This window comes from Caretta caretta, chromosome 1, assembly GCF_965140235.1.
Source record: "Caretta caretta isolate rCarCar2 chromosome 1, rCarCar1.hap1, whole genome shotgun sequence".
NCBI lineage: Eukaryota > Metazoa > Chordata > Testudines > Cheloniidae > Caretta > Caretta caretta.
Genome location: NC_134206.1, coordinates 230,442,084 through 230,685,982, shown reverse-complemented (window position 1 = coordinate 230,685,982; position 243,899 = coordinate 230,442,084). Strand labels below are relative to the sequence as shown.

The window sequence follows — 243,899 nt, the reverse complement described above, 5'->3', positions numbered from 1 at the left end:
ATATATTAGCTCACCTCAGTACTTTAATCAAACAGAATTGCAATGGCGGTGTTCCAGCTACAAGATTTTAACATGCTGTATCTCCTTCTCTGTCCTTATAAGGCAGGCTTCAGGCTAAGCCTTTAGAATTAAAATTAAATAAAAGCTAATGCAGTAAGAGAGAAATGGGTGATCAGCATGGATTGTGTGAATTCCCTTCTCCTGCTTTTTCCCCATCCCCAATTTCCTATTTCCCTTCTATCAGCCCAGAAAACCATCCTTGCTTGCCTATATTTTCCTTCAGGTAGCCTTCCTATCTTTCACTAAGGTACTGGTCTAAAAGAAGGACGCAGAAGCCCCATATCAATCTAAAAATAATAGCCATTAAAACTATTCCCTGGCTGCTCAGGCCCCTATTTATAATAGCAGCAACCTGGCCTGAGGTCAGGGTTTATAAAGAAGCAGAGCCGTACAGGTAAACTTGAGGAAGTGCTAATGAGGAACAGATGTTTACAGTTAAAATTCTTGATTTAAAGGCTCCCTTGAGTCAGGAAAAGCAAAAGGCAGGGGAATGCAAAGCTCAGCTTGGCAGGCTAGTTAGGAAACCTGGCTGAGGGTGATACTGCACCGCTGGACTCTTACTGTGTGTGAAATTCACTACTGGGCAGGATGATGGCTATGTTCCCACTTAGAGCTGCATAGGCCTTAAAAATGCTTAGTTTGTGGAAACTGATGTAATTCCATTGGCTTTAACAGAGCAATAGTGATATACACTTGCTGAGAATCTGACTCCTTGTGCTGTCTGCTAACAGAGGGGTGAATTTTCCCTTGTGAGAGCAGATGACTATTGAGCACACTCAGCCCTTGAATCTATATTTGGGGTTTGGTTTATTGAAGTATATCTAAATACATTTTCCTCCTCTGTAGTAGTCTTGAATAAGCAGAGACCAATCCCCTTCAGATGCTCCAATGCGTGAGTCTTTTCTCTGCATTTGATGCCTCAGCCTGTATTTAGCTGATAGCAGAACCCATCGGGAGATATCTGGTGGATGGATGAGTAGTTTAACAATGGTCTGACTACTCTCCTTTGCACTGGTTATGATTTCAGTCACTTCAGCCTCCTTCAGATAATTTGTGAAATCAAAATGAGGAAAAATTGAAACCCACATTGATATTAAAACTGTATTGCAGAGCTGGTACATTCACCTGCTGGCTGGAGAAAGGAATTCCTATCAGTTTCTAGCAGACCTTCTCTGTCCAGTTTGAGAGCAGCAGAGAGAGACTACAGCAAGTCGTCTTGGATGGTCTAGGAAGGGACTCAGTGTGGAAGAGCCAAACTCTGTGCATAGGGCCTGGAAATTTTAAAATCTTCTATTTGCTTTAAACCTGAATTGCAGCTTCATGTTCTGCCTGGACAAGCCTCAAAGGCTCTGTCCACCCAAGCCTTTCCTTTTTTGAAAGTCTCCTGCCCTTGGACCAGCAGCGGTGCAGTATTAGTACAGACTGGTGCCATGTTAGCTAGGCCTGTCTGAGCAAGGCTAGACATCATGGGGGTGAAAACACCAGCAGCTGCCTGAGCTTGGGCTACACTGACATTCGCAGATTTGCTGCCAGGTGGAGCTGCACCTGCAACGGTGGGAGATTTCCAAAAAGATCCTGGAGTACACAAGTCCGAAAGGGGCTGTCAAAGAGCACATCAGCCCCACTAACTGAAATGGGCATCGTTGACTTACCTTAAGCACTTCAGAGCACTTAGCGTATCATGGTTTCTTCATCCAATCAGATGCTGGATGGCCATCCATTGCAAGGTAAATATTACAGGCTAGACTGTGACTTGGACCATGTGCCCAAGCAAGTATGAGTAAGAACCCTACCATGCCTATGCAGATTACCTGGGTGGGTGCAAATGCAGCTACTCACCTGCTTATTCCCTCACTAGAGAAGGAAAACTGGGAGGGAAGGGGAAGGGAATGGGTGGAGCCTTTGCTCCATACCTTCCAATCACTCATGAGAGTGAGTGGTGCAACACAGAGAGCAGGGCAGGAGGTGGTAGTTGACTATTGGTATAGGCCATCACAAGTTCCTATCCACCGAAGAGCAAGGGAGGAACAGAGGGAATTGTGCCTTAGATGCTCTTCTAAGGCACAGCTACAGTCAGACTCAAGCCCTAAAACTTCAGCCTACAAACTGGTTTGTATTTTATAGAAGAGTATACTTAAAAAAAACTCATTACAATGGACAAGCTACTCTGGCTGGCTGAAACATACCTCGGTAAGTCAATACGGCAGGTCTGTAACAGCACTGGGAGCAATCGGTGTAGCATTATCAGGCCAGTACTGGTGCTGTTAGAGTGACAGCTGATGGCCTAAAAGAAGTAAAGCTATTGTAACAAGCACAGGATCAATGTTCTTCTGCTTTGAAAATAAATTTCTGAGCTTCGCCTTGACATTTATTTTCATAACTGCTTCAGCTTTGCCTCAGCATTTACATGTAGCAGCAGGAGACCATCATCACAGGATAGTGTTCAATTTCATTGACATTATCTATCTCTTAGCGAAAACAAATGGAATCGGTGCCAGCCAATCATTGCTGAATGACTGACCATTGTTTACTGATAACAGTTGCAAAAAAACATCAAAGAAAGCAAACCCTCTTCTATCGCAAAGTTTATGTATGTAGCAGTTTACCCAGATTATTTCAAAATGCTGGCAGTGGAAATTCAGTTTGTTTTTGAGGTTGGATAAACAGTTGGCAAATGCCATCCATGCCTTTAAGAACTCACTAAAAAAACCAGCATGATTTGATTTGTTTTTACAGCAAAAAGATTGTTCTTTAATCCCTTTGGAGTTGTTGAGTCTGATTTTCCTGCCAGTAGCACTAATGAAAAATATACTGGCATAAAGTGTCAAGAAATCCTGAGACACCCCCTCCCGGAGCCATTTCTCCCAAAGACAACACAGATCCTGAGATGATTGGAAGCAAGGAGATGAATCCTGTCTCCGACATGAATCACAGTAGCTGCGCTGCATGCCATAATGTAGCAAAGAGATGGAGATGTTCGTATTGCTTTTGATCTAAAATCGGACCAAATTATCACACTCCCATCATAGGAACTCGAAAGAAAATTTACTGAACTTCTAGGTTTTTTTCTTTTCTTATTAGTAAGTAATATATCAATAAAGAAACATCCCTACTTCCAAAAGAATTATGTCAAGTTTTGATTTTTATTATATTTTGTTTAGGTATATTCCAAATAGTAAATTTGGTGAAAATTAATACTTTTACAACTGCAAACAGCATAGAAATAACAGAACTCAGTATGGGTATATTGCATTTGAATTTCATTGACTGATGTACATTAAGTGTGGAAAATATTCATAAAAAAGGAATGTCTTGAGCAGTTTTCAGAATAAAATTAAACGTAACAAGGTGAAATGGATTTTAGATTCTTTTATTTATGTGAATCCGTATAAATTACCTGTAAATGGAACTTGGAACTTTTGCACATTGGGTTGGTAGAAGAGAACCCCTTACATCATTCTAGTCATATACCTAAGCACTAAATGCAGTTCTGATGTATGGATTTATATGTGGCAAATACTTTTCAAAGAAAATGTAACAAAGCATCCTTTGTGTTACTATTTCAAGTGTATCAATTTTCAAGTATAATTCCTTGTGTATATATAACAAGTGTTCCTGAAGTGTGTATGATAAACAAAATACAGATCATATTGATATTGGAGATCAAGAACCAAAATCACCAAAGCCCAACAACCCCAAGTCTCATTAACACTTTTTATTTCAAATCCACCAAACATCTTCTTTGAAGTTTCAAATGAGAGTAAGTATTTCCTCAGATAAGGCCTGTTTCAAAGCCCATTAAAGTCAGTGGGAATCTTTCAGTTGACTTCAACAGTCTTCGGATCAGACCCATAGTAATGGCTGGCAAGTTCACCAGCAATAAGAAAGAGAAATTGTTTGGATGTGCATTATTCCCAGTTAGTAGTTACTCTGCTTTGTATTGAAGTCTTTGATGCTACTTTACCAGCTTCTTTTAAGATGTTGCTATAAATGCATGAAAAATGTTAGGTATAGAACATGTTTGCACCTTTTATGCCTTCATTCAAACATCCTACCACAGATCACTTTCTAGACAATGACTGTGAAGAGACTCACTTATAGATGTAGAACTTGTTCTTTGAGATGTTTCTTTCCCTTTTTTAAAAAATTATTTTTGATTTGAAGGAAAGCAAAGAAACATGGAAAACAACCACATATCGTGGTGACATAGAGCTCTTCAGTAAATCAGTGAAAAGGACTGGGCGGCAGAGAACACATCCAAGATGCCACAAAGAGATGTACTGACCTAATGGTTACTGAGAGAATGTTCCCATTTGAGTCTTGATAGAAGCCCAGAAAACAGAACCTGCTTATCATAAGTTCATTGCTTACCAAAGAGATTGGCAGTCAAAATAATTATCTTTTAATTTCGCTTTTAAAATCTACATATACCATAGACACACTAGCTGTGTCTTGGCATGTTATCCTTTTTCCATTTAAACCTTTTCCCATAATTTTCTAATAGGTGCTCAAACTATTCACTTTTGCAAAACCAATAAATCTAACTGGATTTTTTACTTTTAGTGCACTATATATTATAAAAAATAGTTTATCCATAAAAATAATCCTCAAAGTTAATATGAGGAGACACATGTTAGTGGTAATACACTTCCACATTTGCAGTGACAAATACAATAGTGAATAGCGAATTAGCTTTTTCTAATTTTATTTTTAACTTCCATTTGTATGTTATAATATGGGAAAATTATGGAGAAAGGTTTCAGTGGAAAAAGATGACATGTTAAGGCACAGCTAGTGTATCTGTTCAGAGTAGAGTAGCTGTTCCATGTCAACATATAAAGCTACTGGAGAGATAAATATGTCACTGCATAATCAAGTGGGGGGGGGGGGCCGGGGGGAAGGCAGATTGTAAAGCAGACAATTTTCTAATAATGAAGGATAATATAATTTTCCAAATGTATTATTTCTATTATCTTATAAAAGTGAATAGTAGGCCTTTCAAACCTTTTTACTGAAATTAAAAAAGGGGTTTTAATTAATAAAACTCTTTAATTAGAAAAAAGATTTTTCTTAAATGTATTTCTTTTGCAGATGCCTGTAAGGTCTTAAGAATCATTACTATAACAACTTTAAGTGGTATCATTTTTCTCAGATAAATGGATTATGTGACTATTAATAGTTCTGCCATGTAGATTTCCTCTACAATCTGTGGCCACTGTATTTGTCAGAATTGTAAGTATTTTGAGATTGCTGATGCAAGAAAGGCTGTAGTTGGTTAATTTATTAATTAGAAATCAGAAATTATAAATCAGTCATTAGCTCTGTTATCTGTAGTTTCTTGCATTTGATGACACCTTCCATTTCCTACTGCAGGAATGCCCGGAGGAAATCATTATAGGAAATTTTTGAAGATAATGTTTTATCATAAAATTCCAAAATGTGAAAAAACTCTTCCTCAGTCAGGTTGATGTGATACTGACGCAGCACCTGCAAAATACACAGAATGTCATAAAATCATAGAGAGGCAGGGCTGGAAGGAACCTCAAGAAGTCATCTACTCCATCTCCCTGGGCTCAGGGAGGATTAAGTTTGCCTAGACCATCCCTGACAGGTGTTTGTCTGCACTTAAAAACCTCCAGCGATGAGGATTCTACAATTCCTAACACCCACATTGCTCACGTAAAGTTAGGAGCCAAGGGTGAAATTCAGTGCTGGGCGCAGGGCTCGCACAGGCCAATGCACCACGTAAGTCTCTCTCATAAACCCTTTGCAAAACTGCCTGAGGGTTCAGCCCCACGGTCTCAAATTTCATAAAAATCTGTGAAGACCAGAATCTTCCTGTTGCCTCCCAGCTTTCCTGTGCCAGCATAGCTACCTTGGCGGCTGCTCCTGAATCCTCCCTTGGGTAGTGATTTATTGTACGTTGGCCCAAGCAGCAATTGCTCTCAGAAGCTCTGCAGGGATCCAGGTGATGGTGCCATTGAGAATAGCTAGCAGCCTACCCACTTTCTCACCACAGGTGGAGATTGAATTACATAATACACGCACGAGAGGGCTTCCACATGAGCAGATGATGCTAACCACTGTGGCTTCTCCCTTTGCACCCTCCTTAGGGGATCAGGGTCCTCCAAACCTGAAGAAGCAGAAGGAACAATCCAGTCCAATAGATCTACTCGCTCCACCTGTGAGAACCCTTATGTATGTGGTGATATGCATTTCTAAAGGGGCACTGCGTGCCGTAATTCTCCTAAGAGCAACATTAAGAGTTCTTTCCTTAAACTTTAATGAGAGCACTACTGACCAGGTGGTACCTGATGTGACAGACATTAAGAGCCAGATTTTTAAAGGTATGGAGGTGCCTAAAGCGCAAACAGGTGGACAGTGGGATTTTCAGAAGAACTTAAGTGCCCAATTCCAATTGAGTTCGATGATTGTTAGGTGCCTAGGTGATTTGAAAATCCAACTAGGCATCTATCTGCATCTTTAGACACCTAAATACTTTTAAAAAACTGGCCCTTAATGCCTTTGACACCAAGGCTAAAGAGATGTTTATTTCTTAGTATTACTTTTAGTTTAAGGTGCTTCTAAAGCATACATCCTGCAGGGTACCTGTAGGTGCTGTCCACTGGCTCTGCAATAGGTTGTTTTCCAGCAGGATCTCCCCCAGCACCTGACATCTTCTGATCTGGGTAACTCCTTTTGTACTTTACTGGTTGCCACTGATTTTATGTGAAACTCAGATAAGTCTGAGCCAAGCCAGTATCTGAAATCACTATACTGCTGGTATTAGAGTAGCCACATATACCTATGTGTGTCTACTTCAGTGCTTATGCGGAGCACTGGTATCAAAAGTGGTCAGCCTGTTCGCTCCTCCCTTTCATATATCTCCCAGCCTTGATAACTACGAGAGTGCTGATAGCAGAGAGCTTTTCCCTCCTGTAAGTTATCCACATACCTCTCTGCTTACTTCTTTTATCTTACATCATCTCACTTCAATCACTCCTCACTGCAACCCCATTTCTGATTTCTCCCTTCTTTGGGGGGTAATTTGACTGTCTTAGCAAAACATTGCCTGGCTCAATGCGTATCGTTTAATACATATAAATGCACTTCTATTGCTTATGCTGCAGTTAATTCTTGACCTCATGAAATCAACTGTCATCTAAGGAGCCGCTGAAGCCAAATACTTGCCGAGCACAGTCTGTTATGCAACACATTTATTTTTTGTCTGTTATACCTTAAGGAAAACTTTTTAAGAGTAGCACTTACGTATTGCAGGGGGAAAATCAACTTCCCTAGTAGATCCTATCACAGAAATGGGGTGGTTTCATTTTTCTCTTAATGTAAATAAATTGTTTGAGATAGAGCGGCTTGAGTTAAAAAGTTATTACCAAATGCTTGACAAACTTGACATTGCACAAAATTTTTAAAAAATACACTGGGCCAGATCCTCACCCCTACTGCAGTAGCTATACACTCCTGAGATAGTACAAAGCAACCAGAAAGCTACTCTCATATAGGGGAAACCTCAGGCCTAAAGCTGACATAGCTCTATGTATCTTGCTCCCCAACCTTCATGTAGTGGCATGTCTGAAGAACATATATGTGGTAAGGCTGGACCACACCTTGCTCTAACTGAGCCCAGCCCATTAGAGCAATTTCTATGGGACCTCTGCCCTTAGGTCTTCAGTTTGCTTTAAGTTACACCTGGGGATGTTTTGGCTCCTGGCAGCCTCAGGAAGTGGGGAGCTGAACGATGGCTAACTACCTGGTGCAGCTGAGGACTGACCCATTATTTTACCAAATGTTTTAAGTGGCAAAGACAGCAGGTGGAGAAGGTCAGTGGTATCTCATTTGGACTCAAGGTTAATTAAACAGCTTCATGCATCTTTTTTTTTTTATCCTTGCAACATGACTGGTGAATGGAGGTAGTTCCCATAGTTCATATTATGAGTTTGATTTCTATTTACAGAAATGTCAAGGATCTTGAAACAAGAAGTAAAATGTATGCTAAGCAGCAATCAAACTCCCCAGCAGTGTGAATCCAGGAGTACAGCACTAATCCCTGGCCTCACAGTGCTATAAGGCACTGAAGGTGGGGAGCAGCCTTGAAGACACTGAAATTGGTGTGGTTCTGCTGTTTGGCAAGGTGCTGGATCTAAGAAGCCCATGCAGAGGATACATATCCCTATGTAGCACAGATCTGTGTTCCACTGGCAAGCACAGGGGCAGAAAGAGAGGATAGAGTCATTCCACCTATACAAGGGTGTCTGGCCCCTGTAAGTGAAGCAGATCCAGTGGCCTTGTGCCAAAACAGGTGCTCCCAGTTTGGACAATTAAAGGGCTGTGGCAGCACCCGGGAGCAATAAAAGATCAGTGAGAAAGAGGTAGATAGGAGAAGTCAGGAGAGTGGTAGTTTCTAGAAAAGCTCTAGTGAATAGAAGACTCTCAGTAGGCCCTCTTGGGAAGGAGGAAGGAATTATTAGGAAGCTACTGGAGAGGCTAACCTGCTGACTCTCAAGACAGGCAGAGCCAGTGCTAGGAGACCTTACCAGGGCTGAGGTCTAGGAAGCCAGTGGAGGGGCTACCTAGCTGTCTGTCCTGAGCCAGGGAAGGCTGGAGGGGGATGAAGGCTAAGAGCAGTAGAGGGTGATACTTAAAGGCTCTTGGAGCCAGAGAACTGAAGCCCCAGGGCCAGAGAGGGCTGTGCTGGAGAGCTGGGGTGTGCTGAGGGGTCCTGGTGCTGTATTTAATGTATAGCCTGGATTACTGTGTTGGGATTATGACAGGTTTCAGAGGAACAGCCGTGTTAGTCTGTATTCGCAAAAAGAAAAGGAGTACTTGTGGCACCTTAGAGACTAACCAATTTATTTGAGCATGAGCTTTCGTGAGCTACAGCTATGTGTGTGTGGAGTTTTCTTCTGTAATAAACTAACCCACAAGGGCTATTTGCACTAAAAAAGACTCTCTGGACTGTTTGCGGGGGACTTGAAGGGGAAACTGAGACAGGTGTACCTGTCAAACTGTGGCCTGCAACAGGATGGTACTCCAGCTGGGCTCTCTTATGATAAGGAGGAGTACACAAGGCTACTCCCCGCTTCATAAGTGAACATACTAGCTCATCCTGAGGCTGTAGTAGTGGCTGCAGAGAGGCGTGGTAGAAAGGATTTCTCCTCATCAGCCTGCTTCCCTCTCTCCCTCTTGAGCTTGTAAAGAACTCTTTTCTCAGTTCTGGTGTGAAAGAAGTCATGCGCTTGCATATGCATTGGAAAGAGGGCGATTGCCATTATTATTAGTACTCAGTATTAATGTCACAGCAAATAAATCTGCAAATGTATAGTTGACATGATTTTGGAAACTGTTTCAGTAAGGTTATTTAGAGACTTTTTGGTTTTCAGTTTGTTAGTTTTAGATTAGTAAATGCAATTTACCTGCCTGAAATCCTGAACACTTAACAGCCCGCTCCCACTTTCATCATAGGATTTAAACGTTCGTCTCATCGGTCTCCAGCAGTGCAAGATCTGGGGTTGAATTCTTAGCATTGCATTGAAGAATGTCAGGCTCTGTGGTCCAGGACTCCTCTAGCAAAGTGGGGTGGGTGGGGGAGAAAGATGGGCATTTGTTAATATAAAGAGAATGGTAGAGGAGTGCAGGCATATGCTGAAATGTAAAGGTGTTACAGTGAAATTCTGATTGTACCAAAGACTGACTGTACCCTTGAGTGGTGCAGAATAAATGCTATTAGATTCTCTTCACCTTCTAATATTCTTCAGCAAGTGAGGTTGAAACACTTAAACACTGTTAAAGCCCAAAATTTGTGTGTGTTTGTAAAATTAATGTAATTCTTTATCAGATTATATATATATATTTAAACAAAGGCCTCTGCTTTTATACACATTACAGAGAAGCAGCAATTAAAGTCACACAACTGCTCCCCTTCCAAGCCTCTGTTTTCAGTTACTTATAACTCTTTGGAAAATTCACTGTTCAGGTTGCAAGTTTTCATATTCAAATTTTGCCTGAAGGTAGCTAAATTCATCAGCCAAGCACAGCAGGAGGGTAAAAAAGAATACTTGCCCCATTATATAATATTTCTTGTAACCAGGTTCTGAACAGTTCTATAGTTGGGGCAGGACAGTCAAAATCTAGTATGGGAATAACTGGGAGAGAATTTATTGCCTCTTGTTGTTTTTTACTTTGGTAGGGGCTGCTGTTTGCCCTCCACCCAGCTGTTATTCCAGCCAGTGTGCAGGGTTGGAGACCACAGTTGCTTTATGCAGGCTGCACAGGGTACTGGAAACTCCAGTTCTACCACAGCATGCAGTAAGTGCACAGACAGCACTGTACAGCTGGTGCAATGCCCTGAGCACTGAGGGTGAAATTCACCTTAATCTCAGGAAGTCTAAAGCTAAGGAAGGATTTGCTGTCCCATCACGACTAACTCAGCTGCCTAATGTAAATTTACGTCAACTATCGTGAGGGCCCCTGTGGACTGTTTACAGTATAAAGAGAGCCCTTCACCCTGGCTGTGGGACCCAGACTGTTCTCTATAGCTCAGCGTCTGCATGTCTCCACAGAAGCTAAAGGCCCAGCTTCTCATAGATTCCAAGGCCAGAAGGGACCATGGTGATCATCAGTCTGATCTCCTGCATAACAGGCAATAGATAATAATTCCTTTTGAACTAGACCATACTTTATTTTTATTTTTAAATCCACTGTTGATTTTAAAATGGCCAGTGATGCAGTATCCACCACAACTGTTGGTAAATTGTGCCAATGGCTAATGCGGGGTTAATGTGGGGTTAACCTTGCTGTTGAAACTGACCCCATCCCATTCTGTGGCAAAATCTGTGCATTATCCTCACTTAAAAATGTACACCTTCTTTCCAGTCTGAAGTGTCTAGCTTCAACTTGCAGCCATTGGATGGTGTCATACCTTTCGCAGCTAGACTGACGAGCCTATTATCAAATATTTATTCCTCATGTAGGTTCTTCTTTGTTAAGCTAAATAAAGTGAACTCCTTGAATCTATCATTATAAGGCATGTTTCCTAGTCCTTTAATCATTCTCATGGCTTTTCTCTGAACCCTCTCCAATGTATCAATATGCTTCTTGAATTGTGAACACCACACCTGGACACGGTATTCTAGCAGTGGTCACACCAGTGCCAAATGCAAGGTCATTTTACCTCTTTTACTCCTCCTTGATATTCCCCAGTGTATACATCCAAGGATTTCATTAGTCCTTTCGGCCATAGCATTGCACTGAGAGCTCATTTTCAACTGATTATCCACCCCCCTCACCCCAAAACTTTTTCAGAATAACTGCTTTTGAGGACAGTGTCCCCCATCTTGAAAATATGACCTACATTCTTAAATTGTTCCTCAATGTATACTTTTACATTTAGCCATATTAAAAAACTCAGATTGTTTGCTTAAGCCCAGTTTACCAACCAATTCAGGTCACTCTATTATTGACCTGTCCTCTTCATTATTTATAATTCCTGAGTCTCTGTGTTGCCTGCAAACTTTATTTGGCTTTTGAGAAAAGGGGGGGGGGGGTTGAGAGCCACAGGGTATTTTTATTATTGCTCCTGTCATGCAAAAGGTTTTATTTTATTTTTATTATGCCTATTGGTATGAATTTGTATACAGTGGAACAATCTCTTATAAAAATGTTATTGTGAAAATTACTTCATGTAAAGGTGTCCAGAACATGGGATGGGCACTTCATTATACTTTATAAACTTAAATGAATAAATAGAAAATGATACTAGACAAGAGCTCAAATTATGGCTCTTTCCATCCCAAGCTCTGAGACAGAATTTCACAGTATCAAATCTGTGCATAAAGGGAACTTCAGGTGAAAAATCTGAAATTGTCTGAAGCAAAATCTGATAGTTTTGCCTTAATTTCCATACTGATAATGAATGATTGATAGTTCCTATGAAGCCAGATATGCCAGGGGGTGCCATTGCAGGTTAAACTGCCTGTAACTTTCCTGCTGGGGATGCCCAGCTGGGAACAGCTAGGTTCTATGCATCTCTCTTCCCTGTATCTGGTACAAGGGGCACGCTGGAAGCATGTGTGCTGGTGCTGGGGATGCAGGTCATGAAGAGTAGACAGAGTGCAATGCACACTGGCTATCCCCAGTTGGCAGATTGTCCTTAAAAGACCATTGACAAGAGGCACAGATTACAGCTGCTCTCTGGCTGGGCTGGGGCTGAAGCAGAGACTCTGGGAGTAACCAGCTTCCTGACAGTCCACCCCCCCCCCCTACTTTCTGTTGCCTTCAGACAGAATCTAACCCTGAAACTCATCAGCCCAGACTGTCTTCCTCTAGGCCTTTCTTATACCTCTCAACACATTTTTTAAAGTTTATAGATATGGTCAATTGCTGATAATTAATCAAACTGTATCTAGATTGTACTATGAACCAGACACATAGTGCCTGATTCTGCAGATGCTCCGACTAAAGTAAATACCACATGAATAAAATAAGTCAACTGAAGTCACTGGACTCCATGGAAAGTCACTGGGATTCTATGCATACAATGACTACAGGCTCAAGACCTAAAATACTCTGTTTCTGCATCAGAAACTGTCCACAAATAGCTAGACAAACCCATGAATGTACCGATATTCGTGGCTTCTGAATGATCATCCTTTGTAGCAATGAACTTTCTTGTGGTTTCATTAATAGGACACAGCTTTGGAGAAAGTCGCAGTATGCAAATTTGTCATTGTTCTTAATGTCATATTTTGTTGCTATTTGGCTAATCTCTTCTTTACTTAAATCCAAACTGAACTTCTCTGCAATGGCTGAAAGAAACACAGAAATAACAAATGATAGTCAATTTGCCATCCTTGCAAATAGGTGACTTTTGTTTTAAAATAAAAATTGGATTGACTAGTTATTAGGTATATGTTGACAGGCCACCAGTTCCAGTGACTGTCACATAAATGCATTATCTGGATCCTGCTATACATAGGGGTGGAGGAAACAATTCACATTTAGCAGGATAACAGGTAAGTGATAAAAACTTTAAAGACAACGCAAGAAATAAGTCCAATATTCGTTGAGCTGTAACTGTTCCTATACAAATGGTATACGAATCTATATGCTATTATTTAGGCCAAAAGTCTGTCCTGTCCATGCAGATACCCTGATTGGGGAAAGAGGGCACAGAGAATTGTCCTCCCACGACTCCATAGCAGAAGAGCAGCATACCTATCTAAGAATGAAATTCTGCTCCCATTGAAATATATAAAAGTCTTGTCATTGACTTCAAGAGGACCACTTGAGGGAGCGCTAGGAAAAACATCCGGGGCCTGTACTTACTATCGCTCCCCAGCTCCACAAGGGAATATTCTGCTGGGGAGTGTGGCCAGTCTTCCAGTACATATGCTATGCTATGTTACAAACACCACCTAAAACCATGCTCTCCCTTTCAAATGAGCAGCAAAGTCTGCCGAGCAGTGCATTCCCCCAAACCGCACTTGAGCAATTCTGCATTACAATAGCATAATAGAACCTGGATCACTCATGCAGCTGATACCACTTGTTAAGGGCAGGGTTATCCCATAGATTGGCACCTAGAAAAAAACTGGAGCACATTTTAACATGAGATAACACAATTTTCAGATGGCAACAAACCTAAGAAATCGGATGTTGAGATTTCTCCTAGCCGGTCAACATCCTTCTCTCTACAGTCTTTCAGTATTTCTCTCCAGGAATGTTGAATGATCTTTCTTATTTTATTTTCTATTGGTTCGCAGTTCAGTAAAGGTGGGGACCATGCCATTGCAGTACGAGGCCGGCTGGACATTGGAGTCTAAAGTAACAGACAAATTTGAATATTTATGTAGACAAAACACTAAAAGAAATCCCAGTTCTAGTGCTTCATAACTTTAGCATACCTCACTGTTTGCAGCATCCTTATTTATGATCTGATTTGTGTCAGCATTAAAGTAAAAATGCTTCTACTTTGAGGAACATATTAGTAGGCTGGAAATTGATCTACCTTGAATCTACCGAGTGTTTTTCTGTCTGTAATTTCTTGAGTCTGCTTAACTCATAGCTCAGTTGTATATATTCCCCCCTTGAACCCATTGTTCCTTAACTGGCAGATATATTTGTTTTAAAAATGTCATTTGATGTCAATCTCACAATAAATAGATCGATGCACAAGTTCTTGGATAGTGACAATTTAAAGCAAGTATACTAATTTGCTTACTATAAATTTTAACAGTAAGTGAAAGAACCTTATAATTAGGCTTGAAAGTATTCGATTTTTATCAGTAAATGTCAGTAAACAACGATTTCATCATATACACATAACCCAACAAAAATATTTTATAGATTATAGCTGAAATTTACAGACAGGCAAAGTAAGAAAAATACTGCTTAAGAATTTAATACAGTTTGATATAAGAATATTTATTTTGTAGATTTCGACATGTAGTGTTTGTGTTTTAATGGTTATAAAACTAACTTTTAAAATCTCAATATCTACTGTCATTAAATAACTGCTGTCTGCCCCACCTTGTATGTTCTCCCTGTAATTTCCTGCAACTATGAACATCTAAATTAATAGATGTCAAAAATGCTTAAAAATAAACATCAATATTATGTCAAAATTATAAAAAAAAACCCCTGAATTCTGCCAAGCCTACCTAAAATATGGTCATATATTCCCCTCCCTTTAGGCAGCATGGAGAGGAACAGTAAAACCCCATTACAAGAGAAAAGGATTGGAAGGGTGCAGAGTATGTTCCCTGTATATTCTCCAACCATCTCTTTCCCTTCACAGATCACCACAGGGGAGTTCTCCTCAGAAGCAGAAGAGGGAGAAGGGGAACAATTATTCTTTGTAGTAGGTTCCTTACTCAGTAGAATTTATGATTCATTCTGAGAATAAGGAGGGATTAAGCATGGGCTTGTGAGCCCTCAGCCTTTAGCAGTATAGTGTGTGCTGCACTGACATTTGTGAAGGGAGCCAGAGTATAATGCAATATTCACTGGGTCTTTGCTGTGTATTCTTGCAGATCTCAGGCTTACATCATAAATCTTGGCCATGATCCCCACACCAATTTTATGCACAGCCACGATGGCACTTCTAGGGAGATGAGTGGTGATAAGGTTGACCTGGGGATGTTCAAGAGATGTGCATTTTGGGGGGCCTCTGCTCCTCTTCTATGATCTTTCTGGGTCCAGCTCATAAGCTAAAGAGGAAAGTTCCAATTCTCACTGAAGTCAACGGATCAATCCCTTGGTCATAAATGAAGCATGTGACCAACTGTCAGGCCTCTCCGATGGAACAACTTACAGACAGTACAATAATCAAGTTCACAACTGGCCAATGCTTTTAGACTTACCAACTGTGGGAAATTTGTTGCATCTTTAAGTCTATTCAATTGGCTAGTGTTTTTTCAACAGCTAACCATCTAAGTATAGTCAGCAGTAATATGAATCATTTTTTTCCAAGCACTGAAGAATTTATAAGTTGCTGACTAGAAGAATATACAGCCAAGAGATTCAAACTGTCAGGAGGAATATTGGCTAACTCTTTCATTCTTTCTTCTTTTAAGATTTTCATAATCTTCTATGAAAGTTAGTGCTTGGGAGAGATGCCAGAGAGATATTCCGGGAGACTGCAGTCCTGGAAAGCTGGAAAAACTCACCTATACTGCCCTGTCAAGATGCTTCTAACCAAAATGGGAGATGGGGCCTGGTTAGTCCCTCAGTCCATTCAGTCTTTGGCCTCTGTGCTGAGTCTGAAGAGAAGGCTGCCAATTATGATGGTAGATTTTGTGACCCAGGTAAACATGTACCAAAAACTGGACTCAGACAACCAATACATTTCCGAGAGACTGCCTAGCAGCTATCAGAGGGTAATAACTTTTGGTCAATACTAACTTGGGCTGGTGACCTATGGTAAAAATCTTACATTTTTTATGTTGCTTTTTCAGCAGCTGAGCTTTTATGGCTGGGCCTATTCACTTTGTTCCCACAAAGGTGACTGTCCTATGTTAAATAACAGGTATTTATTTACAATATGACTCATTTGTGAGTTCGTAAGACAATGGCCAAGATCCTCAGCAGGTATAAACAGCATAACGCCATTGGTTTCAGTTGAGCTACACAGTTTATACCTACAGAGGATCAAGTCCATTTTTTTTATCATCCCAAATTCTCTGCAAAGTGCCAAAGCTTTTCTCAACAGACATTTGGGCCTGATCTGATGCCCAGTGAAGTCATTTTCATTTTTCATATTTTCATTTACTTCTATTAGTATTGGATCAGGCCCTTAATAAACCTAGAAAAGTGAAAACCTAGAAAAGTCCTTAAGTGATCAAACACCTACTTTTACTTGACCTAAAGGAGAAGATGCTGTCTTGGGACGTGAAGGCTGAGAAGGTAACCGTGACCCAGGCTCAGCAGGGGTAGCGGGCTTGGAAGAAAATGCAGCATTGTTCGTGGCTGGAGTATCTGATGGCATTGTCACTACTTCGGAATTGAACTTCTTCAAAAAATCACAGTACTTCAGTTTTCCATTGGCATCAGCAGGCACTGTATTCCAGAGGTTTTCAAACTAATGGAGAAGCAAAAGACCATTTTTGTAAACGTTAGCTGGAAAAGTATATTGCATACTCAGACTGTTACAGAAAATGTTGAAAGGAAAATGAGAAAGTGACTTGGAATGACAGGAATCCTAGGGCCCAATTTAATAAAAAAATTTACAGCTTCTCTGTAGAAGTCAGTGTAAGTCTGGGAAAACAATGAAAAAGGGATTTTGTAGGACATTTTTTAATTGAACTGGACCCTTAGTGAGCTGTTTAAGACCATTAAACCTTCTGATTAGACACAGTGACTGTACTACAGTATATAAGAATGCTTTAACAGAAAATGTAAATCAAATGCATGGTGCACCTGCATCCTGTCTAAGTACCATGAAGCAAGTTTCTCATTCTACCAGGTGCACCTCAGTTCTACGAACATCTCAATAGGCTGTTCAGATTTTTCAGTTATTGTATTTGCATCAACAATTTTGTTTCACTCTGAGGGCAAAAATGTCTCCTCGCAAAACTTAAATGAATGCTGTAGGAAAACTTTACAGCAGTTTACAGCCTTATATAGGTAAAATACAGTGTCATGAACTGCATCGGTATAATACACACTATTATTTCAGAAGAGATGGGGCCAGGTTATGGTACCCTTATCATAGGTCCTGGAACTAGGGGTGCTGGGGGTGCTGTTGCACCTCCCAGCTTGAAGTGGTTTCCATCATATACAGGGTTTACAATTTGGTTCAGTGGCTCTCAGCACCACCACTATACCAATTATTCCAGCACCCCTGAGCCTTATTATTCATTCTGAATAGCACGTCACTGCATGAATGGTCCCATTGATTCCAATGGGATTACTAGTAGAGTAAGTTAGTTGAACTACCTCACTATTCCAGACTTGTCTATTTCTGTCAAAACTAAAATTTCAGCCTGTCTTTCTCTCATGAATGTCTAGCCATCAGCTCAGGCTCACCATAGCTAAAACAGAACTCTTGATCTTTTACCTCATAGACTCACCCATCTCCTTTCCTGATCACCATGGATAACACCATTATCCTGACAGTCACTGAGGCCCACAACCTGGGTGCCATCTTTGACTTGGACCTCTCTCTAGATCCTTACATCCAGGCTATACCTACATCTTGCAGATTCTCTCTGCATATCATCTCTAACAGATAGTCTTTCCTATCCATCCACACACACTCTTGTCCATCTCACCCCTTGATTACTGCAACAAACTTCTCCCTGGCATTGACCAATGAAATCTTGCCCTGCTCATATTCATTCAGAATGCTGCTGCAAAGGTCATGTTCCTAGCCTGTCACTTTGCGTCTTCCCACTGGTTCTGTCTTTTCTACCATACCAAACAAAAGCAATTTGTCTTCACTTTGAAGGCCCTTCACCCCACCCATCTTCTCTCATTCACTATCGAGACATCACACCTGCCTTTGATAGACCCATTATGTCAACATCCATGGTCCATTTGTTAAATTTTCAAACAGGCACCTTGTGGTTTCTCCCGTGCTGCCCCATATATTAAGTGGAGCTCCCCATAAACAGCTGCAAAACTATCCTTAAAACTTTCCATTTCTGTGATGCTGACCAAAAAAAAATAAATAACGGGCTGCTGGTATGCTGATACCACTGCCTTGCATGCTGACCAATACCATCTCATGGTTTCCTTGTATTCTCTGGTCTATCTGCATTCATCTGTTGTCTCTTGTCTTATACTCAGATTGCAAGCTCTTTGCGGCAGGGCTCTTTTTGTTCTCTGATCAGACCCCAAGCTATCAGCCCAATGGGATCTGATCCATGACTAAGGCTCCTAGGTACTACCACAATCAAATAATAATAAAGAATCTGGCCCAATGGCAACATACAGAATTCTAAGGACCAGACTGCAATAAACTTATCCACACTGAATAGTACTTTATGCCACAAGTAGTTCTGTTAACTTAAATGGGACTACTCATGGTATAAAACACTAAACAATGTAAGTAAGGGTATCACACTTCACAGTCAAATGAGTCACACTAAACCATGCTTCAGTAGGCAGTAACACTCCTTTTAAGGCCTTCATTTCTGATTTTTTTTCTAAATATAATCAAATTGTGAACCTTAAACTGCTCTTGACTTAAATCTTTTTTTCAGCAGTGCTTTACAAACATTAAATATTACAGCCACTTTTGGGATGGCATATAGCAACAGTTGAGTTCAAGAAGAGAAGAAGAATGTTCATACAATGGAAACTGCAGAAAAGGAGGGAGAGAGTTTTAGGTAGGTACACTATAAATACCTGACTGGAATTTGGCAAGAGCACCATGGCTAACCCCTCTACTTTTACAAAAAGGTCCATGACAACAGAGTCTTGATTTTTCCATTGCCTCATGAAGAATGACCATACCACGTGAAACTTATTTTTAATATGAAATACTCCATCTATAGTGTTACGCGGATTCCAGCTGAGCCTTTCTAATAGTTATTAAAAATTGGGCATCATCCAGAAAGGGATAAAGGTAACTTCCTTTGTGTCCCTATCCTGGCTATGACCATTAGTAACACTTGAGTAAAGACTTTGAGCAATAACAGCCTTAACAGCAGGGTCTTGTGTTAGGAGCAGAGATTGCTGTATACAGATTGGAAAGATCTGCCATGGCAATGTCATATAGATATATATAAGCATGCCTTTGCAGTGCCTTTCAATATTAAAATATCACCTGGAGAGACAGAGCTTGATTCTTTCTTACATAATATCTGGCAGTATAAAGGGGCCTTTGTATAAATGAGAATCAGGCTAGTTGTTTTAAGCATGGCAGAATTTCCATCCCAATATTTTTATTTTGTCATCTGCTTATTGAGCCTTTTTAGCTGTAAAACACTCCCACTCCCCCTTGACTGCTTTTTTACTCTAAAGACTATGGAATCCAAGCTGGAGGTTTCTTCAGCTGGAGAGGGGAGGCTTTTTGCTCCGAAAAAGGGAAAGTGAAATACTTCATACCTTGATACTGGGCACTGCCCATTCTCCCTCCCAACCTAGGGTCTGGTTTTAGGCCCATTCTTTAACTGTCATGTTGAGTGTTTTACTTGGAATGAAGAAGTGTTTGGGGTTTTCTGTCAGGACTTTCCTCTGGGGTTGATGTTCCAGGCTCATTTCATAAGTCATGTTAATTTTATATCGTTCTAGTTTTTTTAAATCAAAATGTTGTCCAGGGCTCAGTCAAATGCCTCGCCAAAATCTTATTACATCAACACTATTACTTTTGTCATCCAAACTTGATATTACAAGTTGTTTCACAGAATGTATTTCCCATAAACTCATGTTGATTGGCATTAATTATATTACCCTCCTTTAATTCTTTATTCATTCAATCTTGTATCAGCTGCTCCATTATCTTGCCCAGAATCAATGTCAGACTGACAGGCCTATAATTAATGCTAAGGTTTTGTCACAGATATTTTTACTAAAAGTCACGGACAGGTCAGGGCAATAAAGAAAAATTCACAGAAGCTGTGATCTGTCCATGACTTTTACTAAAAATATCTGTGACAAAATGGGGATCTGCAGGGCAGCTGCACAGCAGCTAGGAGCTGTGGGGGGTCCCCACCGCCTGCAGCAGCTGGGGGCTGAAGGGTACCTCTGCTGCCCGCAGCTCCAAGGGGTCCCCCCACCAGCTGCGGCGGCCAGGAGCTTCTGGGTACCTCCTACAGCTCTGGGGACCCGCAGTGGCCGGGAACGAGGTGGTTCTCCTACCATCTGTGGCTTCAGAGAGCTTGGTACCTTGCAGCTCCCTGCCCCCATGGGCAGCAGGGAACCCCCGGGCTCCTGACCATCACAGGCTGAAGTCACAGAGGTTATTGGAAGTCACGGAATCCGTGACTTCCACAACCTCTGTGACTAAATTGTAGCCTTACCTATAATTACCCAAGTCATCCCATTTATACCTTTTAAATACTGGCAGAATATTAGGTTTCTTCCAGTCTTCCCCATTGTTCCATTGATTGTTATCTGGATGATAGTTACCTGCTGATTCAAACATGTCTAACGTTAGTAACTGCTGTTTAACATCCTCCTGAGATGGAATGAAAAGTGTTCTCATATGATATGACTACATCATCTGGTTTTTTTTCTCATATACAGAAGAGAAATATTTATTCAACACTTCTGCCTTTTCTGCATTATTATTGATCATTCTACCATTTCCATCTATTAAGGACTGATACCATAGTTGGGATTCTTTTTGTCCCTAATATACTTAAAAACCGTCTTAGTGTCATCAACTCTGTATTAGCCATAGATATCTCCTTGTGTCCCTTTGCTTTCCTTTTCAATTTTCTATAATTCCTAGCTTCTGATTTATGTTCATTACTATCAAGTTCCCCTTTCTTTCATTTATAAGATATTATTTCCTCCACTGTTGGATTGTGGCTTTTGGAGCATCTAGTAAAGTGTCCTTAAACAATTCCCTCTTATCATTCACATTTTTCTGCTTAAATTCTTCCTCCCAGCTGATTTGGCTCATGATTGTTTTCAGCTTTGTGAAATTGGACCCTTTAAAGCACCAAGTAGAGATAGTTCTGATCTGGACTTTATTCTGTTTGCACATTATAAGTATGATCAAGTCATGATCACTCATACTTAACCTACCATTAATTTTTAGTTCTGTGATCAGTTCCTCTTTATCTGTCAAGACAAGGTTTAATACAGAATCCCCCCTTTTTGAGTTAAGAAATTGTCATCTATAACATTTAGAAACTCCAAGGATGTTTTAGTACAGGAGGCCTGAAACCTCCAGCATATGTTACTCTACCTGAAGTCCCTCAAGTTCACACAGCTTTTTTCACTATACATTATAGATAAGTGTATGAGAAGTCAGTTATCCTGTTTCCTAGTGTCATCTGGTGGTTTGTAGCAGACACCAACTCATAGCCATCTTGTGCTTTATCTGTAGGACATTAATCCATAAGCATTTAAGACAATTTCTTCTGAGTTACCAGTGACATGGAAACAGGTAATGCCATTGTTGACATAAAGAGCCACTCCTCCTCCCATTTTGCCCACTCAATCCTTCCTAAAATAGGTTATAATCATTATTTTAACATTCCAATCATCCAAGTCATCCCACTAGACTTCAATAGTACCAACTAGATTAAATTTATGCCATAGGGCCACAGTCTTGGCCACAGTTTGGAGTCCAGCTGTGAAATGCAGGGACTTGGAAATCCACAGATGTATCTGCTATGAAAAAAGTCAATCAGGACATTTTGTAGAAAGCAGTGAGGAATTCTTTATAGTTTGGAGGATCCACATTTTTTCAGGGTGTCGCATCATGACATGGCTGCTCTTGTGAAGCAGGAAGGTTGAACAGCTGCTGAGCTGCTGAAATCTCAGCTCAGGCTGCCTTCTATTTTTCTATCCACCCTGCCTTTGGAGCAGAAATCCCATTCTGACAGAATAACAATAACTCCAGCCAAGGAAGCTGCAGCACTATCCACATTTGGTTTAGCAGATACAGAATCTGGGAGGAGGGCGAGGGGCTAGATTCCATTGTCTCAGCACTGCAGGCTAATCAGAGTCATTCTTGCCAAATTCAAGCTGCAGTCAGGGCATAAAAAGCTCCACTGAGGCTGCAGCTGATCCAGTGGGAACTTTAGAAATGTAGCTGAGCAGTGGAAGAAATTTCCTAGAGAGAAGCCCCAAACCACTGTCACTTCCTTAGCCCCAGGAGGATGAGAGACCAAACAGCTGCTGAGAAAGAAGATTAGTTGCTTAGCAACCAGCCAGCAACTAACTCTTACGCCTGCCTCTGTTGTTATTTATTATTTGTGTTATTGTAATGCCTGGGAGCTCCAGTCGTGACTCAGGATCCCATTGTGCTAGGCACTGGACAAACACAGAACAAAAAGACAGTCCCTGTCCCAAAGAATTTACAATCTAAAGTCTATGACAAGAGATAACAGATGGATACAGATAGATCAACAGTACAAGAAAACAATCAGTCTGAAAGAAGCAGCAACAGAAAACTGCAAGTACCTGCAGTACCTTCATGCTGCATGACAGCAGGATAAAGAGCACCAGTTTCAACTTCAGAGAACCAAGGAACCAAGGGCACCCCAAGCAGAAGGAACCCAGAGCAAAACGTCACACTACCCCCCAGCCAATGCACCTCAGCTGAGGGGACTGAAGATCAGACATAGCAGCATACCCCATCTGCAAGGAACCCTTGACCAGATGTCACTGAAAACACAGGCTCAGGGACCTGTATGACCAGGAAAATGGCCAGTAACTGGACAGTTTTCTGTTTACAAATCACTTATTTCATGGGGAACATCAGTACAATCCAAAGAAGAATCTGCAGCAGTGTCCATCCAGAAGAGGTTAGAATGGAGCTGCTGAACTGTGCCAATAAGTCTTGGTATTCGAAGACTTTCAACTTTTATTTGCCTTCCCCCCGATTGTTAGTTTTCCCCCTGCTTTGAATTTGTTTTTAGGATGCTAAGGGGAGCATGGAAACCAAAGCCACCAGCTTGCTGACTGATGCTGGTGAAGCCTCCTCTGGAAGCTCAGTCAGACAGTAACGTTATTAACACAAGTAAATGACAGAAGACACTTATGAAGACTCCAATAAAGAAAATGAAGGAGTCCTTGTGTACCACTGCCAGACATCATGGATGAATTCCCACAGTTCCCTCTAGGAGCTGATCTCTTAGCCAGTGCCTACAGAAGTAATCTGAATACTCTTGAGTCATTCTCAAGAACAAGAAATATGGTTATTCAACATATGTGAATATGAAGAGTCAGAGAACTGAAAAAATTGCAAGGAATGCAGCTGTCTATGAAGTGGGTGAACCATAGTTACCTTGGCAACAGTAAGTCAGTGCAGCACATGGACCTATGGAATATATTTCTGAATCAGGGGCTATTGAAAGCACATCTTGCACCTGAAAAAATATTCACTGAAGCAGTCAAGCAAATGTTGGAAAATACAGTGGCCAAGAGGGTATCTGTCCAAGAGAAAAACACCTGATGGCAAACAAAAATCACAAATGATAAAAGGACTTTTACAGATTTCTCTGTTGATATGGAAGTACAGGAATTTAATGAAATCAAGATGGGATAAGCTCTTCAGTCAAATTGTGTGCAGATTTTGCTAGGGAGCAGGGCAGAAACTTGCCACTCGAGCAGAAACTCCTGGAGTCCTTGTGGCTCAGACAGATACAATGTATTCAGTGTCCCTTGGAAAGCAAGGCTGTTATGCCAGCCTTGCAGAGGATGTAATCTCTGTCTCTGCATGACAAAGTCAACTCAGCTAACCTGTATGATGGCTGATGTGGGAACAGCAGTACACCTGGACTTGAGAAGTCCTTTGCTCAGGGAGATATAAAGACTACTACTGTATCCAGATACTGCACAGGGCACAAGGATGGAGGACTTCTTGCATCCTCTCCCATCTTGTGCACCAGTGTACAGTGCAGACCTAATAAAGTCCTTTGAATAAAACACTTACAGCCAGATCCTCAGCTGGTATAAAATGATCTAGCTCCATTGACTTAACTGGAGCTATGCCTCTTTACATCAGCTGAGAACCTGACCCTTAGACCAAGCTGTTTTGACTTCCAACCTGGCTTGCAGGATCTGGCACATAGAAAGCTTTACAAATAGTCAGAAGATGCAAAAGAAAAAAGTAGACTTGGAGCTCAATTTTCCCTTCATATAAATGGGTGTAACTTCCACTTAAGTCAATAGGAGTTGTGACCATATATTTTAGGGCAAAATTGGACCCATGGGACCAAGTTCTGCTTTCAGCTACATGTGTGCAATTCCCACTGACTTCAATGAAAGCTGCACTGTGTATCTGAGAACAGAATTTAACCAGTAGAGATCCTGTTGAGGCACCAGAAATGAATGGTTATGCAACAAAGACAGAGAGAATCCTCATCAGGACTGTAGGCCTAAGAGTGTGGCTAAAGATTTGTGCAACTGAAATGTGAATGTATTCTGCTGGTACACTAGTGTAGGACGTACTACATACTGCTTACCTTTAGAGAGCTTGCAATTATTGTAGTTCACACACATACTCAGATAATATTGAAAAAGCAATCCCTCATACTTGCAGCAATAAATATTCATGAAATAATGTTCTCCAATTCTTTTTGTTTTGCACCGAAAATATCAGGTTACTTGCATATACACACTAGCATGTGTACGCACATCCCTATACTCTATGACAATTTAGTTAGATGTACACTTAAATAATCAATACTTTTCGTACTTGTTCGTCTGTCAGAAGCAGAAAGTGACGGTTGCAAATACCCCGGAAGTCCTCTTTTGATACTGTATTAACTTTCTCACAATCGATATCTTTGAACTCTTGTGCAATGGTATTAAAGCGAGCAGTCACTACTTCTTGTATACGCGTAAGGATTTCTTTCTTTGACAGCTCCTGAGAAGATTTAGGCTGAGCGACTTTCTGCCCTTCCTCAGTCTAGACAGAACATACACACAAAATCAGTGATGGATTCACAGAATAAATTATAAATCGTGGTGTGGCCTTCAGCCAGTCATAGTGGGGAAAGTCGATGGAGAAGGCAGCCTTATAGTTCAATCTATTTCAAGTAATGCCGGCATATACCATGAAAGAGAAAAAGGGTCATGTTAAAAAGAAAAAAATCTAAATTGACATAACATAAAGGGTGAAACTTAAGCCAATAAAAGCAAAGAAATTCATTTGCTTTTACAGAGGTCTAAAAAATGTCTGAGCTTAAGGTAGCATGTCCCTCAACCTCTGATGGAGGTGCCACTGGCTACAAATTACAACATCCCATTATGAATTCTAAACATTCTTAATAATACTTTATCTTGGAAAAAGTAACCTATAAACTTGAAACCATGTCTGCTGTAAAAAACTGGTCAAAAAATGGTATATTGCAAAATAACCCTCAATAGAGTTTTCATCTTGTATTTATCATTGTATTTATTACTGTATGCTTTTGTGGGCAAACTATGGCTCAGATCCTTAGTTAATGGAGCTATACTGGTTGACATCAGCTGAGGATCTGGCCCCCACTGAAATCGAGTGATAAAATACAAGCTTAAAACTTTTTATGTAACCATGGAATCTTTTAAACATAGTCCTAAAATCAAAATTTGCTATCAGATGAGCTGCAGAACGCTTTGCTGGTCATTTGAGCACTAGGACACAAGCATTTTCATCCATTACAAGCCTAGACAGCAATCTCAGCCGCTCCCACATATCTTATTGAAAAGTATTCTTCCCACAAAATAATAGAACAATGTCTTTTGTTGTAGTTACTGACAGACCAATCTTGACCCCAATTGTCATGGATCTCTAGGGCACGTAAGACCCCCAAACTGTGTAAACTGTACAATGGGATGCTCGATGTTAGTAAAAGTTAGCTCAATGTGCAAAGTTCATTGCCTCATTGGTTAGGGTTAGGGTGAAAACCGATGAAGTGAGCTGTAGCTCACGAAAGCTTATGCTCAAATAAATTTGTTAGTCTCTAAGGTGCCACAAGTCCTCCCTTTTGTTTTGGTGAAAAGACACTGTCTTTGGCCCATACAGATCCTTTAAGGTTCCCCCAGATTCCGTTAAGAAAGACAGTGAAGAGCCCATGTCTTTCCGGATGTCGGAGAGGTATTGTGCATGCTCAGCACCTTCCTAGCATCTGATAGCCATTTGAGACTCTCATGTGGGCCCTGCTACTCCAGTATCTAGGAAAGAATTTGGCAGCCCATGTAAGTGCTTCATGGGTGCCCTAGAGAGGTGCTTCCTCCTTAGGAGTTTCTGTGGCTGTAGAATCCATGCAATCTGCAGAGCTCCTAGGTCCAGGCTTGGGCTCTGAAATCCTAGAGGAGGTCCGCGAAGCAAACTGCAATTAATACTGGCAAATCAGTATAAAAATAGTACTTGTTCCTATCTAGCACTTTTCATGAATGATCCAAAAGCATATAACTGATATGAACTACGCTGCACAGCTGCTCTCTGAGGCAGATTAATAGCTGTTGTTATCCCCTTTTATACAACTGGGTAAACGCAGTTACAGAAAGGTTAAGAGACTTACTGAAATCACACAAGTTAGTGGCAGAGCTAGGAAAAGTATCCAGGACTCCTGACTCCCAGTCCAATTTTTTAAGCATTGGACCACAACTCCACTGTATAAAGCTTTCAGAGGTGTTCAAGGTGGGACAATGAGATGTATATTATAGATTGTCACAGCTGGTGCATTAAGGTGTAACTTTTTCAGATTTTCCAGTTGTCAGTGGGAGCTTTGCAAACAGATCTAGTAGCCATCTTTTTTGTTGCTGTTATTCTAATTTTCCTTAACATTAAGATGGATCAAGTCTTATGTAAAACAAAATAAAATGAAAGTTCTTGAAATAAATAAGGAAAGCTAGACCTCCAAAAAGTGTCATTCTCTCAAACACTCCCGAGCAGTTAGATTTTTATTAATAATGTCCTTTGCCTTATTACAATAATTAAAAACAGAAGTGCAGTGCTTTGCAGTTTTCAGAATGTTTTCGAAACCTAGAAAGATCTATTGTACAATGCCTGGCAGTCTTCATTCCGTAACTGCAGCATGGGCTCGATTCAGTGTCTGCATGCATAATTCCACTTCTCATATTTCTTCTCTTAATAATACAGCTGTAATTCTTATCCTGCAGGTACATTTTATGTAAAGTGTGGTTAATACTGAAAAGTGTTATTTGCAGTTGAAGATAGTGGTGTCTTTTCTGATTAGGTGACAGGTTTCTTGTAGTTATGGAAGAAACATATTTTCTTTTCCATTCAGTTATAATGATCATGTGAGAAGTGACAAGGAAACTAGAGCACAAGACCAAAAGCCATCTGTTTCTTTTTTTGGTATTTAGTATTGCTTAGAGTAGCAAAACTTGTACTTTTAAACTTATAAATGTATAAAATAAAATACTAACATTTAACATATTTTTAAGAAATGTCCTTGAATTAAAAATGGAAGTGTTCATAATAGCTTTTTTTTATATTAACAGTACTTGCTAGCATAGCTATAGTAAAGACAGTTGCCATTTGTGTTATGAAAATCCTGCTTTCAAGAGTTTAGAAATTGCACTGGGTTGAAGCTTAGCATGTAATCCTGAAAACAAAATATTTCCTTTTCAAAAATAATTTAATTATTTTAAATATAACTCCATATTTTGTAGTTGCTGAAACTGAATTTATAAAGAGGACTTGGCTTCATTAAAAACTGAAGTTTTCTGCTGCTTTTTAGAGGTAAAATTTGAAAGCGTTGAATATGGTTTTAGCTGCACAGTTTTAATTAATTTTAACTTTTTGAAAACGTAACTCTTTGGCAGCAAAATGGACTTCTGTATTCTGTTGTTCATAAATAAATAACAAAACACAGCAGTTATTTACTCTGAAAACTGGCTACTCCAAATACACAATGTTTGGTGGGTTTTATTACTATGCATTAGTCTTCCACTATATCTACCACACAGTGTAGATTTTCAGCTTGCAGAATGCTACTGATCTGAATAGGAGTTTAGATATAGTAATATGTACCAGGGTTAAGAGTGTGTCAGATTTGAAAATGATACACTGAAAACGAAAGTTTTGTGCGTCTCATACACTTGTTTTGAGCACAGTTGCACTGACACGCACCCACGCATTCCATCTCAGCAATGTTTAGATGCAGTATTATTAGTATGGAAGATCAGATCAAAAAGAAACACAACCATTATACAAGAGACTTTAAAATAGGGGAAATATTTTACTATGGGCCCAATTCTGCCCTCCATTACAGTAAATGTCTACAATTGCTTTTTAAATTAATGAGATTTACACACAATCAGCTGAGTGCCTAAAATGTTTTTACAAAAGAAGAACATATTAATAGATTTGGACTGATCAGCCCTTACCTCATTCCTCATCCTCTGATGGAGGTGTCACTGAATACCTCTCTCACCTGAGGTCAGAGAACCCCAAGTTCTTATAAGTTTAACTAAAATAACTATGGAATTAAATAACAATATTAGTCAAATTCTACTCGTAATCAATTTTCAAAGCATTTACTGTGGGCTAGATCATGTCACAATGATCTGCATCTGTAAAAGGAGGGGGATCAGCAACCTCCACTATGTTTTTGACCACTAAGGGTTATCTAGAGGTTCAGGTTAAGAATATGGAGGTGTTGGGCAGACAGGAGGTAAAGTTGTAGGTAGGGGGAAGATGAGCTTTGCCTCACTTAGCAGCTTGTAGGAATGCCACAGGAATGTTAATGCAGCCTGAGATTGTACTAACTCTCCTACAGTGGCCTCTCAGCACTGGAGAACCCCCTGGCTCTTCAAGGAGGTCTGGGGGAGTGGAGACTGCCACAATGAAGATAAACCTTGTGAGTGTCAATGTTGCCAGGAAAGGAAGCCCAGAGCCAGTGGAGCAGCTAATTGCAGAAGCCCTGGCCTGTTGGGGGTAGCAGGGAAGAATTCTGTCTTCCTAAGCACTACACAGGTCCTCTGAACAAGGGCTATTGCCTAGGGCTTTGCACAGAGGTCAAGGTCATTTGGTCACAAAACAATATCTGAACTAACATGACAGATGAGATGGTTCTCAAATCTCATACATTTGTGTTTATGTATGCATAGGATTAATATACCTGTTTCACCATTCCATTAACCTCTTGTTATACTGGTGTAACTACCAAATTACACCAACATAAAACCACTTTAAAAAAGTAACTTTTTGGGTTTGTCCAGAGACAGTTTTTATAGCTGTGCAACTCTTCCCTCCTGATCCTCCCTCTCTTCTCCAGCATTTCTCTGTCTCCCCTCTCTGACTGTTGTGAACCCTGATTGTTGCCCCTGAATCTCTCTTTCTAGCTTTTTCATAACCTCTCTCCTCTTCTTTAAGTTTTCCTGCCTTCTGGGTAGTGAAATCTCTTATGCAGACCCTGTCAGTCACCTCCACCTGTCCTGGAATCCTCAAGGCCCAACATTCTGCTGGCCAACTTTAAAAGGGCCATCAAGGTAAGAGAGGTGAACTTTTAGAAATCTTCCATACAGGTAAAAACACTGAATGAGATGAAGGCTAGATGGACCTTTGATCTGATCCAGTATGGCCGTTCTTATGTATGTTTTCACTTTTCCTCCCTGAAAATCACTTTACTAGTTCAGCAGATCCTTGTATATTTTATCCAAGGCTTGATCTTGGTCAAATGCAGCTCCCATGAGCTAAATCCTGAGTGGTGCATTACTCCCTTCTTCTAATGTAGGGGAGCTCCAGCCTGGCCCTATTAGCCCTGAGGCTGGCAGGCCCTAACCCTATCCTCAGCTGCTCCATGGTTTAGACTAGTGGTTCTCAACCCACTGCCTGCAGGCGGCCCAATCAGCACACAGCTGTGGCTCGTGTGTCATCCTCAGGGCTGTAACTAGGGTGGGATGGAAGGGGCACTTGCCCCAGGCACAGAGCCAGCATAAGGGTGCAAAAATTGGGTGATGCAGGATTGGACCCCGCATCAGCGCCCTCCCCTAGCAGGATCAGGCCCACCAACATCAGCCCTCCCCCAGCAGCATTGGCAGGAGGCCAGCGTGCTCAGTGCCCCCACACCCTGCTGGTCCAGTGACCCCGGCTGGAGCAGGCTCCCGGCACTAGGACTGCAGCAGCAGGGGAGCAGGGTGGGCTGCAGCCAAGATAGGGGACCAGCGCGCGAGGGGAGGGAGGTACAGGGGGCTAGGGCCATAGGGGGTCAGGGAGGGGGGCAGGTGACTGGGATCGCAGGGAGATGGGAGTAGCCGGTGCATGTGGGACAGATTCGGGGCCGGGGGGGGGACGGGACTGGTGGCAGTCTCTGGATGGGGGAATTAGATACTGGGACAAAGTTCCTGGATGGAGGGGTTGAGTGCTGGGAGGCAGTCCTTGGGAGGGCAGTTGCTGGGGGGCAGTCCCTGGGTGGGGGGACTGGATCCTAGATGGGGCAGTCCCGAGGTGGGCTGTTCTGCCATGGACAAGGTACCCTGTCTCTGCAGGGCAGGCATGTGTGCCAGTCCAGTGTTGGGGGGTCTGGATGCTGGGGGGACAATCTCAGGGGGGTTGGGTGATACGGGGCATTCCCTGGCTAGGGGGTCATTCTGAGGAAGGGCTGGGAGACAGTTTCTGGCTGGGGGGGTTGGAGGGGCTGAGTGCCTGGGGGCAGTCTCTGGCTGGGGAGATGGCACACCACACTGTGCAGGGCTCCCATCTTTGCGGGCAGACTCTGCAGCCATGCTCTCCGGGCGCTCAGCCCAGCCGCTCCACCAGCAGCAGTGCGGAAGTGAGGGTGGCAATACACCATGCCCTGCCACCCTGGCAGCAAATTAATTAATTTTAAATGTTTTTGGTAGACATTTGCCAGTGTTGAAATCAAAGGTACTATATTGATTTGAATCATGTTGCTGTCATATAACAAATACTAAACCTTTTTTTTTTTTTTGGTAGATGTACAGGTAATATACATATTGTGTGGAAACAGCTCACGTAACACATAGAGAGCTACGTATGTGCCCACAGTGGTAAATGGTCCACTGGTCTGGGCACTTTACTAAAGGCCCTAAGATGTGTTCTTCATGGGTTAGCAGTATCACAACATAAAATGTGGTCCCTTTCTCAGCTATTACTGTACCACCAGCTCACTTTTAGATCGTTGCTTTGTAATATCAGAGGTAAATGACCCAACCAGAATTCTTTCTCACCTCCTTATCTTTATCCCACTCCAGTCATAGTGCTTAAAATGCTTTACATTTCTTTAATCTTATTTTTGACAGTATACTCATGCACCTCTACAGAAAACTCTGATTCAGTTGACATCTCATTCATCTAAATCAGATCAGACCTACTGTAGTTTGTATTATAGAGAATTAATCAGAATATAAGTCTCATTAGCTTACATCAAAACCATCCAAAGACCCTAATGATGAATACAATTTTGAAATAATTTCCCCAAGATGTTCTCACCTCCTCTTATTCAGCAGTTTTCTAAGCATAAGATATAGCTTAAACCTGTATAGCTGCTGGGCTTGTAAATGTTTGCCTTTGTGGTTGAGGGTTTTATTTATGAGGTGCCATTTGAGACAAAAGTCATCCCAGGCCCATATTTTACTAGTTCAGTAAATTTTCCATACTCTAATGATCAAGCTGAATACTTCACTAGTTACTTTTGCATATGTTTCAGTGATCAAGCTGTATAACATAATGATCAGACTTCATAATGTGATTGAATGAGTTGCAAACCTCATTAATTTAGCTAAATACTTTACAAGTCAAAATTATTGCATATTTGGAAGAGATGAATAGTTTAATGACCAGCCTCCCCTTGCAACTTGTGCTCCAGCCCAGATATGAGTGTGGGCCCACAACGGGATGAAATTGCAAAGGAATAGAATTTTCATTTGAACTCAAATTGAAAACATCAGATTTGATGGGATCTAGAAGCTGACCTGATACTATGGATCTGGTTCATATTTCTTTTAAACAAAATTCTCCCATCTGGCGAGATTTGGAATTTTACTGATGGTTTTATCTCATCTATCCCACACACAGCACATTCAAGAGCCAGGAGAGTATTGATTCACTGAGAAAAAAATGCTGTTCAAACAGAAGCAATTTAAGGTTCAATCTTGTGAAATACCAAGCACCTCCAGCAAGATATTGAGCATCTTATTTCCTGCTGAAGTAAGTGGCTTAGCAACTTCCAGGAGTTACTCAGCATCTTGAAAGATTCAGCACTAAAGAAGTTTCTGATGCAGAGTCTTCTTATGGGCCTGATCCCGTGAGGTCCTGAGCTTTTTCAACATGACTTAAGGAGGGTGGCACCTTGGAGGCTCAAGATATACCAGAAACAACACTAGGTATCAAAAATAGTTATCTAATGTTAAAGCTTGCTAAAGGATGATTATTGCTGCATACGAACACACTCATAAAACAAATACATTATTGGGTCTGGATTAATGGAGTTGTGAATAAGGTATTTTAATTCTATGCATACATGAACACAAATGTATCAAATCTGAGAACCAAATAGTCTATCATGTTAGTTAGGATATCATTATGATGAAAATGTAAATATTTAAAAATCTTATTTTTTTAAAGAACTGTAATTAAAACTACTTTTACTCTACCCGTACTTAACTAGGCTTTTCCTGCTATTATGAACAGTGTAACAGACACAGTACTACAAATGTAAATGCTAAATTTACAGACAGTAAATGTATTTCAAGCCATCCTATTAAACTATGGACACAGTTGCACTTATAATAAACCCTAGAGTGAATCTAAATATTCCTATTGATAAGTGACATATACATATTACAAACATTTTGAAGCTGTTTGTGGGTTCTCCTTTGTTTGAAAATTGCAGTCCTTTTCTTCCTCTTAAGAAAGAACCTAATCCTGCTATTCTTTAATGCCTAACAGACTTTTTGATTTGGAATATAAACAGACACGAAGTAGAAATCTCATTGGTTTTTCAGTTGCTACATTATGACATAATATTTAATTACCATATAGTTCTGTGTGGATTTGTTTTGCACAACATTCCATTATTGCCATGGTAATAAAATAAAAGGCTTTTTATATGGTTTTCCATTGGATGACAATTTTTTTTCATTCTATTGTCCTGCAAGCATATATTTTGCCAATGAAACAGTCGCTGCTTTTTAAGGCATAAGATGCAAGTTATTCTATTTTTTTCAAGGACTACTATATTAACTGATACAAATAGTTTTTGATTCTCTTGGCCAAATTTAGAAGTGAACTGCAAGGGGGCATAATTTAGCCTCCCTTGCACTCAGTTAGATTTATTTACACCCATTTATCATTGTGTAAGGGAGTCTATGGTAGGACATGCAAAGCAACTGGAAGAAGGTGTAGGAATGTGTAAATTAAATAGAATGGAAACCTCTGTCTACCGTCTTACCTGCTCTTACTTCCTACATCTGGGTGGGGGCAGGGAGGTTCCAAATTGTTAAGTGGGTGTGAGTGTAAATCTAAGGTCCTCATCCTACGTCTGTGTAGAGTACCATCAACTTCAGTGGGAGTCCATGTGGGTGTAAGTATCAGATAACACAACTGGGCCACAATTAAATGTAAGTGAATCTTAAGTAAGCCTAGAGTGAGGCTAAGTTTGTGTAACACACTCTTTGAGGGTGTTGGAAGAAGTAGTAAATTTCACCAATTGAGACTTCCTCTGTACTTAATCAAACTCACCTCTGAATTTGGCCCTCTGTGGTGTATACATACCACTCCCATTTTAATACATTTGTTCAGAGCAGAACATTGGATTAATGACTGAAAAAATGAATGAATTAAATAAGCCTGTTCAAGATCCAAAATCAGTCATCTTTCTGTAGTTCCCTATCCTTACTAGTTACCCTATTCTAGCAAAGTCCTCTGTTCCCATGGAGTAATTTGCAGAATCAGTGCCATAATTTGCTAATTCTAATGAATGTTCTTTCTTATGAAAGATCCTATTCACTTGTCCTTACTCATTGCTTACTCAACAGAAATTCCCAACATCCCATTGACTGCAAGAGACATTCAAAGGGAGAAGTTGCACCTTACGATTTATTTAGAATTAGCATGCTTATTGAATTCATTCATTTTAAGGCATTTGAGTTCACTTTTAAAAGAAACAGCTTACAGCTTGGTAGCTAGACTTACCTCTAAGAGGAGATTAATATTTTTCATGAAAAATTTCCAGTCTACTGTATGATTTTCATAAATCCTTAGCTTCTTGAGTAGGTGCCTGAATTGCCTATCCGATAGTTTAAAGCAGAAATGGTCAAGTACCTGGCGGAATTCCAGTGCTTTAACTGTCCCAGTGCCTTCTTTATCAAACAGAGAAAATGCCTGAGAAAGCAAAAAGGAATGTTACTTAAAAAACACTGACTCTTTCAGAAGTGATTTCTCTTTAGCATGGCCATTACTGGGTGGCTACATAGATAAAGATATATGTATAGATAAAGGCATATGTGACATGTATTCCTCTTTTAGCTACAGGTATTTTAGATTTGAAGAAATGAAAGAAGTTTACTGAAGCCCCACTGGAAATGAAAAGTTTATCATTGTCTTGAAATCCAACAAGTTTAAAAATCAACCAAATTTATCCTATATTTTTGTGTATTAAATAAATAATTGTTTCTCCAATCAATAGAATCTTCCAAAAAATAAGCATTCAGTGAGAACAGATAGACATTTTATATTTGATTGCTTGGATGCCCAAATATACAGTCCAGGTACAGGTTAATATGAATTCCTCTAAGCCAAACAAGAAAGGACACAAACAAAAATGTTTGAGACATCCACCCCCTGTAGAGTGCCCCCATAGAGAAAATTTGAGTTGGCTATGCATACTAGTTTGTTTTCTTTCTCCCAGCAGATGGAAACTTTTGACTAGATAAGCTAATGTTGCTTTTTTCCCATTCACCCCCCTCCAAAGCACTCTGTGGGAAAGATCTCCATTCTCAGTATCTCTTGGAGATGCAGAGGTCAACCTGTGAGCAAATAACCTCTCATCTTGGTTCCCACATTCTTGCTCTTCCAGGTATTAGGGTTGCCATCTGTCAAGGTTTTCCTAAGTTCATTCCTTTTTTGAAGGTAACTGTCCTGGGAAATCTGGAAGGGTGCTCATTATACACTGCCATCTGTCCAGTTTTATGGACACAGGATCTTCTCGGATGTTCCAGTTTTTTGTACTTCAGAGGTGGCAACCGCATGAGTTCCCGAAGATTCTTTCCACAGGAAATGTATAAGACTGAATTCTGCTTCTGGAGCGGACACTGAAGAGAGTGCAAAGGACCAGAAGAGGTATCGAATTCTGTAAGCAACTGGTGCAGTGAGAGTGAATACTGGAGTGCAGGGGAGCCACTGTGTGTGGCAGGGTATTCCCACTGTGACTCCACCCAACTAACAACCACTTAACCAACTTTATCTCTGCCCCCTTGTTTTGTTTTACAATAAAAATATGCAGTTGAATATATAAACAGTGATTTTACATATGTAAATATTTTGTACAAATTTGACAAGAATACAGTCCGAGTCAAAGTTCTATAGGTTCTTTCAGGATGTGATGTTTTGGTTTAGTAAAATAATTTTATGAATAGAATTTCATAAAATGACTTTACAAGATGGTATTTTTAACTGGACTGTATTGTGTAGCAAATAACAGGTTTTTTTTATAAAATCATGCTGTAATATATTTTAATGTTAGAATACACTGGAAATAGATCCCTTGAATAGGAAATGGGATTCTATGAATTCCTAGCAACTTATTTTGATCTTTGCCTATACTTATGAGAAATTTTAGGGGCAAAAATAAAGTTGGGTTGGGCAGAGTGAGCCAGGTAAGCCAAAAGTGATTGGGGAATGATTACATGGCAATGAGGACTCCGCTGACACCCTTCTGTATTCATTTTCAGACTTTTCAATGGTTGTGTTTTGTTGGCGATGTAGAATTTTTTTGAAAACTGTATGATAATTTTGGAAAGTTAGCTAAATTCTGCTGAACCACACTTTTGACCTCCCCTCTTTCTAATGAAGGTTTTCCTTTTGAGGCCAGGTGGATTAGTATCTCTTATTACACATGCAGCAGCAACCCTGACTTTGAAAGTGACTGCACTAAAAGCAGAAGCAAAGGAAGACTATTCTATTCTTCCACATCAAATGAAATGGGAAAAGATTTTGCCTCTCCACAAGTCCACCTAGGACATGTTGGACAAGGGGTGATTCTCCAAGGATAAAAAGTCTCAATCCCTTAAATATTTTTAGCTGTCCTGTGGCATCCTAAAAGACAAGACAGATGCCTTATTCAAACCCAAAATGTAGATTCTCAAATCACAAAATCGAAACATTACATTCTCAGTAGACAGAACAATGACACCCAAAGACCTCATGGATTAAAAAGTGGATATTGCCCTTAACAGGACACATAGTGGGAATCATTAAAAAGTTAACAAATTCTATACCAGGCTATTGAAACTACTGCAATACTTCCTATATTAATAATGTTCAGTGCAGTAAGGCATTTATACCTTACCATGGGAAATGCTTACTACTTAAATGTGACCATTGTATGAGAGCCCTGGTTTGCTAAACAGTATATGGGATCTACAGTAATGAGGGCTGCCCCTACAAAAAATTAAAGGGTCCAGGCAGACCTAAATGGAACTCACCTTTAAGGAAACTGTGCCCCTTTTGATACTGGATCTCACTTTTCCTCTATGACATCACCAGTGCTGTCCTCTTTAGAAGCATGTGTCATCAAGGGTGATGTCGTGGTGGGAGTCTGCTATAGACCACCAGACTAGGGGGATGAGGTGGACAAGGCTTTCTTCCGGCGACTAACGGAAGTTACTAGATCACAGGCCCTGGTTCTCATGGGAGACATCAATCACCCTGATATCTGCTGGGAGAGCAATACAGCGGTGCACAGACAATCCAAGATGTTTTTGGAAAGTATAAGGGACAATTTCCTGGAGGAACCAACTAGGGGCAGAGCTCTTCTTGACCTGCTGCTTACAAACAGGGAAGAATTAGTAGGGGAAGCAAAAGTGGATGGGAACCCCGGAGGCAGTGACCATGAGATGGTCGAGTTCAGGATCCTGACACAAGGAAGAAAGGAGAGCAGCAGAATATGGACCCTGGACTTCAGAAAAACAGACTTTGACTCCCTTAGGGAACTGACGGGCAGGATCCCCTGGGAGAATAACATGAGGGGGAAAGGAGTCCAGGAGAGCTGGCTGTATTTTAAAAAATCCTTATTGAGGTTACGGGAACAAACCATCCCAATGTGTAGAAAGAATAGTAAATATGGCAGATGACCAGGTTGGCTTAACAGTGAAATCCTTGCTGATCTTAAACACAAAAAAGAAGCTTACAAGAAGTAGAAGATTGGACAAATGACCAGGGAGGAGTATAAAAATATTGCTCAGGCATGCAGGAGTGAAATTAGGAAGGCCAAATCACACCTGGAGTTGCAGCTAGCAAGAGATGTTAAGAGTAACAAGAAGGGTTTCTTCAGGTATGTTGGCAACAAGAAGAAAGTCAAGGAAAGTATGGGTCCCTTATTGAATGAGGGAGGCAACCTAGTACCAGAGAATGTGGAAAAAGCTAATGTACTCAGTGCTTTTTTTGCCTCTGTCTTCATGAACAAGGTCAGCTCCCAGACTACTGCACTGGGCAGCACAGCATGGGGAGGAGGTGACCAGCCCTCTGTGGAAAAAGAAGTGGTTTGAGACTATTTAGAAAAGCTGGATGAGCACAAGTCCATGGGGGCCGGATGCACTGCATCCGAGAGTGCTAAAGGAGTTGGCGGATGTGATTGCAGAGCCATTGGACATTATCTTTGAAAACTCATGACGATCGGGGAAGGTCCTGGACAACTGGAAAAAGGCTAATGTAGTGCCCATCTTTAAAAAAGGGAAGAATGAGGATCCGGGGAATTACAAGCCAGTCAGCTTCACCTCAGTCCCTGGAAAAATCATGGAGCAGGTCCTCAAGGAATCCATTCTGAAGCACTTAGAGGAGAGGAAAGTGATCAGGAACAGTCAGCATGGATTCACCAAGGGCAAGTCATGCCTGACTAATCTAAATGCCTTCGATGATGAAATAACTGGCTCTGTGGATGCGGGGAAAGCAGTGGACATGTTATTCCTTGACTTTAGCAAAGCTTTTGATACGGTCTCCCACAGTATTCTTGCCAGAAAGTTAAAGAAGTATGGGCGGGATGAATGGACTATACGGTGGATAGAAAGCTGGGTAGATCATCGAGTTCAACAGGTAGTGATCAATGGCTCCATTTCTAGATGGCAGCCGGTATCAAGTGGAGTGCCCCAAGGGTCAGTCCTGAGGCCAGTTTTGTTCAATATCTTCATTAATGATCTGGAGGATGGCGTGGACTGCACCCTTAGCAAGTTTGCAGATGACACTAAACTGGGAGGAGTGGTAGATACGCTGGAGGGTAGGGATAGGATACAGAGGGACCTAGACAAATTAGAAGATTGGGCCAAAAGAAATCTGATGAGGTTCAACAAGGACAACTACAGAGTCCTGCACTTAGGAGGAAGAATCCCATGCACCGCTACAGACTAATGACTGAATGGCTAGGCAGCAGTTCTGCAGAAAAGGACCTAAGGGCTACAGTGGACAAGAAGCTGGATATGAGTCAATTGTGTGCTCTTGTTGCCAAGAAGGCTTAACGGCATTTTGGGCTGTATTAGTAGGGGCATTGCCAGCAGAACAAGGGATGTGATCGTTCCCCTCTATTCAACATTGGTGAGACCTCATCTGGAGTACTGTGTCCAGTTTTGGGCCCCACACTACAAGAAGAATGTGGAAAAACTGGAAAGCGTCCAGCGGAGGGCAACAAAAATGATTAGGGGACTGGAACACATGACATACGAGGAGAGGCTGAGGGAACAGGGATTGTTTAGTCTGCAGAAGAGAAGAATGAGGAGGGATTTGATAGCTGCTTTCAACTACCTGAACAGGGGTTCCAAAGAGGATGGATCTAGACTGTTCTCAGTGGTAGCAAATGACAGAACAAGGAGTAATGGTCTCAAGTTGCAGTGGGGGAGGTTTAGGTTGGATATTAGGAAAAACTTTTTCACTAGGAGGGTGGTGAAGCACTGGAATGGGTTACCTAGGGAGGTGGTGGAATCTCCTTCCTTTGAGGTTTTTAAGGTCAGGCTTGACAAAGCCCTGGCTGGGATGATTTAGTTGGGGATTGGTCCTGCTTTGAGCAGGGGGTTGGACTAGATGACCTCCTGAGGTCCCTTCCAACCCTGATATTCTATGATTTCTCACAGCATATCAGTGTCCATTAGCCCTGTGGCTGTGGGTTGGGATAGGCAAGTTTCCTCCAAAGTCTGTCTGATTGTTCTTGCCTATGCTTAAGACTGATTCTAGCATGATCCCATTGGACACTAAGAACTTTGAGAGAGAATCCATTTGGCTGCAGGTTTTTGGTAGATTCAGGCATAATTATAATAATTATACAATAACGTATGCACTTTTCATCCACAGAATCTCAAAATGCTATATAATGGTGGGTAGTGATTATTAATGGGAAAATTGAAGCACAATCGGTTTAAGTGATTTGTCCAAAGTCTCACAGAGAGTCAAGAGCAGAGCTGTCAACAGAACTCCTTTGGATTCTTTGTCAAGTCTTCAACCCTGCCTCCCTGGGATGACCTGCATAACTCAAGTGTAGCATGGCCCATCTCAACTCATGCTGGTAAAACCAAAATGCTCCACCACAGCATCGTGTATTCCCTATATGTAATAACTCACAACTTGGGGAAACCATGCACTATGCACTCTCCTCCCAGTTATTTGGAAGAGTTTTGCTCCAAAGATGTCTAACACACAATTTACATGCACCTAATTAATTTGGTGGGGGCTCTAAGATCCTGTTTTCCCCTTTTACTCACCAACTTCTATTCTCACACGGCCATACGCTGCAGTGACTTGTCACTGCTATGTCATGTAACCACCACAGGCTGATGCTACAAAGTGCTTTCTCTGGTGGGGGCCAACCATGCTACTTTTATACTTATCCCTGCTCTTGCTGGCCTGGCATTGGGGAACCCTATTTAGCAGCAGAAATGCTTCTAGACAGCTAGGATAGCCCCAGCCAGGCATAAAGAAATGAAATGAAATGTTATGTCCACATGTAACCTACCTTGTATAACAAATCATAAGAAGATGTAACTATTTCTTTTATCTTAATTAGGGTCTTTTCTAAACTGAGCATTGCAAAGCTTGCAGGTGGTGCAGCATGCTTTTGTCTCTGCTGGTATTTAGATGCTCTGCCATCATCAATCGCTCTCAGGAAATCAAAATAAGAGAGCCTGCTGTCATGAATACTGATTCCTAAGCTAAGAGAAAAAGCAGAATAGTATATCAACATTTTGTAAAACAGTATATCTGCTACTACAATTGCTACTAAATAATAATTATTATTTGTCTTGTGGTAGTGCCTAGGAGACCCAGGTATGGGTCAGGACCCCATTGTGGTAGGTGCTATATGAACCCAGACCAAAAAAGATAGTCCCTGCTCCCATTTTGCACTTTGCATAGTGCCTTTCATTCCAGGATCTAAAAGAGCTGTTAAAGTATAACATGAATCTCACAATATCCAAGGAAGTTTTGCTATTACAGATAAGGAAACTGAGGCAAAGAGAGATTACTGGACTGACTTTTAAAAGTGCTGAGTCCCTGAAGTTCCTATGGGCTTCCGTGAGAGTTGTGGCTGCTCAGCATCTCTGAAAATCAAAGCCTAAGGTATGTCTACACTGCCGGTGGGAGGGAGCCTCCCAGTCTAGGTACACAGACTTGTGCTAGCTCAGCTCAAGCTGGGGCGCTAAAGATAGCACTGTGGGCACTGAGCCGCTAGCAAAGACTCGGGATAGCCACCCAAACTCGGACAAAGGGGGTCAGGTGGGCTTGAGAGCCTGAACCACTTCCCAAGCCGCAAAGTCCACACTGCTGCTTTTAGTATGCTAGCTTGCTGCCAGCTGCAGTGTAGACATATCCTAAGTGACTTCCCCAAAATCACAGTGTGCCAGCTGCAGATGGAACCCAGAGTTCTGACTCCAGGTCTCCTGCTATAACCAGTGGATAAACTGCCTTCTATTCATCACATGGTAGGAAACAAAATCAATTTCCATACAAAGCTTTTCTTGAGTTTATAATTGAAGGGCTCGACTGTCCCCTGCATTTGAGCTCCACTGGGCACAGGGTGGCAGGCTATCAGGGAACAATTGTACAGCTCCTGATCCTGCACCAGCCTGGCTTTGGTATCCATGAGAGCAACATAATGGCTGCTCTAACCTAAGCCACGAGCATAAGGTGTCTGGGGGATGTGGAGGACTCATGCAATGACGTTCCCCTTCACTATGCCTCTGATACATGCCCTTCCTCCCTTGACGCATCCACTGAGTTGAAGGGTGGTATGTCTGACCCAGCAGATGCCATCTCCAACCAGTGAAGAGTTCCCCTCCACAAGGGGAATTTGCTGCTAAGCTTTCATTGTCAGGTTACACTGGAGAGTCTGGCCTGAAGTCTCTCAAATCTCCTCTCAGACCTTTTAAATATCTGCTTGCCAAGTGTAATATCTGGTAGATCACAGAGACTATGGAGTTTTGTACTTCATCATATAAGAAATTCAGTGAGCTGCACATCTAAATGTAGATAGCTCCAGGTATAAACAGTGAATACATTTTTGCGTCAAATATCAGCCTGGGGAAAAAGGAGTTCTAACATACGATTTTGAGGTTTTTTTGCAGAGGACTTTGTTACAAAACCAAATTCATTTTTACTCAAGGATGTTTCACCACATAAGATGAGAATTAAGTCATGATTTACATACGGAGAGAAACTGCAAAAATAAGGGTTGTTAGTACAGGAAGTAGAAGAGTCGGAGGGGGGAGGACTGAAATTAATTATTAATTATTATTTATTTATTTATTCCACTGCCCCATCAGACAAGAACATTTAATTAAATGATGTCAAGTAGATTTAAAACAATCAGAGAAAAGACTTCAGACTTGTGTGGTCAACCTGTGGAATTCATTACCACAGTAAACCATAGCATCAAAGGGCAGATTCTGCTCACAGCTACCCCAGTGGAAATTCAGTGCAGTCAGTTTATGGAATTACCTTCAAAAGTCAGTCAGAGAGACTCTGATAATTTAACCTGGTGCAATCCATTGGCTCCATTGGAATTATTCCAGATTTACACTGGGGTAATTGACATCAGGATCTGGCTCAGAGACTGTACATGGAGTTTTAATAGTCCAAGATAATTTTATGACCAGTAATCACATTTGTAGACACTGAATGCATGCTTTGATAGAGGTAAGCAAATCTCATACCACAGGGGCCAGGGAGGACTTTTTCTGTCCTGCATTCAGCATTGCACACTTGGCTAAGGATATGATGCTAAAATGTGCTCTGAAGCATCAAGAACTTGCCAGTGCCAGAGTGGATTGCCCTATGGTCTGACCCAGCATGGCAAATCTTATATTCCGTATGTGAAAGTGAATTACTGTAATGTACTTTTGTCATCTTTTTTCACAGTAAATCACTGAGGACCACTGCCTATGCCACCAATCACCAGAATATCCACTTACTAGAATGTCTAATTAATGAGGAGAGCCAGTTAAACAAAAAGGAAGCTTTATGAAAAGAGACTGGAACAGAAATTAACCATAGACCCAATATCCGTTACTAAGAAAAATACATTCAAGAGTCCTGATTTTGTGTCTTGCAGCTGCACAGCACTCCCACAGATTACCAATGTCAAGCTGGCTCCAATACTGGAGACACCGTGGAAAAGGAAATAATCAACACCATTTCAGCAGAGAAATAAATTGCCAAGTTGGTATTAAAATTTTAGTAGTAAAACCAAATGCAAATGCTAATCTACTCTGTATTATTTAGAAAAGTCTATTTTGGATCTAGAAAGGAACAATCTGCACAAAATTACAATGAATGGAGGTGTTTATCATCAAGAGGTCTTTGAAGAAGAAACAAGCAGAAGATTCTTATTAGGGTTTCCATTCATAAAAAGTTGATCACTCAACAAAAGGTGAACTGAGAAAAGATTTTGTAATTTCTTTTTAAAGAGTCTGGTCTAACAGTGTTATGAGAACATAAAGCAGTGCCACATAGGGATGTCACTTCTGGGGCTTGTGAAGTGCAGAAAGCTATGGATATTTTCTACTAGATTAGGTCCTTTGTGTTCTATAGACCTTATAAAAGAGATTCTATTTCTTGATATTACTTGATGATATTAAGACACAACACAGAATGTATGCCTTTGCATAGCAGTAGCATTTGAAAATTAATACTTTTTAGCCTGATATGATTCAATTTCTGCTTTTGCAGGGGTTCCCCCCCCCCCGCATTCTTTTTTGTTTAATTAAATAAAACTAATAATTTAAATACAAATTTTAACATACACTAAAAAAACTGACCTATTTTCAGATCTGCTTAATTTCCTCAAATAATCAGCTTGATTTCAAAAGCATTTAAGTTGTTACAACACTAATGTTATGAGGAAGACAGAATAAATTAATCTGTTTTTAATTTAATCTAAAAAGCAATTTCCATCTTACTTATCCTCAGAACCAACCCTGATCAAGCATAGCGCTTCAGCACATGGGCACCTTTAAGCATGTGTGTAATTGCATAGGTTTTAATAAGACTACTTATTTTCTCAAAGTGAAGCGCATATTTAAGTCCTTTATTGGCTTGGGACAAGAGAGAGACCTATGACACAATCATAAAAACCTGTTTAGAAGATTGTTGAACTGTTCATCATCAAGATAATAGTTGAATTCTTGCAGCATCCTACATAGGTCATCTACTGTTATATAGCCATCTTTATTTTTATCCAGTTTATAAAAGGCCTTGTTGAAGTCTTGGAAGTAGTCCCTAAATTTATCCCTGAAAGAGAGCAGATGTTTGTTTTAGTTCTCCTGCTAAATATTAGAAAAAGATAAATACAAATATACAAAAATAAAAGGCAGAGCAAGAATCTCGGTTTACTTGCATTTGTTAACTTGGTATCATTTGTCCAAAGAGTGAAACAAAAATTATTAGGATGTCTAATTTTCCAAAACCACTTTGAAATTTTCTCAAGCAATTGCAGAGATAAGCCACCCAGATATATGTGTACAAATGACATTTGGATTTGTAAATCAATTAGTTAGAAGGTTTAACTACCTGCTTTTGACCATTCAAAATTAAAGATACAAAATCTAGATCCCTCTTTGAAAACTTGGCCCTAAAGAAGATATACAATGTTTAATATAGCTGTTATGACAATTGAATTCCAACAAATTACCCTCTGCAATATTGGGCTGATAAAACTTTAACAAGAACAGAAAGTCTTGCTGTTTAATTGAAATTATTATATCAGAGCAAGAACTATACTATTTGAGGGCCAGATCGAAAACTGACGGAAGTCAATGGAAAAACTCCCAGTGATTTCAATGGGCTTTGGATGAATCCATTAGAGCTGCTATCAGGTATTTAAAATATCATCTGTTTCTTCACAGATTAATTAATTCAGACCCAAGACTCTTTTCTCCAGCCCCCATTTATTTTGTCATTTTTATCCCAGAGAAGTTGGGGATCTTTTGAATACCTTTTGGAGCCCCAGGCATCACCCCTTGCTTTCCCTTTACTCTTAGTTTAACACCAACCTGTCCATACTTTACTGCTGCCTCCACAACCTATCACTGCAACTCAACTGGCTGGAGGAGTCACTAAAGATTAATGCAAGGTTTAAAATAAATGAGAATTATGACCAGATGTAGATTATGAAACACGGATCAGGCATGTAGGGTCAGAAAGTGATGGACTCTTACACAGATGCATGGAACGAGAGCACAAGGAGCCGTTCCCCTCTTGCTTGACACTTCTTAAGGGCCAGCCACAACTGCAGGCTGGATGAAGGAGGTGGGGGCATGGTCTACTTCTCCATACTGGTCTTCAAAGCAAGACAGGTGCATCAGAGAATCCTTTAGGCTGTTGCCACCTGCTAATATGGCCTACACACCCTCAAAAGCACCAGGGTGCTCAGTGAGGAATTCCTCCCCATGAGACAGCGCGGCTCCACACTGCCCACAAGGAAAGGCTGTACTTTAAAGGCACCATGAGGCCCTTAATCTATCACAGCAGCACCATTATTTTAGAATCCTTCGCAGGGGTATGTTACATTCCGACCCATGCTGCTAAATGATAGCTCTTCATCACCACTATTATCTTCCACTTAAACCTTCAAAATGAAAGTAAAGGAAGACGTAAAATCAAAACAGCTTTTGAGATTCATATTTTTAGAAAATTGAGGCATTCATCATTTCTTGGACTGAGTAATGGTTTCCAAGCAGTAATTATTCCACTTGCAGCAGTAAATATGTGCTCTGAGTAAATGAGGATTTAAACTATGGATTCAGCTATGCTGCCAAAAAATAATCTTGTCTTGCAAATGTTTTGTATTTCTCTTGAAGAGCTGGAGAGCTGCTGCTCAATGTCTGTTTCTAATTTGGGGTATTTGTTCCTGTGAGTTAAAACAAAACCAAAAAAAATTATATATCCAGCCTTATATTTTGAATGTTAAGATGCTCAGAGTCACAGTTTTACTGTGTCTAATCACAGGGCATAAAACTGCTACAAAGAATTTAGGGTGAAATTCACAACACTTGAGGAAAGCCAGAGTAAATGGGCTGTGTAAACTAGCCTGAGCCAGACTTGGACAGATGGAAGGAATGCATTTCCCAACTCCCAGGGAGTGAAGTAAGGGCCAGGACCATTGTATACCATCTGTGTTGGATTTTGTAGCCACTGGAACCACTAAATCCTGTAGCCATTGGATCTGGCCTCCCTCCATCTTCAAACGTCTTTATGCTGACCAACATGGTGGAATGGGCATGGTACCCAGCTCTGCTGCTCATGACCCTCTCATGAAGGGAAACATTGGTGGTTCTGCTGGATCACTGCCTTCCATTGTGTCTATGCACACAATGGACTTAATTCTTAAAGCCATGACTCCAACCTCTGGCTCAAAAGACACTTACAGCCTTCCTATGTAAAACTTGAGGAGTCCAAGGGTCTGGGTTCAACTCCTCTTGCACTGCTTGCTTTCAGACAGAGCAAACTGAATGTGAAGGACCAGTGGCTGTGCAGAGCAAACAGACTGGAATTGCTACTGGAGGATAACTCCTGGCAGTCAGGAAGTGGGCAAGGAAAGAGACAGCGAATAAGGTCATAGTCAATGAAATTAACAGGTGTGAAATTCAAGGCTGACAAAAGGAAATACTTTTTCACACTACTTGTGATTGAACTGTGGAACTCATTGCACATAGGGAGTCAGTGAGGCAAAGAACATAACAAGATTCAAAAAGCGATTGGACATTTATATGGGTATCAAGAATATCCAGAGTCATAATAATTAATAACAAAAATTGTAGAAGGGATATTACACCTCATGCTTCAGGTCTTAAGCCAATCTCTAACTATTAGAGACTGGGATAAAATCTAATGAGGGAGGGGCCACTAACATGTTACTCTGAAGCATCTGGACCCAGATCCACGAAGATATTTAGCTGCCAAAACTCCAGATTTAGGCACCACTGCAACCCCCAAAACTGGCGTTTGGCTGCTGCCTGACCCAATGGACAGCTAAACTCGCTCAGCACCTAAAAGTTTGCAGTAACGGTTCCCCAGGAGCCTATGTTTCTGCCTCTAGACGTGCATACTGTTGCCTCACGCTAGGCATCTGGATGCCTATCTCCTGCCTAAGCTCCACAGCAATCCATGAACTGGGGAGAAATAGATGAGATAACCAGAGGAGCACCTGTGGGCCCAAACAAATAGGTGTGCTCAGAGGCTACCTGCCAGATCAGAAAATCTGGCTTGATGATGAAGTGGTCCCCACCTTACAACTTTGATCTCGGTGGTTAGAGCATTCATGCAGGATGTGGGAGACCCAGGTCCAATCCACCCTCTGCCTAAAAAGAGAAAGGATTTAAGCACTAACCACAAGGCTATAGGATATAGCCCTCAGTCTCTCCTGTTGAAGCTGTTCCACTGTGTATGAATAATTAAAGAGTCAAAGGACAAGGGGAGTGGACTCTAAGGGCATGTCTACACTACGAAATTAGGTTGATTTTATAGAAGTCGATCTTTAGTAAGCAATTTTATACAGTTGATCATGTGTGTCCTCACTAAGCGCATTAGGTCGGCAGAGTGTGTCCTCAATACCGTGGCTAGCATCAACTTACAGGGTGGTGCACTCTGGGTAGCTATCTCACAGTCCCCGCTGCCCTTTGGAATTCTGGGTTAAGCTCCCAATGCCTGATGAGGCAAAAACATTGTCACAGCTGGGTTTGGGTACATGTTGTCAGTCTCCCCTCACTCCCTCCTTGAAAGCAACGGCAAACAATCGTTTCACGCCTTTTTTCCTGGGTTACCCGTGCAGACGCCATAGCATGGCAAGCATGGAGCCCGGTCAGCTGCACACTGCTTTCATGAACACTGTAAATATGTCGTGCATTATCCTGCAGTATGTGCAGAACTTAGCTAGGAGCCATCAGCACGAGGAAGATTGTGGGGAGGACATGGACACGGACACAGATGTTCCTGAAAGTACGGGATGTGGTAATTGGGATATCATGGCGGCATTGGGGCAGGTTGATACAGTGGAACACCGATTCTGGGCACAGCAAACAAGCACAGATTGGTGGGACCGCATACTGTTGTAGTATGGGATGATTCCCAGTGGCTGCAAAACTTTCACATGCGTAAGGCCACTTTCATGAAACTTTGTGGGTCCCACCCTGAAGGGCAGGAATACGAAGATGAGATCTGCCCTGACAGTTGAGAAGTGAGTGGCGATAGCCCTGTGCAAGCTTGCAACGCCTGACTGCTACCGGTCAGTCGGGAATCAATTCGGAGTGGGCAAATCTACCATGGGGGCTGCTGTGATCCAAGTAGCCAAGGCAATCAATAACCTTCTGGAACTGTAAGAGGGCAACAGGATTCTCCTGTTGCCTCACTCTGTTAACGGTACTGGAACTCTACAGGGAGCTGCAGGTTAATTACTTCAGACTCACTGGGGCAAATGGGGATCATTAGATTCTCCTCTGAGTCCAAGGGAGATGGGAATAGCCTCCTCTAGTAGAGAGAGCTAAAACCTGAGATGGTCTTGTCCTGAGAGAAGGAGTCTGGAGAAGACTTTGGTGGCACTAAAGGAAGCTTAGGCTATGGCTACGCTAAAGAGCTTGCAGCAGCACAGTGCACTGATGCAGCCGCACCGCTGTAGCACAACTAGTGCAGATGCTCTAAGCCGACAGGAGAGAACTTTCCCATCACTTAATTACCTCAGCCCCTGCAAGCAGCGGTAACTCTCCCACCAACGTAGCACTGTCCAGACCGGCGCTGAGGTCAATGTAACTTACGTCGTTCGGAGGGTGGCTTATTTACACCCCTGAGCAACATAACTTATACCGATGTAAGCTGCAGTGTGTCCAGAGCCTTAGGAGCAGCAGCCCAGAGGAAAAGACTTAGTTGGCAGTAAGGGAATCCTCTGAGCAGTCAAACCAGGGAAGATGGCATTCATTTACTTTACCTTTTTGTTTGTCAGCCAGATCTCCCAGGACAGATGTCTTATCTTTGAGGACGTAGAGTTTGTTTGAAATTACGTGGGGACTCCACCAGTTTAGAGACAAGATGTTTGTTGTTTGCTTCTCTTATACAGGACCAGATTTTGGACTCTGCTAGGGCAGTTTTGTGTGGCTGCTCCAGAGACACAACCCTGCCATAATTTTACTTTAACAAATGTATAGATTCCAAGGCCAGAAAGGACGAGTGTGATCATCCTCCTGTGTAACACAGGCCATAGAACATCCCTAGAATAATTGCTAGAGCAGATCTTCTAGGAAAACATCTAATCTTGATTTTAAAATTGCCAGGGGTGGAGGATTCCCAGTAGCATAGCAGCTCTTATGCTTTCCACCCACCTCCATGCACTGGGCATGGTAATCAGAAAGGGTTTGTGACTAAGGTGTCCTCATGCCCCACTGATCCCAGGTACCAGAAATGCCCCTTTGGGTCAGAAACAGCTGGGTGTACATTAAATCTGCCCTGAGGCTGCTCTAATTTTTACTGGGACAGGCCTACTCCCAGTCACCTCTATGATCAGAGAACTGCAAAGGAGGCTTGGCTTAAAGCTACCTTTGCTCTTCTCCCCCAGTTTATGTCAATAGTAGTTCTGACACAGCCCAGGATTGGGGCCATAAACTCTACAAAATGAATGACATACTTCCAAGGAGAATATTTTAGAATTGCCTCAAACAACTCAATGAGTCAAACTTATCCCCACTGAAATCAACTGAGTTACACTGGGTATAAATTTGGCCCAGTATCTAGTAGGATTTATCTTCAGAGAAGGTTTGTAAATACATATATGTATGCTTAGCATTACTTTTTACCACAGTAACGATAAACACAGCATGAAAGTTATTCACTTCACTGATAAATAACTTACTTGATCTGCTTTTTAATCTCACTGACATGTAGGGCTTTAGTTTGCTGTTTCTGCTGCTCTTCCATCTCCAAATGCTTCTTTTGCTGATTACTGTAATGCTCCATCAAACTTGCATAATTGTCTTCCACAATATGTCTGCTTAGTCCAGTGTGAGCGGGTGCAAACTCTAACCCCAATTTCTGTAGAAATTCTTGATGAGTAAGGTAGCCTTTTGCAACTGTATCATACCTTTTAAAAGAAATATTCTTTTAAAATGAAATATTCATATATTCATCACTGCAAGGCATTATCATAAATTTTTCAAAATGCCTAAGTCACTTAGCCGCCAAAGTCTCATTGATTTTCAGCCCTTATAGATGACATGCCAAAAGCGTGTAAGAGTGACTTTCAATGGGACTTGGGGTACATCTACACACTGCAAAAAATCTCCTACAACAGTGAGTCTCAGAGCCTGGGTCAACTGCCTCGGGCTTACACTACAGGACTGAAAATGGCAGTGCAGACAATCCCGCTGAGCTGTGAAATCCAGAAAGTGGGGTGTGTCTCAGAACCCAGGCTCCAGCCCAAGAGGTGAGAATGTTTACACTGCTATTTTTAGCCCTGTAGCGCGAGCCCCATGAGCATGAGTCGGTTGACCCTGGCTCAGAGACTGACTGCTGCAGGGCTTTTTTTCCAGTGTAGACATACCCTTAGGCACTTTTGAAAATTCTACCCTAAGGAGAAAGTTGACTGAAAATTATCTACCTCATAGTGCCTTATTTTTAGGTGCCTGACTTGAGATACAGAAAGGCTGACTTTCAAGAGGTGCTGACCACTGATTTCAATAGGAGTTGTGACACTTCTAAAAATCAGGCCCTAAATGTTAAGCCACTCTTAAAAAATCTGGGCCTCACTGTATTAAAACTGTTTATGCCTTTTTAGATAGAGACCTTGCTGTAGGTGTGCTCCGTGCAACCCCTTCTTTCTCGAGTGCACCCATGCAGGGAAAAGCCTAATTTAGGCTTAGTTGTTATTCCAATTCCTTTATTCTACATACAGTCACAGAAGGTAAATAAAAGATTTTATATCCTATAAATGCGTGGTGGCTGGGAATGAAGTTATGCAGCAGATGACTGAATGGAAGGGACATATTGTAGTGTGGCATGACATCCATAAGGAATAAGAATAGAAAGTAAAATGTAATGAAGTAGAAAATAGTTCAGAGATGAATCAGTGCTAGGAAATAAACCATATAGTTAATGCAGTTTGAAACCAAGACACCATACACCTGAGCCTTATACCATAGAGAGTCTGAGTTTTTAAAGACTTATAATGAAGGTGGATTTTATACAATGTCACATGCATCTGACATTCTTCTGTTTCAGACACAATTTACAGCACTACTACTCTCAGCTGAAATAGGGCTAGTGTTTTTCCCTCCTTCACAACAAATTACTTGTCTATAAAAATGTATCATGGTATTACTCACAATTTTTACACAGCATGAAACAATCTTACTTTTCCTTGTTATGTGTTTGCTACATATCATATTTCTTTCCAGTGAATCATTTTTATTTCAGCTGAAAATTTTGTGAGTGAATTTAATCTCATGAAAAGAAGCAACTGATAGCATTGACTTCAGACACACCTATAGTACAGACAAGCTTCCTTCAAAGAGCTCTGCCAATGCACCTCCAGTCTGACCTGAAACACTCCTGCTGTTCCAGTCCTAAGCCTCCCTGCAACTGACTGCCAACTAGGAAGAACTGGTGGGCAACTGTGTATATAAATAAGGTCCTAGCAGAAAACCAAATTACTTCACTTGCAATCCAAGTCATTATCAGAGATGAAAGGGTAGCTCAAATTAAAGGGGGCAGGCAATACCATTAAACCCAATAGAAGTTAGACTCACTGACTTCATTGAGAACTGATTAGGCATTTACCTTATTTTGTTAGTGATCTTAGTGTGATAAAAGGCTGTATTTTGGAACACGGCATCATGATGAGCTGATATCAACATAATAAAATAAGTCTCCCTTAGAAAGTAAACAATTGTAATTCACTGTCCTCGATAAGATTCCTGTGTCAGGTTAAATACATATGTTGTTGCTGAAGAACTAATATTTAGAGCCACCTTACCTTGCCCAAAGCTTTTCAAATTCTTTTGGGGTGATTGGAATGGCGAATCTGAACAAGACAGCTCTCAAATCCTCTGGCTTCACAATTCCATTGCCTTCACTATCAAACTCACGGAAAGTCTAGAATGTAAGAAACTTTTAATAATAAGAGCCAACAGGCTTTACAAAATACTTGATCTCTTCATACGCAATAATAGGAATTAGGGAAGAATGAAAAAACATACGAAGATGAATTCCATTTTTAACGAGTTTTTGGGCCTGATTATCAGCCTTCACTGTGTGCATGGATCTCTTGGTGAAGTAACACATATGTATGCTGGCAATGTGTTTTGCATATGAAACTTCTATCACCTGTGTACACTGGGGTTTGAGCATTAAAAGTGTGCATATAGGTGTGGGTATGCACGAACCTTGATGCATAGAGGTGGAAAGTACAGACTGAAAATCCACACTGAGGTGTCCAATTCTGCAGATGCTGGCTCCAGCTTGTTGTGCTATAAACTAATATAAAGCATTCTTTAGTTGCAGCTGTGAATGCTCATCTTGCAAATTTTAAGTAGCAGCAGTATGGACTCATTTACTGAAATTTTATAACAATGTAATGAAATAACAAAGTTTATTCTCCCCATTCATCTTTTTCTCAATCCACGACTATCTGCCCTTCACTATCCTCAGAGTATACAATAATTGGTTCAGATACATGAAATTTTAATTATTTAGTTTTTATTAAGATTGTTTATAAGTTTCTCTTTATATAGTTATTGGTATTTTGGCACAGAATAATTGCCTTAATGAGGACTGTATTGTGAGTGCAATTTTCTGTGTGCATGTACAGTGCCTAGCACAATGGATCCCGTGATCCATCATTGGGGCCTCTCGATACTATTACAATACACATATTTAATAATAAAGAATAAGAAATAACAGTAGTAATATAAAGAAAATTTTAGAAACAATTCTAATAGCAACTACTAAATAATTAAAATTTTAAAAATCAAATGCTCCAGCACTTTAGTTTTATACATATAAGTTTTTATCATTAATGAGCTATTTTACAAATGCCTTTTTTGAATATTTATATAATCTGAAGTTTGAGATTGCATAATGTTCTAAAATCCATTAGTGCAGCTTATTTATTTAATGAAAATGTTTTTCTTACCCTTGCTAGGTCATGCCATCTGGTCTGTGCTTTGATAACAAGATAGTAATGAGCCTGATCACAAGCTAGTTCTGCATCCGGTATTGTCTGTTTTGGTCTCAGAAAGAAAAATAAAATAATAACTAACAGAGTTCTACATTTAATAGAATCTTTAATCTCTCACAAGTTTGTGGAGGTTTTTTTTATTTTTTGTTTTAGTTTCTAAGAAACCCTTAAAGACTATTATTTCACATCTGTGTAAACTTAATTCTTTAAATACTGCCTTATTTCCCCAGCTGCAAGTTAGGGAAGACATCTTAAATTTTGTAATTCCCTGTTTATTTTCAGATCAGTGTTGTTCAACTTGCCTCCAGACTTAATAGCAAACACGGATCATTTATCCAGCTAGAAAGAAATGTTAACTATCTTAGAAACAAAAACAATTTAGTCACATATCACAAGACCTGGAGTGACTCCAATAAAGGTATTCCTGATTTACTTCAGTAATTTAGATCAGACCCCACTGAATCTACAAAGTTGGTAACTTTAGAGCAGGGGTGGGCAAACTTTTTGGCCTAAGGGCCACATCGAGGTTGAGAAACTGTATGGAGGGCTAGGTAGGGAAGGCTGTGCCTCCTCAAACAGCCTGGACCCCACCCCCTATCCGCCCCCTGACTTCCCCCCTCAGAACCCCTGACCCATCCAATGCCCCTCCCACTCCTTGTGCCCTGACTGCTCCCTCCCAGGACCCCCTGCCTCTAACTGCCCCACCAGGACCCCACCCCCATCCAACCCCCACTGCTCCATGTCCCCTGACCGCCTCCCCCCCCCCAGAACCTCTGCCCCATCTAACCGCTCCCCGTCCCCTGACTGCCCCCTGGAACTCCCCCTCCCGCCCCCTTACCATGCCGCTCAGAGCGGCAGGACCGACTTATTGGAAAGCCTGGGAGGTGGGTGGGCGCAAGCCCGTGTGGCGGCGTACCTATGGGGAAGGGGGGACAGCAGGGGAGGGGCTGGGGGCGAGCCTCCCCAGCTGGGAACTCAGGGGCCGGGCAGGATGGGCTGGATGTGGTCCACGGGCCATAGTTTGCCCACCTCTGCTTTAGAGAGACAGACTTATATAACATTCTACTTCATACCACTGGTAATTGGATTTCCATTATGCGAAACTACTGACCAATTAAATGACATAAAGAGTTAACTGGAAAGTTTCAACGTATTTTCACCTCCTCTCCAATGAGGGTCCAGTTTTGGGTGCCACACTTTCAAAAACATATAGACAAATTGGAGAAAATCCAAAGGACAGCAACCAAAATGATAAAGGTTTAGAAAACCTGACCTATGAGGACAGGTTAAAAAATGGGTATATTTCGTTTTGAGAAAAGAAAACTTGCATGGGGGGAACCAGATAACAGTCTGGAAATATGTTAAGAGCTGTTATAAAGAGGACAGTGACCAGTTGTTCTCCATTCTTACTGAAGGTCGGACAAGAAATAATTAACTTAATCTGCAGCAAAGGACATTTAAGTTAGATATTAGGAAAAACTTTCTAACTATATGGATATTTAAGAACCGGAATAGGTTCCCAAGGGAGATTGTGAAATCCCCATTATTTTTAAGAACAGGTTAGGCAAACACTAAACAAACTGTTTTAAAGAAAAGGTTACTTAAATGCCTGTCAGGGATGGTCTAGGTATATTTGGCCCTGCCTCAGCACATAGGGAGAACTAGATGACCTCTTAAGGTCCCTCCCAGCCCTACATTTCTATGATTTTAACTTCTATAAATGTATACGATCAGTATAGATACTATAACATTGCTGTCCTTCTTACTTGTGAGATGGATTCAGCCAAGGATGTGCCTCTTTTGTTTCTTGGGTCTGGAAAAGTTGAAGGAATTCCTGGTAATTTAATGTAGAGTTCAGGTTCATGCCCAATATACCAAGCAGGCGTGAGTACTCCTCATCTCTAAGGATGAACACAAAGCTCTCCAGGAGGCGTCGAAAATCAAGCATGTTGATGATACCATCACGGTTACTATCTGTTTTATGGAAGGCAGAGTAGGTGTCCTAACAAAGAATATTTAACTGAATGTCAATGCTTGAACTTTCAGATAAAACACATTAGTTACACATTTCAAAATACAAACACTGAATTCATTATGGATTTATTTTGACAACAGGCAAAATATGGCAAGGCAGTTTGATGGTATACAACACCTATAACACCTCCTTACTAGACTCTACATTGTCAACCTACTTCACATATAAAGCTAATGTAAAATCTTCTATCATTGTCCCTAAATGAACTGAAGTCCTATCCCCCCTCATTACAAACAAGTACTGAACTGATGCAAAACCACTTGGCAGCCAATCTGCAAGCCTTCTACACATATGGCCAATTGGATCCTGGCTCCCATCAACTCTATAATGATAAAACACCTTATTTCTATGTTTTTTGTTACATACTTAGATGAAACCATTATGAGAAGAGACCTTTCAAAAATGAATGTCCCTCCAGAACGGTTTCCCTCCATTAAAATGCGGAAAAAAAAATCGGAGTGAATTTAGAAGTGATACGTTTTCAGAAATAATTTATTATAGAATGGCCAGCTTTGCCACAGAGCACTTTAGTTGGTCTAAACATAGGATCTCTGAATATTGGTGTATTTATTGGTGTATTAGTCGTGCCAGGAACATAGATAGAACTGAATTCAGCCAAAGGATAATGATTAAATATTCTTTTGTTGTGCAAATGCTAAAAAAATGATAATTTATCTTATTCTATACATGTCTATGTTAGGATTTCAACTGATAAATGTTAATGATAATCATTTAACAAAATGTAGAAAAGTAATGACAGGTTTCAGAGTAACAGCCGTGTTAGTCTGTCTTTGCAAAAAGAAAAGGAGTACTTGTGGCACCTTAGAGACTAACCAATTTATTTGAGCATTGTGCTGGAAATGGCCCAACTTAATGATCACTTTAGATAAGCTATTACCAGCAGGAGAGTGAGTTTGTGTGTGTATGGGGGTGGGGGGGTGAGAAAACCTGGATTTGTGCTGGAAATGGCCCACCTTGATTATCATGCACATTGTAGGGAGAGTGGTCACTTTTGATAAGCTATTACCAGCAGGAGAGTGAGTTTGTGTGTGTGGTTTTTTGGAGGGGGGTGAGGGAGTGAGAGAACCTGGATTTGTGCTGGAAATGACCCACCTTGATTATCATACACATTGTGAAGAGAGTGGTCACTTTGGATGGGCTATTACCAGCAGGAGAGTGAGTTTGTGTGGGGGGGGGGGGGGGGCGGAGGGTGAGAAAACCTGGATTTGTGCTGGAAATGGCCCAACTTGATGATCACTTTAGATAAGCTATTACCAGCAGGACAGTGGGGTGGGAGGGGGTATTGTTTCATGGTCTCTGTGTGTATATAATAATGTCTACTGCAGTTTCCACGGTATGCATCCGATGAAGTGAGCTGTAGCTCACGAAAGCTCATGCTCAAATAAATTGGTTAGTCTCTAAGGTGCCACAAGTACTCCTTTTCTTTTTGTAGAAAAGTAAGTAATTCTTACCGCAATAATACCATGACGGTGGGACAGACGCTAGGCTGGTATAAATTAGCACAGCTCCATTGTTTTTTGCCTATATACACATCAACAGAAAATCTGATTTGGCCCAGTAGTTCTGTGCTGTTGTCACAATATCTTGTCTATATTCAGTGGCTGGCCATGAGAATAGCCCTACATTCCTATCATGGCAGCAGCCAGCTCTTGATTGCATCAAGTCCTATCAAGAAGATACAATGCTGTGTTGCCATTGGTCAGTGCACCAGCCAATCATGGTGGGCTCCTATCCCACAGAGGCACTTTTCAACAATTCACCTTTGTATTTTAATGTCATTTTAATAATAAGCTGTATTATTTCAATTCCTTTTGAGACCAGTGCTTTCTTCCAGGACCTCTAGATTTTTACTGGTGCCATCTCTGGAAAAATCTGCTTTCTTGCTTAAGGGCACGGCATTGCTCATTGAAATCTTTAGGCATCATGGATCTGATCTTGCAAATCTTTTCTTCTGTTAGCAATCACACTAATGGGGCTACTCAAGTGTTTAAGAAGTGCAGAAGAGCTGTTTACTTTTGTTGAAATGTAAATAAATATTTTCTTAAACTGTGGCTATAGCTGAAAAAAAGGGTATGTAAAAAACTGCTTTTATTTTCCCAACAAAAAAGTTTTTTATTTGTAGCAGTGCTAAATCAATATAGATATGGAAGATTCATCTGGACTTTGTTCTTTGTGGACCATCAACATGTCAGTTCTGATTCTGGTTGCACAGTCTTTACTACTAGTGACAATAAAAGAATTGGAAAAAATATTTTGGGTTTCAGATCCCAGGAAGAGTTTGCAGAGATAGCAATTAGAAAATCAGCTTTTGAATTGTAAACTGAGTATGTTTGCTCTGGAAGTCACTGAAAGAGAATAAACATTGAACCCCAATATCTTTTTTATAGAGTCTCTTTTCTGACAACTCCACTTAAAAATACCTTTTAACAAATATTTTAACATAACTAGCTATATTGTCAAAAGCAATCAACAGTTGCATTTATTTACCCCATATCCTTCCATCAGCTTATCATTAAATTGACTTAGACATTCTTCAGCAGTCATGTAGTGAAATTTAGTGCTATTTACTCGGTGGTTTGGACTGCAATATAATGTAGCTCCTGGTCCATTCAATCTGGGATCTGAAATAATTAAATCAGAGTAAAGCAATCTGTGACTTGACTATCTTTTTCTATGGTATTAAACATACTGGACCAATGGAGTTGTCTTATTTATTTATCATATACATTGTTTTAAAAAATCCTATCACATTCTTTAGGCTTCACACATTACATACTTCGATAGTTGAATACAGTATTAGTAAATGTCCCTCTGATTTACAGAAATTGCCTCAGCTCCTGCTTTGCACCATGTGAAAGCAAAAACAAAAACAAAAGCAAAAAACTCCAGGCCCCTGTGGGTAAGCTCTAGTGCAGAAGGCACAGTTGAGGTGGAACTTTTTGTTATCGTTGTTTTTTGCTTTTACTTTAGCCTTCTCTGGTTCCTGAGTGTTGCGCCGAATGAGGATGGTATGAGACTGGAGAAGGAGAGGATGGAGTCCAGAAGAGCTGTGACTGGTCTAGACGGGCACTGGAAGGTGTAGGTTCCATCGCGGGTTGACAGAGTCATACGACCTGGCATTGAGCTAGCGCGCTAAAAACAGCAGTAGAGCTGTGGCAGTGCAAGTGTCGGGAAGGGCTACCTGCCTCAAGTACATACTTAGGGGTTGCATTCAGGGCAGCTAGCCTGTCTAGTTGCTCCTGCTCCAACGGCTACACTTCTGTTTTTAGCAGCATGCTAGCTCGATTGGAACTAGCATGGGTATGTTTACCTGAGCTGGAAATTACACCTTCCAGGTCCAGTCCACACATACTCTGACATACCCTGCGTGAGAAGGAACACAGATTCTGCATTGCTGCAGACAGTGCCACAGAAATGCGTTACAGGTTTCAGAGTAACAGCCGTGTTAGTCTGTATTCGCAAAAAGAAAAGGAGGACTTGTGGCACCTTAGAGACTAACCAATTTATTTGAGCATGAGCTTTCGTGAGCTACAGCTCACTTCATCGGATGCATTCAGTGGACTGAACATCTCCACTGAATGTCCACAGTATGCATCCGATGAAGTGAGCTGTAGCTCACGAAAGCTTATGCTCAAATAGATTGGTTAGTCTCTAAGGTGCCACAAGTCCTCCTGTTCTTTTTGCGAAATGTATTAGTGACCCATCTTCAACTGCACCACCACTGCCCACTCACTGCACACTAACCCAACTCCTTTGAAGTCATTCTAACATACCCAAACCTTCAGTAGCTTCAAACAGCCACCAGCAACTAAATAAATCTGCCAGCAAAATATTTCTTCCTTCTCAGCCCAACTGTGGAATTTCACCCCCAAAATTACCCCACCTGAGGACCAGGGCAGGTGAGATTCAATCCTGCACAAGTGCCAGTTTTTCTCTGTTTATAATCTCACAGACCTGCAAGATCACGAACAGGAGATTGCTAGCTTCCTGGGGGGGACACTACATTTGCTTCTAGTCCTGGAAGGGCCATGATATTTTTAGGCAATAGAAAATCTATTTTGAGTCACTGTTACAGGTTATTACAGCTCCTTCTGTTCCCTGTGCAGCTGGACTCATGGTAACTAAGGTATCTGGTTTATGAGAGAGAGAGAAATGAAAAATAGTTTAAATAACATGTTTTAACTCTCTAAAGCATTTTAAAAATAGTTTTCCTGGAACATTAGTGGCATATACAGAATAGATGGCAGTGCAGTGAAGTGGAAAGGTTTTATTGGCACTTGTTTTGGAGAACAAACTCTTGTTAATTAAACCTTCCCATACCATGCTGTCATGTATTCTCTCTCTCTAGATATAGATACACACTGTCATCATAAATACACTATGTATAACTGAACATATATTTATATAATTTAATTTTGCAATATTGTTTTTCCTCATGTTGATAGGCATATATGTGTGTGTGTAAGGGACTGATCCTGTAACCCTTACTCATATGAATAAACCCACTAAAGTAAAAAGGATTGCACACAAGTGGAGTGTTGCAGGATCACAACCTATAGGTTTTGGCCTTTCAGAGTCATGAAACCAGAAGACCCAATGATACAAAGGTAGTTCACCCAGTAGATTAAATACTGTAGCAGATCTGTAGGTTCATCATCATCCATATCTTCAACAAATTCCTCATGTTTTACAATTTCAAAGTATTTTTGTTTTACTTGAACTTTAAAAATGAGATAAACCTATGCAGAAAAATGTACCTCCTGACATTTCTTCCCCTCAGAATTTTTCTTATTAATCAGTTAAATAAACAGAACCTCCCAACAGAGTACTTCTTTTCTTTTTAAAATATATTTGTACTTTAACCCACTGAGACACAGACATGAGGACAAAAATAACTCGGAAATATCAAAAACACTATCCTTCCCTCACCCAAACAAAGAAACCATCAAAAGCCATCCACTGTGGGCCTTTCTGGTTCTTCGACTTGGACCTCTCAAGGTCCCTTCCAGCCCTACATTTAGATGATTCTCATTTTTATCCCCTACTTCCCCCTGCTTTATACACATCCAGTTTTTTGGGATCTGATTCTGCACTGTTCATTCAGGCAACATTCCTATTGAAGTGATCATCTCACTAAAGTCAATGGGAGTTTTACTTACATAAAGGAAGTAGAATAATGCCAGATATCAACAGTATTTCTAACTGCAAGTGCTCAAAACCCAATAATCTTTCCCCCCCAAATTCATGAGATTGTCTTAAAATCATATTTTAATAAAATAATAATTTCATTTTTTCTCTGCCTTCCGTTTTTTTAAATCTCTATGTCAAATCTGGGTAATTTTCCTCTGCAACTATGATGATTTGTAACTTTAAAAAAAAATGAAAGTAGAGACTCACAACTCCTAGGAACTGGGGCTTTAAGAAAAAGCCCAAATACCACAAAACTCCTGATTAAATCACTGCAACACTGCTCTCGAGAATATGTCCAGTTTTACTTTGATCGTATTGATGTTACCTTGCTTTCAGGCATATTTTACTAGGCTCTTTGAGACAGTATAAGATGTTTTGATGGACAGATGGTTGGTCAAGGTCAAAATTATGAATGTTAGGGCAGATACAAGGAATGCCTTAATACTGCATCGGCCAGCTACAAGTCAATTCTTCCCCTTCACCTATATCTAAAGCCAGGTGAAATAATGGCAACTGCTAGCAGTGCAGAAATCAGAACTGTACAACTTTGAGAAAAAAGATCAAAAGAGTCATAATACAGAAGGTGAAACAGACCCCACAGCAGTCAATGGCAAAACTCCCATTGACTTCAGTGGGGTTAGGATTTCACCCAGAAAATCTGGAACTAAAGTAGAAAAGTAACAGAAAAATATATAAAGGAAAGTTGGAATGAGTTATTGCCTATGACACTCACATTTCACCTATGGCTCCTGGATCTAACTGTTGCCTGGGAAAATGAACTATGATTGTTTCTTGCCTCTTAAGGACCAGATTCTGCTACCCTTGCTCACGTTGCCCTGAAATCAATCTGACTGCAGATGGAGTGAGGTTGGTACTACTCACCAAGAGTCAGGGTGACAGTAAGTAGATATTCACCTTGCCTATCTCCCTAAGAAAAGCCAATTGCAAAGAATAGCAACAAAAATCAAGTTAAAAAATGGGAAGCTAGTGATCCTAGCAGGACACATCATAAGGTTATTGTAGGGGGGTCGCAGTATTGGCATCCTTACTTCTGCGCTGCCTTCAGAGCTGGGTGGCCGGAGAGCGGTGGCTGTTGGTGGAGGACCGAGGTCTGAAGGCAGCAGCGCAGAAGGGTGGCAATAGTGCGACCCCCCTACAATAACCCTGCAACTCCCCCAACCCCCTTTTAAGTCAGGACCCTTAGAGTTACAAGAGTGAAATTTCAGATTTAGACAGCTGAAATCATAAAATTTAAGATTTTTTAAATCCTCTGACTGTGAAATTGACCAAAATGGACTGTTAATTTGGTAGGGCCCTAATAATGAATGATTATTAATAATATTACTGATAAACACACTTTTTACATTAAATAATAAACTTTAAATTTGGACAGAACAAAAACTATGCAAAACCAGTCCAAATATAGCATCACCCAGCTCCACTGCCTGTGTCAATTTAGATGAAAGTTTGTTAAAGTTTGTTCCTGAGCTGAGAACATTTATTATAGGTGAGGTACATTATAACCCCCAACAGGTAATACTGAAACCAATGACTGATATAATCCTCGCCTACACTTTACTGATTTATTGAGATGCGCATGAAAAATAAGAAGAGTTGCCTCTCCAAGGTTCAGGGCACCCCTACAATAAAACAAATGAAATTAAACTCCTGCAGACTCCGCATTCTGCTTCTACTACAATTCTGATTTCCCTCAACAGTCCACTTCTGCAGCAGCTTCTGCGTATACATGTGCCTTGCAGCATGCACTGAAGGTGAACAGATTTCGGCTATCACAGATCAGGGGGAAGCCTGTTCAAGAGTGGAGTGTTTTTCATGGAGCACCCTCTACTTCCAATCTCCTTTCGTTTAAATGAAGGGGGATCCAGCTGAAGCACCTCTGCTGATCACAACAGTGGCACTATGGCAGGAGAGGAGAGGAAGTCTCTCAAGTAGCAAAGTCCCAAGCCATTTATGTCTTTATAAATTAAAAGCAATACCTTCAATTCAATCCACAAACCAAAAGATAGCAGTGCAAGATCATGGAGCACCAGGGATATGTGCTGTCACTGAGAAGCACCACTTAATATGCAAGCCACTATATTTTGCACCAGTTTACGTTTTCAGGTTGACCTGAAGTGTACCTCCACGTAGAGCAGATTGCAGTAATCCAGTCTTGAAGTGACAAAGGAATGGATCATGGTACAAAATTTCATATCTGAAAGAATTGGTTGCAATCTTTTGGCCAGGCTCAAGTGGTAAAAAAGACTTCTTGGATCATGCTTCTGTAAAATCATCCAGCAGCAACTGGGTTGCCAATACTACAGCTCTTAGGATTCAGAGCTCAACTAATGGATACTGGGACCCACCCTCAATCAAAGGGGGAGAGATCAGCCTCATCTGGGGTTGCTGTCCACACCCGACAATTATCATCTCAGTCCTATCTGTACTGAACTTTAACCAGCTCACCCTCATTCATGTTCCAGTCTCACTCACATACTGGGTTAGATGATCAACAGCTTGGCTGGATCAGGAGTGACAGGGATATGTAGCATCCTGACAACAACACAGCCTATATCTTCTCAATTACCCTCCTAATGACCCTATACAACATTGAGAGAGAAAAGTCAATAAAAGGTTTGTTTTATGTAAGATTGTCATTAATGTTCATCTACCTTCAAATACTGCTACAAAATCAAGATAACTCAGCCCTCCATTTGGGAATGCTAATTTCTCAGTCAGTAAATTAAACTGGCTATCATCCATTGGCATCCCAAGATCTTCCAACACCTGTCAAAGTGAAAAAACAAAACAAAAGGGAAATAAGAAAATGTTTGTTCCTTACATGCCATCCTTTCAAATAAAATGTCTGGGCTCCTAGGTGTACATTTTCAAAGGACTGTATGGGGTTTTGATTATATAGCTAAACCTCGATAGGTCTGAAAATTTACCTATTCTCTTCATATGTATGGTAACCATGGCTTATATAGAATTGAAATTATAGTGATTAGATATAGATTTAATAAGAGGAACCACATTCTTCAGCAAGTGAGAGTTCCCAGACCATATACCATCCAAGTACTCGTGAAGCCTGAACCTGCCTAGCTTATGAGATCTGATAGTAGCACAAATGGCTGCAGTTATATGATTATTTTTGTTCTTTATTCTTTGTGTACTAGCAACCCTTAAAAGAGCCATCCATAGTCTGTAGGGTGTCAGAAGAACAGTGAGGTTAGTAAAACAGTCAATTAAGGGCTTTCAGTGTTATACCAAAACCTTAAATCCAACTTTCACACAGACAGCTAATGCAAAGAAAAAAGCAGCAAGTAGGTGGAGTTCCCTCTGCCTACCACTAATGTTAATCATGCTGTTGCATTAGCTGCAGGCAACAAAACAAAACACATTGCAGTAATCCAAAGCCAATGTCCCAAAAGTATGTTGCACAGATCAGCATGTGGGAGGTAAGGCTTCAATTTTATTCTTAATTCATGTATTAATTATTAATTATTATTATTAACAATAAGACAAAGAAATAACATTTTACAATTACTTAGCACCTCTCATTTCAGAGCACTTCTGCAATGCACACACAGAATCCACCTCTCAGAAGAGGAGAGCAGCCCGATGAAGAAGTGCACGGCATTCTGCACACTGATGAGAGATGAAATTTTTACTGGCAAACCAAGGAAAACCTAGTCTTATAAGAAGTCCTTAAGGGAGCTGTACTGCCATTTTTTAAAGGTCTCATTGCCATGGTAAATCCTGTTTTCACCACAGCTGTCTCCCCCTGCTCTTCCGAATCAGCATCTGGATAAAGACAATGTGCAGACTCTGCCCACACTAGCAGTCGAAAGCACCTCCTCTTCTAATTGTAGGAGGCCCAAGGAAATTCCCCCAACACAGGCACTGCATGTGCATGTCTCAGAGCAGGGACATGCTAGGGCAAAGTCAGGAGCAGGAGGGAGTAGGGCCACAGAGCTATGAGGGTTCCAGGCAGCAATGCTGACAAGGGGCAGTTCAGGACAGGCTGTTAGAGCAACCCACTGGCTGGCTGTTGTGCTGGCAGCTGTTTTGTCTCCCAAGCCAGCCCTGCACGTGAAGAGTTCAAAGGCGGCATAAAGCCATCTTGGTCCGCCCTCCCTAAGGCTTCTCAGTGGTACAGCACAAAATTTCACCCTACATTTTTATTCACATTAATAATCAGTACATTATTGTATGTGTATGGTGTTTATCCATTAAGCCTCATTGCAGCACAGTATTTTAGAATCTGCATACACAGCACTAATACTTGGAGTATTATGATCTGGAATGGAATAGCATGGGAAGCAACAGTGCAAGATTCCCTGGATCACTTCATCAATGTACTTCAAATCTGACCTGAAGATGAGAAGGGACTTCAGTTTCTATAACCATAAAATTGTTTTTATGTGCTTAATGTACTTATACAATGACACATAGCAGTGGCCTGAATGACCAGCAGCCAGCTTGGTCTTCACTTCAGAGAGGGTTAAAATTTTAACAAGCAGGACCAGCACTGGAATTTTTCATTTGCCTACAATGTTTTGCTGCCTTTCTCCACCCAAAGGTACTCAGTTTCTCTCAACTATGATGTGATCACACCATAATGCATGGGGCATAAGGATTTTGGAGACGGCTAACTAAAAAAAAATTTTGGGAAGCACCTCAGATGCAACTAACTCATTTTACAGAGAAGGTGTGTGGTAGGTTGGAGTCTGGTTCTATAAATTCCCCAGCCACCTGCTGCAGAGATGGAGTCTAGCAGCATGTTCTTTTTGACATTAGAAATCAGTTTGGGTTTTCCAAGCAATCTCTGCAAGAAAAGTTTCAGAGTAACAGCCGCGTTAGTCTGCATTCGCAAAAAGAAAAGGAGTACTTGTGGCACCTTAGAGACTAACCAATTTATCTGAGCATAAGCTTTCATGAGCTACAGCTCACTTCATCGGATCCACAGTATGCATCCGATAAAGTGAGCTGTAGCTCACGAAAGCTTATGCTCAAATAAATTGGTTAGTCTCTAAGGTGCCACAAGTACTCCTTTTGCAAGAAAAGAGACTAGAAATTGACTTTTTTTTTCTTTTGAAATTGTCATAAATATAAAGGGAAGGGTAAACCCCTTTGAAATCCCTCCTGGCCAGGGGAAAGCTCCTCTCACCTGTAAAGGGTTAAGAAGCTAAGGTAACCTCGCTGGCACCTGACCAAAATGACCAATGAGGAGACAAGATACTTTCAAAAGCTGGGAGGAGGGAGAGAAACAAAGGGTCTGTGTGTCTGTCTATATTCTGTCTTTGCCAGGGATAGACCAGGAATGGAGTCTTAGAACTTTTAGTAAGTAATCTAGCTAGGTACATGTTAGATTATGATTTCTTTAAATGGCTGAGAAAAGAACTGTGCTGAATAGAATAACTATTTCTGTCTGTGTATCTTTTTTGTAACTTAAGGTTTTGCCTAGAGGGGTTCTCTATGTTTTGAATCTAATTACCCTGTAAGGTATCTACCATCCTGATTTTACAGGGGGGATTTCTTTATTTCTATTTACTGCTATTTTTTATTAAAAGTCTTCTTGTAAGAAAACTGAATGCTTTTTCATTGTTCTCAGATCCAAGGGTTTGGGTCTGTGGTCACCTATGCAAATTGGTGAGGCTTTTTATCCAACATTTCCCAGGAAAGGGGGGGTGCAAGTGTTGGGAGGATTGTTCATTGTTCTTAAGATCCAAGGGTCTGGGTCTGTAGTCACCTAGGCAAATTGGTGAGGCTTTTTACCAAACCTTGTCCAGGAAGTGGGGTGCAAGGTTTTGGGAAGTATTTTGGGGGGAAAGACATGTCCAAACAGCTCTTCCCCAGTAACCAGTATTAGTTTGGTGGTGGTAGCAGCCAATCCAAGGACAAAGGGTGGAATATTTTGTACCTTGGGGAAGTTTTGACCTAAGCTGGTAAAGATAAGCTTAGGAGGTTTTTCATGCAGGTCCCCACATCTGTACCCTAGAGTTCAGAGTGGGGGAGGAACCTTGACAGAAATGAAAGCTGATTCTTCCTTATGCTATTAACAAGCAGCTCATGTGAGCATGCTCCAGCTCATTCATAACTGAAACAGCCCTGGAGACTTGGCTGTAGGTGTGTGAATAGGCACCACTATAAAACGATAAATCACCTTCCAGGAAAAACAAAAAGATAAATAAAAACACCAAGCATTTCTCCTACCTTCCGGAAATCATCTTTACTAATTTTTCCATTTGGTTGCTTGTTGTAGGCAAGAAAGCTGTCTTTAATAGTTGCTTCCTGTTGTATCACACTGTCCTGGAGCCTTTCAATTACTTCATCAACAGTTCTATTCTTGGTATGCTTATTGGCCTGATCTTCAATCTGTTTCATTCTAAAATTGAAAGACTGCACATGAAAACAAGTCATTTGTGTTTTCTACTTTAAAACTTTTGATTCAATAATTAACTGGATTATTTTAACAATAAACAGGACAATAACACCAGAAATATTCTTTTTGTGCCTACACAAAGTTATAGTTAGCACAAATTAAAGCCCATGCAGATTCCAAGGGCCATACTGTGCAACTGGGTGTTAAGTAGAAACCTGATGTTTGTAAAAACTGATTGCATGATATTGCCACAGGCTATTTATTTTTGAAGTGGAGACCATTCACATCCAAATATGGGAGCTGATTACCAGTTCATTTTGGATCTTCAGATTTCCCAGCCTCTGGGGAGCCACTTTTACCCATTAACATTTTTAACCACCATCATGGGACCCAATCCAATCCCCCAAAAAGTCAATGGGAGTCTTTCTGATTGACTTTAAAGAGAGATGAATCAGGCTAATGTTGTCTTACCACCTGCTGGAAAGGTGTAACAATTGGCGGCCCTTGGAAATGGCATCAGCGATATTCTGTATATCTGCCCATAGGATGTGGTCATATAACATCATGATTCACAGCTTCCCACTCCTAGTAACCCAAATAAGCCACCTCCACTATTTTTCCTTTACATGCAAAGAGTGGATTAGCATATCCTTTCTCAATCCTTAAAAGAAAAATCCCCAGACATAGACTATATAACCCTCCCTTTGAAATACTACAATCTTCATCAGCAAACTATTAAAATAACTCGTGATTAAATACGCAATAACTTTTGAAGATGGAGAAGATGTACAATAAAAGTGTGTGTAATATGTCCCGGTTGCATCCATTTCACATTTGTTATGGATTTACTATTGTCCATGAAAAAGTAAGTTAACACAATTATTTTTGTTAAGTCTGAAAGCATATATTTCTGTATGAGCAAAATGCAGAATATTCAACAGTCTAATTTTTTACAGATTTATTAAGTATATTTTATAGTACTCCCTTAACTTGATAATAACCTTAAAATTTTAACTTCTAGCACTAAAATATTTTAATGAAACACTTTCATTAACTGCTTTTAAATAAAGTATCACTAGTAGTTCACATAGAAAATTAACTCTAACATGTCTGAAATTCTGAAATGCATAATGGTGAAAGTCAAGATGCGTGACTTTGCAGATAAGCAAGGCTCTCTGATGATGTACTCTATAATCTTTGACAGGTTTCAGAGGAGCAGCCGTGTTAGTCTGTATTCGCAAAAAGAAAAGGAGGACTTGTGGCACCTTAGAGACTAACCAATTTATTTGAGCAATGCATCCGATGAAGTGAGCTGTAGCTCACGAAAGCTTATGCTCAAATAAATTCGTTAGTCTCTAAGGTGCCACAAGTCCTCCTGTTCTTTCTATAATCTTTGCTTTTCATCTACCACCAGGACTAGAATCCAGCTCTCCTAAATTCCAGGTGTGTGCCTTTTCCACAGAGCCACGCTGCTTCAAGCATGTCTTGTTATCCCCAAACCCTAGGAATGGCTCACTGTACTTAGCAGACAGGGCTGGAGAGAAGCAAGTATTGTCCCCACTAACACACAATTGAATAGCCACAATCTGAATTAACTTTCCCATAGTCCTTCCTTACTGGTGAACCCCCTTTAAGGGATGTAGCCCAGGGATTAGCAACATTTAGGGAGCCCATTGGAGTTGTGCTGTAAATGAGTAGCTGCAGAGCCACTGAAGGCTCAGAGCCAGTGTGGAAACCAAGGATCCTGGAGATCCATGCAAGATCTCAGAAGATTCATAGTTTTTAGGCTGAACCCACATTTTTTGTGGAGAAATATACCCCACCCCATTATGGAAGATTTTACTGGCTCTTGTACAGGTATTTCCACATAGACCAAAGCTTCAAGTAACTGAAGAGAAGTTGAATCGATGATTCAAATATCATCATAGCTTGAGTGCAAAAAGGCATGCACTAATGCTATAGACTGAGAAGCCTTGCACACAGAAGCTACAACCATCAGAATCTAATCAGTCTTGATTTGTGGAGCTCTGAGAATGCTCAACCCCAAAAGATGAAGTCTCAACGATTCTCTGGAGATTCATAGTCTATACTTTAGATGCTGTGTAGAAAAAACAAACAAACCCCGAGAGCCTTGCATATCAGCAAAGTCACTGATGACTTGGTGGGATGTACCCCTTTTGTAACATGTGAAGTTAGCTCAGCAGTTCTTACTTGAGTCCAAAAGATTTTGATAAATAAACCATACATTTGCTCTTCTGATACAATACTTTGGAGGTCAGATTACTTAGGGATTATGCATAGATCCCGAGCTCTGCATAAGATAACACTTAGCATTTCACATATAGAGCAAATGTTCAGTCTTTTTGGAAATTTCCTTTATAATGGTATCAATATTTTTAAAATTTAATAGAGAATCATCTGTATTAATAAAGCATTGCTCAGTACCTTTCTGAAAGATCTGTTTGTCTTTTTTCTTCTCTCTGTTGACTTCCCTTTGAGATCTGTGTGCTAATACCAGTTAAGTCACCAGGTAAAACAGCAACTCCTAAGCTCTCCAAAAGCATTCTGTAAAGGATCCTATCAGAAGAAATATCCTGAAATTTATGGCATAGCCTAGATAAAATAAAGAACTGAAATTAATGTGCACAGATGGGAATAAGGCACAATATGCATATTTTAAGGCAAAGATTACCAAAATAATGAACTTCCTTCCCAGAGCGAGACAGTGTGTGTCCAGTCGTTAGAGAAGGAGACTGGGGTCACTCTACCATTGACTCACGGGGTGATCTCTCTGTTTTACTCATCTGTGAAATAGGGAAACTAAGACCCAGCTCACAGAGCTCAGTTTAGCTTTATAAGACAACTCATGTCTGTAAAGCTTTTGGGGATTCTTAGATGAAAGAATGGAAGGGAATGGAAGTGCATTATACTGTGAATCTGCAGCACTCTGTTTAGTCTACAAAATCATTATTTTTCCCCATTTAGACTTTTATTTAAAAACAAAAACAAACAAACGTGATACAAAATGACTTGTAACTTAAGATATAACACCCCCTCAAGCAAGCACCCTCCTTGTGATAAATCCACATCAAAACTTTCTTTTATTTTAATAAATCTAATCTGCTACCCTAAATCAATAACAGGAGTGGAGGGGAGGGGGCAGTGGGAGAGGATTGTGGAGAGAAAAGGGAGTCACCATGTTGTAACACCATCCAACCAGCTCCATTCAAAGAAGTTTATCCTGCACATAGAAAATGAAACTCAGACACAAACACTAAGGAACAACATCTGCCTTGGAAATGTAATCTAAAAAAGGCTTCCAAATGTCCTTTAAAATTGTCCCTTCTCTTCCTCAGTCTGAATGTCATCTCCCAGGAAGCCATCTGGGACAGGCATGCCAACCATTCTGCCTCAATAAAAGCAGCATTGTCCTCAAGTGCCTCAGGATGAGTCACATCAGTGCCAAAAGCCCAATTATAACTGAAGCCCCCAACAGCAGGAGTATCATTTAAAATCAATAAGACTGATGTGGACGAAACACTGGAATTCAGAATGTAATTTATTCTCTTCATCACCCTTGCTCAAAAACCTAGTGTAATGCAACATCCCCAAAGCATCTGAGTTAAATCCCCAGCCTGGTTATGACAACTTCGACACAGATTTGACAGTCATATGTCCAATTTGTGCATGTTTAAAGGAGTCAATTATATTTTACTTATTATTTTAAAATACTGCATCCCTAACCACTTTAGAGCTGTGAATGAACAGTGCCATCCACTGTTTCTCTGCGTAATCTTTTCCCACAATATTTTCCCAGGATGGTCTTAAATAACATATAAATCTCCATTTGAAAAATGAGTGTATTGGTGGCCTGATGTGAGTAAAAGCATCTTTTTTAAAAGAATAAGGCCCAAGTCTGGTAGAATATAAGGTGAACAGCAAATCATTTGCAAAGCAAGTTTTTATCCATGGATTTCAAATTTAATCAATCCCCATTTCTTATTTAGCCCTTAAAACAAAACAAAACAAATAAAACCAATCAGATAAGTCTTCAATAGCAATAATACCTTGTTGAATATAAAACCTGCATTCATTTTAACCTCAGAATTGAATTTCATCTTTGGAGTGATGAGATGCTCCTGGATATATATATATCTTAGCAAAGGCCCGGATTCAGGATAGCCCTCAAGCACGTGCTTAAGTGCTGTCCTGAAAAGAGATGCTTTCCAGAACCAGGAACAAAGTGTGGGCTGAGTGAGAGTTCATACTCCATGCCTGTGTTTGCTGCACAAATATATTTAAATATCCATAGCTAGCAAAACTGGATATCCTTAGAAAGTGGAATTTATGCAGCTTGTACAAAGGCCTCATGAATGCCCTCCACAATGGAAGTCAAACACTGTTGTCAGGTATACATTGCGTCGTGTTGTGTCAGGTCCTATCAGGTCATTGCAAAATCATCCCATCTAATGCTTCTAAAAAGTCTGATCTTGCAAAGCTCTGAGCTTTCTAGCCCCAATCCAACAAGCACATAAGCATGTGCTCAATTTAGGCCCTGTTAGCAGCCCCATCCTCTAAGTATGTAAGTAGTCCCCTTGAATGGGACTGGTACCATACTAAAACACTTTTTATGTTCATTGTTGGATCACAGTCATAGTGCTCAGCACCTTTCAGGATGAATCATTCAGGGCTTAGTCCTGTATCCACTGAAGACAATGGCAAAATATCCCTTGACTGCAATGGTGGTGGATTAGATCCTAATGATCATGTTTTTTCTGGTTTTCTTTTCTGAGCTTTCCCTCCCCAACATCTTTTTCTCACACAAGATATTGAAACTTCAAGTAGAAATCATTTTAGAATTTAAATTGGTTGTAATTCTGGACTCCACCCTAAGCACAGCTCTCTCATTGTCACAAATAATGGTTGAAAATAATGGTAAAAACATTATCTAGAGAAGTGTGTGAATGATGAGAACCAGTTATCCAATACTCAAAGGATAATTAATTGCTCACGATCAGTGATCAATGTGTATATATTATACAACACTGAGGCATAAAACTGACTGATGACAAAAAAGATATTTTTAATACAGTGTGCAGGGAATTAGGTGCCTGACTCCTATTAACCCCATGCATGGCACCCAGTTTTCTCTACAACATTCACAAAAAGGAAAACGGATACAGTGGAATTTTATATCAGTGATCACACTTGTACTCGTTCATATTTCAAGATCAAAATTATTTTCTAAAAGCCATTTCCTATTGATGCTGTTGTGTTTGCTCCTCACTTATACAGATCATCAGGACACTGGGTGACAAGGTTCAGGCTGGCATGGATTTCTTTGATTTTCCTATGATGTTTTGAAAGGTAGGAAAGAATCCCACATCTTTTGGAGAATCACAGGGCTGCAGATAAAGAATGTTACAGCTTGTAGGAGAGCAAATTAGAGCCAATTAGAGCCTGACTGACATGCCATGGCAATAAAATGCCTAATACAATCCTCTCCTCTTTTACAAGATATAGATTTTGATTCCATACACATATGTGATTTGGGGTGTTCATTGTTTTTTAGATTGAGATGTAGTTAGCAATTGGCCAATGATCAAAATGAGAGTTGACTATGTCAGGTCCCAGTTTACAAGGGTTCTCCTAAAATCAAGGCACTCGTTGTTCATTACAACAAGATACTACTGTAGAAGGTTACAACAAGATAATATGGGCGGTTATAATCATTTCCATTTGGAAACAGTGAATACTATTTTAAAGATAAATTTTCCATCACACCCAATTTTCACTTTGAAGAATGGGCTTGTTTTACCTTTTTAAATTATCCTTTGAACCGTACGACCCCAATCTTGCCAGTGTTTCATTAATGGAACTTCCACAGAAATAAAGAGGAGATCTGCAAGTTGATCACTTGCAGAATAGGGGTCACTGACTGGCCTGGTGGCATTTTATTTTCTCTAAAGCTTAAGGCAAATTGAAGTATCCCGGGATTCAAAACACTACTTTTTTAGAAAAATATGGAGAGAAAGTTAATAAAGTTACGTAAATTAATAGTCAGATGCCAGCAGCTTACTTTGTAAATTGTTCATCGGACAAAGAGGGACAATATATCTGTACAATTTTTCTTAGCTGATTTCTGCTAATAATGCCTGTACATTTAGGATCACAGGTCTGCAAAGCCCTGTGGAAGTCTTTCCAATTTTCCATGATTTTATCCGAAAGAATGTCTTCCACCTAAAATGCAAATATATCAATCATTGAAATAAAAAGTGTCCGTGAGGTTACATTGTCATATGTCAGTAATCAGATAGTAAAAATTAAATAAATCCCTTAATTACAGAAAATCAACACTTATTGAAGATAAACCTCATTATTACTTACAGTATCCCAAGCTAGAACAAGAGAAGGTGACTTCTTAATTTCCTTTGTTCCATTAAGCCATTTATGACCCATCTAATTTAAAAAAAAATGTTATTTGTATTAAAACTTTTTAGCACACTGTTTCCTAAATAGTGTACAATGTCAGCCAATGCATATATTCTCAAGGGTCTGTTTGAAAGTGTGGCTCTAATCTGAAAAGTGACTATGCAAAAATGGCACTTTACTACACTCATCTGCTCCTTTTGTGAATTAAAAGTCACAGCTACTGACTTTGATAACAAAACAACCTAGTACTGCTGGTTACCCTCCAAAGTAAAAGTCACTAAGACTGACAGATGAGCTGTAAGTTGGGTAGCTGTCTCTGAGGGGATAATTTGAAGACAATGGGATGGCACAGGTGAATGTGAGTGCAAAATCTGGTTCACAGAACGTAGAACAGGTTCAGTTTGTGGCACTGGCAGTTAGAATAAAAGCATCTTTTTTCTTATAAGCTGAGTTCATTTAATGCGAGAACTACTGAGTTGCAACAGACACACGGAATCTTATTTTTCCAGAGTAATTGGGGTCAATACTCAGATCCAGCTGAGCTCTGTTCAGTGCAAAATCCAAGGGGAGACAAAGGTGCCTTTATGCCATTTTCAGATGCCCCAGTCCTGGGGGCAGCGAGGAGCTGGTTTGGCTTGTTGGGGCCCAGCTTGGTTCCCAGCACTACTAGCATCTGCCTCAGAGCTGCTTTGACTTTCATCTGGCTGCAAGAGTTGCCATGGGGCCATTCCCTCAGTCAGAGAATGATAGAGCACCGCAGCATTCTAGAAAACCTCCCCTTCCTCTGGGCGTGCCCCAAAGAATTCCCCTATGCCACAGAGTGGGCAGGAGAGAGTGTTACAGAGCCGGCTATGCCAGCTTTACACCACCAAGGGAATGTGTGGGTGGAGCCTTTGTATTTGGCTAGGCTGGCTTTGCAGCTGCTTTGCACCAACAGATTGGCCCAACAGAGGCCAGAATCTGGCCCACTCTTCCGAGCAGAATCACACTTCAAGTGTGAAATCCTAGCTAGCATGATTATCTCTGGTTATCAGCTGGTATCTTATCCCAGGGTGGCCATGATCCCTGTTGCTCTGTGTTTCTCTACCCTGCCCTTCTTTGTGCTAAAATTTATTTTATTTAGAACACTAAGTAGGCAGTAGAATATCAACTCTAAAATGAACCCAAATAAGTTAACTTGAGCATCCAAATTCATTTGCATAACGCATTAGTATTTGCACTTTGACAGTGTTTGTACTTTTCCCCTCTGACATGTCAGTTTTATAATTATCAAAATGTGTCCCAGACTCTCAGCGTGACCATTATTCAATTCAAGAATAGGTAGAAGGGACATGAACTGATGAATCAAATGTAACTATTGTTGGAGCCATCAGAACAGGATGCAGCCTATTTCAGTTCTACATCAAAGCTTTTCTCAAAGCAATACACACCATTCAAGAGTATTCAGTAGGAATCTCTTTTTGTGCATCTAGTGCATCTCTTGACACTGCTGGGTCCTTTGATTCTTTCCAACTACACTAACTACACCAGCTTAAGACAAAAACTAAATAAAGATTTATTCAGATGACACACTAATGTGAACCTAAAAGTGATCTAATAAAAATATTATGAACAGCTCCAATATAATAAAGCAGTTATGAAAACTATAGATTAGACTAGTTCTGAGTATAATTCAGTAAGCAAAAAAAGAAACTGACATACTGACTAGATATTCCGGTCAAAAGATACAGGATATAACCTCACTATATGTATGGTAGTGGTTCTAAAGGAAGATATTAAAAGATGACTACAAAACTCCAAAAATTTCTAAGTCATATTTATGAAAACACACAATCAATGGGTATTGTAAGTCTCAGAACCTATGTTTTATTATCTAGTATAAATAGATAGAGCTCTTCTGCAAAATATCTGCAAAACAGTTTTGATGATTGAAAGCTGGAAAGAGATACTTCCATCCCACACCTGCTACACACATGTACATGAACTTGCGATTACATTCCAGAGGGAGTTTCCAGAAACATGAGGTAACTGTGAAATTTGTTCTCAACCCCTGCTTCAGAGGCAAAAGAATCCAAGAGTGTGAATTATGTAGGAGTTTTACACTGCTGAAAAGCATATGCATTCACTAACTTAGATTAAGATTGTTCAGAGCTTAGGGTTTTATTAAGAATTGTCCTGACACCTTGCTATAGACATTACAAAAAAGAAAATCCTTAGAAAAGTATTGATAAACACTTACTAGAGATTCCTTTTCTTCAAACAAGTCTAAAAATTTATGGTAGCTGAGGTACCCAGTGTGTTCTGGATCAATTATCTTGATTAGGTCTTGGAAGTCCTTGTCACTTATTCGAAATAGGATGCAGTCCAAAATGCGACGAAGTTCATTTCTTGTGATCTTTCCATCTTGTTTCTAAAACAAATGTTCATGTATGTGTAAAACAGAGTGAACAAATTTACTAAAAGACAATGTCTATTTTAAACCACTGTTCTGAACCTCTAGGTCACACAACCCATAGTGACTGAAAGCTTTTACTGTTGGTTAGCTTTTTGATAGTCTAATCAGTGGTTCTCAACCTATTTACTACTGTGGGCCGCATATGCAGCTCTCTGTGTGTTATGTGGGCTGCATCCACACAATATGTATACTACCTGTATGGTCCTGAAGATGTCACATGGGCCACAGCTGTGTGCTGATTGGGCTGCCAGCATCCCACAGCCCACTGGTTGAGAACCCCCAGTTTACATAATGTGAATCTGGTGGTCTCAGTCCAGTTCCCAGTGGACAAGAGGATACACCACAAATGAGCCCTTGTTGGCAGTCACAGCAGAGGGACTAAGGTTATAGAAATTGAACGATCCTCTTACACTAAAAGTCGTACCCTAAGTTCAGGTTTGTAGTATGTTGGTGGAGCAGTATTAGGAAGCTTACGCTATAGCTGCCTGTCTGGGACCTGTTCTGTGGAGAAACAGACAAAAGTCTTTGGTCTCCAAGATTGTTAATTCAGCACCTTTCTGCAAAAAGTAAATTGATGATTTATGTTATGTAAGCATATATAAACATAAGCACACACACACGGAGACTTTTTTTAAATAAAAAGGATGTTTTTGTTACTTCCCACCAGCTCTGTTATCCTACAGTGACTTGATGCTACCACTGGCCCCATCCATTGCCTTGGTGAAGAAGGGGAGTCCTTTAAAGGCTATTTGTGACTGGAATGAATTCCCACACTGCTCTCAGCACAGAACATACATATACACACACCCTGGGTTAGTGTCCCAAATTCACCCCCTATCAGGGGATTTCTTTTATTCTTAATATCAGAACAATAAAATACAAACTCCAACCTAAACTTTTTTCTTGAGCTTATCTTTTCCTAGGGTTTTTTCCTCCTTGATCTCTCTGTCTTTGCACCTAGGTCTCTCTGCCTTGCCTGAGTGCTAGGCCTCTCACATGCCTGAGAGTAATGCTAAGTCGTTTATATTCCTGGGTTGGAGCTAATAGGGACCATTGGGTCTGACAGTGAGAGTGACTTAGTAGAAATAATTCCGCATTTCTATACAGAGTCCCAGCATGTGGCACTCTTCATACTATCATACAAATGTGCACTTTTTAAAGCGTCTTATGCAATAAACAATGGAATAGGTTTATACAACAGTACTATTATATTTGTGTTGTTACATTTAAGGCATGATTTTTGTTTCAGTCCCCATGGCATATCTCCATAAGGTTTGAGGGAGAGTTTTAAATAGAGGTTAGTCTGTTTTTATCACAGTCTGTTAGATCTTAGAATTTTATATTTTTGCTTGGACTTTTATTTTATTTTTATACTTTGCTTCCCTTAAAAAAAACTGGTGGAAAAAAGAAGAAATGTAAGGAATAAATGCCTGGGAACAATAAAAAAAAATTAATGGTAAACAGTTTCTCCAGTGATTCATTCCTGCCTAAGCACAAGACAAATATTTTGCTGCTCATAAACCTCACACCAAGAAAAATTCTGTTTCCCTTTAGTCCCCTATAGAGATCCAGGTTGGCAGTAGTAATATACAGGATGAGCAATTATTTACTTTATCAGTTGGTTTGGGAAACACTTTGAAGTTTTGTAATCAAAAGATAATGGTCTTGTAAAACTGCTTTTCTGCCATCTGAATTTTCTTTAGAGACTGTTGTCAGTGCATTAAATCATATGGAAAAGAAACTTGATAATATATCTCCCTTAGTGAATGAGTTAAGAAATTTGGTACAGGAGCTACAAAAATTAGTTCTACTTTACATAAAAATATGTACCATATCAGTGGAAGCATTTTCTCCACAAAGCTTAAACACATACTGTGGTTAAAGATATCTTGTTTTTTAGTCATTGCTTTGATAATATTGAAAAAATAATATAAATTATATTAGCCTTCAATCAGTGAACTTTTTGATTTTAGGTGTCAAATAAACAATCTCTAAAATGTTTTCATTTATGAGCTAGATTGTCAGCTGGTGTAAATTAGCATAGCTCCACTGACCTCACTGCGGCTGCACTGATTTATACCAGCTGAAAATCTGTATGTATCTCTATATGTGTAACAGTTTTGGATGTTAGGGATTAAGCCTTTCCTCCTGCAACCAGAGTTCTCTTTCTGTTTTCTCAACCATCGGTATCTGTGTAAATAATTTCATTCACTGATGACCAGTACAACAAAGTGCATAAGCATGTGCTTGAGTTCATGGTTAAGTGCTTTGCTGAATCAGGGCCCTAATGCTAGTATGTGTTATTATTATCTACTGCAATGGAGGAAACTAAACTCTCTTCTTTGTAAATTGCTAGGTGAATTCTTTCTTTTGTAGTGATTGTGTGTGTATATATACAAAATCACTACAAAAAAGAATTCGCCTAGCAATATATACACACACAAACGAATATATACGCACACAAACATATATGTAAAAACAACGAGGAGTACTTGTGGCACCTTAGAGACTAACAAATTTATTTGGGCATAAGCTTTTGTGGGCTAAAACCCACTTCATCAGATGCATGGAGTGGAAAATACAGTAGGCAAATATATATACACAGTAGATTAAAAGATGGGAGTTGCCTTACCAAGTTGGGGGGTCAGTGCTAACAAGACAATTCCATTCAAGTGGAAGTGGGTTATTCTCAACAGCAGAATACCAAGTGAGGAAAAATCACTTTTGCAGTGGTGCAGGTGAACGAGCCCCTGATGGTGTGGCTGATGTGGTTAGGTCCTATGATGATGTTCCTTGAATAGATATGCGGACAGAGTTGACAACAAACCCAATGGGGCTTGTTCACCTGCACATCTACCAATGTGATATATGCCATCATGTGCCAGCAATGCCCCTCTGCCATGTACATTGGCCAAACCAGACAGTTTCTACGCAAAAGAATAAATGGACACAAATCAGATGTCAAGAATTATAACATTCAAAAACCAGTCAGAGAACACTTCAATCTCCCTGGACACTCAATAACAGACTTAAAAGTGGCAATTCTTCAACAACAAAGACTTCAAAAACAGACTCCAATGAGAAACTGCAGAACTGGAATTAATTTGCAAACTGGACACCATCAAATTAGGCCCGAATAAAGACTGGGAGTGCATGGTCACTACAAAAACTAATTTCCCCCTCCTGTTACTCAAACCTTCTTGTCAACTGTTTGAAATGGGCCACCCTGACTACTTTAGCCTCATTACCACTACAAAAGTGATTTTTTCCTCCCTTGGCATTCTGCTGTTGAGAATAGCCCACTTCCACTTTAAGTGAATTGTCTCATTAGCACTGACCCCCCACTTGGTAAGACAACTCCCATCTTTTCATCTATTGTGTATATATACTTGCCTACTGTATTTTCCACTCCATGCATCTGATGAAGTGGGTTTTAGCCCATGAAAGCTTATGCCCAAATCAATTTGTTAGTCTCTAAGGTGCCACAAGTACTCCTCGTTGTTTTTGCTGATACAGACTAACACAGCTACCACTCTGAAACAAATGTGTGTGTGTGTGTAATTTATACTGCAGAGTGGGAAAGAGCAATTTTTATGTAATTATGTTAGAAAAGAATTGTGATATATCATCTATATAAAAATTTGTAATAAAAAATGCCAGCAGTACCTCTGAAGATATGCCCAGTGCTCATTTTGCTTGTGTCAACCAGACTGAAAGCTTTAATTTTTTCAGTCTATTATTTGCTCATCCAATCCAAAAATATAGACTGTACAATTTAAGAAGAGCAATCTGTAGCAAATCAAAGTATTAAAAAATTCCATCTGTCCACTAAAGGAATGATCACACAGCCCAGTGTATGGATCATATATATCATGACATTCCATCAAAAATGACAAGAATGCTTTTTTTAACATAGTTCAGTACATCATGAAAGCCATAGAATAGAATAGACTGACAGTTCTTTATTAAGAGTGCATTCATTCTAGAGCTAGACATAAAAAGAATGCCCAAATTCTGTTCAAAAAATCAGATTAAAATATTGCTGCAAATAAAGTGAGTGATGCAATGGAGTGATCCTGGTCAATCTCACAGGTCTGACATTATACATCTGTCAGATTATAGACCACAAACAAATTTTTTACAAGTTCCACATTTTCTATTTATATTGTATAGTATGGTGCTGTGACAATGACTCCGTAGTTGCAGTTCTATCTTACTTTACATTATCATACTGATTTTAATCCCTTCCCTCACTTCACTAAAATGCAATAATTCTGCCTATAATTTCTCATGTGTGGTCATGTGCCAAGGGGTATTTATTTATTTAAGTTTGGGAATAACTGGATAAGGCAGTTGAGAAATTTGAGAAGTTGCATATTTGCATTTGTTAAATTTTCCAAACTTCTTTGAAACATTTTCCAGAATGGCTTGGTATAGAATTTGAGTCTGCAAACAATTATGCATGTCTTTAATGTCAATTGCAGTCTAATGGGTGTAATATTAAGCATGTGCATAAATCTTTGCAGGATCAGCAAGTAATTTTGGAGCTAGCTACCGTTCTTTTGAACCTATGACAACTTCAGGAGCACCCTGAGATGTTTATAAATTCCATAGGCTGTCTGGTTTTATGGGTAGCTGGAAAACACTTTAGTTTCTTTTCTTGGGCCTTGATGTCTTCAGGGGACTTCATTTAGGAGACTTCTACACACAGCTTGCACTGCTTGCCCAGAGATGCATCACATTCTATCCTTTTTAAAAGGGTTTTACAAATAAAAGTAATGCTCTTGAAAGATCCCGACTGAATTTCTAAATTTATCCACACAACAGGAAATGCAGCAACATGGAACTCTGGAAGTCTGAGATGGACTTCTTAAGTTTGCACTTTAGCAATCCTTTAAGCAACTGGGACACAACAGACAATCAATACTAAAAACTAACATAAACAATGTGGAGATTAACAAAAACAGTACAGCAACATACTAAAATTGTTCTAACAATAGAAATGCACTACAATTTGAGGAACTTAATTGCACATAAGTTTACAAGATGAAAAAAGAACAACAAAATAAAATATAATTAACTCAACTGAAAGCTTAAAAACTATATAGAGTATATGGAATAAGTGTACGGAGAGTTTCCAACCCCAAATATAAAAAAAAATGAATGATACTAAAAAAAAAAAAATCAAAACATTTCCACCTCTGGCTTTTTATGGGGAAGGGGACAATTTAGCCTCATGTATGTAATATTCCCCTCCTATTTATAGGACTTGATTAATAAAGAATTGAAGTAGGGTAATATAATTAATGCCAGGCAAGATGGGTGTTTGGAAAAAATAGATCTTGTCAAGTGAACTTGATATCTTTTTAATGACATTTTGATTAAGAGACAAGAATGATACAAAATTGAATATGGCACACATTAAATGGATTAAAAATTGGCTAACTAACAGGTTTTAAAATGTAATTGTAAATAGGGAATCACTATCAAGGGTCTGTGTTTCCAGTAGGGTCCTGCGAGAAATTGGTTGCTGGCCCCAAGTTACAAAAAAAATTTTATCAATAACCTAGAAGAAAACAAAATCATCACTGATAAGTTTGTAAATGACACAAAAATTGGGGGAGTGGTAAATTACTGATACAGAGAGATCTGAATCGCTTGGTAAACTAGGCACCAGCAAACAATGTGTTTCAATACAGCCAAATGTCAAGTCATTCATGTAGGAACAAAAAATGCAGGCCGTACAAACAAGATGGGGCTTTGCCATGAGCCCTGTGTATGGGGCAGCATGTTGTTGTGTTGCCCCCAGGAGTAGCCTAGGAAGCAGATTGTGACTCAGCCACAATCTACCTCCCAGTTTCCTCCTTCTCTGGTGGGAACATGGCCTTGTATCTGGCATAGCATACATCCTTTGGCACGCTTTCAAAGCTGCGCTGCCTGGCATATTGTGAGGATGGATTGTTAGGAGTTGAGGGAGGGGCAAAGTCAGATTTATGACAAGAGGGTAGCAAGAGGGAAGTGGCAGCTGGATCAGGGCTTGAGTCTTGGTGAAGCACATTTGTTCCAGCACTTGCTATGAGTGTAAGTGGTCATGGCTTTTTTTATTAGGGTGGAGAACAGAAGGCAAGGGAAGGCAGCAACACCTGAAAGCAAGTGATTCATTGACGGAAGGTATAGGATGTTTGGGAGAAGGTTAGGAAACCAGATGAAGGGAAAGACTTGCTTGGCAGGAGGGTTAGGATCTGAGAGGTTGCTGGGTACTTGTCAAGAGGGTAGCTTGAGAGGTTAAAAACTCCATCAATCTCTGAATGTGTTAACTCATCCACAGAATCTCAGCATTGTAAGAGTTAAAAATAAGGTCTCTTACTGTATCAATCATGAGAAATGCCTGCTTCAGTGATGGATATGCATTTTGGATGTGTCTGTGCAGCTTTAGAAGGACACTGTCACTTGAGAAAGCTTCATCCATTCCTCTGATTGGGTTTACTCTACAACAGGAAAACATGGTTGACACAATGTTCTCATCTCTCATCCTCTTACTCTTCAGGGTAGGGAGAAAATGTAAACTCATTAAGGCCAAAATCTTAGTAGGACTCAAAAATATGCTTAGACATTTATATGGATAATAAGAATATCCCCAAAAGATTACTTGAAGTAAATTTAATCAACGATTATTTCAGTGGACATAATTTCCCATCAAGTTCAAGTACACCTTGAACAAAAAAATGTAATCTCCTACTTACCTGTGTTTTTTTCTTATAGGAAGTGTCTGTCCATTTTCATATGTCACAGGGTCCTGAAATTTCTCTAAAAATTGATGCCAAGCAATTTTACCTGTGGCTTTAAATCCAAATCTGGTCAAACAAAAATGTAAGAACTGTTTTAAAAGACTTCCTTTTGTAAACACTGCTATAACTACAATTTCCAGAGAGAATTTTGGCTTGTGACGGAAATTTATGCAATCTTGTCTGAGTTTGCATAGCTTAAAATTTTACAAAAAGTATGTGGCAAATTTCAATGATAAAACAAGTTGGGCCAAATTCCCTTCTGAGTTTCACCAGTCTAACTGAAGAAAGAACTAGACCTGATCAGATGGTTCCGGTTTTATCCAAACTGAAAACCCTTAAATTTAGAAGTGTTAGAATGCATTTATAAGGCATTAACGGCCAGATTCTGTCAACTTCACTCATGTTGAGTAGTATTTTACTCTGTGAATAATCCCTTTGAAATCAACGAGGGCTTGATTTTGCTCCCATTCAAGTCAGTGGCATAGCTCCCATTTAACTTCAATGGTGCAGGATGAAGCCCTAAGTAAGTGTGGCAAAACACGTTCCTAAATTAGATGGTGTCTTTTAAGCACTGTTACAAACTTATTTTGCAAAAATGTGATGACTCACTGCCTTTCTCATTTCAGCAAACTTTTAAATATCTATTCCTGAAGCCTCTTAGAATGGTGTTATGCTGTGTTTAGAGCATGACTATCAGGGTGAGGTTTAAACAACAATAAAATGTAATAAGGAGTTAACAGGACAACAAATGGTGGAAAGACTTTTGTGGAGCTCCCACAAAAAACTCCATCCTCAGAAGTTCATTAAGTTTATCAAGCTCAGCCAGTGAAATTCCAAGTTGGAAGAATTACACCATCAAAACAATCATTCATTGGCTGATCAAAACCTGACGGTAGAACAGTTTTTCTATGAGGTTCTTCTTAAAGCTGACTTTTTTCAAAATTAACCCACTTACCGGTGACATACACACCACAGCTCACTGGCTTGAGGGAAAGTTTATTAAAAAAACTGGGGGAAATAGTTTCATAATCATAATATTTGTCTGAAACCAATAATCACATATGAAATAACAGATAAATAATATCTTTAAATAAAGATAAATAAATAAAGATAAATAATATCTTTAAAATTAAGACCCAGACAACTGATATTTTCAACCCCTAACTGAGATCTTTCCCACATGAAATTTCTGTGGTTCTACTAAATCACTCAAAAGTACACTGTAGGGAACAATTCTGCATTGGAAACAAGCAAACAGATTGATCTTGGTCTGCATCATTGTCCCCGAGATCCTCACAAACAGAGGCCCTTTCCATGTGTGTGACTACCCCCTTCTTCAGCTACCTCAACAGCACCTCAGAGGGTAACTGCCATGGTGCCAGGGAGCTGGGGAGTGCACAGCATGGCTACTAGGGGCCAGAGCTGATGCAGCAGTACAGGGCATCAGCATGGATCCCTGAGGATCCACACAGTTTGTCGGCAGACTCCATTTTCTGCAGGATAGAGAATTTCCACCCCAATTAGATGATGTAGTAGAATCATTACAAAATGATCATCACTAAGATTGTCTCCCACAAAGCCTCCTCCCTTGGGTTTTATCATGGGAGGAGATGAATAAGATCCAAGACATACTTAGCACCTGGAACTCCCACACACCTCAATGGGAACTGCACATGCTCAGCACTTCTCAGTACTGGGCTCTGCCTGACAACACCTGTCTTTTCCATCCTTAATTTTCATGGGTCATATCCAGAAATCTTACATATGCAAAACACTCACTGAATTCACTGGGAATAAAACCTGAGTGAAGGCTTCAGGATTTTGTATTCCAAAGCAATTCTATGTCTAGTAGGAAATAGTTAGTTCTTATATAGCACTTTTCATCCACAGGTCTCAAAGTGCTTTACAAAGAAGATAAGGGGAAGTTACTCATCTTTGAGATGTGTTACCCTAAGGGTGCTCTGTTGTAGGTGTGTCTGCGCCCCTGTACCTCTAATTGGAGATGTAGATAGCAGTGTCCATTCAGCCATTTGAGCTATCCACTACCCTCTTAAAAAGGTCTTGAAAGTATCTAAAATCATCAGCTGGTGATAGAGGAGGGGGCATCGTAGTCTCATCTGGTGATGATGAGGAAATGTTTGCCTCCATTTTGAGCCTTTCCCCCTGTCCCTCAAAAGTTTTCTCCTCTGGTTCTGGGGTTCTGGACACCGAAGCCGTAGGAGAAAGTCTGGTGGACTCTCTATGAGAGACACTGGATGCTTGAGAAGTGTAGGGTCTGTATATTGCACAAGGATCCCAATATGGCCACTGGGGGGGGGAAGGGTATGCTTGGGGGCCCTGTTGATATTGGACGCCATAAGGAGCTTGGGAGGAGTACTGTGATGCCACATCCTGCAGTTTGCTATCCCAGGCCTCACTAGAGAGCAGGGGGTCTGGTAGGGCAACGGGGAAGACTCCCGTGCCGGGCGAAGACTCAGTGAGGCGGTCCCAGTACCAAAAAGAGGAGCCTCCAGTGCATCAAGTACATGGAGGTCTCTTGAGTGCCAGAATTCCAGCAGTACCAACCGATTCGGTGCCATTGGCGGTACCAGGGTGGGAGGGGGATCTCGCCCATACTGGTCACTTTGGTGCTGGATGAGGTGTTGATGATGGTACTGATGGAGCACTGCATACTCAGCAGAATGCCTTCTCAGCAGAGTGCTTACTCCTGTCCTTGTCCCTCGGTGCCATTGACTTGGTGCCCAGGACCATTGGATACGTAGGCTTGTCAATGATACCTGAGCTGAGACTGTCTTGGTGCCAATGGTACCGAGGACATCACGCATGCTGGAGATCATTTGCAGCTATCTTGGGGCTCACTGTGGGGAGTTCCCACTACCTTTTATGACAATTTATGAGAGGGGTCAGTGGTTTGTTTCTTCAACCCACAGTCTTTGGATATTGAGGGCTGTGGGGAAGACTCTGGTCTGCCAAGTGACTTGTGGTGCAGATCCAGAGAGGGTTGGAGAGCTACCTCCATGAAGATGACCTTCTGCCTGAGCTCTCTATCCTTATGGGATCTGGGACGGAGTTGCTGGCAAAGATCATACTTTTGTTGAATGTGGCCTTACCCGAGGCAGTGTGTGCACTGGAAGTGCTTGTCTGCAACGGGGATCACCTCTTTGCAAGAGAGGCACTTCCTGAAGTCTGGTGAACTGGGCATAACCTGTTGGGGGAAGGGTCCCCAACGAGGAAAAAACAGGAGGAAAAGATAAAGTTTCTCTCTCTCTCTTTTTTTTTTTTTTAGGGAGAAAAGATAAGAAAAGAGAAAAAAAATCTTACAACTAGAACTACAACTAAGTACTAGGAGGCTAACTAACTACAGAAATGCAAAATCAAAAGTAATGGCCCTCAGAGACTGCGAATAGCTCTGTCTCTAGCTAGGGGCAGCGGAGAAGAAACTGCGGCGCAGCACAACGAGCGAGAGAGCGCGCGTGTGCGGTCCTAACGGACACTGATCCGATCAGCAGCGCAGGGATGTCAGCACAGCTCCATTGCATCACCCACAGGGACACAACTCAAAGAAGAAGAAGAAGTTTATGTTACAGATGGGAAACTGAAGCACAGAGAGGTAAAGCAACTTGTCCAAGGTCACCCAGCAGGCCAGTGGCAGAGCTAGGAACAGAACCCAGGTCTCCAGAGTCCCAGTATAGTGTTCTATCCAGTGGGCCTTATATATTAAACTAATTTTGTTTTTAAAATGTTCATAATTTTACAGGACTTTCAGAAATTCATCTTCCATTATATCCTCTTTTAATTACCTAGAATATAAATATTATAAAAAGAGGGACATTGTTTGATGAAGATTGTAATAGCATGCGTATTGGGCAAAACCAGATGATTTATGGTCTATTAGTCATCCAGTACAAAATGCCATATATTTAAGAGTGTTTAAGAATTTTTAAGCACCATTGCCTAGCATCTGGGATCTTTACAAAAATATTAAATCATGGAAATCAGACACTAAGCTAACCAAAAAGGATAGCTTAAAACTACAATCACTGTTATCAGGACCAGGAAATATCGGCAACCAAATTGCCCTGACTCTTTCAAACAGATATTAAGTTCACTGAAAGCCTGACCAAGTAAGCATGGTTTCCATCATGACTTAAGTGAAGGCTGCCAAATGGGGGTCTGGCATCTCACAAGAGGAGCAAGTTGCATAAGAGAAAGCCTCACATTGGGAAACTGCTCACTCTAGTCATGGAACGTTTGGTTTTTGGAACAGACAACAAGAGTATCCTTCACTCATACTTCTCCACCTGTCAAGGAACATGCATGGCAAAGACCCAAAAAAAACCTAAGACAAAAAAATATTACTCATGCAGGAAAGTTAAAATGTGGTGGGATTCCTTTGTTCAGCATAAATAGCTCTGCCTGTAATCTTGGTTCCATTCATTTTTATTTCTGATGCAAAGGAGTTTCAAAAGGAAAAATGATGGGACACCGAATTTGTGTGAAATGGAGAGAATTTGGGACTAACATTACTGATATCCTTTGAAATTAAGTAAATATGAATGGTGTATCTACAATATATTTGATCTGGCTTCAAGGGGACATATTGTGAGAGATGAGTTCTTAGGTAACAGGGTCCTTTACTGTTCAGGAGGTGAAATTCTAGCCCCATTAAAGTCAATAACAAAAACACCATTGAAATCAATTGACTCAGGATTTCACTCCTGAGGTTTAAGACTTGCAGATATCTAGAACAATCATAAAACACTGTCATGTGTTCTTACCTATAAATAGTTCCCTGCCCCATCTAATGTGGGCAATAGTGATGGGGTGTCCACCCCACAAAAGGCCTGAGCAGATTAAAAAGGGACAATTAAATGTATATGCGTCACCAAAAGAGCCAGGGACAGATAAAGTCTAACTGAAGATGAAGCCCAGCTGGGCAGGGGCAAGCTGGGCTTGTACAAAGCCAGGAAGTTGAGAGCAAGAGGCAGGTCAGGGATGAGCTCTGTGGTCACTCTCTAGAGAGAAAGGGAATTGGCCAGGGACGAGGAGGAATTCTGGGAGGAAAGTAAGCCCTGAGATCCTGCCCTGAACTACAGAGTCAGGCAAGAAACCAAGTGTGATGGAGTAGCCACTGGGAGGAAAGGAAGCTCAAGTTGGCAAATCCAGAAATGAGCCAGGAGATACAGAAGTGAGGTAGGAAGGAGCCCAGGAAAATATCAACAGGGTCTGAGATTGACTAGACCGTGGTTGCGAGGCTTAGGGTCCCCCAGCTGGAATCCGGAGTAATGAGTGGGCCTGGGTTACCCTGCCAGCCACTGGGAAAATGGCCCTGGACCTGGACTTAGACCAGAAAACTGCCTGGCAGGGCATATGGATAGCTTGCCCACTGGGACTTTAACCCCCAAAAGGGGAAGCCTAAATAGTGACTTAGTCCTCTGGCCAGGTCATGAAGAGCGAGCAACCCACAAAGAGAGAAAGCCCATGAAGTGAGCAACCAATAGAATGGGGGGCTAGACCAGGCAAGAGCTGATCCCCAGACCTAGTCACAAGTTGTCCCAGTAGTGAGTGAACCATGTTACAACGATATTTAAATATCATTTTAATCTTTACGTCATACAACATTCCCTATTAGTTATTGTTGTATTCATTATCAGCCTACATGAAGCCATATGTACATTAGTACAGCCACATAACTACGAGAAAGCTCTGTGGTTGTTTTCACACTGGTGCATCTTTTGAATTACTTTATCTGAGAAATATCACCTGAAAGATATGGTATATGTAGGGTGGAATATTTCTGTTTATAGCATCATTAAAGTGACACTATATTTTGTCAATGTCTAGAGAAAACTCCAATGAAAAAATGCATGTAGAAATCTTTCCATTATGTGCTTATGTTTAAGAGCAAGATTTACTTTAAGATTTAAAACTCGTGAGTGACATGAACTGAAGAAACTATGATAGCAATATTTTTTGACAAAGTAATAGTTGATCATTGTTATATCACATTGTGAATGACTAGAAGCAAATCAGATTTATCTGTTGAATGCACAAAATAATGTAGTTACTGCAGATGATACTCTCATACAGCACCTGCTGATATAAAATGTATATCTGCAGTGAGACCTTTAAAGTTAACTAGTGCATACAAGAAAAAAAAATCCAACTAATTATTTTCATGGATGATCTTACTTTCACACAAATGAGTTTAAATATATAAACTATGTTATGGAATCTTTAAATAGTAACACATGATCTGGTTCCTGCTTTGCTCACATGGTAAGAACTGACTTGTGTGCCTTGTGTGCCTATTTAAGACTCTCGCAATCTCTGTCTTTGTTAAAGAGCTCGTTAAAAAGTTAAGTTGTTGTTCTCCCCTTCCTCTTTGATTTGTCCATATGCTCTTAGTATTGCTGCCTGTGAATATAGGCTATCTTCTGCCTATTTTCCTCTTGCGGGTTTGGTCTCTGTGTATAAGGGTGGGTCCAGATTGAACCAAAATACCGAAGAATGTCCATATTCTGGCTTTAAATGGGAAATGTGGGTTTGGGGAGTTGGCTAGCAACATTTGAACTCAAATCAGGTCCAAAGAAATTAGATTTTGAAAAATTTCCTTTAACCTAACTCAGGTGCCTAAGGGCAGGCTGTGTCCCAAAAATCCTTTTCTATCCAAATATCACTGCTATATCATGCTTATCACAGTATCTGAATTCTGGCCATAATGCTGCAGTGTCTGGTTAACCTGAACTAGTACCTGGGTTTTAATCTAGGAGCTGGCCTGATTTGCCCTTCTCTCAGTCCAGTTCAGGTTCTAGTTTTGCAATGCCCCTCCAAATTCAGAAGAGTTTTATCTTAATTTAATATAAATTCAGTTGTCCAGAAGCGACATCACTACATCATCTAGCTCCCCAGTGTTCCTATAGTTAATCCTATAGTGATTACTGATGACCACTACATAGTCAAAGTGGTTGGCATTAGTAAGTTTCGTTGAAGGTATGCTGTACTTCATACTTTCATTTAACCCTTTAAACAGAAGTACCTTTAAAAAGTGCAAGCTTGAAGCACACAAACATGGTAATAAAGTGGTAATACTGGTCAAATTGCTCTTCCAGTAATTCACCCCATCCCTTGTTTCTGGGGTAAAGTAAGTAGCACATTAGTTTTACATTTAAAAGTAAGTTTCAAATGCCTTTTGCCAAGTTGTAGCCCAGCCAAGATCAAAATCTTTCTCAGGAACCAGCAGTCACCAGCCCCTCAGTCAACACAGGTAACTGCCATTGGTGTCAAGGTACTATCATACTGCCCTCAATCCACAGTGGTTGTCCTAAATTTGACTAAGACCTATAAGTAAAATGTATGCTCTTCAGGGCAGAGACTGTCTTCAGTTGTTTTCTTATATAAGGCTGACCACATAGTTAATGTTTAACAAAGAAATAATTAATAAAAATAATAATAATATTTAGTAATAATTATCTGAATATAAAAGGCATTTTGGAAAAAAAGAAATTTTGAAATTTGAGTATTAGGTTTTGAACATGCCCAGGATTAAACTTTAGTTATTTTTTAGTTATGATGATTTTTATGCAGTAAATTCCTCTTAAAGTACCAGTATTTACTTCAATGAAAGCGCGTACCCTTCCCACTAGGAAACTAAATATAAAATGACATACAAATAGAAGTAAGGCCATTCTGAGTGAAGGCTATCACTCTATTGTGCCTGGCTAGCTGACTGCTGCAAACATGGCCCTCTAGCTAGTTCAATCAGATTTTACATTACGTTCCATACATGCTGCAACACAGGCACAAATGAGGCAAATTAACAAAGGAAGTCACAAAAAGCAATAATCAAGTTATGAAGTTGCAATGTTAAAAAATGTCTCTAAAGGAAACAATATGACGCTTACCTACTCATTAGCTCTTGAAAAGTTCCATTTGGTAATGGAAATATAAAGCCATTTATGACTGACTTTAAGTAATCCAAAGACACAAATCCACTCTGACTAACATCAAATGCTCTGAAGGCTTTTTCAATGTCCTGATAGGCTGAGTGCAGCTGAAATGAATACAATTTATAGTGTTTTGTTCAGAAAAATCAAGCTCATGAAGTTTTAAAAACAATAATGTATTTTACAAGACCTTTTTAAGTGTTCTTCTCTGTAAACTGATCAAATAGGTTACCATGGCAAGCTCTGACTGTCAGATGTTTAATTAATAGGCTCACTACAAAACAGTATTTCCCAATCACAGAGACTCAAGTGACAAGGCAGACAAGTTTCTCACAGAAATATAGCACATATAATACCAGGGTTGGAAGGGACCCTCAGGAGGTCATCTAGTCCAACCCCCTGCTCAAAGCAGGACCTATCCCCAATTTTTGCCCCATATGGTCCCCTCAAGGATTGAGCTCACAACCCTGGGTTTAGCAAGCCAATGCTCAAACCACTGAGCTATCCCTCCCCCAGGGATAATAACTCTACCTCAAAATTCAGGGCTAAAAATATTGGTGGATCTGCCTGTTTGAGACATCTGTTTTAATATACTTTTAAAGACATCCCTAGTGTAACTTAGTACCAAGCTCCTCTTTATTAAAATGGATCATAATGAATGCTAGAAAAAATGGTAGAAGAAACAGAATGGTTAATATACCTGTTATATAAACATATTGCCCATTTCTTTGGTTATTCTTTTAGTTCATGGGCTGTTACAAAGAAACTAGGGGAGTGCGGTTTTGCTTATGGGACTTACTGCAAATTTCAGTAAGGATAATAGAACAGCAGGAAGATTGGTTTCATTCACCAAAAGTTCAGTCAGTACTGTTTGTTGAATAATACAAACATTCCTTGGGCTTTCCATCACCCTTTTTGGTGCTTTACACTACCTTTTTCTAACCTGTTTACTGCTAAATGAAAACTGCAGACATCACAGGGCAGAGATAATGTATGGCGAGACCTCAGGAAGTCCAAAACAAATATCATGGGCTGATAGGGTTTACAGGGTGATGAGATGTACCCAGCCACCAACCCAGGCCTCAATCTGTGTGGCTCTGGAGGACCTACCCTGACTTCAGAATCAAGAACTAAAGGGGAAAGAAGGTCAGGTGATGTCCCTGCAGCCTTAGTGCCTGCTGACCTCCAGCCTACTAGAACTCTCCAATCACTTCAAGGCTGAGGAAGTACAGTTATAGGATTGTACGGCTAGATTTGTACTAAAACACTAACTCTGGTCCATAGTCCCGTCCCCTTACTTTCTCTATAGCCTTCTGAGAAAGGAGGGAGGTTCTTGAGGTTAAAGGACAGAACCGACTGTCAGGAGATTTGGATTCTATTCCTCTATCCACAAAATAGGTAGAACATACATATGGAATTGGCGGTGCAAGATCCTCCATGTTGTCCCTCTACCGTGCTCTAGAAGGATCCCCTCAAGGCATAAGGAGTTAACTCCTTCTCCATGCCCCTTCTCCATGCCCTTAACCTCTGTTCAAACTTCCAGCATGGGTGCCATTTATGAGCTTCACACATATCGAACAAGGGACTGCACTTAGGCCACTAGCTTATTTCATGAGCCTCATGAAATAATTACCAAATGATGACAACTTTTAAACATTACTGAGCTGGGTTGGGATTCAGTCAAGTGATCTAACAGTGAGAAGTGATAGATTCACATATGATTTGCCTGACCCATCGAGTTTCAATATTTTTATTTTGTTTTAGTCTAGAAAAATGGTGCTTTCCTAGGTATTTATATATATTTTTAAAGCTATGAACCTGGCAAACAAGATATGAAACCTTTAGAAAGTGCAATGAAAAACAAACTGTCATTTCTATTAAAGGGCTTTTTAAAAAACAGCACAAATATTATTAATTTATATGTTGAACACCAAAACTTTCTGTGTAATCTCCTCTCTGTGTGATGCCTGGCTCAACCTCTCCATATTTCAGAGCATTCAGACACATTAAGGACTCCCTTACCTTTTTCCTAAAAGCCATCTCAATGTCATCTAGTGTGCATTCTATCACACTACACTCAGCTGGTGAAGTCTGTAGTGACAGTTTATTCTGTTTTGGCATCTTCTCTTGTGTCTCCTGCCAGTTCGGTGCTGGTAAGGAAAACTTCATTTTAGCAAAGTCACTGCTATTGTCACCTTCAAAGAAATAAAAGTAACTGGATTTCTTTTTGAAGACCATTTCTTGTTAAATCATGATAGAAGTCTTTATGGAAAACATTAAAATAAGCCCAAAATACAATTGATTTGTATTTCTCAGACTGGATTTCTAGGGAAGAATAATAGGTACAAAGCTTAGCATTTATAATAGTGCTTTTTATCTTCACTTTTCTTTAGGAGAATTAATTCATGTAGCTTACAATCTTAACAAATACTCTTATTAGCATGTAATATCACAGAGTATTCTGATAGTTTTATCTCTTTACCAATATTGTTACAGAGTAATTAGGCCCCTGAAAACACATTTTCAGTATATGTATGACAACCCACCCACCAATCTCGGACAGCTAACCTTGAAAGACACTGGTTTCTCTTGACTGCTCCCTTTGTTTCTTTCACATATTCCTAAATTTGTGCTCTTTCATATTGCCCACAGCACTTGAAAGAGCCTTTAGTTAATATATGCCAAGTGCCCTCCCCATCAAAAAACTTTCCTGTGAAGCATTCAAGCTAGAATAATCACCATCCCACTTTCTGCTTTCTCTGAACTATATTGTGCTCTATATTATCCACACTGTGCTTTTAGAATGTAAATTCTTCAAGGCAAGAGCTCTGGTATATGTCTGGCATAATTTGATCATTGTATAGAATCCAAGCGTGATCACTGTGCTAGACCGGACCCAGATTTTGACACCCTTTCTCACACTGAGTAGCATCTTACTTCTGGAGTACTCCATTTCAATAGGACAACTCATGAAGTAAGGTGCTATTCAACATCAGCAAAAAAAGTATCAGAATCTGGCCATAAATAAATAAAAGTGACAACTGTTAATACTCGTGTAATGCTTTTCATCGGTAGGCCTGGTCAACTCACAAAGTCGCACCTGATTGATCAAGGGCATGTTTTTAAATCAATTTAATTAAACTGGTGGAAAAAGCTATGTGGACCCTCTTAATTCAATTTAAAACAGGTTTATAGCAGTTTTTCTTGTGAGGTCGGTGATATAAATCAGTTTTGAACCAGTGGAAGTGCCCACAAGGCTTAACTAAATTTTTTTTAAAACCTTTTCAAACTGGTTTAGCCAAATCAGTTTTTACATCATTTGTATGTAGACAAGACCTTGAGCCTCAAAGCACATTACAAAGGGGGTAAGTATATTTATCCACATGTTATAGATGGGGAACCTGACAAACAGAAGTTAAGATCCTTGTCAAAGATCACCCAGTGAGTCAGTGTGGTAAAAAGGTGTTTAAGGAACAGGTTAAAAGGGAGACTATGACAGGTCATACTGAAAGTTGAACTGTTAGGCTGGAGGGAGGTTACTAGTGGAGTTCCTCAGGGATCTGTCTTGGGACCAATCTTATTTAACATTTTCCTTAATTACCTGGGCACAATAAGTGGGAGTGTTTTAATAAAATTTGAAGATGACACAAAGTTGGGAGGTTTTCTCAATACAGAGGAGGACCAAAATATCACACAAGAAAATCTGGATGACCCTGAAAACTGGAATAACAGAAACAGATGAAATTTAATAGTGCAAAGCGCAAGGTCATGCACTTAGGAACGAATAATAAGAACTTTTGCTGTCAGCTGGGGATGCATCGGTTGGAAGAGACAGAGGAGAAGAAAGGTTTGGATGTATTGGTCAATCACAGAATGACTATGAGTTGCCAACATGATGCAGCAGTGAAAAAGATTAATGCAATCTGAGGCTGCATCAGGCGAGGTATTTCCAGTAGAGACAAGGAAGTGTTATTATCATTGTATGAGGCACTGGTGAGACCTCATTTGTAATAATGTGTGCAATTCTGATCTCCCATATTTAAGAAAGATGAATCCAAACTGGAACATGCGCAAAGGAGGGCTACTAGGAAGATCAGTGGAATGGAGACGCTACCTTATGAGAGGAGACTTAAGGAGCTTGACTTGTTTAGCCTAACAAAACAAAGACTGAGGGGAGATATGATTGCTGTCCATAAAGACATCAGAAGGAGAAACACCAGGGAAGGAGAGGACTTATTTAACTTAAGGCCAATTTGGACACAAGAACAAATGGATACAAACTGACCATCAATAAATTTAGGCTTGAAGTTAGACAAAGGTTTCTAACGATTGGAGGAGTGAAGTCCTGGAACAGCCTTCCAAGGAGAGTAGGGGAGGCAAAAACCCAACCTGTTTCAAGGCTGAGCTTGATAAGTTTATGGAGGGGATGGTTTGATGAGTTTATCTACAATGGGATATGGCCCATCTGTGACTGTTAGTAGCAAATATCTCCATTGGCCAGAGATGGGATGCTAGATGGGGAGTTACTACAGAGAACTTTCCCAGGTGTCCGGTTGGTGCATCTTGCCCACATGCCCAGGGTCTAAATGATCACATTTGAGGTTGGGAAGGAATTTTTCCCCAGCTCAGATTAGCTGGTGGGGGGGTTTCACTTTCCTCTGCAGCATGGGGCACGGATCACTTGCTGATTTGAACTAGAGTAAATGGTGCATTCTCTGTAACTTCAAGTCTTTAAATCAAGATTTGAGAACTTCAGTAACTCAGTCAGCGGTGACTGACCTATTACAGGAATGGGTGGGTGAGGTTCTGTGGCCTGCAGTGTGCAGGCGGTCAGACTAGATGATCATGATAGTCCCTTCTCCCTTAAAGTCTGTGAATGACAGAGTGGGAGGTGAAAACCCAGGTCTCCTGACTCACAGACTTGTGCTTTATCCATTGACCCATCTTCTTCCCTAATAAGAGTAGGATTTTGTGAGCTTGCCCATTCGAGTTCCCCATTGCTGAATAAAACCATTATATAATAGGAGGAGCTGTGGAACAAACAGCCTGATGACACTGGCCATCAGAATTTCAATTTGGAGGTGAACTGTAATCCTATATCAGTATAGAGCTAAATAGACCAGAGGAATTTCTGCCTTATTAAGAAAAGGAGTACTTGTGACACCTTAGAGACTAACAAAGAAGTGAGCTGTAGCTCACAAAAGCTTATGCTCAAATAAATTTGTTAATCTCTAAGGTGCCACAAGTACTCCTTTTCTTTTTGCAAATACAGACTAATGCGGCTGCTACTCTGAAACCTGCCTTATTAAGAGTACTACATATTTTTCAGGCTTCAGACATAGATACATATTATAACATTACCACGTGTGATAATAATTCTGATTCTACTGAGAGCCTCTTGCAAGGTGTTTGATATGCTCAACTGACGTCAGTGGGAGTTGAGGGTGTTCAGCTACTTTCAGCACCAGGCCCAATTTAATTAACCACTCCAGTGCACCATCTTCAATGTCTCTTCTCTCACTACATCCACCCTTCTCCTCCTTTTATCTTTCTAGTTTACCCATTCTGATCTCTACCCTAAATACTGCCCTATGTTTACTAGGTGAATGGGTTTATCTAAGATAATGTTCACCTTTACAACTGCTTTGTTGATCAAAGCAGAGTGGGATTTGACTTTGGAGCACCAGCTTTGGTTATGATGTCAGTTGGCCACACTATGTAAAAAACCAAGCGCTTAGCAGCTGTGGTTATTTTACCAATTATTTTCTAAGCTATTTTATTTTGTAATATTTCATAAACTTTGCATCATTCTGTGTACACACAACCCTGTTTCAGAATGAAGAGGGGGAAAGTACAATTAAATAAAAAAAGATTCTAATGGTATGATTTTCAGAAGTGCTGAGCATCCACTGAAGTCAATAGGAACAGCCTGTACTCAGCACCTTTGAAAATCAGGCTATCCATTTAATGTTGGTTTAAAAATAAGTCCCACTACCCAATGGAAGACTTTTTGTCAGGCAGTGGATCAGTTCAGTATTATGACTGTTGGCTGGGCTTTTCTAGACAACTGTGAAAGGTTAATTTGTTCTTTTGTGACTCTTTGTGAAGTATTAAGTCTGAATAGTAGAAATGAAAGGCGCAATGTTTCAAGTTGGTAGGCTCAAAATTTAGCTTACGGTCTTTTCTTCAGGTTGCAAAGTCTGTGTAATTCTTTATTGGCTTTTTTTCCTCTGGTATTATGTTTAAATGCTATTTTTTTTAAACAAAGAGAAATGAAAACTCACTTGGCAGAAAGACCAGCACTTGCAAGTAACCCTACAACAACAAACCCAGCTGCATACATCATTCCCAGCTGCCTCATACTGGGAATGAGGGGCGATCAACAGGTTATCTCAAGTGCTTATATACAAATGCACAAAGCCTTGGAAACAAGCAGGGAGAACTGGAGGTCCTGGTGATGTCAAAGAACTATGACGTGATCGGAATAACAGAGACTTGGTGGGATAACTCACATGACTGGAGTACTGTCATGGATGGTTATAAACTGTTCAGGAAGGACAGGCAGGGCAGAAAAGGTGGGGGAGTAGCACTGTATGTAAGGGAGCAGTATGACTGCTCAGAGCTCCGGTACGAAACTGCAGAAAAACCTGAGTGTCTCTGGATTAAGTTTAGAAGTGTGTGCAACAAGAGTGATGTAGTGGTGGGAGTCTGCTATAGACCACCGGACCAGGGGGATGAGGTAGATGAGGCTTTCTTCCGGCAGCTCACGGAAGCTACTGGATCGCATGCCCTGATTCTCATGGGTGACTTTAATTTTCCTGATATCTGCTGGGAGAGCAATACAGCGGTGCATAGACAATCCAGGAAGTTTTTGGAAAGCGTAGGGGACAATTTCCTGGCGCAAGTGCTAGAGGAGCCAACTAGGGGGGGCGCTTTTCTTGACCTGCTGCTCACAAACCGGGTAGAATTAGTGGGGGAAGCAAAAGTGGATGGGAATCTGGGAGGCAGTGACCATGAGTTGGTTGAGTTCAGGATCCTGACACAGGGAAGAAAGGTAAGCAGCACGATACGGACCCTGGACTTCAGGAAAGCAGACTTCGACTCCCTCAGGGAACGGATGGCCAGGATCCCCTGGGGGACTAACTTGAAGGGGAAAGGAGTCCAGGAGAGCTGGCTGTATTTCAAGGAATCCCTGTTGAGGTTACAGGGACAAACCATCCCGATGAGTCGAAAGAATAGTAAATATGGCAGGCGACCAGCTTGGCTTAATGGTGAAATCTTAGCGGATCTTAAACATAAAAAAGAAGCTTACAAGAAGTAGAAGGTTGGACATATGACCAGGGAAGAGTATAAAAATATTGCTCGGGCATGTAGGAATGAAATCAGGAGGGCCAAATCGCACCTGGAGCTGCAGCTAGCCAGAGATGTCAAGAGTAACAAGAAGGGTTTCTTCAGGTATGTTGGCAACAAGAAGAAAGCCAAGGAATGTGTGGGCCCCTTACTGAATGAGGGAGGCAAACTAGTGACAGAGGATGTGGAAAAAGCTAATGTACTCAATGCTTTTTTTGCCTCTGTTTTCACTAACAAGGTCAGCTCCCAGACTGCTACGCTGGGCATCACAAAATGGGGAAGAGATGGACAGCCCTCTGTGGAGATAGAGGTGGTTAGGGACTATTTAGAAAAGCTGGACGTGCACAAGTCCATGGGGCCGGACGAGTTGCATCCGAGAGTGCTGAAGGAACTGGCGGCTGTGATTGCAGAGCCATTGGCCATTATCTTTGAAAACTCGTGGCAAACCGGGGAAGTCCCGGATGACTGGAAAAAGGCTAATGTAGTGCCAATCTTTAAAAAAGGGAAGAAGGAGGATCCTGGGAACTACAGGCCAGTCAGCCTCACCTCAGTCCCTGGAAAAATCATGGAGCAGGTCCTCAAAGAATCAATCCTGAAGCACTTGCATGAGAGGAAAGTGATCAGGAACAGCCAGCATGGATTCACCAAGGGAAGGTCATGCCTGACTAATCTAATCGCCTTCTATGATGAGATTACTGGTTCTGTGGATGAAGGGAAAGCAGTGGATGTATTGTTTCTTGACTTTAGCAAAGCTTTTGACACGGTCTCCCACAGTATTCTTGTCAGCAAGTTAAGGAAGTATGGGCTGGATGAATGCACTACAAGGTGGGTAGAAAGCTGGCTAGATTGTCGGGCTCAACGGGTAGTTATCAATGGCTCCATGTCTAGTTGGCAGCCGGTATCAAGTGGAGTGCCCCAAGGGTCGGTCCTGGGGCCGGTTTTGTTCAATATCTTCATAAATGATCTGGAGGATGGTGTGGATTGCACTCTCAGCAAATTTGCGGATGATACTAAACTGGGAGGAGTGGTAGATACGCTGGAGGGGAGGGATAGGATACAGAAGGACCTAGACAAATTGGAGGATTGGGCCAAAAGAAATCTGATGAGGTTCAATAAGGATAAGTGCAGGGTCCTGCACTTAGGACGGAAGAACCCAATGCACAGCTACAGACTAGGGACCGAATGGCTAGGCAGCAGTTCTGCGGAAAAGGACCTAGGGGTGACAGTGGACGAGAAGCTGGATATGAGTCAGCAGTGTGCCCTTGTTGCCAAGAAGGCCAATGGCATTTTGGGATGTATAAGTAGGGGCATAGCGAGCAGATCGAGGGACGTGATCGTTCCCCTCTATTCGACATTAGTGAGGCCTCATCTGGAGTACTGTGTCCAGTTTTGGGCCCCACACTTCAAGAAGGATGTGGATAAATTGGAGAGAGTCCAGCGAAGGGCAACAAAAATGATTAGGGGTCTGGAACACATGAGTTATGAGGAGAGGCTGAGGGAGCTGGGATTGTTTAGCCTGCAGAAGAGAAGAATGAGGGGGGATTTGATAGCTGCTTTCAACTACCTGAAAGGGGGTTCCAAAGAGGATGGCTCTAGACTGTTCTCAATGGTATCAGATGACAGAGCGAGGAGTAATGGTCTCAAGCTGCAGTGGGGGAGGTTTAGATTGGATATTAGGAAAAACTTTTTCACTAAGAGGGTGGTGAAACACTGGAATGCGTTACCTAGGGAGGTGGTAGAATCTCCTTCCTTAGAGGTTTTTAAGGTCAGGCTTGACAAAGCCCTGGCTGGGATGATTTAACTGGGAATTGGTCCTGCTTCGAGCAGGGGGTTGGACTAGATGACCTTCTGGGGTCCCTTCCAACCCTTATATTCTATGATTCTATGATTCTATGTAGAAAAATAGGTTTTTAAAGAAACAGATTTTAGTTCCAAGCTTCTAAGGGTTTAATGCAAACATAATAATTATTTTTAAATTATAAAAAAAACATATTGACAGTGTCCTTTTCTTAAAATGCATTCAAAAGTCCGTAGACTCTGATATACATTATGGGACATATTTTCAAAAATGAAGGCCAGAAGGTGATGCACAAAAAACATGACTGAGTGTGCAGCCCTTTGATTGTACATACAACCACATTAAGCACAGTACTCCAATAGCTATTTGTACGTGAACTCTTAAAATCTAAAGGCATAATTGCAGCAAATAAGCTTCAACTGTGACTATACTTTTTACACATGCACTTGGGTGTCACTTTTTGAACCCTTGGCCCTATGAGCAGTGTTGATACACTGTGGATGAGCTTTTCAAACCACTCTAAGAGAGACCATCCCCTAAATGGCACATAGTTGTCTTGGGCTTCTTTGAAAATTTCAGACTAAAGTTGCCATGTAAGGGCCCGATCTAACTCCCATTGATTTCAGCAGGAGTAGAATCAGGCCCCAAGTGAAAACTTCGCTTTCCCAAAGCCTACACTATACATTCTCCTTATGAGCACCTACCTAGGCATTGGTTTTCTGTTGCATTTTTCTTAATTGTACCCATATGTATACCAAGGTTCTTCAGAAATTCTTTATAATCCAATGTATTCGTTTTACCAGCACAGGAATGATTCCACAGTCTGGAAAAAAAAGCAACTCCTTTCAGTGAACAACATTATTCTCTGTCAAATCTGTAGTGAAACATTGGAAAATAAACATATATGATCTTTACAGAATATTATGTAAAAATTAAGAGAGGGAAGGTGGTATTTTTTGCATATACACATTGTATTATTTCCCCCCAGAATTTATATATGTGGTGTGTGAGTCATCTGCATACTATTACTCAATGCCACACTACCATGTGATTTGGCTGACTAGATACCTGATATAAATGTTAAGAGATGTGCATAGAAATTAGTTCAATTACATAAGAAAACTATGGAAATTCTTAATCAAAGCCTAGTGTAATCTATGGCAAATGGAACCTAAATTCTATTACAATGTGCCTGGGTTTTGCAGCAGTCAGATCCAATGGGCTGGATATTCTGCAGCAGCTTTATTTGAATTAAAATTTTGAATTTTTTATTGAATTAAATGTGGAAATGAATGTTACAATTAGAACCATATCCCCGGTGTAATTTATTTTTATATTAAATTTTCCAGTCTGAGAAACAATTTGGGATTGGGATGAGCATATTTGCTAAATATTTGTGCTAATCAATGGTGAAATAGTTAATAGAATGAACAGTTAGGTTGTCCTCTTTAGATTTAAGTCAACCCATTGAAATCAATGGGTAGTTCACACCTTTCGAACTATGGTTTCAGGTTGGCTGAAGGTTTGTGTGAGACAACACACACTTGATGTTTCCAAGTTTATCTTCCTAATCACTAAAAATATGTAATTTTTTTAAATGAAAGCGGAGATTTTTGTAGTACAATTCAGAGATGCATAGAGTTTAAGGCCTAAATATACCACTAGATCATCTAGTCTGACCTCCTGTATATCACAGGCCAGTTGTCCCTGTATTGAGACCAATAACTTGTGGTAGACTAAAGCATATCTTCCCAAAAGGCATCCAGTCTTGATCTGAAGACAACAAAAAATGACAAATCCACCACTTTGCTTGGTAGTTTGTTCCCATGGTTAATCACACTCATGGTTAAAACTTTGTGCCTAATTTCTCATTTGAATTCCTCCGGCTTCAGCTTCCAGTCACTGGTTCTTCTTATGCCCTTCTCCATTAAATTAAAGAGCCTGTACTATTCTCTCCCTGTGGAGAGAGACTCTAAATGAAGTCACCCCTCAATCTCCTTTTTGATAAGCAACTTGGGCAAGTCACTTAACCGCCTTTTACCTCAGTTTCCCCATCTATAAAAGTGGGATATAGTGCCTACATACCCAAAGGAATAACTAGTTAATATTTGTACAGTGGTTCAAAATCTGTAAAGCATGACAGAAAAACTTATTAATAATAACATGGATAGACCATCTTCCAATTTGAAGCAAACTTCCCTGTACAAATTCAAAATAAAGGAAATACTTCACAAACATTGTGTGACTGGCTTATTTGAACACTGACAGTCCAATCATGACAAGAAAAGCCATGTTAAAGATCAGGTTAATGCTATATCTTGGTATAAATGACATGTCACTCATGATATATCTGTTTGCAATTCATACTTTTTTGGAGCTCAGTTTTTGTAACATTCAAATACTGTTAAACCCAGATATACACACAAATTATCAAAAATGAACACTTCACTCATTATCTACCACTAAAAACAAAAGTGACAGTTTTCATCAACACATGGATGCTCCAATTTCTAACACCTGAAAAGCTCCATCCCCCATAAGCTGTATTGTTACTGATATCAGGCAGTGTCTGGTGATTGAACAAGAAGGCTTTTTCTGGATTTTCATGTCAAAGTTAAAAAATCAATTCCGTCAACCCAAAAATGGAACAACACCACTAATTATTTGTTCAGAACATCATTATGCATTACAAGCTGCTCTTAGCATTGAACCATTAAAAGGGAACCGAAAAACCCAAGCCGTTAAGTGTGGATCAGAATCATATGCTGCATGCTTTATCACTACCTTAGGTTACTATGAAAAGGACATGGTGCAGCTTGAAGATATAGTAAATGGAGAGTGAGCTTTTCTTTACAGCATCCACAAACAATGGTGCAAATCCTGCTCCCACTGAAATCAACAGGACTTTTGCCATTGGCTTCACTGGAAGTAGAACTGATCCTTGTATTTACTGAAGGAATTAAATAATGAAACATTCATTCCTGGGGCGGGGGAAACCATGTTTATAGGCTTTAAAACAAGAATTCTTGAGCAGAATCATCCTGATGGATAGACTGCTTTTAAAATTGAAATCACTAAGTGGCATTCCTTTTTATTCCAGTCTCCATGTGGAAAAGTAATAAATAGCCTCACTGATGTTTACCGTATTGTGATATTTATAGTACAGTACTCAGAATTATTTACATAACTTCTTTGATCCTAAAGGTACTATGAATTATACTGGTTACTCATAACTGCAGTGGTGGTGATGCTGGAAATGAAAAAAATAGATTAGATTAGAATGGATAGATAAAATAGGGTGGCAATCCACTGATGCACAGCACAATGAACATACTGTACTCAGAAATGTTGTCCAAGGACACAAGGGCAAACCCATACTTAAACAAAAAGTGCCATCTTTAAAGGCAGGAGTTCTCAAACTGGGGGTTGGGACCCCTCGGGGGTTGCAAGGTTATTACATGGGGGGTCGTGAGCTGTCAGCCTCCACCTTAAACCCTGCTTTGCATCCAGCATTTATAATGGTATTAAATATACTAAAAAGTGTTTTTAATGTATAAGGAGGGTCGCACTCAGAGGTTTGCTATGTGAAAGGGGTCAACAGTACAAAAGTTTGAGAACTACTGTTTAAAGGGATCTGTTTGCTGTGCCTTGTATGTAGTAATATTTCAGGTTACTACAACTGAAAGATGTCAGCTGACAAATAAAACACCTGTATTATTTGTGTGTTTACTTTGTATATTTGACAGCACCATGTGTAGTCACTTTCACTGTTTCCCCTGTATTCTCAGTAATCCAAAGCCAGTTAAAGTCAATGGAAAGTCATTGTCTTAAATGGGCTTTGGATCAGACCCCTAATTAAATCCTGATGTTGCAAACACACATGTGCTTAATTTTGAGCAAATAAATCCCAAATCAGGAAAGTACTAAGGCCCTGACCCTTAAACATTTATGCACATGCATAACTTTAATACTATCATTGATTTAATGGGATTTAAGCATGTGTTTAAGCATCCTTCCTGAATATGAATGCTTTTTCTGAATCAGAGCCATGAGTAGTCCCATTGAAATCAACAGGACAACTGACTTCCTTAAAGGTAAGCCTGTTCCTAAGGGTTACTAAGGGTCTGGGCTGGAGTTATTTTTCCACTATTGAAAAGACCTTTACACAAACATGAACAAGGGAGCAAAAATATCCTTGTACACATTTTAAAGTGTGCATTTTTTAAAAATTTCAGCACATTATTTAAAGAACACCCAATCACTCCCTACCCTTTTAAAAAAATTAGCCAGTTACAGAAGATTCAAATTAAATGTAATGTGGACATAAGGCAGTGCTGATTTTCTAAATATCAAAATTTTGTCATTACTAGAATTATTTTGTTATTTTTCTACTTTCTATTTTTAACAAATATGAATGCTATTTTGTCATTATAATTTAAAAAAAAACAAATGTACCCATTATTCTTTCCAGCCCATTGTTTAAGAACATTTCACTTTTTACATAAAGATTTGCTCTGAAATGCTGACAAGGAAAATAACCTTGAGTTATTTGCTGCATAACTGCCAGATGAGTACACTAAAAGTGCCAGGGGACAACTTCATCTCGAGCATCTGACTCTTAAGAAAAACCTTCTATGTGTGGTATTTAAGAATTGGTACTGTATCTGCCCACTACCCTTCCTACAATATCTGAGCACCCCTTCCACAATATATGAGAAGAGATTGCCTTGTTCTCAGACAAATCCAGGATACCAATGAGAGAGTCAAGGTCCATTGCTTTTTGTTAAAATAGCCATTCCAAAACAGGGAAGTGTCAGCACTGATGAGAGGCTTGGATGAGTTTAAAGTCCACTAGGACCATTGGACTGTATAACTGTGAAAGCCTGAAGGTCTAAGTACTGGGTACAGGAGAATGGTATTTGTCAGGTAGGCATAAAGATCTATGGATGGGAGGGAGAAAGCTAGGGACCATTCTTTCCAGGCAAGATTGTGCCGGCACAGATCAACTGGGAGCTGGTTTGCCTTTTTTTGTGAGAGGACAAGACTTCGGAGCTGCCAGACTTTTTCTCTCATTGACAGGTACTTAGTATCATTTCAACTATACTACAAACTACTGACTTGTCTATCTAGAGTAGGTCTGGCCTATCTGAGAGAAAGTTCCTGAGGCTAAATAGTGTCCTTCACACGGCTCTTGGATCTCATGCATTTATATGGAGCCTGATCATTGACTATGACCATTTTCCCAAAAGCACACAGCTCCTTTTGTGTCTCCCACCCGAAAGACTGACATTTGTGGTCAGAGAAAGCCCTCTTTATAATTATAGTCCTGATCCAAAGACCCTTAAAGTCAAGGGAGAGATTCAACACGGTCCCAGAACACCACAAGAGAAGTTTTGTCTTGGGCAGAAACATTTATCAATCACTCCAAACCAAATATTCAATGGGCTTGGGCTTGAATCAGAAACAGCTGCAGAGTTCTGAGCGCAGAGTAGACATGAACACAGGAAACTACCTTGAAGGAGAACACCAGAAGGCAAAGTAGCAGTAGACTCCAGTAGAAGGGACAACACTGAAGACACAGAAACACCTGTATAGCCGTCTTTTCATTCTAAGTTGGTCTGGAAGTTATCTCTCCGGTTGACTAGGCTCTGCTGTAGTTTAGAACAAATTCCAGAGACAAAAAGGATGGTAAGAGCCAGGAGCCTGTTAACTGGGAGTATTGGAAAAAGTTTCAGGTCCTCCAAAGCAAAACTTCAGAACTAGTCTGTTCTGACAAATGCAGCCTTCATCTGAAAAACCCATGCCATTTAAATCTATATTGCCCAGAGCTATTAAAGTGATACAGTGTAGCAGACAATTGAGAATCTAATGTTTTAGTTCCTCTATGGGTTCATATCACTGAAAGTGAGACTCCTAATATCTAAGGAAACATCACTGGGAACCTCAGGAACAGAAGCCAATTTAAACTAGACTAGCAGTACAGAGGATACTGGTTTCTTTTTAATGCAGCTGGCTTTTTAGGCTCTTTAGTGAGGCAGGATCTTCCATCTAGGCTCTGGCTTTAACAAATTAGGAATGAAAAAACAGGAAGAAGAGAGGGAGGAATGATAATATTCTTAAAGAAAAGAAGACCTCTCGGCCTACCTGATCTCAGACCCTGGAATGCTAAAGAAGAGTGAAAGTTGCCCATGGACTTTAGTTAGGGGTGGCTGTGGATTTTTGGTGGGGACCTCCACAGATAATTGCTCTGAGACTTGGACTGTTAGGCAAAGAAATATAGGAAGTGCAGCTTTTGGTGTCTTGCCACAAGAGTTACATTTGCTCAGTTTCCTGCTAGCCTTTTCTAGTTTCTCAGCTGTTATCACCTCTCATGGAAAAACCTTTTTAGTTTTTTATTTTATTTTTTTGGAGCAGCCTAGCTAGTCATTGAAATTTCTGGAATGTGAAAGTGGAGGCATTTCACTTGTGCTGATCACTCCTGGGAAGTCAGAAAATGACTAAGGCACTCAGGAGATACATGAGAACACCTGGACTTTGCCATTTTATTTGTTGCCCTTTCCTATTTACCTATGATGTTATACGCAAAAGCCCATTAATAAGTGAACTAAGTTTATGCACTTGGATAATATTCACTTAAGACATGCTGGGTCAGGGGAAGGGTGATTTATGAGGATGGAGTATTGTGGTGGAGATAGAGAACCAGATTTACTGGCATGTCTATTCCTTTGTGCTGCCCTGGTGCTGCAAACAACCATAAACCCATCTTAACTAGAGCAGTGCAAAACTGCTGGTGTAGCAGTGAATCTGGCCCATGATTTTAATTGCCCTCAAAAAGTTAAAGCTTTCTCATCCCTGGAACAGGGCACTAATAGCTTTCCCTCAATGCACTATCATCATTAATAATGTCACTCATGTACTTTCAGTGGAGAATAGACTCCAAGATGCTTAATGGTCCATCCCAATAAGGAATTCAGGTACAGTTTGGTTACATATAAAATCTCTCAAGTTTAACAGGCTTCTTTAAGAGAACGTAACTGTAGTTTTGTGATTTTTACTGAGCAAGATAGGATGAAAGCAATTTTTAAAAGAAGTAATTCATTATTTCTGATCTTCTGTTCTCCAATATAAAGGTGAATCTGTATCATTATTTTATATGTTAAGCTTCAGAAGTTTTATCTGAAACATTGTCATTGTTGAACATTTAAAAAAAAACCCAAATAAAAATCTGTGATCTTTTTTATTATTCAGTACTTATGGAGATCTAGTAACATTTTTTATAGATTTACTACCTTTCAGATTTCAGTGCCAAACACAAGCTTTATTGTCAAATAAAGCATTGTTTTGTTTGTTGATTGCTGGCTTTAGAAGAGTATTGCTTCTGTTCTATAATTGCATGTACAAAATTATTTAATTGGTTTTGTTGGGATGTAATTCTGGAGAATGTTCCAGCCAGAAAAGATATAAAAATTGAAACAGTAAGCCCAACCAGCAAAGACAGGCTAAAAATTATTTTGGAGGTTGCTTGTGGTGGGGACAGGGGGACCAACAACAAAAGAATGGCCCAACCTAATTTGTTTAATTTTCCTTTAGGCCCTTATCCAACAGAAAACAGCCTCCAAGATTGCTGCTGACAAAAGCTCCATGGACCTTATGGCGTATGCATCCGTGAAAGCAGTTCCAAATTCCAAGAGGATATATTGGAAACTGCCATGTGGTAAACACACAGCTAGATTCTCCTCTGTTCGTGGTGTTAATTATACCTACCTCCACCAGCTGATATTCCTGAATTCCAGGGGCAATTCACCTGCCCTCTTTCAAAATTTCCACCGAAGAGGAGCAGCTTTAAATCACAGCCAGGGCTCCACAGGAGTCCACAAGCAAAGAATGGTAAAGAGATGCACGGAATTAGTGTATCCTCCAGTTGCCTTGGATGCCCATCCTCCTGGGGCAGTTTAGCCCACCTTAGGACTGCAGGCACTGCCTTTTGAAGACCCCCAGTAGAATAGAGGCAGTGGCCACTTTTCACTTCCACACCTGCCCTCTGACAGAGGTACCTCTGCTAGGGTTTATGACAGTAAAAGCTGGCAGGGACCCTGGAATCATAATGCCAAAAGTATCAAGTGGACACTTAATTAATACTTAGCACTTACAGGGCAGAGCGTATTATATTTTAAACTCCTGTACAATCATTAATTAATCAATCCTCATATCATCCCAGTGAGGTAAGTATAATTATCCCCTTATACAGGCGGGGAAACTAAGCACAGAAAGGTTAAGTGATTTGCCTGAGATTACCAAGCAAATCAGTGCTGATCTGGGATTACTCAGTGTTCCTGAATCAAAGACCCACGCTCTGTCTGCTGACTCATATTCCCTTTCTAACTACCCCCTTCCCAGAGACAGAATCTGTGTTTCCAGCTCACTTAATTACCATGCTTGGCAATCAGGCTTAGGGCATGATATCAAAGCTCCAAGCTTTCCCTGACATCCCAATGGGGAGAGTATGTTCTACCCTGCTTGAATAACCTTCTGAAGAGGACTCATAGTTCAAATATCTCCCAGGACTCAGCCAAGGAAAGCAAGAGGATTGAGCAAAAGATTGTTTTTTTCACCTCCAGTGACTGGAGCAAAGAAGGCTACTCCATTGCTCATCTCTTCTCTCCCTAGAACAGGTTCAGATGGGTCTCATTGTTATCACCATTCAGCATGTAATCAGGGTGGGGTGAGAAGGCACCAGCAGTACCATTCCTGGAACTGGTGTGAAGGGGGGAAGGAATGTCTCGTCAGACAATCTTTTGGAGATCAAGACAAAGAGGTTCTACCCCAAAAACACCAATCTCCTTAAAAAAAAAAAAGGAATACTTGTGGCACCTTAGAGATTAACAAATCTATTTGTGCATAAGCTTTCGTGAGCTACAGCTCACTTCATCAGATGCATGCAGTGGAAAATACAGTGGGGAGATTTTATAGGCACAGAGAACATGAAACAATGGGTGTTACCATACACACTATAACAAGAGTGATCAGGTAAGGTGAGCTATTACCTGCAGGAGAGGAAAAACAAACAAACAAAAAAAAACCTTTTGTAGTGATAATCAAGGTAGGCCATTTCTAGCAGTTGACAAGAACATGTGAGGAACGGTTGGGGGAAGGGGAATAAACAAGGGGAAATAGTTTTACTTTGTGTAATGACACATCCACTCCCAGTCTTTATTCAAGCCTAATGTAATGGTGTCCAGTTTGCACATTTAATTCCAATTCAGCAGTCTCTCACTGGAGTCTGTTTTTGAAGCTTTTTTGTTGAAGAATTGCAACTTTTAGGTCTGTAATCGAGTGACCAGAGAGATTGAAGTGTTCTCTGACTGGTTTTTGAATGTTATAATGCCTGATGTCTGATTTGTGTCCATTTATTCTTTTACGTAGAGACTGTTCGGTTTGGCCAATGTACATGGCAGAGGGGTATTGCTGGCACGTGATGGCATATATCACATTAGTAGATGTGCAGGTGAATGAGCCTCTGATAGTGTGGCTGATGTGATTACGCCCTATGATGGTGTCCCCTGAATAGATATGTGGACACAGTTGGCAACAGGCTTTGTTGCAAGGATAGGTTCCTGGGTTAGTGGTTTTGTTGTGTGGTGTGTGGTTGCTGGTGAGAATTTGCTTCAGGTTGGGGGGCTGTCTGTAAGCAAGGACTGGCCTGTCTCCCAAGATCTGATGAGTTGTCCTTCAGGATAGGTTGTAGATTCTTGATGATGCATTGGAGAGGTTTTAGTTGGGGGCTGAAGGGGATGGCTAGTGGCGTTCTGTTATTTTTTTTGTTGGGCCTGTCCTGTAGGTAACTTCTGGGTATTCTTCTGGCTCTGTCAATCTGTTTCTTCACTTCAGCAGGTGGCTATTGTAGTTGTAAGAACACTTGATAGAGATCTTGTAGGTGTTTGTCTCTGTCTGAGGGTTGGAGCAAATGCAGTTGTATCATAGAGCTTGGCTATAGACAATGGATCGTGTGGTGTTGTCTGGATGAAAGCTGGAGGCATGTAGGTAAGTATAGCGGTCAGTAGGTTTCCGGTATAGGGTGGCGTTTATGTAGCCATCACTTATTAGCGCCGTAGTGTCCAGGAAGTGGATCTCTTGTGTGGACTGGTCCAGGCTGAGGTTGATGGTGGGATGGAAATTGTTGAAATCATGGTGGAATTCCTCAAGGGCTTCTTTTCCATGGGTCCATATCATTAAGATGTCATCAATGCTGTTCAGAGGTGTGTTGGAAATACTCCTTGAGTCAGAGACGTCGAAAATAGGATTCTAGGTCACCACAGAACTGTATCATGTTCATGGGGGTGAAGGGGCAGAAGGAGAGGTCCCGAGATAGGACAGATTCTTCTGCGGGGCTAAGAGTATGGCTGGATAGATTAACAATATTGCTGGGTGGATTAAGGGAACCACTGTTGTGGCCCCTTGTGGCATGTAGTAGTTTAGATAGTTTAGTGTCCTTTTTCTTTTGTAGAGAAGCAAAGTGTGTGTTGTAAATGGCTTGTCTAGTTTTTGTAAAGGCCAGCCACGAGGAAGTTTGTGTGGAGGGTTGGCTTTTTATGAGAGTATCCAGTTTTGAGAGCTCATTCTTAATCTTTCCTGGTTTGCTGTAGAGGATGTTGATCAGGTGGTTCTGCAGTTTCTTTGAGAGTGTGTGGCACAAGCTGTCAGCATAGTCTGTGTGGTATGTAGATTGTAATGGATTTTTTACCTTCAGTCCTTTTGGTACGATGTCCATCTGTTTGCATTTGGAAAGGAAGATGATGTCTGTCTGTATCTGTACGAGTTTTTTCATGAAGTTGATGGATTTCCGCTCCATACGGCTAAATTCAGTGCCTTGCATAATGACAGGTTTCAGAGTAGCAGCCGTGTTAGTCTGTATCCGCAAAAAGAAAAGGAGTACTTGTGGCACCTTAGAGACTAACCAGTTTATTTGAGCATAAGCTTTCGTGAGCTACAGCTCACTTCATTGGATGCATGCAGTGGAAAATACAGTGGGGAGATTTTATAGACACAGAGAACATGAAACAATGAGTATTACCATACACACTGTAACGAGAGTGATCAGGTAAGGTGCACTATTACCAGCAGGAGAGGGGAAAAAAAAAAAAAACCTTTTGTAGTGATCATCAAGGTGGGCCATTTCCAGCAGTTGACAAGAACATGTGAGGAACAGTAGCGGGAGGAAAATAAACATGGGGAAATAGTTTTACTTTGTGCAATGACACATCCACTCCCAGTCTTTATACAAGCCTAATGTAATGGTGTCCAGTTTGCACATTTAATTCCAATTCAGCAGTCTCTCGTTGGAGTCTGTTTTTGAAGTTTTTTTGTTGAAGAATTGCAACTTTTGGGTCTGTAATCGAGTGACCAGAGAGATTGCCAACTGTGTCTAGATATCTATTCAGGGGACACCATCATAGGGCCTAATCACATCAGCCACACTATCAGAGGCTCGTTCACCTGCACATCCACCTATGTGATATATGCCAGCATGTGCCAGCAATGTCCCTCTGCCATGTACATTGGCCAAACCGGACAGTCTCTACGTAAAAGAATAAATGGACACAAATCAGACGTCAGGAACTATAACATTCAAAAACCAGTCGGACAATACTTCAGTCTCTCTGGTCACTCGATTACAGACCCAAAAGTTGCAATTCTTCAACAAAAGAACTTCAAAAACAGACTCCAGTGAGAGACTGCTGAATTGGAATTAAATGTGCAAACTGGACACCATTACATTAGGCTTGAATAAAGACTGGGAGTGGATGTGTCATTACACAAAGTAAAACTATTTCCCCTTGTTTATTCCCTCCAACCCTGCACTGTTCCTCACACGTTCTTGTCAACTGCTGGAAATGGCCCACCTTGATTATCATTACAAAAAGTGTTTGATTTTTTTTTCTCTCCTGCTGGTAATAGCTCACCTTACCTGATCACTCTCGTTACAGTGTGTATGGTAACTCCCATTGTTTCATGTTCTCTGTGTCTATAAAATCTCCCCACTGTATTTTCCACTGCATGCATCTGATGAAGTGAGCTGTAACTCACAAAAGCTTATGCTCAAATACATTTGTTAGTCTCTAAGATGCCACAAGTACTCCCTTTCTTTTTGCAGATACAGACTAACACAGCTGCTACTCTGAAACCAATCTCTTTGAGACTGTGTGGATGAGACCCCCGTTCCCACCCACAACAATCAAGCTGCTTGAAGCTAGGAGGAGTTCAGATGCTATGACCCATTCCTTTAGGAACCAGACAATGGAATTACTACCTCCCTCAGAGTATAGGAAGTTTCAGAGGCTGCAGTGTGCATCTGGGTGATTAAAGGGATAGGTCCATAATATGGAGCAAGGCTCTTGGCAGCCAGCCAGCTTTTATCCTAATAAGTCAGCCTATTGCCAAGCCACTCTCCAGAATCTGACAGCCTGTGCAGTTCAGAAGGCCACATAGGCCCCTTAACTTATTAATTTCAAGAAACATACAGAAATCTTTGACTATTTCCTTACTTACTTTTCATACTCTGCATCCTTCATCTTGAAACAACTGATCTCAAGAATCTGTCTTAGCTCATGCCGCTGTATTTGTCCTGTTCGGTTATAGTCAAAAAGTCTACAGGTCTTGAGGATGCTTTTCAAATTCTTTGAAATCTATAAATGACAAATGATCAAATTAACAAGAAACAAACACTGATGCAACCTGAAACACAGGCACTGGACAGCTTTGCTAATATAAAAAATGACATTTTATACCTTTTCCAACAATGCAAAAAAAAACAACTTTTTGAGCACAGTGTTACAAAATGACTAGAAGACATGAACACTGTGCAGTTATTGAATGTTTTAAAGGCAATTTCCTCAGTAAATGGTGTTGGTAAAGTTAAAAAACTTTTAGGCAAAGTAATGAGTTTCAAATACAACTCATTCCTTTTAAGCAGTAGATAAAAGACATCTTCCTCCAATGACTGAAACCTAGAGATTTGCCAGAAACCAAATACTGCATGATTGTGGCAGATCTGCTTGACACTGGTATTTATGTTTATTAGAAATCAACAAATGATTAGTGTTCTTCATAAAGTGGAGTGAATCTCTTTTTTATTCACTTCAAATATTTACCAAAAATAAGGGGGTATGTTTGAGGGTGAAAAAAGAAAACATGGGGTTTTGCTAGTGAAGGTGGTGACATTTGCAACTGCAGCCCTTTCCTCTGTCCCTGCTGAAAATCTGTGCAAATTCTGAACCTGAAAATGTAGTCATATATTAAAACATGACATTGTGGGGTGCCAAGCTTACTGTTTTTCAATTACTTCTATGTCGAATTTTGCTCAGTTTACAAGTAAGAAAGTTTTCTTAAAAATACTGCTTTTTTTAACTACTGTTCCTAAAAATTCAAGCTGGGAAATGAAAGTCAAGTTGTGTACTTTCTGGTTCACACAACAGGAGCAACAATATAGATTCTACAACTGGAACTAAGTTGCTTGTTCTGATGATGGTACATGAGCCAGAATAGAATCCTATAGGCTATGCAGTGCTAGCAGGAGTATAAAGTAGCAAAACCTTGGGTGAAATCCTGCTCCCACTGAAGTCAATAGGAGCTTTGCCATTGTGAACTCCTTATTCCCACTGCTGAGCAGTTAATCCCATAAGTACTTTCTTTGACTGCAATGGCACAATCTATGGTTATACCTGCCTACCAATGTAAGTAATGGGCCCACAATCTAATCCAAAGTAAGCAGAATTGAGGCAAACAGTCAGGTTATCACTGGTCCTTGGCAGGTGTGCACAGGCCAGGATGATGGAAGGGGGCAATTTTTTGTTTTGGATGGAGACAAGGAGGAGGGAAAGCTGGTTTTATTCATAAAAATTGCCTTTTGCTACTATGAACAGTTAAGACAACACAATAAAGTTATAATATAAACAGGATTGGCAAAAATCCAGAAATTTCCCAGTTTCACTGGACTGGGAAAACATTTCCACACATCTAGTCCCACACAACCACAAGGTTTTCATGAGAAAGGCTGTTTATTAACATTTGATATCTTTTGGTAATCAGATTTTGTTAAAGAGGGTCACTGTATGGTCAAAGAATCAAGCTTTAAATACTTCAATCCCCCCAGAATCAGAGATTCATTTCCCAGAAGGTTGAACTTAACCCTACATTCTTATAAGTCAAATTGAGTGCCATGCAGTTTACTACTGTGGCACTCTGTACCTCCAAGCAGCACCCTAGAACCGCCATATCCACCACTGTCATATAATCATGATATGTTTTGTACAGTGTATGCCTTGTGAGGTATCATTTTAAAGGTCATGATCTGCTGAAACCTGTTCTGTCAAAATATGTATATCATTAGGGTTTATGAAGTGATGAGATTTTGCTGTATGGTTGTTATTGAAATATGTTGTAAATTTGGGAGTCATACATTGTTAGTTCTCCAGTGACAACAAAGCTGGTGATCCACACCCAGGCTGCCATCAAACCACCATTAATCAGCAGGTGAGTTGTAAACAAGGAATTTACAATTCTGTAAGAGAAACACCACACAATGGGAATTGCTCAACCCTGTGACTCAGGAAGCCCAACCAGGCATGCCTGGGTTAGTTTCTTTCCAGGGACATGGATTAAGAGTATAAAATAAGGATCAGTGGCATCATGAGGGCACCTTTCTCCTCCCCACCTACACTGAAAGCAAAACAAAGACCTGAACTGAGGAGATTGGTCCCAGGCTTAAAGGGAAAGCCTGTGTATTAAGGACGGTAAACTACCTGCAACATCCAGTAGGGTGAGAAAAACTGCTTGATACAAATATTGTTCAGCCTCATAAAGTCTAGGATTTAGACTGCATGCTTACCTTTTATTTTCTTTGGTAACTATCTCTGACTTCTTGTGCCTACCACTTATAATCACTTAAAATTGATCTTTCTGTAGTTAATAAACCTGTTTTATATTTTATCTAAACCAGAGCGTTTTGGCTGAAGTGCTTGGGAAATCTCAGCTCAGGTTACAAAGGCTAGCGTGTATCCTCTCCACATCGAGGGAGGGACAGATTGGGTAATGAACATGTACAGGTCAGGCTTCTGACTAGGGCAAGACAGTTACTGTTCTGGGCTGCAAGGCTGGGGGCTTGGGAGATTTGCTGGTGCCTTTCTCTGTGTGATTCGTGAGTGGCTCATGCAATTTAGCTGGATGTGGGGCTGTTGTACTGAGTGATAACAGCACCTGGGGGGTTTGCTGCTTGTCACTAGCAAAGCATTGCGAGAGAGAGCCTGTGCTCGAGAAAGAGCCTGGGCTGGAGAGATAAGAGCATAACAGTTCCCCAGTACCCCAGGGATCCTGTCACAACTACATAAAGATATTTCAGCTGATCATTGAACATGATCAGCTTCTTTCAACATTAGAAACGTTAGTCCTGTTTGTTCTCAATAGACATTAATGAGCCAATCACACTTTCCATTACAGTAGGACCTTGTCTTGGTGCCTGGCCATATTGTCCTCTCTTACTACTGTTGCGTGTCAGTTGGCTACTACGTTCCACCCCAGAAGTAACTGCATTTCAGCAGTGTTACAAGAAGGTAGTTTGTGTAGCACTGGTGGATCCCTCAGGATCAAAAGGCAGTTATTGGAGTTGTCATAAATATAAAGGGAAGGGTAAACGCCTTTAAAAACCCTCCTGGCCAGAGGAAAAATCCTCTCACCTGTAAAGGGTTAAGAAGCTAAAGGTAACCTCGCTGGCACCTGACCAAAATGACCAATGAGGAGACAAGATACTTTCAAAAGCTGGGAGGAGGGAGAGAAACAAAGGGTCTGTGTCTGTCTATATGCTGCTTTTGCCGGGGATAGAACAGGAATGGAGTCTTAGAACTTTTAGTAAGTAATCTAGCTAGGTATGCGTTAGATTATGATTTCTTTAAATGGCTAAGAAAAGAACTGTGCTGAATAGAATGACTATTTCTGTCTGTGTGTCTTTTTTGTAACTTAAGGTTTTGCCTAGAGGGATTCTCTATGTTTTGAATCTAATTATCCTGTAAGGTATCTACCATCCTGATTTTACAGGGGTGATTCCTTTACTTCTATTTACTTCTATTCCTATTAAAAGTCTTCTTGTAAGAAAACTGAATGCTTTTTCATTGTTCTCAGATCCCAGGGTTTGGGTCTGTGGTCACCTATGCAAATTGGTGAGGATTTTTACCAAACCTTTCCCAGGAAGTGGGGTGCAAGGGTTGGGAGGATTTTGCGGGGTAAGACGTGTCCAAACTACGTTTCCCAGTAAACCCAGTTAGAGTTTGGTGGTGGCAGTGGATATTCCAAGGACAAAGGATAAAATTAATTTGTACCTTGGGGAAGTTTTAACCTAAGCTGGTAAAAGTAAGCTTAGGAGGTTTTCATGCAGGTCCCCACATCTGTACCCTAGAGTTCAGAGTGGGGGAGGAACCTTGACAGGAGTACTAGGTGTTTGAAGTATTTTCTTACACTTTGATGTGTAAAGAAAATTCAGTGCAAATCACATCCAGCACCAGACACAGGGAGTTCTAAATACAGTTTTTATGCAGACCACAGATTACCCTGCAAAGACTGAAGTACTCTACCTCCAAATACAAGGCTACCCACCTAACAGTATTTTGCTAGCAACATAATTATTAATGATCCCCATACTTCCTTCAACATATGCATTCCAAAGAGAGCCTGCACCCATGGATCTGAACTTGTGGGGTACCACCTGCATAATATTCTCCTTCCTGCTCCCTTATTCTGTGGAATCCTCTCTGCATGGAGAACACAGTTTCACTTCTGAATGTTTGACAGGGCAAGCAGAGGAAGGTGGAGAGGGTTCACTGGTTTGCACTGCATCACTGCATTCTCCCCACCCCAAACCCTCCGATTCTGTCTATACTAACTTACACGGTCTTCCCCCCTGTGTGGTGTAGAACAACCCTTAAAGGGGTTTCAGGGGAATCCACAGGACAAGTGAGCCCCTTGTAGCACAATTCATAGAGAGATCATGTTGTTCAAGGGAGGCAAAGTGCTGGAGTGAGGAGGCAAGAGACCTCTGTGCAGATTTGCTGAGATTCCCTTGCATAGCTTGGGGGATATAGGGAGGGAAGAGTCTGAAACCCATGGCTTCTGCAGGTAGCAAAAGCTGCTCCCCGCTTGTAAGAGAATCTGAAGGAAATTCTGCAAGTGCAAACTAACAGTTGCTGCTCCTCTTTAGAGCAAACACCCTAGTAATGTAGGGAGTACAGCAAGTACTGAAATATTTATTTGAAGTAAAAATGGCAAAAATTTAAGGGTCGCAACTGTTCATTCTACAGAACTCTATGCTGAGGAATGAGGCAATGGCAGGACTGGGATTTAAATCCAAGTCTCCTGACTGCCAGCCCACTGTTCAAACCAGCAGAACATTCCACCTCTCTCATTTTAGTGAAAACGTGTCAAACATCCCACCGCCACGTTGTCATTCCTGGGGGTAAAAGAATGAGAAGTCACTTGTGCCTTTAAGGCACGGCCTGCAGCAGGGAATAGCTTGGAAGTACACTGCCTCTGCAGCAGTCACCAGAGAAGCACAGCTTGTGCATCATACGTTTACAGGGTGCAAGATGTGCTTTCCTTCACAAAAGGCAAAGTCTGCTGGTCTGTACAGGGCAAGAAAGGGAGAAAGGCCATAACCCGTCCATTTCCACAGCCCTTCTGGGGAAGCTACCATTGCTGGACTGAAGCAATCCTGGCTCCTGGCATCCTCTTTCCCTCAGCCTGCACACACAGGCAGAAATTCTCACATTCTACCCTGGAATGGGCTTGGAGAATGAACCACCTTCTCATCCCTAACGGATGGCTTCTCCAGAGCAGGGTACCAGGTATACAGGAAAGGCAGGGTGAGCAAGCTTTCACAGCCAGAGCTCAATCTGGTGCCTGTACTGCAGACAAACAGAAAACTTCAGCCTGCAAGGCCGTCAATCCAGCACATTTCATGCATACTTTTTTTTTTGCTTTGTTTAAAGAAAAAGGAAAAATAAATGCATGAAAAAATATTCCTTGTGCAATAAACACATCAATGCTCATTTTCCATATATTCTACTTTGGGCCATTTTGTGTAAAATCTTTAATTAAAGTTTTTCTTTGAAATTGTCATCATCAAACCAGAAGAAAGAAAGTAAAAAACAGAAGGACACAGCTGTGCATATATGAAGTGCTATTCAGTACCAAATGAATTGGAACAAAATAAGTATCGTGACTGTTATGCTCTTAGTTTTGGCTCTGTATTCTCAGTAGCACAGTCTAACTTGTCACTTTATATTGATTCCATCTGTTTACACTCTGCAGAGTATTGGCTTCCTATGGTGAACATTTCCTATTTACCAGCTGGTAGAGATAGGCCAAATCAGATAGAAAAGAATTAGACTATTTTCAGAGCCTCATAAACATAAAATCAAAAATTTGTGGGGGAAGGGAAGTAGGAAAGTGGGGAGTGAGGAAGAGATACTGGGCCTAATTCTCATTTTACACTAAGGCCCTTTACACATTCTAGCTATTTAGAGGGCCCTTAAAATTGGTGTAATATATTTATGCGCACTTTAAGGCCTTTTTACACCACCACATTTTACGGGAGTGTAAAGGCGGCTTAGTGTAAATGAGAAACAGGCTCAGTATGTTGCTTACCTTTAAAGAGACACTAACAGTTTAGGTCCAGAACTAAGGATTAGTTAGTATGAATACTTATGCACAAACATCTCCATACAACAGCTAGAAGTGAAATGCCGAAATGTAAACCCTGATGCATAAGTGCATTATGGAGCCATCATTGTATCCTCACAACCCTTCTTACAAATTTGCTTTTCCTAGTGGTTGATTCTCTTCTTTTTCTGCTTTTCCGAGGTGGTTTCAACCCCATAGCCGATAACTCCTTGTTGGATCAACCAGGCAAGGTACTAACAAGCTTCAACAGGACTTTATTTTCAAAGTGGAAGCCTCTTTACCAAGCTGCTGCTGCACCCTCTGTAGCTTTCTCCCAGCCTCTCAACTCTTCCCCCCTCCTTCCTGTTTCCTGTCCTTTCAGACTCCCAACAGCCAGTGCTCCCAATTCTAATAATTACAAGAAACATCTAAACACCACATTCCCTCCTCTCTTAAGAAACTCTCCCAATTAAAATAAACATTATTGTTCTAACCACAGGAACAAATATGAAACAAGACACTATACTGTTGGCAGAAATATTACACTGAAAACACTGTAGGTACTACATAACATAGTCTCTAGTCCACACAGGTGGTCATCTGGGTTTGACAGGCCATCTCTCAAGCCCCAGTTCCAGTGCAATGTCTTGTTGTGTTGGTACTACGGTGAAGTCATCCAATGCAGACTGGGTGTTGGCATAATCTCCTCTTGGTGCATATGCAGGTGCAAGATAAGAAGCATTCCATACCCGCCCATCAGAAAGTCGATAGGTGTAAGATCCCTTCTTCTCTATGATTTTAAGAGGAGCTGTGAATTTATGGTCCCCTTTGCGTAAAATTCCAGGTTTTCATATTCTAACAAAGGAACCACACTCAAACTTTGATTCCTTAGCACCCCGCCGCTTGTCTGTGAAAGCCTTAGACTTTGCTTGGTTCTGTTCAACTGTTTTTCTCACATCATCCTCTGCCTTTAACAATCCAGCAATGTTCAGTTTAGTATTCATCTGTTTCCCATGCAGTAACTCTGCGGGTGATCTTTGCATTTTGGCATGTTGTTTAGCCTGGTATGCTTGCAAGAAATCAGTAGTGAAGGGTATCCACAATCGCCCTTCCAGTTTAGCCATTTGCAAACTCTTTCAAACTTCTGTTGAACCATTCAATTTCCCCATTGGCTTGAGGGTAATATTGGGATGACCTTCTGTGTAAAATGTTCCTCTGTGCTCGAAAAGTTTCAATTTCCAGGGAACTAAATTGACTACCATTATCTGAAACCAGTTCTTTGGGGTTACCTTCCTTGCTAAAAACTGAAGAGAGGAGCTTAATTACTGTAGCAGAAGAGATTTGCGATGTAAACGCTACCTCAGGCCATTTACTGAAATAGTCTATTAAAGTGATGGCATAACGGCAGTCAATTGGAGCAGTATCAAAGGATCCTACAATGTCAATCACCACTTTTTCCCATGCAGATTCAGGAAGAGAAACAGGCTGTAATGGAGGGGTACATGTCACTGCTGTCTTATCATGCATTTGGCAAGTGACACAGGATTTTATGAGTGCTTCAGTTTGAGAGTCCATCCCTGGCCACCAATACAGATCCCGTAGTCATTGTTTGGTTCGGACAATTCCTTGATGAGTATCGTGTGCCAGGTTATGAGTTTTGACTGTAATTCTTCTGGCACAAGGAGCGGGTGTGTACCTCGTCGCAAATGGCCATCAAACAAAGAAAGTTCACCCCAAACTCTAAAATAAGGCAGCAAAACTGGGTCAAGGTTTTTAGGGTGACTGGGTCATTTCTTTGTCAAAAATTCCCATAGTTTTTGTTGAATTGGACACGCTGAACAAGCAGCTTGAAATTGTTCTCTTGTAACTGCAGTGAGAGTGCTTGTAATAAGTGCAACCACTACATCCTCATCCTCCGGTGGACCATCTGGTGAAGGCAAAGGCAGGCGAGAAAGGCAATCAGCGACCATATTTTGGTTTCCAGGCTTACATTCCAGTTCATAATTGAAAGAGAGTAGTCTTGCAGACCATCGAGCAATATGATATCCTGCTCTTCCCAGTCCTTTCGTGGGGAGCAACGTCGTCAAAGGGCTGTGGTCTGTGCGCAACTTGAATGTGTGGCCCAACAGGTAAGTTCCCCATTTTCCAGTAGCCCAGACACAAGCAAGTGCTTCTTTTTCGACTGTAGAATATTTTCTCTCAGCATTACTTAGTGTCCTTGAAGCAAATGCAACAGTCCTCGCTGTGTTGTCCTCATGCAGTTGTGGGAGAACAGCCCCAAGTCCATAATCAGAAGCATCAGTAGTTACAATTGTGGGCAATGCAGGACTGAATAGTGCAAGTATTGCACTATGTACAATAAGTCTTTCTGGTGCATCCGTTGTCCACACTAAGGTTGAACTTCTCCATAGTAATTCCCGTAACAGTTCAATGACAGAAGCAGAATTGGGAATGAATTTTGCATACCAGGAGATAAGACCCAAGAAGGAACGTAAGGTTTGCAAATCTGTTGGAGGAGGAGCATTTGAAATTGCCAGGATATGATCTGGATCAGGTTTTAGTCCAGCCTGTGAAATTGTATGCCCCAGAAAGGAGAGTTCAGTTTGTCTAAATTTGCATTTGGACCTATTGCGCTGGATGCCTGGTGTGTTGATGCAGTTTAGTACAGGCTGCAGGTTATTGTCATGCTCCTCAGAAGTATTTCCAAACATGATAATATCATCCAGATAGCACTGAACTCCATGTTGATTCTTCAGAATCAATGACATCATTTTTTAAAAGGCACTTGGGGCAGATGCGAGACAGTATGGAACATATTTAAAACAAAATAGTCCCTCATGTGTAATAAATGCTGTGAAGTCTCTGCTATCTTCATGCAACATAACCTGGTGGTATGCGCTCTGCAAATCAAGAGTGGAAAACATCTTTGCTCCACGGAGTTCTGCAAACATTTCTTCTATGTGAGGAAGAGGATGACTGTCAATCACAATTGCTTTATTTGGCTCCCTTAAGTCCACACAAAGGCGAATGCCTCCACCCTTCTTCTGCGTCACTACTATAGGTGAAACTCATTCCGAGGAGTTGATCTCTTCAATAATGTCCTTTCAATAAAGTTTGCTAAGTTCCTCTGAAACAGCTTCCCTGACTGAAAATGGTAAGCACCGTAACTTCTGTCATACAGGCATCACATTATTCTGCATTTTAACTTTATGCAGAAACCCATAAACACAGCCGAGTTTCTACTCAACCTGGTGTTGGGTCCCAGCTGAAACTGGTGAGTGTTCCGCAAGAGTGCTTTGCTGAGGAAGATCAACTCGTCCATTAACTACCCTGAGATTTAAAGCAGCCAGTAAATCTCTGCCAAAGATAGGAGTGCCTTTGTGGACAATGTAGAACTCTGCAGTTACACAGCAATTGCCAAAAGTAACTCTTACTGGCAGGGAGCCATGTACTGGAATATGGTTTTTCAAATAGCACACCAAGTGAAGTTTGGGTTCAGTAAGAGGCACATCTTTAAAGTAATGCAGATAGATGGAATCAGGTAGTATAGATACTGCTGAGCCAGTGTCCAACATTAGCTGAATAGAGTGTGGTTTGCCTGAGGGTATGGCAGAAACGTTTACAGTGTACTTTATCTGTTCTGGAATATGTGCAGTAGTGATTTTGTTCACGCTCAGCACAGTAACATCTGGTATTGTAACTGCATGCACCTGTTGATTAAACTGGCTACTGCGACATACTTTAGCAAAATGTCCAAACTTTTTACAATGATTGCACTGAGCTACTTTTGCCGGACATCCTGTGTAGCTTACAAGGTGTTGTGGGGATCCACAGCGAAAACATGCTTTTACTGTATTTTGAATTTGCTGATTCGGTGGTTTTTCATTAGTTTTCCTCTTGCAATTGTGTGTCTGCAGTGGTCACAGTCTGGACTGTGCCTCTTGTATCTATGCTCCTTATTTTGGCTTCAGCTGTAGCTGACTCAATCTGAGTAGCAATGGTTATTGTTTTTTCTAGTGTAAGTTGTGGTTCTAAAAGTAAGCGTTCTCTTACATGAAGCATGGTTGTTTTCTCAGTGAGCTGGTCTCTAATCATCTCATCTGCCACATTCCCAAAGTCACAAATTACAATCAGACTCCTCAGTGAAGCAATATGCTGCATTAAAGTTTCCCCTGGTTTCTGCTCACACTGCAAAATCTGAAGTGATTAGCTACTACATTCACTTTTGGCACAAAAAAATTCTTTAATGCAGTCTCATATTTATCATCTGCAAGGGGAAAAGTGTAAAATATACGCTGCCCTTCTGCTCCAAAGCAGTGGATTAGCAGAGCACGCTTTCTTACTTCAGAAATCTCTGTAGCACTGATTGCAAGCAGATAAGTCTCAGACATATGGATCCAGGTAGTAAAAGCAATTGGAGGCTCACCTGGGCTTTGCAGAAAGGGTGCAGGTGGGTTCAGAGGCAGAAGATCCATCCTCATTGCCAAAATGTTGTATCAACCAGGCAAGGTACTAACAAGCTTCAACAGGACTTTATTTTCAAAGTGGAAACCTCTTTACCAAGCTGCTGCTGCACCCTCTGTAGCTTTCTCCCAGCCTCTCAACTCCTCCCTGCTCCTTCCTGTTTCTTGTCCTTTCAGACTCCCAACAACCAGTGCTCCCAAATCTAATAATTATAAGCAACATCTAAACACCACACTCCTCAGGTGAGTATTTTTGCTGCTTTTGTTAAAAGCTGTTTCAGGTGACCAGTCTTACCTGAATCTAACTTTTTTTTTAATGTTTGGAGACACTTCACTGTTTGAATCAATATTTCCTTCCTTGCTTTTTTGTGCTTTTGTATAAAATAATCAAGGAGAAAATCCTGCCCCTGACTCTGAGACTACGGAGGCTCTCTTAGCAGCAAACCCACTGAACTTTCATTGTGCAAAGGGACCACTTTCCCTTTGAGCAGTGCTTTGACCCTCTGTATTCTCAGGATTTGGGTACAAGGGATGAGCACCCCTGTGGGGCACAGAGCCCTGCTCTGCTGGAGCACTCAGTGCAGTAGCATGCAGGCAGTGCACCCTCTAGTCTTCCCCTTCCCATAGTGAGGGGAGTACAGAAAGGACTACACAGGCTGCTCCAGCCATTGGGCTGTCTTAACTTCTTCAGATTGGCTCTTAAGCCACTCACTAAATAGACGGAGATGATTCATTTTGTTCATCTTTATATACATCTGCTTAGCATCTGGCCAGCTTCTTGCACTGAGTGCTGTATTTAGGATGTGCCACAAAAAATCCAGAATGTAATGGCCATTCTCCCCATACAGTATTACTTCCCTCCCATGTTTTCACCAGCTCTTCTGATAGTGGTCTACTGGAAAACTGTTATTGCAAGTGGCTAGAAAGAAAATAATCCCATGTTCAGATCTAGCTTCATAGCTTTGATCTTGCATTTGAAATATTCCAAATCTTTTCCTAGCTTTTCTTTGCATTTCTAAATATTTAAGAATTATTATGAAGGTGGCTAGGCTTACTTATGGAAAATAAAAGTGGTGATTGTTATGTCACAAAATCACTTGGACTAGACGGGACATCAAGTGGGTCATGTAGTCCATCCTCTTGCACTGTAGCTGCATGTATTTCATTATAACAACACTCTTCAGTTCTATAGAACCTTCCATCTGAATATCTCAAACTGTTTTACAAGCATGAATGAGTTCAACCCTTGTGAGGTGAGAATTATTATCCTCTCTTTTACAGTTAAAGAAAAAATGGCATTAAGACCCAATTTTTAGAAATGTGTGTGCACAAATTCCCACACAATCACAGTAATTGATACAAACATGTCCCTGTTAAATGGATGAAGGGCATATATGGAGGAGCAGAGTAAAGTTTGGTTTGGGAATAATCAATGTGCCATTTTATAGGTGAATATTTATTTAAGAGATTGTATGAATACTAAGTGTATCTGAACATTTATTTATTTCGCTGGTTAATTTCCATACATTGAAATGCTTGGTGGTTTTAACTAAAATTTTCCTGGAATATATATGCAGCAGTAACCTTACTTTTAAATTGATAGCAGTTTCTATTAATGTACTTGAATATACATATCACCTCTGTTTCAGAATTCCTTAAAAAAATAACATAGAACCTGGGAAATTAAGTGTACCAGAACCCTAATTAGGACTTTGGGGGATATTTTCAATTAATAAATTCCATAATAAGAAGATATCTAAGCTGATTCTTTTGTGATATGACATACTCAACATGAAAATGTAAATGTTACTCTCCAGTTAGTTGCATATAGCCAAATGAATAAAAGCTATGACATTAATAATAAACTATATTCAGCTATGATTGATAGGCTTTTCTGCAGTGAGGAAAGATTGTCTTGGGTACAATCTGTCCTAACAGCTCTGCGATATGTTAATATTTTACTCAGACTAGAGAAAAGATACATTCAGATGTCCACCATATAAGAGGGGTACATGGGCTGAGGATGTTACTGCAGCCTTGAGGTTGCAACAGAAGCTGTAAAATAGGAAGGATTTTATTGTCTCCTCCCAATATATGTGCCAAGCCTGTGCCAATCAGTGTAGGGAGCAGGATTTGCACAAGGTTATGTCCTAGGATGCTTTTTTGCTTACATGAAAATCTTGGGGTGAGGTGGGACATGATACATAATGCTCCAGAGGGCATAGAACATTCTTCTGGTGAGCTCTGTGCCATGGCAAATATTTTCTATGATACGGTATCTCTGGTTGGCTTAACTGATGTCCAAGTATAATAAAAGATTACTACATTGATGTTGGATATTTTTTACTCCATCAGAGAAAAATCTATCTTACACATAGCCATTCCACTATTACCTGAATTATCAGAAGAAGGTACTAGAGTTTTTTCCACACAACATGGAGTCCAGAGATCTTAGGCTGGATAGTTCACAGCCTGTCCCCTTGTGTCGCTGTTTACTTTCATGCAAAGTGAATGGCCTAAAATGCTGTTTTTCTGACTTGGTATCTTTTTTTTTTTTTACAACTCTGCACAAATTTTACTGATTACCCAAGATGCACTAAAGTGAAGAATCAGGCCCCTTAAATGAATCCAGCCCTGTTATTCAAGCCAGCAACATCTAGAACTGAGAGTACCAGTACCATTTATGTAATGCCAGAACTTAACTTATAAAGTAAATAACCATTTTAGCAATCAGTTTCTGGTACTATCCACCCCTACGGTACCTTTTCCTTTAAGAGGGACTCCAGCTGACTTAATGTCATGGTTTGGCTGTCTTGGCTATCATTCCATCTAAAAATAAACAATATTAGCAAAAGGATTAGACATAAGGCAAATGCATTACATTACTGTTGTAGACCAACAATGGCCCAATTATTGATATCAGTGAGAGTTTTACCTAAGTATGGAATGAGTAAAGACTGCAGGAATGGGCCTCCACACTGATCCTGCACAGGGCTCTGGGCCTGGCTGCATTGCACTGCTCCACTGGCACAAAGTAGTACTGAATCTGGTGGATCAAGCTCCCAGATGATCTCCCCGTGCAAGTGGATTCTTGAGCAATGTAGAGACATTGTAGCTCCTACACCTTGCACCTGACAATGTGGAGGAAGAGGCTGGAGGACAATAGCATAGCTTCCCAGTGCCTAAGCAATCCCCAGCTGTTATAACAGCCCATTGGGACCATTGGCAGCTGATACTGATACGTGGCTGGGGCAGGGAACAAGACTGACACACACAGGAGTCCTAGAATCAGGTGAGCACAAAGGACATCTCTGTACCTCAATGCCCAGCTGCATTGAGTGCTCCTCAGCCATAAATGAGGATCTAGCCCTTTGCATTTATATAATCATTATCAATGATCTTTTAACATGTGAGGTCTTTTAGAAAAAGAATGGCCAAACTTTCACCCATTTACTTACATCAAAATCACAGACCAAGTCATTTTCACAGTTAACAATTAACAAATTTTATTTTTCTCAATGGATCCAACAGATTCTAAATTCCTGTTTTCCCAGGCTCTTCCCCTAACTAAGGGCTTGACCCTGCAAATACTTATGCAAGAAAGTACTCAGGTGTGTATTTGCAGGATCAAGTGCTAAAGACCAAATTCTGCCCTGACTTACAGCCTACTGGGTTCATTGAGATTGTGTGGGCTTTAAATCAAGGCAGAAACCAGCCCTAAGCTCCCTCTTACAAAATTTTCTCTGGAAAAACAGCACCTGCAGTGCCCTCCTGTGGAAAACTCCTGTAAGTGACGCTACAGCTATCCCACATTTAGTTTTCTTCACAACATTTTCTGATTTACATTGCATATAGTTTTAATACAAGTCTACAAGTATTTGGCCGGTCAAAATGCAGCATTTTCTAATTATAGGTTTGATTCTGTTCCCTTTCACCAGTATAAACCAAGAGTTTATGAACTAAACTCATTCAGATTCCATGCGGAAGTGAGAGGAAAATCAGGCCCCACATGTTTAACCTATTCATTATTTTTTCCATGATATAAAAAGGGATTAATCTTTCATTTTGAGCATGAGCCTTCATTCTCTATTTAATTAGTTTTTTCTAATTAATCACAATCCCTTGTTTCTCTGGAAGAAAGCAGCCTTAAATTCCCTCCTCCCATTTTCTGCCTCCCTTCCTCTCCTCCTCTCCCTTCCTCCTGCTTCCTTTCAGTGGACTACTCCCACTGTTGTTTCCCCTTCATTCTCTGGGAGGTTAGTTAACTTTACACTTGACGGTAAAAGAGCTGGGTCAGAATCTGTAGAATAATTTCTAAGGCAACTGTCTGTCAGAGCCTGGATCATCTGCTCCCACAGTCAAACCTGCAGGAGAGGGAATCTATGAAAGGAAATCTCCATGAGGATCCCATTGCAGAGACCTTACCCTGTCATCCCAAAAGGGAGGGGGAATGAGGGGGGAAGGGGAGGAGGTTAAATTATATCATGCTTTTGGAGCAAAGCTACTAGGTAAATGTAGGATTCGTTTTACAGTATAATGTACAGTATGGTACTCAGAGAATGCTTTGCATTATACAGTACCTCTCAGATGTCCCTCATGTGACGGGAAGGCACCCATTTTAATCCCAAAGTTACCTACCTACCACACAAAATTGGTACCTCCACACTTTTATTGCTGAAAGTGATTTACATCAGAAGTAAAGAAGGATTTAAAAGTGAAGCTCCAGAGAGGAGAAAGTTACTCACCTTGTGCAGTAACTGAGGTTCTTCAAGAGTTGTCCCTGTGAATGCTCCACGCCAGGTGAAGGTATGTCCCTGTGCCTTTGCTCGGAGAGTTTTGCAGCATGTCCATATAGGTCGTGCACACATGGTGCCTATTTTGCATGCCGTTGGCGCCTCAATAGTGCACGCATGACCCAGACTCCTCAGTTCCTTCTCTACCACGGAGCCTACTCCAAACTCCAAAGTAGAGGGGAGGAGGGTGGGCAGTGGAGCACCCACAGGGACACTCATCTAGAAGAACCTCAGTTACTGTACAAGGTGAGTAACTGTCTCTTCAAGAGAGAGAGATGTCCCTGTAGGTGCTCCACTGTAGGTGACTGAAGAGCAGTGCCAACCTAGGATGGTAGTGGCTTCGGAGTTGGTAAAATAGCTGTTGATAGTACAGCTCAGCCAAGTCGAGTATCCACCTGAGGACCTTGCATAACAGCATCATGTTTAGCAAAGATGTGTTCAGAGGCCCAGGTGGCAGCTTTGCAAATGTCTATAAGAGGAACATTGCTTAGAAATGCCACTGATGTCAATATTGATATGGAAGAGTGCATCTTGATTCCCATTGGAGGTTGTGTGCCTCTTAATTGATGACACAGTTGAATGCAGCCAGATATCCATTTAGATGTTCTTTGAGTGGATATAGAGTTACCCTTAGAGCATTCTGCAATAGAGATAAAAGGTTTCTGTGAGACACTAAATGGCTTGGTCCTATCGAGGTAAAAAGACAATACTCTCCGAACATCAATGTGTGCATTGTGGCTTCAAAAGTGTTGGCGTGTGGTTTAGGAAAGAAAGTTGGTAGTTGACTGGTTGATTGATGTGAAGGATGAATGTACTTTGGGAAGGAATTTGGGATGGGTTGGCAAAGTGACTCTATCTTTAAAAAAGATAGTATATGGTAGGTCTGCCATCAGTGCCCTGATTTCTCCCACACGTCTAGATGATGTGATTGCTATCAGAAATGCCACTTTCATGGACAGGTGTAGTAGGGAGCAGGTTGCTAAAGGTTTGAACGGTTTATGCATCAGGACCAAGCTTTTTGTTAGGACCAAGCTTAAGTCCCATGGTTGCTTGGGTGGTCTCACGTCCAGACAGAGAGTTTGGATACCCTTAAAGAATTGCTTTGTGATAGGGTGAGCAAAGATTGTAGTGTCACCAATTTTTTGGTGGAAGGTAGCGATAGCTGTAAGATGCACCTTTACTGAGCTGAGGGAAACACCAGATTGTTTCAGTTCCAGGAGATAGTCCAATATCATTGGAAGAGGTGCAAATGTTGCAATGGTTTGTCTGGTGGAACACCATGTCGTAAATCTCCTTCATTTGTGGAGATAGATGCTATGTCTAGTATGTTTGCTACTTTGTAGCAGCACTCTCTGGACCTACTCAGAGCAATTTAACTCATCATTAGAGAACCATGCCTTGAGATGCAGCATCTTTATGTTGGGTTAATACATCTGTCTGTAGAGGGAGTGTGATTGGGGTATGTCCAGACATCTGTGTTACGTACAGATACCACGCTTGTCTCGGCTATGTGGGGGCTATTAAGATTACCGTGGCCCTCTTGATCCTTCTCTTCAGCACCACTCTGGTTAGTAATGGTATCGGTGGGAACGTGTATAGAAGGTCTGAGTTCCAATTGATCATGAACGCATTCCCCCATCGATTCCTCAGACTGGACCTGGAGCTGAATTTGGGGCATTTCATGTTGTGTGCTGTCGTGAATAGGTCCATTTGTGGGTAACCCCAAGTTCGGAATATGTCTTCCAAGATGGCATTGTTTAACTCCCATTCGTGATTGAGGAGAAAACATCTGCTGGGTTCATCTGCCATGGTGTTATGGCATCCAGGTAGGTAGGAAGCTGAGATAGGGATATTGTGCTGGATGCACCAATTCCAGAGTCTCATAGCCTCAGCACATAGTGAATGCAATCGGGCTCCCCCTTGTCTGTTAATGTAAAACATACAGGCTATGTTGCCACTCATTACTCTGATGTTTGGGTTTCTTATGAGTGGCAGGAAGTGGAGGCAGGCATTGCAAAGTTCTGGCAGGTTTATGTGTAGCCTTGTCTCTGTTGTGGACCATAGTCCCTGAACTGTGTGATGTTGGATGTGTGCTCCCCATCTGATAAGGGATGCAGCCATTGTGATCATAAGCGATGGAGAATCTTGTGTGAATGGGATACCCAAGAACAGATTGTGTGATGGAGTCCACCAGGTTAGTGAATCCTTGACCTTGGGGGCATACTTAATCGTATGTTAACCTGTGTTTGGTTGGTCTGTAAATGGTTGCTAGCCAGCCTTGTAGGCAGGGCATGTAGGCAGCCTTGTAGGCAGCGCTACAAACATGAATGCCGCCACGTGGCCCAGTAGTTGTAGGCATTTGTGGTCAGTGATCTGTGGACTGTTTCGAACTGTGGATCGGAGTGTCTTTATAGTGTTGAATCTCTCTTGTGGAAGTGATGCCATTGCCACCCTCGAATCAAAGTGAGTGCCAATGAACTCCAGTCGTTGAGTTGGTTTTATTGTAGATTTGTTTATGTTTATTTGTAGGCCAAGACTCTGGAAACAGTGTATGGTCGTTTGAGTGAATTGAATGGTGTCCGATGTGGTGCGTGACTTTAGGAGACAGTCGTCCAGGTAAGGAAAAATTATTATTTCTTGTTTTCTCAGGTGCGCCATTACTACCATGAGAATCTTTGAGAAAACATGAGGCTCTGTTGACAGGCCGAAAGGTAGAACCTTGTACTGGTAGTGGTCTGTGCCCAAAGTAAACCTCAGAAAATGTCTGTGGGCAGGGTGTACAGTGACATGAAAATAAGCATCCTACAGGTGGAGGGCTGAAAACCAAATGAGGGCATCATTTTGGTGCTTGCCACCCAATTGGCATCGGAGGGGAGCAAATGGTCTCCAAAGAGCTGGATGGTTGGTGGAAGCTCTGGAATGGGTGAAAGGTCTTCTAGACCCTCGACCAAGACTTCAGATTTGCTTATTTGAGGAAGGTGGTTGGGACGTTGCTGGTAGTGGAGGGCGTTGTCGTTGTGGTCTCTGTCTCTGTCATTGTTACTGCTGTTCATTGTATAACCTTTGATGTTGCTGTGTGTATGCCAGCTATCTAGGGTACTGATACGGTTGATATGTGTATTGTTTCCTTCTTGTGGCAGGTGTATGGACACCAAGGGACCGAACGGTGGCCTGTGAATCCTTCATGGTGTGCAGCACTTCATTTGTTTTGGCTGAAAACAATTTTTCTCCATCAAAAGGGACATCTTTGACAGTATTTTGTGGCTCCCGGGGGAATGACGAAGAACTGAAGCAGGAGGCTCAGCGCATGACTACGTCTATAGTGGTGGACCTGGCGGCCATGTCAGCGGGTATCCAGTGAGGACTATAGAGCCATGTGTGAGATCACCTGCCCTTCAGAGACCAGAGCTTTGAATTGTTCTCTCTTTTCCTCATGAATGTCATTAATAAATTCCATAAATTTACCATAATTCTTGTGGTCATACTTGGGCAGTAATGCTGCATAATTCACCACTCTGAATTGTGGCGTAGATTAAGAGTATACTTTGCAGCTGAATAGGTCCAATCTCTTACTCTCCTTCTTGGAGGGAGTGGACCGAAAATGTTGTTTACTCCTTTGGTTGGCCATTTCCACTACCAGCGAATTGGGTGCTGGGTGTGTGAAAAGAAATTCAGATCCCTTGGAGGGAACGTAATATTTTCGGTCTGCCCTTTTGCAGATTGGGGGTATTATGGCTGAAATTTACCAGGCAGGTTCCATGATAGCTCCGTTGATTGGTAATGCTATCTTGGAGGAGGACGATGTCTGTAAGATATCAGTTAACTCATGCTGAGTTTCCGGCACTTCCACCAGAGCGATCTTAAGCTCGTTAGCCTCTCTTCTGAATAAGTCCTGAAAGTGGGTAAAATAGTCTGCTGTGGTTGGTGGTGGAGGCAAAATAGCCTCGTCTCATGAGAAAGATGAGTTGTTATTGGTTGGCGAGGTGTCACGAGCAGTGCCCTCTATCTGTTGTACCATGGGCTCCTCTCATGTTTCCAATGCTACAGACCATGAAGGTGGAGGTGGAGATCTGATGTCCTCCCTACGTGGACTGGGGCAGCTGCTATGGTGTCTTCTATAAGACTTCCAGGGACTCCAGTATGGCCAATGACCTGGGAAGGGAATGGTGGTCCCATCCATGGGTGGCCATACCAAGGTGGTACATCATGAGAATATGAGGACCGTGATCTTAATAGTCCGGCAGCAATAAGTGTCTTAATCGGGGAAGAATGGTGTTGGGAGAATGCCTCTTCAATCTCAACATCTTCATGTCTGGAAAACTGTGATGGTATCAGAGACAGCTGACGATGCAGTACTGACGGTCCCAGTGACGGTCCCAGTGAGACATTCGGTGCCCAATAAAGGAGATTCTGGAGTTGGGGAGACCAACAGATCTTTCTGATGCATGAAAAGCCACTGTGCCGAGAGCATCGGTGCCAAGGGGCAGGGTGCCAATTGTACCAGTACTCAAGTAACTTGTGCCAGCACCTTCACACTGAGCACATTAGTCTGCAGCACAGGAATAGGAGCAGTTGTCAGTACCATCTCCTTTGGCGCTATTGACGGTGCCATGGTGGAGGCAGGCAGCTTAAAGCTATTAGCCTTGACACTGGAGCAGGGGGTACTGACGGCGGCCGCTGCATGGACCGTGCCGGAGGTGCCTGGAGCATTATAGGTGCTGAGCTGTGGAGCAGTCGGCACCGATTTGGTCGGTGACCATTTTGAGGTGATGTCCTCTCTATGAGGCGAGGAAGCTGGCTGCTATTTTGCCATTTTTTTGTCCCTAGGGAACAATGGTGTTGAGGAGACTGGTGACCTCTGCCGAGAAAAGAGTTCCTGCCCAGGGTTGGAGGCTGGTCTGAGGGCCTTTTCCATGAGGATGAGTTTAAGCCTCAGGTCCCCATCTTTTCGTGCCCTAGCCTTCAGTTTAGTACAATGGGCACATTTCTGGGGAATGTGGGATTCCCCCAGGCAACAGACACATTGAGAGTGTCCATCTGAGATAGGCATCGCCTCTTTGTGCACCTTTTAAAACCCGGTGCACCAGGCATTTTCTAACTACTACTAACTGCACTATGGGATGTAAAATAATTTCTTTGTTTACAGGGGCTGTAAGTCTAACAACTGAAACTTATCTGACTAAACTAACCTAAAACTAACCCAATTTATTAATTTATATAATCTGTCTAATTGGAAAATGAAGGTTTTCAACAGGACTGCTGAGCTCCATCTCAGGCCGGGGACAGTAGAGAAGGAACTGAGGCGTCTGGGTCATTCACGTGCTATTGAGATGCCAATGGCACGTGAGGCAGGCACCACGCATGCGTGACCCATACAGGCACTGCTGCAAAACTCTCCAAACAAAGACGCAGGGATGCATCTTCACCTGGAGTGAAGGACCCACAGCTACATCTCTCAAAGAAGAATGTTATTTACATTGAAGGAATGAATCCCACAGCATTTTAACTTTCCTGCCGGAATAATGTTTGTGAGTCCCTCAGATTGTGTCTTTGTAAGACACGGCATCCTGCAAGTTGAGTGATATGTTTTGAGTATCCCTAAAAAATGTTAGCCTCCGCTCACATCTAACTTCTCATATACTCACTTACACTTACTACTAGTTCACAGAATATACCAATTACAAACAACAGAAACGCCACTAGCCATCACCTTCAGCCCCCAACAAAACCTCTCCAACGCATCATCAAGGATCTACAACCTATCCTGAAGGATGACCCATCACTCTCACAGATCTTGGGAGACAGGCCAGTCCTTGCTTACAGACAGCCCTTCAACCTGTAGCAAATACTCACCAGCAACCACATACCACACAACAGAACCACTAACCCGGGAACCTATCCTTGCTACAAAGCCCGTTGCCAAGTGTGTCCACATATCTATTCAGGGGACACCATCATAGGGCGTAATCACATCAGCCACACTATCAGAGGCTCGTTCACCTGCACATCTACCAATGTGATATATGCCATCATGTGCCAGCAATTCCCCTCTGCCATGTACATTGGTCAAACTGGACAGTCTCTACGTAAAAGAATAAATGGACACAAGTCAGATGTCAAGAATTATAACATTCATAAACCAGTCGGAGAACACTTCAATCTCTCTGGTCACTCAATTACAGACCTAAAAGTCGCACTATTACAACAAAAAGACTTCAAAAACAGACTCCAATGAGAGACTGCTGAATTGGAATTAATTTGCAAATTGGATACAATTAAAACTTAGGCTTGAATAGAGACTGGGAGTGGATGGGTCATCGCACAAAGTAAAACTATTTCCCCATGTTTATTCCCACCCCCCACTGTTCCTCAGATGTTCTTGTCAACTGCTGGAAATGGCCCACCTTGATTATCACTACAAAAGGTTTTGTTGTCCATCCCCCCCTCTCCTGCTGGTATTAGCTCATCTTAAGTGATCACTCTCATTACATTGTGTATGGTAACACCCATTGCTTCATGTTCTCTGTGTATATAAATCTCCCCACTGTATTTTCCACTGAATGCATCCAATGAAGTGAGCTGTAGCTTACGAAAGCCAATGCTCAAATAAATTTGTTAGTCTCTAAGGTGCCACAAGTACTCCTTTCCCTTCAGTGATCATATAAGATCCAATGGCAACTACACCAATTGTTTATATGGAAAAGCGACATTGGAAAAGTACTTAATGTATCTGGAGCCGTTTGTAACACAATGTAACAGCTGGAAACAAAGGGAGCTAGAACCATTTAACCAGCCTGCTCTCTGCAGACTGCTAGCAAGTGATCCATTAGTACAGTTGGGAACAATGGGATTATGTAATAAGAAGCTCTTACCTTCTTTGCATATTGGTACTTTTGGCAACCCTAGTGAACTTTGCCAGGAAGTCAAGATATGGTACAGTAACTTTGCTAGTCATCGGAATCTATATTTCAATAAAAAGAGTGTTAGATAAATGGATTTCTAGATAAATCCTGTAATGAAATCTCATGGGACTAAAAAAAACCATTCACTTCCATTATTAGTTAATTACTTTATTAAAACACAAAAATAATCTCCTCTGATAACCTCTCTTTTGTTGCATGTACTGCATGTCATTTCTTCTCACCTTTGTTTAGGCTCGAGTATAGTATCAATGTATATCTGATAAATCCTCCAGCAAGAGGCTATATCCTACACTTACAAGTGACAAGGATCCCTAACCCTATGATCTTCTGTGTCCATGTGTAAAAATATATCTCATCTAATCTAACCTGTGAGACAATCTTTCCCTGTGTACCACATTCATATGTAAGGTATTTCCACATATTGATGCACATATTGCTTGTGGATCCACATATTTCTTATTTGAAAATTCAGCACTGTTTTCAGTTAAAATGTAAGTAATTAGGGTCCTTGATTATACCAGAGACCAATATTTTTAAAATGTGAAGATAACACCTTGTAACAGCACAACATACATGAAAATCAAACATCAAGCATGTTGGAAAGGATATAAAACCTAAAATCTGTGAAACCTTTGGACAGAAAGTCACGGCCGCAGGGGCCAGAACTGGAACTCCAGAGGGCCAAAAATCTGTCTTCTCTTACTCATTAGCATAATAAACAGTGGGGGAGAAGGGTAAGTATGTTGAAAGCAACTAGAAACAATGGCTTGGAGGTGTGTGGTATAACTCTTTGCAGTTCCCCTTCATTTTTAAATGTTGTTGTACCACAGTTAAGTTACTAAACTGAAAAAATGAGAACTTTACAGAGCTGATACCAGAAAGCAGACCCCATGGACAAAGAAGTTAAGATTTTCAAAGTTGCCTAGAGGAGTTAGCCACACAATTCCATTTGAAGTTAATGGACATTGTATAGCTATCCCCTGGTGGGTTTTGAAAATCTCAACCAGTGTATACAACTAGTGGTCTTTAAAGAATATATTCCACCCTAGCTATGGCTTAAAGGTGGTGAACAGACAACAATCCTTCCTCCCAATTATTCATTATTTTACAGTGCTCAAAAGTGTGCTAAGCTCCTTACAATATAAATGAGAACATGTTCCACCATGACTCAAAGGGTTTTCAATCTGATCTTTCTCCAGGAATAAGACTGCATAATTTGATTAATTATCACAAAAGCTACTTATGCATTGTAACTTCTTCAGACACTGGGAGCAATAATGCAGACAGAATCCTTTAAAAGAAATACTAACAGCCAAATCTAGTTCATTTTACTCGCATAAGTAATTCTACTGTCTTCACTAGAACTACTCAAATAAGGCAAGAAGGATTTGGCCCCATCTATCATCATTTTGATAAAACAAGACCTGCTCCTGCTCCCACTGAAATCGAGAGGAAATTCTGCCATTGACGTGGATAAAAACAGCCCCCAAGTGATTATACACATCTATAACATAGCATACCTGTGCCAGCACAGAATCAAACTGTGCTTGTGTCAGAGGAAAAAGAAAGATTTCAATCACTCTCCTGAATTCGCCTTTTGTGACTGTTAGGGTGTGATCAATGTCAATTGTCTGAAATGCTTTTTTAAGTTCACCTTCTTTTTCAGCTGTCCTTTTAAGTAAAATCTGCTCAATGTCTGAGGAGGACAGTGTGGGATCTGGGACAGAGCGCACAGATGTAGCTGTAAAACATATCAGACAGTTACCATACACTCTTAAACCTGGCAAAATCAAATGTGAGGGTTTTTTTGCTGAGAATTCAACATAAATCAATCCATCTTCAGAGATATCACTGTAAATTAATTAACATTTGTGCAGCACTTTGAGGATCAAAAGCAATATAAAAGTGCTAAGTAGTATTAAGAAAATTCCCAACTCTTTCTTTATAACATTATAGCCAAGACACAGGTTAACTTGGAAGATACTCTAAAAGAGCAGTTAAAGTTACAAAGTAAAACATATGTAAAGTAACTCACAATATATTTGTCCATCCCATCCCCACTAGCACTCTCCCTTCAGACTACAGCAGGAATAAAAAGACCGTGAATGTCTTTGCTTTGTATCATTTAAATGCTTTATTCAGTTATCAAACTCCTTAGTGAAGTCATCTGCCAATGATGTGTCAGCACCAATTGTTTGTGTGCAGACTCCTTTGCAGATAAGCATGTTACCATACAACAGCCAGCTTGCTGTAAAAACACCCATGGAAAAGGAGGGCTGGAGAACTGGACAGCATGGTGACAAATCGTGTAATCCCTACTCAAGCAAATTCCCCTTGACTTCAATTAGAGCTTTGACTGAGTAAGAACTGAATAAGGACCACAAGATTTGGCCTGCTATTTCTCCTGCATTTATAGGGCCAAATTCAGGCATTGATACTAATGTAATACTTCCTTTGAAGACAATAGGAGCTGAGCACCCTAATCTAATCATTGAAGTTAGTTGTGCATTTACATTTTTCCGTATTTTTGAGGCAAGTCCTGCCATCAATTTGTACACAATATTTCAGTTGTCTTCAATGGCAGAATATGGCCCTTTATATTATTTACACTTTACTGCAGTTTCTCCTCCACACATCTCCTCTGTGACAGAGTGCTGAGAACCAGCAGCTGAACTAGCACTCTGGTCACTATAAATCTAATTAGTTCCCCTGAAGAGGGCCTGATTGAGGGAAGGGATGGCTAATTATCAGATCAGCCTGCACTGGGAAAGACCTAAGGAGCTAATTTGCCCATTAACTGAAAGAGTAGAAAAGAAGCACAGGAAAGCCATGCAAGGGAAAAGATGAGAGAGAGAGAAAGAAAAGCTAGCTAACCAACCAGGCCAGAGTAAAGGGAGATCTCTGCATGGGGAGATCTTTTTCCCCTCTCATGTTTGTAAAATACTGTAAATAAGAATTTCTGCACTGGACTGTAAGAGGATGGTGGTTAATAAAACACAAATAAAGTACACAGCAGGGGTTACAGACCAGGGGTGTGAGAGCCATTTATATGAGAAGACAAGAACTAAGGGCTGTGCCTTGTCTCAAGTGGGGACTTGTCCTGGAGCTGCCTTATCTGTACTGAGAGAGAACCTGATGGGGGAGCCAGTGCAAAGGTTCAGCAGTCCAGGCAATGGAAGAGACATTGCAATGGTTCGTAGAACAGCAGAAGGAGATAAGGAAGACCCTATAGAGAAGACCCTCCATCACCTGGAGAAACAGTGCATGCTTGCTTGCCTGGCAAGCTGAGCAACAGAAAAGCCTACAGAACTTTATTCGAGACCAAGCCCATGTGCAGCAGCAGCAGATAATGTTGTGAGTCCTGCAGCGGGGAACAGTAACCAGACACAGGTGATAGGTGTCTGTAAGATGGGCCCTGCAAATGATCCTGATGCATTCTTGGTCAAGTTCAGACAACCTATATGGCTGTAAGGCCAGGTCTACACTACAGACCTGTATCAGTATAACTACCTCACTCAGGGGTGTGAAAAATCCACTCCCCTGAGCAACAGAGTTATACCAACCTAACGCCTCATGTAGCCAGCTCTATGTCTGTAGGAGAGCTTCTCCTGTCAACATAGCTCCTGCCTCTTGGGGAGGTGGATTAACTATGCTGATGGGAGAAGCTCTCTCATGGGGGTAGCAGCATCTTCACTTAAATACTATAGTGGCCCATCAGTGCAGCTGCGTCGATGCAGTGTTTTAAGTGTAGACCTGCCCTAAGTAATGAGCAAGCATGGGACTATGATGTGATTAAGGCAGTCATCCTAGATCAGGTGGACTTATCCACAAAAAAGTTCCCTGCAAAAGTTTTGGGCCACTAGATCAGTGGTTCTCAAACATTTGTACTGGCAACCCTTTTCACATAGCAAGCCTTTGAGTGTGATCCCCCTTAAAAATTAAAAACACATTTTTATATATTTATCACCATTATAAATGCTGGAGGCAAAGTGGGGTTGGGGTGAAGGCTGACAGCTCACGACCCCCAATATAATAACCTTGCAACCCCCTCAGGGGTCCTGACCCCCAGTTTGAGAATCCCTGCACTAGATGGACCTGGGGGAGGTTACAAGCCTAGGCATTTCCCCAGAAACTGACAGACTGGCTACCAGCTGGTCAAGGCCAGACACTCAGATTGCAGGTGACATCATGGATGCAGTAATTCTAAAACAGTTAGAAATCACAGAATCATAGAATATCAGGGTTGGAAGGGACCTCAGGAGGTCATCTAGTCCAACCCCCTGCTCAAAGCAGGACCAATCCTCAACTAAATCATCCCAGCCAGGGCTTTGTCAAGCCTGACCTTAAAAACCTCAAAGGAAGGAGATTCCACCACCTCCCTAGGTAACCCATTCCAGTGCTTCACCACCCTCCTAGTGAAAAAGTTTTTCCTAATATCCAACCTAAACCTCCTCCACTGCAACTTGAGACCATTACTCCTTGTTCTGTCATCCGCTACCCCTGAGAACAGTCTAGATCCATCCTCTTTGGAACCCCCTTTCAGGTAGTTGAAAACAGCTATCAAATCCACCCTCATTCTTCTCTTCTGCAGACTAAACAATCCCAGTTCCCTCAACCTCTCCTCATAAGTCATATGTTCCAGTCCCCTAATCATTTTTGTTGCCCTCTGCTGGACGCTTTCCAATTTTTCCACATCTTTCTTGTAGTGTGGGGCCCAAAACTGGACACAGTATTCCAGATGAGGCCTCACCAATGTCAAATAGAGGGGAATGATCACATCCCTCAATCTGCTGTCAGTGCTCTTACTTATACAGTGCAAAATGCCATTAGCCTTCTGGGGAACAAGGGCACACTGTTGACTCATATCCGGCTTCTCGTCCACTGTAACCTTTTCTACAGAACTGCTGCCTAGCCATTCGGTCCCTAGTCTGTAGCGGTGCATGGGATTCTTCCGTCCTAAGTGCAGGACTCTGCACTTGTCCTTGTTGAACCACTGTAACCCCTGAAGAGAATCCCTGAGATCACCTGATTATGGGTCAGGAGGCATCTGCTGGTCACTCTAGATTTTGTGGTCAAGCTCATGGAAGAGTACATGAAGGTGGACATTCCCAGGAAAGAGGGTTGGCAGTTTAAGGGACCAGATCCGGGGAGGAGGGTTGGAGAAACCCAATCTGGAAAGGTCACAGAGAAGAAGAGGGAAGAACCTAGGGGGACTCCAGCTGGGACTTGGGGTATTGTCTGTTATCTGTGTGGACACCAAGGACACATAAAAAGAGACTGCCCTTATACACAATGGGGGTTTTCAGAGTTCTGCAGTTGGACAGGGACTCTTGGACATGGAAGGAAAAAGAAACTATCTATGGTTTCTGTAAAGGTGGGGAGAAGGTGTCAAAGGGGTCCAAAGTGGACACTGCCTCAGACTGTTCACTGGTAAAACAGGAATTGGTGAAGCCCCACTGGATGCTCCTGGGAGCAAGGCTGTGGCTTGAATGCGTCCATGGTGATACGACACTTTGCCTTACGGCTGATGGACCCCTGGAGGTGCAGGGAAAGCTTAGATGGAAACGGGCTGGGGTAGTGCACATGCTGTCCCACCCCAACATAGGAGCCACGAACTGCAGCTCCTCCCACTAGGGAGGAGAAAGAATAAAACATTTGGGGAAGCAAAAGGAGAAGCTAGACTTAGAGGGGTTGGAAAACACTAGACAAGGGAACACAAACCATGGGGACAGCAAAGAAAAGGGAGGCCTCCTAAAGAAAGAGGGGGAGAAAGAAGAAAACACAGAATTAGCCTTGTGCAGTTAGGAGAATCCGAACTTACTGACAGGGGTTGGGTAGTTATTGGAATCCCCCTCACCCGAACGTCAGGAGGAGGGACCCCAGGAGCCATTCGGAGGTGTTGGAGAATTAGAGACTCTGGGTAACCGGAAGGGTGAGGGGTGTCAATGGGTCCTGCCACAAAACAAGGAGGGCAAGAGTGGGGAGAGTATTCCACAAGGTTGCCCCTGATGTGAAGACCTATGGGCTGAGACAGAATTATGGGGGCATCCCCCACCCAAGAAATGTGATTTTTCAGGTAGAGAATGGCTGGACTCCATAAAGGGACCCGGGAGGAACACCCTGGGGGTGAAAGACTCCAGGAGAGTAGCACCTCCAGTAAAGGAGGGAGAGCCCATGGAAGGAAAAACTTTTCCACCAATCAAGGGGGAAAGGTGTGACAGAGTGCTGAGAACCAGCAGCTGAATCAGCACTCTGGTCACTGTAAATCCAATTAGTTCCCCAGGAGAGGGCCTGATTAAGGGGTTTCTTGCACATATCATTAACAGTAATCAGTTCTGACAAAGGAAAGTTGAGCATACAAATTCACAGTGCGACTCCACTGAAATCAGTGGAGCTGTGTCAATTTATGCCAAGAGTGAATTTACCCCTTAAATTAAAACTTCATGGCAAGGAAGAAGGAAAAAAGGCATGAACTGTGAATCAGGAAGCCTTAAACACCAGTAACGCTCAATGTTTAATTCTTGCAAATGAGATATTCACAGCTGTATTATCAATTTTTATTTCATTAAGTGATTCATAAATCTTACCAGTATAAAATATGCATATGCTCTTTCAGGGGTAAGCATATAATAATTTCAAGAAGAAATTATCCTATGGCATAACAGGATATACATGAAATCTCTGACATTGTCAATAGTACATACCTAGCAGCTTTAAGATCAAGGGCTAGATGGTTGCCCAGAGTAGTGGGGAGAAAGACCCTGTTCCCCAAGTGCCTGTGCAACTGCAATAAACCTGCATGGACTGCAGCTCTGGGTGCAGGGATGGGGAAGAAAGCAGGAGCTGTGCTCCTAATACCCCTTTCCCTCTCTACACGTAAGTGGGTAGGGAGGGGATTGGACAAGAAAGGGCCATGGTTCCATCCCTCCTATGCATCACCCAGTACAGCTGGATAGATGCATCCTGTGTGTGTGTCTGTGTGAGTATAGGGAATGGGTAGGGAGAGTACGATGCACCCTGTAAAAGGCTGTAGCAAATTACTCCCCTAAGAGTGTAAGAGGGGAATACTGGAGACATTGTGCATCAGACAACCCTCTGAGGCACTGTGCATCTTGGAGCAGTGCAGCTTGCTCTGGACTGTGTCAAACAGCACAGTCTAGGCCTAAGTGAATAACACAACTGAGGTGGCCAAGAAGGCAATGCCAGATTCAGGCTGCATTTGTCTTGTGAACAATACGGGGATTTCAGTTTAAAATCCTGTTGCTTATAAAAACTAGAACTCGACAATCTCTACGTACATGAGGCCGATTTCATTGCGCTTTGCCTGCTTCTGCATGATGATGCTCTGCCTGGTGTAGACTGTGGTCTTGCAGTAAATCTGATTCCATGAGAGTAGGGGCGTAAGCCACTGAAGTCTTCTGCACTCACCACTCTGGCCATGGTCCCTTGGGAATTTAAAAACACAATTATGACACTACTTTAGAACCTAGGACACAAAAGGAAACAATTTGACTGGTGGCAGTATCAAGAAGCATAAAAGTTGACTTAATGAAAAGAGGCCCAAGTTGCTGTTCAAGATTCTGACTGACAGAGAATCAAATCTGACCAAGCAGATGTGGGACTCTTTTAAATTGTGCATTGGAAGTTAATTAAAGTTTGTCCTATGTGGGCACTTTCAAATTTGTGTTTCAGAGCAGAAAATATAAATAGACTAAATCATGTCTCAAATAATAAATAATTAGCTATCTGAATTTTTTAAATGGCATTAAGTTATCTTGAAGGTTATGTTTATTAAAAGACTAAAAATAAAAACATTTGCTTGCTTCTTTTTAGCTTTTTTCTACAAGCAATAATATACTTCAAGATGAACAGTTTTAAATAATTACAGTTCTTGGGGGTTTGATATATATTATTGCTAAAGGAGAATGCAAAAACTGTGCATTATACAGTACATTAATGACTGCTTTATTTACAAGTGTTAGATTTTCTGGTGAGGAAACTTGAGGCAAATTACACAACAAGCAAAAACAGCAAGGTGGATTTCTGAAAAAAAATGGTGCTTTTGTCTCCTAGACAGTGCTCAAACTGTGATGGTATAATGTGACATATTATATGTATTTCTCTAAAGCATACTGGGACATTTGGCTCCATCCATCTGAAATAGCTGTATGTTTTCAGTGCCAATAGAATCAAAGATTCTAAAACAACACCACTGTTCAACCCTTTCAGCACTGTTCCTTGATCATTATTTATAAAACTTCAGCTATTTTTCCCATAGACATTGGATCACATTTATCTTTAGTGGAATTCTATTGGTATCAGTGAAGTTACACCAAGGATGAACTTGACCCCAGGTTACATTTTCAAAGACCCTGTCTCCCTTTTTTTTTTTTTTTTTTTGTTCAGGAGTAGTTTGCACCCAGAAAGTTTGCACTCTACTCAGATGAATGACAGGAACAAGATAGAACACTCGTGCCTCTAGCTTCCTGATCTCTGCCCATGATCAGCTATTTAGAGGCAAAAATACTCCTTGTTGTGTCTGCAAATGAATTGCAAATGGCCCCTGAATTTCAATTACAGGTGCAAAATGAAGGTACAAATTTTGGAAATGCAAATAGCATTCACAGTAAAGGAGGCTGTCTTTTTGAAAATGTGGCCCATTTAGAAAAAATAACTGTGGGCATATTCCTAAATCTAGGCTAAGCCATCCTTATGCACAACCAAGCAGAAGTGACAGAACAAGCACAAGACGTTACTCCTATAGGGAAAAAAAAAGTACTGTACATCATTTCACTAAATAGATAGGGGAATTGGAAGTAACACAAAAGGGTTGAGGCTTGAATGGCCTACAGGCTAGGATTATTCAAAGAAAAGATAATTTGATAATTAGGTGAATTTATTTCCATGTTTCAGAGCAGGAATTAAACACATCTTTTCCTGAGCAGACCATCCCCACCATTTCCCAGACAGCAAACTAATTGTCCAAACTGTACAGAAGCAGTTTTTGGCTAGTACCCTGCCTCTATAGCCATCAACAAAAGAAAAATTAGCTCCAAGCAAAATGTTGCTTCTTTCTTCACCCTTCAGGTGGAAAATATCTTTCTTCTCCATTTGCTCCAAGACCTAACATCACCACCTGAGCAACCAAATGTCTGACACACTTCCAGCAGCTGCCATGAAATCTCCACTCCTTTAAACTGTAGATAAGTAGGGTCTGGTTCCCAGGAGGTCATGGAGCTCAATACACACATCCCTAAATTGCAAGATCTATTTTGCCACAAATACTAGCAGGCAATGAAAGTACTTGGAACAAACAAATGTGAACCCACTTTAGGACTGCCAACTTGAGTTGGATGAATTCCTGGAGATTTCATCACATGACAGAATCTTTACTCTTTAATTAAAGGTTACTCTTTAATTCCTGGAGACTCCAGGATAATCCTGGATGGTTGGCAACCCTAACCCACTCATATTTCTGTCTCAGCCACCATCAAGACCTACCTCTGGCATGTGGGATGTGATGATAAAAAGAGTATGACAGCTATTTGTAATCTGCCCAAGACAGAGGGAAATTTGTGGACCCAGCAACACTGCTCTGCCCTTTTGCCTTGTTGCCAAAGATATATATCAATCAATTTGCTAGCAAATGGACTGTTCAAGCAACTGTGGCATAAATAACTGCATGTGCTACTATCTAGGTTAAGACAAAGAAGTGGTAACTATTGGCACAATTCTGTTCCCAGCTAAGTCAATGGCAAAACTTCCTTTGACTTCAGTAGACCAGGATCGAGCCCTGTGTTAGTCCAGCAGAAAACAAAAACAAAGAACCTCTTAATCTGAGGTCCTGATTCACTTCTCACTTTTACCAGTTTTATATCTGAATAACTCCAGTGAATAAATCAGGATTAATTCAACTGAGTTCAATGGAATAACTCCTTGGAGCTATTCCTGATTTAATGGAGTTCTTCCTGGTCTATACTGGTGCATATGATTAGACTCAACTGAGGATTTTTTAAATACACTATCAATAATCGCCAGGCCAGATCCTCAGGTGGTATAGATCAGCATAGATCCATTGACTTTGATGACTTCAGTGGAGCTACAGCAATTTGCATCAACTGAGGATCTTGCCCTCTATTTGTTCCAATTTAAATATATTTATTGGCATGACAATGTTTATGAATGTGTTCCCTAAGTCCATACATCAAGTTTCTGTGTAATGGGTACTTTTCACAGTGGTTATGGGACAGATGGGTTTTACACAATCGTTCCATTTTGTATTCCATTTCTGGTTTGGTGGCAGATTGCAGAAACAGCTTGATATGTGGCAGTCTTTTTCTTTTCTCCCAAATACAAACTGATTTCCTGGCTTTTTAGGTTGTTGTACTGCTGATACTTCTTCACACTATCTTTTTTGTACTTAATATAGTGTGTATGGTGAGATAGAGAAAATGCAGCAAAGGCGTTTTCTATGTTTTTAAAAATCCAAGTCCTCTTATAATAAATATCTAATTCAAAGGAAGGGGATCAGAGTCCTGTATACTTATTTACCCATTGTTTTATCCTCCCTCTTGCTTGCTTGATAGAGCCTTTTGTCGCTGTAATCTACAAAGAACAAGTAAGGACACAATCTACATCTCATAACTGAAGTTTTCACAATCTTTCTTTGCTTATCTGCATCTCTGAATTTAATCATGAAGCCTTGAATTAACATACTGCTACTCTATGTCTGTTACCCCACCTCGTTCTCTTTCCATGACTTGATGGGGAGAGGTTGATTCTTGAAAGCTTGCATATTTAAAGCTGGATTTTGCTTTATCCTTATGCTGGGTGAACTGAAGTGAGAGTTTAAGAACCATCTTCCCAACATTGTGAGGTACTGTAAAAGCCAGGCAAAATAGTAGCTTCGGCTCTTTGCATAATGCAGCAGCTGCACCTTTCCTACTCCTAGCAGGGGAACACAGCACCCCAAAGAAAAAGGCTTACTGCAATAATTCAACAACTGTATTAAGGTCATGCCTGGTAAACAAGAACAGTGTGAGGGGCAGACTGGCTGTGGCCTGAGTTTGGAGAGGGGCTGGCTGGGGTGGAGTCAGGCTTAGTGCTGGTGTCTGGCTGATGGTAGTGAGGCTGGGGTGCAGGAGCAGGCTGGATGGAGGACTGTGGCAAGCCCTGCCCCGCCCCAGCTGAAAGGTGACTGAACACTGAAACTGACAATGGAAGCAAGTGAGGAAAGAGAAAGTTGTCTTGGAGCATGAAGGAGAAGCAGCAGGGGATCAGGAATGGTCTCAGGTCAGGAAAAAGCAGGGGTCGGGGGGAAGACCAGCTATATCAGGATTTGAAGAAGGAATGCATAGAAATGAGAAACAAAAACACGACAAAAGTCAGCATTTCATAACTGTTGAATCAGTGCCAGAAGATGTGAACACAGGAAATATTAACCCTCTGAAAATGGTGGAACGGCGAAAGTAAAGTGATTGTGCAAATCTATTGATAGAATGTACACATAAGGAGCAAGCTGAAAAACTTCTTAAAACTATATCCTTAGGGAAAATGGAAGTTACTTGTGAACTGCCTCTATTCCTGATAGAAGCCAGAGAGGCTATATATGGAGTGCCAATAAGATTCTCTGTGGATGACAGTAAGAAGAATATAGATGAAGATAAAGTATTGTTTGTTAAACAGCTACTTATAGAAGAGAGGGCGAAAACTAGCAATCTATGGTGGTAGGCATATCACTTAAAAGTGGGACACTTCTGGATAGAATCCAAATAGGGTATCAATTCTTTCTGGGTTAAAACATATATTCCCTGCTCTGCCACCCTCCTGTGAGTGCTATAATTGTCAAAGGTTTGGACACATGGCAGTCATTTGTAAGGGAATAATGAGGTGCAGTAAATGTGGAGGAAATCACTCACATGAGAACTGTGTAGAAGGAACAGCACCTAAATGCAGCAATTGTGGGGGAAAGCACAGGCAACATATAAATGACGTGCAGCAGCAGAACGAGTTACAGAAATACAAAAGATTAAAATAATTTTAAAAGCATCAGACATGGAGGCTATCAAATGGTATCCACTGCAGAAAATAGAAAAATATTCAAGATGTACGGGGGCAGCAGAACATATCTCCGGTCAGGGAGGAGAATATGAGAGGATTACTTGTAGGTAAAGAGAAATTTATAGTGTTCATTACAGAAATAATTGACTGCAGTTTGCAGATGGGGAAAAAAATGAAAGGATTAAAATCATAGCAAAAGCAGCAGAAAAATATCTAAAAATAGACAACCTCTTGATACTTGAACCTCTTGATAGACTGCATTCATGTGATTTTACATGAAGGCAATAATACAGCTTAAATAACATGGTCTTAACTATCCTTAGCTGGAATATGCATAGATTAATATTGCAGGGACAGGAATTTAAGAAACCATCATTGAAATGGGAAAAAAGCCTGATATGTATGTATGCAAGAAACATGGCTAATAAGTAAATTTGAGTCTATCTACAAAGATCTGATCTCCAGAGGGATCAAGAGGCTACCAGAGAAGGGGGGGGTTCTTTATATTTACAAATGAGGGACTCCATTACATAGAAATGAATGTGCATAAACTAAATTTTGAATATAATGCTATTGAGATTCCCATGCAGAACAAAAACTCTGAAATACAGATTTATAATGTTTATAATCCATGTAAAAATTAGTTGTTTTGGAATTAGAAAAACTAGTTAATAATGTCAAAAACCCATTCATAATTTGAAGAGACTTTATTAGTCATAATGAACTATGGAGAAGTAAGAAAACTGACCTAAATGGTAAATGCGCAAAACAATGTATTGGTTTGCATAACTTGGTGATATTGAATACAAGAGCACCTACTAGATTTAATTCAGTGGATGGATCCTTTTCTGTTTTGGAATGGTTAATTGCAACAAATTAATATAGCCAGTAAATGCAACTGGAAATTCATAAAGACGACAGAATGGGAAGTGATAACTTCCCTATGCGGATTGAGTACCAAGGAAGAGGAAATGTTGAAAACACATAAGGAGTTCCTAGATGGAATTTTCAAAAAGCTGACTTTCAAAAAGCTGGGGCCTTTTCAAGATTGAATGTGATGAATATTTATGTGGTAACTGTACAAGTGACAACCTAGGAGAATTCTACAACTATGTAATAAACGGAATTACAGCAGAAGCTGATCTGGCCATCTACAAAGCATCAAATTGCTCCTGACTTAGAAATCCAGTTCTCTGGTGGAATGAAGTTTGCAAATTAGCAATTAAGGAAACAAATAAGGCATACAAGCAAGCACAACACAATGAATAGTAAAGACTTAACAAATTATAAATAAATTGTAAGGCAGTGGCACAAAGGATTGTCAAAAATGAAAAAAAAGAAAGTTGGAGAAATTTCTGTGTGAAATTCAACATAGATTTAAAGCTTTCAAAAATCTGTAAGTAAATTCAAAAAAATGAATGGAATTTGAAGTAAAAGTAAATGTACACCTGGTCCCATTGTAAACAATTAAATTGAGGTCTCAACCTTAGGAAAGGAAGGCAGACATTTTAGCAAAAGAATACCAAAAGGTCAGTAATGATACAAATCAAAACAATGAGTTTCGTGAGAAAAAAGGAGGTTTATTGAGGAAAACTATGAACTAATAAATGGCTGGAGAGAATATACTGATGATGTGTGAAACAAAAAATGTAGTATGCAGGAGCTTATTGCAGTCATTAGAAAAATGAAAAATTACAGCTCCAGGCAAAGATAATATATGTAATGAAATGCTTCAACACTTGTCAGAAGGGAGTCCAAAGATTCTATTGAGGTTATATAATGGTATATGGGAGAAAGGACTGCTACGAATAGAATAGAAACAAACATTGGTGATACCAATTAGGAAACCAAGCAAGGTAGTGGAATATTTGGAGAAAAATAATATTATAACTGAGGTACAAAGTGGTTTCAGAAAAGGAAGGTGCACAGTTGACCATGGAGTAAGACTAGAAATGGAGATACAAATAAGCATAAGGACTAAAATCTTCATGATAACAGTCTTCCGGAAAATTGAAAGAGCGTCGGATATGCTGTGGAGGGAAGGACTCCTATACAAACTAGCCAAAATTGGAATAAAAGGGAGAATTTTCTGGTGGATAGGGGACTTTTTAAGTGAAAGAGCTATACAGGTCAAAGTGGGAATAAATGTATCAAATACCTACAAGCTTACAAATGGAACTCCACAAGGGAGTTTTATCAGCTCTACTTTGTTTTCCATTATGATAAATGACCTCCCGGAAAGTGTACAGATAGGAAGAGGTATTTCACTTTTCACAGATGATTGTGCTATATGGACTAAGCACAAAAGACTTAAAGTAGTCATGGAAAAGAGAAATGAGGCACTGTAGAAAATTTCCAAGTGGGGAAATGAGTGGGGATTTAAATTCTGTCAATAATAGAATACAGTATCATTTATATAAATATTTTGGATGTTTTCTACATTTTCAAATATATTGATTTCAATTACAAACAGAATATAAAGTGTACAGTGCTCACTTTATATTTATTTTTGATTACAAATATTTGCACTGTAAAAAAACCAAAAGAAATGGTATTTTTCAATTCACCTCATACAAGTACTGTAGTGCAATCTCTTTATCATGAAAGTTGAACTTACACATATAGAATTCTGTACAAAAAACCTGCATTCAAAAATAAAACAATGTGAAATTTTAGAACCTGCAAGTTCACTCAGTCCTGCTTCTTGTTCAGCAAATTCCTCAGACAAACAAGTTTGTTTATATTTGCAGGAGATAATGCTGCCTGCTTCTTGTTTACAATGTCACCTGAAAGTGAGAACAGGCATTCTCATGGCACTGTTGCAGCCAGCATCGCAAGATATTTATGTGCCAGATGTGCTGAAGATTTATATGTCCCTTCATGTTTCAACCACCATTCCAGGGGACATGTGTCCATGCTGATGACGGGATCCGCACGATAACAATCCAAAGCAGTGTAGGCCAACACATGTTCATTTTCATTATCTGAGTCAGATGCCACCAGCAGAAGGTTGATTTTCTTTTTTGGTGGTTCAGGTTCTGTAGTTTCCCCATCGGACCGTTGCTCTTTTAAGACTTCTGAAAGCATGCTCCACACCTCGTCCCTCTCAGATTTTGGAAGGCACTTAAGATTCTTAAATCTTAGGTTGAGTGCTGTAGCTATCTTTAGAAATCTCACATTGGTACCTTCTTTGCATTTTGTCAGATCTGCAGTGAAAGTGTTCTTAAAATGAACAACATGCATTGGGTCATCATCCGAGACTGCTATAACATGAAATATATGGCAGAATGCTGGTAAAACAGCAGGAGACATACAATTCTCCCCCAAGAAGTTCAGTCACAAATTTAACTAACACATTATTTTTTTAACAAGTGTCATCAGCATGGAAGCATGTCCTCTGGAATGGTGGCCAAAGCATGAAGGGGCATACAAATGTTTAGCATACCTGGCACATAAATACCTTGCAATGCCGGCTACAAAAGTGCCATGCAAATGTCTGTTCTCGCTTTCTGGTGACATTGTAAATAAGAAGAGGGCAGCCTTATCTCCTGTAAATATAAACAATCTTGTTTGTCTTAGCAATTGGCTGAACAAGAAGTAGGACTGAGTGGACTTGTAGGCTCTGAAGTTTTATATTGTTTTTTGAGTGCAGGTCTGTCACAAAAAAATCTATATTTGTAAGTTGCAATTTCACAACAAAGAGACTGCACTACAGTACTTGTATGAGGTGAACTGAAAAATACTGTTTTTGTTTATCATTTTTACAGTGCAAATATTTGTCATCAAAAATAATATACACTTTGATTTCAATTACAACACAGAACACAATATATATGAAAATGCAGAAAAACATCCAAAATATTTAATACATTTCAATTGGTATTCTATTGTTTAACAGTGCGATTAAAACTGTGATTAATCGTGATTAATTTTTTTATCATGATTAATATTTTTGAGTTAATCGCGTGAGTTAACTGCAATTAATTGACAGCCCTAATTATGACCAATGAAATATCTGAATTTATTTAGAAAAATGGGGACAGCTTTGTCAAGTCTATACAGATGGGTCAAAAGATGACAGCACAGGTAGATGGGAACAGCATTCTATGTTCCTAGGAATCCAGAAATCTAAAAGGCTATTGAATTATGTGACTGTTCTGATGGCTGAATTAAGGGGGATAATATTGGCAATAACCTGGATGTGAGATGTACATCTGGCTGCAGTTGTAATTTTATCTGATTCCTTGTCTGGCATTATGATAATTAGAACAGGGACTTTGGAAAGCATAATCAGTGAAATAATGTTCCTAACTACAGAAATAATGCAAGCAGGTATCTGTGTAACAATACAGGTAGCATGAATTCTGGTGCATAGTGGCATACCTGGAAATGGATGACAAAGCAGCACAACAAGCTCAAAAAAATACCCTTAACTTGACAAGAATTTTAAAGTGCGGTCACAACGGAGCTTGCGAAGGAATGGCAAGAACTATGGACCAAGGAAACAAAAGAACCAATGTTTTATGAAGTATGCTCAAAAATCAAAGATAATACTATACTCCACAGTCATGCTAGAAAAAGTGAAGTAGTCATTTACAGAGTGTAACAGTTCATTGTACCATAAATGATAAGTTAAACTTATTAAAAAGACATAAAGATGGGCTGTGTAATGTGTTCCAAACCAAAGAAGCTGTTGATCATGTCTATGCCATTGTGGACAATATTCTATGGAAAGAAAGTTTCTTTATGAACAACTGAGTTGGCTTGGAATCAAAGATTTTTCCCTAAAGGGACTGGTGAGAATGTCAGAGAAATGGAATAGTGCAAAAAAAAAAATATCCTGGCTGTGTTTCTTTCAGGATGCTAGACTGAGTGAAAGGATATTTTTAAAAACCACTTGGCTAAAATGAATCAAGAAAGTGGCGATCATAGCCTCGCATGATGGGGCTGCTGCACCAAAAAACAAAGACAAAGAACAGAGTGGGATCAGAAATCAGTTAATCTTGTAATTAGACTTAACTGAGGGACAAAATAACTAGAGGATGGGCTATACTGTCCATCGCTCCCTTTTGGGGTCCTCAAAAAGAGGCTTTGAAAGGAAAATTGATGGACGAACAGACTGAGGCTACCGCGATGCTGGGTTGACTGAAAGATTAGAGAAGGGAAAGGAGCAAGCTTCACCATCATGGCTGCCACCCCCACTGTCTCCTAGGACCCCAGACCTTCTTTATCCTAATCCTAACAGATATCCTGACTAGACTGGGCTAGAGAGTGGGACCCAGATAAAAACTGCCATCTCCACTGGCTCCAGCTGAATCCCAGGTATTACCTGGGATGTGAGACATAATGTGTTCCCCCCACCTGCTATGTTTCCTTTCCCTTCCCCACCTTATTTCTTCTCTTTCCTATCTCTCTCCTCTTTCCTTCCATCTGATACATTTATCCAAGACTATACATTTTGCAACACTGGTGTAAGCCTGTGACCAGGAAGAGGCAGCAAAAAGCAATGCCCTAGAGAGCCTGATGGTGGTACGTTTGTTAGGTCTTGGAATGGGCCCTATAAGACCATGTGCTGTGCCTGTGTTTCTCCCGCTGTGAGGTTCCAAGTGAGAGTCAACACCAGAAACAGAAGCTACACTTTTTTCTGTCTTTGCTGTTCCTTTCATTCATCTTTGTATATGTTTGCTTTGTTTGGTCTTCTAATAAATGGGGTTGGACTTTAACAAACAATAACAGCTCCACCCATCTCAACTAGCTTCTACTCTTTTCCCCAAATGGACACTAGTTATCATCTGAGACTGAGAGATTTTTTAGAAGGAAAAAAAATCCCTTGTCTGACAATCTAAAGAAAAAGGGAACAGGGGATAATGTTAAAATGAAAACCTTACTTAATATTTTACAGTTCAACTGTTTTTTCCTTTATCTTTAATAAAGGGTTAAAAGGATTTTTTAAAGTATGTTTGCCATGATACTAAGCACACTAAAGTCTCTGTATACCAAACCCCAAACCTGGTTTAAAACTGTTTAATATTGAACAGTAATTGGATTATGTTAACATCTTTTACTCTTTGGGCCCACATATTCCAGCAAAAATAATACAACAAAGCTTCCCAGGGAAAGAATGGACAGTTGTGGAATAACCTGCACATAGGGAAAGTTTCTTCCTAATCCAGGGTAACTAGAAGATGCTTTATTTCCTGAAGTATGAGGGTTTATATCCGTTTGTAAAAAAATAATTTTCAGTCCTATCCAATGCAATTGTGGATGCTCTCTTTAGCCATATAAATGTCTACTTTTTTTTTCAGTCCTGCTAAACTCTTGGAGCCAGATCCTCAGCTCCAGTGGTTGGGAACAGACAGCTAAAAGCTACCTTTCTTTCCTACTTTGCTTAACTGTTACTCCTGGGGGGAATCTGCACCAAAAAAAAAGAAACATTCTGCACAAAAAATTCAGTACACAATATTTTAAAATTCTGCAAAATTGTGCATATTTTATTTGTCAAAATAACAAAATATAGATCACGCCAGTTTCACTTATTTTGGCAATTTATTTCAAAATACCTGTCAGCAAGTATGTTTGTTACAATATAGACAACAAAAAAGATTCAGGAAATGTTTTTTTGACATATTCCTTAGTAGGCTTATTAATACAGAACGTTGAGTAATAATTCATTTAAACACAATACAGAAATGTATTTTCCACACCCCTCAGAAGCAGTGCAAAGGCTTGAGATAATCAGAGGTAATGGAGGAGCTAAGGGAAAGGGAAGTAATTGCTGTGAGTAAACCTGGAGAGTTGTTGGGTGTGGACGGGAGAAGAATAAAACAGGTTGGGGGGGGAGGGGTTTGCTAGGGAGCCTTCCCCATGCAGATCTTGGCTGACCCCTAGTCTCTCCCATTCAGTCAGGCACATCTGCCCCTGTCCCCGTGTGTCCCTGCACTCTTCCCTCCCCCTTATCCCCATGTGTCCCTGCACCCCCACTCAGCCACCCCTCCACCCTGTCCCCATGTGTCATTGCACCCCCGCCCCGTCTCTATGTGGCAAAGCACTCCCACTCCCATTCAGCCCCTGGCTCAGTGCTGTCATCCCACTCGCTCCTGTGCGCCTGGCACACTCTGTCCCCTCAATCCACTGGCCCTTCTCAACCCTCCCAGCAGCCCTGTATGCCTTGCACTGTCCATGTCCCACCACCCCATATCCCATACCTCCTCACTTGGCCCCGCAGGCAAGGTGCTATGAGGAAGGCAACCACTGCCCCCTCCCTCTCCACAGCCTGCTGCCCCCACCAGTGAACTGGCTGACCTCTCTTCTGCTGCCACAGCAGCCCCTGGTGGGCAAAAGGTATGATTTCAGCACCAACTCGCAGAATCTATTTTCTGAGGGGGGAAAAAAATCTGTGAGTGACATAAATTCTGCCTGTGCACAGTGGTACAGAATTCCCTCAGGAGTAAATTGTATTGAGTTTAAACTCAGCACAACTGAGGATCTGGCCCTGGGCCTTAATGATATCTAGTGAAAATGAATTGCACAGGCAATTATATGTTGTGCATAGAAAGTGTTTGCAGAATTAGAGCATTAGGCACCTAAATAAGAGGCCTGAAGTCCGTGCCAGATGTCTCTTTTCTTGTTATAATTAAAGAACAAAAGTGCAAAAAATCGCTGATATAATTATATAACCACAATCCACTTTAACCTACTAAAAGCTGCTTTCCTTTCCAAAAACATCCCCAATCCAGCACTCCTTGCTTAACATTCCTCCATAAGAAAACAGTGGAAAGTCCCAAGAATGATGCCCCCAGCTTTTTACAGGGGTTAAAATGGGGCAAATCAGATGGCGGGGGGTGGCCAGGGTCTGAGCAGGGGCAGAAATTGACTGGCTGGGGGGGTCAAGGAGCTGGAGGCAGGGTTAGGATAGGGGCTGAAGGGCAAAATCAGGGATGGGGGGGAATAGGAGCCAAGGTTAAGCCCAGGGGTGAGGTGCTGCCAGAAGGCAAAACCCTGGCACAGGCAGGGGTAGAGGGGTAATAGTTACCCCCGTGGACTGAGACACCAATATTTGCAAAAATAGGGTGGGATGGGCAGAGCGGCTTTTTTATTTCCCCTCTCACAAGACAGTATGTCTCAGCATGGACTTCCCAGGGCTGGGTTCTTAAAGGCACAGGCATCCCAGTGCCTTCCCTTAAAGCAGGGATGGGGAAACTTTTTCTACCAGGGACCACTGACCCACAGGAAAAAACAGTTGTGGGCCTGACACAGCCCTGTGGGGGAGGGCTCAGGGTGTCCTCCCGCAGCAGGGCGAGCCAGCGCTTGTGGCTCCAGCCCAGCAGGGGGTGGGGAGGTTTGGGGCTTGCTCTAGGTTCCAGGATGGTGCCAGAAATGTGGGGTTCAGGGTATGGGAGGGGGCTCCAGACTGGGGCAGAGGGTTAGGGTGCAGAAGGAGGTGAGGGCTCCAGCTGGGGTCTGGTGTGGGGCTGGGGATGAGTGGTTTGGAGTGCAGGATGGGGCTCAGGGCTGGGGCAGGGAGTTGGGATGCAGGTCAGGGTGCAGGGTCTGGGCGGGAGTTAAGGTGTGGGAGAGGGTTCCGACCTGGGGCAGGGGGTTTGGAGTGCAGGCTCCAGCCAGGTGGCGCTTACTTCAGGTGGTTCCCAGTTGGTGGCGCAGCAGGGCTAAGGCAGGCTATGTGCCTGCCGGGGTTCCACACTGTTCCCAGAAACAGCCGCCATGTCCAGTCCTCGGAGGAGGGGCTCAGGGGTCTCCGCGGTGCATGCTGCCCATGCCCACAGGTACCACCCCCACAGCTCCCACTGACCATAGTGCCCAGCCAATGGGAGCTGCAGAGCCAGCGCTGGGGACAGTGCGTGGAGCTTCCCTGATCACCCCTGTTCCTAGGCTGCAGAGACATGCCAGGAGCTGCGCAGAGCCGACCAGGCTTCTGGCAACCCAGCAAGCCAGCGCTTGCGGCTCCAGCCCCATGGGGGGGCGCCGAGGCTCGGGGCTTCCAGCCTGCAGCCAGATGAAATTAAAAAGCAGGCCAGATCCAGTGGGAACCTACGGATTCTGGCTGTAGGTTCCCCACCCCTGTCTTAAAGGCACAGGTATCCCAATGCCTAGTCACCGCAGCTCCTCTCTGTCTGATGTAACCTACCTAGGTGCTGCAGAGGCTTGATTCAGTGAAGTATTTTACATATACCTCCTCAGAAACAAAGAATCCCTTATCAGTGTATCTGTCTGCATAAAGTCTCAGAGCAGTTCACAAATCTGTCTTATCTGTTGCTTGGATCTTAGCACTTCATCATGTACCTTTGTTATTGTGCAGATGCATGTCATTGTGCTATTTAATTTATATTTTAATAAATACTCATTGAAAATATGTATAAGTAAGTACTTGCTAGTAGTTTTAGCAATGACATCTGTGTTTCTACTATTGCACTTGCTCTGTTTTTTACTGTGATTTCTAATTTGGAATTTTTAATTCTAACTTTTTCTTCTTGTTTTTAGAGCAGAAGTTTATTCTCTTGGATCAGCTGACTTCCAGTCTGACTGAATTTCTGGCCTGGTCTCAAAACTTTGTTTTCATTCAATCCACTAATGGCGATTGCTTTTTGCAAGTGTTATTTTGCCTCTCAATGCAGCCCTTAGTGGTTTTCTGCATGCCATTGCGGAAATTAGGACAAGTCAGCAAATCAGAACAACTTTACGTATCAGTATCTGCAACTGGTTACAATTCGCTACCCTTGCACCAGAAGATGGGAAAGGCAAGAGGTAGCAAATTAGGACAAATCCACAAATAAGATTGGTTTCAGAGTAGCAGCCATGTTAGTCTGTATTCGCAAAAAGAAAAGGAGTACTTGTGGCACCTTAGAGACTAGCAAATTTATTTGAGCATAAGGTTTCGTGAAGCTTATGCTCAAATAAATTTGCTACTCTCTAAGGTGCCACAAGTACTCCTTTTCTTTTTACAAATAAGATCAACCTTCTGTGTCAGTAACTACTACTGGTTACAATTTGCTACCCCTGTTCCAGGAGCAGGTTAGGTCCGATAGCAGTACTCCTGTTCTTTTTGTGGATACAGACTAACATGGCTGCTACTCTGAAACCTGTCATTATGCAAGAAACTGAATTGAGCCGTATCGAATGGAAATCCATCAACTTCATGAAAAAACTCATCTTACGAAACGTTCCATTCTGTGCATCCGATGAAGTGGGCTGTAGCCCACGAAAGCTTCCGCTCTAATAAATGTCAGGTTTCAGAGAAGCAGCCGTGTTAGTCTGTATTCACAGAAAGAAAAGGAGGACTTGTGGCACCTTAGAGACTAGCAAATTTATTTGAGCATAAGGTTTCGTGAAGCTTATGCTCAAATAAATTTGCTACTCTCTAAGGTGCCACAAGTACTCCTTTTCTTTTTACAAATAAGATCAACCTTCTGTGTCAGTAACTACTACTGGTTACAATTTGCTACCCCTGTTCCAGGAGCAGATTAGGTCCGATAGCAGTACTCCTGTTCTTTTTGTGGATACAGACTAACATGGCTGCTACTCTGAAACCTGTCATTATGCAAGAAACTGAATTGAGCCGTATCGAATGGAAATCCATCAACTTCATGAAAAAACTCATCTTACGAAACGTTCCATTCTGTGCATCCGATGAAGTGGGCTGCAGCCCACGAAAGCTTCCGCTCTAATAAATGTCAGGTTTCAGAGAAGCAGCCGTGTTAGTCTGTATTCACAGAAAGAAAAGGAGGACTTGTGGCACCTTAGAGACTAATCAATTTATTTGAGCATAAGCTTTCATGAGCTACAGCTGTGCATCCGATGAAGTGAGCTGTAGCTCACGAAAGCTCATGCTCAAATAAATGTGTTAGTCTCTAAGGTGCCACAAGTCCTCCTTTTCTTTTTGTGAATACAGACTAACACGGCTGCTATTCTGAAACCAGTTTAATATCAGTAACTGCTACTAGTAGCAAATGAAGACAGGTAGCAGCAAGTTTTCACAGGGCACTGGCAGAACAGCTCACCTCCCTCGTTGTCTCCACGCTCCAGTCTCACCACAGACCAGCCCCACTCCCCTGGAACTGCTTTTGCAGCGTCGCTGGAACAGCTCAGGGCGGTGGCTCCTGAACCACCCCCCGCCCCCGTCATCAGCCACCCACCTCCAGGCGCCAGCAGCTCTTGGGGTCTCTCCCCTCACCCCGGCCCCCCCTTGCAGGGGTGCGAGGGGAAGACGCTCTCCCAGGCGTGAGTTACCTGCTCGGCCTGCGCCGCTCGCCCCGCTGTGGGCTGGGGACAGGCTGGGCCCCGGGAGTGCGTGGGGGGAGGGGGGGGAGGCACGTTCCGCTTCCCCCAAACTTCTCTCCTGCTCTCGCCTGTTTCTAAGACGCTGTTGCTATAGCAACGGGTTTCGCTTCTGATTGGCCGGGAGGCCGGGGCTACATGGCAACAGTAAGCCAGGCGCCTATTGGATGTCCGCTTGGCGGACGGCGCGGCGCACGCGAGGCAGGCGGGGGCGGGGGTTGCACACCTGGGGCGGGACCGCGCCGCGTGGTTCGAACGCGCGTGGCTGGAAAGTCGCCCGCGCGTGAATGGGGCGGGCGGGCGCTGGAGGAGCGTTGGCTACCCGGGGTTCCCGTGGTTCCGGCTCTCAGTGCCTCTTGCAGTGGAAGGGGGCCGGGCCGGGCCGACCTGCCTGCCGCCCTCTGACCCGATGCACGAGGTGTTGCAGTGAAATGCAAGAAAGGGGAAGAAAAAAAAAAAGTTTGTGCAAATGAGAGAGCGGCGGGGACGCGCTTCAAAATGAATCCCGCCTGCCTGAGGGACTCTAGAGAGGCGTGGCACGTGTGGGCTTTAGCATTCATCGAGCCTCATTTCAGTCAGTCGGACTGTGCATAGGTGCAGGAACTGGGGGTGCTGCAATACCCTCGGCTTGAAGTGGTTTCCGTATGCAGGGTTTACAGTTTGGTTCAATGACTTTCCACACACCCCCTATACAAATTGCTCCAGCACCCCGGTCCTGTGTTCTGGGCTCTCTTGCAAAAATTATAGCAGTCATTGTTAACATGTCCATAATAATACGCTCACTACTGAGAGGTGTGTATTTTGCCCACCACCACTAATTGTTGTCATAAAAACAACCCCCTAGCTAGTTTGGGGGTTCAGGTGCAATGGTGATGGGGCAGTATAACAGCCTGGACAGAGTCGATAGCATTTTGTAAACATAAAGTGCAAGAGCCTCTGTTTCTAATAGATGGGAAATATAAACATCTTTTGAATCCAACAACAAACGGGAAAAAAGGGCTTTTACAAATGGGTTCTGTCCCCCACCTTAGCCCCTGTGCACTGCTCTGATGGCATATAAAGGCTGCTAATCCACAGAGGATGGTTAGAGGCGAATTTCCCCAGCACCGGCACAATTTAGGGCCACTGTAAGCGGCCCTGCACTGCCCCGCTCACAAGCCCTGGGATGGGCTAGTATAAATTAGAGCAGTCCCCAGCTACTCTCACTTATGTAGCTCCTGCAGAACAACATATAGGAGTCACAGCAGGGCTCAGGATATGGCCACTGCTTGGCTTTTTACACACCCACTACCATGCTAAAATATCCTGGCAGACATCTCAGGGCTGAGCTGCTCTTCCTAATGGCACTGTTATTAACCAGACTGCAGGCTCAGTCCCTACATCACTCTATGGTACACGTGGGTGCCTTCGGGAACAGGGATAGGGCTCACCATAATATATTCTGGTAAGGACTTGATTTAAAGCTCATTGAAGTGACGGTTAACTTCAGTGAACCTTGGATCACGCATATAATCTGGAATTCCACTTAATTCTGACAAATTAATTCTAATTTCTGCATTCTAATGTATTGCAAACAACGGTGAGTCACAGACCATGGACTACATATGTTGGGGAGTATGTAGTAGGAGCTGATAATTAAAATCCCTTTTTACTAAGGAAGAATGAAGGCAGCAGTGTTTGTTTTAAATAGAAATCTCCCCCTTCCTCCCCCCAAGAGCTTATTAACAAGAGCAAGTAAGTACAGTACAATAGTGAAGACTACTAAATAGTATGGTACTTTCCATACGTAGGTACATACAGTCCTGCTACCCTGATGGGAATGGTCCCTTTGGCTTCAGGGGGACTATTGGTGTGAGTAAAGACTACTCCCAAGAGTAAGCTTTGCACAATGGAGCCCTAAAAGACAAATTCAGTTTTAAGTCAGCAAGCCACCAACCTGGTCCTTTCGTATATACAAAAAGATAAAATGTGTGTCACCAGCACTTCTGCAGAAGCAAAGAACAGTTTCTATTAAAACCTAACACTGCATGAAATTAATGCTGTAGGCAAACAAATATTTCAATACCCAGTTTCATCACTAAAGTGATATTTTGTTAATAGAATATAGTTTTGGAGCCTGATCCTGCAAGCCACTGTTTGAATACCCTTTTATTTATGTCAAGCAAGCTTTTTGCCATGAGTACAAATTGTAAGATAGACAGAATCCTAAATCTATCCTAAGGCTGATACGAAGTGTCCAGTTTTCACATTGTGGAAACCTACATAAGACAAAGGAAGCATCAGAGGGGTATTTTTTTCCTCCATTTATTGAGCCAGACTTCATTTCTGTTCAGACTAATAGGAGGACATAAATTTCTCCACACTGACATAATAGAAATCCATTTTCTGTGACCTTGCACAAACCTGGATTTTTTATATATATATATATATAAATTGAACCACATCTTTTGACAGTTGCATTGCAGCAATTGTGTCTTGCAGAAATAAATCTAGGCACATGCACACCTAATTAAGGGGTTAATGTTCTTTATTTTCAGAATTCCAGCAATCTACTCAACATTCCAATAGTTCATGGTCTAGAAGCTAACTTCCAGCAGTGCTGCAGTTACAGCCTAAGGCCCTGATCCTGCAAATACTCGAGTAACTTTACATATACTTGAAATCCCTTGAAGTTCAATGGGACTGCTCATATGTGTGGAATTACTCATATCCATGTTTGCAGGATTGCAGCCGTACGGTGGCCTTAAAGGGATGTAACATCCCAGTTATCCTTTCGAAAATAAAGACAGTTGAAAAACATGGCCTGAAGATGAACAAAGGCTTCAGATTACTAGGTATACTCAAAAGCTGGCGCAGAAGGGGCCACTTCACCTCGAATGGTTCCTTGAACAGGGCCGTCCCTAGGATTTATGGGGCCCTACGCAAGTTCCCTGAGGGGGGATATTGAGGGACGGGGGAGGGGAAGGCGGGTGCTCCACTGAAGGTGGTCACCAGCCGGTGCACTGACCCCTGTGTACTGAGGGGGCACAGCCACCACCCCTCCCCGCGGACCCCCAGAACTACCTAGCACCCGGGCTGCCCTTCCTTCTACTGCCTGCCGGACGTGGCTTCTGCCAGGGCTGAGGGCTTCCCTCCGCCACGCCCTGCCCAGCCCAGCTTCTGCTGGGGCACCCAGGCGAGCTCGGGGCTTCTTCCACCCCGCAGTTTGGGCTGTATGCTTGGGTGCCCATTTTTCTGGGGGTCCCATATTGGCTGGGGGGCAGGCCTCTGGGCATGTACCCTGTTGGCCTATGTATTAATCTACATTGGGGGGGATGATGGAAGCTCTGGCCAGGGCCCCCCCAATGCACCCAGCTTTGAGAGGAGATTCCGCTCTCCGGTGTGCATGGCTCCCTTCTGGCACCCACAGTCCCATGCCAGCTCCTACCTTGTTGGTCTCCCAGGGGATGGAGAGAAGCCCTCCGGCCATCAGACAGGCTGAAGGGAGTGAGCAGCTGGCAAGGGGGAGAAGCCAGGGGAGAGGACCCCCTTTTTTTTTTTAAATTTCCCATCCGAGCTGCTGATTGGTTGTCCTGATTCACTCTGCACATGTGGAGCAAGGAAGACGCCGGGTGCAAACTGCACACAGCCCCAGCCAGCCTGCTCGTGGGTCAGGACAGCAGAGTCAGAGCGCAGCACAAGCGGAACAGGCCGGGGACCCACACAGCCTGGTGGTGCCCCACATTTTCAGGTGCCCTACACAGCCACGTATGCTGCGTATGCCTAAGGATGGCCCTGCCCTTGAAATATGTGTTCACAACTTATGCTAAGCAATCTGTACCATGTTGTATTTAGCTCTGACACTCTTGGGCTATGGCTACGCTACGAGGCTTTTAGCAACACGGCTATACTGCTACTGCCGTGCTGCTAAAAGGCGCACAGTGTAGCTGCTGTTTGTCGGCGGGAGAGAGCTCTCCCGCTGACAAAAAACTTCCACCCCCCCAGGAGTGGCAGCGGCTTTGTCAGCAGGAGAGCACTCCTGCTGACAAAGCGCTGTTCACACCAGCGCTTTTGTCGTTCGGGGGGGGGGGCGCGTTTTTTTAACACCTCTGAATGACAAAACTTTTGCCGACTAAGTGCCAGTGTAGACAAACCCTTGGTGAGTTTTCCAGACCTGAAAAAGAGCTCTGGGTAAGCTCGAAAGCTTGTCTCTCTCACCAACAGAAGTTGGTCTGATAAAAGACATTATCTCACCCACCTTGTCTCTCTATACTCAAAACCCCCCCACCGCCTTGCAAGATTAAAGAACTAGCAAAAGTATTCGGTTCATTCATTTCAGAATAACATTTGGAACTTTCATTGGCCTTTATCTGGGTTTTTAAAAATGGATCTTTTTCCCCATCATTTTGAGGAGGTTTGTGTATTCTAACTTGCATCCATGTGTAAGGTCCTTATTAGGGAAGGGTGAGTTTCAAAGGGGTCTAATCTTAGGCCTGTGCAGTACCTGCTGAACACTTCTCAAACTCAAGCCCAAAGGGTGAAGGTTTGAGTAGGTATAAATGTTTAGCTAAACTAACTGAAGACTTGCAAGCTTGCAGAATTGGGCTGGTGATGTCCTGGAAGTCTCTCATGACATTTCTAATACATCCATTTCCAACAAAGGTAGAACAGCCTTTCGTCGTTTTGCAGCAACAGACCTAAAGAGAACCAGGAACTAGTAGTCGTGCAAGAATATATTTTTTAAAAGAATGATCTGGAAAAAGTTAAATTCTGTTTCCGTTCAAGTTTTGGGTAGAGGTTGTTCATTGTTGTTATATAATTTAATATATTTTCATGTATTTGTTAAGTACCAGTGGGTTTGGCCTTATGCAGACACAAATAAAATAAAGTCTGTCTCTGTAAGAGCTCATACACTAAAAGCTTTTGGTTGGTTCTTATTTTAGCCCAGCTGGTTCACTCACAGGGAGTTCTTAGCTTTCACATATATTATGGATGACTCTTTTTCACCGTTATGAGGAAGCAGCTGTAAGGACCATGAGGCCTGCAGTCTTAGCACACTGTTATGCCAACTGGGTTATGATTATCCAAGTGTGGGTATTATGTTCAGAATTGGCAAGGCACAGTATGTCACAGAGATGGTGACTGTGGATTCAGCTTGTCTGCAGAAAATGCTTCAGTACCACCTCCATCAGACAGACCAATGGGATGGAGGTGCTGCTGCTAGGGAATTTGCTTGCCTGCCTCGTTATATGCATCTGCATTTAATTTTTTTTTAAGTATATGACGATGCCATTAGATACAGCCATTTGGCTCCTGGCTATAGCCACTTTGGCCCTCATTGTCACAAAGTTTGAGTAACCCTATTCTTGCCTATCACTACTGCATTACAATTGCTTCTGCACCTTGCATGCTATCACAAATAATTTCTTTCTACAGCAGGGATCGAATCCCATTTTACAAGGACAGATTTTACCCTATTCCCCTCCCTACAGCACATGAACCTGTCTCTCCCCCTATCCTCTCTACTATCCAAGGTCTCCTAGACAAGAAGACCTCATTCCCTCTGTATCCATACACGTTGACCATCCTCCTCTACAAGTGGATCTCACAACTCTTGGTTGGGCGTTTTCCGCAGAGCAACTTCTGCCAGTCTCAGGCTCCACCAAAAAACTGTTGCTGCATACCATCAAGGTCTCCCGCTTGGTGGGTTAGCACAACCTGCTAGAACCCCCATGATAACAACAAGCTCAGTTTAACAGCAGAGCCGTACCGATTGATTGCATTGGCAGCAGGTACAGGGGCAGCTCTCCTCTTGCTGCTGTGTTGTTGGCACAAACACTTTCACTGTCTCCCCCAAGGCAGATCGCACACATCGCAACTTCATTATAGTTACTTCCCGAGACTAGGTCCTGCCCAGCTGGGAGGAGCTGCACACCGCACCTTTAGTGGTTAGCTGTCCTTGCCTCAAAACACACCCACACACCCAGCCAAAACAGTAACTTTTTACAAAATAATATAACCCGTCCCCAGGCCGTCTCCACCCAGTGAAATCCTCCTTCCTGGGGGGACTGGCTGCAGCTACTTAGGAGTGAAGTCCAGGCAGCACAGCTCCAATGTTACTGCACTCTGTGGAGTGGCGAGGGTTGAAGCGGGACTCAGGGTGGTACACAGCTCTCTGCACCAGCATGAATTTCACCTGTCAAGGGGAGCCAGAGCCATATGCTCCCTTTTTACTACAAAAGGTGGGGGGAGGGTAATTCTACTCCAAAAGCAAGCTGTGAGAAGTAATATATACCACGCTACACGGGCAGGGGAAAAACAAAAGTTGTGGTACCTTACACTGAGATTAGGTCTTGAATGCGTGGTTCTAGCCAAAGCAAGTACTATTTCTGGGGCAGATTAGGAGCCGTGCAGTGCTAGACAGTGGTGGTATCTGTACTTCAGGGTCACAGAATCTGGACAATTACAGTGGGTTTTTTTTTTAACCTCTTGCATTCTTAGATGAAGACCACACCCCCTAACTATTTCCAGATGGGTGCTGTAGATCTTAGGTGTCCATGGAAGTGATTATAAATGGCCACAGGGGGGTGATAGGGATTTCTATCATCAGAGTTTGTTTTGGTTTTTTATAGGTTTCTAAGTTATTTTTCCAGGACAGAACATGAAGTATTTTGGCTTTCCTTTGATTCTTCTTTCCTGAAACCAGAGCCCATTTTTTGCAGTTTCACTTTTATGCTTTAAGATGGTACGTCATCTTAGTCAGAGGTTGGGGCTATCAAGAAGGCCAGGACTTTCTAAAGCAGTGAGCAAGCGACCAGGGACCTTTGCGAACAGGGGCCGCTAACAGGGAGTTTCGAGAGGGAGTTGGAGTGGGAAGGAGGCGAGGTACACTTGCCATTCTTTAAAACATTTAAACTAAACTATAATCAAAACTTCTTAATTTAAACAAAAACCCTATCATTAACTTAGGTAGCTGTGGAAGAAAATGCAGGCAGAAGCCCAGCAGCAGAGTAGTGGCTATCCTGTTTATCGCACTCAGTGTAGCATGTATGATTACCTGCCCTGTGGGCGGGTGGCGTATGTGTGCATTCGGTTCAAGGAGCCCCTGGCCCTCAGAGACCGTGTATGGGCTTTGGAGGCCAGGGTGGCGGAACTGGAGGAGCTAAGGGAGGCAGAGAGGTATGTTGATGAGGCTTTCCGGGATACTGTAGATTTGTCCCATCTCCGGTCAGACAGCCCCCGCGCTGTTAGGGAGGATGAAAGGCCCAGAGAAGGAGAGCAGTCAACGGGAACGTAGGGAAACCTTCCCATAGTTGGGACCCTCCTTCCAGATGATGATGGGGTATCCTCTTGCACTGAGGTTACCTCTCTGGGGGAGGGAACTCCAGTCATTAGGAAAAGACAGGTGTTAGTAATGGGAGATTCGATCATTAGAAACATAGGTAGCTGATTTCAGAGTAGCAGCCGGTATCTGCAAACAGAAGAGGAGGACTTGTGGCACCTTAGAGACTAACAAATTTATTTGAGCATAAGCTTTCGTGAGCTACAGCTCACTTCATTGGATGCTGTAGCTCACGAAAGCTTATGCTCAAATAAATTTGTTAGTCTCTAAGGTGCCACAAATCCTCCTTTTCTTTTTATAGATAGCTGGGTTTGTGATGACCAGGAGAACCATATGGTAACTTGCCTGCCTGGTGTGAAGGTTGCAGATCTCTTGAGGCATCTAGATAGATTTATGTGTAGTGCTGGGGAGGAGCCAGTGATCATGGTACATCTAGGTACCACTGACATAGGGGAGGGTAGGAGAGACGTCCTGGAGGCCAAATTTAGGCTGCTAGGAAAGAGACTGAAATCCAGGACTGCTATGGTGGCATTCTCAGAAATGCTTCCAGTTCCACGCGCAGGGCCAGGTAGGCAGGCAGAGCTTCAGAGTCTCAATGCGTGGATGAGATGATGGTGTAGAGAGGAGGGGTTTAGTTTTATTAGGAACTGGGGAAACTTTTGGGATAGGGAGAGGCGATACAGGAAGGATGGGCTCCACCTAAACCAAAGTGGGTCCAGACTGCTGGCACTTAACATTAAAAAGGTTGCAGAGCAGTTTTTAAACTAAGAGATGGGGGAAAGCCAATTGCTGCAGAGGCGCACGTGGATTGGACAGAGACTTCTCTTAGAGGAGAGTCTATTGATAGAGATTCTCTAGGTTTTAGTCAGGAGGAGGGGATGGAAGAGGATAAAGTATGAGCCAGATCAGATGAGAAACATTCACATAAAGAATCTGGCACATCAGAAAAGGGCAGACAAATAAACAGTGACAAGTTTTTAAAGTGCTTGTACACAAATGCTAGAAGTCTAAATAATAAGATGGGTGAACTAGAGTGCCTCATGTTAAAGGAGGATATTGATATAATAGGCATCACAGAAACCTGGTGAACTGAGGACAATCAATGGGACAAAATCATTCCGGGGTACAAAATATATCAGAAGGACAGAACAGGTCATGCGGGGGCGGGGGGTGGGTGAGGGTTGAGTGGCACTATATGTGAAAGAAAATGTAGAATCAAATGAAATAAAAATCTTAAATGAATCCATATGTTCCATAGAATCTCTATGGATAGTAATTCCATGCTCTAATAAGAATATAATAGTATGGATCTATTATTGACCACCTGACCAGGACAGTGATAGTGACGATGAAATGCTAAGGGAGATTAGAAAGGCTATCAAAATAAAATATCAATAATAGTGGGGGATTTCAATTATCCCTATATTGACTGGGCACATATCACCTCAGGACGAAATGCAGAGACGAAATTTCTTGATACTTTAAATGACTGGTTCTTGGAGCAGCTGGTACAGGAACCCACAAGGGGAGAGGCAACTCTCAATCTAGTCTGGAGTGGAGTGCAGGATCTGGTCCAAGAGGTAACTATAACAGCACCGCTTGGAAATAGTGACCATAATATAATAACATTCCTGTGGTGGGGAGAACACCTCAGCAGCCCAACACTGTGGCATTTAATTTCAGAAAGGGGAACTATGCAAAAAAGAGGAGGTTAGTTAAACAAATTAAAAGGTACAGTGACTCGAGAGAAATCCCTGCAAGCTGCATGGACACTTTTCAAAAACACCATAATAGAGGCTCAACTTCAATGTATACCCCAAATTTAAAAACACAGTAAAAGAACTAAAAAAGAGCCACTGTGACTTAACAACCGTGTAAAAGAAGCAGTGAGAGATGAAAAGGCATCTTTTAAAAAGTGGAAGTCAAATCCTAGTGAGGTAAATAGAAAGGAGCATAAACACTGCCAAATTAAGTGTAAAAATGTAATAAGAAAAGCCAAAAAGTAGTTTGAAGAACAGCTAGCAATAAACTCAAAAGGTAATAACAAAATGTTTTTAAGTACATCAGGAGCAGGAAGCCTGCTAAACAACCAGTGGGGCCCCTGGACATAGAGATACAAAAGGGGCACTTAAAGATGATAAAGTCATCGTAGAGAAACTAAATGAATTCTTTGCTTCAGTCTTCACGGCTGAGGATGTTAGGGAGATTCCCAAACCTGAGCTGTCCTTTGTAGGTGACAAATCTGAGGAATTGTCACAGACTGAAGTGTCACTAGAGGAGGTTTTGGAATTAATTGAGAAACTTAACAGTAACATGTCACCGGGACCGGATGGCATTCACTCAAGAGTTCTGAAAGAACTCAAATGTGAAATTGCGGAACTATTAACTATGGTTTGTAGCCTGTCCTTTAAATCAGCTACTGTACCCAATGACTGGAAGATAACTAATGTAATGCCAATATTTAAGAAGGGCTCTAGAGGTGATCCTAACAATTACAGACCGGTAAGTCTAACGTCAGTGCTGGGCAAATTAGTTGAAACAATAGAAAAGAATAAAATTGTCAGACACATAGAAGAACATAAATTGATGGGCAAAAGTCAACATGGTTTCTGTAAAGGGAGATTATATTTTACTAATCTATTAGAGTTTTTTGAGGGGGTCAACAAACATGTGGACAAGGGGGATCCAGTGGACATAGTGTACTTAGATTTCCAGAAAGCCTTTGACAAGGTCCCTAACCAAAGGCTCTTACGTAAATTAAGTTGTCATGGGCTAAGAGGGAAGATCCTTTCATGGATTGAGAACTGGTTAAAAGACAGGGAATAGGTAGGAATAAATGGTAAATTTTCAGAATGGAGAGATGTAACTAGTGGTGTTACATCTCTCCAGCCCTTCGCTGGACTCTTTCCAATTTATCCACATCCTTCTTGTAGTGTGGGGCCCAAAACTGGACACAGTACTCCAGATGAGGCCTCACCAATGTCAAATAGAGGGGGACAATCACGTCCCTCGATCTGCTCGCTATGCCCCTACTTATACATCCCAAAATGCCATTGGCCTTCTTGGCAACAAGGGCACACTGCTGACTCATATCCAGCTTCTCGTCCACTGTCACCCCAGGTCCTTTTCCGCAGAACTGCTGCCTAGCCATTCGGTCCCTAGTCTGTAGCTGTGCATTGGGTTCTTCCATCCTAAGTGCAGGACCCTGCACTTATCCTTATTGAACCTCATCAGATTTCTTTTGGCCCAATCCTCCAATTTGTCTAGGTCCCTCTGTATCCTATCCCTGCCTTCCAGCGTATCTACCACTCCTCCCAGTTTAGTATCATCCGCAAATTTGCTGAGAGTGCAATCCACACCATCCTCCAGATCATTTATGAAGATATTGAACAAAACCGGCCCCAGGACCGACCCCTGGGGCACTCCACTTGACACTGGCTGCCAACTAGACATGGAGCCATTGATAACTACCCGTTGAGCCTGACAATCTAGCCAACTTTCTACCCACCTTATTAGTGCATTCATCCAGCCCATACTTCTTTAACTTGCTGACAAGAATACTGTGGGAGACCGTGTCAAAAGCTTTGCTAAAGTCAAGAAACAATACATCCACTGCTTTCCCTTCATCCACAGTAATCTCATCATAGAAGGCGATTAGATTAGTCAGGCATGACCTTCCCTTGGTGAATCCATGCTGACTGTTCCTGATCACTTTCCTCTCATGTAAGTGCTTCAGGATTGATTCTTTGAGGACCTGCTCCATGATTTTTCCAGGGACTGAGGTGAGACTGACTGGCCTGTAGTTCCCAGGATCCTCCTTTTTCCCTTTTTTAAAGATTGGCACTACATTAGCCTTTTTCCAGTCATCCGGGACTTCCCCCGGTTCGCCACAAGTTTTCAAAGATAATGGCCAATGGCTCTGCAATCACAGCCGCCAATTCCTTTAGCACTCTCGGATGCAACTTGTCCGGCCCCATGGACTTGTGCACGTCCAGCTTTTCTAAATAGTCCCTAACCACCTCTTTCTCCACAGAGGGCTGGTCATCTATTCCCCATGTTGTGATGCCCAGCGCAGCAGTCTGGGAGCTGACCTTGTTCGTGAAGACAGAGGCAAAAAAAGCATTGAGTACATTAGCTTTTTCCACATCCTCTGTCACTAGGTTGCCTCCCTCATTCATTAAGGGGCCCACACTTTCCTTGGCTTTCTTCTTGTTGCCAACATACCTGAAGAAACCCTTCTTGTTACTCTTAACATCTCTCGCTAGCTGCAGCTCCAGGTGCGATTTGGCCCTCCTGATTTCATTCCTACATGCCCGAGCAATATTTTTATACTCTTCCCTGGTCATATGTCCAACCTTCTACTTCTTGTAAGCTTCATTAATGGCTATTAGCCAGGATGAGTAAGGAATGGTGTCCCTAGCCTCTGTTTGTTAGAGGGTGGAGATGGATGGCAGGAGAGAGATCACTAGAACATTACCTGTTAGGTTCACTCCCTCTGGGGCTCCTGGCATTGGCCACTGTCAGTAGATAGGATACTGGACTGGATGGACCTTTGGTCTGACCCAGTATGGCCATTCTTGTGTTCTTATGTCATCACATGGTTTCACAGAGGAGGTTTTGGCTTACGTGCATAGAGCAATTTTTACAATAAGTATCTTTTCCCACATAAATTATTGTAGTCCTAGGCCTTGTTTGGGGGAAAGGGTACTTTTGTAAGTAAGCAGAAGATGTTTTTCAGTTTGAATGCAGAACTTATCTTAGTACATTAACAGTTTAAAAAAAAGACTTTGAAGATAGCATAGATAGAGCCCTGCAAATCTACGGATATCTGCTTTATATCCGTGGATCATTTTTGCGGATCAGATGCAGATACAAATTCTGTATCCACGCAAAGCTCTAAGCATAGACAGACTGGAGAATCAGGATTGCTGTCTCTTCCCCTATTGGAAAAAAGATTAGGTGAGTATCCTGACAGCCCCTTCTCACTGTTGGTAAAATGAACATTACCCTGTGACCCTCTGCACCCCATATTCACCATAGTAAATATGATTATGGTATGATTAGGATATAATTATGTTGCATCTTGTACTAGACATGTCATGTGAGGTACTTATGGAAAAGTTATGGTTTTCTGAATATGATTATCCTATTTGTATGAATGTATAATTTTTGTATCTAGAGTTATGAATATTGACTATGTACCTGCATTTCAAATTTGTTTACTCCTGGGTAACACCCAAAAATTCGTTTGCATTCAGGCTAGCCAGCACATCATGAATGGCCTATGCAAGTTGAATGGACCATCAGCAAAGACAGTGGGCCATGGAAAAGGCTTGTCCTCACCTGGGGAAGCTTCAGACAGCCTATAGATAATGGCTATCATGACTCATCAAGCATGCTGCGGGGGCATGTGACGAGACTACATGATACTGAACTCCATTTTTCCATAAACTGGGCTGGGAGCTTGGCTTGAAACAAAGGGGTTCCTGCAATATGGAAGAACCTATAATAGGGGAAAGTGACATTACCAAGGGGCCTCACTCCCTCTACAACTCACCACCTTAGGAAGTGCTGGTTCCAGGCTGGAAAAGAGGATTCTTGCCTGTGTATAAAACATCTACAAACTGCTTGTACCATCTAACAGGGTGAGACACTGTTTGATTCAAATCCTGTGTACTATATTAGGCTTATATTGTGTTTTGTTTATTTGCTAGGTAATCTACTGTGATCTATTTGCTATCACTTCTAATCACTTCAAATCTAACTTTCTGTAGTTAATAAATCTATTTTATATTTTTTCCTAAAACAGTGTGTTTTGAGTGAAGTGTTGGGGGGAAAATCTCAGTTCAGTTAACAAAGGCTTTGTGCATATTCCTCTCCACATTGAGGGAAGGGCAATAACTGGGTAATAAATTCATACTAATAGAGCTTTTGACTGGGGCAGGACGGTACAGCTCTGGGGTGTTAGGCTGGGGGTATTTTGGCTGGAGCCTCTTTATTGTTGGTTCATGCAGTGGCTGGCAGAACATTCATGAACACAGCTGGGTGGGTCCCTGCCTGTGGATGTTGGTATGAGTGCAAGCTTGGAGGGCTTTGCAGCTTTTCACAATGTCACACTGTGAGAAGGAACCCAGATTGGTAAGACAGAGGGCTCAGCTGTACCCCAGTTACAGATGGCACCCCTGGGGGGACCCATCACATACTCCTCACTTTAAATGTGGCCAAACCTTGCACACCTGAGGACACAATTCTGCAGGAGTGTCATCCTGTGGGCCCACCCAGAGCACCTTCCTGCAGCCAGCTATGATACACCAGGTGCACCTGCCTCAGTTTTCCCACTGAGGTAACCCAAGGTCTCTACATCAGACTCTCGCCTCCACAGTATGCCGCCTTGGGGCTGTTTTATTACAGAAACATTCCACAAGTGGTTCAAAATGTAAGTCCCAACACATAGTCCATTTGTCACTCTCAACATAAGTAGTCATTAAAATTGCAAGATATTTCATCCCTCAACACCCCACAAATCACACACTGGCACCTTCTGCCACACGCAGACTTTTTGTCCGTCTTCTGCCAGGATACCTATCCCAGCCCTTCCAGCTGGAGTGCAGCACCTTTCTTCCCAGCCTCTCTGCTAAGAGATCATCCTCATTAGGGGCGCATCCCTCTCTCCTCCTGGCCCCCTCAGTGTTCCCCTGGTTCTAGTTTGCCGGTGTGGAGAAGTCAGAAGATAAACCCTTCCACTGCTCCCCTGCCTTCAGCCATCTCCAGCCCTGGGCTCTGGCTTAAAAATCAGCAGGCAACTCCCCCTGTCCAGGCCTGGCACTCTGGCTTAGGGATACCTGACACTAAATTCCTCTTGCTGTTCTCCTGTCTTCCCCCTTCCCCCATTAATCAGATACTATCTCCTGGCTCTGGTAATGGTCAGTCACCCATGCACCTGCCCCCTCCCTTTTCAACGCTGACTCATGCAGATGATTTACCAGGTCTCTCTCCCTCTCAGACGCCCTGCCCTCTTAGTTGGCTGAATGAGAGCCCTTGGTCTGGTACAGTGGCACTGGATCTGCTTCATTTACAGGGGCCAGGCACGCTGTGATATAGAGATTCTCTCATTCCTAAATGAAAGAGCCTCCTTTCATAAACTCCCTCTTCCTTGTCCGCTAATATACCACCAGCATATCCAGATGTCCTTTCTTCCAGTATGTGAAGTTAGTTGTGTGCCTTTTGCTTTGCATCATCTACGTTGCATCAAGTGAACAGTACCTTACATCTGTGTACACTTGTGATTTGACCACTAGAGGTCACCAGTCTATGCAGTCTACATTAAAGCAATTGGGTGGATTATTGAGTAGGAGAAAGTACAAGAGTGAAGAGTGCAGTACTACTATTTATAACATCTCTGCTCTGTGTCCCCCAGCAACAGCGGACATCTCATGATATCTGAGCACTTCCTTTTACATTAATGGTCACTGTTGGGTTTTTTGTTTGAAACGCTGATGTGTCTTTTTTTAGCCTTTCCCCTTTCAGCAGAGAGGGTAGGGCTATTATTTAAAGCCTTCCTCCAAAATCTTTACTTATGGCTACTAAGTGGAGCTATTTTTAACATTGGTGCGGATGAGGGAAGCATCTGAGTGGTTGATGATAATAATGAGCCAAGCATATAAATCTTTATCATTATAGTCTGAACTATTGAGCTCCCGTAACCTCGCGCATATTATTAGCCCACAAAAAAGGCTGCGGATCATTAGATTAAGAATATTTAGTGATTTCTCACTAGCTTCCTTTTCTGTCTTCCTACTACTGAACAAAGTGCACTCCCTGGCCCTGTAAGCCTTTCCTACACAAGGAACATTTTGCCAAATTTCTCACCAGTGCTAATATGCTCTCGGATCCAGGATGTTAGCACTGTTGGGCGCTCTAGTTTAGGCAGGCTGCTGGCAGATTAAACACCCTATTGATTAAACCTGTTGTGAGCAGGGTTAGATGAAGAGGGCTGGATCCTCAGGTGTGCTGGAGCAGCACAGCCCCTGGCAGCTCTCTGGGGGCTGCCTCAATCCCTGCCAGAAGTTAAAGCTGCCTCAGGGTGGCTCCAAGTTCCATCCGTTTGTCATGGCCCCCTGCGACAGCTGGGAATGGAACCCAGAGCCTTCACCCCTACTAACCATGAATCCATGCTTGTCGTGCTTTCTCTTCTACTTGAGCCTTCTCTCTTTGAGAACTATATCTGGATGAATCAAGGCCTGTGGGAGTAATACCTAATGCATGTCTGCACATCAAGGGACTGGTTCTATGAAATGTGGAGTGCCTTCAGTTCTCATTGTGTTCAACACCTCATAGGGCATGGGTCACAAGCACAGTAGCCTCTGTGTGTGTTAACAGCCCATTTTTAATTTCATTGCAATTAACAGTGTGTGCCATCCAGCTCTTCCTCTTGTATTCTGCAGAATCCTGGCATTAAATGGCATCTGAGCTGAGTAATTAGCTACAACAAAACTCATCAAAACTGAGTTCCAATTGCTATTCCATGCTAGTAAAATGTTATTTCAACAGAAAAAGATAAAATTTTAATTATTTAGTGATTGTCAAGAACATTTCATATGAATTTTCTAATGTCCCCTCCTCCTTCCTTCTCTCTGTTCTGTTTTCAGTGATTTTTATTATAGTCATCTCAGTAAGGCATTCTCTATGGGGAAAAATTCAGAGGGCCACCACAAGGCCTATGTAATGTACCCATTTGGATCAGGTCTGACCCACAGAAGGACTCTGGGGTGAATCTGTCTCTAACTGTCATGCTGAAGCTGTTCCATGGATATCAATAATTAAATATGCATCAGGTCGGAGAGTGAGTCTCACTCTACAGTCCAGGGGTCAGGGTATTCACCTGAGAGGTGGGAAACCCAAGTTCAAATTACTTCCTTACATAAGGCAGAAGGGGGAATTGAACACTAGTCTTCTGTAGCCCAGCTGAGAGCAAAAACCATAGGGCTAACAGTTAGAAGGGGTTAGGAAGTGGCACCTCCAGTCTGTCACCATTTTATATGGCATTAGATTAAGATTTTGGCATTTTATTTGGCATTAGCTTAAGACTGACAGCTCTAGCCCCTGCTGTCTGTTGTGGTTCAGAGCTCAGGGACCAGTGGCTCGGAGCTCCAGGGCCCCACAGCCCCCAGTGGCTGACAACTCCAGCCCCGCCACCCCAGGGCATGGGGTTGAAGCTGAAAATGTGATGGAGGTCTTGGAAAGTCACTGAATCCATCATCTCCATGACAAAATCTTAACCTTAGCCATTAGGCATGTGCTGCTGCATTTCTTGCAAGAAATGCTTTAGGTGCCTAACTCCAGGAGAGGGTTTGTGGCTGAGAATCCCAAATGGTGACAGGTGCCTCCATCCAGCCCAAACTTAGATGCCTACATCCCTGAGAAGGGTGAAGTTTAGCCCCCACCCCTCTCAGTATTCGCTATTGGCTAGTTCCGGCACAGCTTGCTGGCTTTTGTGTTTCCCATTCTCAGGTGCATGTTTCATCACATGAATTGTACACCTAACTCAGGGCTGTGAATTCCACTATGTGGCAAGGTGCCTTACTGTTAGGCATTGCAACACTGAGCAATGTAATGCCTAAGTCCCTTTGTGGATTTAGCCCCAATTCCTTAAACCAGAGCTTAGGTGAGACTTAGGTGGGCATGAGCCTTGAACTAGCTCTCTGCACAAGGAAGAATTTCAACCAATAAGGGGAGAAAGGGTCATGATGTAGGCAAGAGTAGGAGTAGTCATGAGTGACTCACCTTGTTCCCAGTCCTGAAGGCAAAACTATAACATGCAGGAGCTATTTTGTGTGCGCATCTGGCCTTTTGATACTTGACAAGGACAAAATGAACTCAAAAAGAAGACACTTTTCAGCCTGCATATGTTAATGAAACAAATGACCAAACCTCCATGCATGGAACATGTCTTTATTAAATAGGCAAGCAAGCACAGAACTATAATGTGTAGTGCTTAATAGTCATACAGTACTAAAAATATAAAAATAGAAATAAAATTTCACTGAAAGCTGTTTCACTCACAAATATACAAGGAAAGGTGCTGTCAAGCCACATCATGCCACACCACTTGCCAATTCCTGCATTGACAGGTTATTTTCCGACAGAAGCAAAATACTAAAATCTGCTAGTCCTTCCTCACAGCTTTTGGTGAGATATACTATAGGGCTAGCAAAACGGGCCTCCTGCAGCTGAGAACCTAAAAATATAGATGTAATTAACTGAAGGATCAAAGGTACAATAATTCTGTAGAATCTCATTGTTATGGTAGCCTGCACCAGGTTAAGTATGTAACTACCCACAGGCAAATCAGGAAAATAAAAAGACTTAGAAAAAATAAACTCGAATCCTGCTTATAAATCAGACTATTAATGGCTGACAGTCAATTACTGCAACTGTATTCTGCATAAATACCATCGCTTGTGTAATACTCCCATCTGCTGGAGCATCCTTAAAATCTCTTCTTCAAGACCTGCTAGTTCATTTATGTATTTGTACCAGCATGTACATCCATCTTCAGCTTATGTCTGAACGGCTGTAAAAGTGCCAAAAATACTAAGTTCCCTCAACATCCGTGATCTCAGTGAAACTTGAGGGTGCTCACAATCCAGCAGAAAGCGCTCGTTACCAAAGAGGATCATTCTCAATGGGTGAAACTCAGACCTGTGCGGAAGACCAGCTCGTATCACAGAAACCTTGGGAGAAACTGACTCCTAACCATAGGCCCAGCACAACCCCTGTGCACCACTTACAACTCACTTACACCCTATGCTGAGGGCTTGACTGAGACTTAAGTGAGTGAACAGGCCCTTGTGATAGCCCGTCCTCTTCACAGGGATGAATTTCATTCACTCTGAATACAGCCACTTCTTATCAGACATAAGAGCATGTGTGCGCGGAGTGACAACCACAGTTATGTTTGTCTTGCAAAGTATGCCAGCGAACGGTATCCACTCAGAAATTATACAAACAATGGAAGTGCGGAAATTAAAGGAAACCCCCATCTTTATCCTTATTAATTTGGGATACGATTGTTTTGTTCTTGACATTCCAACTATAAAAATAAATGTGACAGCTAACCCCTGAGATCATTCTAGCATACAGTTTGGTTTGGCTTTTTACTGATTTCCTTCTGAAATAATTTTTTATTTGGTTTACTGAATTTTATTTAGGTTTCCAGTGAAAAGCTTCTATAAAATACATTAAATAATCAATGTGGGGCTGAAAAAGTGTACATTCTAGTTGCATATATGATACATACCTTATACTTATATAATACATTCCATAACAGCTGAGTATTCTTGTATTATCTATGAAATTCTTGCATGTTGACAAAAGATTAAAATGTTGAAGGATAAACAGCTGTTTAGGATCAAGAATAATAGTGTTTCCTATGGTTTACTTAGATTTTGTTTGTTTTTAAGTCATGTTACACATAATAACTACAGCAGTTTGTCCAGCAGGTAATAAACGAATGCATAAAGCACTTCTAGCTAATATTTGGATATTGTATGCATGCATTTTTTTATAAATAAAAGTCAAATGTGAGGTCACACTTTCCCATCTTCTGCTTATAAACTAAATCAAATTTCTCATTCATTGACACAGTGAAGATGTCTTTCCATAGCCCAACTCGTCCTGAAATACAGAGAAAGAGCACAAGTCAGACTGGTGACATGACAGAACACTGACTTTTCTAAAATTATGTGTCTGATCAGATGGGGTACCAGGCACCTCCTGTCAACTGCAGATCAACCTCTACTCACTTTTACTTCAATGAGACTTGGGGTGCTTAGCCTCTGCAGGAGGTGTGATTCATTTATACACCCCAATAAATCCCTTTGAAGCCCTCAAAATAGGTGCCACATTCCTTGTGCTGGTCATCTGCACAGGGATGAATTTCATTCCAGAAGCATTCATCCCCTTGAAGGAGTTGGCCCTATATCTTTAAATAATAATAATAGGTACCACATTTGTTTTGAATATTATTACATTAGAACCCCAATTTTAAGAACTAATTGGAGATTGAAGAGTTCATAATTGAACATCTCAAAATTACAGTAGGTCCGGTGCACACATTGCAGTAATGTTCACGGCCTCACTTTCTCTTTGTCCTTTAAACCACTACAAAGGGATTTCCAATGCACTGAAGACAGTGAAATGTGAAAGGATGTTCACTGTTTTTCATCAACACCACTTTTATTACGTGATTTTTTTTTCCCTGTCAGGAAAAATGGTTCTTATAATTGGTAGTTCATAAGATTGGTGTTCATAAAATAGAGGTTCTACTGTAACTTAATTTTGTGGATTTCAGATCTCACTGCAAACGATGGTAGTTTAATTATCCCCTTTTGAGTCAGGGATGTATTTACATGGTTGTTGAAACTTCATCACGCATTGGTGGAAGGATACACCCAAAAGAGAATAAAATAACACTAAAGATCATTGAATGCCTTTATTTTATGTTCAGGAGATGTATAAAAGGTGTTTATGATTGTACAAATATAATGAGGCAATTTCTTAAAGAGGAGTGAATACCTAAATTATGCCTACAAAAAGGTGCATTCAGGTACTCAGTTTGTGCATATAAACATGAATCGTACATGCATAATGAGTATATGCACATTTTCTGTGGGTATAATTTAGCCATCCATGTTTGAAAATTTGGCTCCTTGTATAAAATATTTTTACTTTCCTACTGAAACCAACTAATAAAATGACCCGAAAACAACGTCAAAGTTGCCAGTAAAACACTCTGGGCCTCATTCACCACTGTGTCCTTCTGGTTTTATGCCACTTTAACTGAGTCAAAATCAACTGGAGGAACACCATGTTGAAATATTAATTATATAATTATATGTATTATATAATTAATCCACTGCGTTGGGCCTTAGATTAATTCTCCTCTCACTTACAGAGTTTTAAGTGAAGATTAGCTCTATTAAAATCAAGGGCGTTAAACTGCTGTAACAGGGAGGAGAGTCAGGACTATGCTATCACAGAACTTAATCACATTAACAAGACCAAAAATTACACACAGGAGACCAGATTATGCATTTGATGCATATGAGAAACTCCTGGTTAATGTAATGAAAGTTGCTCATATATGGTAGCTACATAATTGGGTCCAAGGACATAATTATATGTGAGTGCTGTCAAAAAGTTTGCAATGTGTGTCCCACCAACTGCACAGTGACTTGAAGTTACATTAGTTATTACACATGACAAGTGTCATTCTGCGAAATAATAATTTTCCCAGTACCCCGGAAGATATAATTAACTACTAGAGGGTTTTTTTAAAAATCCCCAAAGATGAAGGCTTTGAAATTGACTGAAAATGCTTAATCTGACAGTTTTTGACAAATAAATCCTGGTACTGGCTTTCCTGTGTCAAACAGGGTAGTGAGCACTATTAATAAAAAAATTCTTGCAGCCACAAAAGTCAGGTATTGATTTCACTTGTGCTCTAGCAACAGATATGGGACAAATACAGTACACTGTGCAACATAAAATCATACATTATCCTTTAGGTAATAAAAAAGGATTCTTCCTTTGTCTCAAAAAGAAAATTGAAGAACCTTGTTATTCCTGAATCTCTCTAATGATACCTTAGGTACAAATTACAAGTTTTATAAATGGAATGTACTATAGTGTGTTTTACTAGCATCTGTTTCTCAACCATATAGACTGATAGCTTGTCAAAAAGTTACCCACCTGGTTTATCATTTGAATCATGCAACTGTGTAATTTATGATGTGATATGAAGCAAAAATAAGTAATATAGCTAATCAAAATGCTCTGCTTTCACAGCAGCTCAGGGCTTCTTCAGAGTAAAGATCAATGTGCTAAAAGAAAAAAAATTAAAGAACCAAAATAAAGCAAAATAATAAGGTAAACATAGTTGATAAATTAAAAATATTTGGAACAAATTACAGTAAACTGTGGTTACTCCTGGGGGAATTCTGCAACACACACAGGAGACCTGATGTGGTTACTCTCCTGGCAGGGGGGGGGCGCAGTGGAGGGGGAGGAGGAGGACAGGCGTGTCTAGAGGGTTCCTGGCAGATGCAGTTTCCAGCACGCCTTGAGGGAAGGAGACAGCGGCGCGCAGGAAACTTCACACAAGCCTGGGACCCAGAATCAGGCTGTTTCTCCTTCTGGATCCCTGGGCTCTGAAGGGTAGGAGGGTAGGTGTCTGGGCTGGAGGGGGGGAAAGCCTCTGGGCAAGGGGGTGCCCCAAAGCTGGGCTCAGTGGGGGAGGAAGTGCGGGTATCTGGGCTCTGGCAGGGAGGGGGTGCGGTTATCTGGGCTGTAGTACCCTGTGGCTGGGCTCTGGGGGGTAGGGGGTTCAGGTTTATTGGCTGGGGGGGGGGCCACAGCTGGTCTCTAAGGGGGCAGGGGGTTGGGCTGAGCTGGGGCGGGGTGCAGAGAAACAGGTACTGGGTTATCATAGGGGTTTCTTTAACTCTATTCCTGGGGGAATTTTTGTGTGTGTCTGTATTGTTACAGACATACTTACTGGCAGGTATTTTGAAATAAATTACCAAAATAATAGAAACTGGCATGATTATGCAGTGTTATTTTGACAAATAAAATTTGCAGAATTTTAAAATATTGTGCACAGAATTTTTATTTTTTGGTGCAGAATTCCCCCAGGAGAATGTGATGTTATTGCTACCATGCTAGATCACATAAATGAACAGAGGACAAAACTGCCATTAATGAAGTTGCATTTTGAAGGAACAAAACATTGCAAAAGCCAAAAACAGCAATCAAAATGAATTCAAAATAAGGAATTTCAATAAAAAGCAGACAGCAAATAAATGAACAGGTATTTAGTTGACTACTGTATCTCCCTCCTCTACCACAAAATAAGAGCTTATGTACAGTACCTAGCATAAATGGGTACTGATCCCTGACTGGGGCTTCTAGGCTGTAATGTAAAGCAATAGATAATAATAACAGCAACAGAGTAGGAACACAAAAGACAGACCATCACCCTACACCTGTTCTGGATGCCATGCAGACAGGCTGGTTTACAGAGAAGCTACTGTGCCTTCCAACTGAGGAGTGCCAGGTCGTGGTGTTCTCACCACAGCCCGTCTCTCTTTCCTCACAACTGCCATTCAAAAGGCCAGCAAAATCATTCTCCATAAGAGCTAGTCAGGGAGTGAGGAAGCAGCAGCACCAATGCCAGGGACCCATCCCTTGCCCCTGCTGAGCAGTTGAGCCATCGATTGGGATTAAAAGGAAGGTACAGCTGCCTTTGTCTCTCTCTCCCCTCCCCCCCGGGAAAACTGAATGGCCAGGCCAAATTCTAACTTAACTATCCTATTGTACTAAAAGGCAGTACAGGAACTGGCAGAGGAATTGATGGTATCTCCGCTGTGTTTTCCCTCCAGGAGAGAGGTCACAGCTGTAAATCCCAAGCAGAAGTTAGGCTCCTAACTCCCTTTGAGGAGCAGGGTTTAGACCACACCCTTCTTTTGCCATTTCCTATTGGCTAGTTTAGGTGGCTCCTCACAATACGCTGGCTTTTGTGACTCCCATTCTTAGGCACCTAACAGTCCCCATGCACTGTATAGGGAGCTTGTGTACCTATGTCAGGGATAAGGATTGCATTAGGTGGCAGGGTGACTAAAGTAAGGCATAGCAATGCTAAGCCGAAGTCTCTTTCGTGGATCTAGCCCTGTGTATTTTTTGCAGTGAGCTATACTGCTGACAAAGACAGAAACTGGGAGTGAGGGGGTGGGGGGAGTCCTTTAACTCGACCTGCTAACTCATGTGAAAACTACGAACTGCTTTGTTTTCACTAGGATTTTACCTTGTTATTTAACTTGAGCTAAGAATGCCCCTTTTTTGCCAGTGAACACACAGTCTATGAGGTTAGTGAAAATTATTATTATACCTGTTTTCAGATAGGTGAACGGAGGCACACAAAGGCTCAAACTCACTGAGCAAGTTAAATACAAAGTAGGGAATGGATCTCAGGAACTCTGATTCCCAGTCTGCTACTCAAATAACTGCACTGCCTCTCTAAAGTATATAGGGTGTCTTTCCATGCCAGGCTTGCAGAGTAACAGATTTTTCAGATGAAAATAAGGAGCTGCCTTATGAAGATTGATCACGTGCTAATGTCATGCTAATATTCAAAAAAGGCCAGTGGGATGATCTAGGTGATTGTAGTTAGCCTGATGTCAGTCCTGAGCAAAATCATGGAAAAAGCTGATACAGGATTCAGTCAATACAGAACTAAAGGAGGGGAATTAATGCCAGTCAGCATGAATTTATGGAAAACAGATCCTGTCAGACAAGCCTGTTTTCATTCTATGATGAGACTACATGTTTGGTTGATAAAGGTAACCATGTAGATGTAATATACTTACACTTTTGTACGGCATTTGACTTAGTATGACACAACATTCTGGTAAAAAAAATAGCACTATGCACTATCCGTAGAGCGTACAAGAAATGGACTAAGAACAGGCTAACTGACAGAGCTCAAAAAGTCATTGTCAATGGCAAACCATTATTGAATAGGGATGCTTCTAGTGAGATTCTGCAGGGATCATACTAAGCCCAATGCTGTTCAGTATTTTTATCAATGATTGGGAAGTAAAAATATAATCACTGCTTATAAAAATTGTGGCTGATACAAAGATTGCAGAGTGGTAAATAATGATGAGGACAGATAATTGTACAGAGTAATCTGTATCACTTGGTAACCTGGGCCCATTCAAACAAAATGCAAGATCACACATCCAGGAACAAGGAATGCAGGCTGTACCTACAGAATGGAGATCGGTATCCTGGGAAGCAGCAACTCTGAAAAGTATTTAGGAGTCATAATGGATAAATACCGTGAGTTCCCCGTGTGCTGTTGTGGCAAAAAGGGCTAATGCTATCCTTGGATGTATAAACAGGGGAGTAGGAGTAAGAAGGTGAGACCAATATTGGGATCCTGTTTACAGTTCTGGTGTCCATGTTTTTACAAGGATGTTGAAAGATTGTAAAGGGTGAAGAAAGCGCCACAAAAGTGGTTTGAGGGCTGGAGAAAATACTTACAGAGATTTAAAGAACTCAAACTCTTTAGCTTCTCAAAAAGAAGATTGAAAGGTAAATTGATTTGTGTGTGTAAGTACTGTCACAGGGAGAAAACACCAGGTACTACAGAGCAGTTTAATCTAGCACAGTGGTCTCCAACCTTTTTATGCTCAAGATCACTTTTTGAATCTAAGGGCAACCGAGGATTTACCCTGCCCCTTCCCCAAAGCCCCACCCTGCTCACTCTGTCAGCAGCAGGTATGGGGTGCTGGCTCTGGGAGGGGGCTCTGGGCTGGGGCAGAGTGTTGGGGTTCAGGAGGGGGTATAGGGTGCTTGCTCTGGGAGGGGAGTCAGGGCTGGGCCTTGGGGTGCAGGAGGAGATTCAGGGTGCAGAAGGAGGTATGGGGTGCTGGCTCTGGGAGGGGCTCAGGCCTGGGAGTTGGAGTGCAGGAGGGGGCTTGGGGTCCTGGCTCTGGAAAGGGGCGCAGGGTGGGGCTTGGGGTGCAGGAGGGGGTTCAGGCTGCAGGAGGAGGTATGGGGTGCTGGCTTTGGGAGGGGGCTGGGGTGCGGCCTCACACTGGGCAGCACTTACCTCTGGCAGCTCCCGGTCGATGGCGGGTGCAGCGAGGCTAAGGCAGCCCCACACTGCTCCAGGAAGGGGCCAACGCACCCCTGCAGCCCCTGGGGGAGGCATGTGGCTCCACACGCTGCCTCTCCCTGCAAGCACCGCTCCCGCAGCTCTCCTGGCCAATGGGAGCTGTGGGCGTGGTGCCTGCAGGCAGGAGCAGCACATGGAGGGAGAGCCCTGCCCTCCCCCGGGGGCTGCGGGACTGCACTGGCTGCTTCCGGGAGTGGCATGAAGCTGGGGTAGGCAGGGAGTCTGCCTTAGCGGCAGCCACACTGTGCCACCGGAGATCACGATCGACTGGGAGACCCTCTAGGATCGACCAGTCAATCGCCATCAACCGGTTGGTGACCACTGATCTAGCAGATAAAGTTATAACAAGAACCGATGGTTGGAAGCTGAAGCCTGACAAATTCAAATTAGAAATTTTTTACAGGGAGGGTGATTACCCATTGGAATAAACTACCAAGGAAAACGATAGATTCTCCATCTCTTGTTGTCTTCAAATCAAGATGTCATGCCATTCTGGAAGAGATGCTTTAGTCCAAGGGTAGGCAACCTATGGCACGCGTGCCAAAGGTGGCACGCAAGCTGATTTTCAGTGGCACTCACACTGCCCGGGTCCTGGCCACTGGTCCGGGGGGCTCTGCATTTTAATTTTATTTTAAATGAAGCTTCTTAAACATTTTAAAAAACGTATTTACTTTACATACAACAATAGTTTAGTTATATATTATAGACTTATAGAAAGAGACCTTCTAAAAACGTTAAAATGTATTACTGGCATGCAAAACCTTAAATTAGAGTGAATAATTGAAGACTCAGCACACCACTTCTGAAAGGTTGCCGACCCCTGCTTTAGTCAAACACTAGTTATTGGGCTCAATGCAGCAGTAACTGGGTGAAATTCTATGGCCTGTGTTATACCAGAGGTCAGACTAGATGATCTAATCTAATGGTCCCTTCTGGCCTTAAAATGTAGTGGTTATCTTTGCTGATGCTAGATATTCATCTTCTTCTTACAACCAGGTTGTTTTGGTTGTTGGGTTTTTTTTCAATCAAATACCTCTTTTAGGGCCAAATTTATCACTTATATAAGCAGAGACAACACATTTAAAGTCAGTGGTGTTGCACCCACTTGCACCAATGCTGAAGTTGGCCCAATACCGTTAAAATATTTGTAAATATGCAATGTTCATCCTGGATGTTTTTATTTTCTTTTAAATCACATTCACTCCTTCTTTGTCCCAATACTAAACAGTCAAAGTTCCTATCAGACTAATGATAATTTTCCCTCTGATGTTTCAATAACATTTTAGTGTAGATTGAATTTAAGACAATAATTTGCTAACACATCCTGTACGTTATCAATCCATCACTTATCCTTTTGCGACACCCACTTGAAGAAGTTGCTGTGTATATGACACATACCCCTGCCAACTGGAAGGGCTTCTGCATTACAGCACTGATCAATGAGTTGGTGGCAATGTTCCACCATGGATTCCAGCTGTGCTTTGTCATAAGAAACTCCCAAGAATCTCACCAACTGCTCAACCATTGTTGCAAGGTCCTGTAAGAAAATATTTAAAAACAAGTAAAAGTCAATAGACTTCAAGATTAAATATACGAATGCAAAAAATGTGTTGAAGTGGAGTTAAGGCTGCAACCGGAAAATAGCATCCTGTGCGGCTTGTTTGCCCTTCCTGAGTGTGAAAGTTGAATCCCCCAGACTCAAATGTTGGAAAACCAGCAAATGCCAGGGGAAGAAACATAGATGCCTAGGAAACCTGAGGTGCCTGCAAGGCCTGGTGTGAGTTTTGTGGATCGAAATGGAGCCCAAACTGAGACTTTGGTGCCTAAACCCGTGACTTAGATATCTACATCTGGTATTTAAGCGCATAAGTAGCTTTGTGGATCTGGCCTTAAATCCTTATTAAGGCTCTTAAATAAATTACCTGATTTTCAAAAAGTGCTGAGAAACTTCACAGCTTACATGAAAGTCGGTGGACGCTGCTGGTGATCAATGGTTTGAAAAATTAGGCCACACGTTTGGGAGTTCAAGTATGGACTCAGGAGTCTGACTTTAGACTCCCAATTTGATGAATCTGAGTCACGATCAATATCGGGCAATAGAAAATTCTTTATAATATCTGGTTTACCTTGTGCATATCTTCATACTTGAGGAAAAGAACATTGGAGTCCGTGTGATGTTCCCAGAATTCTTGCACATGCTCAAACCATGAACCATATCCTACTGCAGAGACAGAGAACATTATAACTGACAAGGAATATGATCAATATTCTTATGAGTCCCTCTTGAACAGGAACTGAGGAAAATAAGTACCTTTGAATGGCTGAAGCACTTTATACTTCCAAGGGAATTTTGTTTGTTTCTGCACTGTTTCTATTCCTAATAAGGAACATCACTGAAATAGAGCATAGTCTCCATCAGTGTTGATGAGATCTTAACACCTTCACAGAGAGCTGATTTGCCCTAAAGGCATGTTATTATGGCTCTGCATTCAATGCAAAAGGCCACCGTGTTGCATGATGAGCACTCTTTTGAGATCAAGAATACTGATGCATTGCTCATGAGTAGAAAGGGAGCCAGCAGAAAAAATGTGCCTGCAGATTCCCAATCACTATGCATATTACTGAATGGGAATGAGAGGACATTCCTGCAGTTTACATGTCACACTGCAGTCCACTTTCCTTTCGCTTGGCTACACTCTGCAGAACATAGCTTCGAGGGAGAGTAGTGTAGATGGTCTTAGAAACCATTATCCACATTTGATAAAAGATTCCTCCTCACTGCATTCCTATGTGCAATGCAATTTCTAGGGTCAACATTTTCTTTCTTACTTAAGAAAGTAGTGAGGAAATGGCCCTATACATCCAAATGTTGTTCTGGAAACAAAAGTGAAAATCAAAAATAAAAATCTGTAACCAGGAAATTCTACATACAGTTAAATCTTTCCCCTCCCCAGTGCCCCAAAATCTAAATTTACTGTCTTGTTTCTGTTGCTTTTAAATTGTCTAGGAGCACTTCTGCTCATCCAAAAGAATATCAGTACTTAGGCCCAGAACTTTATCTCACTTACACTGGTATAAATCCAGAATACATCCATTGACTTCAGTCAATGTACACCAATGTAATAAAGATCAGACACTGGTCCCTACAATCTGAGAAAAAAATGTCTTTTGCTGCAAATTTTATCAGAAGAAAATATATTTGGGTACACCATCCAGACAAAAATACATTCTGAAAATTTGTTAATTTATCTGTTTGTCATCTATCATAATTTCTAATGAGTATTTCAAATCATCAAGAAGTAGGATTTGTGCAAAACAGGCAAACATTTTTCCACTTTTTGCACAAAACGTCTTGTCATCTGACTATGCGCAATTTTCTTTTCAAATTATGTTTTTCCATGAATTCAACAAAGTAGCTATACAAAATAAGAAAATATTCCACTTCTGAACTTCGCATTTTTAATTTAATAATGGGCTCATTTTTACTTCACAAAGGGGCCTGTTTTCATGTGAAAATTCACAAAACACAGGTCATTTTCCAGCAAAACACACCCATTTTCAATGTATATAACTGTATGTGAAAAATTGGCATTTTGAGCTCTCTCTGTTGTTATGACTATTTCACACGCCTCTAAATATGTGTTTATATTAGGTCTACAAATTGGTGAAGCAAAAAAGTCACACAGGATAGCTCAATACCGGCTGCTCCTAACCCAAGCCGGGTGGATTTGATGGTACAGAGCAGCAAGCATTTAAGATAGTGTTGACAGGTTACCATTATCTTATATGAGGAAAGCCTCTCAAATCTTCAGGGGATGATGCTACAGAATGAGGCGGTTCTCTGACTTCATCCCCATGCCCTGAAACTAAAGAGCCACCATGAAGAGAAGGTGTGCGGAGGGGTTTCTACAGGGCCAGGATGGGAGAGGGATGGAGGGAGAATGATGTCATGTTGGCTCAGTCCTCTTCCTCCAGAAAAACTTTGGCCAAAGGAGCAGGTTTTCTTCTCCTTTCATTCCCTCCCAGGGGAAAAAACTGAGGGCATGACATGGTCCTTAGTTAAATGTATTACACTATAAAAGGCCCCATTTGCACAGTTATAGGAACATAGAAAGTGTTATAATGTTTTACTGACTCTGTGATGTTGGGTTAAATCACATACCTGGGGCAAGATAACTGAACTAGCTTGAGTTTAAAGCACTCAGGGCTTGTCTACACTGGCAATTTACAGCGCTGCAACTTTCTCATTATGGGGTGTGAAAAAACATCCCCCCTGAGCGCAGCAAGTTTCAGCGCTGAAAAGCGCCAGTGTAGACAGTGCCCCAGCGCTGGGAGCTGCGCACCTCATGGAGGTGGTTTTTTTAGAGCGCTGGGAGAGCTCTCTCCCAGCACTCTGGCATGACCACACAAGCCACGTTAAAGTGCCGCTGTGGCAGCACTTTAGCGATGCCAGTGTAGACTAGCCCTAACTGCCTGGAGCTAGAGATTTTTGTGTGTGGATGGGAGTCAGGTTTGGGGCAATACTCAAGTCATACTTTGAGCTAACAATGCAGTATAGACAAGCCCATAAAAACTGCCATCGTGAAACAAGCCAATAGTCCATCTTGTCTGGGTATATTGTTTCCTACAGTGGCCAGAACCAGATATTTCAGAGGAAGGCATAAAACCTCCATAATACCCTTAATTTTACGATAGCACAATGTAGCTACGGTGTGCTCCACTGCAGATAGGCTGAAGGGTATTCCCACATAGTGCCTGATCCCTTCTTCTTGACTATGACAAAAACTTTCACTCTTAGCTTGGTCCAATCCTGTGAGGAGCAGAGTGACTCCCAAGAGGTGATGAGTGCCATCAACATCCACTGAAATCAACAGGAGCTGAGGATGCTTGGTAATTCCCACAAGGCACCTGGCACATTGCAGGATTAGGCCCTGATTGACCTCACTGAGAGTTTTGCCTGAGTAAGCTGCTGCAGGACTGAATCCATAGTGCCCAATACTGCAGTCTGTGCAGTTGTTTAGATAACATGATGACAGTTTGCATCTACATGGAGAAATTCTACAGTCTGAATCCATCCATTAAAAATCAGTTGGCAGTGCCCATGAAGCAACTAAAATATCACCAGAAATATAATCATATACCAGTATTATAATAATAATATATAGAATGCAGAGGTAAAAATAAATGGATAATAGATTGCATCATGCACAGAGAAAAGTTCCTTACACTTGTCATTCATAAACCTTCGACAGAATTCTTGAAATGTTCCTCTGTAGCTCATGGTTCTTAGGGAGCGGTGAAACTGGTAATAGGACACTACCAGGTCTTTGGGGTTGCGAGCCATGTATATTACCTACGAAAGTGAAAACAATTCATGTTATTAAAAGCATATTTCCTTCACTTCACAAACCATGCAAGCACCAGTGGGTGGTACAGCTAATCAAACACCAATTCATTTTTACCTTGGAATCGCCATTATGGAGGTCTGAAGGCAAAAACCGATATGGTAGGTGGCTTTTTATGAGGCGAGGAGATGTGAGCTCCTAAAAGAAAATGGAAGCAGAAAACATTTCTCACTGCAGATAAGTTGGCTGGCATTTCTTTCTAAATTTTCAAATGTAAAGTATCCTTACTGCACTGCTTTACATTCACAAACTCACTGCTCAAACTAACGAGGATTCGGGGCGAAGAATTTGATTATGGTTTTCCATTTGTTTCCAAACGTCAAAAGTTAAGATAATGAGACTTTGCAGCAATTGGTCATTTCCAAATCTCTTACCTTCTTTTTACCAACGGATTTTTCAAGATGAGGAGTGGGATTTTCTGAAGCATTTTGGGTCTGGCTAATTCTGCTGCCATTTAAGTTAATGTCAATGAGAGCAAAGTTAGCTGGACATGGAGCACTTTTGCAAATCCCACCCTAAATTTCTTCACCAACATTTTTCTTTATTTCACTCATGCACTTTAAAGTACATTCAGAACTGGGCCCAGGCAAAGCACTCAATCAAATGATTTATCAGTGTTGGGTCAATATTTTAAAAACAGAACTTTTTAAACTTTGAGACAGTTACTGTATTGTTACTTGAATAAGCTACTGGCAGTTAAAATCATAGGGATTTATATTTTATAGAGGTGTTACCTGCAATGTAGCTCTCTGTATGCAATCTAACACTAAGCTCATTCACTATTATTATTTGTATTGTGGTAGCTCCTAGGAACCCTGTTCATGGACCAAGACCCCATTTTGCTAGGTGCTGTACAAACATAACAAAAAGATGGTCCCTGCCCTAAAGAGCTTACATTCTAAGGCCACATCTACACTACAGGTGCTAATGGTGTAGCTACAGCACCAGCTATGCCACTGTAACCCCACAGTGCAGACTGAGACTACAGCGATAGAAGGGGGTTTCCCTAATGGTGTAGGAACTCCACCTCCCTAAGTGATGGTAGCTAGGTTGACAGAAGCATTCTTCCGTTGACCTAGCTGCATCTACACTGAGGGTTAGATCAGCATAGCTACTGCATTGAGTGGATTGAATTTTTCACACCCTTGAGCACCACAACTATGTTAACCTAAGTTTTAAGCGTAGACCCCTAGACTTTAAGGTCAGAAGGGACCATCATGATTGTGTAGTCTGACCTTCTGCACATTACAGGCCACAGAACCTTGCCTACCCACTCCTGCAATAGACCCATAAGCTCTGACTGAGTTACTGAAGTCCTCAAATCACGATTTAAAGACTTCAAGTTACAGAGAATCTGCCATTTACACTAGTTTAAACCTGCAAGTGACCCATGCCCCACGCTGCAGAGGAATGTGAACACCCCCCTCTCCCTGGCGAGAGACTCTGCTAATCTGAGCTGGGGGAAAAATCCTTCCCAACCTCAAATATGGTGATCAGTTAGATCATGAGCATTTGGGCAAGCCCCATTAGCCAGACACCTGGGAAAGAATCCCCTGTAGTAACTCAGAGCCCTCACCAGCTTCTGTCCCATCACCGACGGTTGGAGATAGTTGCAGATTGGCTACATGCTGTTGTAGACAGTCCCATCATACCATCCCCTCCATAAAATTTATCATGCTCAGTCTTGAAGCCAGTTAGGTTTTTTGTTTCCCTTGGAAGGCTGTTCCAGAACTTTACTCCTTTGATAGTGAGAAACCTTAATCTAATTTCAAGTCTAAACTTGCTGATGGCCAGTTTATATCCATTTGTTCTTGTGTCCACATTGGCACTTAACTTAAATAACTCCTCTCCCTCCCTGGTATTTATCCCTCTGATGTATTTATAGAGAGCAATTTTATCTCCCCCAACCTTCTTTTGGTTAGGCTAAACAAGCCAAGCTCTTTGATTCTCCTCTCATAAGGTATATTTTCCATTTCTCTGATCATCCTTCTCTGCACCTGTTCCAGTTTGAATTAATCTTTCTTAAACATGGGAGACCAGAATTTCAGTCAGTATTCCAGATGAGTCTGAACATATTGGCAATAACACTTCCCTATCTCTACTGGAAATATCTCACCTGATGCATCCTAGAACTGCATTAACCTTTTTCACGGCCAAATCACATTGGCAGCTCATAGTTATCCTGCAATCAACCAATACACTCAGGTCTTTCTCCTTCTCTGCTGCTTCCAAGTGAGAAGTCCCCAGTTTACAACAAAAATTCTTTTTGTTAGTCGCTAAGTGCATGACCTTGCACTTTGCACTATTAAGTTTCATCCTATTTCTATTACTCCAGTTTTCAAGGTAGTACAAATCTTCTTTTATGATATTCCTGGCCTCCTCTCTATTGGCAATATCTCCCAGCTTCGTATTGCCCAACATCCGCAAATTCTATTAGCACATTCCCACTTTTTGCGCCAAGGTCATCAATAAAAACGTTAAATAAGATTGGTCCCAATACTGATCTCTGAGGAACTAGTAACCTACCCCCAGCCTGATAGTTCATCTTTCAGTATGACCTGTTGTAGTCTTCTCTTTAACCAGTTCCTTATCTACCTTTCAATTCCCAAATTAATTCCCATCTTCTCCAATCTAACTAATAATTTCCATGTGGAACTGTATCAAATTCCTTACTGAAATCCAGGTATGTTAGGTCTACTGCATTTCCTTTGTCTAACAGACCAACCCCAAGTCACTAGTCCTCATAACCACTTCTCAAAGGTGCAGATGGCATTTCGTGCAAAATATTCTGTACTCCCCAAACCACCGTAGAGACATCCAGGTGTTTGTCTCTCACCCACTCCTGGCAGAAACTTTTATGCAGATCCAGCAAGGGGAAGGAGAAGCTAGGGAACAAACCAGAGCTACCTGATTTGAGTCACCTTTACTTACATAAGCAAAGGGAAGAACTGGGCCTTTTATATTCAGGGCACCCGCATCAAAGGCATTTAGGTCACCAAGTAACATATTTAAAAACATAACGAAGTACAATAAAACATTACAATAAAATATTTTTAAAAATAATAAACCAATAAAATTCTGAATCATTAAAATAAATTGAGCAGGTCAAGTGACAAAAAGGACAAAAAAATGGGATGGGAGGGAATGGTAATAAATATGGGGATAAGAAAAAGCACCTGAATGCGGAAAGACTTTCAGTGAAGTCAACTGTACCTTGATGATGTCCAGACCAGGCTGAGGATACTCTAGCACTGGAAGCTGTTCATCTATATTCATTAATCCAATCTCATCAGGGTCAGCTCCCTGACTCACTAGATATACCACTTCCTGTAGCAAGCCTGTGCCTCCAAAGATAAACCAAACAACAAAAGAGAAGATATTGTATTATAATCCTTATTTAAACAGAAACACCTGAAAGCAAAGACCTAAACATACAAATAATAATAACTATGTCCTTGAAAGTTTTCTGAAAACTAATATCTAGAGCTACTGTAAGTGCTAATGATATTGGATCTATCCCTCCAGCTGTGTTTTAAACATAAGATCTTCTTCCCTGTAAAATGTCCAAGTTATTTCCTTGAGTAGTTTAAATGTAAATATTTAAATATAAATAGAGTTTCCCAGCATCTTTAATCTCATAACATTTTACCCACATTAGTGAAAATTCACAGCATAAATGTGAGGTAGGTAAATATTACATCCATTTTAGAGATGAAGAATTGAGGTACACAGAGATTGTCCAGGGTCACACATCAGTAATGGGAACAGACACCCTTTCCAGTTCTAAATATTAGGGAACACTACCACTTTGTATGCACACTGCGGTCTTATGTAGAGTAGAGTTTTTGATCTTGTTGTAACTTGAGAATTTACTGATTCTCAGTTAACTCATATTAACTATACAGGAACAACTTGTTCCTGGACAGAAAGGTTTGTTGCTGGTGGTGGTTCACCCTCGTCAATTAATTTGAGTACAATAGGACCAAAAACTCTAATCTAGACAAGGGTTGAAAGCATTGGCCCTTCCTCTTGCAGAGAAGACTCTCTCTGACGTTAGAACTGAAATGGTGGCTGGAAAGGTGCAAAATTGGACGCCCTTAAACCTTATCTTCTGGTTGGCAATCAGTGCAATGTTCTATCAAATGGAATGGAACAGGTCATTTTCAACATATCAGGAAACTTAGTGAATTCTCAATTAGGATTTCTTAATCCCAAATGAGGTGAAAAAAAAATCTCAACCCTACCACTGCTGCACTTTAAGAGGTTGTTCAGTAAATGCATGAGTGCAGCTGGTATGAAATCACAGCCTGGGAGGCACATTTCTGGGAGTTGCTTTCCAGAGTGAGCCCTGTAAATGTTAAGACTGATGAGACCCATTTCACCGATTTACCTGCCAGCTGAGTACAGGGTAATTAGAATGACTCGGAAGAAGTTCCTTTATAATATAACACCTCTGTCAGTGACCCGACTTGTGCTCCATTTACATTATCCCTTCAAACTCTTCACTCCGCTCCGCATTCTAAAGCGCAGCAGGTATTTTTATACATTAAAATTAATGTACATACGGCACTTCGTTATTAGTCCTTGTTACTCCGTGAGCACCTCACTTTTCCTCATTAAACATTTCGGACACAAGACATCCTGATCTTCTGGAATTTATTTCTGCTTTCTAAATTCCACTTGCAAAGAAAGATGCTGTTACAGCAACCTCAGTCCATAAGGAGAAAATGTATACCTGTTCAGGGATCAACATTAGCACTGGAGCTTTGTATACGACTGTCATCTCCAGCTCAGCTGCTCTCCATACAAACAAGAAGTCACATTCATAGTACTCAGGTGTGTTTGGATTGCTGGCGTTAGTGGCAGGGACGGATGGAAGCTTGAACTCTGCTGCAGGCTCCCTGTTGACCTTGTGGTTAGCCAATCAGATAACTAAGGAGAGATAACTCCCATATGGTACCCTCTGTGGCTGCTGGTGTAGAGCCACTCCTGAAGGAGCCAGACTGCTAGGGGAGAAGATGACCAGCAAGCCACTCTGCCACCATGGCACTCTCAAGTTCTACATAGATCTTGCACCATCCACTGGTGTGGGAGGTTATGCTTCCTGCCTCTTCCCTGATGGGGTGGGTCAGCAAGCCACACTCTCCCATGGAACAATGAAAAGGGAAATCTGAATTTTAAAAAAATCAGTGTTTTCTGCCTCATATATTATATGGGTTTTTCCCCCCACATAGGAGAAAATATGCTCTTAGCAACTCACATGTCCTCAAATTGTCTGCTAGGCGTCTGCAAGAAATGTATCGGAAGTAGTTAGCTGTTTAGAAAGATTATTCTGGATACCACAGGGAGGGAAGTCTGGTGATTGTGTGCAGTGCAGACACTCAACAGTGCTTAGGCTTGCACATAAAAGTGAGAGGGTGGATCAAATTGGTGAATTTCAATAATAATAATCAGCACTTCTGCAGTGCTATACAACTTCACACCACCCTTCACACACCAGCTGTCCTCATGACATACCTATCCCTGTCTTACAGATGACAAAATGGAGACAGAGAGGTCAAGTAGTTTGCCTCCAGCGAAGCATAGAACTCAGAAGTCCCTGGCCCCCAGGCTTACATTCAGGACATTGAACCATGCTTCTTCCTGTCATGAACATTCTGCTGTTTTTTATCTTACCTTTCCAGGTGCTGGGCCTGAGTCTCATTCACACCAACACTCATTTACACTGCTCTCGTCTTTCAGGACCTCAGGGTTAATGAGAATTAGGTCCCTTTTATTTAAGGGAAAACTTGCTGCTAACTCTGAGGTCTTCCTCTTCCTTGGCCCTAATCCAGCACTACCTCTCCTCACACCCAAAACCTTCATGCATTTATACATGCTTTATTCTATGTTTGATGTGGTTGTTTGTGGGGTTAAAAAAATATTAAGGGCAATTACCTCAATAAAAATATTTATTTAAAAACAAAAACATCCTTACATTTTTATAATTTATTGTTAAACAAAACCTAAAATGATGGATTTAAACAAAGTCGACAGCGCACCTTTAAATACAATAGAACCTCAGAGTTACAAACACTTTGGGAATGGAGGCTGTTTCTAATTCTGAAATGTTTGGTTTCAGAGTAACAGCCGTGTTAGAGCTCACGAAAGCTCATGCTCAAATAAATTGGTTAGTCTCTAAGGTGCCACAAGTACTCCTTTTCTTTCTGAAATGTTTGTAACTCTGAACAAAACATTATGGCCGTTCTTTCAAAAGTTTACAACTGAACACTGACTTAATACAGCTTTGAAACTTTACTATGAAGAAGAAAAATGCTGCTTTCCCTTTATTATTTTAGTAGTTTACATTTAACACAGTAGTGTACTGTATTCCCGCCCCCCCCCTTTTTTTTTTTTTGGTCTCTGCTGCTGCCTGATTGTGTGTTTCTGGTTCCAAATGAGGTGTGTGGTTGATTGGTCAGTTTGTAACTCTGAGGTTTTAATATACTTTTAGTATAGAATTTAGGGTTTAATCAGCTGTGTGTGCAGATGTATGAGGAGAATCATCTGATCTAGGAGGAGTTAGAGTAATAATCTGCTGGAGTTCCAGAAAGTAACAGTGGAACCTGGGATTTTCAAAGGAGACTAAGGGAATTAGGTAAATGGGTCCCATTGAATTTCAGTTTCCTTTGACAATCCCAGTCTATAAGAAAACTCAGCTGGATCTTTTGGTAGAGGGGCCAGATCTTTGGCTATGGGCAAGGAGCATCCAATGAGATTTTTTTTAGGGAGGAGGAGGTGAGCTGGAGGGGGGGAAAGCAATTGCAAAGATGATACAAAGCTCACCTTTGCACTATGTAGTCCTGAGCCCCTGCTGCATGGAGGGCCAATCCTCTGCCATAAATTAGAGCAACTTGAGTATTACTCACATCCTTCCATCGGTGCAACTGAAGGACAGAGGCAGTTGCAAAGCTAACGTGCACGCACAACAGAGCTTTACTTAGGTGCAACTGGAAGGACCTCGTGCATCTTTTGGGTTATACAACATCTTCTATGCAAAATGCTTCCCTGTAACATTTTTTTGTGTTTCACTCATGGTGTTGCACAGAAAGAAAATACTCAGTGACAGAAGGGATTAGGCTCTTAACCTTTGGGAATGAGACACTAGATGCACCAAACATTAGTACCCGCTCCATCCATCCTTCCCCCATCCAGCAAAGACTGTCAGCCCTCTCAGCTGCAAGATCATATGCCACAATGGACTCACACTGCATTTATATTTATTCAACACCAATTAAATCAAAGCTAACAGAGTCAGCCAGCATCTGGGGTATTGAAGCACACTGTGTTCTTTAAATAGCTCCCACTGACCATCTTTCTTTAGTGTCAATGTACATTCCAAGGGAAAAGATGCCACAGCCGGGAACTGTGATTTTCTGGGAGGCTCATACAAATTATATTGGAACCTATGTTCTCCTCCTGCATAACCACACAGTAAGAGGTACAAAATAATCCACAATCACAGCAGTTTTAAAGTTTGGCAGTTGGGCTGTATTCTCCCTTCTGGTTGCTGTCTGTGGGTTACAGGGTTTCAGAGCCCGTGCTCCAGCCTAAGCTTGAACATCTACACTGCAATTTTTAGCGCTGCAGCCCGAGCCCTGTGCACCTGAGTCAGCTGACCTGGGTAGAGTTGCAATTAAAAAGAGACCCTGGCAGCTCTGGTCGGCTGTTAAAAATCTGGTCAGCGGCACAGTGGGGGCCCCAGGGCCGGCTCCGCAGCTCCCATTCGCTGGGAAACACGACCAATGCGAGCTGTGGGAGCGGCGCCTATGGGCGCGAGGGCAGCGCATGGAGCCTCCCTGGCTGTCTATGCATCTAGGGGCTACAGGTTCTTGGCGGCCAATTCCCAGGAGCCGCGGTAAGTACTGCTGGGACCCCACACTCTGAACCCTCTCCCGCACCCCAACCTCCTGCCCCAGCCCAGAGCCCCCTCCCACAACCAAACTCCCTCCTGGAGCTTGCACCCCCCTCAACACCCCAACCCCCTGCCCCAGTCCCCTCCTGCATCCCAAACCCCTCATCCCTGGCCCCACCCCAGAGCCCACACCCCCAGTGGGAGCCCTCACTCCCCTGCACCCCAGCCCCCTGCCCCAGCCCAGTGTCCCCTCCCACAACAAAACTCCCTCCTGGAGTTTGCACCCCCCTGAACACACCAACCCTCTGCCCCAGTCCCCTCCTGCATCCCAAACCCCTCATCCCCAGCCCCACACCCCCAGCAGGAGCCCTCACCCCCCTGCACCCCAACCCCTGCCCCATCCTGGAGCCTCCTCCTGCACCTCAAACTGCTCATCACCAGCCCCATCCCAGAGCCCACACACTTTCCCACACTCCGAACCCCTTGGTCCCAGCCTGAGCCCCCTCGTCCACCCCAAACTCTTCATCCCTGGCCCCACCCCAGAATCTGCACCCCCAGCCAGAGTCCTCACCCCCCCACACACACCAACCCCCTGCCCCAGCCCAGAGCCCTCTCCTGCACCCTGAACCCCTCTTTTCTGGCTCCACCCCAGAGCCTGCACCCCCAGCCCAGGGCCCATACCCACCACCCCACCCCAACCCAATCCCCTGCCCCAGCTCGATGAAAGTGAGTGAGGGTGGGGAAGAGCGAGCGACGGAGGGAGGGGGAATAGAGTGACCACGGGCGGGTCACACCCTAGAACCAGGCCAGCCGACCAGAGACCAGAAATGTACAAGAGACCCTAGCCGTGGCTTCCCAAGGCAAGCATGAGAAGGAACTCACCTAGCCATGATCCTCCTAGGGCCAACACCCCAGAAATAGTAGTACAAACTAGTTTATAGCCATGCTGCCAATTAACAGTGTGCACTCTGTGAACTACTCCAGAGGAAGTCACAGAACACTAAAGAGTAGTTAATGACGCTTCAAGAATGCTCAATGCTACTTCATTTTTTTTAAAAAAGATAGAATTTAATCTGTGTAAGAGGGTGAAAATATATTTTAAAGCAGCTGTTCTCTGGCTCCTCCCACTGTTCTCTAGCCAATCTCCCCTTTTCCCATATGGCCATCTGGCTACATACATTTTCTGTGGAAGGGAAAAATGGCAGCTGTAAAGTAAGAAACATCCTATGATATCTTCTTTCCTCCCCATGTGGTCAACTGTAACTTGTCCAGAACTGTGTTTTTCTCCAAGTCACATAACAGGGGAGAAAGCTGACCTGAGCCCTTTCATATATTCCTTTCTTAACCCCCTATTTTTGAAAGTGTTATGGAAAAATATAATAAAGGTAGGCATATTTTTTCTAGGTATTCATGTTAACACTAGCAGTTTTCCAGTGCAGCCCGTTAGTCTCGCCTCTATTGATCCATCAGTGCTTGGTCAAATTTCAGCTAATACAATACAATGGTACCATTAAGACTCATATTTCTTTTATAGCTTCAGTAAATGCAAGTGCTTATTAAAATGAGGGATGCTAAAACTACGATAGACTGACTGAGCAAATGCTGTCAACAAATTCTCTACCTAGTTCGGTTAATTGCTTGCAAGGTGATTTTCCCTTTCCCTTCAAATGCTCAATCAATAGGAATTTGCCTGAGAAGGACAGAGGTAACACTGCATAAGGACTTAAGGATCTGGTACTGTGTGTTTAATAATTTGGCCTAACAGTAAAATAAAGCTGTACTGGATGCCATATTTCCCTAGTTCTTCTGCTATGAATCACCTTCTTAGGACCCACGATTCACATTTTGATTTGAATGGGAGTTTTCCTGAGTAAGAACTAAGGCCTACATTTTTCAAAGCAATTAGTGATTTTACCTCCATTTTTGGGTGCCCACCATCAGACACATTAGAGGGCCTGATTTGAAACAAGTGCTGAGCACTCACCGTCTGAAAACAAGGCTCATTTAAAGTGACATAACTTGGGCACTCCTGCATAGAAACTACATCTCCTGCAGCCAAGTCTAGTGTCTTAACCATCAGACCAACTTTAAGGCATAAGATAAATGCTTCATTTACAGATCCAAGGTTGGTAAGAGAATATCTGCTGGTGACAGAGACAAGATTTCAAGCTTCCACAGACCTCTTCTTCAAGTCTGGGAAAGACACTCAAGAGTGTCACAGCTAATACAAGGTAGAACAAATTGTTAAACATGAGGGATTAACACATGTTGCAAGAGACCATTCAAGGTGAAATGAAGAGTTAACACCTCTTCAGTTGTGAGACAAAGGAGAGTTAGTGGGTTACAGCCTGTGTAATGAGCCGTAAAATCCAGTGTCTTGATTTTTAGCGTCTAGCAAAGTTACGAACTTATGCTCCCAGACTCATCTTTTGAAGGTGTTGTGCAGGTTTCCTTTAGGATGAGGACAGAGAGGTCAGATATGGAGTGATCATTTTGTGAAAAGTGTTCACCCACAGGTGATATGGAGTTTTTGTCTTTTATTGTTTTTCTGTGTGCATTCATTAGTGTGTGTAGTGATTGTCTCATTTCACCAACAAAGTTGTTACTGGGACATTTAGTGCACTGGATGAGGTACACCACATGTTGTGATAAGCCTGTGTAGGACCCATAGATCTTGACAGGTGTATTGTGGGGAATATTGATCATCGTAGAAGTGGAGATATGTCTGCAGGTTTTGCATCTGTTGTTATAGCAGGGTCTGGTGCCACTTTGAGTTGGTGTGTCCTGGTCTGTGGGGAGCTTGCTTCTGATGACCTTGGCGAGATTGGGGGATTGTTTGAAGGCCAAAAGAGGGGGTTTGGGAAAGATTTCTTTCAGGATGAGGTCCCCATTGAGTATGGGTTGTAACTGTTTATTGCAAGTGTTCTCAAACTTCATTGCACTGCGACTCCCTTCTGACAACAAAAATTACTACATGACCCCAGGAGGAGGGACTGAAGCCTGATTCCGCCTGATTCCCACTGCCCTGGGTCGGGGAGCCAAACCCCGAGCTCCACTGCCTTGGGCGGAGAAGGGATCAAAGTTGAAGCCCCAGGGCTTCAGCCCCAACCAGGGGGTCTGTAAGCAGAGCCCCGCCACGCACGGCTGAATCCCCCAGGCTTCAGCTTTGGCCCTGGGCGGTGGGCCTCAGGCTTCACCCCGATCCCCAGCAAGTCTAAGCCAGACCTGGCGACCCCATTAAAATGGAGTCACGACCCACTTTGGGGTCCCAACCCACAGTTGGAGCACTGCTGGTTTAATGACACCCCATGTGGGTTCCAGCGTGGGGTGGCAGGTGACAACTAGGAGTGTGCGGTCGGTGGTGTGGAGTTTTTTTCTGTACTGAAGCAGGTTCTCTCAGTGGCCCTTTCATAATGCGATCTGCTTCACTGGTGTAGTGTCCTTGTTTGGTGAAGGCAGTTTTAAATGATCCATGTAAACTGATTTCAGTTATTTTACTTCCATTTTAAAAAGAAAGCCAATGAGCCACATTCTGTTTTCCAATGGAGATACTCCAGAGTTACATCAGTGTAACTGAGGGCTTGTGTCCCTGGAGACTTAACCCTGGTCTACACTGTGGGGGGAGGGATCTATCTAAGTTACGCAACTTCAGCTACGTGAATAACATAGCTGAAGTCGACGTACTTAGATTGACTTACCGTGGTGTCTCCACCGCAGTGAGTTGACTGCTGCTGCTCCCCGGTCGACTCTTCCTGTGCCTCTTGCGGCGCTGGAGTACAGGAGTCAACGGGAGAGCACTCGGGGGTCAATTTATCGTGTCTAGACTAGTGAAGGTAGTGAAGGCATACCCTTAGTGCACGTGAGGGTGTGAATGTACATCACACTAGCTTGCTACACACTAAGCCACCATGTGGATCCTGCTACTGCGCACTAAAGTTCTGCAGTGCGCTTTAATGTACTTCTGTTTGAATAGATCAAAGTGCACTACAGAAGTGTTAGTGTGCAGTAGCCGGGTTCAGATGGCCAGCTAGTGTACCGCAGGCTAATGTGCTCTAGATGTGCACCCCAGCTTGTCATTCACTAAAACTCCGTGTAAACAAGCCCTGAGAGAATCAGTCCTGGTATGTCTTGTTGGGCTGCCTTTTAATTGTTTCCCCATAAGCTGCAAACAGCAATCTATCAAAACCACAGACTGGAATCCCTTTAGGCCAGTGATGTTTCCTCATTGACACAAAACTGTTACTGTACAGAGCTATTTACATACAAGTATTATTCATATAATTATTATTAGTCTCTTATAATATCATATCCTAAAGAAATACTTCAATAAACTGGTTATAACACCAATGACATTTTTAACTAATGTATTAAACTACTTTTACAAATGTTTAATGTTACAATGGTCTCAATCTTTATTCTCCTTTGTTTCTGCATGCAATTTCCATAGGAGAGAATGGAGAGGCATAGCACTAAGCCAAAATGCATCTCAGATAAGAGGCTGGCTGAAAAGGCTTTCCCAGTTTCATACAGCAATGCAGAGGTAGTGCTGAGTAGTACAACATGGAGGAACAGTGGAAGCTCAGAAAAGAGGACCCATCCACACGTGCGTTTTGCACATGTTAGGAACACTAAGAGCCAGATCTTCTGGTCTGCTGATTTTAAACTCTGCACAGTGGGGGGCATTATTCCCTGATTTATTCCCTAATTATCTGTCCCCAGCCCTGATGCAGGTTAAAGCAGCAGCTGCTCTAACCTGCATCAGTAGGCAACAGTCCACACACTTCAGTCCTCTGGTTGAGGATAGCTGAAGCACAGTGTGTTTCAGCCACACCTCTTGCATGTCCCTTCCCAGCCTCATTACGCTCTCGGCACTAGGCATTTTGGGAAGTGGGGCAGAAGCAGTCTTGCCGACCCCATGCATTCAAAAACATAACCCAGTCCCCCCAAAACATAAGATTGCTTAAAAATTGTGAGATTTAAAAAACACCACATTTTGGTTTCTTTTAATTTGCCTCCTGAATTATGAGCCTCTGGGGATCATATTTTCAAGCTTTTCACCACAACCCTAAGGGCCAGAAAATTACTTTCTGAAAACGAAAGAAGAGATTCACCCATAGTTCCCTGAGACCCAGAGCTTTAACAATAAATGCCATCTATCACACGACTTGTGATAAAATTATGAGCCCCAACTGTGGACTTCACTAATAACAGAAAATCCCCCACTGGAGAGATGTGGGTGATTTTCACTACTTTTTTGCTGCTGGACCAGAGCAGGGGAGAGAATCTGCCCCTGGGACCACACTCTTTAATACTGTACAGTAATTCGATACCAAGGTGAATAGTATTTTAGAAATTGGATGAAGAGAAGAAAATACCACAGATTAAACAGTTTGCTTGGTCAGTGTGGCCCAGGTAACATCACTGCCAAAAAAAGGATAGAAAATCATTTTCTAAACTAATCACTCCATCCAGATTAATCAGTCTTGAAAATAGTTGCCTACTACTGGTTTTATACAGCTTTACCTGGTCCACCCTGAATGGGAAAGCCACATTAACCCATGTTTGAAGAAACCATTTTCAAACCGTTTCTTTACATGGGTAGAATTCCAGTGTAAAGGGACCCAAAGATGCAGTCAAGTGAGAAGGAAGTTAGGAAGTATGAACAGCACCATGATTACTTCTTCTAGGCATTTCAATATCAACAGTCACTCAGGTGTTCAGTTGTGTAGTTAACTGGGACTCAAAGAGGAACAGAGTATGGCGGTGTGCTTATCCCCTTAAATCTCGGCTATCTAAATGTAACACTCTACCATGGCATAGATATACACAAGACCTATGATGTCAGAATAACAAGCAAAAAAATAGTAAAAGGGCTCTGTAAAGAAAAAGAACAATATAAACCAGGTACATGACCATATCCACAGATAATCCAGTTCTATTACTTGCTTTTCCAGCCTTCCCTCCAGGGCTTCCCTTTGGTGAAGATTGCCTCTGTGACTCTGAGTGATTCAGAGGTACTACCTAATATTAGAACCTGGAACAGGAACCAGTGTTGAGAATGCAGGAGACCTGCAGTCACAATGAGAGGAAGATCAACAGGACAGTAAGAAGCTTTGGGGGGGAAACATGTTCTTTATACACTATTCAGGGCAGGGTCTGCCTTCCTATGTATTTGAAAAACACCTGGAATATTCTGGGCATATAAAATAACAGTAATAATCCCAGTCAGTGTTTACACCCATGGCAGGATCTATAGAGCCTCAAATCTCAACTCCTCTACAGCACTGTTAGTGAGGTGAGGGCTCTTATACAACTGTCATCAACTGTGTCCTATATCCAGCTGCCTCTGGCAGTTTCAGTCCCATTCTCATTCTAGAGCCTATTCTAAAAAGATGCCAGAACTGTATCCTGGTGCGTTACCTTAGCAGCACCTAAACCATGCTTGGGCTGCAGTTCTGACTCCTCCCACACTGTTTAACTCCCCTGCATTTTCAGAAAGGTGACACAATGTTCTGTAGAGGGCAATGATGCAGAAAAGAATCTTGTCCTAATGCCAATTTTTTCACAATCCCTGTTTAGGATGCCATTTGCTTTAAATCAGTTAGTACCATTTAGTTATCTTCAGCACCATTGGTTTCAGGGGGCTGAAACCATTGTCTTTATCCTGGCATATAGAGACCCTTAATGTGGCCCCTTAATCTGTGGCCTCACAATGTGTGCTGGAACTGACAAGCAGGGGATGAGAAGGCAGGAGATGTTACTGCATCCAGCCTTTTCTATGAAACCAGTCATTTCCCATGTGCTAGTCACTGCTGGAAGCATGCTTGTCAGTTCTGAAAGTGCTCCCTTCGCATTCAAACTCATACAGCTTCCTTTTGTAGTCAGAAGGGAATTTCCATGGCCCAGTTTGAAATCTGCTTCAGGAAAGTCATCAGCAAAAACCTACCCACACTGGTGTGCATTTGCATATATTTTTGAAGATGAATAGCAAGAAGCCAGTCCACCCACAGTGCCATGTAAATGCGCTGCAGGCAAGAGCCATATGTGCAAAAAATAAGAAATAAGCACCTCAGTGTTTTAAACATTTTAACAAATGTTGCTCCCCCTCCAGGCATGGCATTACTTCACAATCATCTAGCAATAAGGATGCTACTGTATTAATCATACACGGACAAAATGGTAAAACATTTTTGTATCAAACTGGGTTTTTTTTCAGAAAGAGTTATGATCATATGCCACAAGAGTTTCAATATCAATGAAATATAAATTTGTGATATCAATGTTTGCAAGATACCTGCGCCCCTATTCACATCAAAAATGTTTTCATTCTTTTTCATAAATGTAAAATCACAGCTTGAGGCAGGCAGCAATGTTTTTATCATTGTTCTAAATTAGGAGAGAATGTAGCCCTAATTTAATAAAATGAACACAGAATGCATAGCAAGCTGATCTGCATGGTTACGTCTTGGTGCGTCTATGTGTGTGATTTCTGCAACGCAATCTTTTGCTCAGAGTTCTATATTCCTTATAATTAGAAGGCAATACTAATTCAATAGACTTTGAAGGGAACATCATTAAGGTAAGTTTGAGCAATATATACACAGAATGAGCCAATTTCAATGGTACACCACAGCTGCTTCTTGCCTCTCTGGCAACACAAAGCAGCAGTAAACATGGCTTTTAATTGGCTGGCTAGCCTGGGTTTATAGCTGCTCTGCGTCACCAGTACACTGCAAAACAGCCAGAGCATGCTGGTGAATCTGGACCACTGCATATATAGCTAATATGTATATATTGAGCTTGATTCTGATCTTACCTGTTTCAAACTGGTATCGTTTCATTGGCTTAAATGGATTTACTACTCATTTACACCAGTGTAGCTAAGAGCTGAATCAGGACTATTGTCTATTAATCTAATTTCATTATATATTATCCAGAACCTTCGGCCTTTTAAATGATGAGTTCTGACATCACATTTGCTGCCCCTCTCTCCCACTGGGAATGGGGATGGCTACAGGGTCTGGAATTAGCTCCCACTTTCTAAATAATAGGTAGATTTGGGTGTGACTGGTGAAACCTCTAATCAGTTAGCTACCCAATTACCTTCCTCCCAGCTCCTTTCACCCCCTCTCTTTACCTTTCACCCCCTCTCAGTCACTGCCCCACTCCTTCCTAGTTAACTCCTCTTCCTCACACCTTCATCTCACAGACTTGCTTCCTTCCTGACACTTCCCAATGCTACCATCACTCCCCTCATAAAAAGTGTGTGGGGCTAGTGGATTGCCTCGGCCCATAATCCTTCAAGACTGACATATCGACAAGACTGGTGTGCTTCCCCAGCCTTACTCACTAGTGTATACACATACACACACTAGCCAGTGAAACACTTAGCAGTCATTGACTCCACAATTGCCTATAAAATTAGTAGTGTTTCTATCTAAACTATTTGATTTTATTTGCCTGTCAATGTACGAGGCTGTAAAGGACTCTTGCATACTAAGGAAGCCTTGGATACCTTCATTTATTCAGCATCTTCACACAGTGGCATCAACTCTAATACCCAACCTCTGTGACTGTTCTGAAATGGCATAGAAAATTCAAATTAAAGTGACGGAGAACATCAGAAGTTTGCATTTTAATTTTTTTTGCTGGTTGTTCCCACCCAGCGTAAGAGAACACTTTGTTTAACTATTAGTATTTGTATTACTTGAATTAATGCCTAGACTCCCTCTCAAGTGAAGGGCCGTATTCTGCTAGAGGCTGTACGTAACAGTGTACAAGACAGTCCCTAGCCCAAAGAGTTTATCATCTACATAGACAAGACAAAGCATAGGTGGAAGAAAGTATAATTATCTTCATTTTACCGATGGAGAAGTGAGGCATAGAGCGATTAAATGACCTGGCCAAGGTCACACTGGAGGTCTATATTGCCTAGCTGGGAAGGAAACTCATGTCTACTGTGTCCCAGTCCAGTGCTTTCACTACAAGACCAATCTTCCTCTTGCATATGCAGAACTATTCTTTGAAGTGTCGAGTTTGACAGCACTTCTGAGGCAACTTATATGGGACAACACTGGAGGTAGTGTTTTGCTCCATGTATCATGTCTGTGAGGCAGCACTGAATTAATTACCATGAGACAGAGCATTTTAACAGAGAACTGCATAATGAGAATACTGAGTTGTGGCTACTTGATTCCTTTTAGCTCATCTTTAAAGCACTTGAACTCCTTTAATTTATATCTTTTATGAGGCAGATGAGCAACAAAATGAGATAGCAGTGATCAGCAACTGGTTTAGGACTGGTTTAAGACTTAATACATTTTTTAAAAATTCTTTAGTCTTCAGAGTCATTTCAGTTTGGTCAATACCAAATGTTGTACAAGTACTGTACAGGATGTCCATAAAAATCCTTATGACCTTTTTAATGAGGGAAACATTTTGCCTGAGCCTGTTTACAAAAAATAAATCACTTGGATTTTCTCTACATCTTTCTTAACAGGAAAGTCATTATTCTATAGTTCCTGGGTTACCCAGTGAAGCCTCCAGATAGTAGCAGGTCTTTCCTACTTTTGGACTATCTGCTCTCTCCCGCTCTTGTCACATCTCTTTGCTCCTTTGATGAGATGCTCTGAAGAGAGGTACTGCTACACTGAGACCAAGTGCATTGCTTCTTCATTTAATCTAGGTGGCAATGCTTCCTGCTCAACCCACTTAGGGTCTGATCCTGCTCCCACTGAAATCAAGGGCAAAATTCCCAATGTCTATAATTAGTTTTTATTATTTATTGGTATTGTGGTAGTGCCTAGGAGCCCCAGTCATACATCAGGACCCCACTGTGCTAGAATAAATCAAAAAGATGGTCCCTGCTCTAAACAGCTTTTAGCTGCAAGCCCATCATGCAAACAGCCATTATAGGGAAAGCCTGGTTTCATTCTTGTAGCCCTGGGCTGGAGCATGCTCAGTGGCTCCATGGGAGACTGGTACATGCACAGTCCAGGCAAAGGTAGGAGCTGTGAGGGGATGCAGCATGCTCAGTTCCTCCATGGGGATGGTGCAATTGCAGGCTGCTCAGCACCAAGAGCTGTGAAAGGTTCCAGTGAGCTCAGTGAGGACAATTGTTGGAGATTTTAGCTGCTAAGTTCTAGCACAGTGGTTCTCAACCAGGGGTCCGGGGCTGCAAGCAGGTTTCAGGAGGGCCGCCAAGCAGGGCCAGTGTGAGACTTGCTGGGGCCCAGGGCAGAAAGCCGAAGCCCCATCGCATGGGACTGAAGCCCGGGGCCCTGAGTCCCACCACTCAGGGCTGAAGCTGAAGCCTGAGCAATGTTGCTTCACTGGGGCCACAGGCAACTGCCCTGCTTGCTACCCCCCTAACGCCAGCCCTAACTTTTATATGCAGAAAACCAGTTATTGTGTCACAGGTGGGCCATGGAGTTTTTATAGCATGTTGGGTGGGGGGCTCCGAAAGAAAAAGGTTGAGAACCCCTGCTTTAGCAAGTCTCCACTGAGCATATGAGGAATGCCATTTTCAGAGGCTTATGACTTGGCCAAGTCTGGGCATATTTTCATGGAACAGCAAAAACTCTAACATAAAGGCCAGCCCCTAACCGAATTTTTAAGACCCAGCTCCAAAACCTGGGAGGATTGGAGCATTCCAAAGGAAAGGTCACCAGATTTTTTTTAACATTAAAAAAATAATGTATTTTTCCCTAGCTTCCTTCTCAGAAACACCTGAATTATTTTGGCTGAAATTATTTTTTGATTTAGTTATTATAAATAATAAATTATTATTTATTGATTTAATCAGCCTGCAGAAGCAGACACCCAGCTTGGAAAATTTCAGGTGGTTCAAGTCTGGCAAAGTATTAAGCAATTCAAAACAGGGTCTTATAATGGGAAGTGTCAAGGAACCTTAATAATAGCAGTGCTACCAGCCCTGCCTATAATAGGGCTAGATTGTCTCTCAACCTGTGTTCCTGTGCAGGGCCATAAATTGAAGTTCTAGCCCTTGTGCTTGTGAAGGAAAACCTAAAAACATGAACCCTAAAGCCTCAAAAAAACAGAAAGCAAATAAAAATAACCCTACATTTATTATTTTCATAGAAGTTCCTGGAGAAGAGAATGGGGAATTACAAAAGTCAGATCATGGCAAAAATGGGCTAATTATCTGGCAATGGAGTCCAGAGCAGCACAAGAGATAGTTGTTAGAAAAGAAAAATACCAGGTGACTGTCACTCTCACCACTGCAGAGACAATGGGAAGTCAGGAAGAGGGTCGAAAGGAAACAGACAGGTGAGACAGTTGGACACCACGTCTGTCTTTCTGACAGCATGTCTGATTTGTGGTCAGACCTTGGCCCGCTACTGCCACCACCAGGAACAAACACTGCAGTCCACTGCAGCCTTCAGCTGATTCATCCCACTTTGTTTGTCTGACACTGCTCCTGGCATGCAAACCAGCCAGCTTTGTGTATGCTGCCCAGCAGCCTCAGCAGCCTTTCAGCCTGACTCCTCTCATTTATGTCTGTGCAAATCAAGGCTGTCAGTAGGAGTTATACCAGTGTAAAGCTGATGTACATGAAAAAAGAATCATCCCATTGCGTTCATGCTTATCAATCAGTCATGTCATGCAAAGGCTGCTGGCATTACCAAGCAGCAACCAAGAGAATGTGTATGAGCACATAAGAAATAGAATCTATACCATGATCCACTCATACTGGAGTAATAATACGTAATACCTTTTAAATCTGCACAAACATTAACCAATTAATCAGACAAAACTGTAGTTGAGTAATTCCAGGTGGTGTTTTAGCTGGTGAGTCAGGATGTGTATAGACCACAGAACCTCGGGAAGATTGGTCCTATGCAACTGTGCACTGTTACATGTGCAGTTATATCATTATTATTTAATATTTATATAATAGCACCCAGAGGCCCCACACAGAAACAGCCATTGTATTAAGTGCTACAGGAATACCTGGTCTCTACCCCAAAGAGCTTACAATCCGAGAAGACACACGAAACATGGGGAAGAAGGGTACACACAAACGTACAATTTTTATTGGCCAAGTGAAGCAAGGTCTTACAATGAACTCGATGGCATTTCTGTGTTTGTCTGTAACACGGTCACTTTTGAATACTGCATCCGATCAACCCCAGAATTTCAGAGATGGGAATGGAGGGTACACAGAGCCCATGCATGGTAGGGAAGGGGCAGGGAGAGATGGAGGAATGAGGTGGCACACAGAGCGCCTGGCATGTGGCAGAGGCAGAAATGGGGGACACAGAGAGTCCTTGGTATGGAGGAGGGAGTGGGGAGGTTGCAGGGAGTCCCTGAAATAGAGGGTGATGGTAGGGTAGCACCTGGAGGTTATGGGGAAGAATGGAGAAATCCAAAAAGTCCCTGGTCTGTGTGATGTGCTCATTCCAGAGAAGCAACAAAGTCTTGGACTCTCGAGTATACATTTGTAGGGTTTTGGTTTTTTATATTTGTAAATAAACTAAGTGGTAACTAAGCCATCTGTCCCTTCACTGGCTGATTTCTTTTTAAAGATACCATGCCAGAGACAATGAGAAAGGATTTGAAGGAGGAGAACATAGTGAACTTACAGGTCAGTTCAAGAAGGCTTTGCTATGTGTAAGCGTGCTGTCCTGTTGGTGCTTATTTAAACAGAGGGCCTAGGGCCAACCTTCATGTTTCTGGGGAATAAACTTAATTGTGTGGCTATAGGATTCCAGCGCTGGATTAAAAAAGCTCAAGACTTGGTAATAATACAGCTCCAGCTAGTAAAAGATGATGCAGGAAGTATCTGATAGTGACAGCAGCTGCCACTGGCATTTGACACAGCATACCAATGCAGACAAGTAGGAGTTTGCATGGACCATTTGGGCAGTAACTTGATGCTGATATTTGCCCAATGCTGACATTTTCCCAGATAGAATTCTAGCTAATTATTTGGCAGAATAGCCAAGGTGGAAAGACAGCTTCATTATTCACTTGAATAACTCTGCTTTCTCAAGCTACCAATTTTGCAAAGTGAAGAAAATAAAGGGCATTAATTTGTAGGCTTTAACCCAAGAAATTGTAAAATACACATTCATTCGGAACAGGTGCAGTAACGATAACCATCAAGAAGGGCATTGTATATCAGCTTGAAAGTGAGGCAGATATATAGATTTTATATAGTTAGGGTGTATAGCGGACTAGCATCATAGGGGCATAGCATCTTGATGACTAAACCGGTGAGCTACACCACACTTCAGGGAGCAGTTGCATCCCTGGTTTAACTCCATTGAAGTCCATGGAGTTTAAACAGGGATGTATGTGGCCCTAGGCATAGTGCCTGGAGAAGTATCTTACAAGAATCCCATTACTAATTTTGTAATAAAGTTTATTAAATTTATATATAGGAATTTTATTTTTTTTTTAGATGGGCACATAAGAGTAAGCTGTATGAGTGAGTATACCACAACGAGTTTTGACAGGCTGTAGTATAACAATAGCCTTCCTGCAGAGTATTACATACCTTATCTCATCTGTAAAGCAATCTGCTGTGCAGGTTCCAATTATTTAATCATATACAGAATGGTATTCCATTTTACATTCACAACCAGTGCAAAACATAATGGTAATGGGTCACATTCCTCCCTGATGTACCTCCACTGAAGTCAATGGAGTTACACCAGGGAAGAAGTTATTGACCCCTTTTCTTTAATAAAGGTAGAAAGACAGACTGCAAGATGCCTGACTAGCATTAACGTTGCATACATAACATATAGTTTCCTTGTAATTACATGAAGCATATGTCTTTTGGGTTGCATGCATGCGTTTTTCCAAGATCAGGCATTCCCAAACTTTGTTAAGTCATTTATTGGAGGCAGATGTTAGGATTAATTAGGGATATAATGAGTATATTTATTTAGGCTGCTATCAGTAGCAATCACATTAAAGTAGGATCTTTTTCTCTTAAGTTTATTTCATTACTCCCAGCAGGACCAATGACATATTAAATTTTCCACTATGTTACAGCATCCTTTATCTTGGGTCACCCCCAATATATGTACCCACTACCAAACACTCTCACCAACACAGGTTCAGTAGTATTGTATTAGCCAGCCTGTGTGAGGTGAAATTGTCTCTGTACAAGTTAAATAATTTTTTGGTCTACCATTATGCATAGTCACACAGCACAGCCCTCATAGGAAATATGGATTTGTAGCCATTTGTTTCTTTTCTTGGCCAAATCAACAGCCATCCGAGGAATAACTAGGATAGATCCTTCTGTCATTTGACTGCAGCGTGGGACTGTGGAAGTATAACTGATAGAAGCACTGACCTCTGTCACTTGACTAATTCAGTTGTTGTTTATTTTCTCTTTTGAGTGATTACCACTAGACCTGGTCAAACAATAAAAACCTATTTTCACAATAAATAAATGGATAAATAAATAAGATTTTGAAAAAAAGTCTGAAAATGACATTTTTCATGAAAAATTTTGACACTGTAATATTTTGTGTGAAATTGCTTTATTTTTAAAGGCTACATTTTTTACTTAAAAAGTCTGACTAGCTGTAGTTACCAGTGAGGTCCTTATCAATGTTTTTTTATTGCAAGAGGGAAGGTAATATTGTGGACTGGAACTCAGAAGAGCTGGGTTCTAGCCCCATTTCTGCTTCTGGGTAAGTTTGAGCAAGTCACTTTTTCATGGATGCATAGATTCCAATGCCAGAAGGGACCACTGTGATCATCTAGTCTGACCTCCTGCATTACACAAGCCATAGAACTTCCCCCAAAATAATTCCTAAGGCAGATATTTTAGAAAAACATCCAATCTTCAGTTTAAAATTGTCAGTGATGGAGAATCCACCATGACCCTTGGTAAATTGAGCCTATAATTAATTACTCTCACTGTTAAAAATGTATGCCTTATTTCCAGTCTGAATTTGTCCAGCCATTGGATTGTGTTATACCTTTCTCTGCTAGACTGAAGAGCCCATAATTAAATATTTGTTCCCCATGTAGGTTCTTACAGACTTTAATCAAGTCACCCTTTAACCTTCTCTTTGTTAAGCTAAATAGATTGAGCTCCTTGAATTTATCACTATAATGCATGTTTTCTATTTCTTTAATCATTCTTGTGGCTCTTCTCTGAACCCTCTCCAATTTTTCTGCTTCCTTCTTGAATTGTGGACACCAGAACTAGACGCAGTATTCCTGTAGTGGTCACAGGAGGTAAAACAACCTCACAACTCCTACTCAAAATTGCCCTGTTTATGCATCCAAGGATTTCATTAGCCCTTTTGGCCAAGAGCTCCTCAGCCACCTCTTATAAAACTCTTGGATGCAAGTTATCCAGAACTGCTAATTTAAAAATGCCTAACTGTAGAAGCTGCTGCATAATGTGCTCCTGAGATACCAGTAGAATGAAAAGAATGTACTCATCATACAATATGATTACATTATCTGTTTTTTCCAAATACAGAACAGAAATATTTCTTGAACACTTCTGCCTTTTCTGCATTATAACTCAAATTCTACTATTTCCATCTAGTAGTGGACCAATACCACAGCTAGGATTCTTTTTGTTCCTAATATACTTTACAAGCTCCTTCCTATTGTCCTTAACAGTGCTGGCCATGAATTTCTCTGTGTCCCTTTGCATCCCTTACCAATTTTCTACTATATATATATATACACACACACATACAACAAGAACAAATGGAAGAAAGGGAAAGTTTATCATTTTTTCTAGCTACCTTCACTTCCCTTGCAAAACCAGGTGAATTTTTTAACCTGTACAGCCTTCTTCCTCAGTTGTGGGTTTGTGGCTTTTTGGACACCTAATAAAGTGTTCTTAAACAACTTCCAATTACCATTCACATTTTTCTGATTATTTCTTCTCCACAGCTGATTTGGCTCATAATTGTTTTCAGCTTTGTGAAATTCACCATGTTAAAGCCACAAGTATATATATATATATATATATATATATATATATATATATATATATATATTTCTGGTTTGGACTTTACTCTGCCTGTACATTTTAAATGTGATCAAATCATGATCACTTCTACCTAAGTTATCATTAATTTTTAGTTCTGTGATCTGTTCCTCTTTATCTACCAAGATGAGATCTAATACAGAATTTCCCTGTGTTGGACAAAACACTTTTTGAGTTAGAAAATTGCCATTTATAATATTTAGAAATTCCAAGGATGTTTTAGTACTGGCAGCATGAGATCTCCAGTTTATGTCATTCAGATGGAAGGCCCCCATGATCATGTAGCTTTTTCCCCTAAATCTTATAGATAGGTACATTAGGAGACAGTCATCGTATTCCCTAGTGTGATTTGGAGGTCTGTAGCAGACACCAGTTAATACTCTTATGCTTTATCTGTTAGGACATTGATCAATAAGCATTCAAGATCATTTTCTTCTGAATTATTGGTTACTCGGAAACAGGTAATGCCCTGTTGACAAAGAATGCCATTCCCCCTCCCCTTTTGCCCACTAAGTGCTTCCTAAATAGGTTATAACCATTGATTTTAACATTCCAATCATGGGAATCATCCCACCAGGTTTCAGTTATATCAACGAAATCGAATTTATACTCATAAATGAGCAATTCCAATTCCTTCACCGCTCCGTGCCTCAGCTTCCCAATCTGTAAAATGAGGATAATGATACTGATCTCCTTTGTAAAGTGCTTTGAGATCTGAAGGTGAAACACACTGCCTAAGAGCGAGGGCACCATTATTACAATGTGTGTATATATATATAGTACTTAGCAAAATGGGGCCCCGATTTCACTGTGGCCTCTGTGCATTTATAATGTGACTACTACTACAACAATAACGATAATTGTGAGTTGGGTAACTATTCATAAGTACTTATGATTCAATGGTTGTAAAGTTATGGGAACTAAGCAGTTGCCTCTTGACACATATTGTTCTGATGTGCAATATGGAGGACACACAGGGTAGTAAGGCATATTTTATGGCTCACCAATATAAACCAATATGGGGTTCTCTAACAAACTGCTTTATATTCAAGAACAGTAACACAATACACAACTGAAACCTCAGTACACTGAAATAATAAAATAGAACTTTTAGTGCTTTCTGCATGTCATAGATTTTTAGAGAGACAGCTGAAAAAAGCAATAGCTATCAGGTTCTAATCCTAGCATTTTTGGTCCACTGGTCCATCTACACTGCAGACAACTGCCAAACACTGACCAGAATCATTAACATCATCATTATTAGTTAAGTATAAAGAAACAGCAGCTGCAATAAGTATTTAAAACTCCAGTGGACAATAACAGGATCTTTCATCATGGAAGACTGTGCACTTTCACACTGGTACATCAAGAGAAACTGGAGAAGCATATAACACTTTGATAAAATATACAGTCAAATGAAAGGAGTCAGTAAGTAATCTTTTTACCCATGATGTCAAACAACTTGATTTTGCCATTGTACTGAGAGAGCTAACATCTGTTATCTCAGTACAATGGACTTTGAATTTTCCAAAAAGAGATCATCTTATTACCAGGGGGAAAGTCATTCAACAATGTGTTTAAAAAGAAAGAGTCCATACATCTCTGTTTGTTTCCAGTTTTATCAGGTAGGTTATGAAGCTACCATATTGTCTGCCTCTTTGGCGGCAGCACTGTATCCATATTAATTCAGTCTAAGAACTTGTTTGAAAATGGAGAGAATAATAAATAAAATAATATGGTGTTAAAAGCATAGATACTACACTAATCAGCTCAAACTGTTTACTGCAGAAACACATACTTATATTAATAGGGGCATTTCTTCTTATTCTATTTAACTGTTCCAAGCACATGTCCTCACTGAACACTCTGGCTTTCCTTTTCCTTAGAGACGGTAATGGGGGGGTGGGGGGTGGAGTGCTGTCACTACACCTGCTTCAACATATATCTATCCTGCCTTTATATATTTATCTTGGGCCAGATTATGACAAAGTTACTCTCACGGACTAGTACCTTCCTCCTTCAGCAGTCCAGATGGAGTCAAGGGAGAAAGGTGCTCCAAAACAAGGGTAGCAGCAGCAGCAACTGGCCCTTTATTTTTTATGCAGTCGAAAATCCCTAAGAAAGGGATCTATATTCCCCACGCACCCAGCCCAACCCCGTAGTAAAGTGCCCTGGCCCCAGAACTCCCCCTTAACTTCAATGGGTTTTGATGGATGTCAATGAACGTTTGAATGGAGGGCAATGCATCATCCCCGTATCTAATGTATTGCTTTCCAAAGCTCTTTCAGACACCGGAGTACAAAAGGTCCTATCCTGAAGCAAATTCTTGTATCTACTAGGGAGACTGAACCCCATTGCCACCGTGAAAACAATTCGGTTTATAAGGCCATGTATCTCATTTCGGTTTTGTTGCATAAGTTTGGGCAACACTTTGACAATGTAAAATTCACTACAAGCCACGCACGTTATGTGTATGTGTGCCTAGGTCCTGCGATCCAGACCCGGCTAAGGAGAGGCGACCCCGACATAAAATAGCACGGCTGTTGCTCTGTACGCTTTCCAAAGTGCTGTGCAGACACTGCCACATAGACTGCGACTGTACAGACATAAGCCCAGCAGCACTCAGCCCAGCCGCTCCGGCGGCGCTATCCCCCGTATGGTACCGAGGTAAAGCAGCCATGGGGAGGGAGACAGAGCCTGGAACTTGTTCAAAACCCAAGCCCCGGGGCTCAGCTGGGAAAGAGGCAAACCCCAGGGGCAGCCGGTGCCTGGGCGGGGAGGAAAAGGCCGCGGCCCCCCGGCTCGGAGAGAATGAATCTGTACCTGATTTGGGATAGGTGACAATCCAGACATCACTGCCCCTCACCGGGAAATTGGCGATCTCCTCCATCTTCCCCCGGCAGAAGGGAGGGAGCCGCACTCCATTGTATTCAAAGTATTTGCTCTCAAACTCCCCGGGGGTGCTGGGGGTCTCGGCTTCACTCTCCGCCATCCTCCTTCCTGCCAGGGGCGGGCCAGGTGGGCAAGGGCCCCGGGGAGGGCTCAGCCTGGAGAGAGGAGACGCAGGCTCAGCAGCAGCCGCGGCAGCAGCAGCCCCCACGCGGCCACACGCCCCGGAGCAGGAGGCGGCGGGTGCCGGCCGGGGTGCGGTGGGCTGCGGGGGCAGGGGGAGCGGGGGGAGGAGCAGGCTGGCTGCGCGGGCAAGGCGGGCTGGGGAGAGGAGTCCGACCCGCAGCGAATGGGCTCTGGCGCTGGTGATGTCATGCAGCGCGGGGCCGGCGGGAGGATGCGGCAGCTCGGCTCCGAGCGGCGGCGGCGGCGGCAGCGGTAACCTCCTCGCCACTGCTGCTTAACCCGCGCCGCTCCCGCGTGGAGCGATGCTCTCCCCCCCCCCCCACAAACACACACAGCAGGGAGGTGGGGCCATGGGCTGGGCCCGACGGGCGGGCGGCATGGGGCCCGAGTTGCAAGGGAAGTCGGGGGGTGGGAGAAGGGGTTCGTGGTTTGATTTGCCTTCCCCACTCCAGTCCCCACCTCAGCCCAGGGGTAGCAGGGGGCACCGGCAACCCCTCCAGTTATACACGACCCCATGGAGAAGTCCGCTGAGCAGCCCCTTCAATGGAGGGTGACCCCCAGATATCATTTGGGTGGGGGTTGGAGGGGGTTGCGTGGTGTCTTCACAATCAGCCCCTCATGCTGCTTCCCCAGCGACCCGCCGAGGCATTGGGGGCCACCTCTGCGGGGTTGTGGGATGAGCTAAATGGGTCCTTCGCAGCATGGCTAGGGCTCGTCTTGGCAAAGGAGTGCGATGAAGTGAGGGCTCAGAGTCAGCAATTACTTATCAGGCAGCAGCAGTGACCCCTATAATATCTCTCAGGCCACAAACGTTACTTCAGGGGTGGTGCCACTCTGCAGACAATGCTTGTGGGAGGGAGGAGCTAGCCCAGAGGTCGGCCACCTTTCAGAAGTGGTGTGCCGCCTCTTCATTTATTCCCTCTCATGTAAGGTTTCGTGTGCCAATAATTCATTTTCACGTTTTTTAGAAGGTCTCTCGCTGTAAGTCTATGTATTATATAACTAAACTATTGTCGTTTGTAAACAAGGTTTTCAAAATGTTTAAGAAGCTTCATTTAAAATTAAATCAAAATGCTGATCTTACGCCGCCGGCCCGCTCAGCCCGCTGCCAGCCTGGGGTTCCGTTCACCTAGGCTGGCAGCGGGCTGAGCGGGGCCTGGGGCTGGGACCCCGGCTGGCAAGGGGCCGGCAGCCAGAACTCCAGACCGGCAGTGGGCTGAGCGGAGCCAGCTGCCGGTCTGGGGGTCCATCCACCGGCTCCTGCCAGCCAGGGTCTCAGCTGCCGGCCCCACTCAGCCCCGCTGCCGGTCTGGAGTCCTGGCCCTTTCCACATAGAGTAGGTACCTACCTTCTCCCTGGTTCTAGCCATTCTCGTCCTCTCTCTGCACTGAGATGAGGGTGGGAGTGCGCCACTTCACTGGGGGTGAAGGAGCAGGCTGGGGGTTGGGGTGCAGGATCTGGCCAGGAGCTAGAATGAGGGAGGGGGCTCAGGGTTGGGGCAGGAAGTTTGGGTGTGGAGCACTTACCTGGGAAGCTCCCATTTGGTGCGAGGCGTGCAGGTGGGAATGTGGGTGTGTGTGTGTGCAGGAGCTCCCGTTTGGTGCTCAGGGTGGGGGTGGGAATGTGGGGGGTGCAAGACTCAGGGCATGGGGTGTGGGGGGGCTGGGTATGTGGGGGGGTGCAGGGGTCAGGGCACGGGGCTAGGGTGTGTGAGGGGTGCAGGGGTCAGGGCAGAGGGCTGGGTGTGTGTGAGGCAGGTTCAGGGGTCAAGGCAGAGGGCTAGGGTGTTTGAGGGGGGTGCAGGGGTCAGGGCAGAGGGCTGGGGGTGTGGGCTGGGGTCGTGGGGGTGCTCCCAGCCCCCTGCCTGAGCGGCTCACGGCAGGGGGCTGGAGGGGATATGCCGATTCCACCCCCTTCCTCAAGGTCCCCGGAGGAGAGAGCGTGCTGCAGCTCCGCTTTCCCTCTCTCCCTCCATAGCAAGGGCTGTCAGCTGATCGGCAGCAGGGAGGGAGAGAAGGAGGGGCAGAAACCCAGCACGCTGAGGGAAGAGGCAGGGGGAGGGGGAAGCTTGCCTGCCCTGCAAGGAGAGAGCGGTGAACGGGAGGCGGGGAAGAGCGGGCTGGGCCGGGCACGATTTTTAATGGCATGCTGCTGTCCCCGGCAGGCAGTAGCCTGCCATTAAAAATTGGCTCACGTGCCGTCTTTGGCACGTGTGCCATAAGTTGCCAACCCCTGATCTAGCCCATCAAAACTGAACCTACCCGAGCAACTCATGGACGGGTGACAGCCAAAACTCCAGCTAACAGGCCCATTGTTGGAATGCTGGAGGCATCCAAAGGCAACCTCCCTGAGGTCTTGTCTAAACTGGAGACATCTGTAGTGATAACACCTGCTTGGATGCCCCAGCATCGCCAAAAACCAAAAATACAGATTAACAAAATTAGAGTGTGTGGCTCATTCTTGAGAGGTGAAGGCTAAAAGTGTTAATGGGGCTGAAGACAGCAAGATGGTGTTATAATTAGACTCCCAAAAAAGCCTCATAGCTACATGTAATTCTTCAAAAGGCCAGGTACAGAATAAAGGTCTAAGCAGCAAAATGTCTAGAAGCCTGAGGAAGGAGAGAAGCCTATAAAAAAGACTTGAGATGGCTATCCTTTCACAATGCTAATGACATATATTTCTTCATCTACCAATACACACACAACTATAAGAGAGACCCAAAATATAGAAATTTAGAGGAGGAAGCTTAAAATTGAGTGGGATTAATTTCTTGAGAATGTATATGTTTATCTACAGCCACATGTTTATAACTGAGAATTTATAAAGTCAGCAATTCACTATAATGAAGTGATAACATCAGCTTAGTTAATTGTATTGTTGCTGACATTATTATGATGTAAAAGCGGCAAAGAGTCCTGTGGCACCTTATAGACTAACAGACGTATTGGAGCATAAGCTTTTGTGGGTGAATACCCACTTTGTCGGATGCATGTGGGTTAGAAATAAATTTGAGTCAAACAATGAAGGATAGTCCTTTTATCAGGTGAAGTTGAAAAGCACAGTAGCAACTGCATATTAAAAGCTTTGATATCTTTGCTGTGTTTAAAATTTTTCTGTAACACATGCCCTTCCCTTTGGCTGATGTATAAAATAAACACAAACTTAATAATTCTCATGGTTTTTCTTTCAGAACTACTCTTTTGACAGGGAATAATACTGTTGTTTTGGAGACCACAAAGACTGTCCTAATTGTGGTCAAATTATTAATATTATACCTAAAGCTCTAACTGAGGTTGAGTCCCTATTGTGCTAGGCTCAGTACAAACACAAAGTAAGAGACAATCTCTGTCCCAAAGCTTGCACTCTGAGACAGAAAGTATTATCCCCATTTTACAGATGGGGATTGAAAGCACAGGGATGTGAAGGCACTTACCCCAGGTCATCCAATGATAGAGCAAGGAATAGAACCCACGGATGATGAATCTCAGTCTATTGTACTATCTGCTGGGCCACACTACTTTGAAGAGAAGCTAGTGTAAAATCTTAAAACCTGAAAATCAATATCTTCTGATTGTTTCAAACCAGTTTCACAGTAGCCCTTAACAAACATTATAAGATGCTACAACAGTTGCCCCAAACACTACAACTATGGCCCATTTTTAAATAAAGTTTACTATTTGTTATTCAAAATAGCTAAAAGCTGAAATTTTGTGTGGGTGGAGTGGCGTGCAATAGGAAATGTGCTGTTCATTAGTGCAAACTGCAACCACTGGAGAAAAATGTACATTATAGTTAGCTCAGTTATGCAAGGCATGGCATGCAGTCTTCGTCGATAGAAAAGTAATTGTATAATTCTAGGGGAAATTACAAATACAAGGCTGTTCTCTTCCCCATTTTATAGATAGGGAACTGAGGCACAGAGAGACTTAATGACTTGCCTAAGTTAACACAGGAATTCTGTAGCAGAGCTGGGAAGTTAACCAAGATTTCCTGGCCCTAGTCGAGTGCCTTAACCAAAAGACTATCTTTCCTCTCTAATATTAGATATGTATGGTCAATTGTATCAGAATCTGGCCCTATTTAAGTAAGTTAAATTTATGTTACTAATTTACAGGGTGTTTATCTCAAGTTTGGGAATTTTTAATTAACTTTTATTTTCGGTTTTCTTTCTCTTTTGTAAACCACCAAGAAATACTTCTGCTTAATCTCACTAAACTGGGCTTTGGCTCTTAATTGTATCAGAATCTGGCCCTATTTAAGTTAAAGTTAAGTTAAATGTATGTTACTAATTTACAGGGTGTTTATCTCAAGTTCAGGAATTTTAAATTAACTTTTATTTTCACTTTTCTTTCTCTTTTGTAAACCACCAAGAAGTACTTCTGCTTAATCTCGTTGAACTGGGCTTTGGCTCTTAATCAAATAAATTACTGATGGGCCTTCTGAAAGGAAAGGGATCTCTGTCCTTCTTAGGGGGACTGAGTAAGATGATTGTGACAAGACGAGTTGCTGGCAAGGAAATGGGGAAATCTACGTTCTTCCTTCCATTGCAATGTCATAGAGGGGTTGGTAAGAACTAACAAAGCAGACAACTGAAGGCTGCAAGGCACTGTTTCCTGGTTGTATCATGATGTTGGCTGTGATGGGATAGCTGCAACATAAATATCACAGGTTGTGGAATCTCAGCTACCGGTGTGTTAGTTTATGTACTGTGCTGTCCATAGTTGCCAGCAGTTTCACATGTGAATCCTGTACTACCTGTGTTATTCCTTTGCTATTGCTCTATCCACCTCTGTTCATTGAGTAGGCCACTAGCTACTGTGATGTGCTTCATGTGCACCTTTTGTGACCCACACAAGACAGTCCATATTCTCCTTTCATTTACATGAATGCAACTCCACTGAGGTCAACTGGCTTGCGTAGATATAACTGAAAGGAGAATTTGATCCAAACAGTGCAATGTAAAGCTCTTCCTCTACTTTTCTGCATGTGATCTTCATGGTAGGCAAAATGTCTTAATCTCAACAGTAGGAGGAAAAATATCCTTGCTGCTTTGATATCCTAATTAAGGGCCAAATTCTGCTCTCACAACGTGCATTGAAATCAATCAGAGATGTCTACTTGTATCTAAAGGCAGAATTTGGCTCTAAAACTGTGCCAGGATCTTACTCCTTCATATTTCAAAACTGGAAAAGTGTCCCTGGTCTTATATCTGGTCTTATTGCATAGATTTTTAATTTAAGGTCCAACCCTACTTCCACCAAAGTAAATGGCAAAACTTCAGAGTAGGAGTGAGCCCTTAGTGGAAAAATCCCACGAAGGAGTAGATTGTACCAATATTTGACATTTGGCCATCAACATTTTTTAGACCTTAAGTCCTCATTTCCGTGGGCATTTGGGGCATACAGGAATGCAGGTTCAGTACTCTAATTTAGAATCCTTTTGTTACTAGCTGAGTCTTCTATCCTACTGCACAGAATCAATTTCCTCTGATGTCATTACTTCTCCTGAAATCATATGTTTGAGGTATAACTGTTCTCACCAGTAAGAAAATGTTACAGACCCACAATTCAAACCACAGAGGTGATGGGTATCAAGACAAAAAAATTGTTACAGTGATTTCTGATCACTAAAACAATTGGCTGTGTCAGTAATAAATCAGAACAAAGAACAAACAAGGGGACAGAAGACCATATTCTATCTTTGGTTACTATTTATCTGCATTAATTTGCTTCTTAAAGCTTCTAACCAAGCCCAGAGGCATTTATACAAAAATTAAAAAATGTGTAAAATGGGGATCAATAGCAAGACATTGACTCTGTATTACACTTTGTGGCTAATGGGAGTTGTACATGTATATTTGCGGGAGCAAATTGATTAAAGTCTGTAGATGACAAAACTGAACAAACAATATCCTGGGGAAAGAGCATTCCAATATTTTGAGCCATATCTTCAGCAGCTGTAACAGGGAGTAAGAATGTTCAGTGTTCAGCTACCTTGTGGCACACTACCTGAGGAAGACTCAGTGTCAAAAGATGAATCCAACATCAAAGATAGTATTAATATAGATGAACCAGGCTGGAGTATTTCACCGATTCTCAGGCTCGCAGGTGACAAAAGGTGGGCTGCAGAACCATTTTCTGATGGTCATATTATTTTAGAGAATAAAGGGTTTCATGTGTCTGTCATCTATAGCTATATTCAAGCTTATAGTTGAGTATGTTTCTAGGGATTCTTGTTACACTTATGAATCTTCCAAATGTATAGCCTGATCCTATATCTCTTATTTGTTCAATAGTCCCATTTACTAGCACTAACTTGTAGGGAGCAATGTTTGATCATGTGGATAAAATAAACTACATGGGTCGCCCTTCAGGATAGGTTGTAGATCGCTGATGATGCATTGGAGAGGTTTTAGTTGGGTGCTGAAGGTGATGGCTAATGGCATTCTGTTATTTTCTTTGTTGGGCCTGTCCTGTAGTAGGTGACTTCTGGGTACTCTTCTGGCTCTGTCAATCTGTTTTTTCACTTCAGCAGGTGGGTATTGTAGTTTAAGAATGCTTGATAGAGTTCTTGTAGGTGTTTGTCTCTGTCTGAGGGATTGGAGCAAATGTGGTTGTATCGTAGAGCTTGGGTGTAGACAATGGATCGTGTCGTGTGTCATGGATGGAAGCTGGAGGCATGTTGGTAGGCATAGCGGTCAGTAAGTTTCCGGCATAGGGTGGTGTTTATGTGACCATCACTTATTAGCACAGTAGTGTCCAGGAAATGGACCCTTGTGTGGATTGGTCTAAGCTGAGGTTGATGGTGGGATGGAAATTGTTGAAATCAGGGTGGAATTCCTCAAGGGCTTCTTTTCCATGGGTCCAGATGATTAAGATGTCATCAATGTAGCGCAGATAGAGTAGGGGCGTTAGGGGACGAGAGCTAAGGAAGCGTTGTTCTAAGTCAGCCATAAAAATGTTGGCATACTGTGGGGCCATGTGGGTACCCATAGCAGTGCCGCTGACTTGAAGGTATATATTGTCCCCAAATGTGAAATAGTTATGGGTGAGAACAAAGTCACAAAGTTCAGCCACCAGGTTTGCCGTGACATTATCAGGGATACTGTTCCTGATAGCTTGTAGTCCATCTTTGTGTGGAATGTTGGTGTAGAGGGCTTCTACATCCATAGTGGCCAGGATGGTGTTTTCAGGAAGATCACCGATGGATTGTAGTTTCCTCAGGAAGTCAGTGGTGTCTCGAAGGTAGCTGAGAGTGCTGGTAGCGTAGGGCCTGAGGAGGGAGTCTACATAGCCAGACAATCCTGCTGTCAGGGTGCCAATGCCTGAGATGATGGGGCGTCCAGAATTTCCAGGTTTATGGATTTTGGGTAGCAAATAGAATACTCCTGGTCGAGGTTCTAGGCATGTGTCTGCACAGATCTGTTCCTGTATTTTTTCAGGGAGTTTCTTGAGCAGATGGTATAGTTTCTTTTGGTAATCCTCAGTGGGATCAGAGGATAATGGCCTGTAGAATGTGGAGTTAGAGAGCTGCCGAGCAGCCTCTTGTTCATATTCCAACTTATTCATGATGACGACAGCACCTCCTTTGTCAGCCTTTTAGATTATGATGTCAGAGTTGTTTTTGAGGCTGTGGATGGCATTGTGTTCAGCAAGGCTGAGGTTATGGAGCAAGTGATGCTGCTTTTCCACAATTTGAGCCTGTGCACGTCGACAGAAGCAATCTATGTAGAAGTCCAGTCTGTTGTTTTGACCTTCAGGAGGAGTCCATGCAGAATCTTTCTTTTTGTAGTGTTGGTTGGAAGGATTCAATGGGTTAGTATGTTGTTCAGAGGTGTATTGGAAATATTCTTTGAGTCGGAGACTTTGAAAGTAGGATTCTAGATCACTGCAGAACTGTATCATGTTTGTGGGCCTGGAGGATAATAAGGATAATGTCTGTAATAACTGATCATTATTGCAGTCATAACCATATCCAAATAACTACATGCAGTATTGCATATATGCTGTCAAATACAGAGGACATGGTTGGGGATTGTAAGACATGGCCTGTGCTGGAAGATTTGTGGAAGGGACAATCTGCAGCATGAGCTCCCAGTGGAGCTGTTTGGGAATTTTCTGTTATTTTTCAACACAATATGCAGTTAATGCAAAAATCAAAATTTGTGGGAAAATTTTGATTTTTCTGAAAATTGTTGATTTTCTGTTTGGAAAAGCAAATGAAATATGTCATTTCAGGCTGGTTCAACTTGACTTGGAATATTTCATTTTTTGAACTGACCCAAAAATTTTCATTTTGAATAAGTTCAACAAAACATTAAACTTCAATTCCCTAACAGCACATTGCCTTATAGGAGCTGTAGTTCCGGTCCCCATTCTTTCCTATGGGATGGACTTCCTCAAGGATTACATCTTCCTACAGTGCAATGGGGATTTCCCTCTGACTGAGCTGCAAGGTGCTTCATGGAAGTGAGTGCAAGAATGCTCTGGGTGCATTATAGGACATGTAACCTGGCCAGGCAGCCTGGCCTATAGGGGAGAATTGGGACATCAGGATCCTGAACGACAACTTCCACAATGTAATGCAGCGCTATAAAAAATGCAGTTTAATATTGAGCTGACTTGAAATAAAGATTTTTGGGTCTGTTCAATAAACCAAAATGAGCCATTTCAATTTCAAGAATGTCAGAATATTCCATTGTGATTGAAAATAATGAAATCATTTTCACATTTCCAAATTGATTTTTTTTAGATTTTCCATTCAGTGAAAAATTACAACTTTTTGTTCTGATTTGCTATTAAACAAATGTTGAAATTTTGCTGCACTCTAATTCCCAGGAATATTTCTTGCTGAGCCAGCTAGAATTCCTCCTGAGGACAGCACACCAGAGTAGTGACTACATCACCTTTTCAAAGTTGCACCATGTGCTCTCAACACGGCTGCCCAGCTCTGTTGCCAGTGACAATGGGAATCAGACCATAGCCTCTCATTTACCTGCAGGGGTACTCGGGGTTAGAGTACTGATTGGTACTCAGGAGTTCCAGGGTCAATTCCCTGCTCTGCCAAAGACTTCCTGTGTGACCTTGAGCAAATCACCTAGTCTTTCTGGGCTGCAGTTCCCCGTCTGTAAAATGTGGATAATAGCACTTCTCTGCCTCAAAGGGATGTTGTAAGGATAAATATGTTGAAGATTTTGAAGTGCTCAGATGCTGTGGTGATGAGGGCTATACAAATACTTGAACAGCAGGGAGCAATGTTTGTGCCACCACTGGAAGTTACACAAGGGCAGAGGGGAGATCGTCTCCTTACAGAACCAGGCACAATCAAGCCTGACAATATCTTATCTTTACTGAATTTTGTAATACTTATACTGCTACAATATGTACTACTTCAAATTCAGCGCACATCAAGGACTATGCTGAGATTGTGGGTAAATTTAGCAGCCCTTTCATTCCCAGGACTACATTTTCCAGTAGGCTGTGCTGAGAAAGGCTTTCAGGACAAACGCAGCTCACCTCCACCGCACTCTCAGCAATATAAAGAAATACACCCACTTACTTCACTGACACATCCTGTGCATTAAGCATGCAACAAAGGCAGGCATGCAAAAGGCAGATGACTAAAAATAACCAGCATCCTGCAATATTTCCTTAAAAATTAAAAAGATATTATAAGGAAGTTAGGTTATAGATTGCAAGTGAGAAAGATGAGCAGCAAACAAATCAGAAACATAAGTTAATAATGTGGCTTTTCTGAAAAGGCCTGAATCACAACCTTGTACTTGTAATTTCCCCTAGAGTTATGCAATTCTGTTTCTATCAAAGAAGAGTGCACACCATGGCTTGCATAACTGAGCTAGCCACAATGTAAATTTTTCTCCCATGGTTGCAGTTTGCATCAATGATCAACACATTTCCTATTGTACTCCAGCCATGTAGAATTTCAGCTTTTAACTATTTTTAATAACAAATAGGAACCTTTATTTAATAATAGGCCATGGCATTCAACAGTAATTTACCCAAACTGCTGCAATATCATTATTGTAAGTTGTAGTTTCTGGGACAGTTATTGTAGCATGCTATAGTCTTTGTTAAGGAAGATTGCTTTAGGTGAGAAACTATTTTAGACAAGGGTTTTAGCCTGTTAAAGTTAAGTGTAGACTCTAAAAGGCATGTTATATTTTTTGTTTTATATGTAACCATTTCTGTTTCCATTTGTGATCCTTGCTCGCTATCTCTTAAATCTTAGCCTTTGGTAATAACTTATGATTGTTTTCACTAGAACTATATCTCAGTACTGTGATGTTATAACTGACCTGATCCTGAGTTGTACCAATCAAGTTGCGTATATACTGTTCTCTTAGACAGTGGTTCTCAACCAGGGGTATGCGTACCCCTGGGGGTATGCAGCCGTCTTCCAGGGGGTACATCAACTCATCTAGATATTTGCCTAGTTTTACAACAGGCTACAGAAAAAGCACTAGAGAAGTCAGTACAAACTAAAATTTCATACAGACAATGACTTGTTTGTACTGCTCTATATACTATACCCTGAAATGTAAGTACAACATTTATATTCCAATTAGGGCTGTCAATTACTCGCAGTTAACTTACACGATTAACTCAAAAAATTGTGATTAAAAAAATTAATCACAATTAATTGCGGTTTTAATCACACTGTTAAACAATAAAATACCAATTGAAATTTATTAAATATTTTGGATGCTTTTCTACATTTTCACATATTTGATTTCAACTTACAACACAGAATACAAAGTGTATAGTGCTTACTTTATATTATTATTTTTATTACAAATATTTGCACTGTAAAAATGATAAACAAAAGAAATGGTATTTTTCAATTCACCTCATACAAGTACCGTAGTGCAATCTCTATTGTGAAAGTGCAGCTTACAAATGTAGATTTTTTTTTGTTACATAACTGCACTCAAAAACAAAACAATGAAAAACTTTAGAGCCTACAAGTCCGTGCAGTCCTACTTCTTGTTCAGCCAATCACTAAGACAAACAAGTATGTTTATATTTGCGGGAGATAATGCTGCCCACTTCTTATTTACAATGTCACCTGAAAATGAGAAAAGGTGTTCGCATGGCAGTTTTGTAGCGAGCATTACTAGTTATTTATGTTCCAGATATGCTAAACATTCGTATGCACCTTCATGCTTTGGCCACCATTCCAGAGGACATGCTTCCATGCCGATGACGCTCGTTAAAAAAAATGCATTAATTAAATGTGTGACTGAACTCCTTCGGGGAGAATTCTATGTCTTCTGCTGTTTAACCTGCATTCTGCCATATATTTCATGTTATGGCAGTCTTGGATTACAACCCAGCACAAGTTGTTCGATTTAAGAACACTTTCACTGCAGATTTGACAAAATGTAAAGAAGGTACCTATGTGAGTTTTCTAAAGATAGCTACAGCACTTGATCCAAGGTTTAAGAATCTGACGTGCCTTCCAAAATCTGAGAGGGATGAGATGTGGAGCATGCTTTCAGAAGTCTTAAAAGAGCAACACTCCGATGCAGAAACTACAGAATCCGAACCACCAAAAAAGAAAATCAACTTTTTGTTGGTGGCATCTGACTCAGATGATAAAAATGAACATGCATTGGTCCACACTCCTTTAGATTGTTATTGAGTAGAACCCTTCATCAGCATGGAAGCATGTATTCTGGAATGGTGGCAAAGCATGAAGGGATATATGAATCTTTACCGCATCTGGCACTTAAATATCTTGCGACGCTGGCTACAACAGTGCCATGAGAACATCTGTTCTCACTTTCTGGTGATGTAAACAAGAAGTGGGCAGCATTATCTCCTGCAAATGTAAACAAACTTGTTTGTCTGAGCGATTGTCTGAAGAAGAAGTAGGACTGAGTAAACTTGTAGGCTCTAAAGTTTTATATTTTGTTTTGTTTTTGAGTGGTTATTTTTTTGTACATAATTCTACATTTGTAAATTCAACTTTCCTGGTAAAGAGATTGCACTACAGTATTTGTATTAGGTGAACTGAAAAATACTATTTATTTTTTCTTTTTTACAGTGCAAATATTTGTGTTAAAAAAATAAAGTGAGCACTGTACACTTTGTATTCTGTGTTGTAACTGAAATCAATATATTTGAAAATCTAGAAAACGTCCAAAAATATTTTAATAAATGGTATTCTATTATTGTTTAACAGAGCGATTAATTGCATGATTTATTGCGATTTTTTAATTGCGTGATTAATCGTGATTAATTTTTTCATCACATGATTAATCACAATTACTTTTTTTAATCACTTGACAGCCCTAATTCCAATTGATTTATTTTATAATTATATGGTAAAAATGAGAAAATAAGCCATTTTTCAATAACAGTGTGCTGTGACACTTTTGTATTTTTGTCTGATTTTGTAAGCAAGTAGTTTTTAAGTGAGGTGAAACATGGGGTAAACAAGACAAATCAGACTCCTGAAGGGGGTACAGTAGTCTGGAAAGGTTGAGAGCCACTGCTCTTGGAGACAGCCAACCTGGTAATTTCTGTGAATGTCCAGTGACAGGGACTAGATACTACGGGGGATGCTTTCAGAGGGGCTCAGGTACACCTATTGTTAATCTGCAAGATCCAGTAAGGGCTGCAGAACACTGGGGGGATTATTTAGGTGGGCTCACAGACTGATGGTGTCTGGGAGATGACACCTCAGTAAGTACCACCACATCTCTCGATTATGACTCACAGTCCTGGGCATCCTGAGAAATATCACATTGTCCAACATTAAACAATGTTAAACAAGGTTTGGTATACAGAGACCTCAGTCTGCTTAATACCATGGCAAACACATTATTGGAAATCTTTTTAACCTTTGATTAAAGGTACAGAAAAGAAGAGGGTGAGGTTAAAGCATTTGAACAGTAAAAAGCATTAAGTAAGGTTTTCATTTCACAAGGTCCTTTGTTCCCTTCCCCTTTAGCTGGAGAAAGTTTTTAGAAGGAAAAATAACCCGTCTTTGATAGTCCCTTAGGTGGTTTAAAGATGGTAATTACTATCATAGAATATCAGGGTTGGAAGGGACCTCAGGAGGTCATCTAGTCCAACCCACTGCTCAAAGCAGGACCAATCCCCAATTTTTGCCCCAGATCCCTAACTGGCCCCCTCAAGGATTGAACTCACAACCCTGGGTTTAGCAGGCCAATGCTCAAACCACTGAGTTATCCCTCCCTCCTTCCTTTAGGGGAAAAGAGAAGATGTTAGTTGAGATGGACTGGAGCTGTTGTTAGAGTCTGATCCCATTTCCTAGATGACAAACATACACAAGAACGGAGAGAAAAGAACAGCAAAGGGAGAAAATGCAGTTTCTGTCTCTGGTGTTGTCTATCACTTACAACCTTGCTGCTGGAATAAACAGACACAGTGCATGGTCTTATCAGCCACTCCAAGACCTGGCAAACTTGTACCAGCATTGCGCTGTTTAGGGCATTGCTTTTAGTTGCCTCTTTCTGGTCACAGGCTCACAATAGTGTTGCAAAATATGCAGTCTTGCCTGGCTAAGCCAGACTCTTACCAGGCAGAAGGAGAAAGGAGAGAGATAGGAAAGAGAAGAATAAAGTAGGGAAGGAAAATAACATGAGGTAGGGAGTGGGTGAGACAGGCTCTCATCCCACATTGTGTTCAGACCTATGGAGGTGATGATGTCATTTGGGTCCCTCTCTTGGCCTTGTCTGGTCAAGACATTAGAATCAGGAAGGCCCAATGACGTCATGTGGACAGGACCGGCTCTAGGCACCAGGAAAGCAAGCACGTGCTTGGGGCGGCACAATTCCAGGGGCGGCATTCTGGCCATCCTCTTTTTTTTTGCTTGGGCAGTTGCGCTCTCAGAGCTTGGGGTGGCAAATTTTTTCCGTGGGGCGGCAAAAAACCTAGAACTGGCCCTGCCTGTGGATCCCAGGAGATAATGGGGTGACAGCCATGATGGGGAAGTTAGATCCTCCTTTCACTTGTACTCGCTTCACCTCTAGCCATCTGTATTTTCCCCCAAAAAAGTATTTTCTTTTTAAGAACCCCTCAAAGGGGGAGACGGATAGAATAGCCCATGCTTCACTATTTTGTCCACTGGTTAGGCCTAATTTCTGACACACCAGTTTTGGTCCACTGATTTCCAGTCCCATACTTTTTTTATTTACCAGGCATTATTTAATACAGTCCTTGAGTTATATCAGTAGCTTTTTTGTTTGGACTAATTCAGTCTTTCTGTCTTCCTTTTTCCCACCAACATTTGTTGTCCAAGGTTAATGTGACATTTATAAACTTTCACTTACTTTTTACCATTGAGCTCACAATTAGGACCAGTTATCATAATAGTGATTATATTATGACAAGGACCCTAAGTGGAAGTGAGGGAAGCGTCGGCTGCAGTGCTGAAGCCCATTGATAAACCTAGAAGTTGCTTGCTGGAACACGTTTTGTGTCAAGATGCTTCTAGCCATACTCAGGAGACTATCTGAATGGTTCGGGTTATGAACCTGAATAGCTATCTTGGCTATTAGCTATCATGTCTCTCAACATCTGCAAAAGAGACAGGCCCTCCAACTAGACACTGTCTTCTCTCCTCCAGGAGCCCTCAACATCATCCCCACTTTCCTCTGACTGGTTGTGATGAAAAGGGAAGTTAAGGTCTTGCCCTATTTTCTCTATCTTCTTCTTCTGCTCCATCCTCTGCTACATCTAGACAGGGATGGTGCAAAGGGAAACCCGTTATGCAGAAACTTAGTGCTGGCCATAGATGAGCTGACAGAAAGCAAGGGCCCACATATGGGATGGAGGTGTTTTGTGAATGGCTTCCTCGTGGAACAGCATCTCTGGGCTCCAATGTGGGTGTGGGAAGAGCAGTCAACTTGGAGGCAGATGTCATGGAGGGAAGCCTTAAACATCCACATTCTGTCCCTGGATAGCTGGCTGATGAGCAGATGTGCCTGCTGGAGCAAGAGATAAGAGGGAAAAATCAGGAAAAAGGCAGACATCACTCTAATTCCCTCATCACTCTACAAGCATGCAAATAGCAATGGTGATTTGGAGGCGTTGTGGAGCTTGGATTGTTGGGGGGGAGGGTATCTGTCTGTCCACCTGGTAGGAATCTGAACAGGTGAGGTAAGTGGGTGGAGAGTGCCCAATGTAACCCCCTCTTACCTTGTGCAATTTCCTCATGCACAGCTACTTGAAGGCTCTCAATAGTTGAGTCTCCTAAGTGCTGTAATATTTTGATCTAATTTTGGTTGTTGGGTTTAGTGCGCAGTTGCTGGGTGTTGACAGTGGCTTGTGATATACGGGAGATCAAACTTAATGATCTGGTGGTCCCTTGTGGAACTCTAACTCTTTGGGTACATGTACATTTGAGCTGGGGGTGTGATTCCCAGCTAATGTAGATGTTTCTGCACTAGCTTTGCTGAAACTAATGTGCTTGTGATCTAAAGGACCCCTCTGGTAAAGGATTCACTGTTCTGTAACAGCAACTCCTATCAGGCCTGATAAACTTATTACACCCAACACGCTTTCACAGAATTTATCCAGAAAGGGTCATTAAGGTGTCTAATGAAAGTTTATATCATACTGATTGTCTTAATTATTGAGAGACGTATATATGGATGATATTAAGAAGTTGTGTATATGTATTAAACTTATATGTTAAAGCCTACGTTGCAGGCAGAGCTGACAAACAGTTTTCTTCCAGATTGGAGACAAGATGTGTCTCTTTCTGTCACATGCAAATTAAACACTGCTAGTCAACACTATGGAAGTCCATTTGCATACAGAACAAACAGGAGTATGGGAAAGACAGCTGGGAGCCTGCCCCCCGCCTCCTCAGGAAAGAAACCACAGGGTCATCCTGATTTAGGGGACAAAATCAATGGACTTCAGGGTATAAGCAGAAGGCAAAAAGGACACAATTTTATCCTTCACTGAGGATACAAAAAGGACACAGCTTTTTGCATTCTTGAAAGTTGGAACCTGGCCGTGTGGGCTAGTGATGCTGGCAGGTTGCTTTAGGTGAGCAACTGCTTTAGACAAGGATTTTGGCCTGTTAAAGTTAAGTTTAGACTCTAAGAAGCATGTTATACTTTTTGTTTTATATGTAACCATTTCTGTTTCCTATTATCCTGACTCAGTATCTCTTAAATCGTAACTTTTGATAATAAACTTATGATTGTTTCATTCAAACAGCCAAGCTGTTTGTTCATTGTTCCTTTGGGAACAGCTTACCTATTCATTTCTCTGAATGTCCAGTGACAGGGGCTGGATACTGCAGGGTGATGCTTCAGAGGAGCTGAAGTGGCAGAGGTTCACTTAATGTTAACCCACAAGTTGAATTTAGGGCTGACATAAACATAGAGCTTGAGTGATTGAAGTACTGGCAGTGTCAGGGAGATGACATTCAGCTACCACAAGAACAATTCCTTCTCACTAGGGGCAGGTGCTAACAATGGTCCTGGGCTCCCCGAGCAAGTGCCACAGTGTTAAATAGAGCAGTATAGCCAGGCTAGCATGGGCAGTGACATGGTCTAGCTGCCCAAGTATGTACCCACCTGAACCCCCAGGGTACATACTTGGGTGGCTGACCTGAGCCACCACCTATGCTACCCCTGCTACACTGCTATTTTTAGCATGCTTCCTTGAGCAGAGCTAGCACGAGGACATCTTTGTGAGTGGGGAATCACACCTCCCAGCTCAAATACAGACATACTCTTTGACTCCATATGTTCTTCCCCTTACCAATGCTGTGCCACAGAGTTCCTAGAGGAGGGAATTACAGGTAAGTCTCAAATCACAATCCCATTGGGCAAGAGAGGGAAGGGAAGAAGAGGGTGCAAGGAGGGTTCCCTCTGCTGTGTGTATCCCACCATCCAATATTAACTCATAAGGTAGCAGCAGCAAAGAGAGGAAGAAAGAAAGGAACAAACAGGTAGTGATTGTGTCTGCCTTAGGATGGGTTACAAGCTAATATATTTATTCACGGCTTTACAGCAGAACCCCTATTTGACAAACTAATGGGGGATTGAGGAGTTCGTAAAATTGAAAAGTTCATAAAATGGAACAAGTCAAAATTACAGTAGACCCAGTGAATACTTTGCAGTCTGGTGCACTGCATCACTTTCTTCTTGTCCTTTACTGAAAAGCTAGTTCCAGTGCACTGAAGCCATCGGAATGGGAAGGGATGTCAGCTTGTTCTGCATCAACTTTTTTCCTGATGGAAAACTGGGTTATATAACTCATAAGATTAGTGTTCTTAACATTGAGGTTCTGCTGTACGATTTTTCTAGTCTATCACTGTAGTGAGGCTGAGTGGCCTCCCACAGACCGAGAGGGGGAGGAACCCCTCACTGAGCCCTGGTGGGCGGAGCCAGGCCATGTTCACCCCTCCCACCAGAAGTCAGTAGGCAGGACAGGAAGTATAAAGGCAGGGCTGGAAGTCAGTTGGGCTGGGGCTGTCAGAGGAACCAGACATCTCCTGCTTGCTCCCGAGTTGGGAGATTGCTGCCAGTCCCTCACGGCTGTCCTTAGGCATACACAGCATACACGGCTGCGTAGGGCACTGGAAAATTTGGGGCACACCTGGGTCTTAGTGTCCACCATCTTCCTATTCCTCTTCTGACCCTTCCTGCAGGCTCCCACAGCTAGCTGCTGCAGCCTAGTGACTCCTACTCCAGAGGGGATCTATTAACTTAAAAGTGAAAAAGCCTGCCAGACCTATTAGCACAACATTGAAACTGTTAAAGAGCTATTCAAGTGGTAATGAAGCCATTTAACAGGCATTTGCCAACCCTCAGGTATATATAGAAAAGGAGTACTTGTGGCACCTTAGAGACTAACCAATTTATTTGAGCATGAGCTTTCGTGAGCTACAGCTCACTTCATCGGATGCATACCGTGGAAACTGCAGCAGACTTTATATACACACAGAGAATATGAAACAATACCTCCTCCCACCCCACTGTCCTGCTGGTAATAGCTTATCTAAAGTGATCATCAGGTTGGGCCATTTCCAGCACAAATCCAGGTTTTCTCACCCTCCACCCCCCCACACACAAATTCACTCTCCTGCTGGTGATAGCCCATCCAAAGTGACAACTCTTTACACAATGTGCATGATAATCAAGTTGGGCCATTTCCTGCACAAATCCAGGTTCTCTCACCCCCTCACCCCCCTCCCAAAAACCACACACACAAACTCACTATCCTGCTGGTAATAGCTCATCCAAAGTGACCACTCTCCCTACAATGTGCATGATAATCAAGGTGGGCCATTTCCAGCACAAATCCAGGTTTTCTCACACGCCCCCCACCCCCATACACACACAAACTCACTCTCCTGCTGGTAATAGCTCATCCAAACTGACCACTCTCCAAGTTTAAATCCAAGTTAAACCAGAACATCTGGGGGGGGGGGGTAGGAAAAAAAGAGGGGAAATAGGCTACCTTGCATAATGACTCAGCCACTCCCAGTCTCTATTTAAGCCTAAATTAATAGTATCCAATTTGCAAATGAATTCCAATTCAGCAGTTTCTCGCCGGAGTCTGGATTTGAAGTTTTTTTGTTTTAAGATAGCGACCTTCATGTCTGTGATTGCGTGACCAGAGAGATTGAAGTGTTCTCCGACTGGTTTATGAATGTTATAATTCTTGACATCTGATTTGTGTCCATTTATTCTTTTACGTAGAGACTGTCCAGTTTGACCAATGTACATGGCAGAGGGGCATTGCTGGCACATGATGGCATATATCACATTGGTGGATGTGCAGGTGAACGAGCCTCTGATAGTGTGGCTGATGTTATTAGGCCCTGTGATGGTGTCCCCTGAATAGATATGTGGGCACAATTGGCAACGGGCTTTGTTGCAAGGATAAGTTCCTGGGTTAGTGGTTCTGTTGTGTGGTATGTGGTTGTTGGTGAGTATTTGCTTCAGGTTGCGGGGCTGTCTGTAGGCAAGGACTGGCCTGTCTCCCAAGATTTGTGAGAGTGTTGGGTCATCCTTTAGGATAGGTTGTAGATCCTTAATAATGCGTTGGAGGGGTTTTAGTTGGGGGCTGAAGGTGACGGCTAGTGGCGTTCTGTTATTTTCTTTGTTGGGCCTGTCCTGTAGTCGGTAACTTCTGGGAACTCTTCTGGCTCTATCAATCTGTTTCTTTACTTCCGCAGGTGGGTATTGTAGTTGTAAGAAAGCTTGACAGAGATCTTGTAGGTGTTTGTCTCTGTCTGAGGGGTTGGAGCAAATGCGGTTGTATCGCAGAGCTTGGCTGTAGACGATGGATCGTGTGGTGTGGTCAGGGTGAAAGCTGGAGGCATGCAGGTAGGAATAGCGGTCAGTAGGTTTCCGGTATAGGGTGGTGTTTATGTGACCATTGTTTATTAGCACTGTAGTGTCCAGGAAGTGGATCTCTTGTGTGGACTGGACCAGGCTGAGGTTGGTGGTGGGATGGAAATTGTTGAAATCATGGTGGAATTCCTCAAGGGCTTCTTTTCCATGGGTCCAGATGATGAAGATGTCATCAATATAGCGCAAGTAGAGTAGGGGCTTTAGGGGACGAGAGCTGAGGAAGCGTTGTTCTAAATCAGCCATAAAAATGTTGGCATACTGTGGGGCCATGCGGGTACCCATAGCAGTGCCGCTGATCTGAAGGTATACATTGTCCCCAAATGTGAAATAGTTATGGGTAAGGACAAAGTCACAAAGTTCAGCCACCAGGTTAGCCGTGACATTATCGGGGATAGTGTTCCTGACGGCTTGTAGTCCATCTTTGTGTGGAATGTTGGTGTAGAGGGCTTCTACATCCATAGTGGCCAGGATGGTGTTATCAGGAAGATCACCGATGGATTGAAGTTTCCTCAGGAAGTCAGTGGTGTCTCGAAGGTAGCTGGGAGTGCTGGTAGCGTAGGGCCTGAGGAGGGAGTCTACATAGCCAGACAATCCTGCTGTCAGGGTGCCAATGCCTGAGATGATGGGGTGCCCAGGATTTCCAAGTTTATGGATCTTGGGTAGTAGATAGAATGTTCCAGGGGTGTGTCTGTGCGGATTTGATCTTGTGCTTTTTCAGGAAGTTTCTTGAGCAAATGCTGTAGTTGCTTTTGGTAACTCTCAGTGGGATCATAGGGTAATGGCTTGTAGAAACTCGTGTTGGAGAGCTGCCGAGCAGCCTCTTGTTCATATTCCGACCTATTCATGATGACAACAGCACCTCCTTTGTCAGCCTTTTTGATTATGATGTCAGAGTTGTTTCTGAGGCTGTGGATGGCATTGCGTTCCGCATGGCTGAGGTTATGGGGCAAGTGATGCTGCTTTTCCACAATTTCAGCCCGTGCACGTTGGCGGAAGCACTCTATGTAGAAGTCCAGTCTGCTGTTTCGACCTTCAGGAGGAGTCCACCTAGAATCCCTCTTTCTGTAGTATTGGTAGGGAGACCTCTGTGGATTAGTATGTTGTTCAGAGGTATTTTGGAAATATTCCTTGAGTCGGAGACGTCGAAAATAGGATTCTAGGTCACCACAGAACTGTATCATGTTCGTGGGGGTGGAGGGGCAGAAGGAGAGGCCCCAAGATAGAACAGCTGCTTCTGCTGGGCTGAGAGTATAGTTGGATAGGTTAACAATATTGCTAGGTGGGTTGAGGGAACCATTGCTGTGGCCCCTTGTAGCGTGTAGTAGTTTAGAAAGTTTAGTTTCCTTTTTCTTTTGTAGAGAAGCAAAGTGTGCGTTGTAAATGGCTTGTCTAGTTTTAGTAAAATCCAGCCACGAGGAAGTTTGTGTGGAAGGTTGGTTTTTTATGAGAGTATCCATTTTTGAGAGCTCATTCTTAATCTTTCCCTGTTTGCTGTAGAGGATGTTGATCAGGTGATTCCGCAGTTTCTTTCAGAGCGTGTGGCACAAGCTGTCAGGATAGTCTGTGTGGTATGTAGATTGTAATGGATTTTTTACCTTCAATCAAGGTGGGTAATGGATTTTTTACCTTCAATCAAGGTGGGCCATTTCCAGCACAAATCCAGGTTTTCTCACACCCCCTCCCCCACCCCCATACACACACAAACTCACTCTCCTGCTGGTAATAGCTCATCCAAACTGACCACTCTCCAAGTTTAAATCCAAGTTAAACCAGAACATCTGGGGGGGGGGGGGTAGGAAAAAACAAGGGGAAATAGGCTACCTTGCATAATGACTTAGCCACTCCCAGTATCTATTTAAGCCTGAAACCTGTCATTATGCAAGGCACTGCATTTAGCCGTATGGAGTGGAAATCTATCAACTGCATGAAAAAACTTGTACAGATACAGACAGACATCATCTTCCTTTCCAAATGCAAACAGATGGACATCGTACCAAAAGGACTGAAGGTAAATAATCCATTACAATCTACATACCACACAGACTATGCTGACAGCTTGTGCCACACGCTTTCAAAGAAACTGCGGAATCACCTGATCAACATCCTTTACAGCAAACAGGGAAAGATTAAGAATGAGCTCTCAAAAATGGATACTCTCATAAAAAACCAACCTTCCACACAAACTTCCTCGTGGCTGGATTTTACTAAAACTAGACAAGCCATTTACAACGCACACTTTGCTTCTCTACAAAAGAAAAAGGAAACTAAACTTTCTAAACTACTACACGCTACAAGGGGCCACAGCAATGGTTCCCTCAACCCACCTAGCAATATTGTTAACCTATCCAACTATACTCTCAGCCCAGCAGAAGCAGCTGTTCTATCTTGGGGCCTCTCCTTCTGCCCCTCCACCCCCACGAACATGATACAGTTCTGTGGTGACCTAGAATCCTATTTTCGACGTCTCCGACTCAAGGAATATTTCCAAAATACCTCTGAACAACATACTAATCCACAGAGGTCTCCCTACCAATACTACAGAAAGAGGGATTCTAGGTGGACTCCTCCTGAAGGTCGAAACAGCAGACTGGACTTCTACATAGAGTGCTTCCGCCAACGTGCACGGGCTGAAATTGTGGAAAAGCAGCATCACTTGCCCCATAACCTCAGCCATGCGGAACGCAATGCCATCCACAGCCTCAGAAACAACTCTGACATCATAATCAAAAAGGCTGACAAAGGAGGTGCTGTTGTCATCATGAATAGGTCGGAATATGAACAAGAGGCTGCTCGGCAGCTCTCCAACACGAGTTTCTACAAGCCATTACCCTATGATCCCACTGAGAGTTACCAAAAGCAACTACAGCATTTGCTCAAGAAACTTCCTGAAAAAGCACAAGATCAAATCCGCACAGACACACCCCTGGAACCCCGACCTGGGATATTCTATCTACTACCCAAGATCCATAAACTTGGAAATCCTGGGCGCCCCATCATCTCAGGCATTGGCACCCTGACAGCAGGATTGTCTGGCTATGTAGACTCCCTCCTCAGGCCCTACGCTACCAGCACTCCCAGCTACCTTCGAGACACCACTGACTTCCTGAGGAAACTTCAATCCATCGGTGATCTTCCTGATAACACCATCCTGGCCACTATGGATGTAGAAGCCCTCTACACCAACATTCCACACAAAGATGGACTACAAGCCGTCAGGAACACTATCCCCGATAATGTCACGGCTAACCTGGTGGCTGAACTTTGTGACTTTGTCCTTACCCATAACTATTTCACATTTGGGGACAATGTATACCTTCAGATCAGCGGCACTGCTATGGGTACCCGCATGGCCCCACAGTATGCCAACATTTTTATGGCTGATTTAGAACAACGCTTCCTCAGCTCTCGTCCCCTAAAGCCCCTACTCTACTTGCGCTATATTGATGACATCTTCATCATCTGGACCCATGGAAAAGAAGCCCTTGAGGAATTCCACCATGATTTCAACAATTTCCATCCCACCACCAACCTCAGCCTGGTCCAGTCCACACAAGAGATCCACTTCCTGGACACTACAGTGCTAATAAACAATGGTCACATAAACACCACCCTATACCGGAAACCTACTGACCGCTATTCCTACCTGCATGCCTCCAGCTTTCACCCTGACCACACCACACGATCCATCGTCTACAGCCAAGCTCTGCGATACAACCGCATTTGCTCCAACCCCTCAGACAGAGACAAACACCTACAAGATCTCTGTCAAGCTTTCTTACAACTACAATACCCACCTGCGGAAGTAAAGAAACAGATTGATAGAGCCAGAAGAGTTCCCAGAAGTTACCGACTACAGGACAGGCCCAACAAAGAAAATAACAGAACGCCACTAGCCGTCACCTTCAGCCCCCAACTAAAACCCCTCCAACGCATTATTAAGGATCTACAACCTATCCTAAAGGATGACCCAACACTCTCACAAATCTTGGGAGACAGGCCAGTCCTTGCCTACAGACAGCCCCGCAACCTGAAGCAAATACTCACCAACAACCACATACCACACAACAGAACCACTAACCCAGGAACTTATCCTTGCAACAAAGCCCGTTGCCAATTGTGCCCACATATCTATTCAGGGGACACCATCACAGGGCCTAATAACATCAGCCACACTATCAGAGGCTCGTTCACCTGCACATCCACCAATGTGATATATGCCATCATGTGCCAGCAATGCCCCTCTGCCATGTACATTGGTCAAACTGGACAGTCTCTACGTAAAAGAATAAATGGACACAAATCAGATGTCAAGAATTATAACATTCATAAACCAGTCGGAGAACACTTCAATCTCTCTGGTCACGCAATCACAGACATGAAGGTCGCTATCTTAAAACAAAAAAACTTCAAATCCGGCGAGAAACTGCTGAATTGGAATTCATTTGCAAATTGGATACTATTAATTTAGGCTTAAATAGAGACTGGGAGTGGCTGAGTCATTATGCAAGGTAGCCTATTTCCCCTCTTTTTTTCCTACCCCCCCCCCCCCCCAGATGTTCTGGTTTAACTTGGATTTAAACTTGGAGAGTGGTCAGTTTGGATGAGCTATTACCAGCAGGAGAGTGAGTTTGTGTGTGTATGGGGGTGGGGGGCGTGTGAGAAAACCTGGATTTGTGCTGGAAATGGCCCACCTTGATTATCATGCACATTGTAGGGAGAGTGGTCACTTTGGATGAGCTATTACCAGCAGGATAGTGAGTTTGTGTGTGTGGTTTTTGGGAGGGGGGTGAGGGGGTGAGAGAACCTGGATTTGTGCAGGAAATGGCCCAACTTGATTATCATGCACATTGTGTAAAGAGTTGTCACTTTGGATGGGCTATCACCAGCAGGAGAGTGAATTTGTGTGTGGGGGGGTGGAGGGTGAGAAAACCTGGATTTGTGCTGGAAATGGCCCAACCTGATGATCACTTTAGATAAGCTATTACCAGCAGGACAGTGGGGTGGGAGGAGGTATTGTTTCATATTCTCTGTGTGTATATAAAGTCTGCTGCAGTTTCCACGGTATGCATCCGATGAAGTGAGCTGTAGCTCACGAAAGCTCATGCTCAAATAAATTGGTTAGTCTCTAAGGTGCCACAAGTACTCCTTTTCTTTTTGCGAATACAGAATAACACGGCTGTTACTCTGAAACCTCAGGTATATACTGTCAGTTTCTGAATTTACTGACAAAAACAGTTGTGCATTACTGTAATATTTACTCATAACCTGTTAAGTCTACAGGACCTTAGTTTAAAATTTGCTTTAAAGTTCTTTCCTTAGTGTGTTGCTGAAGATGATAAAATCACATCTCTAAAAAATCCTTGCATAGACTTTTAGATGCACAATCACCTTTAACCCTAAATGCTTGGATCTTCAGACATATCATATTTTTTAAATAAATCGATCAAAGGACCACCCTTATCTAAAATACACATTTTAATTTTAATTACTATAGTACAAAAAACTTGCTTCCAAAGTCTTCCTATCTTTTCTGTCCATCCCTTTCTTCCTTCACCCCCGTGTTGAAGACAGCCCTTAAAGGGACAACACCCCTTTCCTGCCATATAGCTGGACAAAAGAGTTTCCCTTTCTTTACTTCTGACTATTTGATGAACTAGTTTTAAGAGAACCCTCTAGCAAAATCAGTACCTTAGTAAGATATAAAATCCTTTGTTATGCCTAAAATCTTTGGAAACATATATTTTAAAGTTGGTGAAATTTCATAAACATGTCTATTGTTATGGAGATCACACAAAGTAAATTAGTGTTCCCTTTTTCTAAAAGCAATGAACATTGTTATGTACACACTAAACCTCTGTAACTGATTAATTTAAAATAATGTCTCTGTTTCAGTAACTTAAATACTCTCATAAAAAAACAACCTTCCACACAAACTTCCTCGTGGCTGGATTTTACTAAAACTAGACAAGCCATTTACAACACACGCTTTGCTTCTCTACAAAAGGAAAAGGACACTAAACTTTCTAAACAACTACATGCCACAAGGGGCCACAGCAATGGTTCCCTCAACCCACCCTGCAATATTGTTAATCTATCCAACTATACTCTTAGCCCAGTAGAAGCAGCTGTCCTATCTCGGGGCCTCTCCTTCTGCCTCTCCACCCCCACGAACATGATACAGTTCTGTGGTGACCTAGAATCCTATTTTCGACGTCTCCGACTCAAGGAATATTTCCAACACATCTCTGAATAACATACTAATCCACAGAGACCTCCCTATCAACACTACAAAAAGAAGGATTCTAGGTGGACTCCTCCTGAAGGTCGAGACAGCAGAGTGGACTTCTACATAGAGTGCTTCCGCCAACGTGCACGGGCTGAAATTGTGGAAAAGCAGCATCACTTGCCCCATAACCTCAGCCATGCAGAACACAATGCCATCCACAGCCTCAGAAACAACTCTGACATCATAATCAAAAAGGCTGACAAAGGAGGTGCTGTTGTCATCATGAATAGGTCGGAATATGAACAAGAGGCTGCTCGGCAGCCCTCCAACACCACTTTCTACAAGCCATTACCCTCTGATCCCACTGAGAGTTACCAAAAGAAACTACAGCATTTGCTCAAGAAACTCCCTGAAAAAGCACAAGATCAAATCCGCACAGACACACCCCTGGAACCCCAACTTGGGATATTCTATTTACTACCCAAGATCCATAAACCTGGAAATCCTGGACGCCCCATCATCTCAGGCATTGGCACCCTGACAGCAGGATTGTCTGGCTATGTAGACTCCCTCCTCAGGCCCTACGCTACCAGCACTCCCAGCTACTTTCGAGACACCACTGACTTCCTGAGGAAACTACAATCCATCGGTGATCTTCCTGATAACATCATCTTGGCCACTATGGAAGCCCTCTACACCAACATTCCTCACAAAGATGGACTACAAGCCATCAAGAACACTATCCCCGATAATGTCACGGCTAACCTGCTGGCTGAACTTTGTGGCTTTGTCCTTACCCATAACTGTTTTACATTTGGGGACAATGTATACCTTCAAATCAGCAGCACTGCTATGGGTACCCGCATGGCCCCACAGTATGCCAACATTTTTATGGCTGATTTAGAACAACGCTTCCTTGGCTCTCGTCCCCTAATGCCCCTACTCTACTTGCGCTATATTGATGACACCTTCATCATCTGGACCTATGGAAAAGAATCTCTTGAGGAATTCCACCATGATTTCAACAATTTCCATCCCACCATCAACCTCAGCCTGGTCCAGTCCACACAAGAGATCCACTTCCTGGACACTGCAGTGCTAATAAATGATGGTCACATAAACACCACCCTATACCGGAAACCTACTGACCGCTATTCCTACCTACATGCCTCCAGCTTTCACCCTGACCACACCACACGATCCATTGTCTACAGCCAAGCTCTGCGATACAACCGCATTTGCTCCAACCCCTCAGACAGAAACAAACACCTACAAGATCTCTATCAAGCATTCTTACAACTACAATACCCACCTGCAGAAGTGAAGAAACAGATTGATAGACCCAGAAGAGGTCCCAGAAGTCACCTACTACAGGACAGGCCTAACAAAATAAATAACAGAACGCCACTAGCCGTCACCTTCAGCCCCCAACTAAAACCCCTCCAACGCATTATCAAGGATCTACAACGTATCCTGAAGGATGACCCAACGCTCTCACAAATCTTGGGAGACAGGCCAGTCCTTGCCTACAGACAGCCCCCCAACCTGAAGCAAATACTCACCAGCAACCACATACCACACAACACAACCACTAACCCAGGAACCTATCCTTGCAACAAAGCCCGTTGCCAACTGTGCCCACATATCTATTCAGGGGACACCATTACAGGGCCTAATAACATCAGCCACACTATCAGAGGCTCGTTCACCTGCACATCCACCAATGTGATATATGCCATCATGTGCCAGCAATGCCCCTCTGCCATGTACGTTGGTCAAACTGGACAGTCTCTACGTAAAAGAATAAATGGACACAAATCAGATGTCAAGAATTATAACATTCATAAACCAGTTGGAGAACACTTCAATCTCTCTGGTCACGCGATTACAGACATGAAAGTTGTGATATTAGAACAAAAAAACTTCAAAAACAGACTCCAGGGAGAGATTGTTGAATTGGAATTCATTTGCAAATTGGATACAATTAACTTAGGCTTGAATAGAGACTGGGAGTGTCTAAGTCATTATGCAAGGTAACCTATTTCCCCTTGTTTTTTCCTCCTCCCCCCCCCCCCCCCACGTTCTTGTTAAACCCTGGATTTGTGCTGGAAATGGCCCACCTTGATTATCATACACATTGTAAGGAGAGTGATCACTTTAGATAAGCTATTACCAACAGAAGAGTGGGTCTGTGTGGGGGGCGGGGGGGAAGAAAACCTGGATTTGTGCTGGAAATGGCCCAACTTGATTATCATACACATTGTAAGGAGAGTGATCACTTTAGATAAGCTAAAAGAAAAGGAGTACTTGTGGCACCTTAGAGACTAACCAATTTATTTGAGCATAAGCTTTCGTGAGCTACAGCTCATCAAATAAATTGGTTAGTCTCTAAGGTGCCACAAGTACTCCTTTTCTTTTTGCGAATACAGACTAACACGGCTGTTACTCCGAAACCTGTCTTTAGATAAGCTATTACCAGCAGGAGAGTGCGGTGGAGGGAGAGAAAACCTTTTGTTGTGATAAACACCCATTTTTTCATGATTTGTGTGTATAAAAACAAACATCTGTATTTTTCACAGTATGCATCCGATGAAGTGAGCTGTAGCTCACGAAAGCTCATGCTCAAATAAATTGGTTAGTCTCTAAGGTGCCACAAGTACTCCTTTTCTTGTTTCTTAAATATGTAGTAATCTGGAATGATTACTTTATGAAGTCTTAAGAGTACATTTAAAATATAAAAACAGATAAGAAATACTGATTAAGAAAATGTAAAACAGAGAAGAGCTGCATCATGTATTCCATAATATTTAATGTTGTATTCAGCAGGACAGCTGACTTGTCCTTACTACAAAGTTTTTGCAAATAAATCTCTGACAAACTTCAGGGGATATCAAAAAGCCCATGACTGACATTTTTTATTGCCAAATTCAGTGCTTTTAATTTAGTGCTTACTAAGGTACTGATTCCCAAGTTTAGTGCTTTTAATTAGGTACCTTCTGCATGTTCAGTCTTCACCTTCTGGCATGCAGTAGAAAACATGTTCCATTTTCTTTAGAAAGAAATTGCAGAAGAGTGGTTTTTTCAAATGTCATTTGCTTCATTTGAGTTCAGGGATTTAGCTGGAAGGGGGTGATCAGGGAGGGGGAGGGAAGAGAGGAGGGAGACAGTGGGGAGAGGACGGGGCCAGGGCAGAGTGGGGGCGGGGT

General features: G+C 41.9%; 2 protein-coding genes across 4 annotated transcripts; both read right to left on the bottom strand.

Moving 5' to 3' along the window:
- Positions 1 to 3,194: 3,194 nt before the first annotated feature.
- On the bottom strand, positions 3,195 to 157,702 carry EFCAB6 (EF-hand calcium binding domain 6). Of its 2 annotated transcripts, none has more exons than XM_075121373.1 (31): positions 157,613 to 157,702; positions 141,607 to 141,753; positions 135,829 to 136,049; positions 134,258 to 134,346; positions 125,355 to 125,421; positions 111,974 to 112,110; positions 100,132 to 100,250; positions 92,302 to 92,474; positions 90,238 to 90,386; positions 82,289 to 82,399; positions 81,913 to 82,033; positions 75,330 to 75,500; positions 73,046 to 73,117; positions 72,738 to 72,898; positions 69,104 to 69,271; positions 66,490 to 66,661; positions 62,946 to 63,060; positions 57,571 to 57,704; positions 54,794 to 55,029; positions 52,983 to 53,079; positions 51,825 to 51,943; positions 49,707 to 49,934; positions 43,946 to 44,101; positions 40,332 to 40,527; positions 34,313 to 34,501; positions 24,899 to 25,111; positions 16,427 to 16,654; positions 13,717 to 13,894; positions 12,697 to 12,881; positions 9,492 to 9,641; positions 3,195 to 5,547 (listed from the first exon to the last, which is right to left on the bottom strand). In XM_075121373.1, exons 2-31 carry the CDS (start codon positions 141,746 to 141,748, stop codon positions 5,425 to 5,427), a joined length of 4,620 nt encoding a protein of 1,539 aa, XP_074977474.1. In that variant the 5' UTR covers positions 141,749 to 141,753; positions 157,613 to 157,702; the 3' UTR covers positions 3,195 to 5,424. The 2 variants fall into 2 exon arrangements, with proteins under 2 accessions (XP_074977474.1, XP_074977475.1); XM_075121374.1 differs by having other exon boundaries at positions 92,302 to 92,429.
- Positions 157,703 to 174,916: 17,214 nt separating this feature from the next.
- SULT4A1 (sulfotransferase family 4A member 1) lies at positions 174,917 to 216,724 on the bottom strand. Of its 2 annotated transcripts, XM_048825294.2 has the most exons (8): positions 216,622 to 216,724; positions 214,844 to 215,067; positions 191,340 to 191,470; positions 188,184 to 188,264; positions 187,948 to 188,074; positions 184,848 to 184,942; positions 184,120 to 184,258; positions 174,917 to 176,657 (listed from the first exon to the last, which is right to left on the bottom strand). In XM_048825294.2, exons 2-8 carry the CDS (start codon positions 215,010 to 215,012, stop codon positions 176,545 to 176,547), a joined length of 855 nt encoding a protein of 284 aa, XP_048681251.1. In that variant the 5' UTR covers positions 215,013 to 215,067; positions 216,622 to 216,724; the 3' UTR covers positions 174,917 to 176,544. The 2 variants fall into 2 exon arrangements, with proteins under 2 accessions (XP_048681251.1, XP_048681258.1); XM_048825301.2 differs by lacking the exon at positions 216,622 to 216,724 and having other exon boundaries at positions 191,340 to 191,464; positions 214,844 to 215,294.
- Positions 216,725 to 243,899: the final 27,175 nt, after the last annotated feature.

Coding starts and splice junctions, on each gene's coding strand:
- SULT4A1 (XM_048825294.2), bottom strand. CDS start 215,012: ATGGCGGAGAGTGAAGCCGAGACCCCCAGCACCCCCGGGGAGTTTGAG. Junction 191,471..214,843: donor TGTCACCTATCCCAAATCAG/GTACAGATTCAT, acceptor TTATCTTTGGAG/GCACAGGCTTGCTACAGGAA. Junction 184,943..187,947: donor AAGGTTTATGAATGACAAGT/GTAAGGAACTTT, acceptor CTGTCTCTGCAG/TAGGATATGGTTCATGGTTT.
- EFCAB6 (XM_075121373.1), bottom strand. CDS start 141,748: ATGGCCAGAGTGGTGAGTGCAGAAGACTTCAGTGGCTTACGCCCCTAC. Junction 57,705..62,945: donor TTTTGTAGCAGTATTTGAAG/GTAGATGAACAT, acceptor TAATTATTTCAG/ATCCCAGATTGAATGGACCA. Junction 9,642..12,696: donor TTCAGAAGCCACGAATATCG/GTACATTCATGG, acceptor CCACTTTGCTAG/AGGAGTCCTGGACCACAGAG.